General features: G+C 39.4%; 1 protein-coding gene, 1 long non-coding RNA gene and 1 other non-coding gene across 6 annotated transcripts; 1 reads left to right on the forward strand and 2 right to left on the reverse strand.

The window, feature by feature from the left end:
- Nucleotides 1-2,306: 2,306 nt before the first annotated feature.
- Nucleotides 2,307-2,413, reverse strand: LOC122730297. Its single transcript, XR_006353482.1, has one exon. It is a non-coding gene; the product is annotated as a U6 spliceosomal RNA (small nuclear RNA).
- Nucleotides 2,414-5,797: 3,384 nt separating this feature from the next.
- Nucleotides 5,798-47,318, reverse strand: LOC122728164. 2 transcript variants are annotated; one of them, XR_006353242.1, is made up of 5 exons: nt 47,222-47,318; nt 46,995-47,056; nt 46,425-46,470; nt 16,459-16,624; nt 5,798-8,251 (listed from the first exon to the last, which is right to left on the reverse strand). It is a non-coding gene; the product is annotated as an uncharacterized LOC122728164 (long non-coding RNA). The 2 variants fall into 2 exon arrangements; XR_006353243.1 differs by lacking the exons at nt 5,798-8,251; nt 16,459-16,624 and adding an exon at nt 33,692-36,908.
- A 771-nt stretch (nt 47,319-48,089) lies between these two features.
- LOC122728163 (cat eye syndrome critical region protein 2) lies at nt 48,090-197,092 on the forward strand. 3 transcript variants are annotated; one of them, XR_006353241.1, is made up of 20 exons: nt 48,090-48,552; nt 145,795-145,889; nt 154,324-154,507; nt 155,469-155,608; nt 157,651-157,755; nt 160,611-160,657; nt 161,499-161,668; nt 168,225-168,308; nt 175,290-175,443; nt 181,429-181,558; nt 182,392-182,429; nt 182,522-182,613; nt 183,143-183,269; nt 184,851-185,239; nt 185,493-185,618; nt 185,789-186,593; nt 188,733-190,146; nt 191,254-191,365; nt 192,405-196,363; nt 196,753-197,092. XR_006353241.1 is itself a non-coding variant. In XM_043966426.1 (19 exons), the coding sequence occupies exons 1-19, from the start codon at nt 48,112-48,114 to the stop codon at nt 192,408-192,410; spliced, it is 4,659 nt and encodes a 1,552-aa protein (XP_043822361.1). In that variant the 5' UTR covers nt 48,090-48,111; the 3' UTR covers nt 192,411-197,092. The 3 variants fall into 3 exon arrangements, 2 of the variants coding, with proteins under 2 accessions (XP_043822361.1, XP_043822362.1); XM_043966426.1 differs by having other exon boundaries at nt 192,405-197,092; XM_043966427.1 differs by having other exon boundaries at nt 184,851-185,155; nt 192,405-197,092.
- The last annotated feature ends 6,485 nt before the right edge of the window (nt 197,093-203,577 follow it).

Genomic DNA, 203,577 nt, shown 5'->3' on the forward strand with positions numbered 1-203,577 from the left:
GATAAAATCTATAGGACTTTAGAGGAGTTCTTCTGGCTGAAGTGATCAAGGAAGACTTTGTGGAAGAAGAAGTATTTGAGTTGAGATTCAGAGAACTAGAATTTTAACAGGCAGATATAGGATGACGGATGGTATTCTGTGAGGAGGAAATGACAAGCAGATTGTCAAGGCTAAGATGTATCTGGAGAACACTCCAGTCTAGTTTGGCTAGACTGTAAGCTAGATATATGGAAGAAATAGAAGATAAGACTAAAAAGATAGGCTGGGGACATATTCAAGAGACTTTGTATCACAGGAAATGTACCATTTGAAATTTGATCAAGGGAATGACATGATGAAAGTAGGGTTTAAGGAAGGTTAATCTAATAGTGATAGCTAAGATGAGAAGGAGAAGTCAGAGGTAAGAAGACTATTTAGGAAGCTGTTGCAATAGATCCAAGACATCATGGTAGAAGCATATGAATTAGGATGGTATCAATGGGGATAGAAAGGAAAGGACTTTTGGAAGAAAAAGCTGACAGAACTTGACAATCTATTAAAAATGGTTAAGGGGCAGCTAGATGGCGCAGTGGTTAAAGCGCCAGCCCTGGATTCAGGAGTACCTGAGTTCAAATCTGGCCTCAGACACTTGACACTTACTAGCTGTGTGACCCTGGGCAAGTCACTTAACCCCCATTGCCTACAAAAAAACAAAAACAAAAATGGTTGACAAGGCAGAGAGATAAAAGTCAAGGACTGGCCTTGTGGGGAACATGAGTTCAGTTTTAGATGTTGATTTGGAGTTGACAGAAGTAAATATTTTAATAAATGAGAAAAACTATAAACCCAATTAGTTTTTTTTACAGTTCTATTTCCCTCCATGTATGTTTTTTTCTAAATCTTGATTTTGAACACCAAAAAAGAGAGCATTCCCACAAAGCAAAACATAAAGAGGATTCTACATGAAACTCTGAATCTCCATTTCTTAACTCATGCTTTCTTTCTTTCTTTTTTTTTAATTTTAGTGAGGCAATTGGGTCACACAGCTAGTAAGTGTTAAGTGTCTGAGGTCGGATTTGAACTCAGGTACTCCTGAATCCAGGGCCGGTGCTCTATCCACTGCGCCACCTAGCTGCCCCTAACTCATGCTTTCTAAAAAGTATATAATAGATTCTACACATTACTTTAAAAACTATCTTCTGGGGCGGCCAAGTGGCACAGTGGATAAAGCACTGGCCCTGGATTCAGGAGTACCTGAGTTCAAATCCGGCCTCAGACACTTGACACTTACTAGCTGTGTGACCCTGGGCAAGTCACTTAACCCCCATTGCCCTGCAAAAACCAAAAAAACTGTCTTCCTCCTGTTTTCTTATGTGCATTTAAAAAATGCTACAACAGCCTTCTGTTTTAGACCTTGCTATTACTAATCACTGCTCCTCCCTGACCCTCTCCCCCAATTAATCAAAGTAAGAAAGTTGGGGGAAAAATCCTTATATGTCTATCACTTATGTCAATAGGTGGGTAACATTCTTCTCTGGAAACATGTTTTGATTTGAGCTTTTTCAGAATCTTTCAGGGTTCTTTTACTTTATAATAGTATTGTCCTGGTATAAATTGTCCTATTGGTTCTTTTCTCTTTCCTCTGAAATAATCTCTTATCATTTATTAAGGCACAATATGTATCCTAGTAATTCATGCAGTTCAGAGTTATGCTCTTTGCCAAGATCTCAGTAAAAGCAGAGGCTAGAGACAATGGATACTACAGCCCAGCATCAGATAGACCCACTTAGCAGAGACGCTTCAGGAGGCAGGAAACCATGTGAGGGCATTAAGAGAAAAGACATAGAGGCCTGCAGTGCTGGAGGTGTGAATTACTTTTGACCACATGGTTAATCTGAATGTATACCTTACTACTGATATACCCTACCAAAGCTATGTGTGTATTTGTGAGAGACTTTAGGGGAGGAATGTTTTCTTATATTTGTTCATGCTCTGCCATTGAAGTAAGTGCCTTTGCTTTGAGCTAATTGTGTGAAATGGATCACTTGGAGATAAAATCATCAGTAGGGCCTCATAAACTATAGATTGAGGATTGGGGACCCAGAGAGTACTGTAAATCTGCAGTTGTCATCCCTTAGGAACTCAGCCTTCAAGGATGAGTTGGGATGGAGGAATTGCCCAAAGGTAAACTATAGGGGAGGACAAGGACTTTTTAAACAGTAGGGGAGGACAAAGATTGATCTTATTCCGGTGAATAGTATAATGCTCCTCACATAGTAGTTTACTTAACAATTGTTTGTGGAGTTGAATTGAATGTCTTCTTGTTTATCATTTGGTAATTCTTCACGAATTTGCATGTCATCCTTGCGCAGGGGCCATGCTAATCTTCTCTGTATCATTCCAATTTTAGTATATGTGCTGCCAAAGCAAGCACAACATTTGGTAATTGTTTTTGATCAATGGTGTCAAACTCAAATAGAAAAGAGAACCACTAATTTATACAGAAAGATCCCTATGGCTATATACCAACTTGGTTTTTTGGGTTTTTTGGTGAGGCGATTGGGGTTAAGTGACTTGCCCAGGGTCACTTAAGTTAAGTGTCTGAGACCAGATTTGAACTCAGGTCCTCCTGAATCCAGGGCCAGTGCTCTATCCACTGTGCTCCCTAGCTGCCCCAACTTGGTTTTTAAATGTAATATTATTCATTTTTTATTGTATTTTAATTTATTTTGTTGAATATTTCCCAATACCATTTTAATCTGGTTAGTAGTGTACCAGGAGTATTGTGGGTCACATGTAGCCTGTTGACCTCATCCTTAACACCTCTGTGTTACTTCTTTTTTTGTTGTTTGTTTTTGTTTTGTTTTGTTTTGCGGGGCAGTGGGGGTTAAGTGACTTGCCCAGGGTCACACATCTAGTAAGTGTCAAATGTCTGAGGCTGGATTTGAACTCAGGTACTCCTGAATCCAGGGCCAGCGTTTTAACCACTGCGCCATCTAGCTGCCCCCTCTGTGTTACTTCTAACTTCATTTTCTCTCCTTTCTCTCTCTCTCTCTCTCTCTCTCTTTTTCTCTCTCTTCCCCCCTTTTCTCTCTCCTGCTTTTTCTCCGATTGTCTTCAAACATACTCCTTTCCTCCATCTTTAAAAAACTTTCATTGGATTCTTCTATACTTTCAAACTATCATTCTACATCTTTCCTTCCTTTCACAAAGTTCTTGAAAAAGCTATCTTATATTTGCTGTCTCTGCTCACTCTTCTCTCTTTTAGTCCTTCAACCTTTGTAGTCTAGCTACTGACCTTATCATTCAACTGAAACTGTTCTTTCCAAAGTTATCAGTGACTTCTCAAATCTGATGATCATTTCTTGGCCCTCATCCTTTTGGACCTGTCTGGTGCATTGGCACTATTGATGACCCTGTCCTTCTAAAGACTTCCTCCTCTTTGACTTTTGTGGCAGTGGTTTTCCCTGGTTCTCCTCCTACCTTGGAGAAGAACCTTTTTCATTTCAGCAGGTGTCCATACCATCAGCGGAATGGATTTTACTGGTCTTTCTATTTTTAACAGCAGCATTGACTATAAAAATAGGAAGGTCTTGGGGGTGGCTAGATGGCGCAGTAGATAGAGCACCGGTCCTGGAGTCAGGAGTACCTGAGTTCGAATACGGCCTCAGACACTTGACACCTACTGGCTGTGTGACCCTGGGCAAGTAACTTAACCCCCATTGCCCCACAAAAAAAAAAAATTTAAAATAGGAAGGTCTTTACCTGAGTTAGTGTTTCAAATCTGAGAGTGAACAGAAGCTCAGCAGTTCTATATCTTAGTAATTATACAATCTCATGAGGAGATTTCCATCAAAAACATGTTTTTGTATTTCAGTCTCCATGATGGGCCTGGATTCTACTTTGTAAAGAAAACATTTTGGCACTAAATTTTGGCTATAGCCCCCATGTTAGTTAATTTATCAAATATTACCATATTTTAATGAATCTCTCTGAATCTTTAATTCTTCTCATCTAGTCACTGGGGATCTGCCCTAGTAATCCACAAGGCCCATATCAGGATAGGAAATTGTGCCATTTTTGTCATGGTGAAAGAGTATGTGTTGATGAGGTAACATACTACTTCTGTTTTAGAAGCAAATGTATAGATTTTAAAGAGCCATTTGTGCTTTTAAGCGAATGTGGGTCCTCTGAGTAAAATGAGTGACTGCTTTTTTTCTTTAAAAAAAATACTGTGCGGCAGCTAGGTGGCACAGTGGATAAGGCACCAGCCTTGGATTCAGGAGGACCTGAGTTCAAACCCAGCCTCAGACACTTACTAGCTGTGTGACCCTGGGCAAGTCACTTAACCCCCATTGCCCTGCCCCCCCAAAAGAAAGAGACAGAGGGAAAGACACCCCCAAAAAATACTACTCAAGATATATAGTTGTCATCTTTCTCTGCACACTAAATTTCATCAGAAAGACTGATGTTGGTGAAGTAATGATAAAACCCAGGCATCCCACTGCTGAGTATAATATACCTCAAGGAGGTCAGTAGAAAGAAAGGTTCCATAAAGAACACAATATTTTTTGTTGTAGCAAAAACCTTAAGCACAAAGTGGATACTCATAGATGAGGAAATGACTGATTAAATTGCAGTATATTAATATGATAGAATGGTATAAGAAATGATGAATGTAAGGAACTCAGATACTGGAAGTAAAGTATTTACAAATAATCAGACTTGCAGCAGAGCATGGGAAAGAATGGGCACCCCTGCCTTTGCTCAGAGGAGTACATTTGAACAAAGCCACAGACAAGCTTATATACTTTAAGGTCTCTCCCCTCCTTTCTCCAATTGGATGGGAGGTTCACAGTCTACCTGAAAGTCTACCTATGCAACCCCTTAGTATGTTCTCCCCTCATTACATACATTTCCATACATCACATGTTCAGAAAATGGCTATCAAATCCCACCCAGAGGTAGAGAAGTTAATATTCATGAACTCATTAATACTTATTAAGCATGTGCAGAAAGAAGTTGGGTTTACTAAAGTTCACTTAGCCCACCTCAACCAGCACCAACCAGATTCAGCCAGTTTTGTTGTTTTCCTACTTTAGGACCCTTTAGGAATGTTTGAGGAGGGGCCAGAACAGAGGTTGCTTTGCTGTCTCTCTGAAATAAGTAACACGGCATTCTAACTTCTCACAGCAGAGAAACATGGGAAAATATGTAAGAACTGATGCAGAGTGAAATAAACAGAATCAGGAAAACTTTATTTCTTTTTCAGGAAAACTTTAAATACAATTACAATAAACTAAATAAAAAGAATACTAAAACTAAATGTAATTGTAATGTGTAATTGTTACAACCCATCTTGGGGGATAGAGAAGAGAGGTAGATTTTGTATAGAGGATGCTGTCAGACATTGTTTAATTTGTTAAAAAGGAAAATGTAATCATACACAGTATCAGCAATATTGTACAATGACCAACTGTTAATGACTTAGCTATTCTCTGCAATACAATGATCCAAGAGAATTCCAAAAGACTTATGAGGAAAAATGCTATCCATCCTCAAAATAAGAACTGATGGTGTCTGAATGCACATTGAAGTCTACTATTTTTCACTTTTTTTGGTGATTTTTTTCTTCCTTTAGCTCTGTCTTCTTTCACAACATGACTAATATGGAAATATGTTTTACATGATTACACATGTATAATCTATATCAAATTGTTTGCCATCTCAGGGATAGGAGAGGTGAGGGAGGAAAGGGGAAAATTCAGAAGTAAAAAAAAAATGTTTTATGAATGGTAAAAATTGTCTCCATGTAATTGAGGAAAAAAATGAAATTTTATATAAAAAATAAAGGGGAAAGCTCATTGAATGGAGCACCCAAGGATATTAATTTTTTTAAAAAAATTGACAAATATAATTTAAAAAAATTTCTCTGTAAAGCTAAATGTGGTAGCACAAAAGGTTGAAATTGGTACATCACCTATGTGAGATGGGAATTATATTGACTCAACCTGATATAATATTATATATACTGGGGCAGCTAGGTGGCACAGCAGATAAAGCACCTGCCTGGATTCAGGAGGACCTGAGTTCAAATCTGGCCTCAGACACTTGACACTTACTAGCTGTGTGACCCTGGGCAAGTCACTTAACCCCCATTGCTCTGAAAAAACAATTACATATCCTTCCACAAACACATGAACGTATTCTATATCCCCAACAGAACTTGGGAGCAAGGACATTTTAAAAATTTTTTCTCTCTAACCCTCACCATCTAATATAGGACTTAGTAAGTGCTTAATGAACACTTATAGATTGGCTGACAGAATCTGCAAGTGTTGCAGGGAGTTGTCCCTCTAGGAAATCCCACATGTGTTTCCTATCCTGGAGATTTTAAACCCTTGGGGTATTGCCATAAGCCTGGAGGGCTGTGCTAGACAGGGAAGCTTGAGGCTGACATGGATGCTTAGGAAATCCCTCCTCCTCTATTCAAGAAGCTGGGTTCCCTCTCTACAGATACCAACTTTTAGTCTCTGAGCTTCTCTTCACAGCTGGAGCCAGGAACTTGGAGTCTAGGGATTCTTCTTCTAGGTCATATGGGTGAGAACACATGCAGCTGCCATGCATCTCTGCACCAAGATAGATATTAGCAGCTCTAATGGGGGAAACACGTGTTGGGGCCCAGGACTATTTTTAGCTCTGCTGATCTTTCTCCTCCTAAAAGGCAACAACAGAGCCCAACTACATGACACTTTTTCGTGGGCTAGCAAAAAGCATTTCCTTGCATCCGACAGTCGATCATCATAATAAGACAACATATCCAAACATTTGGGACAAAGTTAAGGCAATGCTCAGAGGTTAATTTATGTCTTTGAAAACTGTTGCTCCAAATCGGCAAGGGACTGATGTAGTTTTTCCCAGCTGGAAGGAGGGACTTCAGGATTATGGAAGGCAGAAGCAATATGGGATGGGAGAAGCTGGAGGAACTTTAGAACTGTTCAGGGATAAGAGGGGCCCAGGGTTTGCACACACATGCCAGTGGCAGTGGCAGCTAGCTGCAAGTAAAGGGCACTATTGCTCCAAACAGAATATTATCATGGGCAGTTGGAGCCTTGTCTGGTTCACTGACCTGCTTGAGAAGTGATTTGCTTAGACAGAATCTTGCTGTTTCCTTGGCTGTTTTTTGCTACTAGGATCTGTCAATTCATCCCTTCTCCCTTCCCTGCTTCATAGCTAGCTGCCTGGAAAACTGGCATCTCTTACCCTCCAGAATTGTCTGTCCTCTTTAAACTTTGTTTATTTAATTCATATACTCTTATGAATTTTGTCTCTAGAAAAAGATAAGCTGATTTTCACTGCATTCTGATCTTCGGTGTTCTATTGTGTGGGCCACAATGGGAAAGGACAGAAAGGGAACCCGTGGACTCTAGACTTTGTTGTGAGCCTATCCTGAAGTTCCCCTCTCTGAAGACACAAGGAGGACTGTCATTAACAAAATAGGAAAAGAGAGAAGCAATGAACAAAGCATGGAATGAATAAGACTAGTGACCCTAAAACAAATGCAAAAGGAAGAAAAAATCTTGAAAACAGAAGAAGAGAGAAACTTAAAAATAAATACAATATTACACAAAACAGAGAGCTGTTTTTTGTTCTGTTTTAATGACTAATGCGCAGGCCTTCTGGTTAGGGTTGGATTGACTGCATAGTAAGGAGGCCTAAATCATTAAAGACCTTGGGAGCTGTATCTCTTCCTGTATGAGAAGAGTGGAAGGAATCTGTGAGGATATGGACTGGTAGGGGAAGTGTTTTTCTACTGAGGCACTTTTAAACTCTCTTTGGAGAGGGATACAAGGGAGAGTAGGGATGAGAGGGGGATGGGGCAAGGAGAGGGACAGGGATAGAGACAGAGACAGAGACAAGCACAGAAGAGAAAAGCCTCTCCTATGGCTTGTGGCTCAGAATATTAACAGAATACAACTGACTTCTCTGAGAAATTGCCAACAAATAACTGAATCTACGTCACTGTTTCTCCTTTTTGTTTTATTGCCACATGCAATGGGTAGTAGGATCCTGTACTAAAAGTTTCTTTGCTGTTTTAAATTTTGCTTATTGGTTATTTACCAATGGTTATTTACAACTGGGGGGCAGCTAGGTGCCACACTGGATAAAGCCCCGGCCCTGGATTCAGGAAGACCCGAGTTCAAATCCAGCCTCAGACACTTGACACTTATTAGCTGTGTGACCCTGGGCAAGTCACTTCACCCTCATTGCCCTGAAAAAAAAAAGAGAGAGAAAAATAAGTTTGCTAGATAAAGATGACAAGATAATTTTAATTACATCCTAGGCTTGTGTTTTTGTGATAGTGTTTTGGGGGTGCAAAGAACCTATGGATAATTGATTATGCTACATTCAACTGCCTGGGAGATCACCCTTCCAGATCAGCAGTCAATAAATTACTTAGGGGCTCAAAATGTTTTATGAATTTTATTTATAATCTGTTTCTTAAGTTTTTCTTTTCTTTTAGCTTTGCAGAAAAAGAAAGACACATAGGCCTTTGCCCTAGACTAAAACCTTCACAAACTAATATTGTTATTCCCCAGCAGACTGGTCACTCTGCATCAGGAATCTTTGGGTTTCTCTCTCCCCTCTTAGGTGAGAAACAGGAGAAAAGCAGTTATCTCAAAGAAAAGGACATACTCTGGGACAGGGTGGAGACAGGGGAACCAAGTCCTGCTCCAAAGGAAGGAGCCTGAAAAGTGCTCTTCATTCACATTTCCTTCCACAGTGACCTCTTCTAGGAAATTTTAATAAAATTGGTATCATTAACTAATATGATCAAAGAAAAGGGAGAAGAAAATCATATTACCTAATTGATAATGAAAACAAATACCACAGACTCACCATTATGTGAACTGACCAACTTCCTACTTATCCTATAAGGAACCACTGAAAGTTTTTAGAAAGGATCAGATGTGTGCAATAGGAGATTATTTTGGCAGCCGTGTGAAGAATGGATTTGACAAGGGAAAAACAGGAGAGAGGGAGCCCTAAAAATAGTCCAGATAAGAGGTAATGGAATAGCTAGGTGGTATAGCTGATAGAGAGCACCAGGCCTGGAGTCAGGAAGCTCTGTGTTCAAATTCAACCTCAGACACTTATTAGCTGTGTGACTGTGGGCAAGTCACTGAACTCCTATTTGCCTCAGTTCCTCATCTGTAAAATGGGGATACACTAGAGAAGGAAATGGAAAACCACTTCAGTATATTTGCCAAGAAAGCCCCATGGACAAAGTCCATGGGGTCATGTAGAGTCTGACATGACTGAACAACAACAGCAAAAGGTAATAAGGTTTTATACCAGGGTTATAGCAATGAATGGAGACTATACAAGAGATTCTGCCTCTACAAGAGGTAGAATTCACAAGATTTGACAAAAAGGTGAGGAAAAAAGTCGAAAAATTATATATGACCCCCAGGTTTTAGCCCCAGGTAACAGGGAGGAGGATGATTCAATTGTAACTGAGAATCAATTGCAGCAACTATTTTCAAGAGACAAACTTTAAGCACATTTTGAGGAGTCTGACCCTTGCACCTCTAAGGCAGAGCCTGGGGCTGGAAAGGAGGATTGAGTTTCAAATGTGTAAGACTAAGAGCCATTTCCCAGCAGATAAATGGTTAAAAGATATGAATAGGCAGTTTTTAAAGAAAGAAATCTAAATATCAATAATCATATGAAAAAATGATGGAGGAGGCTAAAAGGGTTAACAGATAACCTATCAACTGTAGCTAAAAGGGGCTAGCTAAAACCTTTAATAGAGAAACTAAAGTTTGTGTTCTTACAGTAACCAAGAGGGTTTGTCCCTATCAACCCTTACCATCAATGGAGACAGTAACTAGGGACAATTAACCATTAATAGCCTTTAATATTCCTAGATGACAGGATACCTAGAAACCAGATCTTAAGTAAAGAGATATCAAAAACACAGAGACCCTCTGGGTCTGACAAGTTTAAGCATGTCTTTAGGAACCTGGCAGAAAAGATCAAATGTGTCCTTAGGTTCACCTTATGATGTGTAAACCCCAAAAACACACCTCTAAGGAAAAAGGTACCCACCTCAGGGGGTTGCTTAGGACCCCAGGAAGTCCAAATTAGGATAAGACCTCCCATGAACCTCCCACAAGGAGGAAATTAAGATAATGAGGAGAAAAACCTACTTTTTCTCCTGATAAATATATTTATTTCCATCTCCCAAATCGAGACACCTTTAGGTGCTTCTCCCTGGGGTCAGCACAGTATTTTAATAAAACTGGGGGGGGGGGCAGCTAGGTGGTGCAGTGGATAAAGCGCGGGCCCTGGATTCAGGAGGACCTGAGTTCAAATTCGGCTTTAGACACTTGACACTTACTAGTTGTGTGACCCTGGGCAAGTCACTTAACCCCCCATTTCCTGGGGGAAATAAATAAATAAATAATAAAACTTGGGAAACTAATTCTTTGGGATGCCTCATGATCAATTTGATCAATTAAACCCACCCCTCCCCGTAAAAAAATGCTCCAAATCAGTAATAATTAGAAAAATGCAAATTAAAGCAACTTTGAAGTTCTAAAAAAAGGAATATAATAAATGTTGCAGGGGATGTTGGTGAAACTGTAAATTTGTCCAGCCTTTCTGGAAAGCAATTTGGGAACTATGCCCAGAAAGTTAACAATTTGTACATACCCTCTGACCCAGCTATACCACTACTAGGCCTATACCACAAAGAAATCAAAGAAGAAAATTATCTACATGTATGTATGCATACATATATGGAACCATATGCATAAACTTATGTACATGTACATATACATACAGATGCATATTATAGTAGCCAAAATTGGAAATAAATTGACCTCTTATTTGGGAATGGCTAAATAAATTGTGACATAAAAATATAATGCAATATCCCCGTGGGATATAAATCCTTAAAGATGCGATATGAGAAGTACAAGTTTTTGTGGTTTTCATGAAAAATGAAGTTTAATTTTAAAATTAATAGAAATGGGGGGCAGCTAGATGGTACAGTGGATAGAGCACTGGCCCTGGAGTCAGGAGTACCTGAGTTCAGGTCTGGCCTCAGACACTTAACACTTACTAGCTGTGTGACCCTAGGCAAGTCACTTAACCCCAATTGCCTCACAAAAAAAAAAAAATTAATAGAAATGGGACAAACATCTGAGCACACACACCAAAGCCATAAGACTAACCCCTGTTCCCCCCTCTCAGTAGAGAACTTTCCCCTGCTGACCTGTTCAATTTCTGTGAGTCACAGAATCCACCTACTTCCCAAGTAGGGTTCCAGTTAAGAGCAGTTGATTTCCCTGCCTCAAAATTACTCTCCATTGCTCCTCCATCTCATTGCTTAGGCTGTATATATCCCCCCAGATGGCACTATCAAGCAAGATACTCTGAGCCAATCATTCCCTGAGCCAGAAGACATGTCTGAAGGTGTTCAGGAAATTCTAGGCGGAACTTTCCTAGCAAATCATTATCCTTTTTTTTTTTTTCAAACCCGGTACACTCTGCTTTCTCAAGAGGAAGGAGAAAAACGTCCCCTTTGCTCATCTAAATTCCTCCTGTATTTTTTACCAGCTTGCTATTTTAAAACACACACACAAAAACCTTTCTGTACTTCAGGTTTCCTGTCTATAAAATGAAGGGGTTGGGCAGCTAGGTGGCGCAGTGGATAAAGTACCGACCCTGGATTCAGGAGTACCTGAGTTCAAATCTGGCCTCAGACACTTGACACTTACTTACTAGCTGTGTGACCCTGGGCAAGTCACTTAACCCCCACTGCCCCGCAAAAAAATAAAATAAAATAAAATGAAGGGGTTGACCTCGATGACCTCTAAATTTTCTTCTACCTCTCAATTATCTTGTAATTATATATCCTATATAAACTGCCCTTATGCCTGAGCTGCTTGATGCTATGGACTGATTACAGACCTCATTAGAACCCTGGCTTCTAAAAGGGCTCTATTGTGTGGGTTGTCTCTATGGTTAAAGTTCTAGACAGGAAAGATGATGCCTCTGTGTTTAGTCCTCTCCCTTTGACTAAACTGGACCTAAACAGGGCTGTCTTCTTTGAAAATATAATTTTCTGTTCCAGTGTCTAGTTCAGACCATCTCTGGACAACTGGTGGGCAGTCTCATTTGCATGGAATCCTCTGAGGTAGCTGTCCCTCCATCTGCTCTCCACAAAAGCCAACTATGTGAAAAGTTGGTGTGATTAATTGCCTTTAAGAGACCCCCACTAGGGGCAGCTAGATGGCACAGTGGATAGAGTACCGGCCCTGGATTCAGGAGTACCTGAGTTCAAATCCGACCTCAGACACTTAGCACTTACTAGGTGTGTGACCCTGGGCAAGTCACTTAACCCCAATTGCCTCACAAAAAAACAAAAACAAAAAAAAACAAACAAAAAACAAAAAAAAGATCCCCACTAATCTTGTCCAGTGTCTCCACAAAGAAGTATAGAGTAGCTTTTCCATCAATCTGCTAACTTATTTGTTTCCTGAACACCAAGGGTTTTTTGGTTTTGGGGTTTTTTTTTAGCAAAACTGTCTCCTTGTTGAAGGTCTTGACAGCAATCTTGGCAGAGCTCTTCTGAGCTGAAATCCCAATGAGTTGGTGGGTTTCTTTCAGCCTCTCTCCCATCCAAAAGATATACTAGTTATAAGAGTTAGCCTCTCCCCATTCTCTAAAATTCTAAAGCACAAATCAATGGGGAAATGTAGCTCTCACCTAAAAATCAGCAAATATGATGTGAAGTATCACATGTTGACTCCATTTAGATCTGCTCTCCATATCCTAACATGTGCAATATACAGTTGAAATGCTCACAACATAGGTCTGCTTGAATAAGGAAAAAGGTAAGATGCAGTTTGGGACTTCTTGATACCAGCCAAAGCTATCATTTCTTTGAATAGTTTGCCGTCAAAGTTTCTGCCTTGGTCAGAATGAATCCTGGCAGGGAATCTATGAGAAATACTTTTCCCACAATACTTTAGCAACTGTGGATACTTTCTGGCACCCCTCTGAGAATATATTTGTGTATCTAGTGAAATTATCAATCACTACTCCAAGAGAATAATTTGGTTGAAGATCCAGCAAAGAAGACTGAGGAGTGGTCTGATAGGCAAGAGGAAAACCAGGAGACAATGATGTGCCAAAACCCTAGAGAGAAAACAGTATCAAGAGGAAACGGTAATCAACAGCGTGAAAGGCTGCAGAAAGGTCAAGGAGAATGAGGCTTGAGAAAAGACTACTGGACTTGACAATTAGGACATCATTTGTAACTTTGGATATAGCAGCTTTGGTGGAATAATGTCAGAAGCCAGACTGTAAGGGATTAAGAAGAGAGTGAGGGGCAGCTAGGTGGTGCAGTGGATAGAGCACTGGCCCGGGATTCAGGAGGACCTGAGTTCAAATCCAGCCTCAGACACCTAACACTTACTAGCTGTGTGACCCTAGGCAAGTCACTTAACCCCAATTGCCTCACCAAAAAAAGAAGAAGAAGAAGAAGAGAGTGAGAGGAGAGAAATTGTAAGCACCTTGCAAATGGTCTTTTTAAAGAGTTTTGCTACAAAGGAAAGAAGAAATATAGGATGATGGTTAGCAGGGATGGAAGGAAGTGAGGTGTTTTTTTCAGGATGGGGAAGACAGGCATGTTTATAGGCAGTAGAGAATGAGAAAGTAGACAAGGAGAGATTGAAAATAAGTGATAGAATGGGGGTGACAGAAAGGGCAGTTTCTTGGTGGAGATGGGACAGGATGAGATTGCTTAAATATATAGAGGGTTAATAGTAGTCTTGGTAAGAAGTAAGGGCATCTCATCATGGGAGACAAGGGTGAAAGAGGAGATAGTGACAGAAGGTATCTGAGTAATAAGAAATGAGGGAGTTCACTGCCAATGACTTCAATTTTTTCTGTAAAATATGAAGCAAGGTTCTCACCTAAGAAGGCAGGAGGATAGGGAGTCACAGGAGATTTGCAGGGAGATGAAAAGGTTTGTAAGTGCTACTGTGGAGAGTGGGATAGTGAGTTGATAAGGGAAGTCTAGTAAAATTGCAGTAGAAGCAATGAGGGCCCCATTGAAGTTGTGTAACATAAATTTGTAGTGGACCCAGTCAGACCAGTTGTGTGATTTTCTCCACCATCATTCAGCAGCATATATGTTAGAAACAAAAGGAGTAAATTGTGGGAATGATCTAAGGATAAGGCTTGGCAAGGCATAATTGGTGACATAAGAAGAGTAAGGATCAAGAGGAAGAGAGTGTATTGGTTCACCAAGGGGTCAAGATGGGGAAAAGAGGAGACAGTGACTAGTGCAGGGGAGATGGCCTGGTAGAAAATTGAGGGGTCAAAGATTGGAGGTCAGTGAAGACAAAAAGTAGGGTTTTTTCAGGGAAGGCAGAGGGAGAGGTAAAAGGCCAGTAGATTAGTTGGATTAGGGGATTTCAGAATTACTGAACATGTAGGGGGTATATTTGTGGGTAATGACCAGATCAAGGGTATGACCATCTTTGTGTGTGGCTGAGGTGGAGTGGAAGAAGAACTCATTGGGAAGTGAGTAGGTCAAGAAACTGAGTGGTTAAGGTTTTTGGGGGAGAGTCAACATGTATGTTGAAGTCTCCTAGAATGAGGGCAGAAATTGAAGAGGAGAGAAAAATTGTGAGCCATGTACCAAATTAATTGAAAAAGGGAGGGGCAGCTAAATGGCTCAGTGGATAAAGCACCGGCCCTGGATTCAGGAGGATCTGAGTTCAAATCTGACCTCAGACACTTGACACTTACTAGCTGTGTGATCCTGGGTAAGTCACTTAACCCTCATTGCCCTGCAAAAAAAAAAAAAAAAGAAAAAAAAAGAAAGGGGAGTAGAGTGACCTGGGGGTCCATAGACAACAACTACCAGGATTTTGATTGGATGGTTGATATGAATAGTATGAATCTCAAAGGAAGAGAGGTGACTGAGTGATGGAGATGGGGAAGAATCTGGAAGTGGCAATAAGGAACAAGTAGTAGTCCAACCCCCCAGCCTTGGCCAGTGAGCTGAGGAGAATGACTGATGGTGTGGCTAGTACTGGAAAAGGTGGTCAGAAAAGCTCTGTCATCTGAGGGAGCCAGGTTTCAGTAGTAGCTAGTAGATGGAAGAAGTAGGAGAGGGAAAGATTTAGGAGGAAGGGAAGCGTGCTACTTATGGAATAGGCATTCCACAGATCACAGTGGAAGGGACGGGTGGTGCTTGGTGGAAACTTTGGTGTGGGAGCGTTAAAAGGAGTGGGATTAAGGGTTCAGGTGCTGGGGATGGGCAGTGAGATTTGGATGATGATCTACAGGAGTTCAGAATCACTGGGAACTAAAGGGTATGACCAGGTGTGAGAATGCTTATCATTGAGTAAAGGGTGCTGCTCATCTTCCCACAGGAGGTTAGAGGTCAAGCCGGAGACAGTTGTAGGGTGAAATGGGAGCCACATGGTCAGAGGGGCAGTTGGAAGGCCCTGTGGGAGATGGAAGGCACAAGGTATGATGGTCAGAGAACGTTGGACTCCTGACTCCTTTTCTCACATGAGGAGGCTGGAAATGAGGCAATAGCAGGAAGAGGTGGACTCCCAGCGCAAAGGGAGGTCTTTGGGGACAGGATAGTGTACAGGTATTGAATTCCAGCCCATCATCTGCAGTTTCTTGGCAGCATTTTTAATACATTGGCATTGATTCCAATCTGTAAGGACAATTCTAGAGATGGGTAGTGGATCTGGATGTACCAGAACTTCAGCGTTTACCCTCCTATTGACCCTTTCTTTAGGAAGCCTCAACATTCCTCCGCATCATGGGATGTAGAGTCATCTTTATATCTTAGTTTATCAAGTCCCAGTCTTTTATAAGTGCAGTCTATATACTGTCTCACTTTAAAAGCCAGGCCTATTATACCTGTAGCGATATCATGAAGGGGTTGTGGTTTTTCTTCTCTACTTCGATCAATTTAAGCCCCCATCAGCTGTGCTCCCTCCCATTGTTAGGGACCAGTGACTCCCCAATTCCATTTAACCACTGAACACTGAGTAGCTTTTACATACTTCAAAGATATAGCAAAAGGAAAGTATAGGTATTTTCCCTCAACAACTCGGGGGGGAGGGGGGGAGGGGCAGCTAGGTGGCGCAGTGGATAGAGCACCAGCCATGGAGTCAGGAGTACCTGAGTTCAAATCCGGCCTCAGACACTTAACACTTACTAGCTGTGTGACCCTGGACAAGTCACTTAACCCCAATTGCCTCACTAAAACAAAACAAAACAAAACAAAACAACTCAGGGGGATTCTCTCCTCATATCACCTTGATCTCTGGAGGCAGCAGGCTCAAAGTTTAGCTCTGTTCCTAAATAGCATAGGTCTCGCCAAGTTCACCTCCAAAAGCAGCATCTCTGCTGGTTGAGTCCTTGTCTCACCTACTCCTGGGCTGGGATCTCGAAGGTCACTCCTGACAGTGACTCCTCACTCCCTAGGACAATGATGCTGCACCGGCTCTGGAACTCAGACTCTAGAATGCTGGGGTGCCAGATCATCCTCTTGACTCTTCAAACTCATAGGTTCATAGGTTCCAAAACTCTTCAGCTAAAAAGAAAAAACAATCACAGAGCCCAAGGACAAAGTCCCTTTCACAGAGCAATATGACTTTAGAGGGGAGAAGGCCTCTTCTCTTATTCACTGGATAGAGGGAGTGAAGATGTCACTGAATGAAGCAAATAGAATATGGCTCAAGCTGACAGGCTTCAGCAGCCAATCAAAGAGATTCCTCTTCAATACATGGTTACATGACTAGAACCAGTACAGAATGTCTACAAACTTTCCACAGTCTCTCCAAGTCATCTTCCCTAAATATCATCAAGATAAGTGTGCATTCATGTAAAACATATTTCCATATTATTCTTTTCTTTCTTTCTTTCTTTCTTTCTTTCTTTCTTTCTTTCTTTCTTTCTTTCTTTCTTTCTTTCTTTCTTTCTTTCTTTCTTTCTTTCTTTCTTTCTTTCTTTCTTTCTTTCTTTCTTCCTTCCTTCCTTCCTTCCTTCCTTCCTTCCTTCCTTCCTTCCTTCCTTCCTTCCTTCCTTCCTCCCTCCCTCCCTTCCTTCTTTCGGCGGGGCAATGAGGGTTAAGTGACTTGCCCAAGGTCACACAACTAGTAAGTGTTAAGTGTCTGAGGCCACATTTGAACTCACGTCCTTCTGAATCCAGGGCCTGTGTTTTATCCACTGCGCCACCTAGCTGCCCTCTCCATATTATTCTTATAAAAGAAGACACAGACCCACAGAAAAAAAAACATGAAAAAAAAGTGAAAATTTGTTTGCCTTGATCTGTGTTCAAAGTCCATCATTTTTTTCTCTGGAGATGGATAGCATTAGTTCACGTAAGTCTTCCCATACACTACATGTTCAGCCAATTTCTAGTTCTTTGCTACCACAAAAAAGAGCTACCATAAATATTTTTGTACAAATAGGTCCTTTTCCCTTTTTTAAAAAAATCTCTTTGGGATACAGATCTAGCAGTGGTATTGCTAGATCAAAAGGTATGCAGTTTTAAAGCCCTTTGGACATACCTCCAAATTGCTCCCAGAATGATTGGATCAGTTCATAACTTTACCCAAAAAGCATTAGTGTCCCAATTTTCCCATATCCCCTCCAACATTTATCATTTTCCTTTTCTGTCATATTAGCCAATCAGATAGGTGTGAGGTGGTATTTCAGAATTTTTAAAATTTGCATTTCTCTAAGCAATAGTAATTTAGAACATGTTTTTTATATGATTATAGGTAACTTTGATTTCATCTGAACAGTGCCTGTTCATATCCTTTGACTGTTTACCAATTGGGGAATGACTTCTACTCTTATAAATTTGACTCAGTTCTCAGTATATTTGAGAAATGAAGTCTTTATCAAAGATACTTGCGGCAAAAATTATCTCCCAGATTTCTGCTTTCCTTCTAATCTTGGTTACAGTGGTTTTGTTTGTGCAAAAACTTTTAAATTTAATATAATCAAAATTATCCACTTTATATTTTGTAATGCTCTCTCTCTTGTTTGGTCATAAATTCTTCCCTTCTCCACAGATCTGACAGGCAAACTATTCATTGCTCTCCTAATTTGTTTATGGTATCACTCTTTACATTTAAATAGTGTACCAATTTTGACCTTATCCTGGTTTATGTACTCAAGCCATATCCTAATACTGGTTCTATAAATGTCATATTCAGAAGTAAATCTAGCTTACACATAATCACCTCCTCAGCAGATGTAACAGAAAGTGGCTCTGTTTTAGCTGTCTCTTGATGGGAAGAACCTTGTATAATTTTTTTTGTGTCTTCAAGAGGAAGAGTTTTTCTTTTTTTTGGTGAGGCAATTGGGGGTAAGTGACTTGCCCAGGGTCACACAGCTAGTAAGTGTCAAGTGTCTTTTAAAAAAAATTTTGAGGGGGTAATTAAAAGAATGTTACAGAGCAGCTAGATGGCGCAGTGGATAAAGCAATGGCCCTGGATTCAAGACCTGAGTTCAAATCCAGCATCAGACACTTGACACTAGCTGTGTGACCCTAGGCAAGTCACTTAACCCTCATTGCCTCCTAAAAAAAAAATTTGAGTTCTAAATTTTCTCCCTCCCTCCCCACCCCATCCCTAAGACAGTAAGAAATTTGATACAGATTTTGAATGTGCAATCATGTAAAGCAAAGCTTCCAAAATTGTGGCTTGCAAAACCATATGGAGGGGGCCGCTAGGTGGTGCAGTGGATAAAGAACCGGCCCTGGAGTCAGGAGTACCTGAGTTCAAATCCAGCCTCAGACACTTAATACTTACTAGCTGTGTGACCTTGGGCAAGTCACTTAACCCCAATTGCCTCACTAAAAAAAAAAACAAACAAAAACAAAACCATATGGAGTCATGTAACTGAATGTGGGGTTCACAAAAAATTTGGCAACAGTAAAAGGTTATAAAAAATAGTAAAAGGTTATGTATACCTATTTTATATACCTATATACTTGGGGTTGTGTAAAAATTTTTCTGTTGAAAAAGGGTCATGAGTGGAAAAATTTTAAGATGCCCTGATATAAAGTATTAGTCATGCTGTGAAAGAGGCCAAAAGAAAAACAAAACAAGAAAAAAATAAAATGAAAGTAGTATGCTTTGATCTGCATTCAGATTCCACAGTTCTTTCTCTGGAGATGGGTAACATTTTCCATCAAGAGTCCTTTGGACTCTTGGATCACTGTATGGCTGAGAACAACTAAGTCAGTCATAATTGATCATCACACAGTGTTGCTGATACTGTGTAAAATGTTTTCCTGGTTCCACTCATTTCACTTTGTATTAGTTCATACAGGTCTTTCCAGGTTTTTCTGAAATCTGCCTGCTCATCATTTCTTAATGCATAATAGTATTCCATTACATTCATATCCTCCTTGTTTAGTCATTCCCCAACTGGTGGACATTCCCCTAATTTCTAATTCTTTGCCACCTCAAAAAGAGCTGCTATATTTTTGTACATGTGGGTCCTTTAACCATTTTTTTGTGATCTCTTTGGGATACAGACCTAGTAGTGGTATTGCTGGATCAAAGGGTATGCACAGTTTGATTGCCCATTGGGCATAGTTCCAAATTACTGTCCAGAATGATTAGAGGGGCAGCTAGGTGGCGCAGTGGATAAAGCACCGGCCCTGGATTCAGGAGTACCTGAGTTCAAATCCGGCCTCAGACACTTAACACTTACTAGCTGTGTGACCCTGGGCAAGTCACTTAACTCCAACTGCCTCACTTAAAAAACAAAAAAACAAAACAGAATGGTTAGAACAGTTCACAACTCCATCAACAATGCATTAGTGTCCCAATTTTCCCAGTGTTTCTCCAACATTTATCATTTTCCTTTTCTATAATATTGGCCATGATAGGTATAAGGTGATACCTCAGAGTTGTTTTAATGTGTATTTCTCTAATCAATAGTGATTTAGAGCATTTCTTTATATGACTGTAGATAGTTTTGACTTCTTCAACTGAAAACTGCCTGTTCATATCCTTTGACCATTTATCAATTGGGGAATGGCTTGTTATAATAAAGAATTTTAAAAGAGAAAGGAAAAAATTCAGCAAAACAAATGAGATCCCATATATATATATATATATATATACATACATACACATATATATGATGTTATATTCAATGTTTAAAAAAATGTAGTGGCAATATCTTCTCTTACTTGTTCTTTGGGGCCAAGCTTAGTCATTATAATTTTGCCACATTCAATTTCAATTGTTTTGTTCTTAAAATGTTGTAATTATTATTAATATTGTTTCCCTGGTTTTGCTTTCTTTACTTTGTATCAGTTTATGTGTCTTTCCATGCTTCCCTATATTCATTATATTCATTGCTTCTTCATTATTGTTGTTGTTGTTGTTGTTGAAGCCTTTCAGTCCTGACTCTCTGTGATCCCATTTGGGGTTTTCTTTCCAAAGCTACAGGAGTAGTTTGCCATTTTCTTCTCTAGCTCATTTTACAGATCAGGAAACTGAGGCAAACAGGGTTAAGTGACTTTCCCAGGGTCACACAGCTAATAAGTGTCTGAGACTGAATTTTTTTTTGTGGGGCAATGGGGGTTAAGTGACTTGCCCAGGGTCACACAGCTAGTAAGTGTCAAGTGTCTGAGGCTGGATTTGAACTCAGGTACTCCTGAATCCAGGGCCAGTGCTCTATCCACTGCGCCACCTAGCTGCCCCCAAGACTGAATTTTAACTCATGAAGATGAGTCTTCCTGACTCCAGGCCCAGTGCTCTATCCACTCTTGAACTGCATCCATATGCCACAGTTTGTTTAGCTACTCCCCAATTGATACACAGGTAGGTGGAGAGTTGACAGAGCATACCTGGCCTCAGAATTTGACTATGTGATACTGGGAAAGTAATTTAACTTCTGTCTCACTTTCCTCATCTGTAAAATGGGGATAATAATAGCACTTACCTCCTGGGATAAAATGAAATAATATTTGTAAAACTATTTTGCAAACCTTAAATGCTATCATCTACTTTGTCTCCAGTTTTTTGCTACCATGAGAAGTACTGCTATAAATACTTTGGTGAATATGAGAGCTTTCTTTTTGTCAATGACCTCTTGTGGAATTTCTTACCTTTTTAAAAAATTGCTCCTATTGCTATTTATTGGGTTCCCTCCTAAGATTAGGAGCCCCTTATGAATTTCCATCTCAGAAATAAGTTATACTCTATCCTTTTAACAGAATTAACCATGTTAGTATTCAACAAACAAAACAAAAAAAGTTTAGCTAAATAAGAAACATTTTAAATTATACCCCAATATAATAAATATAATACAATAGAGCAATGCTTTAAGCAAGTGATTCCTAGCATATAATCAATAAATAAATATGCAAATTAGCAGTAATGTGCCAATAACACTTGGGTCATAAATCACTAATTGATAACTAGGCAACATTGTTGTGTGATAAAATAATGGAATTTGGTAGATGCCCAGGGGCCCCACCTGATTGATTTAGTATTTTTTGAATGGGGTGAGAATGAGAAATGACTAAGTACCTACTTGGGGATGATTGGATGGAGGCTACACCTGGCCGGCCCTGAGTGACATGTTGGTGTACTACAGATGTCAGCAGGGGACCACTCTCAGCCAACCAACTTGAAGGATCTCCCCTTTGGGGGAGGGAGAGAGAAAGTAGGAAGGGTAACACCCACTCATAGAAGCACTCTTTTTTTGGTGAGCTGCAGAGCATACCAGAGAGGGACTGCACAGCTGACTCTCATTGAAACTATGGGCCCCAGGTGGTAAGTTTGTGGAAGCGAGGCCAGCTCTTCGAGCTAGCTGAGCTGGAAGCAAGTTTGGGGTTTGAGTTAGTCTTTGTTAGAGCCAAGGAGCTTATTCTTTTTCTCTTCCCCTATTCCCATGTCCCTGGCTTTATTAACTTCACCTTTGTTGTAAATTTTTTCCCATTAATAAAACCTGGTTTGTTTGTGGAAAAGAGACTGTTAATCTTTTTTCTTATTAGCCTGGGAGAAATAACCAAAAAGGTCTCTCATTATTTTCTAGACCCCAATATTGCGGAGAGCCACCCAATTAACTCTCCCTATAATAAATTTGGCCCTTACAGTTGTCTGCTGGGCAGGGCTCTGAATTCTTATATCTTATCTGCTATGGTCTGCATCTCCCTCTTCTCTGTTCTGTCATCTCTTCTTCCATTGCTTCCTTTGTCTTTTACCCACAAGCTCCTTTATCAAAGATTGGTGACCAGCTCCTTTAGAATTGTGAGTCACCCCACTCTGAGCAGTAGTTTGAGTACCTGCCACAAAGTCTCTTGAATCACCCTCTTATGAGAAATGGGCAAAGACAGATTACTTGTAGAAATGTTCAGGTGCTACCATCTGGCACCCTTCCTAGGGAAAATGGATTGAGCTTAATCAAAAAGAATCAAAAGTGAAACTCCAGGCCAAATCCACAGAGTTCATAATTACCAGCATGTTGATGAACTTGCTGTCCAGTCATTAGATCCAAGGAAATATAGACACATTATACCAGGCTTCTAACTGCCTCTCTAATTGGATCTACATTCAAGGATAAATAGAACAAGAGCTGAGATAAGTGGGAAGGAGCTCAATTAGACCAAAATTGAGCTTGTATAAGTTCTTTTGGAGTCTTACCTGACAGTTCATTCACATTCTCCCCCACACACTTGCCTTGTATCAAACAAATCATGGAGCTACTTGACAATGGTTCACCAGCACTGATGGTAGCACTGACTCTCTTAGAGTCATTGCATTTATTTATTTTTAATTTTCTTTTTTTATTATGAACTTAAACACCAACAAACATGAATATTTCAAAATACAAAGAAGAGTGGAAAAAGAGGACTCTGAAAAGGTAAACTTTTACTATGTACAGTTGTGTTTGTTTTTTTGTTAAGTGTATCACTTCTGAATGGGGCATAGTCAGTGGACAAAGTTACTTTGGAAAATGGCATATTGGCTGCTGAGTCTTCCAAGTTGCTGTTTAGGGCCTCATTGCTGGGCTGAGTTTTGAAGATTGATCTTTAGGGTCTCACTAGAGTTTTCAGTCTGACCTTTCAAATTTCACAAGCTCGAATGGCTAGTCCATTCCATCCCTAATACTCCTTTGCCTAAGAACAGGAAAAAATAGATACAACAGAGAAAGAAGCAAGAGTAGAATAACAGGATTACAGGTCACAGATAGCCTGGGTGGAGAGATAAAAGCCTGAAGCCTCTTTCTCCAACTAGAAGTATAACCCACTTATTTTTTTTAAATTAAATGAAATTTTTAATTTTTTTCCCCAATTACATTTAAAGATACTTTTTTTGAGTTCCAAATTTTTTTCACACCCTCTCTTCCCTCCCCTCTCCTGAGGCCAGCAAGCAATTTGATATAGGTTATACATTATAGTCATGTTAAACATATTTCCACATTAGTCATGTTGTAAGAGATGAATCAGAACCAAAGAAAAAATGCAAGAATGAAAAAACAAGAACAATAACAAAAAAGCAACAACAAAAGTGAAAACAGTATGCTTCAATTTGCATTCAGACTCCATACTTCTTTTTCTGAACATGGAAAGCATTTTCCACCATAAATCTTTTGGCATTGTCTTGGATCAATGTATTGCTGAAAAGAGTTAATTCTATCACAGGTGATTATCACACAATGTTGATACTATGTACAGTGTTCTCTTGGTTCTGCTCATTTCACTCAGCATTAATTCATGTAAGTCTTTCCAGGTTTTTCTGAAATCCATCTGCTCATTGTTTTCTGCAGCACAATAGTATTCCACTACATTCATATACCACAACTTGTTTACATCCCCTCAGTTTCCAAATCTTTGCTACCACAAAAAGAGGTGCCATAAATATTTTTGTACATGTGGGTCCTTTTCCCTTTTTTATGATATCTTTGAGATATAGACGTAGTAGTGGTATTGCTGGTCAAAGGGTATGCACAGTTTTATAGCCTTTTAGGCATGGTTCCAAAATGCTCTCCAGAATGGCTGGATCAGTTCACATCTCCACTAACAGTGCATTAGTGTTCCAATTTTCCCACATCTTCTCCAACATTAATCATTTTCCTTTTCTATCACATTAGCCAATTGGACTGGTGTGAGGTGGCACCTCAGAGTAGTTTTAATTTGCATTTCTCTAATTAGTAGTGATTAAGAACATTTTTTCATGTGGCTGTAGATAATTTTAATTTCATCATCTGAAAACTGACTGTTCATATCATTTGACTATTTTTCAATTGGGGAATGACATATTCTTATATGTTTGACTCAGTTCTCTATATTTTTTAGATATAAGGCCTTTATCAGAAACACTGTCTGTAAAAATTGTTTCCCAGCTTTCTGCTTTCCTTCTAATCTTGTTTGCATTGGTTTTATTTGTACAAAACCTTTTTAATTTAATGTAGTCAAAATGATCCACGTTGCACTTCATAATGTTTTCTATCTTATCTTTGATCATAAATTCTCCCCCTCTCCGTAGTTCTGACAAGTAAACTATTCCCTTCTTTTCTAATTTGCTTATGGTATCACCCTTTATGTCTAGATCTTTTGCCCATTTTGACTTTACTTTGGTGTATGGTGTAAGATATTGGTCTATGTCTAGTTTCTGCCATACTATTTTCCAGTTTCCCAGCAGTTTTCGTCAAATAGTGAGTTCTTATTTTGGAGGCTAGAGTCTTGGGGTTTATTAAACAGAAGATTGCTATATTCATTTACTACTGTGTTTTGTGTGCCTAACCTATTACATTGATCCACCTCTCTATTTCTTAGCCAAATAGTTTTGATGACTGCTCTTTATAATATAGTTTTAGATCTGGTACAGCTAAATCACCTTCCTTTGCATTTTTTTAATTAATTTCCTTGATATTTCTTGAACTTTTGTTCTTTCATATGAATTTTGTTATTATTTTTTTCTAGCTCTATGAAATAATTTTGGTAGTTTGATTGATATGGCATTGATTAAGTAAATTAATTTGGGTAGGATTATCATTTTTATTATATTACCATGGTCCACCCATAAGCAATTTATATTTTTCCATTTATTTAGATCTGATTTTATTTGTGTGAAAAGTGTTTTGTAATTGTGTTCATACAGTTCCTGGGGTTGCCTTGGCAGGTAAACTCCCAAGTATTTTATATTGTCTACAGTTATTTTAAATGGAATTTCTCCTATCTCTTGCTGCTGGACTTTGTTGGTCATATATAGCAATTATGATTATTTATGTGGGTTTATTTTATATACTGCAACTTTGCTAAAGTTGTTAATTGTTTCAAGTAGTTTTTTAGTTGAATCTTTAGGATTCTCTAAATATACCATCATATCATCTGCAAAGAATGATAGTTTTGTTTCCTCCTTGCCTATTCTAATTCCTTCAATTTCTTTTTCTTTTCTTACTGCTAAGGCTAACATTTCTAGTACAATAATGAATAATATTGCTGATAATGGACATCCTTGTTTCACCCCTGATTGTATTGGGAATGCCTCTAACTTATCCCCATTACATATAATTCTTGCTGATGGTTTAAGATAGATACTGTTTATCATCTTAAAGAGAGTTCTATTTATTCCAATGCTCTCTAGTGTTTTTAATAGGAATGGGTGCTGTATTTTGTCAAGCTTTCTCTGTATCTATTGAGATAATCATATGATTTTGGTTAGTTTTGTTATTGATGTGGTCAATTATGTTGATAGTTTTCCTAATATTGAACCAGCACTGCGTTTCTGGTATAAATCCCACCTGGTCACAGTGTATTATCCTGGTGATAAATTGCTGTAATCTCTTTGCTAATACTCTATTTAGAATTTTTGCATCAATATTCATTAGGGAGATTGGTCTATAATTTTCTTTTTCTGTTTTTGCTCTTGCTGGTTCATGTATCATCACCATATTTGTCTCATAAAAGGAATTTGGTAGGATTCCTTCTTCACCTGTTTTTCCAAATAGTTTGAATAGTATTAGAATTAATTGTTCTTTAAATGTTTGGTAGAATTCACTTGTAAACCCTGGTGATTTTTTCTTAGGGAGTTCAATGATGGCTTGCTCAATTTCTTTTTCTAAAATGGGCTTATTTAAGAATTTTGTTTCCTCTTCTGTTATCGTGGGCAGTTTATATTTTTGTAGATAGTCATCTATTTCATTTAGACTGTCAAGTTTATTGGCATGTAGCTGGGAAAAATAGCTCCTAATTATTGCTTTAATTTCCTCTTCATTGGTGGTGAGTTCACCCTTTTCATTTTTGATGCTGGTAATTTGGTTCTTTCTATTTTTAATTAAATTAACCAAAAGTTTATGTATTTTATTGTTTTTTTCTTAGAACCAGCTCTTGGTTTTATTTACTAATTCTATAGTTTTCTTATTTTCAATTTTATTAATCTTTCCTTTAATTTTCAGAATTTCTAATTTGGTGTTTAATTGGGGATTTTAAATTTGTTCTTTTTCTAGCTTTTTTAGTTGTGTGCCCAATTCATTGATCTCCTCTTTCTCTATTTTATTTATGTAGGTATTTAGAGATATAATATTTCCCCTAACAACTGCTTTGGCTGCATCCTGTAAGTTTTGGTATATTGTCTCATTATTGTCATTCTCTTGGATGAAGTTATTGTTTCTGTGATTTGTTGTTTGACCCACTCATTCTTTAAGATGAGATTATTTCGTTTCCAATTCATTTTTCGTCTATCTTTTCATGGCCCGTTATTACACATAATTTTCATTGCATCATGATCTGAAAAGCATGCATTTACTATCTATGTCTTTCTGCATTTGACTATGAGGTTTTTATGTACATGGTCAATTTTTGTGTACATGCCATATACCGCTGAGAAAAAGGAATATTCATTTCTATTCCCCATTCAGTTTTCTCCAGAGGTCTATCATATTTAATTTTTCTAGAATTCTATTCACCTCCTTAACTTTCCTATTAATTTTGTGGTTAGAATTATCTACATCTGAGAAGAGGAGATTGAGGTCCTCCACTAATACAGTTTTGCTATCAATTTGTTCCTGTAACTCAACTTCTCTAAGAATTTGGCTGCTATAACACTTGGTGTGTACATGTTTAGTATTGATATCACTTCATTGTCTATGGTACCTTTTAGCAAGATGTAGTTTCCTTCCTTATTTCTTTTAATTCAGTCAATTTTTGCTTTTGCCTTGTCTTAGATAAGGATTGCTACCCCTGCTTTTTTACTTCAGCTGAAGCATAATATATTCTGCTCCAGCCTTTTACTTTTTTTTTTTTTTTAGCAGGGCAATGGAGGTTAAGTGACTTGCCCAGGGTCACACAGCTAGTAAGTGTCTGAGGCCGGATTTGAACTCAGGTACTCCTGAATCCAGGGCCGGTGCTTTATCCACTGCGCCACCTAGCTGCCCCCAGCCTTTTACTTTTACTCTGTATCTCTCTGCTTCAAATATGTTTCTTGTAAACAACATATTGTAGGGCTCTGGTTTTTAATCCACTCTGATATCTGCTTCCATTTTATAGGTGAGTTCGTCTCATTCACATTCACAGTTATGATTACTAACTGTGTATTTCCCTGCATCCTATTTCCCCCCCTTTTTTGTACTTTTCTTTTTCCTTTCCCCTGACCCTTCTCACTAGTGTTTTGTTTCTGGCCACCTCAGTCTACCCTCCTTTCTATCAGCCCCATCTCCCCTTTGTCCTTTTCCCTTTCAATTCCTAGTTTTGCCTTCCCTTCTATCAGTACTCCACCCCTTTCTTTCCCCTTTTACCTTTCACTTCCCTATAAGGTAAGATAAAATTCTATACCCAATTGAATGTGTATGTTATTTCCTCTTTGAGCCAAATCAGATGAAGGTAAGGTCAAAACAATGCTCCCTCATCCCTTCTTCTCCTCTATTGTAATAGGTCTTTTGTGCCTTTTCTTGTAATATGATTTACCCCATTATGCTTTCCCTTTCCTCTTCTCCCAGTATAATGCTTTTTGTTACCACTTAAGGTTTTTTTTAATATCATCACATCAGAATCAACTTATACCCATACCTTCTATCTGTTTGTTTCTCCTATCTGCCTTAATAAAGATACAGTTCTCAAGAATTACAAGTATCTTCTTCTCATGTAGGGATGCAAATATTTTAATCTTATTGAATAATATGATTTTTCCCCTTTTTACCTTTTCATGCATCTCGAGTCTTGTGTTTGTAGAATGAATTTTCTGTTCAGTTCTGGGCTTTTCATTAGGAAAGTTTTAAAGTTCCCTATTTCATTGAATGCCCACCTTTTCTCCTGAAAGATTATGATTAATTTTGCTGGGTAGTACATTCTTGGCTGTAATCCTAGTTCCTTTGCCCTTCAGAATACCATATTCCAAGCCCTCTGATCCTTTAATGTTGAAGCTGCCAGGCCCTGTGTTTTTCTGATTATTGTTCCTTGGTATTTAAATTGTTTCTTTCTGGATGCTTGCAGTATTTTCTCCTTTATTTGATAATTCTGAAATTTAGCTATGATATTCCTTGGAGTTTTCCTTTTCAGTTCTCTTTCAGGAGGTGATCAGTGGATTCTTTCAGTGACTAATTTTTCCTCTGGTTGTAAGATATTGGGGCATTTCTCCTTGATAATGTCATGAAATATGCTGTCTATGTTCTTTTTTTGATCATGGTCCTCAGTAGTCTGATTATTCTTATATTGTCCCTCCTGGATCTATTTTCCAAGTCTGTTGATTTTCTGAAGTGGTATTTTAGGTTTTCTTCTACTTTTATATTCTTTTGTTTCTTCTTTACATCTTCCTGTTGTCTCATTGAGTCATTAACTTCCATCTGCCCAATTTTGATTTTTAAGTAGTTATTTTCCCAGCAAGCTTTTGCACCTCATTTCCCATTTTTCCAATTGTATTTTTAAGGAATTTTCTTTTTCAAAGCTAATGACTTTCTCTTGCATAATTCATTTCTTTTCCCAATTTTTCTTTTACCTCTCATTTGGTTTATAAAATCCTTTGTGAGCTCTTCCAAGAGGGCTTTTTTGATGAGACCAATTCTTTCCCTTTAAGGCTTCATATGCAGGTGCATATGTTTTGATCCTCCCTACCACCATAGTAATTGTCGATGGTGAGGGTTCTTTTTTGTTTCTTATTCATATTTTTATTTTAGCCTCTTTTGTGCCTTTTAAGGTTGACTTATGCTCCTGGGGTACAGCATGTACTGTCCCAAATTTCTTTTGCTGGGGGCTATGGACCAGGTCACCAACTTTCTGCTCTGAGGTGTCAGCAGCTTACAGCTTGCTCACTGCACTGGAGTGGTCCAGCTTAGTAAGGCTTGTTGGGCAGCCTATACTACAGCTGGCAGAGTGCCTTCAGTGTTGGTGATGGAGGCCTCACACTGGCCTGCTGTGCCACCAGTTTGCTGAGTTAGGACCTTGGGTCCTCAGCTGCTGATCTGTGCTGGGACAAAGAGCCTTTTGCTGGCTTACCCAGACATTCTCTGTGCTGAGCTGTGCTCCCTTTTTACCCAGATGAAACAGACCTTTACTGAACATCTTCTAAGCTATCTTAAGTTGGAAGATTGTTTCACTCCATTTTTTTTTTTGGTTTTACAGCTCCAGAATCTGTTGAAAGGCTTAATTTAACGTTGTTTCTGAGGGAAATATGGGAGAGCTCAGGTAGCTTTCTGGTTTCACTCCTCCATCTTGGCTCTGCCCAGAAATAGATCAGCATAACCCACTTCTGCACCTCTTCCCCAGTGGCCTTCTGCCTCTATCCCATGGTCTCTTCCTCTGATTGGTAAATTCCTTCCTAAAACTCTATCTGAGCAAACTCCCATGTCAGCCATCATATTTTCTTCAGACCCCGACTACCCATGAAGCCCTAGACCATTTATTCATTTCCGCCCCAAGGCCTTCTTCTGATGATGAAAACATCTCTACCCCTACAGCCTCTTAGTCCAATTGACAAGTTCCACTCTAACTCTCCATTTGAGTAAGCACCCACACTTGCCATCATATGCTCTTCAGACCTGGACTAGTCCATGAAACCCCAGAGCACCTCTTTCCCTTCCCCTTGCCATCTTCAAACCCCCAAGAGTAACTTCCCTGTTCCCCACCTTCCCAAACTCCCCTTTTCAGCTCCTTTTTATGTAGTGTTTTCCTTTTCTAGAATGTAAGCAAGGACTGCCTTTCTTTTTGTTTGTATTTGTATTCTTAGAGTTTAGCACAATGCCTGGCACATAGTAAATGCTTAATCAATGCTCCCTCTAGCTATCTATCCAGTTTTCTTACTTGAATATATTCAGGAAACAAAGGCTCCCTTTGGCTGGCTAGTGTCTTTTAGTTCCTTTTGAATTCATACCCAGTTTGAGGTCATCAGCCAATTAAAAATCTGTTTCTTCAGCATGTTGTTCATGGACCAGAAAAAAGAAAATAACTATGTGCACATATTCTGAAGCCCATATAGAGACTGTATATCAGCCAAGCATTCTGCCCATGCTCCTAAGGTTTGGGTTTGGCCAGTCCTGTTTCACTCTCCCCTTGTATAAGAAAAAAAAAGTGCCATCCTGGGCATACTGGCTGGGGCGTGTTTTGAAAACATTATCAATATCCCTAGTATTGAAAGTTATGTTGACTCAGTGATCCTTTGTTCCTGAACCTGCTTGTCAATTAATGTTGGAGGGAGGCATCATCCAGTCCCCTGATATCTGTCACATACTCGGGTCACTCCCAACCTGTCAGTACCTGGAAATTGTCATGTACTTCCTACCTTGGGGAGGAACTGAAATGCAAGGGCCCAACCTCTTTTGCTGCCGGGACTTATGTGAATTGTCTTTATCTCATTATGAAAGTTACCACTAAAAGCTACCTTGACCTTAATACCTTAATAAACTGCTTTTAATTCTCTTTGTACACAGCTAGGTGGCACAAGAAAGAGGGCTAGACCTAGAGTCAGAAAGACTCAACGTCAAATCCAGTCTCAGATACTTACTAGCTGTGTGACCCTAGGCAAGTAATTTCACCCTTTTTGCCTCAGCTTCCTCATCTCTAAAATGAGCCGGAGAAGGAAAAGGCAAATCACTCCAGTATCTTTGGATGAGAAGACCCCAAATGGGGTCACAAAGAGTTGGACAGGACTGAAAACAACTGAATAAATTTTCTTTGTCCTGAGTTTTGCCTCGTTAATCAGAGTGAAAGCCCAAACAAAGAATCTTCCTTTCAATACCAATCCAGAACAGTTCTCTGAGGTCCCAGGGAGGCATCATTATTTTTCTTCTTGAATGATTCTCCACTGTCATATAGGAAAAAGTCTCAAAATAGTCAAGATGGTATAAATCTTATACAGTCAGTCCTACATGCACAGGTGAAAGTCACAATTATTCCCAAATACAGAGTAATGCAAATTTAGCAAAGAGTATTTCACAAAGTTTACCAAATATTACTCCTTGCTTTGTTACAAGGCACTATCTTGGTGCTAAAAATTGCCTTTTCCAACCCAAAAGCAATAAAGAAAAAGACAGAAAATTGGTTCCAGTCTTAGAAGGAAACTTGGTTCCAAAAGAGTTTTCCAGACTAATTGGATTTAGGACCTGGTGTCAGCTAACAGTAATCTCTATATCCTTAGGTGAGAAATCAAACCAATGCTTTTGAAACTGGTCCTGGGTAGGAGAGAGGGGAGACACTGAAGCTTTTTACTCTCTCTCTCTATCTCTCTCTCTCTCCCCCCCTTTTACTTAGGTCCTTCCTTTTGCTTTGGACTCACACTCTTAAGAGTAGGTTCAGGGGCAGCTAGATGGCGCAGTGGTAAAGCACCGGCCCTGGATTCAGGAGTACCTGAGTTCAAATCCAGCCTCAGACACTTGACACTTACTAGCTGTGTGACCCTGGGCAAGTCACTTAACCCTCATTGCCCTGCAAAAAAAAAACCAAAAACAAACAACAACAACAACAACAACAGGAGTAGGTTCAAAGTTGTAAAATCCCACTGGCAGGAACAGAAGACATTCTCACTTTATTTCAGGGATTTCTGAAACACAGAGGGAATCCAAAAGGAAATCTGGGCAAAATTTCTCAGTGTCCATGCTACAAAGGGCACACTAAAATTATCCAATGGATCATTGCCACTGAAAGGGCAATCCACATGAAATTCCAAACTAGTCTTTCTCCTCACCCTGGCAGTGTCTGCGAAAACATACCAGCTAAATCAGGAGATGCCTTTTCTACTCTGTGTTTCTTTCCTGAGCACAGGTGATTGAACAGTGATCCTGAGGGACATTTGTAGCTTTAGAAGCAGCCTTGTGAGTCCAAGAGAAACTGTGGTACCAGGTCTCTCAGCTAGAAATGAATGGCAACAGGAGTCTTCACATGGAAGAGGACAGAGAGTGGTCAAGGTGGTGATCTGATTTGCATGGCACAAGCTGCTTGCTGTCTCTCCCTCAGAGGGGCCATTCCCCTCAGGCTGGCTTGCATACCCTGTTGGTAGCAGATGGTTGGCAACTGCTAGGAATGGCTGGCCTCTTCTCTAGGGGAGTTTGTCCCCCTGAATGATGCCTGTGAAGTTGGGCTAGAAGCAGGATTGGTGGCCTGCTTCCTCCAGATTATGTGGGTCCCAATACAGAGCCCAATTCACCTACCATGGTGGGAGTCATGTAGGAGAAAAAATGCTTTAAAAAAATGCTGAACAAGGTCCCAGGACCTGCTCTCCTATTTTATTACCCGATGGCCTTGGGTTAACTTCTCTGGGGCCTATTTTCCTCATCTGTAAAATGAAGGGGTTGGACAAGATAGGGTCCCTTCTAGCTCTAAATTATAATATGTTATCCTGCATCCTTATCATGTGATTGATCTACCTTCTTTGAAATACCTACCTCACAGGATTGCTGTGATGATCAAATAACAATGTATATAAAAGCATTTTAATAACCATAAAGAGCTTTTTAAATGTCAGATCTTTACAATTTATAATTATGCACCCTATTGTATAGAAAGACATTGGTGTGACAGAAAGCATATTTTATAAGGTTTGTGTTAGCTAAATTATTTGTGGTAGGCTATGTTTTCTTAAATTATTGCCACTTATAAATGAATGGCTATTGCAGCAGTTTTGGCATTAAGCATTTATTATTAATTAATATTATATATTAAAGTATTGACTGCTTGTCTCACTTACTTCCCCACTAGCCACAGGCTTACAGGCCTAACAATTGAGAGAGAGAGAGAGACAGAGAGAGAGGAGCAAAGAGTCTGACCTGTGGGGGGGAAAGGGGGGCAGCTCACCATACATTGATCTAAGCTAATTGGAAATTTTTCTCCCACCCTTCCTTCCTTCCTCCCTCCCCAAGATGGAAAGCAGTCTGATATAGGTTGTATATGTACAATCACATTAAAGATATTTCTACATTAGTCATCTTGTGAAAGAAGAATCAGAGCACAAGGGAAAAACCTCAAAAAAGAAGGAAAAAAAAGAATTCCCAAAGTAGAAACGGTATGGTTCAATCTGCATTCATAATTCACAGTTCTTTTTTTCTGGATGTTGAGAACATTTTCTATCATGGGCTCTTTGTCTGTTTGCTTGTTTTGTTTTGTTTTTCTTGGTAGGGCAATGAAGGTTAAGTGACTGGCCCAGGGTCACACAGCTAGTAAGTGTCAAGTGTCTGAGGTCAGATTTGAACTCAGGTTCTCCTGAATTCAGGGCTGGTGCTCTGCACCACCTAGCTGCCCCATCATGAGTTTTTTAAAACTGTTTTGGATCGTTGCACTGCTAAGAGCCAAGTCTATCACCATTGTTCATCACCACTTTGTCATATATTTATCTGGTCTTACTTCTTAGTTGTGTAAGTCTTATCTCGACAATAAGAATGCAGGCTCCTTTAAGGTTAGGGACAGTGTCTTTTTCTTTTGTATCTTTCACAGTTCTAGGTATATAAAGCATAGTGAACTTGGAGTCAGGAAACCTTGAGTTCAAATTCTGACTTAGATACTTTGTTAACTATGGATAATCTCTCTGTTCCTCAGTTTCCTTATCTATAAAATAAAGGGGTAGACTTGATGGCTTCCAAGATCCCCACTAGCTCTGAAACTATGACCCTAAGACTTTGAATTGGAGGTAACTAGGATCTCTGGGGATAGACTGCTGGGTTTGAATGTTAGATAAACTGATCATCTAGCAGTTGGAAATTTCTGCCTAATCAAAAAGCATCTGTGCTTGTATGAAATAAGTTTGAGGAAAAAACTTGAAATCAGTTGCAGTATGAGATCATTGCATATGTTTTGAGACATCTCCTAGTGAAAATAACCTGACCTTTCAACAGAATGGAGACAGCTAGAGACAAGAAGAATGACACAGGGAAGCTAAATTAATTTTAAAACCAAGTTAGAGAAATTAAGGATTGTAGCTCCTTTGAAAAAGAGATTAGGAGAAGAACTCATTAAGATTCACCAGATTCTCAATAGCACGGAGGGTTGGGATGCTACAAAGCTATTTGACCTAGAGTCAAGAACAAGGAGAGATGTGACAATAAGATTAGCCAGAGCTGGACACTACAGGAATTCAGAAAGGAATTTTGGAACAGAGTAACATAAATGTGGACTCAACGACCTAGGGCAGCAAGAGAACTGACTCTTGGATATAGTTTTTAGAAAGGAATTGAACAAGCTCTCTTTAAAAAGTAACAAAAGGTGGCAAGGGTAGAAAGGGCTGCCTTAACCCTCCTTTTCACCCTTACATTCTGAATGCTGGGTTGGCTGAAATTTGTAATCATCTCCTTTGTATCAGCCTGTGGTTTTAAAACATTATTTGTTAGGCTGAAGCTTCCATCCACCCAGTCCTTTTTCCTATTTGAAGCTGGTTTAAGCCAGTGCAGACAAGAGAGCAGCAGCCTCCTTCCTCAGGGATGGATCTCACAAAGTGCCAGGAGCCTTTCTTAGCTAGGGTCAGAAGGATTTCAAATCTGACACCTTTGGTTTCATGGTTAATAACATGACTAGTCCTAAAGGCAAAAATACAGAAAGTGGCTCAAGTAGGGCTGGTCTCTGAGAGCTGCTTTTAATACAGAACTGTGGATACATAGATGATTTTAAGTTATAATTCATGAGGCAGGAATGAATGCCCTTGTCTCAAAGAGCCCACAGAGGGAAGGCATAGACACCTGGACAAAAATCTAAAAAGCCACATTGCTTTTGTCATGTTTATGTTTCTTGTCTGCACTTTAGCAAGGTCATTTAGCTGAGAAAATGCTCTTTGGACAGGCAATGAAAGTTACACTGAGCACAACACAGTCAGCCAAGGAATTTCGAACCCTGATTCTTTTCTCAGTGTATCCTTGTGGTCATTTTAGTTACTTCCCTGATACCACACTTTAAGGGAAAATTTTCTTTCTTAAAAGCATCTTTTGTCACTCTGAATGAATTGTTCACTTTCTCATCATCTCAGGCTAGGTCTTGTGGACAGATGCTATGGGGGAGGGGAGGGAGTGTCCTGGTCTTCTGAGCATTCCTCATAGATAACTATGTAAGCTGTTCTTATGGTACAGGGAGAGGGGAGTGACTGGTTCTCAGGGGCAGGTGAAGGGAATGGAATGTTGGAGTCACAGGCTCTGTGGCAAGTGGCAATTGAGAGGGATCCCCAAAGTAGGGGATCTGAAGACAGTTTAATACAGGGGCTCTTAACCATGGACATAGGTAAGTTCTTTGCTTGAATTATCTAATTTGATCTGCAGGATGACCCTGTGAAGAAGATGCTATTATTGCCCTGTATTACAGATAAGGAAACTGAAACCTAAGAAGGTTAAAGGGACTTGCCTCCTTGATTACAGCTTAGCAAGTGTCGAAGGCAGTATTCAAAACCAGATTTCTCTGGGACTCAAAGTCCAGCTCTCTTTCCTTTCCTCTACTCAAAGCACTCTAAGTCATATGGGAGATAGGAAAAAGAATAAGACACCATGAATTCTACCCACTAGGGGAATATAATTCATCTGGGAGGATCAAACATATACATGTGAAAAGTTAAATGATTAAGTACCAAATAAGAGATATAAGAGTTTAGAGGAGTGAGAAACTGATGTAGGATGGAGTGTTCAGGGAAGACATTATAGAACAAGTAGGCTCTGAGCTGGGCTTTAACGTGTGTGTGTGTGTGTGTGTGTGTGTGTGTGTGTGTGTGTGTGTGTGTGTTTTAGAACAAGATTTAGACAGGCAGAAAAGAGAGGACAGGGCAAATAAAGACACCTGTATCTGCTGGGTGAGTAGTCATAAACAAGTAGACCTTAATTTTGGCTAGAATAGTGGAAAACTTGGAAAAACATGTTAAGGTCAGACTATGGAATGTAGGCATTTTTGTTGCTGAAAGAGGAATAAAAGAATATTTTGTGAGGAACACTGATTAAATTAATTTGAGAAGAGAGGAGAGACACAGATTGTATTTTACTCTGAGAGAAAACTCCCTCATATAAATATACTGAAAGAATCTATTTGAAAAAAGAATACGAAGTGGGATAAAGATGAATGAATGGAAATGTGATCGTTGTTTAAGTGGATCAAGTCAATTAATCAATCCCTACCCTACTTAGGTCTGACAGCTTTATAGACTAAGTGTGAAGACTGACTTAAGTCTGACAGGAAGTCTATCCCCAATTGGTTGAAGGAATAGGCCACACTCCGGGCTAGTTTGGAATTGGAGGATTTGATCATCCAGAAGCTTAGTAAGAGAATAGTGCAGTCAAGGAATTTTGGGAGGCAGGGGAGAGACTAGAGCACCTGGGTCTTCATTTCTTCTCACCAACTGCTTGACCAAAGGAGGGTTTTATGAACTTTGGGATCAGAGGATTAGGACTTTTCCTGATCGTCCTAATAATATCTTCAAGACAACAGTGGCTGGTGGCAGTGTCTACTTCAGGAGCTGAAAAAAGATTGGAAGTAATGAGGAAAGACAGATTCAAGGCTCCATAAGCAGCCCAGCAAAAAAATTACACCGTACCCAAGGGGAACATCTTGAGGATCCATGCAAAAGGACTTTCAGAAGCTATAAGTTACCTATTTTACCACATGTGTTTTCTAAGCATGAGCCCACTTTCCCCTGGATACTATATATAACAGTAGTAGAATGTGTCATGGGCAGCTAGGAGGAACAGTGGATAGAGTGCCAGGCCTGGAGTTAGGAAGATCTGAGTTCAAATCTAGCTTTAGACACTTGCTAGCTATATGACTCTGGGCAAGTCATTTAACCCTTCTTGCCTCAGTTTCCTCATTTGTAAAATGAGATGGAGAAGGAAATGTACACCACTCCAGTATCTTTGCCAAGAAAACCCCATATAGGGTCACAAAGAGTCAGTTACAAGTAAAATGACTGAATAACAAGAGAATGTGCCACAGAGTTCTAAATGGAATGTTTCATACCAACTATACCGCCACAGTAAATACTTGTTTCTAAAAGGTATTACAGTCTGGATGATTAATTGATTTCATTAATAATTATTGGGGAAAGATGAGGAAGCACACTGGTGGGGCCTATAAGGATATAGGGCTATACCTAGATCCTTGAGGAGAGAGAGAGAGAGAGAGAGAGAGAGAGAGAGAGAGAGAGAGAGCAAGTTCTGCTCTGGGAACCCAGCTTCAGAGTTGGGGCTTGGAGAATAGCTCCAGAGATGCACTGTAATTGTTTTCAGAGTTTTGAATGATAAATTATAAAATCAAATAACTATTTGGGGGTTAATGAATGATTATATAACAACTGTTGGGTTCATGTCTAACTGAAAGTTGGATTTATTTTTTTTTAATTTCACATAATGTTAGAGACGAGTCACTGCTTATGAGGAAGCCTGAATCTGAAGCAGCAGAAGTCAAGAAAGGAGGGGACAAGATGACCAGATCAACAGATAAAATCAGGAAAGGAAGTTAGACTCTGTGGTAGTTTTGCTGGGAGTTGTGCAGATTGGAACAGTGGCATTACTGTTCTGGGAGCTGATGGATTCAGAAAAGCTGACGACATCAGATAAACTCAACTACAGTGGCTATAATCTGACTGAGGAAAGCAGCATCTTCCACTATTTGAAGAACTATTTGGGCTCATTGCATTCTAGAGCTTGAGAGAGAGGGAAAACTTAGTGATGCTTGTGTTGCCTTTTATTACCCTCTATAGCTTAAGGGAAGTGGAAGAAAAAGTTGCTTTGCAACTGTTTTGAGCTATGCTGGAAAAAAAATGTGTGTGTGTATATATATATGCATATATATATATACACACACAATATGTATATAATATATATACATTTATTTAAATTAAATTTTGTTTTCAGATCCACATTCTTTCCCTTCTACTCCCTTACTTCCATGGCCACCTCCAAATTGAGAAAGAAAATCCAAACTCCCTTTACAAACACATATAGTCAAACAAAACAAAATCCACATTGTCCATGTCAAAAAAATATGTCTCAATCCAGGGGGCAGCTAGGTGGCGCAGTGGATAAAGCACTGGCCCTGGATTCAGGAGTACCTGAGTTCAAATCTGGCCTCAGACACTTTACACTTACTAGCTCTGTGACCCTGGGCAAGTCACTTAACCCCCATGGCTCCACAAAAAAAAAAAAAAAAAAAAAAAAGTCTCAATCTGTACTCTGAGTCCATCACCTCTCAGGAGGTGGGTACCATGTTTCATCTTGAATCATCTGGAATTCTATTTTGTCACTGTGTTGATCAGAGTTCCTGAGTCTTTTAAAAAGTTTTTTTTATATTTACTTTTTTGCTGTTAGTGTATAAATTATTTTGCTTCGGCCGACTTTACTCTTTCTCAGTTATCAAACAATCAATAAACATTATATTAACTGCCAACTATGTGCCAGGCACTGGGCTAAAGTATTAGGAATACAAATAAGAAAAAAGACAGACCCTGCCCTAGAGCTTGCAATCTAGTGAAGGAAGACAGCTTACAAAAGGAAGCTGAAAAGTGGGGCGGTGGGAGAGAGGAGGAAGGTATTGCATGAGGGGGTAGAGATGTCAGTAAGAAAAGTCCCAAAGTAGTACAGCCAGATGAGGAATGGAGTTCATATGAGTCTTCCTAGGTTTCTCTGAAAACATCCTTTTTTTTTTTTTTTTTTTAGGCAATGGGGGTTAAGTGACTTGCCCACAGTCACACAGCTAGTAAGTATCAAGTCTCTGAGGCTGGATTTGAATGAAAACATCCTTTTAATGATTTTTTAAAGAACAATAGTATTCCATCACACACATATACCATAACATTCCTTAATCAACCAGTATCCCCCACTCATTTTCCAGCTCTTTGCCACCATAAAGAAAAGCTGCCACAGATATTTTTGTATATATTTGGATCATTTTTCTCTTTCTTTGATTTCTCTGGGTATAGATCCCAATAGTTCTTTCAACAGGTCAACAGGTATGCACAGTATAGTCAATTTGGGAACACATATAACTGATATATTTTGCTTAAGAAGGGTCACACATTCTTAGCATCCGCCCAAGGATGGGTGTGTGCCAAGACAAACTGACACTGTCAGTAACCCAAGGAAACAGGAAAAGTAGCTTTGTCCAGAAGGAGATCTGTGAGGATCAGAATTGGGCAAATAGCTGAGAAGCAATTTTACCCAACAGGTGACACATGGTGCATACTGTTCCCTAAAGAGACCAGGACGTAAAGGTCTGCCATCCAGAGTCCCATGTGCCGCAGGCACTACTGCTCTGCTTCCCTGCTTGGTTTCTGTCCATGTGTATTCACTCATTCCCACAGATATTGTATGCATTGATGGGGGAACATGACCTAAGTTAATGAAAGGATTGTTATATTTTGGTTATTTCTGATCTTGCCTTCTATTATAAGCAATCAAATATTATAATTTGTACTTGCTTTTACCTTCCTATTTGTAAATGTTTCATGTTTAAGTCAATTTTATCACAGGACTGATTTTGTATAAATGGGAAGCATAAGAGTCACATAAGGATTAGGATCTACACTGGTGAGTAGTAGAAGTATATGCCACTATACCTGGGTTATTCCTAGTACCATTCGAGGCTTTAGTAGAAGCTCTTCTGGGGAATCACCTTGACCTACTGAAGCAGTAACAAATGTGGTAAGCAAGCCAGTACAAACCAGGGAGAGAAATTACCTGGTAAAAACTGAGTTCAGTGCCATGTCTGGGCTGTGGAGTTTGGAGTTTATTTTCTTCTTCAGCCTAGCCCTTAAATAATGATGTTAGCCAAATTAGAATACTCACTGTTTCCCAAACTCATCCTGCCCATTCCTACTATGCAATTCTTTTGTTTGTTTGTTTGTTTTGGTTTGGTTTTTTTGCGGGGCAATGGGGGTTAAGTGACTTGTCCAGGGTCACACAGCCAGTAAGTGTCAAGTGTCTGAGGCTGGATTTGAACTCAGGAACTTCTGAATCCAGGGCCGGTGCTTTATCCACTACACCACCTAGCTGCCCCCTATGCAATTCTTTTTAACTGCAATATCAGTATACTTTCCATCTCTGCCTGCTGAAATCTTTCCAAGACCCATCATAAGGCTTCTATGAAGCCTTTTTTTATACCTCAACATGAAATTAGTCTTTTCTTCTCTAAACTCCCCAAACATTTTGTATTTCTCAAGTCAGTTTAATTTATTCAACTCAACAAACATAATATTTTATCTGTATGCATCTAATCTCCCCCCCCCCCAAAGAAAACCCAGAAGGGAAACCAGTGAAGATTACAGCCATATTTCACATGTTATGTGATGAGGGCCTGAACTAGCACTGAAGCAGTGAAAATGTAAAGGAAAATAAAGAACTAATAGGTCTTGGTGAGTGATTTGATTAGAGGGACTAGGGGAAAGAGGAAGGAGTCACTTTGAGACTGGGCCTACTATTAAGAGATGTAGAAAATGTTTATAACAAGGATTTTGTTTTTCTTTCATTCTCAGTTGGGGAGGTAGGTTGAGGTAAAAAGGAGAGAAGGCAGATCTTTGCTGACTAAAATATATATAATTTTTTTAAAAGATGCATGAAAATCAGTAGAAGGTACTGGGGTGTGTGTGTGTGTGTGTGTGTGTTCGTCTGAAAATGCTTCCTGTAGCAGCTAGTTGGGATTTGAAATGGGTCTTAAAGACCTAAATAGTAGGAGAAAAAGGAGAGGGTAAAGACATTCCAGGCAGTTGCACAAGAAAATAAACTTAAGAGGAAACAGTGAGTAAACTATCTTGGCTGAAACAGAGGATCTTGGTAGATTAGCAGTGGGAAATGAGACTAGAAAAAACAGGCTAGGGAACAGATTTTTGAAGTCCTTGAATATTAGGCTACAAAATCAAGATTTTTTTATCCTGTAGGCAATGGGGAGCTACTGAACAATGATCAAAATGGTATTTTAGGAATATTAATTTGACCCTGAATCTTTAAACTGAGCAAGTGTAGAATTCTAGAGCTGTGAGGGAGCTTAGCAATCATAGCCAATTTGTTAACCTAACAGACAAAGCAACTGAATGACAGAGAAGTTGTAATTTATAAAAGGTTCTCAACCAAATTAGGGGCAGAATCAGTCTTCAGGTCTCTGTACTCTTACAGTGCTTTTGTATTGTATCAAATATTGGACCTGAATGATAGGACACAGAAAACTCAAGATGATTGGCTGACTGAGACTTGTGAATTACAAAGTGAACTAAGAGGCTAGTTGGCATTCTAGATCTCTCTCTCTCTCTCTCTCTCTTTCTCTCCCCCCCCCCTCCACTTTCTCTCTTCCCCCTCTCTTATGGAGTATGGGAAGACAGAACATATAGCTGACTTCCATTTTGGAGGTATGGTAATCTGTGTCCATGCAAGAAATGTCTCTCTGCAGAAGCACATGGCAAGTTGAAAGTGCATGCACAAGTGGTCTGAGAGGGGAATTCCTGGATGTCTTTTTATTTCTTTCTGAAGATGTCAGACCAAAGACATGGGAATAGATTTTCCCAACTCAAGAGATGGTAGCAGTAATCAACTAGTATTTATTAAATGCCTACTGTCTACCAGGCACTGTGCTAGGCCCCAGGATTACAAATAAAGGCAGAAAACAGTTCCTAAGTTAGCTCTGAAGGAGCTAACTTATACTATAATGGGAGAGACAACATGCAACAAACAAAACATACACAGGATAAACTGAGGACTGAGAAAGGATCCTTACAAAATGTGGGACATTAGGTGAGACTAGAAGGAAGACAGGAAAACTAGGAAGCAAAGATCAAGTGGGACAGCTGAGAAATTTCCTACAGAAGCACACTGCAGAAACTTGTCCATTTGGTGGAGAGAAGAGCACCATTTTGAAATTAGTTTAAGCTTTCCTACGAGTTCAAGGCACTCTGACAGAAACAGAAGGGAATTTCCTGATGGAGCATGCCCCTTAGAGAAAGAAAACTACTTACTTTAGAAATAAAATATAGTGAGTTACTCAAACTAGGTAAATCCAACAGAAAAGGTTGTTTCTTGTTTAACACATCTCAAAGTATGTTACCTTAGAGGCAGCAGGGCAGAGAACAGCCAAAAGCACAGGATGTACTACAGGTTTTGAGGGACTGGCTATGAATCTGTGGTAAAGAGAGACTCATGATAATGTCAAAGGATTGTCTCAACTATAAAGTTGTGCATAAACTTTGACTCAGCAATACCACTTTTAGGTCTTTTTCCCAAAGAGATTATAAAAAAGGGAAAAGGACCCACATGTACAAAAATATAGCTGCTCTTTTTTTTTTTTTGTGAGGCAATTGGGATTAAGTGACTTCCCCAGGGTCACACAGCTAGTAAGTGGCAAGTGTCTGATGTCATATTTGAACTCGGGTCCTCCTGACTCCAGGGCTGGTGCTCCATCCAAAGCGCCATCTAGCTGCCCCTTATAGCTGCTCTTTTTGTGGTAGCAAGGAATTGGAAATTGAGAGGCTGCCCATCCATCAATTGGGGAATGGCTGAACAAGTTGTGGTATATGAATGTAATGGAATACTATTGTGCTGTAAGAAACGATGAGCAGGCAGATTTCAGAGAAACCTGGAAGGACTTGCATGAACTGATGATAAGTGAAATGAGCAGAACCAGAAGAACATTGTACACAGTATCATCAATATTATGTATTGATAAACTGTGATAGACTTGATTCTTCTCACCAATACAACTGTATAAGATAGTTCCAAAGGACTCATGATGGAAAATGTTCTCCAAATCCAGAAAAAAAAACACTGTGGAATATGGATGTAGATTGAACCATACTATCTCTATTTTTTTTGTTTGTTTTTCTTTTGTGAGGTTTTCCCTTTTTGCTCTGATTCTTCTTTCACAGCATGACTAATGTAGAAATATGTTTAATGTGATTGTACATGTATAACCTATATCAGATTGCTAGCTGTCTTGGGAAGGGGGGAGGGAGAAAAAATTGAAAGTAGAACTTTTATGAAGGCAAATGTTGCAAACTATCTCTACATGTAACTGGAAAAGAATAAAATACTTCTATAGAAAAAAAAAAAAGGATTGCCCCAAGATCAGCTCCCTTTGGAGGTGGGGTGGGAAACTGATGGTTTATTTTAGGGTTTTTTGTGTTTACCTGGTTATGGGCTTCTGAGTCTTTTCTTATGTGTTTTTGTGGGATAAAATTAAAGCTTTTCTATACCATATATGTACTAAGTAACCTTGGACAAATTTTGCTTGTACAGGTTAGAAGGATGCCTTTTACCTCATTTAGGGAACCCAGAAACAGACTATATAACAACTATATGAGATTTTCTTGGAGCTTTAGAACAATTATTGATGCAGGCAATGAGCCAAAGAGAGAAACTGACACTTTTGGGTCAGGCCCTCAGTATCAAACCCAGTCATGTTAAGCTCCTTGGGAACAGGCATTATCTTGTTTTTGTCTCTGTAGCACCTTATACATAGTATGCACTTACTAAATGTTTTTATTAAATTTAATTTAATCAAGAATAGAGGCCTAATGAGGCATCTTAGTAGAGGGGAAAGAACTCTGGATTTGAAGTCAAGGGACCTTAATTTGAATCTTGCCTCTGCCACTTAGTCATTTTACTGCTCAGTGCCTCAGTTTCTTCCTCTGTAAAATCAGAAGGTAGGACTAGATGCTAAGTTCCCTTCCAGATCCAAACGTATGGTCCTGTGAATAGTATTTAGGGCAAGGGTTCTTAAGTTTTTCATAGTCCCTTTTTGCAATCTGGTAAAGCCTATGGACCCCTTTTCGGGATAACGTTTTTAGGGGGCAGCTAGATGGCACAGTGGTTAAAGCGCTGGCCCTGGATTCAGGAGTACCTGAGTTCAAATTCGGCCTCAGACACTTGACACTTACTAGCTGTGTGACCCTGGTCAAGTCACTTAACCCCCACTGCCCCACCAAAAAATAAAAAAATTTAAAAAATTTAAAAGAATAATGCTTTTAAATGTATAAAATAAAATACTCAAGATAACAAACCAATTATATTGAAATACAGTTATGAAAATAAAAAAGTTCAGAGGCCATGGGTTAAGAATCCTTAATCTAGGGAAAGTATTTGTCTCATGTAGAATGGGACTGAGCAGAGCCAGATAAGTAGAGATATCCCCCAAGATTAAAGAAATATGGAAAGAGGGAACTAGGCAAGGCATCACAATAACTGGGCAAAAATGAGGGAAAGAAAGGTGGAGGGGGTTAAAGACAGTATTATGTACATGTGACAAAGAGATTGCTTTAGATGGAACTGAGCTTGGGTTTGCAGAACACAGACATGTGGAAAAGTCATTACACCAGTACTTGTATCTATCATCTATTTCAAGATTCATTAGTAGAAACAGTACCAAAGAGTGTTGGCAGAGCTGTAACTTTGTACAAGAATTTTTGCATCACAAATATTACTGAGGTCAATAGGGTTAGTAAGGTGGCTCAGTGGATAGAGGCCTGAAGACAGAGTCCAGATCTGACCTCAGGCACGTACTAGCTGTGTGACCCTGGGCAAGTCTGTTAATCTCTGCCTTTATCCACTGGAGAAGGAAATGGCAAAACACTCCATTATCTTTGCCAAAAAAACAAGAACAAAAAACCAAAAATGTCATAGACAGTTAAAAACAACAACAATGGGCACTGAAGGCACCTTGAATTGGGTGGCTACCTCTGCCTCTTTGGGAGAAACAGAGACCCATGAGCCAGGATAGCGATATGGAGACTCTGGGATACCATGCACCTATTATTTATTTCATTTGGTGCCCTGTGACCACATTACCTAACCCTAAGAAGGGAGCCATCTAATACTTCTCTCTCTCTCTCTCTCTCTCTCTCTCTCTCTCTCTCTCTCTCTCTCTCTCTCTTTTTTTTTGCGGGGCAATGAGGGTTAAGTAAGTGACTTGCCCAGGGTCACACAGCTAGTCAGTGTCAAGTGTCTGAGGCCGGATTTGAACTCAAGTCCTCCTGAATCCAGGGCCAGTGCTCTATCCATTTTGCCACCTAGCTGCCCCAATACTTCTTGATAATTAAGTGTTAAAGTCAGTTGTTTAAGAACAACACTTGCTTTCCAAGAAGCCTGATTACTGAAGAATGATAGCCATTTAGTAACTCTTAGAGCAAACAGATATAAATAATTTTGGGGAGGAAGCTAAAATGAATGGGGATGATGAACAGAGAGAAACAGAGAAAGATCTTCATGAATTGATGCAGAGTAAAGTAAGCAGAGATAAGGAAAATATACATGACTAGCAATATAAACAGAAAGAAAAACTAGGAAAAAAATGAAATTGAATGATACAAAATTTCAAAGAATAAGTATGGCTGCAAAGAAGAGATATGAGAAAACACTCTTACCCCACCCCTCTGCAGAGGTCCACAAGTGTGTGACACATTGCACATTTTCAGGCTTTTTCAGAATACAGATAAATTTTGCTGTTTTTTTTTCTCTTTTTTTCTTTTCCTTTAAAATACTGTTATATAGGTTTTGGGGGGCACTGGGGGAAATTTTGGTGATGTAAAAAAGACATAAAAATTTGTTTTTTAAAAAAGACCTTTGAAATCATTTCATATTACAGATGAAGAAAAATGACCAGAGAAGATCAAGAAGCAAGCCTAAGACTACAATCCATGGCTCCCGATTCCTGCAATTAAAATTCTAGTCACTGTATTATAGTTATTGCATCATCATCATCTAAGCTGTGCTGACTTGATAAAAACAAATAAGAAAACAGGTGAAAAACAATCCTTGGAGATAGTTATGAAAGAAAAAAATGAGACTTAAAAGCAGAAAGAAAAGGAGAAGCAAGTTAAAGAGTTTTAAGGGAATATTTAAATTCAATTGGACAAACATTAAGTGCATACTTTGTGCAAGACACTCTGGGGTAAGCTCTGGGAATACCTTCCCCTAGAAATCCTCACCTTCCCCGGCAAACCCCCCCCCCCAAAGCCTGCATTCCTGCCCTCGAAGTGCTTATTTCTACTAAAATTATATACCTTTTGAAGGATTTGAAGAAATTCTCAAAACTCTGGTGCAGGTTTTCTGCAAGGGAGGAAAAAGATTACCATGAGGGAGAAATTTCTGGAACAGAACTCAACTATTTTTTTAAATGAAGGAATCTCGTATATTTCCCAATTTAACATTTTACACTTAATATTTAAGCAAAGCTTAATTTAAGCAGTTGCCCGGCTTAAACCACAATTTGCCCTTCTCTGTCAAAATATAACTACATATGTATCTATAATGATAGTTTTCATTCCCATCAACCTCATTAGGCTATAAGCTTCTCAATGTAGGGATTGTCAAAGTGAAACATTGTACCTCCCTGATAAGGACTTGGATTGATCAAGTATTTGACTTAAGTTAGGCGAGTCTCCTTTTTGGAGATGTTATAAGAAAAGGTGGATAACTGCCTTTTTGGAATGGGGCCTCACAATCTAGAATCCTGGACTTTATGATCTCTTTCCGTCCCATCCAGCCATAGTTAAAGTAAAACTTAGCTGTAAATATAATGTCGAGTCGTTGCTGCGAGCAAATCAATCAGCACACATCTTTAAAAAACTTACGGTGTTTCTAAGAGTTTCGGTAGATCGATGGTTGCAGAATTTTAACAGCCTTTTTGCATTATCTGTTTTAAATGAACACAAGTTAATTACCTAATATCTATAAAACACTCAACTCAAAACCTTTTCCTAACATCTATATCTGTGCTCTCTCATACAAGTCTTCTACAACCGCACCAAAGGATACTCCCTAAATTACAGCTTCCCCCTCCCCCCAGTTTTTCTCAAACCTTATTGTGCACACTCCTTCAGGCTGCTTTCTCACAGTAAGGGGTGTTCAGGGGTAGCAGCGCTCCATTACTACTAGGCTTCTCTGGGGCAGTCACATGTGTCCATTCCCTGGGTAGGGGTGGAGGGGGGGGGGTTCCCTCTTTCTGAAAGGCCGCTGATTGGTGCCTCCCCCCACCCTCCCCAGTGCACTCTGGCCTCCATCCTAACGTAGCTCCAAATTAGCCAGACCCACTCAGGGGCATGCCTTCTGGAGCCCAGCAACTGGTGGAACCTACAAAAGCTGGAAAGGGCAGACAGAATGCTGGTGTTGGGTAACCGTTTACTATGTCTGGGATTCATATTTCTGGGATTAAGGGGGTGGTGGGCATCCCACTTGTTCTCCCTAATATCATCTTCATGAATAATAACTGAATGCCCACATGTGCATGCCTCCGGATATAACCCCTCCAAAAAGTACCACCCCAGGGCCCTTTAAAAGGGCGCGACCACTAACACCTACTGGGGGGGCTAACAGCCCTATTTGTTCTTCTCTCCTAAAAACTCCAAGTCTTCCGCCCCCAATATTGGGATGAAGACGACGGGACGCGTCTGTGGCCCGTCTGCTCGTACTTCTTTCCCCCCCGTCTCCCCTTTTCTCTTGCGGGGGTCCCAAGTGCCCCCTCTTCTCCCCCTTCTTTCGCGATGTGGCCGTCCAGGCTGGTGCCGGGGGTGGGGTGGGGGCGGAGGTTGTTGTTGTGGTGAGGGGCAGCCCCGCCCCCTCCTCGTGTGCGGCCCCTCCCCCAGGCGCTCAGTCCTCCCCCTCGGGCTCCCTCCTCCTCCTCCTCCTCCTCCCGTCTCCTCCTCCCCCCAGCCCCATCTGTTTTCCCCAGCGGTGTAATGATTATATTGTATGGAACTGGGGGCAGCAGCGGCGGCTGCGGCAGTCGGAGCAGCCCGAGCCACGGGATGGGTCCACGCCAGGGCCACCGCCGCCAGCCACAGCCGCCGCCGCCGCCGCCCGAGCCGCGCCGGTCTTAGGGCCGCCGCCCCCTGCCCCTGCCTCCCGCCCCCGGCCGATGCCCACGTCGAGGAGCAGCCCCAGCAACAGCGGCCGCCGCCACCTCGGGAGGAGCCGCCGCCGGAGCCCGAGAGCAGGCGGCGCGGGGGTCGCCGAGGGACGCGCCGAGCGAAAAGCCGCCGCGGCGGCGGCCGGGAGATGTGCCCGGAGGAGGGCGCGGGCGAGGACGCGGCGGGGCTGGGCGAGCTGCGCTCCTGGTGGGAAGTCCCGGCCATCGCGCACTTCTGCTCCCTCTTTCGCACAGCCTTCCGCCTGCCCGACTTCGAGATCGAGGTGAGTGCCCGCCGAGCCGGGGGCGTGGGGGCGGGCGCGACGCTGCAGTTTGCTCCCACTCCTCTCCGCCCCGCCGGGGGAGTCCCGGGAACGTCCTGGGGGACAGGAGCGCCGCGCCGCGCGGGGACTTTAGTGGCGGAGGCTGGGACCCTGGGCCGGAGGTGGGGGGCTCTCGGCCAGCGCAGCGGGGTCTCCCCGGGACCTGAGCGGGAGCGCCCGCCTTTACTGGGGGCGGGGGGGTGTCACTGGAGCTTCTTGGAGAAGGGGCACAGAAAGAGGGAGGGTCTCCACTTCTGGGCGGGGGGGGTCTCCCAGGAGTTCTCCGTGTAGAAAGGGAAGCTGGGACACTGTGTGTATGTGTATACACACGCGCCTGTGCGCGCGCGCGATCTGTCCCCAATGCCATTGAAACAGCCTGCCAGCTGCCTCGGCTTGGCTCGAGGGGGATGCAGGGGAGGGGGCGAGGTGGAGGGAGGGGGGGGAATTAAACTCGGACCCCCGGCTGCTGAGGCTTCTTTTTGCGGGGAAGGGGTCCGTTGTTTGTTGCAAAGGGACCCCCCCTTTCCTGTAGTGTGTTTGGGGGGGTGAGCACAGCTTTCAGACCCTCCGGGAGGCGCGTAACTTGGTGGCGGCACTGGGTTAACTTGGGGCTGGCGTCGCTCTGGGGCTGGGGCTTTGGAGGGGAAAGTTTGCTCCTCCGCTATTCTTGCTTTGCTTGGTCGCTCCTCTCCTCCTTCCCAGGACGGTCCTCCTGAGTGGGAGCGCTCGGCTTTCTCCGGAGGTTAAATTGGCCACCATTATTCGCCCTGGGGTTTGCTGATCTTGCATGGCTGGGCTGGAGGGTCTTGTGGTCCCGAGCTTTGTACGGCTGGAACACCACAAACCCAGGGTCCTAGTAAGGGGCGGGGGGGGGGGGGTTGTGGGAGAGATCCTCTGCAGGATGAGAAGAAAAGAGTAAGCGCCCCTACGTGCAGCACCACCACCACCAACCCCCAGCCTCCCATCTCCGTCTTCTTTTTGGAAGGAGACGTAAAATGTTTGATAGGGTGCCAGGTTGAATTACCCTCCTCTCTTCCTCTAGCCCCCTCCTCCCCTTTTTGTCTCCGAACAAAGCTAGTGGAAACGATATTTGCCGGTCAGGTTCTCTGTTGACTACTTTACGGTGAATTACAAATCATTTGCCACGGCATAATTACCGTCTCTTGTAAGCACGTTGTCTCGTGTGTGTGTGTGTGTGTGTGTGTGTGTGTGTGTGTGTGTGTGTGTGTGTGTGTGTGTGTGTTTGGTTTTCGGATCTGTTGCTAGTACAGAGATGACTTCTCACTATTCTCAGCTTGGTTTTAATGTGTTTGTGCACGCTTTAAGTTTTTTTCATTTCATTTCTAGTTTCCCCCAATAGCATTTTGGGATGCCAGAGCCCTTTCTCTCTGGGAATTTGTGCTTCCAGAGTTAATGAAATGAGAAAAATAGCGGTGGGGGAGAGGAGAGTAGGCATGTGTCCAGATAAACTGCTCAGGGCCAAAGGCTTTTTAGAGATTTTGCAGCGCTTAAGCTGCTTAAAACGATGTATACCTGAGGTTTCCTTCATCCATTTCTATAGGAAGGTGTAGTAATTTAAGTATTTCACTTCTACAGTATTTGTTTGCAAACTTTGAAAGTGAAGTTCACAAGAAAAATCTGTCATGATATAGCTATCATTTTCACTGTACTAATTCTAGACGGATCCCGAATTTCAGATATGTTGGGGGGCGGGGAATGGAATTATAAAGTTTTGGGGTTTTTTGAATCAAATTTTCTAGTGATTCTCTTGCCCTGGTTTCTTGCAAGTGTTAAATGTGAGTAGTGGGAATTATCCTGCTCCTCAAAATGGTGGCTGTAGTGGGAGGTGCTTATGTCGCACAGGTTATGTGATAATGCCGTGTTTAAACTGTTCAGATAATAATGTTCGGGAATCCCCTTTCTGCCCAGTGTCCATCAAGTTGAATTACTGTCCAGGTTACATGTGTAGCACTTCATTCTATTGAGGAAGTGTTACATAAATACTTGTATCCTTGTTCATTCTAAGTAAGTACAACAGTGATTTTTGCTTGAGGTAATTGAAGCATATCCAAGGAAAATCTAGATCATGTATCTGTTTTCTAGCAGAATCTGTGGTTTTCCACATATTAGCTGACTTCAGATTTTAAGGGATTAAGATCCAGTTGACACAATGTAAATGAAAAAATGTCTATGGTTAAATAAATTAGTGTGATACTGTGAAGTGTGGCTAATTGAGATGATTATTATATTCTTAATGTCTCCGGGAGTACAATATAGCCATCCGAAATAAATGAATAGACTAAAAGCAATATATTATAACACCATAAGTGGACATGATGCTTGAGAACCAGTAAATAAACATTTTCAGAGATAACCATATCTGTCTTCACTGAAACATGACCCCCTTTAATCGTGTATTCATTACTCTTGTATTTTTTGCGTTTTCTGTGGGTTTTGTTGAAGTTGGTTAGAAACCAATCATTTAAAAGTTTCCAAAGCTTTTAAAAATTGAGCCAAATTCTTTATAATACTTTTAGGGCCACAGTCTAGGAAAGCAAGCCTCAGTTTCTTGTCCTTAGCATATTGCTTCACTTAACTATATTATTATGCTTATGGGAAGAAGAATTGGCATTTGAATCCAGGGGGCTTCATTGTCCTTCCTTTTAGGAGATCTTTGGTTTTCCTTTGGGGGGAGAGGAAGGTGGCCAGAATAGGGTTCAGTACACCTGCTTGCCTGGGGTAAGGGATGAAATTCTAGAAATGCTACATATTATTGAGCTGCAGTTGGACATCACTGTCTTTGAGGAAATTCTGGAAAAAAGATTTCATGATGAAACTTTTTTGTGGTTGGGAAAGGCTTCGTTCATCTCTGGCCAGAGGGCTGGACCCTGTGGCATTCAACACCAGGAAGTAATATCCTCTGTGACTTGGGGGCCTTGGTTTTTATTTGTCATCAGGCCCTCAGGAAAGGTGCAAGGCCTATCCTGCATAACACTTAGAAAAGTGTTATGTTAAATCCTGTTTCTTCTGCAACTACACTTTTAAACAAATTTTACAATGTTTTGCATTTAGAACTGGGATCGATAATCCCTTTAATCTGATAACTGGTCCGGCTAATCAGATTTTAATCAGGTAACTGGCCATATATGATAAGAAAGTAATTTTAAACACACATTTCCCATAAAGTCCATCGTATTTCCTTTAGTTATTTTTATACACTTATGCTGACCAGCATGGCTATTCAAATATATATACAAGATCATAAGGGGGAAAAAAAGGAAAAATGAATGTGCAAAATGAAACAAGTCGCTGCACCAGGATGTTGTAAATTATTGTACATATATCCATAAACTCCCACAAATTAACTCCATCCCAGAGGATGTTTATCAATGCTTTTAACATGGTACCTATGTCATTCTAGTTTGGGTGAATATTTTTTTTTGCCTTTATTGCCTTTTTAAGTCATGATAGGTCCAATGTATTATGTATTCTTTGGGGTCAGCTTTTTTCCTTATTTGGGGGAAAACAGGTATATTAGGGTAGAAGTAGCAAAATGAGGGATGATTTTATTCAGTAAGAATTTATTGAGGACCCATTATGTGCCCAGTGGGGTGCCAGGCAGTCTAGGAGATGCAAAAGAAACATTATGACAAATCCATGCCCTCGAGGACCTAGTAATATTTAAGCCCCTGTATTGGTGTAATTTCTTTTAATTCTTTCTGAGACCTTAAAAGAATTTTAATGCCCCTATGAAGCATATATCATTACTCTAGTCTGAAAATTAGAAATTAAAGTGTAAAAAAGGTTAAATGATTTGCTCTCAGGATACATAACTAGTTATTAGTGGAATTGGGCCTGAGATTCAAGTTTCCTGACCCGCAGCTCATGTGGCCACATGGTTCACCAAAGTACCAAGTAAGAATAAGAAGTAATAAATCTCTGTAATACTGTAGTTTAGTTTAAATAAGAAAGTTTTTTGTGGTTTTTTTTTTGAAGGGAGGGTGTGAAGATAGAAACAGAGAAGAGGAAATAAAACACAAAAACTTAGGTAAAATGTGCTCAAAGCTAAAGGTGTAAGGTAACATTCGTCTCCAGATACTTTGTTGTTTCTGCTAGGTAATAGAGATTTGAGGGTCCCATCTAACTCTCATTTCTGTAGTTTTATGACTTAGTCATTGAATCTTGAATAGCTTAGCTTCCATTTAACTCCCAGCATTGTGGGAGGCAGGAGATATACCAGTTTTTAATTTCTATTTATTTACTCTTGAGGCTTTATTATGTTGCTTCATCTGTAACCTTATAGCTCAAAATTTAGGATTTCTGTGATTATGATGAGAGGTACTACAGGGTAGCTTTATCAAACTCAGTAACATTGGGACTGATTAGTGTAAGATGTTATTTTTTCTAAGAATTCATGTAATGTAAGTTTATGTGGGACCAAGGTAGTCTAAAAGTCTATCAAACAGGATGTGATAATTCTCCGTAAAGGAAAAGCCCTTGAACAGGATGTGAATTACTGAGGAGGGGGAATCCCTTATGCAGTGTGAAATCTTGAAAGGGGAGAATGTTCTCCAGTGATGTAACTCCCTCCAAAAGGGAATTCCCCTCCCCCTTCCTATTGATAGTAAAATCTTTAAAGAGGAGAGTCTTTAACCAACCAGTGTGAGGCTTCCAAGGGGCCCATATTTACAATGATAAAAGGGGCGATGCCCTACCCTTTCACCTCTGGAGGCCCACATTTGCATCTGGCTTACTTCACAGCTGAGGTTAAATTTGGTCTTGCTTAATTTTCTGGAAAGCCGTCTGTGAGAGCTGAAAATACAGCTTGCTTCCTTTCAGAACAACTATGCTTATTAAGGAGGCTCAGGGTTGGACCTCCAGGGTATATTATTCTTCTCAAGGTGAAAAGTATTGTAAAAGTATTGCGAGAGTAAAGGTGGGTGTTTTTGTTTTAAGTCAGTGTATTGTCCGGTGTAAAGGGCAAGAATGCATAATCTTTTCATTTCTTTGTAGATCTTGATGGTGTGATTAAATTAACTTCTGAGGTAGTTTGGTTTAATGAAGAAGGGAGGAAATAACTGCACCTAAGTACCGGGGCCTGCACTAATCAATTTAATCTCATTTGATCCTAACTACAACACTTTGAGATAGGTGCTATTATTACCCCTCCCCCCCTTTTTTTGGTGAGGCAACTGAGGTTAAGTTACTTGCCCAGGGTCACACAGCCAGTAAGTGTCAAGTGTCTGAGGTCAGATTTGAACTCAGGTCCTCCTGAATCCAAGGCTGGTGCGCTATCCACTGCATCACCTAGCTGCCCCTACCCCCATTTTTACAGTTGAGGAAACTTAAGACACATATAGCAAGGAAGTGACTAAGGTTGGATTTGAACTTAGATCTTCCTGACTTCAGGCCTAGTGTTACTTTTATCCATTGTGTTATGACTATTTGCTCTACTGCTAACTAAGCTGTGGGAGCTTGAGCAGGTGACAATCCTCTCTGGGCCTCCATTTCCTCTGCCACAGAAGGAGTTGGAGTACTTAACGAAGATTCTGAGAAGGTGCCTTAGTTGCATATTCAAGGACAAGTCTTCTGATTTACAATTACTAACTTTTTTACCAGTACAAATAAACTTTCCCCCCCCCTAATGCAAATGGATTTGTTTCTCTGGAAGTCTGAATGGAGCCAATTTGAAGCAAAACTGGATTTTGTGGCCAAAAGGGAGAAATTGTCATTGCTCTAATATTGGATTTTGTTCTGACAATTTGAGATGTCCTGAAGGGAAGACTTAAATTCCACTTTCCTATGCTTTTGTTTATATCATTTTCCTAATATTGTGTTCCTTTCATTTCACTTGCTGCTTGCTTCTAATATAGGTGCATCAAGAGACTTTGAGGTAAATTTTAGTTCTTTTAACCTGTCAATTGCTTGTTGTTTCTTGGGATATTAGAATTTTGAATACCCCAGTTTTCTTTTTTACCTTGCATTTATGGAGATGATCCTGCTTTGCTCTTTCAAAAATACCTAGTACAAAATTATAGATCCTTTTATTTTTAGGAAAGAAACCCTTTTCACCAATGAAGATATAATTCGGCTGAAAATTGAGTTAGAATTAAATGTCTTTGATAATAAAAAACTGACCATTAATAAGGAATGAACAATTTTGGTATGTCTAAGTAATTCTCTGCCTGTGTGGTAGAGGTTTTTTTTTTTTATTTCCCTAATGATACAGGGGTTGGGGTGGGGTCCTAAAGGCACACCTTCTGCCCCCTTGTCCTTAACTGGGATCCAAGGAAAGTCAAGCCTCTCCAGATGTGTACTATCTGCTGCTGTATATGTCAGAAATCTGGGAAACATGTTAATTTTCTTCCCCCTGGGGAGCTAAATCGGGAAAGTCTTAAGAGGAGTGGCAGTAATGGTGGAAGTCCTGGTGATGGTGAAGGAGATGCAAAGCTGGCTGACTCAGATTAAAAAGTGCATCCATCAGGCCAGGCTTGGTGCATTGTTATGGGAAAAGGGGGATGGGACTGCAGCTCCCATGCTGGCTTCATCGGTTGCCATTGCCTGAGAAGACCTGGGTTCCTTTTTACAAATGTCTTGAGCATTGCATGGCAGTGGACTGTGGAGGGGCTTAGTTATGACCAGGTCAAAAGTTCAGTGGAATAGAAGTTGAGGGCTCGAGTGTATTGGAACCTTTTGGCAAGGGAGTATGTAGTAATAAAGGGGAATTTAGGGATGGATGCATATATCAAATTCATGCATACATTTCAATAATTGAAGCAATTTGCATATTCCAAGCTTTAGGATTTAAAACTTATGCTACTTTTCCCTCTACTCCTTCCTGTTGATGCTTCATAAGTAAAAAAAATTCCCTTTTTGATTCTGTTAAGGGAAGGATGGTAAAATTCTTTGGGGATTCAGAAGTTTTTATTTTCAAGTTGATGTGGAGGGGAAAAAGTTAGGGCTAGAAGGTATCTTTTTAACTTAATAATAAAGATCTTTGTGCTTACCATCTGGATTCACCAAAAGTATCAGGTTCAAGATTCTTTTTTTATCTTTTGTTTTTAGTCTCTAGAATGACAATTCCTTATATTTCTTATCTCCTTTTTCCTGGGGTAGAGGTAGAGAATGAATACTAGTCTATTTATTGTCATCAAATGATTGTCAATATAAAAAGCTTAATATGAGATCAGCTATCTGGGGGATATATGTATGTATTTGTATATATATATATTATATATATACACATAGTATCTCTTCTATTTATATGTCTATAGCTATATCTATATGTGTGTCTATAAAGATATAGCTATATGGAGATACTATAGTATTTCTAGCTAATCTATCTGGACAGCTAAGTGGCGCAGTGGATATACTGGACCTAAAGTCGGGAGGATCTGAGTTCAAATGTGGCTTCAGACATTTACATGTGACCCTGGCCAAATCACTTAACTCTGTTTGCCTCAGTTCCTCATCTGTAAAACGAGCTGGAGAAAGAAATGACAAACCACTCTAGTATCTTTGCCAAGAAAACCTCAGAAGAGGGGTCTTGAAGAGTTGAGCACAACCGAAATGACTCAACCAATCTATTGATATCTATCTATATAGTATCTCTTTTCCACATACCTTTAATATCACTTTGCTCTGCTCTGGTCACATATACAAAAGTATTTGAATCTCTTGTATCATTTGTATCTCTTGAGATACCACTTGAATTTTTTGTTTAAAGTTTATTACCTTTTCCTGGTTTCTAGTGGTTTAAACTCTTGTAGGTAAGGTAAAAATCTTTAGAGATGCTTTGAATTATATTGACCATCTCTTTTTAAAATTTTAATGCTTGCTATTATGTTTCCTTTTATAATTTTCTAGTCAGAGAAAGCATTTGGATCTACATATCAAAGAAGTGATATTTCCCAAGGAGAGAGCAACTGAATGGTGACCATATTTTCCAAATCCACAATTGGATTTGGTGTGGTGGTGTGACAAAAGATACTCTTTTACAAAGACTTGTTAAAATTATTTTTTATTTTCTTCAAATTGCGACTGACTCAGAACGCACAGTTGCTGTAGGTGAATTGGCTAGTATTGCTATGATGCCAGGCCACTAGAGTCAAATATCTGAGTAATTGTTGCATAGCCCTTCTGCTTCTTGGGTCTTCTTTTGCATAACTTTTTCCTTCCCTCTAATAATTCTTGGAAGTCAAAAGATGACCTCAGATATCTTTGGGCCTCAGTTTACTCATATATAAAATGAAGGAGCTGGCTTAGAGATCAAGTCTAATGTCCTGTGATTTCTGTTTTAAGAAATAAAAGCAAAAGAGGTGATAGAGGAACAGCAATGCTGCAACTATATATGAGGCTTAAGTTGGCAAAAGAGTTTTGTTGAACTTTTAAGTCCCTCCCCCCAGTGGCTACGATGAATGAGAACAATACTGCCTAGAAACTCTTCCTTACAGTAGAGAATCCTGTTAAACAATCTCATTGACTGCAAAGTATATTCTTTCACTAGGTCTGTTTCTTTTCATGGGTGCCCCTTTCCTGGGTCTTGATTGTTTCAGTAACAATGGCTTGAGAGGACAATTGGTCCGCCTGACAGAAATCGTGTTAAATTAACAGATCTATTCCCTCTGCAAATTCTCCCTCCCCCTTATTGTGTCCTTCTTTCTCCCTGGAAGATTGTGTTAGGGGATTCTTTTGGGTAGGGGGACAATTCTGTAATTTGTGTTCTGGAGTTCTTTGTTTGAAAGCATACAATTTTTGTAATGAGAAAAGGTAGTTAAAAAAAAATCCACCTGTTGCTGTAGTTAAGGAATTTCAATTTGTTCTGTCCTACCACATTGTTAATTTGGGTTGGCCTGCTGGAGAATGGATTCTTTAGTCCCCTTCTCATTCTGCCCTTACTTAAGCTTTTCTCCCCTTTCTGTGTGTTGAAGCCAGTCATCCACATACTCACATACTCGATCCTGTGCAAAAACCTTCTAAGCATTGCTAAAGGTCCTAAAGAGTAGTTGGACAGTTTTTTATACTTTTTAAAAACCCTTTAGATCATTTTTACTGTTGAACAATAGTTGGAATAACTGATCTGGTTATATGCAATTTCTTTTACTTTTTTGTTTTGGTGAGGCAGTTGGGGTTAAGTGACTTGCCCAGGGTCACACAGCTAGTAAGTGTCAAGTGTCTGAATCCAGATTTGAAACCAGGTCTTCCTGACTCCAGGGCCAGTGCTCTATCCACCTAGCTTCCCCAATGCAATTTCAAGAATGAAGTTGGGAGGAAAAAATAAAAGGAATTTTCACAATCAGAATCACTTACCCTCTCCCTACCATCCCATTCGCCTTGTAAAGTGATGGAGAATGGGTTTGGGAATAACAAAAGGGAAGGATGATTTAAGTGGTTTGGTGTAGGAAGGGAATAAGCATTTTAAATAGCATTTACTATGTGCCAAGCACTATGTAAAGCATTTTACAAGTATTATCTCATTTGTTCCTCAAACACAGTACAGCTAGGGGGCGCTAGGGGGTGCTGTGGATAGAGTACTGGCCTGGATTCAGGAGGACCTGAGTTCAAATTCGAACTCAGACCCTTGACACTTACTAGCTGTGCGACCCTGGGCAAGTCACTTAACCCCAATTGCCTCACCAAAAACCAAAACAAAACAAACAAAAAAACCCCAGCACAGCCAGGCAAGTGCTGTTATTATCCTCCTTTAATAGTTGAGGAAGCTGAGGCAGACAGAAGTTGTGACTGGTCCAGAGTCATAGCTAGTAAGTGGCTGAGGCTGGATTTGAACTCAGTCCTCCTGAATCCAGGGCTGGTGCTTTATCCACTGCTGTCCCCTAAAGCACATGTTTAATGTGCTTTATGTGTAGCAGTGCTTTGAAAACCTTTAAGTTCACTAGGCATTTCTTTTGTTATTGTTATTATTTTCTGGACTCTAATAGAACCTTTGACCCCTGACACTAACTGGTGTGTCTGTTGCACCAAGTTCCTTAACCTCTGTGAACCTCAGTTTCCTTTGTAAAGTGGGGATAATATCACCTATCTTATTACAGGTTCCTTGTGTATATTAAGGCCAGGTCTTATTATTACAAGTTTGAGTTAATGTATTTAGCTCTCAGAAGGGTTTGTGGGTTTTGGGGGGGGGGCAGTGAAGGTTAAGTGACTCGCCCAGGGTCACACAGCTAGTAAGTGTCAAGTGTCTGAGGCCAGAGTTGAACTCGGGTCCTCCTGAATCCAGCAGCTGGTACTTTATCCACTGTGGCATCTAGTTGCCCCCAGGAGGTTTTTAATGTAATTAGAGAATAATATTAATAATAGCTAACCAGTTACATTGTGCTTATTATGTAACAAGCACTGTTGAAGTGCTTTACAATAATTATCTCTTATAATCCTTACAACAACCCTGGGAGGTAGATGCTCCTATTAACTTCACACAGAAGTTAACTGACTTGTCCAGAGTCGCATAGTTAGCAAGTGTCTGAGGCCAGCTTTGAAGTTTGTTCTTCCTGACACCAGACCCAATATTCTAACACTGTACTACCTAGCTACCTAATAGAATAGGAATAACTTACATTACTATAACATTCAAACCAAAAATAATATGGTTACATAGATTGATTCCATTTTATCTTTTTTTTTTTTTGGTGAGGCAGTTGGAGTTAAGTGATTTGCCCAGGGTCTCACAGCTAGTAAGTGTTAAGTGTCTGAGGCCGGATTTGAACTTGTCCTCCTGACTCCAGGGCCAGTGCTCTATCCACTGCGCCACCTAGCTGCCCCCATTTTATCTTTACAACCCTGTGAGTTAGTACAAACGTTTTCTTTTTGCATGTATGGAAGCTGAGAACCCTCTACTCTCTATGGTAGAGTAGCTGACTCTCCTGTAATATGTTTCAGGTACTTAGAAAACTATATCAGCAAATGGACACGAAGGAGACATCTGGGTGTTGGAGTGATAACACATTAGTTGAGGACGATCAGAATCCCCAAAGACCTGGATGGGCCTGTACCAAGGAGGAACCCTGCCTTGGGATCCTTGAATCTTTTTTTTTTTTTTTTTTTTGGTGTGTGGGGCAATGAGGCTTAAGTGACTTGCCCAGGGTCACACAGCTAGTAAGTGTCAAGTGTCTGAGGCTGAATTTTAACTTGGGTCCTCCTGAATCTAGGGCCAGTACTTTATCCACTCTGCCACCTAACTGCCCCTGGGATCCTTGAATCTTGACAGGTGAGAGTCTATATCTATCCCAGACCTATTCTGTTCTAAGTCATGCTATGCTGCCATGACCTAATTTTACTCTTTTCTCTCTTCTACCACTATGGCTCACTCACTTTCCCTCTGACTTCCCAGACCTATGGCTATCCTGTGACCCTATTAGAATATATTAGAATGTGTTCCCCTTTAGAATGCTTCTCCAAAGCAGGGAATGTATTGATAGTTGTATTTGTATCCCCAGAGCTTATTTAGCACTATACCTGGCACAGAGCTTAAATAAATGACTTTTCAATCATTCATTCCCCTTTAAAAAAACAACTTCACAAGTGTGTCGTGAGGAATCACTGGAAGTCACTGCTCATAAGATCATACATTTGTAACTGTAAGGGACCTTAAGTTATCTAAATATCTGGAGTTTTTAGTTCACAGCCAGTTTTAATTAAAGTGTAATGGCAGCCAAAAAAAGCTAATATGATTTTAGGTTACAGTAAGAGTAACATAGTGTCTAGGATTAGGTAAATGATGTGTGGAAAAGGAATTAGAATTTTTTGGTCCCTGGGGCAATGGGTAGAATTTGGCAGATGTGGACACTATTAAAAACTTAAAGCTCTCTCAAAGAGGAACCCCCTATTAAAAAGGAATGAGTTCTTTGTCACTAGAGGTGTCCAAGAAGAAGCTTTTTTAAAAAAGTTAAATTTTGTTTTTTTGGGCGGGGGGGGCAGTTCTGGTTAAGTGACAGCTAGTAATTGTTAAATGTCTAAGGTCGGATTTGAACTCAGGTCCTCCTGAATCCAGGGCGAGTTCTCTATCCACTGCACCACCTAGCTGCCCCAGTTTTACTTTTTCAACTAGCTAAAATTTATTCATTCATTCATTCATCTATTTGTTTGTGGGGCAATGAGGGTTAAGTGACTTGCCCAGGGTCACACAGCTAGTAAGTGTCAGGTGTCTTTGAGCTCAGGTCCTCTTGAATCCAGGGCTGGTGCTTTATCCACTGTAATACCTAGCTGCCCTCTAAAATTTTATTTTTTCTTTCCACTTCTTCCCTGTTGAAAAAAAAAGAAAAAACTATTGTAACATAGATGCGCAGTCCATAGTCAAGTAAATCATTACTACATTGGCCAAGTCCAAAAATTAAAATTATTCTTAATATCCTGCTCAGTTTACAACCCTTTCCAGGTTTCACTGAAATGAGCCCTTGTATTATTTTTCAGGAAACAATAATATTCCATTATTGTCGTATATCATAATGTGGTCAACTATTCTCTAATCGATGAGCACCCCTTTAATTTCCAATTCTTTGCTACTAAAAAAAAGTTAAACATAAATATTTTTTTATATAGGAATCTCTTTCCTCTTTCTTTGATTTAGTAGTGGTATCACTGGGTCAAAGGGTATACACGATTTAGTAATTTGGGTGGCATAGTTCCAAATTGCTTTCCAGAATGTCTGTGACAGCTCACAGCTCTACCAGGAGTACATGAATGTGCCTGTTTTCCTGCAGCCCACCTAACATAATTTTCCTTTTTTGTTAGTTTTGCTAATCTAACCCCAAGAGTTCTTCTACATTTTTTCTAGTTATTAGCGATTTGGAGCATTTTTTCAAATGGCTACTAATTTCTTGGATTTCTTCCTTTGAAAATTGCCTGTTAATGTCCTTTGACCATTTGTCAATTGTGAAATGCCTTGTTTTTTGTTTTTGTTTTTGACTCTGAGCCTCCCTATCCAGCCCAGGTTGGAAGAGCCTTGGCCACTCAGAGACCTGATCCTACTACTTCTCCATTTGGAAGCTTTGACTTTTATGACTTGGGCCATTTTGGCCCCTCCTTGGTGACCCCTGGTTGTCCAAGGACTCACCGTATTGGTGTCATACTTAGTGCCATCACTGATAACTTTTTAGCTCTACTGAAGCTCAAAGCTCAAGTGACTCAGCTTCAGCCTATCTAGTAGTAAAGGAATGTTCATGCCTAGAAGCTCTTGTTCTTATACATTAAATTAGTTCCTCATATCTTGGAACTGAGATGTGATACTTTGATGACCCTCCCCCACAAATACCCACCTTTCATTATTTCCTTTGATATTCTTGACTTTTTTTTCCTGCAGATGAATTTCATTATTTTTTTCTAGCTCTAAAATAATCCTTTGGTTGTTTGATATGGCCCATATCAGTGCTGTTGTTAAGGAGTGTAACTGTAACAATTGGATTGACGCCATCTGCTGGAGAGTTACTGTAGGAAAGCTCCACCATGAGGAGAAGGCATCTGAGGGCAAGCCATACGGTCAGGTCCTTGGCCCTGTTGTTTGCTCATGGGTACTGTCTATCAAACCTACCAGCCAATCAACTTGAGGAGCCTCCCATTTCTGGGAGGAGGATGCGAAGTAGGAAGCTGACACTGGCGAAGGGCTTCGGGTTGAGACATCGACTTGGTGGCAGGACTTCATGTGGGAGGTTAGGAAGGCTAGGATTTCCATGCTATAAGAAATCTGTTCTCAATCTTTCTCTTCACCAAATTCTTATTCTCCTTAATAAATGCTTAAAAGTCTAAACTCTTGCTAAAGCTTATAATTTATTGGCAACCACTTATTAGATATTTTAGACAGTTTAGCTAGAATTTTAGCCCCTTACAGATGGCAACCACGAAGGGATATTTTTGACTGTTTCATCAAGGAAACACCCCGTGTTCATGTTCCTTGAAGAAACAAAGGGGGGACTTTAATGATTGGAATTATGCCACCTGCTGGAGAGTTACTGTAGGAAAGCTCTGCCATGAGGAGAAGGTGTCTCAGGGCAAGCCATGCGGCTTTCCTTGGCGTCAGGAAGTGACATTTGCTCGTGGGTACTGTCAATCAAGGCTACCAGCCAAGTCCCTTGGCGATGTGTGTGCGAGTGGATGGGATGTTCCCAGTTTCACAGGAGGCTTGTGGGATGAGCGAGGTGTGGCCTCTCTCTCTTTCGTGAGGATTCTCGTGGAAAGTGGAGCTAAAATGCTGGCTCCCTGAGATAGATAGATGTAGGCATCTAGGCCTCTTTCTCTTTACCAAATTCTTATTCTCCTTAATAAATGCTTAAAAGTCTAAACTCTTGTTAAAGCTTCTAATTTATTGGCGACCACTCATTAGATATTTTAGACAGACTCTAGCTAATTTTAGCCCCTTACAGGAGATTCCTTCCACCTCAGCTACAAATAGGGATAGGACCTTTGTTTCTACCTCTAAAGTCCATAACTGCATTCTCTGACTATAATACCTTATTCTTCTAGCTTTCCAAGTGCCTCACTCCTCCCATACTCATTCTCTATTCTCCTTCATACACCCTCCACTTTCTCCATTGCTCTCTACTTCCCAGTGTCTCTTCTGATCACTTTCCTCATTTTAAAATCTGGTACCTCTTAGGTAATCAATTTAGCTTTATACTGTCCTCAGCTGTTGAAATTCCTTGCCCCACTAACCTTTCCAGATCCCAACCTTGTATTACTCCCACCACCATCCCTACTTCAACCCTGGAGGAAATAACAACTGTGCTGACTGCTTCCTCTACCAGTTTATGTTATCTAATATCAATTTGGCTCTCAGCGCTCCCAAAACTTTTTTTTTTAAGTGAGGCAATTGGGGTTAAGTGACTTGCCCAGGGTCACACAGCTAGTAAGTGTTAAGTGTCTGAGGCCGGATTTGAACTCAGGTACTCCTGACTCCAGGGCCGGTGCTCTATCCACTACGCCACCTAGCTGCCCCGCTCTTCAAACTTTTTTATTGTGCATCCTTGTATAAATAATATGCAGGCATATCACGGAGATCTTGAGGGTTCTAGTCCAGACCACTGCAATAAAGGAAATATTGCTATAAAGCGTGTCACATGGATATTTTTGTTTTCCCAGAGCATATAAAAGTTATGTTAACACTATACTGTAGCCTATTAAATGTGCAATAGTATTATGTCTAAAACCACAATGTATATACCTTAATTAAAATATTTTATCAGAGGCTTCAGTGAGTGGTGATCTTTTTTGCTGGTGAGAGGTCTCTCTGCAGTGTTGATGACTGCTGACTAATTCAAGGTGGTGGTTTTTGAAGGTTGGGGTGGGTGGGGCAATTTCATGAAGTTTGCTGCATGGATTGACCTTTCACAAAAGATTTCTCTGTAGCATATAATGGTGTTTGATAGCATTTTGTCCACAGTAGAACTTTCAAATTTGGAGCCAATTCTGTAAAACCCTGCTGCTGCTTTATCACTCAGGTTTATGTAATATTCTTTAATGTTGTTTTTTCTTAGGGAATAGGGAGAGGCCTGAGGATAGGGAGAAAGATAGGGAAAGCACATGTTGATGAAGCAGTCAGAACACACATATTTGTCAGTTAAGTCCCCCGTCGTACACAGGAGTGGTTTGTGGCATCCCAAAACAATTACAGTAGTAACATTAAAAATCACTGATCACAGATCACCATGATGGATATAATAATAATAAAAAGTTTCAAATATTGTAAGAAGTAACAAAATGTGACACAGACATGATGTGAGCACATGCTATTAGAAAAATGATGCCAATATACTTGGATAATGTAGGCTTGCCACAGACTTTCAATTTGTAAAAAACCTTCAATATTTGTGAAGTGCAGTTTAGTAAAGAACATAAAATGAGGTATGTGTGAGTATGATGAATAAAATCTATGAAAATATGAATTCTCACCAAATCTTGTCTGTTCAAAGCTAGAAGGCACTTCAGAAGCCTTCTGTTCTACCCCTTCATTTTACAGATGAGGAAACTGAGGCCTGGAGAAGGTATGGTGAAATAAAAAATTAAATATTTTATTTTATTAAAAGCATAAAAGACCTGTTAACTTTCACTAAAATATTAATAGTTTTTATTGCAACCAGTGCATTTGAATAAATATTTTTTAAAATCTTTGCAATAGAATAAAAGTCTGGTTCTAAGGCTACTTTGCTTTGATACTTGATAAAAATTAATAACATTTACAAAGCCTCAAAAAACTGTACATAAATTCTTTCATTTGGTCCTTGATTTTAATAGCTATCCTAGCTAATAAAGGTACCTCACAGAGAGATCCAAATAGAAGCATACTTGTAGGTTGTGCGTTATAAACCATGATACTTATTTTCCTATCTCTTCTACTAATTAGACAAAGGTTTTTGTTAAGATTCAGTAGATGCCTGTCTTCTCTAGTATCAATCAGTTTTTACAAACTGATTGTATTTTTTAATTTTTTTCACAAATGGGCTCAAACTTCATTGAAACTCTTCACTGGGAAGATTTATAAGGGGGTTGGTTAGAAAATCCCATTTACAGGTTTTTTGAGTGTTCAGAGTTTTTAAAGGTGGCGCATTTCCTTTTTGTTCTTCTATTCCCAGTGTGTGATGCAGTGCCTAGTCCATAGTAGGTGATAAATAAATCCTTGTTGGATGATTAAACAAAAGCTTAGGTTTTAAATGCCTTTCTAATGATGGCCTCATACTGTCATTATCTACTATCTCAACTGCACAATTTACGTTTAAGGTGAGATTTATCCTTAATGATAGATGTAAATCCATATTTCATGATAGTTTGAAAATTTTTTTATAATTTAATGATTTCACTTTTTTTTTTTTTGCCAATTTGTCAGATATGTCAGCTCTTTTCTTGTAAGCTTATGCTTACAGTATTAGTATTATCTTCAATTTACTTTTTTTGCTGGCATCTTTTTAAGGTACTGGTTCATTTTGTAAGGGTTAATATATTTAAAAATAGAAAATAGCTAATTTTTTTAAGGGGTAGCTCAGTAGCACAGTGGATAAAGCGCTGGGCCTGAAGTCAGGAAGACCTGAGTTCAAATATGATCACTAGATATGTTACCCTGGGCAAGTCATTTCACCCAAGTTTGCTTCAGTTCCCTTATCTGTAAAATGAGCTGGAGAAGGAAATGGCAACCACTCCAGTATTTTTGCCAAGAAAATCCTAAATGGGGTCACAAAGAGTCAGACAGGACTGAAAAATGATTAAACAACAACCTCTCTAAATCCAGTTAATTGCACACACTAATAAGCCTTTATTCAACTGTAATGTGCAGGGAAAAAATGAGTTCCATTGTCACTACCACCTGCTTTTAAGATAGGTGAGTGGCATTGAAATCATTTGACGCTGCCACTGTTAACCCATATATTAAATATTAACCAAGGTTAAGTTATTTTTTTTAAAAGGCAAAAATATATCTCAGTAGAAGTTCTAATATTCTTTGCCAATGCCAATGACTTCTTTTACATGCCTGACTTTGGACACCACTGCTGCATAGTACTCCTCACTGTTGCTGTCCAGCCTTTTCTACTTCTCCTAAGCTACTTTATGCCACATCACCTCTCTCTTATCAGAGAACCTCTCATAGCATCCTAGATCTAGGACTGAAAAGCCATCCAACCCTGTCCTCTCATTTTATAGACAAGGAACTGAACTCCAAAGGTTGAGTGAGTGATTAGCTCAGGGTTACAAGCTAGTCAGGGTCTGAGGTTGTATTGGAGATTCCAACCTAGGGAGGGCTTTCTGAGTCTGTTTACTCTGACCCATGTTCCATTTCTTTTCTTTTTCTTAATTTTTTTGCAGGGCAGTGAGAGTTAAGTGACTTGCCCAGGGTCATATAACTAGTAAGTGTCAAGTGTCTAAGGCTGAATTTGAATTCAGGTCCTCCTGAATCCAGGGTCGGTGCTTTATCCACTCTGCCACCTAGCTACCCCCCCATGTTGCATTTCTACTGAAAAAAGTTGAGACCATCCATCCAAGAACTGTCTTTTCCTCCCCAGTTGTGTACTTCAGATCACCTCAGCATTATTCCCCTCTCTCTTGCTCTCTCTTTGGTTATTTAGTCTTTTTTTTTTTTTTTTTAGTGAGGCAATTGGGGTTAAGTGACTTGCCCAGGGTCACACAGCTAGTAAGTGTTAAATGTCTGAGGCTGGATTTGAACTCAGGTACTCCTGACTCCAGGGCCGGTGCTCTATCCACTACGCCACCTAGCTGCCCCGGTTATTTAGTCTTACAGGATAAAGTGGCTTTTCTCTTTCCCAGCCCTGACCTCTCTTTCTGCCCTTAGTTCCATCCTCTTCTTTTTTTTCTTGAAGCTTGCCTCTTTCACCCTGTTTGAATCCATCCTTTTCCACTAACTCTTTATTTGTCAGCAGCAAACAGACCTCTCCCATCCACAACCTACCAGTCTCAGACTATAATTCTCTATCTCTCCTCACCTCCATAGCCAGATTCCTAGGGACAAAATGGGTTCACATTCACGTTGCTTCCACTTTCTCACCTCTCCCTTCCATCTCATTCCTTTGTAGTCTGATTTCTATCCCACCTCTTGCCTGAAACTAGTCTCCCCAAGGTTCCCAAGAATCTCTTTATTGTTAAAGCCAGTGAACCTTTCTCAGTCTTCCTGACCTCTCTATAGCATGTGGCACTGCTGACTTGATTTTCCTCTTAAACTTACCCTGCTTCTCTTCCCGCTTGTCTCCTTTGCAAGTTCATATGGTCCACTTCTATGGTTGGTCTTAGCACAGGGACCTTGAGCCCTGTCTTCTCTCTTATCTCATTAGATCCCAGGGATTCTGCTTCCTCTATTCAGATGGCTCCCATGGCTACATATCCTGACCACATCTCTCCTGACCTCAGACTGCCTGTTAGACACCTCCACTTTAATGTCACCTAGATGTTTCAAAGCCCCAAATAGAACTACTCTCTTTGTGTGGAAAGCCACTTCTATTTTAGTCCTTAACTCTTCACCCTCTTAATCTCATTCTGTTCCCTTCTCCACAATCAATTCTAAGTCTCATCTGTTCTCATCTTCTTGCATCAGGTTCTTTTTTTTTCCAGTGTAACTACCCTAGTCCAGTCCCTCATCACCTCTCTCTTGGACTATTGCAGTATTCTCCAAATTGATCTCCTTGCATTCCTTCCTTTCCCTTTACAATCCCTCTTCCAGACAGTTGCCAAATTGATGTTCCTTAAGCACAGGTCTTACTACTGCTATGTTATTAAGCAAGTTTTAATTATTACTCATTGTCTCCAAGATAAAATAGCCTTTTGCTTGGCATTTGGAGCCCTTCTCAACCTGCCCTCATTTTCTCTTTCTAGGAAGATCGCAAATCATTCCCCCTACACATCTGTCATACTGATTTACTTGCTCTTCTGCATATACATCAGTCCCATCTCCCAAATGTGTGTATTTGCACCTGCTGACCCTCATTCATAGAACATTCTATCCCTTGACACTCTCACCCAAACTTGCATCAAGGTTCAGTTTAGGGGCCAAATTGGGTAAAAGATACTTTTCCCCTTTCTTCTAGTTGTCATTTCCTCCATCCTGGAATATTTATTTGTGTATATACAACGCTTATTTATTTGTTAAATGACTACTGTGTGCTAGGTACTGTTGTGCATTAGAAATAAAGGAAATAAAGATGAATAGTTGCTTCTCTCAAGGACCTGACGTTCTACATCTACATAGATAAGCATTTCCAAAATTAATCAAGGCAATTTTCAGAAAGAGGATACTAGCAGTTTGGGAGATCAGGAGGTGCGTCATGTGCAAGGTGGTAACTGAGCCAAGTCCTGAAAGAAACCAGGGTTTCTAAGAGGTGAAGCGGGGAGGGAGGAGGAGGGGCAGAGCAATCCAGGTATGGAATTCCAAGGTATGGAGGACACTGGTTTGTCTGGACAATAGAGTGTGGAAAGGGCAGCGTGTGTGTGTGTACATATACATACACAGATACATATGCTGCAGCCAGGTTGTAAGGGCACAACTAGAGTTTAGGACTCTTAGGATTGGGATGGCCAGGTGGTGCAGTGGATAGAGCACTGGGCCTGAAGTCAGTAAGACTTCTCTTCCAGAATTCAAAGCTGTTTTCTGATACTTACTAGTTGTGTGACCCTGAATAAGTCATTTAACCCTGTTTGCCTCCATTTCCTCATCTATAAAATGATCTGGAGAAGCATATGGCAAACCATGTCAGTATTTTTACAAAGAAAATCCCAATTTATTGGGATTAATGAAGAATGTAATGAAGAAGTAATGAAGAATAAGACATGACTGAATGGACTAAACAACAAGAAGGCATTTCTGAACTGAACTGAAGATAAATGGGAATCTTCTGCAGATGAGGTGACATGAGAGTGTAGAGAAGGGTTGTTGTTTTTTTTGAGAAGGGGTTCTTAACCCGGCATTGGTGAATTTGATTGGAAAAGTTATCACATTAAAAAAAATCAAATTGGTTTCCTTTGTAATTCTGTGTATTTTATGCATTTAAAAACTTCTTTCTGAGAAGGGGTTCATGGCACAAAAAAGTTAAGAACCCCTCTTTATAGAGAAAAAAAGTGAAATTGCAGTAAAGATAACCATCCAGAAAGTTTTTGAGAACAGTCCAGGTAGGACATGGTACTTAGCTGGGACGAGGAGCCTGGTTGAAGCCTCTTGAATGAGGGCAGCATAGAAAGCCACATCCTAGAAGTCAGGAGACTTGGCTTCAGCTCTGCCCCTAACTAGCCATTTGACTGTGGGCTATAACTTCTCTGGATCTGTATTTCATATGACCTCCACAGTTTCTAGCTCCAGAATTCAGTAAAGAGGCTAAGGACATGACTAGGCTTGGGGTAACACCTAGGAGAGGAGAATGAGCATTGAGAAAAGGCTCCTCTTGGAAAGACATTGGTAACCTTGGTTTATTAAGTGCCTACTATGTGTCAGGAAATGTGCTTAGCACTGGGAATACAAAGAAAGGCAAAAGGTCATCCCTGCTCCAAGGGACCTCACAGCAAACAGCTAGGAACAGACAAAATGTAGAGAGGATAAATTGAAAATAATCCACAGAGATGGCATTAGCATTGAGGGGGATCAGGAAAGCCTTCTTGTAGGCCATGGGAGTCTAGCTCGAACTTCAGGAAGCCAGGAAGCAGAAAGAAGGAGAGTGAGTATTCATTGCAGACATGGAGAAGAGCAAGGAGTTCAGTGTCAATAGATTTGCAGAGCGTTTCAGTAGAATGGTGGGATTAACTAAGTGGAAGTGATTAAAGGAGACTGCATAGTGAAAAAGTGAATGTATAGACTACTCATAATAGCTAACATTTATACAATTATTATCTCATTTGATCTTCACAAGATCAAATTGGCCCTGGGAGGTAGGTGTTATTATTATTCATTCATTCATTCATTTTTTGTAGGGCAGTTAGGGTTAAGTGACTTGCCCAGGGTCACACAGCTAGTAAATGTCAAGTATCTGAGGCCTCATGTCTTCCTGAATCCAGGGCTGGTACTTTATCCAATGGGCCACCTAGCTGCCCAGTAGGTACTATTATTATCCCCATTTTACAGATGATGAGTCTGAGGCAAAAACGTTAAGTGACTTGCCCAGGGCCGCCCAGGTAGTAGGTGTCTGAAGCCATATTTGAAGTCAGATCTTTCCTGACTTCAGGCCAGGTGCTCTATCCACTGAACCACCCAGCCTCCCCATTTATTTTTTGGAGAAATATGCTGATAAAGGAAGAGAGAGATGCCTCAAGAAAACTTATTTTTTTAAAGCTAAGACCCATATTCTCCAACTATGTACGCTGTTTAATATTTTTAACTTCTTTATCCCCAAGAATTCTGATTTAGTCCATCTTCAGTGTTTCTGTAAAGTCACTTTGTTTTCTCAGTAGCTACCAAACATGATGTGACTTTGCCAGTAAACAATTTCCTTGGATTATGACTATGAAGAATCTGTCTAACTGTGATGTTGATTTGGAACTATGCCCAAAGGGCTATGGGACTGTTCCTACCCTTTGACCCAGTGGTACCACTGCTAGGTCTGCAGCCCAAAGAGACCATAGAAAAGGGAAAAGGACTCACATGTACAAAAATATTTATAGCAGCTCTTTGTGGTGGCAAAGAATTGGAAATCGAGGGAACACCCATCAATAGGGGAATGGCTAAACAAGTTGTGGTATATGAATGTAATGGAATACTATTGTGCTGTAAGAAATAATGAGCAGGAGGAGTTCGGAGAAACCTGGAAGGACTTACATGAACTGATGCTGACTGAGAGGAGCAGAACCAGGAGAACATTGTACACAGTAAAAGCAACATTGTGTGATGAACAATGGTGATAGACTTGGCTCTTCTCAGCAGTGCAAATAATCCAAAACAATTTCAAAGAACTCATGATAGAAAGTGTTCTCAACATCCAGAAAAAAGAACTGTAAATTTTGAATGCGGATTGAACCATACTATTTTTACTTTTGGACTGGTTTTTTTTCTTCTTTTTTGAGGTTTTTCCCTTGTGCTCTGATTCTTCTTTCACAAGATGACTAATGTAGAAATATCTTTAATATGATTGTATATAAACAACCTATATCAGACTGCTTTCCTTCTTAGGGAGGGAAGGGAGGGTGGGAGAAAAAAATTTGGAACTAAAAATCCTGTGAAAATAGATGTGGAAAACTATCCTTACATGTAACTGGAAAATAATAAAATACTTTAAAAAAAGTGTGTATATTGATCTGTATCATTTATTAAGTGCCTTTTATGTCCTAGTCACCAAGGTGTGCTGTGGATTAAGACACTTCCCTCAGAGACATGACGCCCTAGGTTCATGTCTAGCTTCTACCGCACTGTCTGTATGTCACTTAACCTCTCAGAAGGGAGGGAAGGAGTTTTAAGTTTAAGTGCCTGCTGTGTGCCAAGCACTGTGCTAAGCATTTGACAATATTACCTCATTTGATCCTCATGACAACCCTGAGAGGTGGGTGCTGCTATTATTATCTTTACTTTGTTGTTTGGCAAGCCTTGAAAGGAGCTAGGGGTTTTAGGAGGAGGCAGCTAGGTGACTCTGTGGGTAGAGTGCTGGGTGTGGAGTCAGGAAGACCTGAGTTCAAATCCAGCCCGAGACCCTCAGCTATGTGATGCTGGGCAAGCCATTTAACCTCTGTTTGCCTTGATCCATTAGAGAAAGAAATGGCAAAACCACCCCAGTATCCTTGAAACCTTGGGATTTCAAGGACATCTGGTCCATGGTACCATGAGGAGTCAGACACAACTGAACAACAAAGAGTTTTAAAAGGGAAAATTGAAGAGAAACCAACTGGGGCCTGTGCAAATACATGGTGATGGGAGATAGACTGTGGTGTAGAGGGAGCAAGTACACCAGTTTGGCAGGAATGTAGGTTATGTGAGGGGGAGTGATGTGGAATAGGGCTTGAAAGATAGGCAGATTGTAGAGGCTTTAAATGCCAAACAGTGGTCTATCCTAGAGGCATTGGGAAGCCACTGCAGGTTCTTGAGGTAGCTGGAGAGAAGGGTTAGAGCCTTTGGTGGTTCTGTCTATCCATCTAGAGATGTTAAATGTCTGCGAAAGAGACTTGAAGTACAAGAAGAATGCTGTCTATCTAGCGCAGTTATTTAGGAGTCTGTGGGAAGACCCGTGTGGCTATTCTTTGGACATAGGGATTCATAGTAACAAAAGAGTCTGGAAAGCTTTGTCTGTGTCTCCTCCGTTAGGAGAGAATGGTTCTTGCTGAAGCTTCTGGCTTAGTGAGCGCCTGCACACTTGGAGGATTAACTTCCTGTCCGTAAAGTATAAGGAGAGCTTTTTAATTATCATCTGTTGCAGGCCTGCCAACTTAGAGCCAGCCACACAGACACTGTTTTGGGAGATGATACGGCTTCTTATTGCCTCTCTTGCACAATATTCCAAAACCCCAAAGGGGTTTTTTGCCTTAGTTTTTGATCCCTCTCTGGGATGTTGTCACTGGCTCAAAACTTTTTTTCTAATAGCTGATATTAGTAGACATAACACAATTTCCACAAAATGACAGAACCTAGAATAAGAATATCCTCAAAGTGAACTGTCAGTTATGTTTAATCTAGTCATAGGTCAAAGAGTGGGGAAGGAAGTAAGGAGATGCTGTTTGACTGGTATGAATTAACATGAGACAAGTTCTCTTAAAAACTCATTTTGATTTTGAATTTTGGTGGTAAGGATTCCTTTTGTAACTAGGAAATTTTAAAAGGGAATTTAATAATAAGAGAAGTATATAGGTTCTTTTGCAATTTAAAGTTAAGTAATAGAAATATACACATTTTGAATTTTGTGTATGATTACTAATTGTATTTTTAAATGTTTACGAGACTTAGAGAAGAAAAAATTGTGTTCTTTTGCTGTCTTAGAAATAGCTGACATTTTATCGTCTATGAGGTCACTTGCTGATGTGATGGCTTAATGGCACTTCCTTTGAACCTTCTTGGGTTATCTGGTTCAGTTGAACAGACTAACCTTGATGGTGGAGTACCTTTTGGTTGTTTGAAAGGCTATTTTCTGGAACAGCTGCAGCAGTGCCCTGGGTTATGTTTCTGTTAGCCATGGGGATCCCAACAGATTTGAAGAGGCAGGGAAGAGAGATGGTTGTGAAGTGACCACTTCATGGCTGGCCACATGTCCAAAAGTGAGATTATTTAGGTTTCACATTAAACACATGTTTATCCTATTTAGTAAAATTGTTCTGCCCTCAGAGGCCTTCTCTAAGATGTGAAGAAAACAATAAGCTCCACAAAATAAATGTTAAACTGCAATGTAATAAATTAATTGTTAAAGAAAAAAACTGGTATAATTAGTTAATTAATTAATTGGTGGTGACCATAGGGCTGCTATGTTCATTGGCGTGGAGTGCATCTTACCTATGTTGGTTAGATGAATCCCAAATGATGTAGTCTTTCCTTCCATTCAGCTCTAAAATTCAGTGATTAGGACATTTTCTTTTTTAAATTCCTAAAATACTTTGATAACTCAGTGAAGCAGAATAATTAACATTCACTGACCTGCTCATAGGGATTTGTGAAGTTTGAAATTTGGAGAATAGATGTGGAAGATAATCAGTTAGGATACAGTGAAGTTATAGTTGAACTCTTCTGTTATTCTTGGTGGCAGATATCCATTGGGCTACATTCTTCTAATCTCAGCTGATGGCCCATCTGTGAACAGCAATTGATAGCTACCCCTGAGATTGCCCTCGGGACTAGATATATGAGTATTACTCATTTTCCTTTCCTCAGGTAATTGAGACTACCTGTGTATTAATTCTTTGTTGGAGGGGAGACCAATATACTCTAGTATTCGTATATGGTAGAGGAAAGGCTATTTTATGCTCCTAAGCATCGTTAACATAACTTTGTTTAGCTATTGTGATCCAAATGAAGACCTTGGCTCAAGATAGTATTTGAATAGAAAGATCTCTAGAGCCTCTACTGGCTGAACATAGTAGAATTTTCTCAAGTGATGTGCACATGCATGCTAGGCTATATATAAAGCACATTGTTTTGGGGGAGAGGAAAGCAGACGTGTTGAAGTGGAAAGGATGTGTGGCCTGATAACTAGTAAAGAAGGAAGTAAGCTGATGTGTCAAAGGAGATCTCAAAAGGCAAGAAAATCCTAATTAATTATTTTCACTTTCTAATTTAATATCTAGCATCCATCTACAATAAAGCTCATTAATTTCATGTTTTTCTAGTTCTAAATTTGGTGTTTGTCTGAATTACAATTAAACATTCTAGCTAAGGGAGAGAAGATAGGGGCAGTAATAAATGTTAAACTGTATGTTAGGGTGATTGTAATGTATAACCTATATCAGATTGCTTTCTGGCCTGGTTGGGGGTGTGGGAAGGGTAGAAGAAAAATTTGGAACTCAAAAAAATATCTTTACATGTAGTTGGAAAAAAATTAAAAATAAAATAAAAATTTAAAAAAGATATTTTAAAAAATAAACTGAATCAGAGAAGGGATGACAATGTCAGGAATGCAGCTAAGGTAGTATTGTAACAAGAATACTGTCTAGAATTTGGACTCAGAAAACATCCAGGTCAATATGGTGTTGTTTTTTTCAGCTTCTGGGTTTAGTTAATATTTATGTTGAACGCTACATTGTAATTATATATATATATATATATATATAAACAAACACACATACACACATAATATCTATAGCTTCAATTAAATAATATTTTTTAAATGTTTCAGATTTAGTGATGGCACATAGTAGGCACTATGTAAACGCTTATTCCCTTCTTCCCCTCCCCCCATGTAATGTGTGGGAATGTTAGGATGGAATTTCAGAGTTGGAAGGAACCATATAAGCAATCTAGTCTAATCCCTTGATTTTATAGATGAAAAAAATGAAGGCCCAGAGAGTTTCAAGGTTGTCACATAGAGGTAGGTAGTAACTGGCACATCCAGGATTTGAAAATCAATCCAGTGTACTTTCCACTACATTTTTATCTCTCAATCTACCTTATTTTAGAAATACTTATGTATTATATTTTCCAGTGTACTTTCCACTACATTTTTATCTCTCAATCTACCTTATTTTAGAAATACTTATGTATTATATTTTAATTTTTATATCATACTATAAAATTTTAATTTTACATTTTTATTTATGTGATTTGTTATGTATACTGTAGTTTAAATTTTATATTATTTATGATACATACTGTACTTTGGAATTCAAGAGCCCTATCAATCACCTTCAGATTGGCTTTTATCACTTTTCCTCATTCTGAATTAGTGAAGTTACTTGTAAGCTCTTTGGCAGACTATGTCCAGTGTAGTCTCTTTTTAAAAAAAAGTTTTGTTGATGACTTTTGTTTTTACATCATAGTCATTTCTACTTAGTCTACCCCACTTAATGCGCCTTCTTCCCTTTTAACCCCCCCAAAAAAAAAAGTTTGGCAAAGCCAACTGACCCAGCAGAATGCATTATTCTATAACCATAGGCCTTTACCTCTCCAAAGAAAGGAGAGAGGTATATTTCCTTATCTTCTCTCCAAAGCCAGGCTTGGTTTTTCCAATTATACAGTGTCACATAGTCTTTTTCACACAGGTGCTCAAGAAATGTTTGAGCAATTTTGTTATTGAACTGTCTCACCTGAGAAATTCTGGCCATCCTGCATTTCTTTCTTAAACTGGAAATGATCTCTGTCCCCTGATTCTCAATACTTTGTTCTTTTTGGTATTCTAGTTATTTGTATAAATCCTGTCTTCCTTAATATGGAATATAATTCCACTGAGAGTAGAGATTCTGTCTTGTTCAGTTTCAGGCACATTCATTCCATCTCTCTCAACGATTGGGAAAAACAAAACTATTTGAATTATGTTTATAAGTGTTTGCAAGTCTTATTTCAAACTTTTTTTCCTAACAAAAATAATACTCTTAGAAATCTACTGTATGCATAGTCTTTCATAGATGAAAGATCTACCAGCTCTTCCCATCTCCTGGAAGAGGAACCTTTGTATTAATAGGGGTTCCTCACCTCAGTTTCAGTGCCATCCTTATAGAGAATGATGGAAGGTCTGTTTTTAAAGGAAGAGGGTCTAAGTAATGATTGTGGCAAATGTTTTATAAAGTATTTATGTTGGGGAACCAGGCATTCATGGGAAAGAAGGGTAGGAAATGAAGACTAATAAACATCTATATGCACACACACATATGTTTGATATTATATTGAATAGAGAAAATCAGAAACCCACCCTAGGTCTGAGATTCTCACTTTTTTCTTTTTCTTCCTCTCTTCCCTTTCTGTGATGCTGTGTGGAAATGTCCCAGTTCTTGCAGCTGTGCTCATTGTAATGGGTCATTTCATTTTGAAATCCTTGTTTAAAAGGGAGCCACACTCTGGCCGTCTGTGACAGATGCCACCTACTTATTTTCTCCCAGGCTTGAAACAGCCGTATGTGACATGGGAGCAGAAGAAAGGAAGGGTAAGGGCAAAAAAAGACACACACACACACACACACACACAGATTAATAAAATGCTTAATCTGATCAAATGGCCTTGCTTTTTGTTTCTTCTGTTAGAGACAGCTGTAGTAGCCTGTCCTTGCAGAACCTAGTGGCATTACCCAAGGAGTATCTTGTTTTCAAGGTCATTGTAGTTGGGTCTTGGTCAAGATCACAGACTGTTGGTTTAGGAGGCATTCCTGCCATAACCTCCTAAATCCTGTTGGGGAGGATTTGGCATCTGAGCAAAGGTGTGTCAAAGAGGACGTGTAGTGGGGATGCAGCTTCCTATCTGTTGGAAGGTAAGAACCTTTTGCTTCTTAATGGAAAAGGGATGAAATATGGAAGAGATTCATTTCCCTCCCTCAAAATTCAGAGTGGGCCCCAGGAAATCCTGCCAGCTTTTTCTTCCAATTGAAGGGCTGTCCCCTGATTGGAATGACAGCTTTGAACTGGAAGACATTATTTCATTAGTGCACTAATCAGCTACAGAGATTACCCAATTGGCTACTTAATAATTAAATGAAGTTGCTTGTAATTCTTTGAGCATACACAGAACTAATTAAATTAACCCTTTACTGCCCTGTGTGCCCAAGGTACACTTGTTTGAAATGAAAAGGGATGTAAAAAACCCACCTTTAGAATTTAGGGTTAGGGTGGCATTGATACAAAATGTGGTCTTAGAAATCATTTTGGAGCTCTTGAGATACCTTTTTAAAAATGTGTATTAACTTCAAGTGGAGAAGAGAGTCAACTTTGTGGACTTTAAACTTTTTGACAGGATTTAATATGCTCAAATCTCCGTATAATAGTGCTCTTCAAATCCATGCTCTGGGACTTAAAGGTGAAAACACATTGTAACAAGTTCCTTTTGACTTCCCAATAATTAAATCTTTTGGGATGTACCCAAAAATTTAAATAAGTAATGTATTATTATTATTTGTAGCTAGCATTTATATAGCACTTAAGAGCCAGGCACTATGCTAAATACATTACAAATACTATCTTCCCAACAGTCCATTTTATAATTGAGGAAATATAGGTTAAGTGATTTGCCCAGGGTCACACAACTTGCTTAGTAAGGCTAGATTGAACCCATGCCTTCTTGAAATCAGCCCCAGAGCTCTATCCACTGTACCACCTATCATTTACATCTTATCAGTTATATTAAACAAGGTTCTAATAAAGTTTCAAGACACACATATATATTTCATATATATATATATATAGACACACACATGCATACAATATATATAAATAACATGGTGCTCTAAATTTCTCAGTTCATTTTGTCTTTGTAAACATCCTTGATAAAAGCAGGTAGTATTTCTTTTGTAACAAAGTTATAAAAATGTGAAATAACTTATTCAAGATTACTTAACTGGGGCAGCTAGGTGGAGCAGTGGATAAAGCACCGGCCCGGATTCAGGAGTACCTGAGTTCAAATCCAGTCTCAGACACTTGACACTTACCAGCTGTGTGACCCTGGGCAAGTCACTTAACCCCCATTGCCCCAGCAAAAAAAAAAAAAAAAAAAAGATTACTTAACCGAGAATATAAACTGGGTCTCTTGATTTCCAGTTAAATGTAATCCATTGTTATATAGTCCTTTGGTCAGCTATTATAGCTATATAGATAATTTTATCTGCATTAAAAAGAATTTTTTTTCTTATCCATATGATTGAAAAGGAGAAAAAACAAAACCTGGTAACAAATAAGCACATTAACAAAAAATTCCCACATTGGCCATGTCCAAAATAATGTGTTTCTGTACTCTGGTACTCTTTCAGAAGGTGACTAGCATGTGTCATCCTCTGGCCTCTAGAACCATCATTTATTAACATCACCCCCTTTCCTTTTGTGAATTATATATATATATATATATATATGTGATGCTTTTTTCCTTCTCTCTCACCTCAGACCTCAAAGTATTACCTCTTTGCCATGAGTTCAAAACTGTTTCCTTTCATATAATTGTGGGTCATCCTGTGAATTGTTTTCCTGGTTCTGTTCATTTCATTCTGCATCATTCCATACAAGCCTTCCCATGTTTCTCTGAATTGATTGTATTTGTCATTTCCCATGGTGCAAAAATATTTCATTACATTTCTCTGAACAATTTGTTGAGTGCTTCCCTAAGTGATGAATACTGCTTTTTGTCTCCTTTTCCTTATGACAAAATGGACTGCTGTAAATATGCTGATACATACAGGTTTTTTTTTTTAGGCAGTTGGGCTTAAGTGACATGCCTAGGGTCAATACAGCTAGTAAGTGTGAAGTGTCTGAGGCCGGATTTTTCCTTTTATTCTTGACCTCCTTGGTCTAATATGCATAACAGTATTGCCGAGTCAAACAGTACATACAGTTTAGTGACTCTTGGGGCATATAGTTCCAAATTGTTTTCTATAGGATTGAAGCATTTCATAGCTCCACCATAGAGTATTTTATGAGGACCAAATTTCACAATTTCTATCTCCTGGACCTTAATGGTCATATATATATATATAGAGAGAGAGAGATCTGAAAACTGAGGCTTAAAAATGTAAAATAATTTAATCAAGATTTCTTTGCTAGCAAATAGCAAGGCCAGGATTGAAACCTAAGAGATGTCTAGTTGGTAACTGAGAGACTAAGCAGTGAGTAGTCAACCTATAAGTAAAGTCAAGGGCCAAAATCAGAGAGAATGAAGGAAAGTAAATGAAAAATCATTAATTAAGCTCTTACCATGTGCATTTCATTGCACATAGTAATTAATTAATGTTAAGCACTCGGGATGCAAATATAAAAATCAAGTCAAGAAGCATTTATCAGGTGCCTGTGATGTGCCATGTTGGGGATACAAAGAAAAGCAAAAAACAGCCCCTCTACTCTTAAGATGCCCACACTCTGACAGGAGGAGACAGCACATAGAGGAGAGGAGTTTTCAACTGTAAAGCATGTGCAAAGGTCCTGTACTCCTTAGGGTATAGCAGCAAAAGGTGTGGTGTAAGGTATTTTGTTAAATGTCATTTCCCTTAATCAAACCATATTGGTTACTGATGTTGAAACATTTAATAGTGCAGAGGACTTTCTTTTCCTAATTCTTAGCAGCACCTGTAACAGAAAGTCACAATCTCCAAAAGGGTTTCTTCCCTGGACCCTGGCCAAGAGACTATAATTTGTTGTTGTTGTTTATTGTTTCCAACTCTTCTTGACAGTTTTCTTACTATAGTGGTTTGCTATTTTCCTCTCTAGCTCATTTTACAGATGTAACTGAGGCAGACAGGATTAAGTGACTTACCCAAGGTCACACAGCTTGTAAGTGGCTGAGGTCAAATTTAAATTTCTAGACTCCAAGTCCAGTACTCTATTTATTCACTGCCCCAGCCACCTAGCTGCCAAGAGACTATATAGAAAGTAGGAATTTCAGGTTTTGGCCAGATCTTCTATAATAAAGTCAGTAGACAGAAACAAAAGTCATGCTGCGTGGAATAGTTTCTCAGATTTAATATGGACAGAGGAAGAATTTAGATTAAAAAAAATTTTTTTTTGCGTGTGTGTGTGGGGGGGGGCAATTGGGGTTAAGTGACTTGTCCAGGGTCACATTGCTAGTAAGTGTTAAGTGTCTGAGGTCAGATTTGAACTCAGGAACTCCGGACTCCAGGGCCGGTGCTCTATCCATTGCGCCACCTAGCTGCCCCTAGGGGAAGAATTTAGGACCAAATATATAGAGCATTACAAAATGTAAAATAGATAATTTTGATTATATAAAATTAAAAAGCTTTTGCACAAAAAACCCCCACTGTAACCAAAATTATAAGGAAAGCACAAAACTGGGAAAGAATTTTTGCAACAAATATCTCTGATAAAGGCCTCATTTCTCAAATATATAGAGAACTGAGTCAAATAGATAAAAATACAAATCATTCCCCAATTGATAGGATATGAATAGGCAGTTTTCAAACAAAGAAATCAAAGCTATCTATAGTCGAATGAAAAAATGCTTCAAATCACTGATGATCAGAGAAATGCAAATTAAAATTATTCTGTGAATATTATACCTCTCAGCCATCAGTGGCAAATATGACATAAAAAGAAAATGTTGGATGTTGGAGGGAATGTGGGCAAACTGGCACAGTAATCCACTGTTGGAGTTATGAAAAGATCCAGCCATTCTGGAGAGCACTTTGGAACTATGCTTCAAAGTGCTATAGAACTGTACATAACCCTTTGATCTAGCAATACCACCACTAGGTTTATATCCCAAAGACATTCCAAAAAAGAGGAAAAGACCTATTTGTACAAAAATATTTATAACAGCTCTTTTTGTAGTGGCTAAGAATTGGAAATCAAAAGACTGCTCATCAATTGGGGAATGGCTAAACAAGCTGTGGTATATGATGGTGATGGAATACTATTGTGCTCTAAAAAAATGACAAGCAGGATGATTTCAGAAAGGCCTGGAAAGACTTATATGAACTGATGATACAGGGTGAAATGAGCACAGTGACAGCAATATCGTCTGATGAAGAACTGTGAATGACAACTATTCTCAGCAATGTAATGATCCAAGACGATCCCAAAGGACTAACAACAAAAAAAAAGAACTGATACGGATTGAACACAAACTGAAATATGCTATTTTCACATTTTTTTCTTTTATTTGAGTCTTCTTATACAAAATGACTAATGGCAATGCTTTACATAATTGCATATGTATAACCTATATCTGATTGCTTGTCGACTCAGGGAGGGGGGATGAGAGGGAAGAATAGAATTTGGAACTCAGAACTTTAAAGAAAAAGGTTTATTAAAATGAAAAAGTTATGTGTGTGTATGTATATGTATTTCATTCTAAGATCAATGGCAGGAGGAGGGAATCCCAAATCAAGGCAAAGGAATAGAATCCAGAGTATTTATTAAGCATTTGCATTACATGCAGATTGACTGAATGATAGAACAAAGATAGTAGTTCACATTCTTAATTGCTGTAGCGTCTAGGTGTACTTGTGTACAGGTTGGATATATGACTTCTTAGGGAAAGAAAAAGTGGTATTATGGTGCTGCAGATTTTGGTGACTTGGGCAATGGGTAAATAAAAAGGATGGGGGTGGAGGAGGAGAGAGGAGATAAAAAGGAGAGAGAGGATTAACAGAAGGCTGCAGATGGTGGCTCAGTTTCTTGGAACAGCTCCATCAGTTCCTGCTGTCCAATCCAGTGTGAGAGATCCATCTGGGCTTCCTCCAAGTACAAGAATGCGATATAACAACCTGGGATGAAAAGTGTGTTTTATTTGGAAGTGGATACTACTGATGCTTGTCCTGCTGGGTCAGAAAGCACAGACTTAGAATTATGAAGCAAAAATGAAAGATGTAAACCTAAGACCTGCTTGTCATTTACTGTGTTTGAAATACACGATTATCAGTTTCCATTGATTTACAAAATCCCAATCTTCAATCCTTTTGTCATTTTGCTTTTTAAAATTAGGATTTTGTGATTTGATAGTCATCTCCCACAATACTGTCAACATCTCTTAAATGGAAAATGGATTCTTTACTTCTGTGATGTTGAGGGTAAAAGAGTTAATGGTCTTAATGTTAGACTCTGCTTGCTGCTCAGATTGCTGGTCTATACTGGTGCTCTAGTCCAACAGCTGGTTGGTTAGAACAGCCCTCTTTACTAACCTGGAAGAATTCCACCATAGGACCCTAGAATTTGACTTGGCTTTCAGGTAAAAACACTACCACCAACCTACCCTTTTCTTTCTAACTCCTCTCCTTCCCATCTCTCTTTTTTCCATTTAACTGACTTCCTCTTTTACAGTGCTCACATTCATGTGTGAACTTTAAAGCAGATAAAGTGTTTTGGTCACAGCTCCGTGAAGTGCATAGTGCAAGTTGTCAGTAATTTTGAGATGAGGAGATTAAGATTTAGAGAAGGACCCATGGTGTTTGAGGTAGGATTGGAACCCAAGTCTTGTGCCTGCAAGAAGACTACTGTTATTACCTTAGCATTCATTCTCTTGCTTGTTTTTTTCTTCACTATACCATGTCATTGGCAGGTATGAATACTGGAGATAGCATCCTGACCCCGTGGTTATAAAAAGTTCCCTGTTGTAAAAAGTGGTATTCGTTGTAAGTCATAGGAGACTGGATAAGTCGATTTGGTAGACCTACTTTCCCTTGCCCTCCAGTGTGGATTCCCAACATTTACATTTGTCCAATCATCTCTCTGAAGCAAGGCTGCTTTTGAGTAGTTAAACTTTGCATGTTCCTGAAGTACCCATTTTGAAAATGGTAATATTGTTTTGTGTACAATTTGGCTTAAATGTTTGATTCCTTAGTGGTTTATCTTTTTGACTAGCAATTTATTAAGTGCTTACTATGCCAAATACTGGGAATTTAAATACAAGCATAACAGTCCCAACACTATGCCATCTGGCTGCTATATACAGGATAGACATAGTATATACTAAGCCCCCATACTAGGGTAGCTTACATGCTGCAGTGGATTCTTAGAGATGTGTGACTCTGGGCAAGTCACTTCACCATGTTTGCCTTGGTTTCCTCATCTGTAAAATGAGTTGAAGAAGGAAATGGCAAACTACTCCAGTATCTTTGCCAAGAAAACCCTAAATGAGATCGATCACAAAGCAAATCGAAGGACTGAAATGACTGAACAACCAAATCCTGTATATAGAAAGCTATGCACAATATAAATAGAAAATGATTGACTGCAGGAAGGCACCTGAATTAAAATTTTTAATTATTTAAAATAATTTAAAAAGATTAAATTAAAAGAGATTAAAAAGACTCCTTGGAGAAGGTGGAATTTTAGTTAGAACTTGAAGGAAGCCAGGAGGTGAAGATGAAGAAGATCATTCCAGGCATTTGAGACAGCCAGAAAAAATGCCCAGAGCCAAGAGATAGAATATCCTTCACAGAACTGTGAGAGATACCCATATCACTGGACTGAAGAGTACATGAGGGCAGAAAAGGTGGAAGTTGACTGGAAGGTTGTGAGGGAGGGGCTTGGAATGCCATCCAGAAGATTGTGTATTTGATCCCAGAAGCAATAGGGAGCCACTCGAGTTTATTGAGTAGGTGAGGTGACATGGTCAAACCCGTGCTTTAGGAAAATATTCAGGAGATATTGCAAAGATGCTGCATCAGCAACAGATTAGAAATGAGGAGGGGGAGAGAGAGAGTGAGGTGCCTTCAACAGTAAGAGAGACGCTGGGAAGGGAGGAAGGCTTAGGAGGAAAAGGAATGAGTTCTGTTTTGGACATTTTGAATTTTAAGATATCCATAGCACATCCAATTCCGGATGTGAGACTGGAAGTCAAGGCTAGATAGGTATATTTGAGAATCATCACCATAGAAATGATAATTAAGTTAAATGGTAAATTAAGTCAATTAGATAAATGGATGAAATCACCGAGTGAATCAATGTAGAGGGAAAATGGAAAAGACCCACAACAGATGCATGACCTAGATGAAGATCCAGGGGAAACTGAGGAACAGACAGATAAATGCTCTTTCTTTGGGAACATTAATGCCTGTCTTTTGGCCCTATGGGGGAACACTATTGTAGTCTCGGTGAGGAATTCCCCTGAAGTTTAGGTGGAATTGGACTGTAGAATAGCTGTCATCAGGGAGCCAGAGGTGATAAAAATTACATGGTGTTTTGAGAGCAAGGGGATGGAATGTGAGTACAAGTTGTTGAAGCTTAAAACAGTGAGAACACAGTTCATAACTTGGCACAATTGGGGTAGCAGGAACTGCCGCAACAGCCAAGGGTGGAGTTAGGTCCTGTACAAAGCCTTCTTTGTCAACAGAACACCATTTAATAGACCAGTCACTGTCAAAAAGTATGTGTGTTTACATATACATAGATGAGTATATATACACATACTTGCATAATGTATGTGTATACACACGAAATTCTATTTAATTATTATCCTGCAACATTTGTCTTTGATTTTTTTTCTACCAACCAAAAAAATGATGATCTAAGTGCCACATTAAGCTACAAAATTAGTTTAGATTGTCAAATGCCAAGTTGAAACTTAAAATATAAAAATAAAATATAGAAATAAAAAGCTTTAAAATATGAAATTTCTTATGTCAGGATTCAAATAGTAGTAAGAGGCTATATCAGATGGTAGAGATGAGTCATGGATCAGGTATGAAAAACTGGTAGAGCCCTGGATAGTTTGACTTCTCCAAAGGCTTCAACCAGGTAGGGCCTGAAGTCTGGAACTTGATATCTTTGCTCCTGTGGCCTCTATGGTCAGCATGGTCAGGGCAGCTTGGACCTCTGCCTCATCTTTCTCCTTTTGCACGTAGGCTTCTGCATTTGCTTCTTCCTCTGCTTAGCTCTCAGATCACAATGGAAATCAACACTTGTCTGAGATTCAGAGACCACCTTATTTTTGATTGCTCCATTGATACGTTTTTTAATACAACTGCTTAGAGTTGAACTATATATATAGTAAGGTCAATAATAATAATATTTGACATTTATTTAACAGATCTTATTTGAGTCTCACAGCAACCCTATGCTGCTGCTGCTGCTGCTGCTAACAATAATAAATAAATAAATAAACAATGGTATTATCTTCATTTTACAGATGAGGAAACAGACTCAAAGGTTGATCAGTGTATCCATCGCCATAGTGTTTAGTGTCAGCCATCAAATCTGAGCCCATGTCTTTCTGATTCTAGGTCCAACATTCTTAAACATTTTGCTTTTTAGAAGGAGGAATAAGTGCAGTCATTCTCCCTGTCACATAACTTGCAGAGAAAAATTTGCAGATTGAATGATTGCTTTTCTTTCAAGACCTCGTTGATGCTAGACTATTATGGCTTACAGGTGGTTCTAGGCCAATTTTTTCATAAGCTTGGTGTTTTCATGAGGAAGCCAGGGTGCTTTGGAGAAGGCAACCTAAGAGTAGGGAGTGGAGTGAAGTGAAGCGTGACTAGAGCCTGCTTCGAATAGTGTTTGCAGAGCACTTCACATACACTTCATTTGGTCCTCACCCTAACCCTGGGTGGTACAGGGCATGATTTCTGATCCCCAGAAAGGCTGCCAGTGATGTTGGAGTTTGTCAGGAGGCTGTCAGGAAGATGACTGAGAAGTGGAGAATGAAGTCATTCTGGACCTGCCTGAAATAGTGGGCCAAGTGAGCCAGTTAATAAGGGGTACTGGGGAGGAGGAAATAATTCCCATCCAGGTGGTAGTTGTGCTGGCACAGATGTTAAGGATGTCCAGGGAATAGGGAGACCTGGGGGTTTCTCATTTATTTAGGATCTTACTGATGGCTCACCAAAAAGTAGAAATGACTTTGGATTTTCAAAAATTATCCCAGCCCAAAGATAAGCTTTTATGGGTCCTAAAAAGGGGGCATTTAGGTGGTATAGTGGCTAGATTGCTAGGTCTGGAGTCAGAAGGATCTGAGTTCAAATTTGGCTCCAGGCACTTGCTAGCTTTGTAATCCTGAGCAAGTCACTTAACCCTTTTTTGCCTCAGTTTCCCATTTGTAAAATGGGGATATACTGGAAAAGAAAATGGCAAACCATCTTTGCCAAGACAAGCCCCCATGGATAGGCCCATGGGGTCACCTAGAGTTGGACACTGCGGAATGACTAAACAACAACAACTCAGGCAATGTAATCAAAGCGCTCATACAGTTTTATAAACATGCTTAATTCTCATATAAGTCATTGTTAACATCAGCATTTGTTCTTGTCATTCTTTAGTAATGTACCTGCCTTTGGCTTGACCTGGGCCTTGCTGCTGCTCTTTGTAAACATTCCATGTGCTGGTTTCTTGTTGATATTCTGTATTTTCTGATTAAGCATTCTACCTTCATTTCATATAGTGTGCTCCCTTTTGTTTTTGTTTGTTTGTTTGTTTTGGTGAGGCAGTTGGGGTTAAGTGACTTGCCCAGGGTCACACAGCAAGTAATTGTCAAGTGTCTGAGGCCACATTTGAACTCAGGTCCTCCTGAATCCAGGGCGGGTGCTTTATCCACTGTGCCACCTAGTTGCCCCTGTACTCCCTTTTGAACTGTCTATATTACTTGCAAACATGTTGTAGCTTTTAGGGTTTTCTTGGTGCAAGTAAGAACATATATGTAGCCCATTTGTTCATATTTACAGGCCCTATTGTGAAAATTCAATTTCTTTCATTATGTAGATGAATATTCCCCCCTTTCACTTCTGATATTGCCACCACCCTGGTTCAGGCCCTCTTTTCTTCAGGCCTAGACTGTTGCAATGGCCTGTTGGTAGGATCTGCCCACCTTAAGCCTCTCCCCACTCTAGTCTATTTTCCATTTACCTACCCACCAGTGATTTTTCCTGCAGCACAGGTCCAACCACATTAACCCCCCTTTCTCCCTTCAGAATCAATGACAAAATCCACCGTTTTGTGTTTAAAGCCCTTTATAACCTAGCCTTCATCACATCTTTCCAATCTTCTTAGATCTTACTGCCCCCACATTCTTTCATTCACTGACACTGACTGCCTTGCTGTTTCCCAACCAGAACAGTCCCAGATTTTGTGTGATCCTAATACAAAAGTATTGGGGTTTGTGTGATTCATGGTATTTAAAGTGCTTCTGGATGCTTGCATCATGTTTTCATTAAGGTGGGAGCTTGGGATTTTGACAAACATTTCCTGGGGTATTTCTTTTTGGAGTTTCAGGAGGTGATAAGTGGATTTTTTTTCTATCTTCACTTTACCCTTTGATTCTGAAAAATTGGGGCATTGCTTATTTAAGATTCCTTGAAATATAGTGTCCAGACTTTTATTTTAGTCATGATTTTCAGGGAGTCCAATAATTCTTAAATTACTTCACCATGACCTGTTTTCTAGGTCAGTTGCTTTTGGTATCAAATGTCTTAGTTTTTTCTCTCTGGACATAGAGCTTTGCAGGCTGTACTTGAATCTCTGGCCAGTCTCTGGTAATGCTTAGAAGCTGCCTGCTGGTTTGCTTGCACTGATGATAGCTTTGCTGGCAGCCCCTTTTTCTGTTGCCCATGGACTGTTGGCTGACTTTCTGTGCAGTTTTGGGGTGGAAAAAAGTGACTCAACTGTAGCTTTTCATTTTATTTCTTGATCATTATTCAGTTTGGGTTAAGTGACTTGCTCAGGGTCACACAGCCTAGTGTTGTCAAGTGTCTGATTCCAGATTTGAACTCCTGAATCCAGGGCCGGTGCTCTATCCACTGGGCCACCAAGCTGCCCCTCTGTTTTATTCTTTTTTTTCCCTTTGTTTTTGTAGGGCAGTGAGGGTTAAGTGACTTGCCCAGGGTCACACAGCTAGTTAAGTGTCAAGTGTCTGAGGCTGGATTTGAACTCAGGTCCTCCTGAATCCAAGGCCAGTGCTTTATCCACTGCGCCACCTAGCTGCCACTTGCTTCCTGCTGGAGCCCCTAGCCCCAATCTTAACTCCAATTCTGTATCCAAACACCTTTGTGGCTACATTTTTCCCTTTTATGGGAAGTGTCCAGGAGAGCCAAGTCTTCATTCCTTTCCAGGCTTCACTCTCCAGACTCTCTACCCTTTATTTGATCAGTCAATTCCTCCCAGAGCCTCCAGGTCAGGACTTCTCCATGATCCTGAGTGGTTACCTTCTTCTCCCTTTCCACTCCTTTCCAGTCTCTGATACTTAACCAGCTAAGGGACTCTGGGCAAGTCACTTAATCTCGATTTCCTCACCTGTAAAATGAGATCATATTAGTACCTAACTTGCATGGTTGTTGTGAGGATCATATGAGAAAATGTTTGCAAAGTACTTAGCATAGTGCCTGCACATAGTAGGCTCTGTAACAACTGTTCCTTCCTCTTCCACCTATGAATCCTGAGTATACTTAGTTATTTATTGCACAAGGTCAGGCCCCTCTGTGCTGGACCAGGGACCTCTTATTTCCCCCGACGCACAATCATGAGCAGTCCCTTGTTAGTCCCTAAGCTGGAATGCTCTATAATTTGTGCTCCTGGGAAAACCATTCTCCAGTGACCACAGGACCCTTCTGTTTCTTGTGTTGACCTGGGCTGTAAAAGTGACTCATTTGGCTTTTTTTTTCTTGTATTTCCAGATAGGGACTTGACGTGGTATGTAGTCTAGTCCTTCTGTTCTGCCATCTTGTTTGGGATCTCCTAGGCTTGTGTTAAAGAGCAGCTTTATTTTTTTTTAATTTATTTTGGGGGGGGTGTGAAGCAGTTGGGGTTAAGTGACTTGCCCAGGGTCACACAGCTAGTAAGTGTTAAGTGTCTGAGGTCGGATTTGAACTCATGTCCTCCTGAATCCAGGGTGGGTGCTTTATCCACTGAGCCACCTAGCTGCCCCAAAGAGCAGCTTTATAATGAAATGAGAAAGATTGGCATCAAGTCTTGGTTCTGATTTTTATTCACTATGTGACCATGGGTAAACCATCTGCCTTTTGAGTCAGTTTTCTTATCTGTGAAGAGGATATATTTCCACTACCTACTTTGTAAGGTTGTGAGAAAGGTGCTGTACCAATGCTAAATGTGATCTAATATTATTAGTCTGACATGCAGGGTCCTCCGGAAGATTACTATTCTCCATTTTTAGCGTTTTCTTCTTCTGAATTTCCTGCCCGAGTGCCCGCTCATACTGCTAAGCTAGTTACTTTCTGTTATCTCTTTTTTACTGTCGGCTATGTGTTCATGCTCTTATCTTTTCTCCCCAGGTTCCTCTGTTCAGTTTGGAACTATCCTTTGAGCCCTATTTTCAGTGCCACCTTTTTTCCATAAACCTTTTTTGTGCTCACCTATAGCTAGAACTGATTTCTTCTTAATTTGAACATTTATCCCTTTCTCATTGTACTTTTTTTCTTTTATTATGTTATAGTTATATTTTATTTCATCTACTAGTATGGCAAGCTTCCTGATCATATGGACCATAATTTGTTGGCCTTATATTCCTTTTTTGACCATATTTGAAAATAGACGTCTCTTTCTGCATTTCAAGTTCAGGAGGTGAGTGGCTTGTACAATCTTCGTTTTTTTAAACTTGTAATTTGTTAATTGCATTGATCAGAGTTCTTTTAAAGTCTTTTAAGGTTGTTTATATGGTCTAATTCATTATTATATAAATTGTTCTCTTAGTTCTGCACAGTTCACAGTCTTTCATAAAGGTCTTACTATTGTCTTCAGAAACCATACATTTCATCATTTCTTGTTGAATAATAATATTCTATTACATTTATATATGGAACTTGCTTATCTACTCCCCAGTAAGAGAATATCCTTAGTTTCCAATCTTTCGATACCATGAATACAACTCCTAGGTGTCAACCTCAATGTCTTGCTTACCTCTCCCCGACCCACTGATATCTAATCTGTTGCCAATGCCAGCATTTGCGATATCTCTCAAATACACTCTTCTCTTCTGATAGTGCTTCAATGCTAATACTGGCCCACCTTCTCATGCCTGGACTATTTCAGTAGCCTACTGGCTGGTCTGCCTGCCACAACTTTCCCCCCACTCTAGTTCACCCTTCATTTGGCTGCCAAAGTGATTTTCCTAAAGTACAAGTTGGTCACTGCTCCCCCTCTTTACCCCTCAATAAACTCCAGTGGTTTTTCTATCACTTCCAAGAGAAAATGCAAAATCCTTTGGCATTCAAAGCCCTTTAAATCTCTTCCAATTTGCAGACTCCCCCCTCCCCCCCAATCAGTATGCTTATTGATTGAACTGCCATCTTTGCCAGTCTGATTGCAGTGGGGTAGAACTTCAGAGTTGCTTTAATTTGTATTACTTGTGATTTAGAGAGATTTTCCCCATATGTTTAATAATAGCTTGGATTTCTTCCTTTGAAAACTGCCTATTCATATTCTTTAACCATTCTCTTAAGTCTTATCAGTTCCATCACTGAATCAGTTACATATGTTTTGCATATGAGGCCTTTATCAGAGAAACTCACTAGAAAGATTTTCCCCATTTATTCATTTCTCTTCTAATTTTTTAATTCAAATTGTCCATTTTGTCTTGTGTGGTCATCTCCGAACTCCTTCCCTATCCATACAGCCAAAAGGCAATTTCTTTCTTTCTCTAATTTGTTTATGATGTGACTTTATATCTTAGTCATGTGGAGCTTATCATGTTTTATGGTGTAAAGTGTTGGTCTAAACCAAATTTCTTCAAGACTATAGTCATTCAGTTTTCTTAGCAGTTTTTGTCAAATAATGAGACTTCTGCCCCAGTAACTGGAGTCTTTGAGTTTATCAAAAACTATGTTAATGTGTTTGGTTTTTTATGTTGTATATCTATTTCACTGATATACCATTTTTTTCTATCAACCAAATCATTTTAGTGATTATTGTTTTGTAGAATCATTTGGGACTCTTCTTTTTTTTTCCCCAATTATTATCTTAGGTTCTTGAGATTTTGTTCCACTTTATAAATTATATTACTCTTTCTGTGTCTGAATATTCTTTGGGAAATTTGATACACTACTGAATAAATTAATATTGTAATCTTATTATATTGTTTCAACCTTTTGGTCTTTTAGTGCTCCATAAATAAAATTAAGTATGTTAGCCTTAGTCTATATTCTTATAGACTGCTTAGAAACTTTTTAAAAGTGACACACTATCATAAATAATTCAAGTAATAATACCTTTAGTGTTTTTGAGCTTGAATGTCATTAGATCTTCACAGTAACCCTATTAGGCAAATACTAAAGGTATTATTCTTATTATTATGTCCATTTTACAGATAATTTCTGAGCCCACAACAGTGTTTTGCCATGTCTGAATTGCACATGAATTGATACTTTTCTGGTATGGCAGACTTGTTGGCATTTCATTACATTTTAATGCTTTAGAGTTGTCTTCTTTTCCCACATTCCTGTGTCATCTTTTTCTTTGTTTCCTGAATATTCTTCTCATTGTGTGTGGGTTTTTTTTTTTTAAAGGCAGGGCAATAAGGGTTAAGTGACTTGCCCAGAGTCACACAGCTAGTAAGCGTGTCTGAGGCTGGATTTGAACTCAGGTCCCCCTCTATCCACTGCACCACCTAGCTGCCCCCACATTGTCTATTTTTAAATTTTTATTTTTAACATTCTGTTTTTGTTTTTGTTTCCTTTTTTTATCTTTACAGACAACAAGCATTTTTTAAACATTTAATATATGCTGGGCACTACTTAATACTCTTTTTTTTTTTTTTAAGTGAGGCAATTGGGGTTAAGTTACTTGCCCAGGGTCACACAGCTAGTTAAGTATTAAGTGTCTGAGGCCGGATTTGAACTCAGGTACTTCTTACTCCAGGGCCAGTGCTCTATCCACTGTGCCATCTCGCTGCCCCTTAACACTAATTTTTTAAAAAATCTTGAGTTTTGGATTCTCTCCTTCCCTACCATTCCTCCCACACACATTGTGAAGGCAAGAAAAGTGATATCGATTATATATGTGGAATAATACAAAACATGTTTCCATATGAGCCATGATAGGAAAAAATACAAGAAAAATAAAATGAAAACAATATTCTTCAATCTGCATTCAGACTCCATCAGTTAGTTCTTTCTCTGGAGTTAGATAGCATTTTCATCATAAGTACTTCGAAATTGTCTCGGCTTATAGTATTGAGCAGAATAGCTAAGTTGTTCATAGTTGATTATCATACAATATTGCTGCTGCTATTTTCCTGCTTCTGATCACTTCTCATTGCATCAGTTTATATAAGTTCATATGTCTTCCCAGATTTTTCTAAAACCATCTTGCTCTTCATTTCTTTTTTTTCTTCAATTCTTACAATAGTATTCCATCACAATCATATGCCACAACTTGTTTAGTCATTCCCCAATTGATGGGCCATCCTCTCAATTTCTAATTTTTTGCCACCATGAAAAAAAGAGCTGCTATAAATATTTTTGTACATATAGGTCCTTTTCCTTTTTCTTTACTTTCTTAGGGATACAGGCCTAGTAGTATATTTCTGGGTCAGAGGGTATACATAGTTTTATAGCCATTTGGGCATAGCTCCAAATTGCTCCGCAGTTTGAAGTCCTACCAGTGGTACATAAATGTCCCAAATTTTCCATATCCCATCCCCTCCAACATTTGTAATTGTCCTTTTCTGTTATATTAGGCAATCTGACAAGTGAGTTGGTATCTCAGCGGAATTTTAAGCATTTCTGTAGTCAATAGTGATTTAAACCATTTTTTCATATGACTAGAGATAGCTTTGATTTCTTCTTTTGAAAACTGCCTGTTCATATCTTTTGATCATTTCTCAATTTGAGGTTGACTTGGATTCTTATAAATTTAATTCAGTTCCTTATGTATTTGAGAAAGGAAGCGTTTATCAGAGAAAGTTGTAAATTTTTTGAACTCAATATTTTTTTTGGCAGGGCAATGGGGATTAAATGATTTGCCCAGGGTCACACAGCTAGTAAGTATCAAGTGTCTGAGGCCTCTTGATTTGAACTCAGGTTCTCCTGAATCCAGGGCTAGTGCTTTATTTACTTCCCTACCTAGCTGTCCCTCGATTGTTGTAAAATTTTTATTCCAATTTCCTGTTTTCCTTCTGATCTTGGCTGTATTGGTTTTGTTTGTGCAAAACCCTTTTAATTTAATGTAATCAAAGTGCTCTATTTTATATCCAATGAACCTCTCTTCCTCTTGTTTGGTCAAAAATTCTTCTCTTATCCATAGATCTGGAATGTAAAATTTTATGTGCTTCCCTAATTTGCTTGTAGTATCACCTTTTATGTCTAAATCATGTGCCCATTTTGAACTTGTCTTGGTATACAGTACGAGATGTTGGTTTTCTGATCTAGTTTCTGCCAAACTGCTTTCCCAGCAATTTTTGGCAATTGGGAGTTCTTGTTCCAAAAGCTTAGATCTTCAGGTTTATCAAACACTAAATTACTATGGTCATTTACTACTGGGTAGTATGTACTTAGACAGGTATGTAGTGGTAGATAAGAGCAGTGGGCCTGTAGTTTCAAATCTGGCCTCAGATACTTAAATAGCAGTGTGACCCTGGACAAGTCACTTAACCCTTCTTGCCTCAGTTCCTCATCTGCAAAATGAGCTGGAAATGGTATACCACTACAGTATCTGCCAAGAAAACCAGAAGTTGGGGTCCCAAAGAGTCAGATGGGACTGGAAAACAATTCAACAATTGTTTATTTAATCGATTCTACTGACCTTACCACTCTTTCTTAGCCAGTACTAAATTGTTTGATGGTTACCTTTCTGTAATAGGTTTGAAATTTGGTTCTACTAGGCCACCTTCCTTCACATTTCTTTTCTTTGATTTCCTTGATTTTTAACATTTTGTTCTTCTAGCTCTATAAAATATTTTTGGTAGTTGATTGGTATGACACTGAATAAGTAAATTAATTTAGGTAGAATTGTCAGGGGCAGCTAGGTGGCTCAGTGGACAGAGCACTGGCCTTGGATTCAGGAGGACCTGAGTTCAAATTCAGCCTCAGACACTTGACACTGACTAGCTGTGTGACTCTGGGCAAGTCATTTAACCCTCATTGCCCTGAAAAAGAAAAAAGAAAAATAAGTGTTAGCTAAGTTTTTCTTGACAGATAGACTCCCAAATATTTTATAATGTGTTTTTTTTTTTAACGGAGTTTCTCTTTCTATCTCTTCCTGATGAGTTTTGTTGCTACTACATAGAAATCTTGCTGATTTATGTAAGTTTATTTTATCATGTCCTGCAACTTTGCCAAAATTGTTCATTGTTTCAGCTCATTTTTAGTTAATTCTCTAGGATTTTCTAAGTCTTCAAAGAATGATAGTTTTGTTTCCTCATTCTCTATTCTAATTCCTTCAATTTCTTTTTCTTCTCTTGTTGCTGGAGCTAACATTTCTATAATTTTGATTAATATTGGTGATAATGGGCATCCTTGCTTCACTTCTTTTTTGCGGGGGGGGGGGGGGAGGGCAGAGCAATGGGGCTTAAGTGACTTGCCCAAGGTCACACAGCTAGTAAGTGTCAAGTGTCTGAGGCCATTTGAACTCAGGAACTCCTGAATCCAGGGCCAGTGCTTTATCCATTGCGCCACCTAGCTGCCCCCTTGCTTCACTTCTGATCTGATTGAGAAGGCTTCTAGCTTATCCCCATTATAGATAATTTTCGCTGGTGTTTTTAGATAGATACCACTTATTTTAGGGCTCTGTTTATTCCTATGCTTTCTAGTATTTTTAATAGGAATGAGTGTTGTAGTTTGTCAAAGGCTTTTTCTGCATCTATTGAGATTCAATATGGTCAGTTATGCTGGTAGTTTTCCTAATATTGAAGCAGGTCTGCATTTCTGCTATAATCCCAAATGGTCATTGTGTATGATCTGAGATATATTGCTGTAATCTCTTTGCTAACATGTCATTTAAAATTTTTGTTTCAATATTCATAGGGGAATTGGTTTATAGTTTTCTTTTCCTGTTTTAAGTATCAGTACCATATTTGTATGGTAAAAGGAATTGGAGTCCTACCTAAATCCATTTCCTCTTTTTTTTTTTTTTAAATTTCTTGGGATTATAGGCTTGATAGTAGTATGGCCAAGAGTTAAGAGGTGTATATAGTTTTGTAACTTGGGCCTAATTCTAAATTGCTTTCTGGAGTCACTGGACCAAACAGCTTCACCAGCATTATGCTAAAGTACTTGTTTTCCTCCATTTGTCATTTCCCTTTTTAGTCATCTTTGCAAATGTGATTGACAGGTATTAGGTTAAACCTCTAAATTGCTTTAATTTTTATTCTAATTATTTAGAAAATATTTATTTAGGGCATTTAAAAACTTTTTTTTAATCACATTTTGTTTTATTTTCATGAAGAGCTGCCTTCTCTTCTTCCTACCTCTCTGACCTCCCACACTGAGAAAGCAAGAGAAACAAAACTCCTGTTATAAATATATGTGAAATAAAACAAGTGCTCAAATTAACCATGTTTTTTTAAAAAATGACTCAGTCTTCTCTCTGAGTCCATCACCTCTATCAGGAGGAGAGTAATACCATGCTTTATCATGAGCTGTCTGGAATTGCATTGGTCATTGTTTAGATCAGAGTTCCTAAATTTTTGAAAGTTGCTTGTCTTTGTAGTATTGTATTTATTGTATAAAATTTTCTGATTTTTTTTTTTTGCTCAATTCACTCTGTATTGATTCATACAATCAGCTATCCCCTTCATTTCTTATAGCACAATAGTATCCTATCACATTTTTATCGTAACTTGTTCATCCATTTTTCAATTGATGGGCATTTCTTCAGTTTTCAGTTCTTTGCCAACACAAAAAAAGAGCTCATCCTTTTCTAATTCCTTTGATCTCTTTGACATATATACCTAGTAATGATATTGCTGGGTTAAAATGTAGGCACAGTTTAGTATCTTTAGGCATAATTCCAGATTGCTTTCTAGAGTGACTGAATTAGTTCTCATTTCCGCCAGCAGTGTATTCACATACCTGTTTTTCCACAGCCCTTCCAACATTTGTCATTTTCCTGTCATCTGTGCCAACCTTAATAAGTGTGAGGTGGTACTTCAGAGTTGCTTTAATTGTCATTTCTCTAATTATTGGTGATTTAAAGCTTTTTTTCCCATATGGTTGTCAGTAGTATTAACTTTTTTTCTCTGAAAACTGCCTCTTTAAAACCATTTGGGTTTTGTATGGGTATAGGCCTTATAGTTTTGTTTTGTTTTTTTGTGGGGCAACAAGGGTTAAGTTACTTGCCCAGGGTCACACAGCTAGTAAGTGTCAAGTGTCTGAGGCTGTATTTAAACTCAGGTTCTCCTGAATCCAAGGCTTTATCCACTGCACCACCTAGCTGCCCTGGCCTCATACTTCTCAATCAAAACTCAGCTACATGGAATATAATTGGATTAAAGTAATTCCCAATAATGTGCAAATGTTAGCTTACTCCAAAGATACTTGGTTACTAACCCAGATGAATTTTTGATTGATACAATTTATGGCAATATAGAGGGAGGAAAATGAGACAGATGACCTTCCCTTAAATCATAGAACCCAATGCTAAAGGAGGAGGTGAAAAGCCATCCCTCTAAATTTATTGTGCTGCTTTCCTCTTTCCTATGCTCCTATTTGCTGCAGGAGGCTTGGTGCTCTTGTTTAAAAGGTATTGAATTCCAGATGGTTGAAAGTTGCCCTTACCTCAAAGTTGCACTGCCCCATTCACTCAGTTGAAATCAGCTATATCTTTTATCTTTGAATACCTGAGTTATGAAATATGGACATAAAGTCCTCAAGGAGTTTGTTTGTCTTCAGTCTTCTTGGGGGCCTCGGGAGGACAATTTCCTTTTTAGCCCATTTCCTCCTTTTCTATTTTTACTTATTCCCAACTGACAAAATGTTTGATTTGGGTATTTTAAAGAGTATTAATTAGTCTTATGCAATTAACTTACAGATTTTTAATAGCTGGCCAACAATAAATTTTGTATGACATTATTTGCAAAGTTAATTCATTGTGAATTTTGTAACAAAGAATTCTTTAGTCTGTCTCCAAGAGTCCATCCCTGGAGCCCACAGTTCATGTAACACAACTCATAAAAAAAGAATCCTGGTGGGCACTGCATTATGTTAACTTTTGTGTAAAATTAAATTCGAATTTTTATTAAGAACTCACTGTTTTAGAGAGTCACCTGGGGCACTAAAGTTAAGTGATTTCTCCCTGGTCAGAGGGGGGAATATTTCAGAACATAGACAGTAGTGGAATTGTACTGGGGAGGGATACAAAGATAAAACCCCCAAATTCTTGGCCCTCAGGGAATTTGTGTTCTATTGGCAGTATAAATTAATAAGTAGCATTTACATAGCACTTTCCAATTGTCTCCCCTTAACCTCACTACAGCCCCACGAGGCAGTTACTATTATCTTCATTTTAGAAATAAAGAAAATGTGGCCGAGGTTAAATGACTTGCCCAGGTTCACACAGCTAGTGTCTGAGTTCAACTTTGAATTTCTTTATTCTAGACAGAGGGGGATATTTGAGTGATGGGGATGAGGAACTTCACTCTAGGCATCTTTCTAGGTGGTGAAACTGCTAAAACCAGTCTGTCTGGAACATAACTTCCATGAAGGGAAGTGCTATGAAGTAAGGTTTGAACAGTGGGCAGGAGCCAGATTGTGGAGAACCAGGCTGAGGTGTCTGCTTATTATCTTACAGGCAACGGGAAGCCAGAAAATTTTTGAACAAAAACTGACTTTGGTCAGAATTAAGTCTTAGGAAAATTATTTTGGCATCTATATGAAGGATGGATTGGAGAGAAAGAGAGATTGGAATCAGAGAGACTATAAACACTTTGACATCTGTCTGACCGTAACACTGATTTTTTACCATCTAAGTTTCTTTTTCAAGGATAGCTTTCAAAATGATAATGATTTGACTTTTAAGGGTGAGCCATTTAGCTGAAAAATATCATGGTTACTTAGTACCTGTTAGTTGGACAGCTCCATGATGGTGGACATTTTGGAACAGGGGCACTGCCATGGAATACCAGCCTTTAAGGTTTTGTGTTTCATTCTGATTTTCCATCACAACTATTGGCACAGAAAAGATTTTGATTAATTGCCTTCTGCCCTCTTTTTTTTTTTTTAATTAAACTCTAATCTTGCCTGGTCAAAATCAAGTGGTAATAATTATTACACAGCTTTGAAAAATAGTTAATAGTGATTCCATGAGAACATAGTGTGGTTAAGGAAAGCTCTTGATGTCTTTCCCATCTTGAGAACGATTTCCAGTCTGCTAATGTGGTTGACAAAACCAAATGCCTTGGAGAAGTCAATCAGCAGAACATCCAAAACATACAGACTGCTGCTGCCACTAATCCCTGTGGCTGTTGACATGAGGACATTATGTTCCCATTTGAGTACTGGCACAAAAGGCAAACTGGCTGACTTTTGTGTTCAAGAAAAATACACATACACACATTATTGTCATGTCCATCTCTTCTTTTGGGAATGAGAAATGCTACTATTTTTAGAACCATGCATTTTCACTGTCATTTCACCATGAACATGATGTAGCTGATTTTTTAAAAAATTACCAATAATTTTATTTTTATACACCACCTACTTCCCTCTGAACTCTCAAACACACCCGAACAACCCTAAAATAGCTGGTTATGACTGATAACATTGGTTACTTGATACTTTATTATTATTCCTGAGTGGTAACAGAAAGATGTGTCCATTGTTCAGAATTTTGGTGCCTTTCACAGTTGACTTTACTTGAAAGTTACAGTATAATATATTTATCTTTTGGCCTTGCTTTCTTTACTCTATACCTGTTATATAAAAGACTTCCTGGGTTTCTCTGTTTTCTTCATATTTATCATTCTTTATAGAGTAGTAACACTCAATTTCATTCACATGACAGCATTTATTCAGCCACTGTCCAGTTGTTGAGAACATATTTGGGGATGCTTATGAATAAATTTTTGTATACGGCAGGGTTTTGTTTTTGCTGCTAGTAACTTATTCCGGATGTATAGTTCCACTAATAGACTCCCTGCAGTGGAAGTTATAAACAATTTAGTCAATTCCAAAATGTTTTCCAGGGTATATTGAGTCCAAAGCCCTATAGTCAAATTTTTGTGCCTCGCATACACATTTATAGTTTCTGTTGAGGATGCCATCAAACCACAAGGATAATCAAAAGTTCATAAAATTACAGTTTTAGCTTTGAAAGATTAGTTGTTGTTTGGTTGATTAAAAAGTTATTTGATGTTACAAAATGTTTCAAGTAGTGTGGGGACTATGGAGAAATGGGACTAAACCTTAGTTAAATATCTTTATGAAGTTCTTCCTTTTATTCTTTCAAATATTCAGTCTATAATTGCATAGCCCATATATTGTTTCTAAATTAACAAGACAACTATCCCTTGGCAGAAATTTCTTGACATTCATTTATTTATGTCACTTATCAGTATTTGGTTCCTTGAGGTTTTCCTTGTGTATTCTATGTTAGCTTTAGATCATATGACAGTTTGTCATGTGATTTAGCATTAATTCTGGTGAGAGATTTTGCTGTCTCTCAGAATATCCTCCATTTTTAACTCATAATCATGTTATGTATATCTTTAGATTCATCTTTATAGCATGACTTTCAGAAGCCTCTAAGCTTCTCTTACATTTTTGGGGGGCGGCGGGGGGGGGGGAATTGTCATTTTCAAAAATGCTTTAAGCTTTACTGCCTCCAGATTTTATAGGGATTTGGGCCAATTGTTATGAGTCTTTTCCTATCCTGCCTTAGGATGTGGAGGTGATTGTATATATTCCATTAGTATTAATGCAGTCAATAGTTATAGGAGGTTGCTGGAGTCAGACCTTTTGATATAAAGACATGGACAAGAGTTTCATGAGAAGGTGTGGAAGGACAGTAATCTGGATCAGTGAAGGGATTCAAAACACAATGATTCAGACCAGCATATTCAGTGTGTTAGTTATCTGCCTCCTCTTTGTTTTTTTGTTTTGTTTTGTTTTGTTTTGTTTTGTTTTGTTTTGTTTTGTTTTGTTTTGGTGAGGCAATTGGGATTAAGTGACTTGCCCAGGGTCACACAGCTAATAAGTTTTAAGTGTCTGAGCCCGGATTTGAACTCAGGTCCTCCTGAATCCAGGGCCAATGCTTTATCCACTGTGCCCCCTATCTGCCCCCACTAATACTCTTTCAAAGGCAAATTTATCATAATGTCATTGAATTTCCATTGGCCAGTTGAGTTGAGATAGAATTTGAACGCTAGTTTTGACACTTAATTTGTTTTATGTCTCACAGACCAACTAAATCCTTAGGCAGAGTAATTGTCTCTTGTTCAAATTTCTTTAGCACTATTAAGGAGAATTTTGAAGTAAGGCAGATCTGGATCTGGAATGTTGCCCCTTTTTCTTGATGTTTGGCCTCAGATTTGCCTATTCAGCCAAGTGTAATTTGCTAACCAAAGAGGGGGTTGGGGAAGCTATTGTTTTTTTTGTTTTGTTTTTTACCTGAGGCAATTGGGGTTAAGTGACTTGCCCAGGGTCACACAACTAGTAAGTGTTAAGTGTCTGAGGTCAGATTTGAACTCAGGTATTCCTGGCTCCAGGGCCGGTGCTCTATCCACTGTGCCACCTAGCTGCTCCGGGAAGCTATTGTTTTAAGATGGAGATAGCTGTGCTCCTTAAAGAGGGTTATTTTATCATTTTAGCCATTTAATTCTGTCTTATTCTCCCTTGACATGGAAATATTTATCAAACTATTTATCTTGCAGACTGGAGACTGGAAACTCCTAGCAATGATAGCCCAGTATAATGGGTAGAGCACTAGTCTTGAAAAACATTATCAATCATAAGAGCATAGATTTAGAACCTGAAAGGGATCCTTGAGGCGATCAAGTCCAATCTACTCATTTTACAGATGAGGAAACTGAGGATCAGAAAGGTTCAGTGTATCATTAATTGATGAAGAATGAATTCCGCAGAATTAGGAGAACAAATAAACTCAAATTGTGATAATTTACACCATGGCAACAATATTATTAAAAAAAACAACCAGTTTTGAAAGATTAAGAAATTCTGATCAAAGCAGTGACCAGTGGACATATGATGAGGTATGTCATCCATCTTCTGAAAGAACAATGATGGACTAAAAAGATTAGTAGTTGCTTACTCAGGGCCATAGCTAGTAAATATCACAGCCAGGATTTCAAACTCTTGTATTCTTTTTGACTTTTAGGTTTAAAGCTATTGCTTTGCATACCAAGTTGCTTAGGTTTAAGTACTGACACTGACATGTGCTATCATTGTGATTCTTTATGACCTTGAGCAAATTAATTAACTTTTCAGTGACCCAGACAATCTTATTATATATAGTACAGATAAGTTTCCAGTATGCAGGATAGCTTTTCCAACTATATACTCGAATGAAATATCTACCACTGAAAACTCTTACACTCTGTTAAGTACAAATCCAGGCTTCCACTGCCTATTACTGTGCTTCTCTCCCCCTCCCCCCTATTTAAAAAGTCTGGCTTGAAGAGAGGCTATTGCTCCTCATACAAATTTAGAAGGTGATAAGTGCAAAGGAGAAAATCAAGCAGAATGTTTTAAAGAGGAGGGAAGTCTTTTCCACCAAGGGAAAACTTCCATTTATTAAAGGAAGGCATCCTCCTGAAGGAAGAACATTTTTTTTAACAGGATAGTTAGAAATTTGGGGAGTATATTCCTACTCAGGGTATTGTTGGTGGTGGTGGTTTTTTTTACAATAAAAACAAGAGTAGACTGAATTCCTATTTATTAATATACATACCAGGTTACTGAAACATGAATTCATGTAGTTTTTCCCTCAGAGATGGCACTTGCAGAAAGAAGATGCAGATGACTATAACCTTCAGAAGTTTACTTGATAAGATTCTTCAGCAGCAGTTTGATATTGTGTTTCCTCATCTAACTGAAGATTCACAAATTCTCCATAATCAAACTGATGTCTTTGATTTAGGTGGCTAACAAAACTTCTAGTAATCTGGCTAGGATCTCCCCATGGAAGAGACACACAAATAGGACATGTCACAGGGACTATTCCCTACTGAATCTTGAGAGATCTGAAAGTTTGGAATGATGGAGGACACACCATACTCATCCTGATACTTCAGGGTATTGTTCATCAAGTCTCAGAGATGTGAGAGGCCAGAGTAAGAAAGAACCAAGTAAAATCCATTCTAACTCTGTCTTGCTCAACCAGTATACCTCCTCCACAGTACCCTAGAAAATACTACAGACTGAATTCTGATCAGGAAGGGCAACAAAAAGTCACAGTGAGTTATTTTTTCCAGCTCAGAGCTACTTGGGAAGATAGACAGAGTTTTGTGGACATTCGGGTGAGGCATGGTGCAAGGGGTAGTGGGGCAGCTGGGCAGAAGCAGCAGCATCATAAGTGAGGAGCATTTATAGTACCCAGAAACTATAAGGGGGCTGGAAGCACCAGGGCAAATATAGCACTGAAAATAGGAATGGGTGCTACCTGGCTGCTCGGTCACCCCTTATCCAATTCCAAGTCATAATTCCACGGAAGAGAGGAGCAATTGTTGTAAGGAGTGAGGGAGGCCCTAGGTACTCAACAAGGAACCAGTTCCAAAAACTTAGCATAATAGGGACTCAGCTCAAACCTGTAACCGAGCACCTAATCCTTCAGTGGAATAACCAGGAGAAAATACTTCAAGCTCCAAGAAATAAAAGAACTCAAGTGCCCTGAAATGAGACAGAATCACACAAGATTTAGCAGCCAGAATTACAAAGTGACAATGGGCTTGGAATTTGATAGTCTAAAAAGCAAAGGATCTATCTAGAATTATAGACAAGAACAACCTACCCAGCAAAACTGAGTGTAATATTACATGGGCGAAATGGATATTTAATGAAATAGAAGTTTTTCAAGTATGCCTGATGAAAGAACCAGAGCTTAATAGAAAATCTGGCAAACATGGTATTCAAAGGAACATTAAAAGATAAACATGAGGGAGAAATCATAAGGTACAAAACACGGTCAAACTGTTTACGTTCTCATTTGGGGAAAGGATACATATATAACAACTCAGAAATTTATCTGAGAGGAAATCTAATTAGAGGGATTAGATATGTTTCCATTATATTGGGATAATCTCAAGAGAAGAATGGAAGATTGGGGGAGAGAATTTCACTGGGAGAGGGGCAAAAAAGAAAGGAAGAATTAGGAAAATCACTTCACATAAATGAGGAATGCAAGGACAAGTTTATATAATGGAGAAGACATTGGGAGTGGGGAGTAGACAACATTTGAACCTCACACTTATGTGAAGTCATTCAAAATGGATATAATGAACATAAACACAGCTGTATACAGAAATTCATCTTAGCCAAGAGGGAAGTAGGAGAGAGAGGGTTTAAGAGAAAATGGAGGGGCAGCTAGGTGGCACAGTAGATAAAGCACTGGCCCTGGATTCAGGAGGACCTGAGTTCAAATCCAGCCTCAGACACTTGACACTTACCTAGCCGTGTGACCCTGGGCAAGTCACTTAAACCCTTTTAAAAAAGATAAAATGGAGGTAGGGTGAATAAGAGAGAAGAGGGTAGAGTAAGAGAGGCAGTAGTCAGAAGTAAAATTACTCTTGAGGAGGGAACAGGATTTAAAAAAAGAGTAGTACAATACAATAGGATTGAAACACAGTCATCCTGAATGTGAATGGGATAGACTTACTCATGAAGTAGAACAGGATAGCAGAATGCATTAGAAACCAGAATCCAACAAATTGTTTATAAGAAGCACACTTGAAACAGAAAGATACATAGAGTTAAAATAAAAGGCTGGAGCAGAATCTATTTTTCTTCAGTAATAATAATTTAAAAACCAGAGGTAGCAGTCATGATCTTAGAGCAAAAGCAAAAATGGACTTAATTTAAAGAGATAAACAGCTAAATTACATTTACTATAAGGTACCTTACCACTGACAATGAATCAGTATCAATACTGTACATGTATTTACCAAATGGTATATCATTAGTGCAGGACCTTAATTTACCCCTCTCAGATCCAGATAAATCTAACTATAAAACTTAGAAGAAAGAAGTTAAGGAGATAAATTGAATTTTGAAAATTTAGATATGTTAGACCTCTGGAGAATATTAGATGCTAATAGAAATCCTCAGCTGTGTATCACCTTCAAATTCATTGACTGTGTATTAGGGCATAAAAACCTTGGGCAAACGTTGAAAACGAGAAATGTTAAGTGCATGTTTTTCTGGCCGTAGTGCAATAAAAACTTACATTCAATAAGGGCCTTTGAAGCATAGATTAAAAATTATTTGGAAAATAACCTAATCTTAAGGAATAATGAGCAAGTCATAGAATAGATCATAGAAATGACCATTTTATTAAGGGTAATGACAGCAGTGATAAAATATACCAAAATTTGTGTGTTCCAGCATTAGCAGTATTTAGGGAAAATTTTATATCTCTAAATGAGATATGCAGATTGGGTATGCAACTAAAAAAAAATGAGAAAATATCAATTTTTTTTTTAAATCCAATAAACACCAAAATAGAAATGCTGAAAATCAAAGTAGAGATTACCAATTAAAAGTAAAATATTCATTGAACTAATAAAACTCTAGGGTTTTGGGGGAGGGGTGTAAAACCACCAAAATAGATAAATTATTGGTTAATTTGATTTTTTTAAAAAGAAAGAAGGAAACTGAATTACAAATGAAATTAAAGCAATAATTAGGAACTATTTTTGCCAAATTCTATAACCGACAAAATTGACAATTTAAATGAAATGGATGAATATTTACAAAAGTATAAATTGCCCTGATTAACATTAAAGGAGATAGGTTACTTACGTAATCCTATCTTAGTAAAAGAAATTGAACAATCCATAAATGTACCAGATAGATTTACAAGCAAGTTCTACCAAACATTTAAAGAACAATTCCATTACTAAGTAAATTGTTTTTTAAAAATAGGTTGGGGGGGGCGGCTAGGTGGCATAGTGGATCGAGCACCGGCCCTGGAGTCAGGAGTACCTGAGTTCAAAGCCAGCCTCAGACACTTAACACTTACTAGCTGTGTGACCCTGGGCAAGTCACTTAACCCCAATTGCCTCACTTAAAAAAAAAAATTAGGTGGGGGGGGGCAGGCAGTGACACAGTAGATAAAGCACAGGCCCTGGAGTCAGGAGTAACTAACTTCAAATCTGGCCTCAGACACTTGACACTTATTAGCTGTGTCACCCTGAGCAAGTCACTTAACCCCCATTGCCCCCCTTCCCCCAATTAAAAATAGGTAAAGGGGGCAGCTAGGTGGTGCAGTGGATAGAGCACTGGCCCTGGAGTCTGGAGGACCTGAGTTCAAATACGGCCTCAGACACTTGACACTTGCTAGCTGTGTGACCCCAAATGCCTCACCAAAAACAAAAAACAAAACAAAATAGGTAAAGAATAGTACCTATTTCCTTCTATGATACAAATACAGTTTTGATATCCAGACTAGGAAGAGCCAAAACAGAGAAAGAAAACTAGCAATATAGAGATTATACATTATGACCAGGCTGAATTTATGCTAGTAATTCAGCTTTTTTTCAATATTAGGAAATATATATAACAAAAAACAAGAAAAATAACTATTTCAACAAAGAAAAAGCTATTTTTTTCTTTTTGAAAATTTTGAGTTCCAAATTATCTTTCCTATTTTTCCTCCCCGCTCCTTGATAAGGTAGCAATTTCATCAACATTATAAATGCGCAGTTATGCAAAACATTTCCATGTTGCAAAAGAAAACAAAGAAAAAAATTTATAAATTTCCCAAAAGGGTGCTTAGATCCACATTCAGACTTAATCAGGGTTTCCTTTTTTTTCTGTAGGTGGATAGCATTTTCATTAAATCCTTCAGAATTGTGTTGGATCGTTGGATCACTGAGAATTGCTAAGTCATTTATAGTGGATCATCATATAATATTGCTTTTACTGTGCGATCTTCTCCTGGTTCTGCTCACTTTATTTTGCATGTATTCATATGTCTACCCAAGTTTTTCTGAAACTTTACTCCTCATCAATCTTTATAGCATATTAGTATTGCATCACACTCATCCCATATCTTATTGAGCCCTTCCCTAATTGACAGGCATCCCTTACATTTCCAGTTCTTTGCCGCTACAAAAAGAGTTGTTATAAATATTTTTGAACATCTAGGTCCTTTTCCTTTGATCTCTTTGGGATACAGGCCTAGTTGTGGTACCTGATGGGTCAAAGGATATGTACAGTTTTATAACTGTTTGGGCCTAGTTCAGAATTGCTCTCCAGAATGATTGGATCAATTCATAACTCCTGATACACATTAGTGTCCCAATTTTTCCACATTCCTTCCAACATTTGTCATTTTCATTTTCTGCCACATTAGTCAATCTGATAACTATGGGGTGAAACCTCAGAATTATTTTTATGTATATTTCTCTAATCAATAGAAATAGCTTTGATTTTCTTTTCTTCTGAAACTACCTTTGACCATATTTAGATATTGGAGAAAGAACAAGCTTTTTTTCTTTTCTTTTTTGGGCGGGAGGGGGCAGGGCAATAAGGGTTAAGTGACTTGCCCAGGGTCACACAGCTAGTGTCAAGTGTCTGAGGCTGGATTTGAATTCAGGTCCTCCTGAATCCAGGGCCGGTGCTTTATCCACTGCTCCACCTAGCTGCCCCTAAGAACAAGCTTTTGACAATGAACAGTATCCATTCCTGTTGAAAAACCTATAAAGCATAGGAATAAACCAAGCTTTCCTTAAAATTAGAAGTGTTATCAATTTAAAATCAAGAGCAAGTGTTATCTTTAAACAGGATAGACTAGAAACCTTCATAGTATTATGGTGAAATAAGGATTTCCATTATCACCATTACTATTCAGTATTGTACTGAAAAGTATTATATGTCAATAAGGCAAGAAAAAGTGATTGAAGGAAATTGAAACTTAGGCAGTGAAGAAATAAGACTCACTTATGGTAAGATGGTTTGCCTAGAGAACCTTAGAGAATCAACTAAAAAGTTAATTGAAACTTAAGTTCATAGGAGTGTAGGATATAAAATCAACTCTTCCTGAAAAGCTCTTGGTAAGCACTGACTCTGCTCCCAGGATAGATGGAGTACTTAAAGGGGGCTGGAGACAGGGGCTCTTGGAGCTGACCATTCTAGCATGCTGGCCAGACTGCTGAGCAACTAAAGTCCCAGCAACCTCTGCCTTGGTTTTTAGGGGATGGCCAAGGTAAAGAGGTTTGTATCGGTATAGTATACAACACCTTCTATTGCCATCTGACACTGTGGAACGTAAGATAAAGGTTTAAAAAAAAAAGTTTTTGTTGTAAAATTTTTATTTGCAGTACAGTATTTATGGTACTATATATTTCATGTGTTATGACAAGTGAATATTGTCAGAATTCAGTGTTTTGTTTTGTTTCATTGATGTTGGCATAAAAGGTCAATGATTCCAGGGAATTATTAACAAGAAAAATATTTTGCATATTACCTTTTTGATTTTGTGTACTGCATGTTAAGGGTTATTTCATGGTTACTGTGCTAGGAAAAGTGCATATTATCAGAATTCATGTTCTGTTATGAAGAATTATATCCAGAAAAGTATTTTCAGCAATTTAAACTAAAAAGATTACTCATTTTAGTGGTCATAGGACCTCTCTATTTCCCATAGGTTGAATAAATACAGATCTAAATAACTGGACAAATACTATTTGCTCATGAGCTAGTAAAATAAAAATTATAATGCTACCTAAATTAATTTATTTAATCAGTGCCATACCAATCTACCAAATAGAGCTAGAAGAAATAATAATAATAGAATTCATATGGAGAAACAAGGTCTAGAATATCAAGGGAGGCAATGAAAATAAATGGAAAAGGAAGGTCACCTAGCAATACCAGATCTCAAACCAAATTACAAAATTGTAATCATCAAAGCTACTTGGTCCTTGAGTCAATAGAAAGGTTGATTAGAAAGATGGAATAGATTAATTATACAATATACAAATGAACTAAAGATTCCACCTTTGGGCGTTTGGAACTGTTTGACTAAAACTGCTAAGAAAACTGGAAAACAGTCTGGAAGAAACTTGGCAGAGACCAACATCTCAGTCTGTATACCAATACAAGGTTAAAATGGTTACATGACTCAGACAAGAGTAACATAAGGAAATTAGAGGAATGTGGTGTGGTAAAGATTAATATTGCCATTTTTAGCTGACTCGCTTGGGAGGGGCCACACCTGGCCCACTCTGAGGTTACATATGCTAATGAGGTCAGAAGGAGAACTCTCCATATGCAGTTTTTGAAGGAGCTCCCCTTTTGGGGGAGGAAAGATTGAATGCTCCCTGAAGGGAGGCAGAGGGTGCTTCCGGAAGGCTAGGCATCTTCCGGAACGCAGTCTCTCTGTCTTCTCCTCTGACTGTGTTGCGAGTAGGCTTTCTCTCTGGCTTCTGCTGCCCCTGTGGTGCAGCAACTGCAGATTATCCAGGTTTTGGTTAGTTAATTATAGGAAACCCTAAATTCCTTTCAACCAGCTTAATTGGAAACGGTCTGAGGATTGAATAGGTTAAGTTTAGTATTTCTATTTTCCTATTTCCTTATCTTTGATTTTTATTAGTTTCATCTTTGTTGTTTAATTAATTCCCAATCAATAAGCTCTGGTCCTTTTGTGAATTAAAGCTTAAAGGCTTTATTGGCCTGGGAGAAACATCTAAAAAGGGCAGTTTAGAGGGGAGGGTGAACCTAAAAGGTCCCTCATTTCCGGGACCCCAGTATTAAGGCGAGTCACCCAAATAACACTCCGTATATCAAATTTTGGCCCTCACAAAGGGAAACATTACTTGTCAGATTTATAAATGGGGGAAAGAGTTCATAAGCAAACAAAAGAGATAAGTTAACAGAAAGCAAAATGAATAACTGATTATATAAAGATTTTTGATTTTATATAAAATTTTTTGATTATATAAAGATTTTTTTTTAACCAAAGGCCAGCTAAGTGGTGCAGTGGAGAGTTTTGGGCCTAGACTCAAGAAGACTCATAAGTTCAAACCTGGCCTTATGGCCTTAGACACTTGCTAGCTGTGCAACCCTAGTGTGTCACTTACCTGTGTAGGCAAGTCACTTCACTCTGTTTGCCTCTCTTTCCTCACCTATAAAATGGAGACACACCGAAGGACATGGCAAACCATTCTAGTATCTTTGTTAAGAACCACTCCAGTGGTGTCATGAAGAGTTGGATACAACTGAAAAAACGACTCAACACTAACAAAACCAATGCAGCTAAAATAAGAAAAGGATACTGCAGGAAAAAATTATTGCAGCAAGTTTCTCTGATGTCTCATATCTCTTATATAAGGAATTCAATGAAATTTACAAAAAGTGAAGAGCCATTCCCCAACTGATAAATAATTCAAGGATATGAATAGGCGTTTTTCAAAGAAAGAAATCTAACTTATCAACAGCCATATGAAAAAATATTCTAAATCACTGATAATTACTGAAATGCACATTGAAACAACAATGAGGTATCACTTCATACCCATCAGATTGATTAAAAGAACAAAAAAGGAACATGACTTGTGGGAAAAATAGGTACACCAATATAGCTGTGAATTATTAGTCTAATCATTCTGTAAAGCAATTTGGGAGTATGTCATAAGGGCTATTAAACCATATATACTCTTCAACCCAACAATACTGCTTCAAGGACTATACCCCAAAGAGATCAAAGAAAGAGGAAAATGACCCATATATACCAAAATATTTAGATCCACTTTTATTTTGATGTGGTGATCAAAGATAAGAAACAGAAGAGTATATCTACCAATTAGGGAATGGCTAAACAAATTATAGTATATGAATGTGATAGATTACTATCATTGCACTGTAAGAAATTATAAAGGCAATAGTCTCAGAAAAATGTGGGAAAACTTGTATGAACTGATGCAGAAGTGAAGTGAGCAGAAGCAGAAAAATTTACACAATCATAGCAATATTGTAAAGTTAATCAACTTTGGTAGATTTTTATTAACTTTGATCAATACAATGGCCCACTGTATTTCTAAAGGACTAATGATGAAGCATGCTATCTACCTCCATATGAAGAACCTATGGACTTAGTGCATATTGAAGCATATTTTTATTATTTTCTTGGTCTGTGGGATGCACGTATGTGTGCACACTGGTGACTAATGTGGAAATTTGTTTTCCCTGACTACACATATCAATAATAGGCTTTATTTTTCTTGCCTTCTCATTGAGTGGGAAAGAGGGCAGAGAAGAAGATAGAGAATTTTGAAGTTTAAAAAAAAAGTAAACCCTCTGCTTGGGAGTAAAAAAGGAATGGCTCGGAAGTATATATAGGGCAAATTATGAAAGGTGAATAACAGGTGAGTTACCATGTTTCTTAAGACACTGTTAACCTATAATATGTGCATTCCCTCATTAGTATGTCTAAATGTATAATACTTAACATTTCCAAACTATAAAAGTAGTGACATTTTTTGTTTTTCTGAAAAATTTTTTTTTTAATTTTGGGGGGAAACATAACCACTCTTAGCCCTTTTATCTATTTAGAATTCTTCTATAACTCATGATGATGATAGATTCAGAGGAAACACATTATCTTCATATTATAACATAAGCAATTTATTCATATTTAGCCTCTTATCACTGTATGTTTGTGTTTACCTTTTTATGATTCTCTTGACTCCAGTGTTTGAACTTAATAGCTTTTACATATTTATATTCTTTTCATCAGGAATGACTAGAAAGTTCTCTGTTTCATTAAAGGGGCATGTAGGTGGTGAATGAATAGAGTGCTGGACTTGAAGTCAGGAAAATATAAGGTTAAATCCAGACTGAGACATTTATTAGGTGTTTGACCCTGGGCAAGTCACTTAACCCTGTTTGCCTCAGCTGGAGAGAGAAATGGCAAATCACTCCAGTATCTTTTCACAGAAAACCCCAAATGGTGTAAGAAAAGAGTCAGACGTGACTGAAAAACAACTGAACAGTGTTTCTTCAAAGATCCACTTTTTACCCTGTAAGATTATGTTGAGTTTTTCTGAGTGAGTTATTCTTGGATCTAAGCCTGTATCTTTTGCTTTCTAGACTATCATGTTTCAACTTTTTCTCTCCTTTATAGTTTATAGTCCTTTATGACTGCTAAATCATGTGTGATCCCTATTGGGGCTTCTCAGTACTTTAATTCCTTCTTCCTAGCTATTTTCATGATTTTTACTTTGACATGGAAGCTCTTGATTTTCACTTTAATGTTCTTAGGTGTTTGCCTTTCTAGTGTTTTCCACTTTGCCCTCTAGTTTTAAAAGATCCTTCTTCCTATCCCATTTTATTGCACTCACTTAGTCTTCTCCATCATGCTATAGGAATCCCTTCATCCTGCAGGATCAGTTATCTCTAGAACTCACAACTCTTCAGTACCTTCTGATCCTGTGGCACCTCTGATTGGAGGGTTGAGTGGAGAGCTCCTCCCCAAACCTCCTTTTTAAGGAGTCCACCCAAGCTAACCATCTCTTCATTTGCCACTCAGCTGCCCTAATTTGAATTCTCCATCATAGCTCTTGTACCAAGTAGCTCCCTATTCTCTCCTCCCACACCCCACACCCCCTTTCAGCTTCCTTTGGTGTGGATTGTCTTGAGGGCAGGGGCTGTGTGTGTGTGTTTGTTTTTAATTTGTAGTTCCAACAAGTTTGTTGTTTTTTTTTTGTTTATTTCTTTAGTGAGGCAGTTGGGGTTAAATGACTTGCCCAGGGTCACACAACTAATGTTAAGTGTCTGAGGCCGGATTTGAACTTAGGTACTCCTGATTCCAGGGTGGTGCTCTATCCACTGCGCCACCTAGCTGCCCCCGCACACATAGTCTTAATAAATGTTTTCTTGAAATATGCTTTCTGAAACACTAGAGAGTTTAGGAATAGGGGGAGCTTTCCTTAGAATAGTAAACAGTATCTACCTAAAGCCATCAGCAAGTATTATATGCAATGGAGATAAATTAGAGGCCTTCCCAATAAGATCAGGGGTGAAACAGGGATGACCATTATCACCCCTATTATTTAATATTGTCCTAGAAATGTTAGCTTTAGCAATCAGAGAAGAGAAAGGAATTAAAGGAATTAGAATAGGCAAGGAGGAAACAAAACTATCACTCTTTGCAGATGATATGATGGTATACTTAAGGAATCCTCGAGAATCAAGTCAAAAATTACTTGAAACAATTAACAACTTTAGCAAAGTAGCAGGATATAAAATAAATCCACATAAATCATCAGCATTTCTATACATGACCAACAAAGTCCAGCAGCAAGAGATAGAAAGAGAAATTCCATTTAAAGTAACGGTAGATAATATAAAATACTTGGGAGTCTACTTGCCAAGACAAACCCAGGAACTCTATGAACACAACTACCAAACACTCTTCACACAAATCAAATCAGATCTAAATAATTGGAAAGATATCAATTGCTCATGGATAGGCAGAGCTAATATAGTAAAAATGACAATACTGCCTAAATTAATTTACTTATTCAGTGCCATACCAATCAGACTACCTAAAAATTATTTTATACAGCTAGAAAAAATAATAACAAAATTCATCTGGAAAAACAAAAAATCAAGAATATCCAGGGAAATAATGAAAAAAAATTCACAGGAAGGTGGGTTAGCGGGACCAAACCTGGAGCTTTACTATAAAGCGGCAGTCATCAAAACTATCTGGTACTGGCTAAAAAATAGAGTGGTAGATCAATGGAATAGGCTAGGCTCAGGAAATGCAGTAGTAAATGACACTAGTAATGTAGTGTTTGATAAACCCAAAGACTCCAGTTTCTGGGATAGGAACTCAGTATTTGACAAAAACTGCTGGGAAAACTGGAAGATAGTATGGCAGAAATTAGGCATAGACCAACATCTTACACCTTATACTAAAATAAGGTCAAAATGGATACATGATTTAGACATAAGAGGTGATACCATAGGTAAATTAGGAGAGAAAGGAATAGTGTACCTATCAGATCTTTGGAAAGGAGAACAGTTTTTGACCAAACAAGAGATAGAGTATATTATAAAATGCAAAATGGATGATTTTGATTATATTAGATTAAAAAATTTTTGTACAAACAGAAGCAATGCATCCAAAATTGGAAGGGAGGCAGAAAACTGGGAAACAATTTTTGAGGCCAGTACTTCTGATAAAGGCCTCATCTCTAAAATATATAGGGAATTAAATCAAATTTATAAGAATCCAAGTCATTCCCCAATTGAGAAATGGTCAAAGGATATGAACAGGCAGTTTTCTGATGAAGAAACCAAAGCTATCTATTCCCATATGAAAAAATGCTCTAAATCTCTAATGATTAGAGAGATGCAAATTAAAACAACTCTGAGGTACCACCTGACACCTATCAGATTGGCTAAAATGACAAAAAAGGAAGATAATAAATGTTGGAGAGGCTGTGGGAAAATTGGAACACTAATGCATTGTTGGTGGAGCTGTGAACTGATCCAACCATTCTGGAGAGCAATTTGGAATGATGCCCAAAGGGCAATAAAGCTGTGCATACCCTTTGACCCAGCAATTCCACTTTTAGGTCTTTTGCCCAAAGAAATCATGGAAGGGGGAAAGGGACCCACATGTACAAAAATATTTATAGCTGCTCTTTACGTGGTAGCAAGGAATTGGAAGTTGAGGGGGTGCCCATCAATTGGGGAATGGCTGGACAAGTTGTGGTATATGAATACAATGGAATACTATTGTGCTGTAAGAAATGATGAGCAGGAGGAGTTCAGAGAAACCTGGAGGGTCTTGTGTGAGCTGATGATGAGTGAGATGAGCAGAACCAGAAGAACATTGTACAAAGTATCATCAACGTTGAGTGTTGACCTACTGTGATGGACTATATTCTTCTCACCAATGCAATGGTACAGAAGAGTTCCAGGGAACTCATGATAGAAGAGGATCTCCAAATCCAAGAAAAAAAAAGAAAGAAAGAACTGTGGAGTATAGATGCTGATTGAACCATATTATTTCTTTTGTTTTGGGTGCTGTTGGTTTTTTTTTCTATTTTGAGGTTTTGCATCACTGCTGATTTTTTCTCTTGTAACAGGATTAATGCAGAAATAGGATTAATGTTATTATGTGTATATATGTGTGTGTGTATATATCTATATCTATATGTATAGAGATATATAGATATAACCTATATCAGATTACCTGCTGTCTAGGGGAGGGAGGGAGAAAAATCTGAAATTGTAAAGCTTGTATAAACAAAAGTTGAGAACTATCTTTACATGTAATAGAAAAAATAAAATACCTTATACATTAAAAATAAAAAATTTTTAAAAATGACTTGCCCAGGGGAAAAAAAAAAGAAATATGCTTTCTGAACTTTCTTTATTTGGGTCTGACTTTCAAGTCTTCCAGTGATCATTAAACTTTTGTTCTCCTTCCTCCATGTTCTAGGTCATTTGTTTTTCTGTGTACGTTACATTTTCCTTCCACTTTTTTCTAGTCTTTTGATTTTGTATTATTATTTTTTGTTATCTTATGAAGTCGTTAAATTTTAATTGATCCTTTCTAACTTTCAGTGAGATTGTTGCTTTGGTCAGGATTTATACCGCTTGTGCCACAAGGGTTTCATTTATTTTCCAGTTTTTCTCCAGCACTCTCATTTCATTCATGAATATATTTTAACTTTTTTTTTTTTGGTTGGGCAATGAGGGTTAAGTGATTTGCCCAAGGTCACACAACTAGTAAGTGTCAAGTGTCTGAGGCTGGATTTGAACTCAGGTCCACCTGATTCCAGGGCCAGTGCTCTTTCCACTGTGCCACCTAGCTGCCCCCATGAAAATATGTTAAAACGCTTTTTATAACTAGATTTTTCTTAGCATTCTAGTTGAATCTGTCCCCAAGCTGTGTTTCTTTGCAGCTTTGCTCATAGATCTCTTAGACTCAGTCTCTTCTGGGTTTGTGCCTTGAGCATTCCTCTCACCACAATAGCCTTCTATGGCAGTATTCTTTTTGTTTGTTTGCTCATTTTTCAAGCCTACTTCCCGATTTCAGATTTGATGTTACTGCAGATGCAGATTCTTCACACTTCTGGAAGGAAGTTCTGGGCTGGTCCTCTTACTGTCAGTTTTTTAAAGTATTTAAGGCTTCGTTATTCAAGCTCTCCGGGACAGGTCAGGCAGAGGACCTTCAAGTTTTCAGTGTTACCAACATGGTTTGATGCAGAGATAAGTCTGATCACTGTACCCCTGTTCTGACCCCTGCTTGTTCACCACCTGTGTTTGGTCTGAGCAACAGTGGACTGCTGCTGGACTCAATCACTGTCACCCAGCGAAGAAGCTGTACTGGTTCAGAATGACAGAAGTACAGGCTCCCTTTGGTCTGGGATTCCTGCTTCTGTGGCTGGAAGTGAGGCCTGTTTTGCTACTCCAGTCTGAGCCATGTGGCTGCTGCTTGCTTCTGAACTTGCTTTCCCTATAGTTACACCGCCTAGGACCTGAAATCACTCCTCTCCTCAGTTACCCCTTGCACCTAGGTGCCAAACTCATTCTGCCCTGAGTTTGTGATCTAAACTGAGGGACAAAGGCTCCAGTTGGCCCCTCTTCCCATACTTTGCAGAAAGTTGAGGTGCTCCTTTAGGTTTGGGGGCATTTTGTTTTTGCCCTGTACACAACTTTTTCCTGTGCTAGGGTGCTTCTAAGGGTATACACTCCTGGCCAAACCTCAGCCCTAGTGTCCATATTTCTCTATGCCAACATGGGCTGGAAAAATGACTAACTGATTTTTTTCCTTGTATTTCCCCATTAGGATTTGGTCTGGTGTATTTTTAAAATGTTTGCAAGAATTGGGGTGGGAGTGGGGGTGAGGGCTGGGTGAGGACCTGGTTGTACTTCCTCCTACTCCACCATTTTAGCTCTGTCATGCAATGTATTTCTAGCTTGACTTAAGTAATAATTAATTTAACTTAAGCTTTTTATGAGTGAATCATTTAATTCAATACATGTTGTGAAGGCCTATGTGTTCAGGACTGTGCTAAGCATTTGGAGGGTGGGAGACAGAAACATAAAAGAATATAGGTACTTCTCTAAAGGACCTAAAGTCACATGTACACAGGTGAGTAAATGCAAAATGTATACACAGCTATTTTTATTTCTCAAGGGGACACTAACAATTGGGAGTAACTGGAGAAAACCCCTTGTTTAGGGGAATTATGTATTTATCACTTAACATATACTTAAACTGTGTTTCGATATCACAAACACAAAGCTATGGGACTCTGAAATTCACTCCTGGAAACACCCCAGATAGGAATTAGGAAGGGGGGAAAGTTGGTCAGAGCTAGTAACCTGAGCTGGTCATAACTTGATTAGACAAAGGATTTGTCAGTAATCTCTATGAGCTAGCCCGAGGTGATCCTTGGAGGTAACGAGGGTCATTTATTTCCCTTAGAGATGTAATTTATTACATGCAATATCATGCAATACTGTTTACTTGGAAAGAGCACTAGATTTGGAGTGCTTTGCCTCCTAATACCTGTGAGATTTGGGGGAAGTTAATTATCCTCTCTGGGTCTCAGTTTCTTCATCTGTAAAATGAGGGAGTTGGACTATGTAACACCTTTTTTTTTTTTTAATTTAAATTTTTTTTTTTTTTTTAGTGAGGCAATTGGAGTTAAGTGACTTGCCCAGTGTCTGAGGCCGGATTTGAACTCAGGTACTCCTGACTCCAAGGCCAGTGCTCTATCCACTGCGCCACCTAGCTGCCCCACTATGTAACACCTTCTAAGGTTTCATCCACCTCTAAATCAGTGATCCCCATGATCATATCAGTCTTTAGCTTCGTGTAGGAAGTAGGATTTGAGTGCAGCCAAGGATCTGAAGAGGCATTCCAGACAGCCTGGAAATGAGAGGTAGACTGTTTGGTTTTGTTGGGAGACCAAAGTAGACCAGCTTGGTCTGAACGTTAGTGGTGGTGGGTGGGTGGTGGGTGTAGAATAAGTCTGGAAAGATGGGTTTGGTACTAAGCTGGGCAAGTCATTAAATGACAAACAAAAATTTGCATTGTATTTTAGAAGCAATAGAGAAAGCCCTTGAAGCTTCTTGCTTGACATGGTCATACCTTCCTATTAGTAATATCAACGTGGCAGCCACATAGAGAGAGAATGGATTGGAGAGATGAGAGGCTTGGCTGCTAGGACACTAAGCAAGTTGCTGTGGTCTGGGTGAGAGGTGATATGGGTCTTTACTGGGATGGGAGGGGGTGAATGAAGAAAAGGGATCAGATGTGACTGCCTGTTTTCATGTTTCTTAAGCACCCTGCTATAACCCCTCTCCCTCAAGAAAAAAAAAATGCCAGATAAGTTCCTTAGTAAACTAAGAGGCTAGATTCTTACTCAGTTATCTCTGGCCTGTATTTGATGTTCATGAAACTGGCCTAATTATTATTACGAACCAACATTTATCTTATGACTATAGAACGACTTTTCTTTAAAAACAAGCAAACAACTCCACACCCACCCACCCATCCCCTCCACACAAGCACCCAAACCGTCAGGTTTGGAAGCAGTTCTTAAAATGCCTGTGCAATGCTGGACCAAGTTTGTCAGCAGTGTGCTTGTCTTGTAAGTCCCAATTGAGGAAATCCTCCGGGCCCAATATCAATTCTGTGCAAGGAGAAGCTGTATAAATAGCTGGCTCACACACTGGAGAAGGGGAGGGAGTGCTGGGCCCCAGCTGTGAACTCCTCTTGTTTTTGTTTTAGGGTAATTAATGTTCCCTTGAATTAAGCCAGGATGTGGGCTCCTGTTTGTGTGACTTCCAATTCAAGTCTTATTGGGCTGAGCTGGGGGTGGGGAATGAAGTTTGTATTTCCTGCCTTTCCAATTGAATAAGGGAATTGGGAGACCACTGTGGTTTTAAGCTTGGACTTGAGGCTAGAGAATGGGTTGATGAAGGAAGCTGAAATGTTTCCCCCTCATTATGTCTAATAACTTGGTAATAAAACTGCTGGAAAAAACTGGTTCCTCTAAACCTTGATGATCCCTCATCACTGTTCTAATGTCCTTGCACTGGAAAGAGTATAGATTTGGACTTTACCCCAGTGTTTCCTATTTGTATGTTTTCTAAGGTGGTCGTCTCTGTTTTTCTCCATTTCTTCCATCTCCCTCATCTCCCCCCCCTCCCCCACTGGCCTCCTAAATTAGATACATTCCCCCTGTGCTCCCAGACGTCTCCATCTCCTTGTCCCCTGACAGAGCAATCATTTATCAAGTTGTTTCACGCGTTGTCGGGGAGGGGGGCCCCAGGGGCTGGAGTTTGTTTCGTCCCTTTGTTGGAGCTCCACAGGATTGTCCAGCTTAGTCTCCAGCCAACTGCTGAGAGTTGCTGGACTCCAGGAGCAAATGTTAAAGGGGCCGCCTTTCATCTACTAAAGGTTGCTACTGCAACTGCTACCTTTTATTTTACTTGCCAGCTTGTTGGAAGGGCATATGCCCAGACATATATGTTTGGAAATTGTATTGGGATTTATTTTTTTTTCCTTGATATCTTTCTTGTATCCACCCATTGAAGCCTTTGAAAATAGATCTATTCTGCTTCATTGCCTGAGGCCTCCGTGTTCTTCCCCATTCCCTCCCTACCTCCCTTCAGCCCAAGTGGCAGATTATCACAGATCCAATTTGGTTAATGAGAAGGAAACTCTTTTCCTGACTTATTTTATGGTATAGATTTTGGTATATACAGAATGGTACTTTATGCTATTATTACTCTATTTACCACCGGTAGAAGTAAGTTTGAATGTTCCAATAACAAAAATCAAAAGCTGATCTTTTCCCTTTATTTAAATTTAGGGTTCTTAGCATTTCAGTATTTGAACTAGAATGGTCCAGAAAGCTCAAGCCAGACCATCACTCCACTTAAATTTACAGGGGAGAGGGGCAGCTAGGTGGCACAGTGGAAAGAGCACTGGCCCTGGAGTCAGGGGGACCTGAGTTCAAATCCAGCCTCAGACACTTAATACTTACTAGCTGTGTGACCCTGAGCAAGTCACTTAGCCCCAATTGCCTCACCAAAAAAAAAAAAAATTTACAGGGCAGAAAACAGAGACCCATAGAGATTGTAGCTCATCAAGGTCAACACAGAAACCCAAAGATCATCACTCTTGAATTTACCTTATGGTGCTTTTTCAATGCTATATTTTTTGTCTGTATGAAGGTATATCGATATTTACACTTATGTGTCCAAAGAGTACAGTTTATCCAGTGTTTTTCAAAGTATTTTAGGTCCATGCATTATAATCCTTGGCCTCAAGAGTTTTGAAAGTGTTCTGAAGTATCTGGATAATTAGGGGAACACTTAAGAGCCATCATGAATATTTCCCAACATTCATTTATAATGAATTGGAAATTAAAATGTGGTTTACTTAGATTTGTTTTATTGCAAGACTAGGTCAGAGGATAGGAAGGGGTGGGTGATAATGAACTGTGGAGGGCTGTGCTTTGGGCCTAAACAATATTCCTGATATGACCTGAAGAATATAGACTTAAGGTTGTCTTTAAAGTATTTGCAATTCCCAAGATGAATGTATCTTGTGTTGGGATCACTTGACCTTATTTGTATTTGCGTTTGTTATAGTTTATTTTGATTACATGGAATTTTTTTTTTTTTTTAGGACTGAATGACTCAACTTTCACATCTGCTATAACTTTGATGGAAATCAATCCCTATGATTTCCCTGGTGTACTCCATTAGTGCAGATGACACCCCCTCCATGATGTTCTAGAGTAGTTTCACCAATTATCTGTTAACCAATATCATACTGTTGAGCTTCTATTTGACAAGCACTCACCTTATATTCTGAGTTTTTCAAGATATACTTCCATGGGTTCTCCTGTCTCATTAAAAAATAAAAAAAAAATACTAATGTTAAACACGTCTATTTGTCAGGCCCTTGGTTAAATGCTTTCTATTCAATAAAAGGTTAAAAAAATAGGCCCTGCCCACAGGAAATTCCCATTCTAAAGGGGGTAGACATGTAAATAACTAGATATATACAAGATATACATATGAGGTAAATGGAAGGCACCATTACATTAGTAGAAGGGGACTTGGAAAAGGACTCCTGCAGAAAATGGAGTTTGAGCTGAAACTTGAAGGAAGCTGCCAGGAAAACTTAGAAGGAGGTAAGGAGGGAGAGTATTCCAGACATGCAGGGACAGCTATGCAAAAGTATGACTATGGAAGATGTCATGTCAGAGAGAAACAGCAAGTACACCAATGTAGAAGGAAGGGAGAAAGAATAGGAAGACTGGAAAGTTAGGAAGGGGCCAAGGTATAAAGGACTTTTTAATGCCAGAGGACTGTATTTGATCTTGCCTGACTTTGATAGTTCATCATCTGCATCCTTCCTAATTAAACCTCTCTACCAAAGCTGTGTCTTGCTCCTTCTCTTTTCCCTGTATGCTCTCCTTCTTAGTGACATCAGTAACACTTATGAGTTTAATCGTCTCCACACAGATCACACCCCCCCCCCTTATATATTCACTCCTAATCTCTGCCCTGAAGTCTTGCAGCTCCAGTGGGATGGTGTGCTCCACACGTTTCTTGGTTATCCATTTGTCATCTCAAACTCCTTTTTCCCAAATTTCTAGACTTCCCCCTTTTGTGGAAGGGAGTATTGATTGTCTCACTCAATCACACATGTTTGAAAACTCAGTGCTCCCTACAACCAGTCACTAAATCTTGTTGAACATAACAATGGTCCTTCCCCCATCCCCTTCATTCTTAGGCACCACCCTGGTCCAGGTTCTTATCATTTCTCCTCCTAATTGGTCATACTACTTCTAGTCTGTCCCCCTTTCCCATCCCACCCTTCACCAGATGCCCGAAATATCTTCCTAAAGCAGAGATCCTACTACATCACTCTTGCTCAAGAATCCTCAGTGGTTTTTTATCCTCAGAATAAAGTGCCACCTCCTAAACCTGGCAAAGCCCTCCAGAATCTTAATGACCAAAACACCTTTCCCTTCTTATTTCATGTCTCCTTCTGTGGACTGTATATTCCAGATGACCTCAAATGCTAGATTTTCCTTAAATTCTATACTTTTATCTCCTGCTTCCCAGATATTTGTACAAAGTATATCCCACCATCCATGCTTGGAATGTAGCTAAGTTGCCACCCCGACCTTCCCAATTGTTAATATTAGTCCCTTATCAAATAACCTGGTATTTACTTGCCTTCATCCTTAGTGTATCTTCCAGGTACCCTGTAACATACTTAAGGTATGGTGGGTTTTTTTGGGGGGGGGCAGAGTTGGTCTCTGCACACCAATGCCAAAGACATGGTTTTGGTCTCAGCAGGTTGTCAGTCAACCAGTGTTTGTTAAATTGTGAATAATTTTGGAATTCAGGTGCAGGATAGGGTATAAGAATAGAACTTATTGGAGAAGCATTTGAATACACACATCAGGAGGCAGCTAGGTGGCACAGTGGATACAACATGTCCCTGGATTCAGGAAGACCTTAGTTCAGATATGGCCCCAGACACTTGAAACTTACTAGCTGTGTGACCCTGGGCAAGTTATTTAACCCTCATTGCCCTGCCCCTTTCTCCCCCCCCCAAAAAAAAAAAGAAATAAATACACACATCACCATTTAAGTATATTAGACCGGCCAAATGTAGCTTATTACCTTCATTTCTGTATATAGACATTTCTGTTTTATGAAATGTTTCAGGAATGTAGGCTGTAAAGAGAATTTGTTAAATGAATCTTATTTCCAATGGATTTCCATCTTAAAAACATGCAGAACATCCTGCTCTTTTAAAAATATTGCTTCTCTTGTAGATAAAATCAAATTGCTAAAGCTTTTAGGGAATCACTAAGTGCTTTTTTTTCACACTTTCCATTTAAAATAACCATTTGCCTTTTTTTGCATTTGTATGATTGCCCGTCTCTACAAAACTCCTATTCCAGTGCTTACTTGGGGCATGTAGGTAACCCTGGGTTCTTGAAGACTATGCCAGCTATGGGAATGCTCTGGCACTTTATACCAAGCTACAAAGACTCTGAGTTTGGTCCTAGCAACAGACACTGACTGTTGTCTGTGAACCAGCCTAACTGCTTGAGGGAGGGAGAGGCTCATCACTAGTTGGATGGCCACTAGGTGATGAATTCTTTGGCCATGGCAACCCAGGAAACAAATAAAAAAGGGCCCTCAGTGACAGTAGCAGAGTAGCAGAAAAGGGGGCAGGGTGTTGTAAGAATCACACAATTTTTAGACCATCTGTAAACATTGATTTAGCTTTTGATACTCTAAATGTGAGATCTTTGACCCCAAACCAACAAATTGATATACTACTAGAGGGATGGAACTACATTAGTATTGACGTTCTCAGTAGAAATAAAACCAGATAGCACAAAGAAGTTGACGTTAAATGAGAGGACAGCTTAGACACTCAGGTAAAATACTTGTAGAGGGCAATGAGAAACAATTTCATGGGCACTTGACCATCTAACTTTGCAGTTGTTATAAGGAATATAAACAAACAGAAAAAAACAGCTTTAAAGATAATAGTATCATAATTCCAACATCTGTTACAAAGAGTGGAGTAGTAGAAAAATCATACCATAAATGAAAGGGACAAATCTGCTTTGGAAAATGAATGGAAATCATAAGTCCCAGAAAAAGATGATTCTGTTAATATCTCTGTGGGTTGTTTATTCAAATAATTACCAAGGATACACTATTAGGAAATACTTGCACAGCATAATTACATATATTCAAACAGTAAGGGATTTTGGGGGGGAGGGCATATAAGAGGATGATGGCATTTCAGCTGATAACAAAATAGGACTTAGTACATTAAGTACAAGGTGGTAGTGGTAGTTCCAAGCAACTATAAATTATGTAAGAATTACGACAATTTGGTCACTTTAATTTTTGTCTGATATTAAGAATTTATTGGATTAAAGGAGCCATATTTGTTCTAAGTTATGGTCATTTTAAGCAAGCTTGTCTGCCTTTTCATTTTAAAAAATACTGCATAATTGCATTTGTGATGCAAACTATCAAAATTTTATTTACAAAGTAGCTTAGAGATTCATTCAGTATTTTTTTACTCTTTAAAATTTTTGGTAATATTTGTGGTTTTTACCCGACCTTCATTTCTAAAATATTTAATATTCTAGTATGGTAAATACAGATAGATAACCCAAATAAATGAGGATTCCTGTAAGGTCCTCCAATTTTTTAGTTAAAGGGGTCCTGGGACCAAAAAGTTTGAAAGCTTCTTAGGGTATGTAGCCTCATCTCTTTGCTGTACTGTTTGTTCAAGTGTGAAATGAGGAATTTGGAATGTCTTCTGGGATCTCTTCCTGCTCTATGACATGGTTGTGTGTTATTGCGTGACATCTGCAGGTCACTTTTATTCACTTGTCCTAATCATAAACATTAAATTTATCTCCATTTACTTGAATCTTGGTTTTATTTCTGTAAACATTGTAATAGTTTAAATTGTATTTAAGTTCTTAGTAAGTTTCAGTGGTATTTGTCTATTTGTCTCTTCTCTTGATATTTATTAGCAATATATAGAAATACTTATGATTTTTGTGGATTTACTTTGTATCTTGCTGTTTGGCTGAAGCTATTATCTTTATTTTCGCAGTAAACTATTATGAAATGTATTTAAATAGCATTGTAAGTATAACTAGCTAACAAACATTTTCCTTCTCTGGGCCCAGGACTTTATAGCCACCATTTTTTGTACTGTCAGATCATAGTGTGGGGGGAGTAGAAGCATCCTTCATTTTACTCCTGAACTTTTTACAAAACTGTGCTGCATCATTACTATATTAGTATAGTGCCAGCTCTTGATTTAATGACCGCTTCTTTGTATGTTAATAAAAGGGTCTTGCTGATGATTTTTAATGTTTCTGACATGAATGATGTATTTAGTCAAAGGCTCTTTCCACGAAAAAAAGTAACCTCAGAGGACCTAAAACATATCACTTAACCTCTCAGGGCTGGATAGGAGTGGATGGAGTAGATGACCAAATGTTTCTCCCTGCTCTATATCTACAATCCATTCTCAACTAGACTAATGGTCAGGATAGGACAAATTGTTCCAAATTACCAATGAAAGAAATGGTGATAAACAGTAGTGAGAGGGGGCAGCTGGGTGGTGCAGTGGATAAAGCATGGGCCCTGGATTCAGGAGTACCTGAGTTCAAATATGGTCTCAGACACTTGACAGTTACTAGCTGTGTGACCCTGGGCAAGTCATTTAACCCTCATTGCCCCACAAAAACAAATAAAACAAAATAAAACAGTAGTGAGATATCTGTTCATATCTAACCTAGCCAAGGTATAATAGAGCTCTGAATTGGAACAAATTATTTCTGGAAAAGTTTGGAATTTATGTAAGAATGTTGCATAACTTTTGATTCATTTACACTGTTAGATTTATATCCTAGGCAGGTCACTGAAAGAAAGAAAAGTTCCTCAGATACCAGAATTGTTTGTGCTAGCAAAAGGCTCGAAAGAACATATGTGCAATTTGAGAATGGCCGGCCAATTTTTGGTATATGAATCCCTTGCCAGAATAGATATGCTTTGATCAAATACTACTACTACTACTACTACTACTTTCTTCTTCTTGGGGGGGGGGTTGAGGCAATTGGGGTTAAGTGACTTGCCCAAGGTCACACAGATAGTAAGTGTTAAGTGTCTGAGGCCGGAATTGAACTCAGGTCCTCCTGACTCCAGGGCTGGTGCTCTATCCACTGAGCCACCTAGCTGCCCTGATCAAATACTTCTTTGGGTTTTCAGAACCCACTATATGTCCCTATTTAGAACTTGAAACTTTCTAGAGGACACAACTGAATGAATGAAAGACAAAGCATTTATTATGTGTTTAAGCACTGTGCTGAGGGCTGGGACGACAAACAATATCAAAACAATACCTGCTACCAAGGACTCACATTTGAGTCTGGTGAGGCCACATATGTAGGAGAATTCAGCTGTAGGGCAGATGTAAGCGCCCATTATCCCTAAGACTATTGTTGCAGGCTGGGAATGGCAAGGCCTACAGGTCAGATGGAAGTCTTGGTGACAATGCAGATGGTAAAGCCCAGTGGGTCCTCCCAATTTACTGGAAGAATCTCTGATCCTTAATTGCTCATCCAAGACTTTTGGTTGGCTTTGTCCAGCAAGGTAGGGTGGTGAACATTCTCACCTGTCAGAAAGATTTATGGGGTAGGAGGAAGGCAGTATGTGAACTTGTTATCACAGAACCAGAATTTGAGTGTTGGCTCTGCGGCTGACAAACCTGTAAGACAACATCCTCAGTTTCCTTGTCTGTAAAATGGTGGGTTGTACCAGACTTATTTAGGGTCCCATTTCATCCCTTACATTCTATGACTCTGTGATAATCATTTTATCGAATGCCTATGAAATACTGATGGAAATAAAAAGATAAATAGTCTTGAGACTCTAATGGTCTGTCTGTACAAAGTCTACTCTTTGGCCCCTGCAAACCATAAAAATCCAAAGCCCCTTTAAGCCCTAAAACCATAGCTTTGTAACATTTCCCCCGTTTCAAAACCAGAATTGAACTTTCTGCATTTAATATTACTGAGTAATTTCCTCACAATAGCCCGATGAAGTACGTAATAAAAGTCTTTTGGTGGGGAATGAGAGATTTCAAACTTGTAATTTCAAAAAATATCAGCAACTCCTTGTGCAGAAATGAAGATAGGCAATAAGTTACAACTTTTATAGTTTTAGAGACTTGTCTAGAATAGAAAGAAGTATATGTATCTCAAGCAGGATTTGGAATCTCAGTCTTCTTGACTATCTGAACTTCACTGTAGTTGTCATTAAGTTTGTGTGTAACACATATAGTACCTCATCTCATGTCCTTAGAGGAAAAATCAACTAAATTTTGGGGGAGTGGACAACAGCTATGGCAACATAGGTAACCCATTCACTTCTCAAAGGTTTATAAATCTAACAAAAATAAGCAAGAAGTAATAAAAAATAATGACCTGGTTGTTCCAAAAATCCAATTTGAAGGAAACAGAAGGGTTTGACATTGGGGTCACTAGGTTTTGAAGCATCTGGGAGATAACACCTGCCTGGCTTCAACTCCAGGGAATAAGAAACCCATTTCAGGATGAGCTCATTTCTAAACTCCCTACCATTCAGGCCCTGATTGACTCCACCTCTATAGTCCTCTTCTTCTTCTTCCTCCTCCTCCTCCTCCCTCCCCCCATTGGAGGCCTGTGGGATGCAGTATCAAACTCTTCCCAAAGGCTTCCTTTATAGAGGGCAGAAACTGAACTCTCAGGTCACTCCACTCTGTATCTGCTGCCCTACCTGGTTGCTATCCACAGAACAAGATAGCCATTATAGTCCCCACCCCCTATTGTCACCTTCTTTAAATTGTAACCTCCTAGTTGAGATATTACTTGCCTTCTCAGTGGGTGGCAGAAGGGCCGGTGAAAGGAAGAGATTTTGGAACTCAAACTTTTTAAAAAGATTGCTTTATTACTTGAAAAGACTTAGTGGACAATCAGCTGTGATAGACTTAGCTCTTCTCAGCAATGCAATGATTCTAGACAATTCCAAAGAACTCATGATGGAAAATGCTTTTCAAATCCAGAAAAAAAGAACTGTGGACTCTAGATGCAGATTGAACCATACTGTTTCTACTTTTTTTGGTTTTCTTTTTTGAGGTTTTTCCCTTTTGTTCCAATTCTTCCACAACATGACTAATGCAGAAATATGCTTAATGTGGTTGTACATATATAATCTATATCAGATTGCTTTCTGTCTTGGGGAGGGAGAAAAATTAGGAACCCAATTTTATGAAAACAGTGTTGAAAACTATCTTTACATGTAAGAAAATAGTAGAATACTTTTATGATAAAAAAAAGTACTCTTTTTTTCCCCAGTTACATGTGAAGAGAATGTTTAACATTCATTTTTCCAAATTTTGAGTTCCAAATTTTCTTTCCATTCCTCACTCTCCCCCTCCTGCCCCGATAGTAAGCAATTTGATATTGCTTATACATGTTCAATCATGTAAAACGTTACTATAGTAAGTCATGTTGTGAAAAAAGACACCAACCCAAATGGGGGAAAATACAGAAAAAAAAATAAAGCAAAAAATAGCATGCTACAATGTGCATTCAGACAGTTGTGACGTTTAAAATCTAAATGTGTGGGGGCGGCTAGGTGGAGCAGTGGATAGAGCACTGGCCCTGGAGTCAGGAGTACCTGGGTTCAAATCCAGCCTCAGACACTTAACACTTACTAGCTGTGTGACCCTGGGCAAGTCACTTAACCCCAATTGCCTCACTAAAAAAAAAAAAAAATCTAAATGTGTGGTTGCCTTAAATTAGAAGAAGCTTTAGCACCAGTCTTTGAGCATTAAGCATTTATTAAAGCATGCCAGGGATTCACATGGAGTTCAGAAAGTTAAGAAAAGGCCTATCTAGCTTAGAGTTCCAGCCTGGTCTGATTCTTTCCTCAAGTCCTCCACCACAAGCCTTCTTCAACCAAGAACTGCCTCTCAAACTGTGTGTGGAAGATTTTTATAGGTCTGGAGCAGAGGTGGTCCTTACACACTGCTTCAGGCTGATTGGTAGGTGTCATCCAAATCCATTGGTTCATAGGATTTGAAAGTGGTCTCAAGTTGAGTTCAAAGTCCTTAGCTTCTTTTTTTGTTTTGTTTTGTTTTTGCAGGGCAATGAGGGTTAAGTGACTTACCCAGGGTGACACAGCTAGTTAAGTGTCAAGTGTCTGAGGCTGGATTTGAACTCAGGCCCTCCTGAATCCAAGGCCAGTGCCACCTAGCTGCCCCCAGTCCTTAGCTTCTGAGAACAGTACCATCTTAAGGGCTAGCCAGGTGAGGTTACAAATAACTGGAGACATGGTTATAGTGAAAATGACTACTACAAGGCAATAATAAGAAATCGTTACTGACAGCTAATAATACTCATGTTTCATAAACCTAAGAAAATAAAATTAGTCAGTTACCAACAATTAAAAGACTATTATGTTCCAGACCCATTGTTTTTGAGAAAAACTATTAATTTCATGGTAGTCTGATTAAAAACTAGATTAAAACCAGCATCATATACCAAATTAATTTGCACATGGATAACCTAAATATAGAAAGTCATGCTATGAAGGGAGAAAAAAAAAAGGAATAAAGTTACATCTTTTATAGTTATGGAAAAGGGTAAAAATTCTAAAGCATCCAATGGAGAGAAAAGACTATGAGAAAAAATAGACTTTTTATTAAGAAGATCTTTCACTTACAAAATCAGCACAGCTAGAATCTGAATTGCAAAAACCAAAATTTTGAATTAAATGTCTTTGAAAACAACTGACTTCCAAATCAAAGTAATACTCTTACAGTTGAAAGGGAAGTATATGGGGATGAATTGTTTACATATTAATAAGGGGATTAAAAACCCACAAATGTGTTTTTAGAACTGTTAAGGGCTAAAATTCTAGCTAAACTGTCTAAAATATCTAATGAGTGGTCGCCAATAAATTATAAGCTTTAGCAAGAGTTAGACTTTTAAGCATTTATTAAGGAGAATAAGAATTTGGTAAAGAGAGAGAAAAAGGCCTAGATTTCTATCTATTAAAGGGAGAGCACATTTCTAGCTCCCTTCTCCGCCAGCGTCCTCAGGAAAGAGCCCCAGACTGAGCGCCAGTCTCTTCCTTCCTCCTCCCACTAGTCCGCGTCACTTCCTGACTCCTGGTCTTGCCCTCAAAGACCTTCCCTTCATGGGCAGAACTCTTCTACAGTAAGTATACAGCAGGTGGCGTTATTCCAATCGTTACAGTCCCCCCTGTTGTTCCTCAAGAAACAAAATGTTTCCTTGACGGAACAGTAAAAAGAATATAATAACTATTGCTAACTAATAATATGTGAACAACAATATAGAAAAGGAAGAGAGGAAAGTTTTGTCCAGAGGGGTGATTTTTTGTCCTCATGAACCGACGCTTTGACATTGGTCTTGCAAAGGGAGGGCCTCTGCAGAGAATACATATTACAGATGGTGTATATTATAACAGAAAGAGAAAAAAACAACAAAAACAACAAATCAAAACTGTTCATTTAAAGTCTCTGAAAGTCTTTTCTCAGATGTCCTCTAGGTGTAGTCATGGAATGGAAGTCTTTTCAGGGGTTGATGTGTGGATGCTGGTAATCAGCCAGGAAAATTTCCTACAAAATTGAGCTTAACACAACTTTAAAATAGCTTTGTCAATAATCAAATCAAACAATGAAAGTTCTCAAAAACATGTCTAAGGGAATTCAGAATCTTAGTTGTTACACATGAAACATATAATAAAACAAAAATTGAACCATTCTTTAAAATTATAATATTACTATAGTCCCCCTTTATGGAGGGTATTTGAGAAGACAATTGCTGCGATATTAATTTTTAAAAATAATTTTTATCTTTGTTTCATCACTTTTTGCATCATCTGCCTAATTATCCTCATGCCATTATGAGAAATTAGAAAATCTAATATAATTGGTAACAGGTGTCAAGGCCAAATTCAACACTGTTATTTATCATGACACCTGAGATAATTATGGGGGTTACCATAAAAGAACAGAGAAATGATGGGATATGAGCATTCCCACACTTGAGCAATATGTACTGCCCATACAGTATGCCAGGCTTAAAATAGGTGGATGGAATATATGTCCATGCCACCGAACATATTGGAGGAAACTGAGTCAGACTTAATCAGATACATGGGATTGAGATGTCCATGGCATCAGGCATATAGGAGGGAGCATAGAAGCCAGGTGTAGAAATGAGATGGGTGGGATGAATACTTCCAGCCATCTGTACAATATTGTGGGGAAAAATAAAATAAAATGTTAAACCAAGAGAATCCAACCTCAACATTTGTCAAAAGCCGTTCCCTCGGCCATACCTTGACTTCATGCATGTCTCCCCTCATGTGACAGTTCAGTGTCTGCTCTTGCATGTATTCCTCTTGTGATTGGATGGCATCTTGGCCAACTGGCATCTGATAACTCAGAATAAAGGCAATTAATGTCTTAAATGATAAGTTCCCATAATCCAAGTCTCATATGGATTTAAAATTGAGGATAATAAATGATTGCAAAAAATGTGAATACATCTTGACTCAGAATATAATATATAATTATGCAACAATTTCAAATAATACCTCTTTTTACTTAGTATACAATTACTTTTGTGAAAAATCTGAACATACTTAAATACAAGTTAAAGCACAACAGAATCTCAAAGAACTTTTTTTTTTGAAAATAGAAAACTTTTACAAATGTTCCCCTCTTTTTTTTTTTTTGGAATATGCTTATCAAAAATAATACTTCTAGAATCAATTTATACTTGCCATGGCAACCAATTTGCCAGGGAAATGCTTTAAAGAGTTTGATCAAATAATCAGTTGAGAAAAAATAACAAAAACAAACAACTCAGAATATGGGAGCACAATACTCCTAGAATTAACATTGTATTATGAAATCAAAACCATGTTTCAAAATTAGATAGATGAATGAATAGAAGAAAATACACGTGGAATAATAAGACAATGAAATTCAAACTAGGGAAATCTAAATGAATATGAACTTAATATTAATAAGAGTATTATAAAATATAAACCTGATCACATGACTATAAAAAGCTTTTACAAATATTCTCCTTGTTTTAAAAACTAAGTATAAAACACAATCTCAAAAGCAGGAAAATCTCTACGAAAATAAACCCATACCATTAATTTCAAAATGTATATGTAATAGCATAGAAATCCTATGTAACCTCTGAACTGACATTAATACTCTGAATGAATTCAGAACACTTTTGATTCCGGTATCTAAAATCCCCAATACTCATATCAATACCTTGCTGCTTACTTCTACATTTCTGTAAAATATATACCCTTCCATGGCAAAAGAAGCGGAGTCTTGAACTATGTTGATGGTTGTCATTCTTATTCAGCTTAAGTTTTTCTTCTTTAACCCCTCTATATTGTCTGTCAGTCTTTTCACCATACAAATGCTTTATAAGATTACTAATTAAAGACAAAAGTAGGTTAGCAAAATTATGAACAAATCGAGCATATCTGGAATTTAAAGGGTTTTCTAAGGTTGTCTCAGAAGCACAGTCAGGCTGGGGAAGGGCTGAGCCTGAAGCTGCAAATGCAGGTAGAAAAAGTTGAGCATGCGCATCAGATCTCTGGACTTCCCAGGCAGGGGAAGCTATGGGCTTGGCCATGGGAGGAGTAGAGGGTGGGGTTTGGAGAGGAGGGGAGGGACCAGCACAATTAGAATCAGACTTGATTTTGAACTCAGGCCTGGATTCCTCTTCCCCCACTTTGCCTCCAGGTGCTAGGGGATTAAAAGCTTCTAGAGGGTGGGTCATTGCCTCCAGGCATGCAAAATTAAAGCAACAATTAGTGTTAGAACTGGGAAAAGCAGCAGGAATCTCTTCAGGTTTCTCTGAAAAAGCATGGTTGGGAGAGGGAGAGATATTTCCTTGTGTGAGTAAGTTGCTGGCTCTTTTAACAAAAATAAAAAGAAAAATAGAAAATCCACAAAAACAAAGCATTAACATGATCATATCTCCCATTTGTCTGGTTAAACAGACTAAAATCAAAAATAGGGTAATTAGGGAGTTTAAAAGGTCCATTCGAAAAAATTTAAAGGAAAACACAGCCAGTACACCAGTACTTAGCAGTTAAAGGGAGAGGGAGGGGAAATTTCTTACCCAACCTGAAGATCAGAAGTGAGGTTCAGCTTTCCTCTTCGTGGTCAGCCATCTGTTAAGGGCTAAAATTCTAGCTAAACTGTCTAAAATATCTAATGAGTGGTCGCCAATAAATTATAAGCTTTAGCAAGAGTTAGACTTTTAAGCATTTATTAAGGAGAATAAGAATTTGGTAAAGAGAGAGAAAAAGGCCTAGATTTCTATCTATTAAAGGGAGAGCACATTTCTAGCTCCCTTCTCCGCCAGCGTCCTCAGGAAAGAGCCCCAGACTGAGCGCCAGTCTCTTCCTTCCTCCTCCCACTAGTCCGCGTCACTTCCTGACTCCTGGTCTTGCCCTCAAAGACCTTCCCTTCATGGGCAGAACTCTTCTACAGTAAGTATACAGCAGGTGGCGTTATTCCAATCGTTACAGAACCCGTATACCATTAATGAGAGTGGTTTAAAATGAAAGAGAGTCATTTATACTATAGAGAAGGGAGTACAGCTTCCAAACAAACCCAGAATTGTATGAATAAAAAAAAGACTTTTAAAATAAATCAGATTTAAATCAGAGAAATATTAAATGTACTTGGGTGGGCAGAGCCAATAAAATAAAAATGACAATTCCGTCTATACAAATTTATTAAATAAAACATGGGGCCAAGACCAGAAGGAAAGCAGAAAATTGGGGGAGAGATTATAAACAGTTTCTCAGAGAATTGTCTCATCTCAAATACATAAAGAACTTTGTTCAAATCTATAAGAATATGAGTCATTCCCCAATTGATAAGTTGTCAAAGGATATGAACAGGCAGGTTTTGTTTTTTTCTTTTTAATAAAGAAACCAAAGCTTTATATAGTCATACAAAAAATGCTCTAAACCAATATTGATTAGAGATACAAATTAAAACAACTTTGAGATAACATTTAACCCCTATCAGATAGGCTAAACTGATATAAGGGGAAAGTGATAAATGTTGGAGGGAATGAGGAAAAATTGGAACACTAATTCATCGTTGGTGGAATTGTGAACTGATCCAGCCACTTTGGAATTATGTCCAAAGAGTTATTAAATTGCCTATATCCTTTGACCCAGCAATACCATTACTAGGTCTATTTCCAAAGATGATTAAGAAAAAAAAGGAAAAAAACCCTATGTGTTCTAAAATATTTATATTATCTCTCTTGGTGGTGGCAACGAATAGAAAATTGTGGGGATGCACATCAGTTGGAAAATGGCTGAACAAGTTGTGATGTATGATTGATTGAATACTTCTGTGCTTTAAGAAATGATTAGCTTGATGATCTTAGAGAAACATGGATAGACTTAATATGAAATAATGAGTGAAATGAATAGAACCAAGAGAACATTGTATACAGTAACAGCAATATTGGCTGTTTTTTGTTTGTTTTGGTGAGGCAATTGGGACTAAGTGACTTGCCCAGGGTCACACAGCTAGTAAGTGTTAAGTGTCTGAGGCCGGATTTGAATTCAGTTCCTCCTGACTCCAGGACTGGTGCTTATCAACTGCGCCACCTAGCTGCCCCACAGCAATATTGTTTTAAGAATAACTAGGAGCAGGGCAGCTAGTTGGCACAGTGGATTACTAGCTGTGTGACCCTGGGCAAGTCACTTAGCCCCAATTGCCTCACTAAAAACAAAAAACAAACAAAAAAAAGAATAACTAGGAGCAACGAATTCATTTCAACTCTTATAAATACCCAAATTAACTACAAAGGACCTATGAAAGAAAATGTTAACTGTATCCAGAGAATGAAATGGCGAATAGATGTTTAGAATGATTTCACATACACACATTTATGTCTAATAGTAACCATCTCTAGGAGAGAGGAAAAAAGCAGAAAAGAAATATACATGATAACTTTATATAATTGAAAGGATTAACAAGTTGTATTTAGATTTGCAGTTTCATGTGCCATCATCTTTTCAAAAATTATACTATATTAAGGAAATGCTTGTTTTATTCCACAAATTAAAAATTAAATAAGAAATAAAAATTATAAGCAAATTTCAACAATAAAAAAGGAAGATAAAAATGACAGAAGGTCTACAGGTGGTTTTATTTTCTTTTAATGACCTTAGGAGTAGATATGAATTGGAGGAACAGCAGATTAAACTGAGAGGAAAGAAGGAAGAAGAGGAGGGAAATCGTTGTTACATAATAGAGGGTGATCAGAGAAGATGTGGGAAGGAATGGGCGGCACATGATCCTCATTTTTCATCTCAATCAAATATAGGAAGATTGAACACAATCACTAGTGCATCCACACGCACACATCTCTGTTTAGAAATACATTAAACTCCAAGAACAGGATATGGGTAAAGGATGGGGAAATAGAGGGAAGATTAAAATGGAAGGAAGACAGAGTAAAAACCTGACATTAGGAGAGTGGTAAGAAGAGAAGAACTACAACTGAGAGGAAGCAAACTTTCACTTATGAGATCACAAGTTTCAGGCAAACACTCTTTCATCCGTTTATTTGTAAAGAGGGAGGTGGAAGCAAAGAGAGGAAGGAAAGGTAGTTAATGGTCATAACTGGTTTTGAATGGGATGGACTCATCTGTAAAATGGAAGAGGAGAACAGAAGGCATTAGAAAACATCATCTGGCAATGACATGCTGCTTACAAAAATCACACTTCAAACACAAAGGTGCAAATACTTTTAAAAAGCAAGATTAACAGTAATTATTTCAGATAAGATTACAGTTAAAATACATATAGGGAAAATTACATTAAGCCTAAAGATATGAGGTAACAAATAGTATCAATACTTTAAATACACTAACAGCCTAATACTCTATACCAATACTATAGCATGTAAATTCTTAAAAGTTAAACGGCAAGGAGAAAAATGGCTAACATAACTATATATCATAGTGAGAGAATTGTTAGGAATCACACCTAGAAATCTGGTGAAAAAATAAACAAGAAGTTAGGAACCTAAATGGGGACTTGAGAAAAATTAGATGATAGATTCCTGGTGATTACTTAGCAGGAACATATCAGTTGTACATGTTAGATTTTAAAAATTGACCTATTGGGGCACAAAGACCTCTCTTCTCCCCCCCCCCCCAATGTAGAAAAATAGAAATACTAATCACAATAGAATAAAGTTAAGTTCCATTAAAAGGTCTGCCCTCAACTCAGAGTTAGATCCCACCTGAATCTTTGCAGTTCCAGCCACTGAATTTTCAGAGCTCATCACAGAGCATTAGGGACTTGATTGCCCTTAGAGGCCTCTAATGGCCAGTTTTCATCCCTGGGGTCTGCTGCTTGCATGCTGCTCCCTGGAGCTTCTCCTGAGAGCCCTTTGCTATTGTTGCCTCTAAACCTTGAGCCTCAGAGGCCACATGGGTTCTATTGACTGCTTTGGTTGAATTGTGGCGCCTCCCCCCCTTTCCAATTGCCCATTGGGCTTCTTGCTGTCTCTTTGCATCATTTTTGGGTAGAAGAAATCACTTATTATAGTTTCTCATTCAGTTTTTTGCATTATTCAGGCTAGTACAAATTTAAGGGTTTTACTGGAGTTTTGGAGGAGCAGTTCAGACATCCATCTTGGTAGGAAGTTCAGTCTTCCATCTTACTGCTAATCAAAGCAGTGTGAGAGGTTAGGCCTGCCCCCTCAGCCAGGAGGGTTGGGGCCCTCGAACTCTTAGGATGAGTATAGTATGCCTAGGGTCAGATGAGTGAGGTCCTCTGGGCTCCCTCCAATTGGGAAAGGAAATAAATGGCTTCTGGGAGGGGGAAAGAGAAAGGTGCCATTGGAAGGTGGGCTTGGGAGAAAGAGGGAACATTCTGCTGGAATTTGGGTAGGAGTCAGGCTGGAACAGACCTTAATGGATTCATTTAGATCACATAGTAAGCATATGTTTTTCCACAAATATTAGTTATGTTAAAATTAAATGTAAGAACATTTCATGTCACTGCTTTGTCTAATAGCCACATTAAGTCTGTGTACCAGAAATCTGTGGATCACAAGAAATGGTTTCTGTATATGTCCCACTGTTTCATGAAAATGTACAGGGTCCAGTAATTATTTTTTCTAACCACAGATAGTGTTTTCTATTACTCTGTTTTGGTCTATTTAAAATAATGCCTGCTGTGTTTTTATTTTGGAATATGGGTGCTCCTGTCTACTTCAGATCAGAGCCTTGTTGTGAAAGCATTTTGTGAATTGTAAAGCAGTGATGTCAAACTCAAATAGAAAGAACTCCTGCAGACCACATACTGACTTTGGAAGCCACAGAATAACATTTTGTTGCATTGCATTTTTTTTTTTAATTTTGTTAAACATTTCCCAGTTAACATTCAAATCTGGTTCTAGGAATAGCTAGGAAGCAAAGTAATCCCCAGCCCTTCAGTCAAGAAGATCTGAGTTCAAATATGGCCTCATTCACTTAACTACCTGTGTGACCCCCTAATCTGTTTGTTTCAATTTCCTCAACTGTAAATAGGGATAATAGCAACCACCTCCCAAGGTGGTTGTGAGGATAAAAGGAGATAATATTTGTAAAATGCTTAGCAATGGGCCCTGTCCACAAGGAATTTACATTCTTCTAGAGGGAATGAGTCAGGCCCCACCTGACCTAAGTAGGTTCAGTGCTTTAGATCCAGGATTGGCCATGAACAGTTTAGCAAAAACAAGTTTACTTAACCAAGTACCCTTGGTATCCATGGTTTAGGTAGGTTTCCTGTTTGTGTGCATACACATATACACATGTACCTCTTTTTCCATGTGGAAACTCCACTCAGCAGAGTGTGTTTGAATGCTTGAGGCCCCCCAAATAATCAAGATGCAGGAATAGCACCATAGGAATACATGTACCCGATGAAGATTTAAAAGTCTCAAATAATGTTAAGAAACCTGTTATTTACTTAAACTGATTCATGACCATGGAGGTGGGAGGTCCATGGGTGTTATACATTGTGTGTGTTTTCAAACTTTTTCAATGTCAATTACTTGTGCTAATTTTTTTCCCCTTTAAAAGAATACTAAGTGTTATATGGAATTGCTCTATGAAAGGGGGCGATATTGGAGATAAGAAATACAAGACAAGAGCAAGAACTTGACAGGAATTTCTTAAGGTTTAAGGACCCAAGACTCACTGCACCTATCCTCACACATTGTAAACATTCAGTAAATATTCTGGTAAATCAGTGAATGCAGATGAACCTCTCTGATGAAGTTTCCCGCAGCACTGAAAGGTTCTTAGTGATTGCCCCATGGCCACACTGCCAGTATCTGTGAGAGGCAGAACACAACTCTGGTCTTCCTGACCATCAAGCCATCTCTCCCTCCAGTACCCCATCCTTCCTTTCCCTTGATGGATGGGAGAAGTTTCCACGATAGGGGTTTACTGTACCGGTGAAATCACAGGGCTGGACCATGATAATAACTGTTGGCAGCAGCAGCATAATCATCATGGGAAATAAGACTGAATAAGCAATAATTGCCAAAATTGGATTGGGAATGAGCCTTCCAGGTAATTATCAACAATTCAAATTAGAATTTTAGGTTGTTCAGTGATAGTACTTGGGTAGTAGTAGGTTTATTGGAACTCAGTTGCTATTAGGTCATAGGCCAAGGTAATACTATAGATACTTTTTAAATCGTTTTGTTTTGGTGGTGGTGTTTTTTTTTTAAATAGTTTTTTATATGAATGAAGTAGTGGAAAGTTCTATGGACTTGTAAATGCCATGCTCTTTAAAGTTTCAATGTGAGATATTTTGCTACCTTTCCTGGTTGAGCTAGATCATAGGAACCAAGATTCACTGGGAGTGAGAGGGGCTGGGAATTTTAATTCCGTCAGACCACACAAACCACTATAATACTCTAGGGTATTGTAGCATCTATTATCTGGACCACAGAGGTGTTTTAGGGTGATGTAATCTTTTTGTTGTTTGTCCTATGTTCTCAAAAAGGACCATGACATCAGGTAATATCATGACTTGCAGTGAATTGGATTTAAGTGAGGGAGGGCTGTGCAGGATCACTAAGGCTCACTCTCTCCTCCAGAGCCATCTGGGTCTAGTAGCAAGATATATATCAGGATGACTGGAGATGGCCCCGGATATTTACGGCAATTGGGGTTAAGTGACTTGCCAAGGGTTCACACAGCTATGTAGTAAGTGTCTGAGGTGAGACTTGAACTCCAGGCCTCCCAACTTCAGTGTCAGTGCTCTATTCACTGGGCTACCTAGCAACCTGATACAGTCAATAAGCATCTGTTAGGCACCTGTTGTGTGCCAAGCTTCTTGATTGAGTTATTTCCAAGAGTCCTCAGAATTACTCTTAAAATTGATTCCAGTTGGGGGCAGCTAGGTGGCGCAGTGGATAGAGCACCAGCCCTGGAATCAGGAGTGCCTGAGTTCAAATCCAGACTCAGACACTTAACACTTACTAGCTGTGTGACCCTGGGCAAGTCACTTAACCCCAATTGCCTCACTAAAAAAAAAAAAAAAATTGATTCCAGTGAAAAAGTATGTTCTACTCCCCTCCTAAAAGAGTGGCCATGGTATATATTTGGTCACTACCAATGTCAGAAATTTTGCTTGAGTATGTATATTTTGTTATAATGATTTTCCAGTGGATGGCAATGGGGTAATGATAGGGTTGCCCCACAAAATAGAAAGAGACTGAAGCTTTTTTTTTTTTCATTCACAGAGGAGACTGAGAGGAAGACCTAAAGAAAATGCCGTTAAGCAGAACAGCTTTGATACATGTTGAGTGTATTGTACTTAAAAGAAATAATAAATTATACATAGAAAATGCAGACTTAACATGATATTTACTTTTGTGTTTTGTACTACCTCTCCTTAAGGGTCTTTTTAGAAATATCAGCAATGCAAATCTCTAATCATCAATTTTTATAATTACGGGAAAGAAATTGGGATTTTAAAGTTGTTTTTGAATTTGTATTTTGTTTCATGTCTGCCTTCTAGATTGCAGGAAACAGGATATGGGTGTGCCTAGCAAAGATCAGTGTGTAAATTTTCAAGAAAGTGTTTTGTGTAGTTATGGTACATTATAGGAATTCATAGCATGCCCCATCATCTCATTACCTTTTATTTTGAGATTTTGAAGGGCTGGATTCTTATGGAGGACTATGTGAGCCACTTAGTCACTTATTACTTCCTGCCCCTTTCAGCTCCCCTTCATGTAAACTCCTTGAGGGCAGGACTGTTTATTTGCTTGCTTGTTTATTTGCATCCCAAGTTCTTAGCACAGTGCCTGGCATATACATAGACAGTACTTTAATAAATGCTTTTTCATTTACTTATTCATAGTGCCTCCTGGAGGTGACTTCACTCTTACATGCATATACTGCTTTAATAATATTCCCTGCTATTACTGAGGTGCTTGGTCTCCTGGAGGTAGAAAGATGTAAAAGACTGTTCTAGCATCAGCAACAAAGAGAATAAACCCTTTTGTATTCTCATCAACTTCTCTAGAAGCTGTAGAATTAGGAAGAGGATTGGCAGAGCCTCCCCCTTTTCTGCTCATGACTGCTCTGTCAGTTTTCTCTCATGGCCTTGTCTCAGGGAGTCTTGGAAAGAAAGCTTCAGATTCTAGGCTCAACAACATTTAGTATTCAAAGAGAAAAGGAAAGGCAAAAGGAGGTGAATGTTAAAGTGACTGGCTCTTACTGCTTCAGGCTAATACTTGCAGCTCTGGGATGGATAATTATAAGGTTTTGAGTGTTTTAGAAAATAATCATTTTTGTATTGATTAGCTAGTGCTTACTAAATATTTGTTTGTTTGTTTTTTAATTCCCTGTTATTCATTAAACCCTCTAAAAAAGAATTCTCTTTAGGTTTTGCTCCCTTTTCTACAATTAATAACGCTTTTTCCTTTGAACAAGTAATGATCCAGTCTTTCATTTCAACAAATGGACAATTTGCTTCATTATGACTTAAAATCTCAAAGATGGGCCTATAGAGCATGATCTCTAAGAAATCTTAATTTTTAAATAATATCCCAGGGGCAGCTAGGTGCCGCCATGGATAGAGTACTGGCCCTGGATTCAGGAGTACCTGAGTTCAAATCCGGCCTCAGACACTTAATACTCACTAGCTGTGTGACCCTGGGCAAGTCACTTAACCCCAATTTCCTCACTAAAAAAAAGTTAATAATAATATCCCAAATATTTTTAGGTATTAGAGGATATAGAAAGTTTAGTAGTGCCATAGTAATAGGTCATAGATTGTCTGTTCTGAGGACCAGTCAGGCTAGTTTTAGAGAAGCTTAGCACCTAAAGGTTGTCTACCACATGGGAAATCCTGGGGGAGGGGTAAATATACCAACTCCTAGGGATATGAGAGGGTTGTGGGATGTTCCATCAGTGAAAGGAGGACCTACCTACACCAGTAAAATCCACGGGGAGGGGGAAATCAGATGTCTCCTCTATGGTATGGGAAAATCAAGGAAAGGACATTTTCAAAAAGTCTTTTATTGATGGGCAGGTGATGCATGATGATTTCTCAGAAATCCTTTACATGTAATCTATCCAATATGCTGCAAAACTCCCTGGGTTGCTTTGACCTTTTGTGCTACCAGTGCTGCCCTGCAGCCATGCATGGGCATATTTATCCTTCAGAGAACTCCCTCATTCATTATACTATTTCACACTAGTCCTCTCTCCTTATATGCAGTAATCTGTTTACACCCTCAACTACATCTTTCCATTTCTCTTGTGGTTATCTGAAATTCGTATTCTTCTGAGATTGTAATGCTTAATGATTCTAAGTCATCGGGCATCATCGAGAAAACATGAACTTGAAGAAATAAGACACGTATTCAGATTTGAGAGTCCAAGAGAATTTAATCAGGAGTGGGGTTAAAACACGATAGCCAGTTGTCATTCTTTTTTAAAAATAATGTTTTATGTCATTCATTTCCAACCTTGCTTACTCACTGTCATCTTTTGTAACAAAGACTTTTTTACCAAGGAAATAAAAAGTCTAGTTTGCCAAAAAGGAACCTAATATATACATGTTGCATACCCATAGTTTCCCATGTCTTCAATAAAGGAAAGGGGATAGACACATTTTCTAATTCTTCTCCTAGTCATTCCCAGATCGCCTAAGATGGAGGTACCCAATGGGATAATCAAAAGACCTGCTTCTGGGAGGAAGCATTTTCCATTGGCTGCCTAGCCAGAACTGCCAGCATTTTTTTATTTGACTGACCAAGCCACACAGGCTTAACTCTGTTTTCTAGTGCAACCTTAGATGCAAGTGTTCACTCACCAAGTGAGTGCATCATGCAGTAATTGGGGAAGCCTTGAAGGGCCACCTTACCCCCACAGGAGTTGGTGTTGTTTGGTCTCCTTTTCTTTGTCTTTTTCTGCCCAGATTGTAAGGAAAGGAGTCCCAAATCTGAGAGTGGGAGCTCAGGACTGAGCCGTGGTGACCTTGGAGCCCCGAATTCCAGGCCAGATGTTACCTCCAACCCTGCTAGGGAAGCCCTGAGAAATCACTGTCTCTGAGACACAAGCCCAGGGGACTTTGGAATTTGATGGAAATAATGCTGTATAGGATCTGAGCTAAACTGTGAATCTAATCCCCCTCCCCCTAGACTGAGGTAGTGGCAGGGATATTATTTCCCTCCCACCCCTAAGTGTTGAGGAGAGGTGTTTGTATATTTTCTTGTTACAGCTTTGAAGTAAATATTCCGTTGTAAAGGCTAATCTGACTTAAAACTGGGGGAACACTAGTTCCCCACCCCCCTCAAGATACTGGAGAACCCAGGGGAAGGGTGGGGGCCTGGGTAGTTAAGATTTCAATATGTCGATTGCTTGCTATTGACTTATTTCTTTATCTTGTGTTCTCTCCATTCTGTTCTGGTTTACCAGTGGGATATGGGATAGCTTTGAACCCATAATTCTCCTGACTAAGTTTTAATTACATAGTTGATAAAGAACTTATCTGGCAGTAACTGCATAAGGGTAGGCAGGTAGTTGCAAGCATTTTAGAGATGAGGAAAGTGAAACTAAGAGGCTACACCCAAGGTTACATGGCTATTAAGTGTGAGACTGCAGATTTGAACCCAGGTTTCTTGTCTGTGTTTCACTTTTGTCTACACACATGCCCCACCCCCATCCTTAAAGCCCTCACTTGACCCTACCACACCCTCCATCCTTAAACTCAGGTACTAGATGGCCACCCACTCACTCTGGGTGGGTTCACTGACTCCAACCTGTTCTCATCTAGGTTCTCCCACTGTTAAAAGGGGATAATAATAGCACCTGCCTCCCATGGTGTTTGTGAATATCAAATGAGATAATGTTTGTAAAGCACTTACCTCACTCCCTGGCACTGTTAGACCCTTAACAAATGTTTGTTTCCTTCCTGCCTCAAAGATAAACAGTCACCACATGGTTTTTCAATATTTATTGTCAAACATAAGATTTTCAGGTTCAAATGCTTATTTCAACCTGCAGAGTTATTAGTTCTTTTACAGATGGAAGAAGACCAAGTTTGTCATAGTTAGCCATGGCAAGTGGCTTCTTTATTCATCTTTTTATTTCGTTTGTTGGGCAAGTATTTTCAAAATTAAAAAAAAAGTAGGCAATTGTATTATCCAGCCTTTTAATGAATGCAGTTATTTTGTCTTTCAGGATTAGAATATGACTATGAGGACCTTGTAGAAACTTTATTCAGAATGTTCAGTGTTTCAAAATAGCCACTGAATATACAAGGGTCAGGAGGAAATTTTTGGTATAAAATGTATTTGTATCATCTGTACCACTCAAGCATCCTTCAGAGTCCTTTGGTGTGAAGAAGCTTGAGTTCATCACAATAACACAGAATTGTTATTGTCTTTCCCCATATTGTTTAAAGAGCCTTCCTTGTAATACATCATTTTCTATAAAGTTTACAAAGGTAGTTGAAAACTAACTACTTTGGGGGAGGGGGAGGCAATGAGGGTTGAGTGACTTGCCCTAAGGGTCACACAGCTAGTAAGTGTCAAGTATCTGAGATCAGATTTGAACTCAGGTCCTCCTAAATCCAGGGCTTGTACTTTATCCACTGGCCACCTAGCTGCCCCTGACAACGTTTTTCAAACTAATGTTTGTAGTCTGTGTTTTGTCCTAATTGAGCTACAAAAAGAAACACAGCAATCTAGCTTTTCTTTTCAGCAGTAACAGTACTTGTGAACCTTAATGATTGTGTGTGGGTATGTGTGTATTAGATCATATTTTTATGGAGTTGGGCCTTTTATTTTGTGTTTCCATAGTTCCTGTTGTTTCTCTTATCTTTGCTTATACTAGTTTCAGCTACTCTAGTGGATTTTCTTTTTAAATTGGTTGTGCTTCTCACAAAGGGTTATACTTTTTAAATGACAGTTGTCAAACTATTATCTATAGCCATTCTTGTCAGTTACTTAAATCTAATAGAAGGTTGGTTTGGGTTTTTTTTTTTTTTAAACCAGCTTATTGTATTTACCAAAGTGGTTTTGCAACATAAAACTTGGGTACTTTTAAGTTCTACAGAAAGATTGGTTAACTTTGAGTTTATATAATTCACATTCAAATGTGGGGAGCAGCAGACAATTCAACTCACACATACCTTGAACTCACATACATCTACTTTGACTGACTTGTTTTTATTCTCACTTTTGTTGACTTGGATTTGAACTTTTTCACTGAATAAAGCAAATGTAAGTATTAACAACTCCAACTATATGATAAAACAGTTATCTTCCAAACTCTGATACTGGCCTATGAAAACAAACAAAGGTGGAACAGACTAGATAAGCATGACAGAGAAACGACCAAAACTCTAGCGTTTGATAACCCCAAGAAAGACATATTCCAAGGCCAAGGGAGAAGAAGCTGGTTCTTGCTGCTCCCAGCCCCATGGGGAAGAGCAGGCCAGAAGCCAAGGAGAGCTTCTGCTGGCAGGCAGAAGAGAAGAGGGAGGCCATCCATCATCATCCATCCCTTCACTCACTCATACTCATTCATCCTCAGTTTCTGAGACCTGGCCTGTTCTTAGGAAGGGCTGGGCTCAATCTGGAGGCCAAAAGATGATGCGCAAAAGGAAAAAAAGACCTTAAAGGTCTGCAAGGCAGAGAGCCAAGGGAAGTATAGAACTGATAGGCTGCTGCCACCTCGGCCTTTCTAGATATCAAGGCACGTAAAGTAGAAGGAGTCAGACAGGGGCAGCTAAGGGGCACAGTGGATAGAGCACCAGCCTTGGATTCAGGAGGACCTGAGTTCAAATCCAGACTCAGACACTTAACATACTCACTAGCTGTGTGACCCTGGGCAAGTCACTTAACCCTTACTGCCCCTTTTTTTTGGGGGGGGGGAGCCAGACAGTATAGAAGGGACCCAGCTGCCAGCTTCTGCATCCCATAGTGGCCCTAAGTCAGAAGGGCCAAGGCTTTGAGACCTTTTAGGCTTCTGCCTTCCCCAGGGTTTAGGAAAGCCTAGTGCAGCTGAGCTCTCACTCCCTTTGGAGCCCAACAGATTCCTGCTGTCTTCCCCAGGGACAAACCAAGAACCTTAAGGAGGGGAGGGGCCTAAGGGCCAGATTCTGACTTCCCTCTAAATCCCAAGTGCTCAGGAGGTGGCCAGGCCATTCCTAAATCCATGTTGCCTGCACTCCCACTGGAATTCATACTCTGGCCCTGGCAGGGCCAGGAAGCTTTCATAACTCCCCAAACAAATCAGAACCAGTCAGTAGTTGGGCACATCACTCCATTTCCTGACCAATTCCCTGCTTCCCCCCCATGCAACACTCACAAACCCAAGTTTAATTTTTCTTTAAAATGAGAATAAAGATTTGGATATTAACCACCTCAGTTTGTGAGATTCAAATGTGATAATTTATCCAAAAGCTTAATGTTCTATTAATGTCAGCTATTACTACAAGATTACGGGCAAAGGACCACGGAATCGATGCTAAGGTCTGACAGTGCTTAGTGTTTGTAAACTGAGAACTGCTACCCAGATTTGTAGATAGTTGAGTCTTCTGTGTATTGTGGCTACTTGTTATGACTTAATTAAGCTGTGGGCTAAAAAGGCTCTTGAGAAAACAGTTTGTAGTCACCTCATAGGCCTGCATCCTTGCTGAAATATAATTCACACAAACTAATTTAAGAATTGATGACACTTTCAGAGCATGTTATTTCTGCCCAAACAGTGGTGTTGTCTCTTTTGGGGGCGACTGGAATTCTCTATAAAAATATTCTGCCATTTTCCTTCCCAGATGACACTTCCTTTAAGCAATCATTGTTTCATTTGGAGCTATGAGTCTGGTCATTCTTAGCCCATACCTCCCTAACCCCCAAGGAAGATACAGCATTTCACCTAGAGTTAGTTTTCTATTAGTACAGACATTACCTCATTTCTCTAGGTGATGTAAGATTAAACACAATGCTTTTCAGTCTAGTAATTTTTCATTAATTATATAATTGTAGTATCCCCTAAATAAGACTTGCCACACACTGAGCTCTGTAGTCATTCTTTAAATCTGAAACAATAGTCTTTGCCATAGGACCAGCTAAGTAACCAAAGTATACTCTTTAATTAATCAGTTGTTTACTTGTCTTTGTTTACTTGATTGTCATTAAAATAGTCCCATGGTCTTTAGCTCCTAGATCTACTTCCAACTGATAAAAATTAAAGGGAAAAGATACGTTTTATCCTCCTTTTTCCTTTTGATTGAGTAGGAAGGAGGTGTGGGACCCATGAGCTAACAGTGTGCTCCAGCTCTGGTTGCTGCAGAGGTGTCAGTGGGGGCAGGGCAGGGCTGAAGATACTGCTCTGGATCTCCTGCTGCTATACCAACCTTTACGCTGCTTGGAGCTTCCTGCTGCTGGTGGTGGGCCAGGAGGAATTTTGTGAAATCACCATCTGTGTTTGATCTTGCCATCTCTCTCCTTCTCATTAGGAATTAGAAGCTGCCCTTCATAGAGATGACGTGGAGTTTATCAGTGACCTGATCGCCTGCCTGCTTCAGGGCTGCTATCAGAGGAGAGATATCACGTGAGTAATCTTTTAGGGGAGTTAAGTATTTCTTGGGAAGGGTAGCAATTTACACTTTGACAGTAAGCTTTCATAACTCCCCAAACAAATCAGAACCATTCAGTAGCCAAAAACTACTTCACATTACTCAGTATATGCAAATAGATTCGTTGTTGGCAGCTATCACGCATCTGAAATAATGCATAATAGGGTTGCCAACAATGGATATTATACCACACGGGAGTAAAGTGAGCACAAGCAGTCTAAAGGTTTAACAAATACAATTTAGCACAGACATCTAAGATCCAATCCTTATTGATTGGGGAATAGTTAAACAATTTGTTGTCAGTGAATGTAATGGAACATTGCTGCCCTCTAAGAAAGGATGACTATAGGAAAGCTTGGCAAGACGACTATGGACTGAATTAAGTCAGTGGAACCAGAAAACAACATACTTAGTGACTTCAACACTTGTCAATGAAAGAACAACAACAAAATGGAATCTTGATGCTGCAAAATTGTAATAACCAAGCTTAGCTTCAAAGTCAATATTCTTTCTTTGGAAATGTGGAGTTTGGTGGATGGGGGAGTACTGTGTAGGATTTCAAACTTAAAAATTTATTGGTTGGTTTTTGCTGACTGTGTTTTGTTCTTTTCCCCATTTCTATATTCTCACAAAGGATAGCCAGCCCTCTGGGAGAGGGAAAGGACATACAGAATAGCTCAGGAAGCATGGGCAATATAGGAACAAAAATATATTAATACAGTTTTTTAAAAAATAAATCTTACCATCTTTCTCTCTGATCTTATTCACTGGCCTTTGAAGAAGTCAGTGTAATAGAACTTTAGACAATCCTCATTTCAGTTAGGGAAAAATCCTTTGAGTTTTCATATATGTGGAATCCTCAATTTTTATTCATTTGAGTCCCTTTGACAGCACTTTTTGCATAGAAAGCCCAGTGCATTTTCCAAATTGCCTTACTTTTTGTAGATGAAGAAATTAAATCACAGTATGATATAAAAATTAAATCGATCAAATACATCAAAGCATTCTATGTCAAAATATCTGTGGGCTAGGAAAGTTCATTTATCCCAGACCTCTATTTTATACATGAAGCAAACGATCCCCACAGAGGTGACATAACAAAAGTCACATATTTGGTACTTATTTATATCCTGGACACAAGCCCAATGTTTTGTTTTGTTTTTCTTAGCATAATAAGTTTTATCTCTTCTCACTTGATTCTGGAAAATTAATTTGGGAAATGGTTGAGTAGGAATGAGTAGCAATATAATATTCTCTTAATTTAAAAATCTACAGGGAAGGAGAGGATTTAATATGATTGTTTTTAGAGACAGTATCTCTGAAGCTTTATACACAATGTCCCCAAAGTCTTAGTCTTGGTCTGTTAGTCTAAGGCTTTATCTAAGACTGGATAGACTAGACTAAAATCTTCATCAGACTGCATAAGGATAAAGCTGTGAATTTTATATTGAGTGGTCCAGACCCTGTCCTTAAATATCTTGTAAGTAACTGGCCTCTGGATGAGGAAAAAGTTCAGATCCTTGGGGATGACTGACTCAACAAAGGAAAATGAGGAGCAGACAAGTGGGGGGAGAATGAGGGGTAAGCATTGTCATATAAGTATCTAAATTTTGTTTCTGGAATGAAATTATTTAAGTGATTTAATATGAACCTGACTGGGGCCGAGTGGAGGTGGGGGGCTTTTGTTGCAAGTGCTCTTTAGCCACAGGAAGTTGAAATAGGGGCAGTGGTGTGAATCACTGTTCTAAAGTGGCATTGTGATGAAGCACTTGAAATAACCAGCCACAATCAGACTCAGGCACAGGAAGGTTTTATCCCACAGGAATGGAAGTCCATGGTTTTCTGCCTAACAGTGGCTTAGGCACACTTAACTAAGGACAGGGAATAGGGAGTGAAAGAAAAGAGCAGAACTGGGATGGGGAAAAGCCCAAAAGTGACTTGCCCAAGGTCACACAGCTAGTAAGTGTCAAGTGTCTGAGGCTGGATTTGAACTCAGGTTCTCCTGAATCCAGGGCCGGTGTTTTATCCACTGCGCCACCTAGCTGCCCCCATTCATCATCATAAAATGAATTCCTTAATAGGTGTCCAAAATTTCAGACTTTTGGAACATCCTGCATAGAATATTCTGTTTTCCTTCAGGTAAAGCAGCAGTGGACAGAGTCCTTGTTCAATATACCACTTGAACTCTCTTATCTCTCTCCCATACTCCACTCCAGTTACCTTGCTAATGCCTGCCTTCCTCAACAGCCATTCATTTCATCACCCTCTCCAGTTCCCTACAACTCTATAGCACTTGGCTTGCCTCCACCCCATCACCCCTCCCCTGTCCTTCTCAATATGCAAGCATGTCCTGAGGTAGAACCCTGTGAACAATAACCTTCCTGGTTTTATCTCTCACTGATTAATACACTTCTAGTCCCCATTGAACCTTTCCCCTTCCCACTGATTCTGAACCCCTACCTGCCATTATGCAAACCCTATTATTCTTTGTCCCCCACAAATCTTGCCCTTATTTCCTTTCTCTTCAAGCCACCCCTGCTCCTATGTCCTAGCTTTAAAGCTCCTCACCCCTACTGTCTGTGCTCTCTGGAATGCCTGCTCCTTAGTTAACTAACTAGATTTCATCTTAAACCTTTTCTTTTCTGGCTCTCTTTTCTTGTACTTAGTGAGACATGGCTTCCTCCCAATGACCCACCTTCCCGTACCACTTTTTCTTAAGACTGAACTTAAACTGATCCTCTAAACTCACTAGTCAACGTGATTCTGTTGCTATGCCAATCATTTCCAGTGCATTCTTTTCTTATTTTTTCTGGGGGGAAAAACAACAAACACTTAATATTGTTTCTTTACCTCTGCACATTTCCTTCTTGGAAACTTTCTAATGGCCAAATATAAGACAATTTCTTGTAAATATAAAGCTTTGAACCCATTGCCCATCCCAATCCAAAATATAATGATTCTAAGAAATGAGAAATTATGAATATAGTAGTGCTTTTATTTCTCAAGAATGTACCCAGGATTCTACTAATGCAGTTATGCTATTCTGTTATGCTCAGCAATGTAAGTCAAGTATGTCTTACCCTCAGACTGACTTATCAATGGCCTTACCATGAGATTTTAGTGCAGTTGCCCAGTTACCAATTTACCTAATTTGAAAACTGAATCAAGTTTGACTTACCTGATATTATATTGAATAATGATCGATTTAAGTAGTTTTAAAATTGTGTTGTTTCAGTCATGTCTGACTCTTTGTGACCCCATTTGGGGTTTTCTTGGCAAAGGTACTGGAATGGTTTGCCATTTCCTTCTCCAACTCATTTTACAGATAGGGCAACTGAGGCAAATAGAGGTAAGTGATTTGCCCAAGATCTTATAGCTGGAAAAGTATCTGAGGCCAGATTTGAACTTGGGAAAATGAGTCTTCCTGATTCCAGGCCAGGCACTTTATCCACTATGCCACTATGCCCTAGAGTTTTAAAGTATCTATGAAATCTGGCCCCAAAATATTAACTCAATATAAATTTTTCATTGATAGCTCTAAATTTCTACTCTATCAGTTGATTGCAAGTAGTTTTGGTTTACACTGTTGTTCTCACATGGTTTATGTGATATTTAGGAAGAGAGGTCTTTATCTTCCCATGATAGAATAAGTCAACCTTTCTAGGCTACTTTCATTTTGGACTTAGGTGTAATTGTATACCTGGTTAGATAGGGGTTCCTTGGAACTCTTTTTTCCCACCCCAAAACACAAACACACACACACACACACACACACACACACACCCTTAGTTTCCTCTTAATAATCAGTGATTTGAGTTTCTCTATTTTACACAGATGGTCCTTTAAATTTGAAAAGGTAAATTAAAGTATCTCATTTGCCCTGGTATTTATTATCCTTATATTTGATGGTATTTCGTAGAATTTAATTATTCAGAAGACCATAGAAAAATAGATCCTAGAAATGTATATTGCTTTTTAAAAAATTCCTATCTCTGATCATTGCCCAGTTAATCCTTTTCAGCATGTCTTTACTTTCTACGTACCTTGAATATACTAGAAGCCATTACCAAACCCAATATTTACTTGCTGTTCCTGGAAGATACTTAAAAATACCCATTCAAAGTTCCAGATGCCCACAATCTGATACTAGGATCAGAATATCTGTGTAGCTCATTTTCAGCAAGTAATTAACAGTTATCCACTTCTTACTCATATCATCCTGATTTGAGTTAACTAACACTAAGTGCCTACCGTGTGCCAGGCATTATGCTAAGCATTTGGGATTTAAAAACCAACCACCACTACAACAACATTCTGTGCTCTCAAGGAACTCACAGTCCAGTGGAGTTGGCATCATGTAAAAGCCATGTACAAACATGATATGCAGGGGATAAATGGCATATAATCACAGAAAGAAGGGACAAGCACTTTTAAGGGGACCAGGAAAGATTTCTTTAAAATAGTGGGATTTTAGCTGGAATTTGAAGGAAGATAGGAGCTGAGGAGGGAGAGAATTGCAGACCTGAAAGCCGGCCTGTGAAAATATCCGACAGTGTCACCAGTCTGCCAAGTTATACAGAGGGAGTCAGTTGGGGTGGGGGATGGATGGTGAAGGGATTGGCCTCCCTGGGGATTTCATGTTTGATCTGGGAATGATTGGGAGACACTAGAGTTTATTGAATGGGGGGAGGGGTGCCCAGGGTTACAAGGTCAGACCTGCAGCTTTAGGAAGGTCACTTTGATAGGTGAATGGAGGATGGAATGGAGAGAGAATTTGTGTCAGGGAGACAGGCCAGCAAAGAACAGCAATGCCTGTTGTAGGATTGGGGCAGTGAGGGTGTAACAAAATGGAAACAGTAAGGGGCTGGGTAATGAAGGACTCTGAAAGCCCCACAGAGGATTTGATCCAAACCTTTTCTTTTAAAAGACTTATTTTCAATGCCCATTAGTGTTTGTCATTTAATATCTTGGTGGTCTGGAAACTTTAGTTGAAGTGGTATCAAAGTGCTCTGTTGTCTGTGGAGGAGAGGCAATTATCCCTTTCCTAGAATGCCCGAGGATCCCAGTCTCTTAACAATGGAATTCCTGCATTCTCTAGGCTGGTTTCCTGACCTTTGAAAGGCAAAACAATCCAGGGGAAAGTGCTGGACTTCTGCGTGGGGAAAGAATTGGGTTAGAATTCTGCCTTGCACCCTTCCTTACAAATTGTATGATGATAAACTAGTCATTTAACTTACCTCAGTTTCTTTTAAATAGAGGTAATAATACCCATTATGTTTATCTAATGGTGTTGTATGGGTCTGAGGAGAATGAGCACTTTACCCTCTTTAAATATCTATAGCCATTACTAAGAAGAGCTCTGGAGCAAAGTTATTTTAATTGTCTCATAATAATGCCTGTGTGATATGCATAACTGATATCTGATTGCTTCTCTTTCCCTTCCCCGCCCCCCCAGGGGGAGGGAAGGAGGGATAGACTTTGGAACTCAGAGCTTTAAATTAAAATGTTTGTTATTTTTTTTAATTAGAAAGGGAAAAAATTAATAATACCTGTGTGTCTTTCTGAGTTGCCTGTAGTCAAAAATTAATTATCCTGAGGCCAGCCTAGTAATGAGTCCCAGTGAACTAAGAATTTAGTGTTTTGGAGAGCAAACACCTATCCCAAACCCTCCCAACTTGACCTTCCTTCTAGAGCTTGAGAAGCCCATCAATTGGAGGAAGACTCTAGTAGCAAAAGAGCCAAATGGAATATTATTACTATGGCTCATTTCTCCAGAATTCAGTAGCTCCCAAAAGTATGAGACTGTTATGCCTTTTTAAGCTCAGGAAGCTTGTTTAATTTTGAGAAGAAAAGAGATCAATAAAGTGGGGGTGGGGGGGAGGGGAGGGAGGAGCTCCCCAAAATTGACCTCCCCAAGCCTTTCCCTACTACCTCACTTACTTGACTGCTGAATGATAATAGCCTGAGGCTTTTCCCTGTTCTGCTGGGGGAGGGGAGATGAGTAGGACAATGGCCCACTTTGGAGCCCTGTAGCTTTTGCCAGAAAAGAGAGGGAAGTAGACCCAGTTGAGCCAAGAACTCCTAGGTCTGACATCAGCCTGCTTTTAATACTTTTAAGTGTCACCATCACGATTTTTAAAAGTAATCAGCTGGCATCAAAAATGGATGTCTAGCAAGAGGTGGTTAGTATGGGTTAGTTGATTTGACTGATCTATTCAAATATAAAAACCACTTTCTCCTCTTCACCAACGAACCTTTCTGAGCTTTGCTACTATTAAATATTTATTTTGCTAAAATAAAATAGATAATTTGGAATTATCTTAACCTTAATCTCTTGAGCAAGGTTTTTTGGGTTTTTTTTCCCCCTCTTTCTGTTGTTACATGGCTGATTAGAAATTCCTTAAAATTAGGAGGTAAGTATACAGAGTTCTTAGAAAAAGCCTCCTTCTTATCTGGAACCTCCAGAAAGAAACATTCTTTAGCTTAAAGAGAGGGAGGGGAATGTGTATAAGGTGGCATGAGGATGACTTAAGAAAACTTTGACCATAACTAGGTTCACTGAAGCAACCATATCAGAGAAAAAAGGAATCCCAAACACACAGTTCTATGAGAGAAAAGGAGGCTTTCAGACAGATTGCAAGCACAAAGCACACTGTTTATACACACAGATGTTTGCTTGGCTAGTATTTTTGCATGCTTCCATATCAGTGTTTGAATAAGAGAGTTCTCTCTCTCTCTCAGACCAGCCTGTCTTCTTGCTGTGATGAAGCTGCTGTCCTCTCTCCTCATGACATCAGTCTGGGACTCTCAGAATGATGCAGTGTCTCAGAATCAGCAATTTTCCTTCATTGCAGAAGATAAGGGGGCAGGGAAGGAGAAGAAAAGCCTTGTGTAACCACCACATTGCACCTGGTAGTAGGAGAAAGGATTTGTAAATAAGTAGTATTTTCAACCTCTTGTTTCTTTTTCCCCCACAGCCCCCTACTAATGCCAAGCCCCTCAGGAAAAACATCCTCTATTTTTAAACATCTTGATTTTCTGTGCTTTTAAAGATTTAAAAAATCTATTTGAGAGGGGAAGAATTTTTTGATGCACAGAAATTGGACCCTAAATGTAACTTGGACAATGGAAATAAATTTATGAACCGTAGTGTAATTTTTTAGGTCGTTAAGTCGATGCTTAGGGTTGATAAGCTAAGGTTTCAGGTAGCTTTTGGAAGGCTGCTTCCTTTCTTGTTTAAAAGGGGAATAAGGAAACTTAATTCACTGTTATTTGCTAGCGGTTTTTTTTTTTTTTTTGGTCTTCATTTTCCCTTATAAAATAGTAGATATTACTTTGACAAGGTGTGTCATTGTTAAAAGTCATCTAAATGAGGGCGGGGACACGACAATGATGATGATGATATAAATATAGTTGTTGGTGTTTATATAGTACAGAGCACTTTGCTTTAGGTTAATTTATTTGATCCTAGATAAATCAAGTGATAGAACACTAGACCTAGATTTAGGAAGAGCTGAGTTCAAATCTTCCCTTAGATACTTAAGTCGATGTGTGGCCCTGGGCATGTAACTTCTGTCTGCCTCAGTTTCCTTATTTGCAAAATGGAGAAAATAATAGCATCTCCTTCCTGGGGTTGTTGTAAGGTTGAAAATGAGATAATATTTGTAAAGGGCTTTGCAAACTTTAAAGACAAATATGTATATGTATGTTTTTTAATTTTTGGTTTTTGGTTTTGGGGGGGGGTTCTTCCTTGCTGATTAATTCACAAGTATAAAGGTGCTTAATTTAACTGTTAAATCAATTAACATTATTCAGTGAATATAATTTTTCATGGAAGACAAAAACATCAACATTAAATAATATATACTGGACAATTCCAGTAAAGTTCTAGCAGAAAAATCAGGGAAACCTTTCCTTGTTCCCTAGGGTTGCAGTCTGTGTAAAGCATAGGACAAAATTCACTCATTTAGGCTAACCAGATTTAGGTTCTCAGAGGAAAAAGAGCAATACTCAAATTAGTCCTTTACAATAGTAAGTTTCTGATGTTTAAGATATGAATATGTCTCTTCACTGTAAGAATTAGATGGAAAAATCTCTTCCTCCCCCTTTCACAAATTACCAAGTAGAAAATTATTCCCTTTCTGTATATTTCAGGGGGTGGTAAGTTTTCCTTTGATCTTAAAGAAAACAATGAAGTTCTCCAAAGCACTTTTACCTCCCTTAAGGTAGACACGATAAACACACAAGGTGATTATATTAAATACTGAGCTTCCTCCAATAGGCCTTTTAAAAACTTTTTTCCTAATTGAGATGTCTCCTTAATTCGTGCCAACGCCCACCCCTCCCAATGCCCCTCTTGATCTCTGTCACATGCTCAAATGTTTTTGTGCCTGGAACTCTTCTGATTAGGTCTCAGACATTCCATAGCTACCTCGAAGACATCATCAACTACCGCTGGGAACTTGAGGAAGGGAAACCCAATCCCCTGAGAGAAGCCAGTTTTCAAGACCTGCCTCTGCGCACTCGAGTGGAGATTCTCCATCGACTCTGTGATTATCGGCTTGATGCAGATGACGTCTTCGACCTCCTTAAGGTGTTTAACTAGCAGTCCTGGCCCTGGAGAAATAAAGACAACTCTTGAAAATGGGGTTAGAATAGAAAACAAGGAAAGAGTAAAAGGAATGAGGATTTAGAAATTAATTTTTTTTTTTGCTTTAATGGGAGTCCACATCTGAGAGGTACATAGATGAGAGTATTTTTACCCATTAGATTAATTGCATGGCATTGCATTCAAAAGAATACAACTGTGATTGAATTTTTAGTTTGGACCTACCTTCTTTCATACCTGTATTAGACTAAATAGTGTCTTGAAACTGAGGGAAATAAACAATTTCATCACCTTTACTCAAGAATGCAAATATGTCACTAAATTAAGGTTTGCATAATTTTCTTTTCCTATTGATCAGAACGTGAAAATTAGTTGGAAAAATCGGTACATCTTACAAAATAGGTGTTGACTTGAAAGAGTCGTGGAGTTAGAGAGTAAAGAAAGCTTTGTCTTTTTCTCCTTTTTCTCTTTCCTTCATCTCCTTGAGGAGGAGGTTGTAGAGGGAAGGTATAGATATAAAATCTGATGTTCTGTGATGTGAAATGATTACATGTGTTTGATAACTTCTTCATTTGGCTTTGCTCTGGGTATATTATAGGAAGGTTGTTGGAAGTGGGAGCCTACTGTAAACAGTTACCTATTTGTACTGAGTCAGAGTTGGAATAGAAGAAGTTGCTGCAGGTTAAGATTGAGGTACATTAGCCGTGTAGGGTCAAGCTTTCATAGTATATGATTCTATCCTTTGGTAGCGGTTTTTTTCCATAGATATAAGAAATAAATTAAAGAAATTATTCTAAACCAAATTATTAGATTAGCCATGTTTTTTTGTTATCCCAGGATTTTTTTCTCCTTGCCCTTGAGGATTTTATAATTTGGTATGACAGTGTGTGGCTTTTGATTTCTCAATTTAGTTTTCTTCCTTTCCTCCCTGCACTTCCGGCTTTAGGGTTTGGATGCAGACAGCCTCCGAGTGGAACCTTTGGGTGAAGACAGCACTGGTGCATTGTATTGGTATTTCTATGGAACTCGAATGTACAAAGAAGACCCAGTACAGGGAAAATCCAATGAAGAATTGGTTTCAATCAAGTACGTACATTGAGGTCAAAGACTGCCTTTGATTTCTCTCTCTCCCTCCCTCTGAAAAGTTAGATACATTATATAGAGTCCTACATATAACAACAGATGCTCAAATCAGTGTTGAGATTGTTGTTGCTGGGTCATGTCTCATTGACCCCATGCACCATAGCATGCCAGACCCTTCTGTCCTCTACTATCACTTGAGAGACTTAAAACCAATAAAAATCAATCAGTAGACATCAAGAAAAATTGATTATATAAAAAGTTGGCATATTTTAAGAATTCTCACATGACAGTTTTGTGAGAGATAGATGCATAAGATACTTGGAGGAAGAAAACCTGGTTTTCCACCCCTGAAACTTATTAGCTCTGGGACCTTGGGCTCTAAACTTCAATATTCTCATCTTTAAAATAAGAATAATGATAGCTAACATTTATGTAGTGCTTACTATGTGACAGGCACTGTGCTTGATGCTTTACAATTATCCTATTTGATCCTCACTACAACTCTGGGAGGTTGGGGCTGTTATTATCCCCATTTTACAGATGAGGAAACTGAGGTAAATGTAGCTTAAAGTGAATTTGAATCTGGATTGGAACTTAAATCTTCCTGACTCCAGGGCTGGTCCTCCATCTATTGTGCCATCCAGCTGCTGTGTAGGGCATGTATCTTGTAGGTTGTTGTGAGGTTCCCATGACATATAATATTTTGTAAATATTATAATGCTATGTAAATATCCATTGTTTATTTTTGGGTTTTGTTCTCTTCTTCATTTTTTTTTTTTGCTTTGTTTTGGTGAGGCAATTGGGGTTAAGTGACTTGCCCAGGGTCACACAGCTAGTTATATGTTAAGTGTCTGAGGCCAGATTTGAACTCAGGTCCTCCTGACTCTAGGGCTGGTGCTCTGTTCACTGTGCCACCTAGCTGCCCCTTTTTTGTTCTCTTCTAATGATTGGTTTGACTAGGTCCAGAAACCAAAGAGCTGGTTTATAGTAATTTAGCAACATAATAGTAAATTGGAGCTAATAATCTCCGTAGATCCTGAGATATTAAATGATAGCATCCTCAAAGTTAGGTTTCCAAGTCATTCCACCCTCTAAGATTTTTTTTTTTTTTGGTGACAATTTGATCTTTTTTCAACTAAATATAACAAAAGTTTTAACTTCTTGAGAGTCACACTATTGGCAGCTCATTTTGTCAGTAGAATTTGGCCGTTTTGTTCATTTTAGAATCAGTGAAGATATGAGGCAGTCTGTCCTGATAACCATCTAGAGCGTTGTGGGAATAAGAGCCAGCCTGTCTCTCTCTAGTACGCTATGACTTTTAGGGTAAGGGGAGATCTCTCACCTAGGCTGGAAAAATGGAGGTCTGGTGGCCACTCATAGGTGTTCTTCCAATACTGCCCAGCATGGGACCTTTAGCCCACTCTGTTTTTCTGGCCTCTGACCTGAAGGGGCTCATCATATTGGTGTCAGACTTAACTCAGACACATACTGCTTCAGTCATGCTGCAGCTTAATAACTCTAGAACCCATGGGGTTTCACCAGCCTTAACCTCTGCCAATATCAAAGCTCCTACGTCTACACCAACAGCCCTACCCACTTTGACTTTTCAAGTACCTCATACACTCGAATTAGATCTTCCTTACAGCCCTGTGAGATAATAATACAAGAGGCGTGAACCCTGTTTTATAGATGAAATAACTTGAGGTTCAGAGACCTTGAAAGCCCAGTCTTACAGGTAGTCAGTGTTGAAAGCAGAATTTGGACCTTGCTCTCTCTTGACTTCAAAACCAGTACTCTCTCTTGGAATCAAGTAGGTTAAAAGTATTTTGATTTTAGACATCCAAGGATAGAGATTGTATACTCCAAAGAACAATTAACAGTCCTAAGTAACATAAATCTTCAACTTGCAATTTAAAGCTATTTCTTCTGTTTTATTTTTCCAACATGAACATGATGGATAGCAAATTCTTTCCCTTCTCTTGTTGATATTCATTTCATCCCTTTTTGCAATCTTATGACAAAAACACTGTCCTTTTTTTAATCAGGGAAAATGGAGGACAGAAAAGTGTCCCAAATGTACCTGGAAAAACAGGAAAAAGAAGAGGGCGTCCCCCAAAACGGAAGAAATTACAGGAGGAGATTGCACTCAAGTAAGAACACTTTGTCATCCTGTTGTCACAGAATTGCAACATCTTAGAGAAGCCCCTCATATTACACATAAAGACACTACAATTGAAAGGGATTGTGTCCAGGCCCAATACCTTTGTACTATATAATTCTTCCCATTGCACATTGAAGTGGTGTCTTATCCTTTTCAACAGATTCCGTATCAAGCAATTGTTTGCAGGAAGAGAGGAGTCTAGCTTATGAACTCACGTACTAGTGAATTGTTTCTAAATTTATTTATTTATTTATTTGAAATCTCTCCTCCCTACAATATCTGTTTTTAGAATTTAATTTCATTTTTATTCAATCAGGTTAATTCAACAAACATTTATGAAGTGCTTACTTTGCGCCAGGCACTGCCTGGGAACACAGACATTAAAAGGTATCGAGGGGCAGCTAGGTGGCACAGTGGATAGAGCACCGGCCTTGGATTCAGGAGGACCTGAGTTCAAATGCGGCCTCAGACACTTGACACTAGCTGTGTGACCCTGGGCAAGTCACTTAACCCCAATTGCCTCACCAAAAAAAAAAAAAAAAAAAAAAGGTATCAAACATTGCCTCTACAGACAGAGGACCTAGATTCTAATCCCACCTCTGACCCAACTTCCTTGGATCCCAGTTTTCTCATATGTAAAATTGAGGGGCCAAATTAAATGTCCTTTTAGATCCTGGCCAGTTCTAAATGTGTGATCTAAAAAAAGTTCTTTCCTTCAAGAAGTTTACAAGTTTACATTCTACTGGAGGGAAGTAGCATATGCACCCTCCTTTCTTTTCTCTCTACCACCACCACCACCACCCCCTAAAGAAAGAAAGAAAGCAAAGAGAAAGGAATTTGGGGGCAATCATGTTGGCCCAAAGTAAGGAACCTCCACATATACATTTTCCTGTCTTTGAATGAAAGCCAACCATACGTGTATAATGTAAGGTGTGCAGCATGGGCCAGAGAAATAACAGCCCCCCACACCCTCCAAGCCCAGATACAGACCTAGGCCTAATGTTCTCTCACATGCCTAGTTACATTTTCTCATCCATCAGTTGAGAATGAGACCCTGATTATCATATATTTCCATAAATGTTTGCATTTCTTTTGGGGGAAAAAGAAAAACAATTTAATTATATAAGGGTTTTTTTCCTCTCAATGTTTGCTTCTTCCTTTACAAAGTTTCATGGAGTTCATAGTTTTGTACCAAAGTGAAAGCGGGCTAATACATTTTTGCTTATTAAATATTTCAGAAATATCTCACCCATTTTCATTCTTTTAAATCGACTGTGTTAAAAACAGAAGAAAAACAATTGTGCCCAGAATTCTGGCTAGTGGAACATTTTCAGCTTCTGGGGCTTGGTTGGTACTAGGTAAAATGGAAACTTGCCCTTGTTATGATATTGGTCTACCAGTAGTGAGAAGTATCTGGAGTACATATTGAATACAAAAACTCTAGGAGTGATGCTCATACTGATACCTACTTCTACCTGGCCTAAGTAAGTACCAGAGAACAAAGGTACCCTCCTCCTCCTTTCTTCCTTCCTCCTTCCTCCTTCCTTTCCTCCTCCTCCTTCCTCCTTCTTCCTTCTTCTTCTTTTTTTTGATGGGCAATAAGGGTTAAGTGATTTCCCCAGCATCACACAGCTAGTAAATGTCAAGTGTTTGAGGCTGGTTTTGAATTCAAGTTTTCCTGAATCCAGGGCCATGCTCTATCCACTGTGACACCTAGCTGGCTCCCCAACATTCTTTTGATCAAGTAACTCCATGAATTTCTTACTGAGGAGTTGAAAATATCAGAATTTAGATCTGATAATATGAAGTCAGAATTTTTATTCATACTCCAGAATCAGAAGTTTAAACATTATGTGTTCCTTGTGAGTTTCTGTGAGAAACATGTTATAACTTGTGTTTTAACCTGTCTTTGCTGTTCAGTTGTGTCTGACTCTTCATGACCCCATGGTTCATAGCACATCAATATTGGTGATGGTGTTTTCTTGGCAAGATTACTAGAGTGGCTTGCCATTTCCTCTCCAGTGGATTAAGGCAAACAGAGGTTAAGGAACTTGCCCTAGGGCCCCACAGCTAGTAAGTGTCTGAGGCCAGATTTGAACTCAGGGCTTCCTGACTCTAGGCCCAGCACTGTATCTACTATGCCACCTAGCTGCTTCCCTCTGTGACCTGCACCCCACTGCTACTACTGTTGAATGATCCGTGTATTCTGAAAACTGTCATTTTCACAGTTCTCAAATTCCCCATATGTTACATTAATAAAGGTACATCTTCTGAAAGCTACTTTAGATTTATGGGCCTATACTCCGTCCTTTAACTACTGTTAGGGGAAAACAAAAGCAAAATCCCCATATTAAAATTCCCTCATAACTTTTATTTTTCAAGAGAAAGGCTTTTGGAGCCACAATGCCCTGGTCAAGTCAGATTTTCTTTAGAGAGTACAGGATTCGTGAGAAAGCTAAATACACACAATGCTTCATGGATTTATGCCACCCTCTACTGGCAATTTTTTGCCTTCTGAAGTTTAAATACCTAAAGCTTGAAGAGAAAGTTCTTATGTATATCTTTTGGGGCTTGGGAGAACCAAGGGAAAAGACTTCTCAAGTGATGGAGACTTCCATAGCTTATCCATAACAGGTCCCTGTCAAAACTTTCCTAGGAAAGAAAGAAACACTCTTACCTGCTTTGGGATTGCCGTCTCATTTCCATAGTTACACATGGTATTCTTTTGGGACGTTCACTGCATTTATCCCAGTTCTTCGATTAAAGCCATTATATGTTTCTATTGCAGGAAAGTTGAATAAGTCTTTGCTTTAAATGAATATTCTTTGTTTCCCTGTGTTTCAGTGAAAAACAAGAAGAAAACTCAACTTTAACACCACAGACAAGAAATGGTAATTTTGCTGGGGTTCAGAAAGGGCATGGGCATCTAATTCTTTATAGTAATGTTGCATCTCTGTTACCCTTTCCAGCCTTAACCTACACTACTTCCTTCCTACACTCCATGCTGAGCCAAACTGGACTTCTTAGTGTTCCTAACCCAGCACACTTTGCCCAGGCTGTCTCTGATGCCAGGAATGTATGCCCTCTAGTCTCCACTCAAGCAAGTCTTTCTACATGAAGTCTTTCCTAATTTCTCCCAGTCACTAGCATCTCCCTCTGCAAAATGATCTCACATTTATTTTGTATAAAACACATACACACGTCTCCCCAATAGAATATGAATTCTTGAGATCAGGGAATTTGAATTTTGGTTTTTGTTTGTTTCCCCAGCCCCTAACAAAGGGGTTGGTTAATCACTGCTTGTTGATTGATTCTGAATCATACAGCCTGTTTTCTGACCAAAATATTGACTTATAATTGTTAAAAATGCATGAGAATGTAAAAACCATGGGCTCATGTTAATCCAAGAGTCTTATATAATTATAAACATAGATGTGGTTCACAATTTAAGCTTTTTCATAACCCAGAACTCCTAAATCCATTTAAAAGTGAAGCTGTAATGGCTTCTATCATAGGTTTCATTTTGAACATCAGTGTTTTGGGGTTTTTTCCACTATACCTTGAGAGGGTAGATACCAAATAAGAATAGTTTGGGAATTTGACTTTTTCTTCCTAAATCTGAAGGAGAACCCAGTACACAGTATGTTATTCATCATAGATGGTGAAGGTAAAACTTAGACTGGGATAAAGGATTAGATAGAGCATAGTAAAACCAACCCTTTTTGTTTTTAGGGACCCAAGGACCAGGGCATGGGACCTGGTGGCTTCTGTGTCAAACTGAAGAAGAGTGGAAGCAAGTGACAGAGAGCTTTAGAGAGAGAACATCCCTAAGAGAGCGACAGCTGTACAAGCTCTTGAGTGAAGACTTCCTGCCAGAGATCTGTAACATGATTGCCCAGAAGGTAAGTACACTCACAGCAAGTGCTAATTCTCTGAGGTGATGAAGACCATGTGCTTGAGGTGTTTATTGATGAGAAAGAATATTTCTTGTTTCTATGGGACCAAATGGATCCGAATATTTTACTCAAAATTGTATTAATAGGCAGAAGAAAAATTGAACAGTTGAAGATCTGGGAACAGAAGAATTTCATTAATCATTGCCACAGCATCCCTAAGGAAATGTAAAATGTGTATTGATCAGAGTACATATTCTTTGGTTTGGGGTTATTGCTTTTTGCTGAGATCGCTGCTTCAGTCTTTGAAAATGAAATGGGAAGGAGAAAATGCCCTAGACAGGATCATTAAAATAGAAAGTAAAAGGTTTCATATAGAAGGAATGTGCCACATAATTTCAGTGGGTAAGAATAAATGGAAAGAGGGGACAACACACATGCTAATGTGAAATATTGGGCCTATCTCACAATAAACCTTGTCTCAGGTCTAAGACCCCAAGACCCTGAGCAGAGCCAGGAGATGGTATTTATATCCCATAGACTCCTCCCAATGTATCCTTTTTTTTTTTTTTTTTTTTGGTGAGACAATTGGTGTTAAATGACTTGCCCAGGGTCACACAGCTAGTAAGTGTCAAGTGTCTGAGGCTGAATTTGAACTCAGGTCCTCCTGAATCCAGGGCCAGTGATCTATTCACTGTGCCACCTAGCTGCCCTACCTCCCATTGTATCTTTAGAGCCTATAGCAAATGGTACAGAGCATGATCCAAATGGTATAGGAATGAAACATTTTAACATGGTCATCATACCCAAGTCAGGAAAATGGTCTTCAGTGACAGTAACAGGGCCAAACAAATACTTGGTAGCCAGCCAATTTAGGGTTTTTCTCAGAGCTTTTTGCAGAAGTCTGATAATGCTGATCAGTCCCCTCTGCTTAGAAGATACTATTTTTACTACCTTGTTTGGACATTTAAGTATAATTAAAGGCAATGGTCAAGAGACAAGTTCACAATAGGAACATGCTACACAATTTCCTTCCTACTTTTACTGTATTGGCTTAAGCCACTAAAGAATACTCAAAGCACATTGAATCACAGTCTCTAAGGGTTGGGGAAAATCTCACTCACAGTGGCAAAATAGCGTTGTAGGAAACTGTGTGGGATCCAGAAACAGGGAAGGAGAGTGTGGTAGAAATGATTTTAGTAAGAATAATAGGAACAGAGGGCAGCTAGGTGGCGCAGTGGATAAAGCACTGGCCCTGAATCAGGAGGACCTGAGTTCAAATTCGACTTTAAGCACCGGCCCTGGAGTCAGGAGTACCTGATTTCAAATCCGGCCTCAAACCTGAATTCAAATCTGGCATCAGACACTTTACGTTTGCTAGCTGTGTGACCATGGGCAAATCATTTAACCCTCATTGCCCCACAAAATAAATAAATAAATAAATTTTGGGGGAAGAAGGAATAATAGGAACAGCGAAAAAGCAGTAATTGCTTCAGAGTTGATTATTTCCTGGTGTACAGATAACATAGATGCAGAACATATCTGTATTGAGGTATTCCATATTTACTCTCTAGTCATCTGCTGTAGCTCCTACTTTGCTAAAGCAGGGGATTCATTTCATCTTTCTAAAGGTAGAGGAAGCAAAGTTAGTTGCCATTCTGGATCAATAAGAAGGCACTTCAAGATAAAATGGAAACCACTTTTGGAGAAGATGACTATGTCCCCTTAAAATTAGTGAGCCAATAAAGGGGATGAATGCTGGGCATTGTCTGACACCTGCATACATTTATAGATATTGTTATGATTCCATGACCTGAGCATCTGAAAGGAAATGTGGTTCTAGAAGAATTAGAGGGTCTCAGGGACCACTTTCTCACAATTCTGGATGATTCTAATGAAGAAAGAAAGGAGACATCTAATATAAGATTGATGTAACCACACAGACAATTCTAAACTAAGTTCAAAATGAGAAGGAAATTATACAGATAGATGGAAGCCAAACAAAATATCAAGAACAAATCCTCAATGCATAAACTTCAAGAAGAATGAGAAGCAACAATTCTTGATGTTCTTGACCATTACTCAAGTCAGGTTTCAAAAGTATGTGCACAGGGGCAGCTAGGTGGCGCCATGGATAAAACACCGGCCCTGGATGCAGGAGGACCCGAGTTCAAATGTGACCTCAGAGCGAGGACACTAGCTGTGTGACCTTGGACAAATTACTTAACCCTCATTGCCCCACAAAAAAAAGTATATGCACAAATTCTGACTGAGCTTTTGAAATCTATTCCCAATCGTAGGCAGTCATAGAGCAGATTAAAAAATACCATGATTTTTGAAAGAATTTAGGAAAAGCAGCCGTTACTCAAACCAGTCTTGCCAGAAAAACAATTTCCTTTTATTAGAATAAGTGAAGTGTTAGCTGAAGGGCTTGTTGTAGATGTGATATATCTGGATTTCAGTAAGGTATCAGATTAAAATTTTGCATATTTTTTATGAACAAGATGGAAAAATGGAAAGCCAGAAGGTAATTTGTAAAAGGGGTGGGGGGGCAGGGTATTGAGGGTTAAGTGATTTGCCCAGGCTCACACAGCTAGTAAGTGACAAGTGTCTGAAGCTGGATTTGAACTCAGGTCCTCCTGAATCCAGGGCTGGTGCTTTATTCACTGCACCACCTAGCTGCCCCTAATTTGTGAATTTTTATCTTGAATAGCAGTACTCAAAGAATACTTATTTATGGATAGATGCTTGGTCAAGTGATTGAAAGATGTATATTCTGAAGAAGGCTTTGGATAGGACGTGAAGGGGGGATCTCTAGAGTTAAGACACAGTGAAGAAGACTTGGCCCATAAGGAGGAAAACTAGGCCCAAAGGGTAGAAGATACAGAAAGGCAGCTTTCTGCTCCATACAGAGAATAGTTGGAGTTGTTTGAAAATAAAGGTACTGACTTCAGCATCACTGGAGGTTAAATATCCTAACAGAGGATTTATTCTTTGGGGGGGTGGGGAGCAATGAGGGTTAAGTGACTTGCCCAGGGTGACACTGCTAGTAAGTGTCAAGGGTTTGAGGCTCCATTTGAACTCAGGTCCTCCTGAATTCAGGGCCAGTGCTTTATCCACTGTACCACCTAGCTGCCCCTGGATTTATCCTTTAGATAAATTATAACCCATAAGATAAGATGAATCTGTTGGGAATGAGAACTAGAGAATTCCGTGATCTCATAATTTTAAGTTCTATTTTTCTGTCATTACGTTTTCTGAGGTTCCTTTTTCTTTAGTAGCTATTTCTAGATGTTCCTTCATTAAACGTATTAGACTGCATATTAGATGACCTCAGTCATAAATAAGAAACCAAAGCCATCCATATTAATATGCTCATGGTTTTTTGTAACAAAAAAATGCCAATTTAGAGTTCAAAAACATAAAATACTTTTTAAAGAACATAATGCCATCAATGCTTTAGCAATATAAGTTTTAAATAAATGATTTAATTCCAGTTTTTCTAAAGGAACAGTGGTACATATTGGAAGAGGTTTATATTCTGCTCAGAGAGAAGCAGCATAACATTTGTGGGTGAAGAGACCTCACCTCATCTGCAGAAGATCTGGGTTCAGGTCCTGCCTCTGGCATATACTCATTGTGTGACGGTAGTTATGTCACTGATCTCTCACCATCTAGGGCAACCCCAAGGTTGTCAGTTTCACAATTGTTGAGGCTATGCATGGCCAGAGGGAGTTATCTCACCAGTGCTTCCCTGTACCAGTTAAATCACAAGTCCATGACAGTTGAAAAGAAGGTGAGATCCCTGATCAGATCCCTTTGGCCTGTCTTTAAATATGGTATCAGTGGTTGTAGATGTAAATCGCCATAAAATGAAACTTCTCTACTTTTGTACAGGCTGTCTAAAAAGATCCTCAAGTACTTCCTTCTATCTAGATGATCTTGTCAATGTGGGCATTCCCTCCAACAATCCAGATGAGAACCCAACCATGTCTTCTGATCTCTGTGTTGTGGCCCTCCCAACTATGCCTTCCAGAGGCAGAGTACCTGCCCTTCTGGCAGAGCGGGCAGTGATCCTATGGCCTCCTCAGGTTGCTTGGGCACAGACTGCACATAGCCACTGTCCACCTGTTGGCTCAAATCTTTAATGCCACTTTTTGTTTCTATCTAGGCCTGGGGCCTCTCATTTGCAGGTTGACTTTCACTTTCAGTTTTTTTAGTGATGGTGGTATTTTGCACACTGTAGAGCACCACTGGAAGAATGTATTTCTTTCAATGATGAGTTTTTGTTCCAGGAAGAAACAGGAGATCATTGAAATTACTGCACCATTTCCTGAATGTTAACACACTCACTTTTCCTTTTGGTTGATTTTGGCAACATTTCATTGGCCCTCTGAAGTGTTTTCCAAAATATAGTTATTGATGATTACTTGTTTAGGTGTCCTATCCGACTACCTATCACAGGCTGGACAGCCAGTATCCTTCCTTCCATTTGTTTTTCTTGTGGGATGATTAGGATAGACTTCTTAGTTTGATTTTTCTGTATCATTTAAGAGGCCTTGCAATGTCTTAGAAGACTTGATACAGTTAGCACAATATTATTTGCAAACAGAAGCTTCTAGAGGGTCTCACCATCCATGGGGAATCTCTCTCGCATTTCAACTCTACAGAATATTCTCCAAGATGAACACCACGGTTCATTATTCTCCTGGTATTCTTTGTCTTGCTTGATATTAGCAGAATCTCAGAAGTATATGTGAATAAGCAAGGCAGCAAGTACCAAACCACACATGATTCTCTATGATGAAATACTTTTCTGATTTCTAATCATAATATGAAAAAAGCTATACCAGTGCACTGCAAGCTCTGGCAGGTTCTCTTTAAGCCTGATACATTTAATTTGAGAGCACAGGCTTCACAGTGGGCTGCCAACGACCAGCTTTCCTAGATTTCAAAAGGCTTATCAAGAAAGGATGACTAATTTTTGGCCACAGAAGACTCAAACATTATTACTTAAGTTATAAGACAAAACGCTGGCTTCTCTGTGGAAGATGGCCCATACCAACAGAAATGCTCTTCATGATTCCTTCCACAATCTAATGGAATTAATTCTAATGGAATGCCATTAGAGATGTGCAGAAGGATTTCCTTGGGGAGGGGTTTCAAAGGTGTCCTTAGATGAATAATTTATGAGAAATGGATCTGTCAAGTTCTGTTTTGCTGACTTCTCACTACATAGATGATAGGAAGAGAGGCTAACCTCTCTTTAAAGGCATTATAACAGGAAAATGATCGGTGCCATCCACCAGTTGCAGTCCATTTTGCTTAGCTTTTTGGGGAATCTCCTTTGTATGAGTACATAGGGAAGAATGTTTTAAAAATTGAATCAGTAAAAGAATGAGAATAAAGGCATTAGGAGGACCTTCTGGAGCTGCCATTTATCTGTTCTCTTCTGTGCCAATTATGCAAGGCATATCTGCTTTTAATTGACCATCTTAAAGGATTGAATAACAGGAGTGAATAAAGTAATGTGAATGTTTTGAGCAAGTTCCAAGGGAGGCAGCTAGGTTGCGCAGTGGATAGAGCACTGGCCCTGAAGTCAGGAGGACCTGAGTTCAGATTTGGCCTCTGACATGTAACACTTACTAGCTGTATGACCCTAGGCAAGTCACTTAACCCCAATTGCCTCACCAAAAAAAAAAAAAAATTAGATCCAAGGGAGGGGTGCTAGCCAATTAATTAACCATTTCCTTTGCTTCTTGCCAATTAACTAAACTTAGTATAGCTAGTTTGTAATTGCTATACCTAGTTTTGGCCCCGAACCACTTTCTCTCTCCATCCTTACCATACACTCTTTCCTGTGTTTTTGTTCGACTGGAACCTAAGAGCTTAAAATAGAGGATGTGTTAGCAGGGCATTGAGTAGAAATTTATTTGTGGGCCCAAATAAAGGACCCTCTGAAGAAAGCTTATTGAGAGTACATTCAGAAGCAGACTCATTTCTATTTGTGAAGCTGTTATGTGTAGGTCAGTTTTACTTAAAATTTATCTACCCAGTTATATAAATTAGCTTCATATTCAAGTAATAAGAACCAGAATTGACTTAGCCCCAAAATTGAAATAGTACTCAAAACTCCCACAGAATTCCTTCCATCTGCTTCCAGCCTTTGGGTATCTGCTCTCATCTCTCTAATGGTTCCAGGAGGGAATCACCTAATTCTGTGTTTCCCAACTGTTTGTAATTCCCCAATTTCAGAGCCACTCCCTTCATCTTGATACTCTGGCTTTTTGCTTCTGCACAGTTTAAAACAAAGCAAAGCATAAGATTAACCACTTAACAGATTCCTTCAGTAGTGGTCCCTGTTAAGTGACATTTTACTGCCTTTTCAGACTTTGGTCTTTTCATGTTGTACTAAATCATCTGGTCCTTATGACTTTGGGCTTACTTCTAAGGGAAGACCACAGTTTTGGTGCCCTAAAGGTTTCAAACCAATCCTGTACTCAATAGTACTAATCACAAAGATCTCCTTGATCTTTCTTTTACTTTTCTTTACTTTCAATTTTAGGAAAAGCGTCTACATCGGACAGAGACAGAATTGCATTCTAAATGTGTGTCTGACCACCTGCCCATCAAGTCCCTTAAGCACGAGGTGAGTTTCTGAAAGTAAGAAATAATGGAGTTATCCAGATTAAAGTTGACTATTCATATGAATTTGAATTCTGTATTTGCTCTCTCAGACTACATACAGTCTCTTAATAAGAGCCCTGCTTTTTTTGAACTACATCCAACACTGTGTTAATACATTCTCTGTACCTTCTTTCTCTCCCCCGCCCCCCCCCTCCCCTTTTTTTTTGGTGGGGCAGTGAGGGTTAAGTGACTTGCTCAGGGTCACACAGCTAGTTAGTGTCTGAGTTCGGTTTTGAACTCAGGTCCTCCTGAATCCAAGGCAGGTGCTCTATCCACTGAGCCACCTAATTCCCCCACCCCACACCCCCAACCCTTAATTTATTTTGACTCTCGCCCATGTCAGACCTTGGATTCAGCCCCTTTTCTCTTCTGCTTTAGTATGAGGTTTTCTTCCCTAATTATTTACTTCTCAGCTGTTCTCAAGTTGAGTTGCTTTCACCAAATGAATGTTCTCCACATTTGTTTTCAATCTTATTAAATGCTTTCACTGTGTATTTGCCAAATGGAAACAACTTAGTAAATCCAGCCTTTGCCCCTGATGAGTAAGTTACTTAAGGAGTCTTGGTGCTGAATTTGTACTTTAGTCTCAGAGGGGGGGAAATCGGGAGGATGATTACAGAAATGTCATGTTAACTAAAGCACTATCTGCAGAATTAGAGATATGGATGAGATGAACTAAGTTCCCTTTTAGTCATCCAATTCTAGAACACTATAAATAAACTTGTTTTTCACCTCAGTAGAGACTTGATTTGTACTTTGTAATGATTGGAATGACGCCACCAGCTGGAGCTTTACTGTAGGAAAGCTCCACCATGAGGGGAAGGCACCTGAGGGCAAGACATGTGGCTTTTCTTTGGCGTCAGGAAGTGATGTTTGCTTGTGGGAGGAAGAGGGGGTGAGGCTGGTGCTGTCATCTCTTTAGTGGTCTCTTTTTCCTCAGGACTCTGTTTGAGAGTGGAGCTAGAAATGTGCTCTCCTTTCTCTCTCTCTCTCTCTCTTCACCAAATTCTTATTCTCCTTAATAAATGCTTAAAACTCTAAATTCTTGCTAAAGCTTATAATTTATTGGCGACCACTCATTAGATACTTTAGACAGACTAGCTAGAATTTTAGCCCCTTACAACTTTTTTTTCCTTTTTACTGCTTATGAAAATATTAGTTGTTTTACTATTCTCAGGTAGGTAATTAAGTAAAGCAATTATAATTTATCTCAGAATTGACAGTTCTGTAAGGAATTACTTCATATCCATGTTGCTGGTCTCTTATTCCCTCTGGTAGATTTTAATTATAGAATGACCTTTACCAATTGGGAGCTAGCTTTTCTTCTTGCTAAGTTTTCAGCCTTCAAATACTATCCCCTTTCTTTATGTACAGTTTCTGAAGTGAGCACCCACTAAAAGCAGAGTTCTTTTCAATTCATTCAACTCAGCCCTTGGTGGAATCCTCAGGGTAACTGGCATAGCCAGTCTCTTACATAATTCTAGCCTAGTGTATTAGAGGTGAATTCATTATTGTAATAAATTCATTATTCTTTAAAAAGAATTTTTTTAATATATAAAGCTATGTACAAGTGATTCAGAGTGAAGAAAGGGTAAACAGAGAAGAATGTAAACATTGCCTTCAATAATATATATAAAGACAACACTGAGAAACATCCAAAAAATCATGGTCAGTTATAATGATCAGCTTTAGTATCATCAACTTAAAGAGTAGAATTTTGCTTTCTGTCAATAAATTTTTCAGGGAATGTTCTTTATAGAGGGTGTTTGGGAGCTGCTTGTGATGTCAGATTATTCTTTGAGCTTTTTTTGGTTTTTGTTTTATAAACCTAATCATTAGGGGGAAATTACATTTTACATATACGTGTGTGAGTGAGAGAATATAATCTTACGTAAAACCCATAAGTTTAAAAAATGCTTTTTCTCTTTTTGTCCAATTCTTTTCTGCTACCTTTTGATCTAGTATTCTTCCTCTTGGCTTTTTTAACATTTTTGCTCTCCAGTTTCCTATTTAACTGTGCATATGTCCTTGTATATAATACCATTATCCTTTTAAACTGTTTCTTTTTCTTCATCTAATACTGGCATTAATGCAGACTATGAAGTTTACAAAATGTCCTATATACATCCCTCATTTAATCCTCCCAGCAATATTTGTGATGATCTCTCTAGTTTTAGATTAGAGACACTCTGGTGAAAATCTCGAGAGACAAAAATTACTAAGAACATTTCAGATGGGCAACATTTTCAAGGCTGTATTTCAACTGTAAAAAATGCCTAATGTAGAGTATAACAGTCTAGGTTCAGGTTTTTTATCTTGCACTGGTCACCCAGGAGGTCCAATCCTACTGCTCCAAGGCCTCTCTTAATTGCTACTTATGGGAAGGATAGTTGTGAAGGGAATCCTCATAGGATTCTGGGATGCTCGGTGAAGGCTGTTAGCGCTGTAGATTCTGGATATTGCTGTTGCCAAGGAGTTAGACATGGCATCTTGGTCTCTGGTGGTTTGGCAAAGTAGAAGGAGCCAAATAGGGTCTGATAGCAGGAGGTGGAAGAAAGGAGGTTCTGATTAAATCAGAGATTCTACTTCCAGTTTTGCAGGGGATTTCAGACAGGTGGTTCTGGTTAGATCCTTATTAAAATCCTCCTCAGTAGTAGCACTCTTGTTAGAAAGACATATTATGATAAAAGAAAAAGATGACATGGAGAAAATGAGGTTGATCAGATCTACGGAGGGGGGGGGGAAGGTCCTAAATCAAGCATGGCCATTTTTTAGGTTCCTAATAAGGCATTTTGTTGGGTCCTCAATATGTGAAAAGCCTTCCTTGCCCTCGAGCTTACGTTCTACTGAGAGAGATCCAGTATTTGCACAGATAAGTACATGCACATTAATTTGGGGGTGGGGGGTTGAGGCATTTGGGGTTAAGTGACTTGCCCAGGGTCACACAGTAAGTGTCAAGTGTCTGAGGCTGGATTTGAACTCAGAACCTCCTGACTCCAGGGCCAGTGCTCTATCCACTGTGCCACCTAGCTGCCCCTATACACATTAATTTGAAAAGAAAGAGTAGGACATCCAGGCAAGGATTCTTGTAGTCTGAACTTGGAAGGAAAAAAGCAAAGGGAAGGATGGAATGTATTCCAGGTATGGGGCCATCCTGCACAAACTCATGAAAGGAGAAGAGGAAATGGCAATTTCAGGAAATCACAAGTCAGCCAGTTTTACTTGGGTGCCACCCAGAGTACAAGGCAAGGAATGATGAGAAATAAATTTGGAGATTGGGGTGGGAGCTGGGCTACAAAACCAAATAAGCTGTTTGTATTTTGTCCCATCATCCAGAAAGGAGCCTGTGAGCAGTTTTGCTCAGAGGATGCTGTCAGACCTGTGCTTTGGGAACATTATTTTTGTAGCAGTGACCTTTGGATTTGAGTGGAGAGTGGAGAGTGACACCTCTCTATCTTTAAAAATCAGCTTAGGGGGCAGCTAGGTGGCACAGTAGATAAAGCACCAGCCCTGGAGTTCAAATCTGGCCTCAGCCACTTGACACTTACTAACGTAACCCCCATTGCCCCACCCCCCCAAAAAATGTAGGAAAAATGAGCTTAGGTGTTAGGAGGGTTTCTTAAGAACCTTCTGGCACTAGAGACATTATGGAATAGCAGCTAGAGCGCTGAATGTGGACTCAGGAAGACCCGGATTGAAGCACTGCTTTCCATGCAGGGTGACTTTGGGTTACCTTCTCTTTCTTCATCTGTGAAGGAAGGGGCTTATACTTGGGGATCTATAAGACCCTTTCCAGTCTAGAGCTGTTGATGCCAAAAGTGATCTTTCTTTCCTCTCATTTTCAGTGTTTTGATTTCTTCTTTGCCATTATTGTATACTACTGTTCCTTAATTATGTTGTAGCATTTAGAGATAGAAACCACCTTACAAATTGCCTAGTCCAGATGTTCTTAACATTTCTTAGGTTTTTGAACTACTCCTCAGAATAATGTTTTTAAATGTTTTAAAAGTATCTGGAAGGGGCAGCTAGGTGGCTCAGTGGATAAAGTACTGGCCCTGGATTCAGGAGTACCTGAGTTCAGATCCGACCTCAGACACTTGACACTAGCTTTGTGACCCTGGGCAAGTCACTTAACCCTCATTGCCCTGTTTTTAAAAAAAAAAAATCTGCAGATTACAAAGGATATTTAATTACAGTTTTGAAGGTTTGTGGTGGTTTTTTTGTTTTGTTTTGTTTTTGCGGGGCAATGAGGCAGTTTTTTCAGGCTAGAAGTTGCAGAGAAGATGCCACCCTGCATTGGTACAGTGAATCTTCTTATCTAAAGGGTGTTCTTTGGAATATCACAGGTCCAATTCCTCTACAAACTAACCTCTGATCTCAAATCACTCTGCTTTACTTACTGTCTCCTATGAAACATGTAAGTTCCCAAAGAGTATTTAGTAGGCTTTTACTTAATGTTTGCTGAACTGAATACCTCACATGTAAAATTTGCCCTAACATTATAAGTAAGCTTCATATAATTGGAAGCCCTATTGATACATGTTATTGTTGCCATAGTATTCATTCCACCATCACCACCAATATTTCACCTAAAGTGGCATTTTCAAGAAAGCCACTGTTGACATTATTCAGATTATGCTGGGTATGGCACCTGCAGTTGAACAAAGGCAAATTATTCTTCACTTCCCCAACCCTGGCCCTTGCCCATAATTGAATTATTTTCTAAAATATTCAGAATAAATTAAAACTCATATAGCCTCTATTTGAATATATCAGTACTCTATGAATATTGACTGAGGCAGTCTTCCTTAACAATCAATGCTCTCCAAACGTAGAAAATGTTGTTTTAGCATTAACAATTCTATCACTGGACATCTGAGTGTGCATGGCCACTTAACAAGGATATTATAGATGGGAGTCTCTACTTAAAAAACAATAAAACAACCATCCAGGGGCATAGGATTGATGATTTCAAACTTGTATGCTAATAATCATTGATACAGAGTTGAGGGGGCAGCTAAGTGGCTCAGTGGATAGAGCACCAGCCCTGGATTCAGGAGGAACTGAGTTCAAATCCGGCCTCAGACACAACACTTACTAGCTGTGTGGCCCTGGGCAAGTCACTTAACCCTCATTGCCCTGCAAAAAAAGGAGTTGATATGCTTTTCAGGTTTGGCCTTATCTGGGATGAATAAACAAAGGTACTATCTTTCTTTCCTAGGACCAGAGTCTCTCTCGATTGATATAACAAACAGTTCATCAAGCTTCAGTGATTAGATAATTGAGAAATAATCAACAAGCATTTCTTAAGCACTCCCTATGTGTTATGTGTTGGATCTGGAATGGGATTTTGTTGGATTAGATCTGGAGATAAAATAAAGATAGTAGAAGAGCAACCATTTGAGTATAGGTGCATCAGCCTTCAAGGGTTTAGAATAAATGTGATGGATCAAATATAAAAAAGTACTAAGATCCCAACTATTGAAGAATGAGGTCAGGCAGAGTATCAGTGGTAGGAACCTCCCAACCTTGTGGTATGGGGACCAGATCCAGAAATAGTGTTGGTGTCTTTCTTCCTTTCCCTGAAGAAGTCCTTGGAGGTGTAGATGTGGAAAGAGTGTTGTCCATGGACTGGTCCATAGCAGAGAAGGCCCCTAGGGTGCAAGAGTTGGTCTGGAGCAGGTTCACTAGTAGGGGATGGCCCTGGGACTATACCAATGGAAATAAATGGCCTAGAAATTCTCTCTATTGGAAGAAAGTTTGAGAGGAAGGGTTGAGAATAAGCAGTAGACCCTTGGTTCTACCGTGGATTAAGCCTGAGCAGAATATATTGGCATATATCCAGATCCAACAGGAGGAAATCCTATTGTCACAGACACAATATTTTGGATTGTCTTTATAATACATGCTCATTCCATCCCAGATTAATGACTTTTTTTTTTTCTAGAAAGTAACTGTAATCCTATTATCCTTGTGTTTAGTGTTTTGGTTTTTTTCTGATCAGATTCAAAAAGCTAACTCCAAATAATCTACTACTATTCTCTGATGATATAGGTGAAAATTACTCTTTATCAGGATCATGCCAGTTTCATTTTTATTTTTAAATTTTTCGTTATCTCTTCTTTTTATATCACCCTCATTTCTAAATATATCTTTTCTCTTACTTTTCCCAGAGTTATCCCTTTTACCAAAGAATAAAAAATCAAATGGGAAACAAAACTTAATCAGCACATTAACTGAAATGTAACAGTATATTCCATGGTTCCCTACCCATAGTCCCCCAACCCTTTTAAGAAAGGGAGAGAGATGTTTTCTAATCTATACTTGGGCAACAGCGTTGGTCATTATGGTTTTTTCCCCATAATTATTCATAAAGGAGTGGAAACACAATGACACCTGTTTTAGACAAAAGCAATGAACTTTTGTAACGCCTTTTTTTCCCTCTTTTCCTTCATCTTTTGAATCTAGAATCTAAAATGGTGTTTATAGCGCCTTTCTGAGTCTGGGGGAAACCCCCAACTAATTTCTTCTAAAAGAAATACACTCAAAGCCACACAAGTTAGTGAAATTAAGTCTGTGCTTTTTTGAATGAGTAAGCCATCCACTTAGGTTTTTCTTTTTTCTACAAAATATCAGAACCAAAAGCTTTTCTTACCATACCATTTTCTTTGTTCATATCCCAGCCCTTAAATTCTTGATTCTTTAATTCCTTTCTTAGGAGTCACTTAATAATTAATTTCCTGATGTCTACACTTGCCTTTTGTACATAATTTTATTTAGTCCTATACTTAGTTTTAAATTTGTTCACAAACATATAATGATTTAACTTATATATTTTTACACTTAATTTTCCAACTGTGTAGATTGCCATCCTCTAGATGTATAAGCTAGTACTGTATTCTTCTAGCAAGATAAGATTTTACACTTGTCTGCTTTCTCCCAGGAGACCCCTGTACTCAGCAGAATAGAGAAGCAGAGGCGCAAGGAGGAGGACGAAGAACGCCAAATCCTTTTAGCCGTGCAAAAGAAAGAACAAGAACAGATGCTCAAGGAGGAGAGGAAACGGGAAATGGAAGAAAAGGTCAAAGCAGTAGAAGGTAGATTTGCTTTCTACATGAATCTGAGTAAATTCAGCACAAGACATGGTTGCTGTCATGTACAGTGGCAAGTCAGACTCCAACATGTATATGTGGAACCTTACCTCACCTGCTCTTCTCAATGCTTTTCTTCTTCCATGATCGCCCATCCATGTTCTTCCGGTTCTTCTCTTGCATCTAGCTAGTGTGCTCCTAATACGAGTCCCTTTCCATGCAGACAGTTCTCACTCTTGCTTTCATAATACACTGCATCCCACTTCACTCTTTGGTGCTTAGAAGTAGGTTTTTTTTGTTTGTTGGTTGGTTGGGTTTTTTGCGGGGCAATGGGGATTAAGTGACTTGCCCAGGGTCACACAGCCAGTAAATGTCAAATGTCTGAGGCCGGATTTGAACTCAAGAACTCCTGAATCCAGGGCCGGTGCTTTATCCACTGCGCCACCTAGCCGCCCCCTAGAAGTAGTTTTAAGAAGGTATAGGAATATTGTGAGAAAAATGAGAATTTTTATAAAAATATTTATTAGAGACACTTGCAGTCAGGAGAATCTAGGTTTGAGACCCATAGACGAATCGCTTAACTTCTCTGTTTCTCAGGTAACTCTTTAATACTATAAATCATAGGATGCTGATCTGCATTCAGTTCTGTAATGATTGAAGACAGTCTTGTCCATTTTTCTCTCGTTCAGCTCTACAGCAGGGATATTTCTCTGGTTGACATCCTGGCATTCAGTCTTTTCCTAATTGACTAGAACAATGGTCTCTAAACTTTATTATGCATTTTTTTAAAAACTTCTTTTTTTGGGTGGGGCAGTGAGGGTTAAGTGACTTGCCCAGGGTCACACAGCTAGTAATTGTTAAGTGGCTGAGGCCAGGTTTGAACTCAAGTCCTCCTGAATCCAGGGCCGGTGCTTTATCTACTACACCACCTATTCTTATATAATTTATTTTTAAAATACCTATTAGGGCAAGTATTCATTAAAAAAAAAACTAGTAAAAATGCATAATAGGGGCAGCTAGGTGGTGCAGTGGATAAAGCACGGGCCCTGAGTTCAAATCCTTCCTTAGACACTTGCTGTGTGACCTCGGGCAAGTCACTTAACCCTCATTACCCTGCAAAAAATAAACAAACAAACAAAACAACCGAAAAGGCTTAGTTTTGTTGTTGTTGTTGTTGTTTGGTAAGGCTATTGGGGTTAAGTGACTTGCCCAGGGTCACACAGCTAGTAAGTATCAAGTGGCTGAGGCCATATTTGAACTCAGGTCCTCCATAATCCAGGGCTAGTGCTTTATCCACTATGCCACCTAGCTGCCCCTAGGCTTAGTTTTTGTTTTTGTTTTTGTTTTTTTTAGTGAGGCAGTTGGGGTTAGGTTACTTGCCCAGGGTCACACAGCTAGTAAGTGTTCAGTGTCTGAGGCCGGATTTGAACTCAGGTACTCCTGACTCCAAGGCTGGTGCTCTATCCACTGTGCCGCCTAGCTGCCCCTAGGCTTAGTTTTTAAATGTCTTGCTTCACATGATGACCTCATCAGTTGATGAGGTTCATCATTAACAGTAGTGGATATAAATTCATATTTCAAATAGTCTTGATAATTTCATTTTTTGGCCGAATTTGTCCAATCTTTTTTGATGATGATGATTTATACCTCATGATGTCACTGACAGTGTTGTACTAGGAATGGAAATAATAATTCTATTTTCTTGTCTGACTTTGCATATGTTACAATTATTATCTTTGATTTTCAGCTTCTTTATAAGTGATTAAGCAAATCACTTATCCATTTTGTGAGGCTTAGTTTAAACTAGATAATATCTATCTATAAGTCCACTTACCTCAGCACATGTAAACCAAAAGTTTACTTAATCAGACAAAACATTTTAGAACCTAGAATTACACCTTTAAATCCACATATCAAAATGTTAAATCAAGATTTTTCTCCAAAAGAGAAGCATATTCAGTCACAATGAAATACGCACTTAAAGAACAAAGGGAATTTTTATCTAAAAAATAATCCTTAAATAATGTTTGTTTCACTTTTATGAACATTTATTTCACCAAATTGACCAAGTAGAAAAGGGTGTTACTATTAACCCTTCTCTCCATGTTAGGGAACTCCCATTAGTTCCTCAGGGTCTCTCTCATCTTGTTCATAATGTGTGACTTATTTAATCTGAATGCACTCAACCATATGCAGTACCACATAAAGATGCGAGTGTCAATCCTTGTACATGCGCATACATAGTGGTAAGATTTAATTTCTTTCTTAATTTTCTTATTTAGAGATCACTGGACTAGAAAATTGTTCTAAATCCAGATTGTCCATGTAGCGACTGAATACATATCTTAAAAGCTGCCATGGTGTTTATGCCTATTCTGCCAATTCTATTTAGAACATGATGCTGATAAGCTTTGGTTACGGCTTCAATTCCCCTATTTCCAGTTAAGTAGCTATTCTGTAGCTATTGCCTTCTTTTTTTGTTTGGTGTTCTTTTGTGGGTTTTTGCGGGGGGGGGGGTTTTGGTTTGGGGTTTTGGTTTTGATTTTGGTGAGGCTATTGGGGTTAAGTGACTTGCCTAGGGTCACACAGCTAGTAAGTGTCTAGTGTCTGAGGTCAAATTTGAACTCGGGTCCTCCTGAATCCAGGGCCAGGGCTTTATCCACTTCATCACTTAGATGCCCCTATTGCCTTCTTAGAGAAATATCTAGGCAATCAACAGGGAAATAGGATGGGAAAGTGGAGGGTGCAGTCTAAATTGAGATCAGTTCCCTCTTGTCAAAAGAATTGCCTTTTGAGATTTAAAGAATTTTTTCTTGATTTCTTTTTTTTCCCATTATTGACATTTCCCTAGCATTGCTTCTATATATATTTTTTGTTTCTTTGTTTTGTTTTGTTTTTTTAGTGAGGCAACTGGGGTTAAGTGACTTGCCCAGGGTCACACAGCTAGTAAGTGTTAAGTGTCTGAGGCTGGATTTGAACCCAGGTACTCCTGACTCCAGGGCCGGTGCTCTATCCACTGCGCCACCTAGCTGCCCCCTCTCTCTCTCTCTCTCTCTCTCTCTCTCTCTCTCTCTCTCTCTCTCTATATATATATATATATATATATATATATATATATTTTTTTTTTTTTTAGTGAGGCAATTGGGGTTAAGTGACTTGCCCAGGGTCACACAGCTAGTAAGTGTTAAGTGTCTGAGGCCAGATTTGAACTCAGGTACTTCTGACTCCAGGGCCGGTGCTCTTTCCACTGCACCACCTAGCTGCCCCTTCTATATATTTTTAATAGAGATAGTACTGTACTTATAGTTACTATCTGTGATAGCTTACTATATGGGTACTTTGAGGAGAAGCTCACAGTTGCCAGGAGGAAAGTTGTCTTTACTGACTTGTTTGGGGGCTCCTGCAAGTTTATGTGTTTTGTCTGATTGAATAAAGTATATCCTATATTCCTTGCACTGTTATCCTGTGTGCATGCATGGGAGCTGAGCATCCTTCTCCTTTTTCCATGGAGACACAGACATGAGCCAAAGAAATTTTAGAGCAGTTGTCCCCTCAGATAGAATTTGGTGAATGTGAAACAAGGACTGGGTTTCTGGTTCTTGACACATTTTGTCTGCATTATCTCACAGCATACCTGAGAGGTAGTATAACTATATTACAGATGAAGAAACTCAAAATGTAATTTTTCATGTTGCAGAGTTGGAGTTTAAACCCAAATCTCCCTTCTTCCAGGTTGCACATACATACTTTTAATATTAATCATTGTTCCACATCCTAAAAGCAGAAGGGGATTGCCCTTTGAGAGTTTAGGAAAATAGCTTGGGGGACCTAAACCCATGTAAATGAGTGATTTTGGAGATGCATTACAGGTAACTTGTGTGTATATACATGTAAGCTATCACACATTAGGAGAGATTAGGCGGAGATAGGTTAATATTTGGCCTTGTCTAATGATTGGCCATTCTACCTCTCCAGCACGTTCTCCATATTAATATGGCTTGTGCAGAGAAAAGCTATGAGTCTATATAGGAAGAATCAACTGGTGATAAGCAAGAAGAGCCTGGCTGTACCACATAGCCCTGTTCCAATTATAGCTGCCACTCTGTTCTCAGTTCTAGCTAGATCCATTGCCAGCACTTCTACCAAGACTTGGGGGAGCAAAGCAGGGCATGGAGCTCAGTGGAAAGAAAGTAGAAGATAAAGGAGAGGAAGGAGGACAGAGGCAGTTGGTATGTGTTCAAACTTGATACTACCTCAGCCTCCCCACCTCACTATGTGTTTGTACATTTCTAATGCACTTATGTATTATTGTATATTGTGAATATCTGGGTAGGGACCAAGTCTTTCTTTTTTTTATTCTCTCCCCCTGACAGTCTTATTGTGACACCACAAGTTTTTAGTGTCTTTTGAATTCCATTCCATAATCACTTAACAAATGCTTGAATACTACTACATTATAGCATATGGATACCTGTTTTCAGGTATAAGTGTAGAAGTCTCTGCTTGTGTTTGTGTGAAGTTGTGCATAGGTTTTGTCAGAGAGAAGTGAGAAATAAATTGCTACCACCATGGCAGAGAGACCATTCACTTCTCTCTCCTTTCTTTCCTTCTCTACCCACTTTCATTCTTTCTGTCGTCCTCTAACTTTTAAACTTTCAGATTAGTGGCACAGATTCCTTTTACTTCTACTAATTTATACTTCCCCAAAAGCTACATATCTTGAATCAATTTAATTAAAAATGCAGTGGGGATCAGCTAGGTGGCACAGTGGACAGAGCAGCACTAGCCCTGGAGTCAGGAGTACCTGAAAAATCCGGCCTCAGACACTTAACACTTACTAGCTGTGTGACCCTGGGCAAGTCACTTGACCCCAATTGCCTCACTAATTTAAAAAAAAAATGCAGTGGGCTTATCACCTTGGCAAAAATAATTAGAAAAGATAAATTTAGTTCAGTGTTTATCAATTATGTTAAAATTAGATATTCTGTTTATACTTTTAGCTCGATGGAAAGCATTTTATTAAGAACCTTCTATTGAGTGCAAATATAAGCAACCAATAAAATCCTTGCCCTCAAGGAGCTTAAATTCTAATAGAGGAAGGTAACAAGCACATAAAGTGGATCTGGGAAAGGGGGGGGGGCTACACAACTATAAATTAACAATTATCTTGAGTAGCAATATGCAGTAAAATGTACATTATATCCTTTCACCCAGTGATCCCACTACCAAAGCCATATAATCCAAGTTATTCATAGCTTTATTTATAAGTAGGGACAGCCTTTTTATTTGTTTCCTACCCCAGAAGTCTGATTAAGCAGATTTCTTATATCTGTTAAATAGCAGGTATTATAACACACACCCAAAAAATGGTAAATGAAGAAAAATAACATATTACAAGTGATACAAAGCAGACTACTCCAACAAAAGGCCAAAAAACCCTTTTGCCTAAATCAGTGGGGAGGTTATCCTTTTTAAAGGAATAAAAGCAAATTGCCAATCACATCATTTTACTTAGGGCTTTATTTCTAATTTTGGTTATTTGAATTTATTAAAACAGTTAAGTTTTATAATAAAAACTATTAACCAAAAAATTCATCATGTTTGAGTCCAGCCATTGCTAAAATCTATACAAGGATTTTTTTTGTGTGTACTACAAAGGCAATTATACCTGAAGATAATTATTTTTTTACTGGGACAACATCAAGTTTTTGCCCACTGCCCACCGAGAGATTATAATCAGATGATTTTTAAGGTACACACACCTTGACACTAAAATGGATTAGTTAAGAATTTAAAATTTTCCCTCACCTACCACTGAATGACCAGCATTGGCAAAATCGGCAGTTTATCTTACCTTGTGTTTTTTATAAAAAAGTTTGTCTCTAAAGAGGGAAACTTCTGGATATTTAAGAGAGACATCATCAGGCTTCTGTGCTGTGTAGTTTTTATTATTTTATTGCTTGCACATAATAGGGCTTTCTATTTCCTCAGATCGAGCTAAGAGGAGGAAGCTCAGGGAAGAACGTGCCTGGCTTTTAGCCCAAGGGAAAGAACTTCCTCCTGAACTCTCCCATTTGGACCCAAGTTCTCCCACCAGAGAAGAAAAAAAAGCTAAGGATCTGTGAGTATCAATGAGAGTAACAACACATCTGTTCAACATAGAATTCTATCATTCATACACACACACACACACACACACACACACCCTCTCAGGTAAGATTTTGAATTTTCTGCAATAATGGGAATACAGAACAAAATGTAGCTAGGTCATCATTAATCCTTGGAGTCTGTGGGTACTTTCTAATGACACTCTAGAAACCTTCTTTTTTTTAACCCAATGAGAAATACAGTCCTGTGTGGACACAGAACTTCTTCTAGATTTTTTGTTCTTTGGGGAGAGTCTTAATTTCTAAGATGACACACTTGCATAAACAGACTCAGAGTGCTTAGGACAGGAAAATTTATAAAACTTGGGACAATGAAACAAGAAAGTTGATCATGGTTATAGATTACAATATCAGCATAATATTGAAGTTAAAAGCTGCACCCTATCTAGCAATATTTTTTCCTTCATTTTTCAAAAATTTAAAGTTATTCCACAAAAAAATGGGATTCTTGAAAGTACAAATAATTATTTTACTTCAGGAAATTAAGTGAAAAAATGATTTGAAGGTAAAAAAAACTCATTATTTTCTGTTTCCCTTTTATGAATTAATTAGGAAACATTCTAATCAGTCACTTTCATAAACTTCTAGGATTTTGCTATGCTTACATTTTTTGTCTAAATATCAATACTCATTGTGGTGCAGTTGAACAAAGGTCTACTTGCCATAAACTCTTCAAAACTGCTATAATTTTATAACTGCTGGTGAACCATCCACACAGTTATGACTTGTTGTGGGACTGAGTGAGATGAATTATTGCTAGTAATCTTTCACTTTTTATTATTTGTAGCTTTGAGCTGGATGATGAGTTCACTGCCATGTACAAAGGTCAGTGCCTATTCTCAAAATGTATATTCTTGAAAGAAAAATGTTTTATCCAAGTTTAAATCTGAATTTTAACACTGACTATGGGCTATCAGTTCTAGATGTTGTGAAGGCTCACAAAGACTCTTGGCCCTTCCTGGAACCTGTAGATGAATCTTATGCCCCAAACTATTACCAGATCATTAAGGTAGGCAATCCTTTAAAAAAAAATCTTTAAATGTCATTGTATGATGAAGAACTATGAATGACTTAGCTATTCTCAGCAATACAGTGATCCAAGAAAATCCCAATGAATTCACAACGAAGCATATTACCCATCTCCAGAGAAAGAACTGATGTTGATTGAACATAGATCGAAGCATGCTATATTTCACTTTCATTTTTTTTTCTTTTATTTGGGTCTTCTTGTCTAAAATGACTTATATGGAAATGTTTTACATGATCGCACATACATAATGTATATCTGATTGCTCAGGGAAGGAGGAAGTGAGGGACAGAATTTGGAACTCAGCGTTAAAAAAAATTTAAATACTGTGATTTAACATGTAATGGGGGGAAATAAAATATATTTTTAAATCTTTAAATGTCATTCCTGTATGTTACTTTCTCTAGTAATCCTTAAGAATATAGTTCTCACCAGATGGCTCAGATTCTCCTCAGCTACTGAAAAAAGATTCTTTAATACCTTCTAATTAGAGGCATGTATCTTGTTTCAGGTCCCCATGGATATCTCAAGCATGGAGAAGAAACTGAACGGAGGCCTCTACTGTACCAAGGAGGAGTTTGTCAATGACATGAAGACTATGTTCAGAAATTGCCTAAAATATAATGGGGAAAGTAGTGGTAAGAAGAGTAAGACTTTGCTCTCTTAAGTTCCCAAGGTTTCTTGAGCACTCCAAAGTCATATAAAACATGCTACAATGCAGTACAATCCATACCTTTATAGAATATTTTCCTTTTTCAAAAAAGTATTTTTCAAAGACATATTTGGACATAAGTCATTACAAAATGCCCTCTGGGAGGAGAACCTCATTTCAACAGTCATTGCTTTTAACAGTGGTGTTGGAAGGTGACAGACCCAGATTTATGAGGGCATTCAGCCAGATGCATTCTCCCTCTGGCCTGCTCTCTAGTTTTATGTCTGCTTCTTCACATTATACTCCTCCATGCTATCTCCCATTACCCACACTACTTCTTCAGAGACTCATGAGCCTTGGAGTTTAGAGAAGGAAAAAAAGAAGAGGTTGTGGTTTGTTTGGGTTGTTTGGTTTTTATTTGTTTAGGTTTTCTTGACCCTTCCCTTCAGATTTATAGTTTGAATTTGTAATTCCAAGTGACTTTGTTTCCTGACAGACTTAACGACTCTCAAATACAACTATTTGGACCTTTCTCCTATGTAGCAATTTGTTTCTTGTTTTCTCTGTCCTGAGCTGCATTGGAGCTGTTCACCCACCTTCCCACCCCATTTGCCCAAAAAGGGAATAGACTTCTAGGGAATTAAGTAGGAATTGGTATCTCTACGTTAAATAAATAGTACATTGGAGGCACTTCTCTTTACCATTGTAGATTAACCACATTTAATTTTTGATTGTCTATATAATGTCAACCACTGTGGGGCACCCTTGGCTAGGTTGTGATTGAAACAAAATTCTCATCTTGGACATATGTGACTCTCGGTTCCCATAATTTACCAGGAGTTTTCAGGTGGTTTTCTTAAGTGGCCCATACAGATATCACCTTGAGTTTTCTCATCTCATTGCTGTCTTTTTCTTTTTCTGTTGTGAGCTTAGCAATAATCAACAAACACAAACATTTCCATATAGAAAGAACAGGAAAGGAGATTGTATTAAAAGTGATTTGTCACATAGTATGTTTTGAAAGAAATACGTTGTTTAATAAGGTAGTGACAGAATTCCTTATTTGAGCCCCTCTACACTATTTTTGTTTAATGCAGTTTTTAAAATGTAGTTTTTTTTCCATGTCTGTTACTACCCATAACCCACCTGCTTCCCTCTGCCCTGGTGTGGCAGCTATCTCTTTTAACAGCTACGTACTTAAATGTATTGTTTTGTATCTCCTGTCTGTCATCCTTCTTTGAAGTCATGACTGACTGCAGCTTTGATCAAAGTTCTGAAGGCATTCAGAGCTTTTTCCCCCTCTCACATTCTTGTGGTCACATCATAATTTGTTCTCCTGGTTCTGCTCATTTCATTCCACATGAAACTTTGCATATTTCTCTGAATTCATGGTATTCTTCACATCTCATGGCATCATATTCCATTATATTCATATACCACGATTTCTTGTCATTTTCCAATCTATGGCTACCTCTTTTATTTCAAATTCTTTGCTCTGATAAAAAGTACTTCTTTTCCTCACTCCTTGGGAGCCATACCTAATTACTACATTTTGCCCTGAATTCAGAGTATACCAAGATGTCTGACAACTTAGAGAGGTGTTTCCATCGGGCAATGCTAAAGCATTTTCCTGGTGAAGATGGAGACACAGATGAGGAGTTCTGGATTCGAGAGGATGAGAAGAGAGAGAAGAGGAAGAGCCGAGCTGGACGAGGGAGTGCAGGCAGCATTTGGACCCGGTCCAGAGATACTGAAGGCTCCAGCAGGAGACAGCAGCCTTTAGAGAATGGGGGAAAGCCCCTACCAGCACCGCACCGAGCTTCCTCCTCTGCAGATGACCAGAACAGCAGGACCCCGCAGCCACCCAGGGAGGTGGGTCCTTCCAATGGCCGAGGCTTCTCTCATCCTTTGCATTTTGGTGGGATGCCTAGCCAGGCACCTCTTTTAGGCCAGATGGTAAGGAGTAACTTAAATATTATTCTGGTTTTCCTTATTATATAGTGAATTTATGGAAGAAGTAAAAGACTCTTCAGTGAGTCTTCATACCACATTTTCTCCGTGTCCTGTCATCCATCCCTTTCTTGGTGTCACAGTCTTGATATTCTTTCCAAACCCATTCCATATTATCTTGCTCTTTAAGAAATTCTACCATGATATACCTAATGCCTGATCTTTCTTTGTCCCGCTACTCCTTCCCACTGGTCTGCAGAGGCCAGCAGTGCCAGGAACATTTGGCCCTCTTCATGGATCCGATCCTGTTAACTTATATGGGTCACCCCGAGTCCCAGAACCACACCCTGGAGAACCTGTTCAACAGCAGCACTTTCCAATGCAGGTCAGAAACCTCCAAAACTTAAGTGGCATTACCTCTGAAACCATGCTCTATCCTTTAGTTTCATCTTAGCCTCTAACCTGGAAGAGGTCTAGGCCTGTGATGGACAGAATAAAATGGGCTTCATTGGGGGGACATGGTGAACCTTCTCTCTAACCCTTGTCTTCTTTCAGCCTCCGGTTGGGCTCGGTGTGCCAGAAGAAAACCAGGTGTGTGGAGGGCTGACTCATTTCTCCACCATGGGACCACATCCCGGAAGCTTACAGCTTGGGCAGATGGGCGGCCCTAACCAGGATGGTAACATGTACCCCCCAGCCCAGTTCCAGGCAGGATTTATTCCTCCCAGGCACAATGGGCCTCCGATAAGACAAGAATTTTCTGAAAGTTCAGATGTACCCCCTCCTGGTCACATGTACAGACCATACAAGTACCTGAATCGAGTACACACTGCAGTCTGGAATGGGAACCATGGGACAACAAATCAAGGTCCCTTGGGTCCAGAAGAGAAGGCCCCTGTGGGACCAGGAGCTTCTCTCCAACCTCGAATTCTTGGTCACATGATGGATCCTCGGGGAATGAGATCCTCTCTGCCCCCAAACCAGTGGACTGAACAGTCAAGCTTCCTACCTCATGGGGTTCCTCCTTCAGGGTATATCAGGCCACCCTGTAAATCAGGACAGAGATTACAGCAGCCACCGGCACAGAGCTCTCTGTTTGGGGGACCCTCCCCAGCTCTACGGGGAGTACAAGGAGGAGAGTCCATGCTGGACAGCCCAGAGATGATTGCCATGCAGCAGCTCTCGTCCCGCGTTTGCCCACCAGGTGTGCCTTACCACCCCTGCCAGCCTCCTTCCCCAAACCTACCTGGGCCTTTTCCCCAGGGAGCTCATTCAGCAGCAGTAAGCTCTAAGCCAGCCTTGGAAAACAATGGGAGTACTCAGAACACCAGTGAAACAAAGGAACCTGATGGTAAACAAGGTGACTTTCTAGTTTGGTTTTTACTTTATGATTGAATGAGTGAATTGAATTGAATGACTTCCAAAATCAGAATAACAGCTGATTTCTAGGCTCCCTTATCTACAGGTCAGCCTTTAGTATCAGATGAACCCCAAACAACTCTGCAGCAATTCCCTTTGCTTTGTAAATATCATTTTGATGATGGTTGTTATTGATGAAAGTTTCCAAGAAATAGTTCTCCCCCATAAGTTCTTTTTCTGTGATGCCTTCGGGTCTTTGTGACCCCATTTGGGATGCTCTTGGCAGAGATTCTGGAGTATATTGGCATTTCCTTCAGCAGATGAGGAAACTGAGGCAAACCTGGATAAGTGATTTACCCGGGGTCACACATTTAGGAAGTATCTGAAGTCAGATGTGAGTTCAGGAAGATGAGTCTCCTTAACGCCAGGCCTGGCACTCAAGAGACTTCTCCACTTTGCCACCAAGCTCTGCCCCATTTGCCAATGTATTATTCCTGAAACTAAACCTAGCTTTAGTATAAAGAAAGAATGCAGGTTATAAATTCTTTAAACAGCCACTTGGAAAAGCCACTTGAGGAGGGAACAAAATCCATAAAAATGTGTGCAGCAGTAATGGGTTTGTGCTGTTAGTGCTCAGATAAGGAAGCTGAGCCTCCTGGAAGTTAGACACCATCAGGGTCACATCTAATCAATCAATGGTAGAGCAAGGATTAGCTCATTAAGGTACTTGAGTACCAGAGTGTGAATCCTTCTGTTGATCTACTCAATGAACAGGGCTGTTCCCCTTTGGGTTTTAAATGTTGGTTGTAATTCAGAGCTTTAGAAGAGAGGACCCACTTGAATTCATATTCTACTTTTCAAAAGGTTTTGTCTCCTTCATGGAACCCTGCAGTTACTTGTCTAGGTGATGGTTTTTGTTTGGAGGGCATAGTGATGACTAAAGCTATGGGGCTTACTTCATTCAGTAAACCTCTTCGGAGCCTTAACAGAATCTGAAGGTAATGTTTTGAGATGTAAATGGAGAGGGGGAGAAACATTTCTCTTGCTTGCTTTTAGAGACCTCTTAAAAGCAGGCGACTTTAGAATGAATCACTGGAACAGAAGCCCTTGTCCCTATTGGGAGCCCTTCTTTATGGGCTATAACAATAGTGCCCTGAAGAATCCCAAGATTCTGATTAGCTGCTTAAGAGGCTGATGGGTAATTTGATTTGATTCTTACTAAGCCTTCTTGGGGAGCTAATACAGGATAGGATATGCAAGAGATGATTACTCTGTGCTTAATGTAGTTTCTTGTCCATTCAGCTTTTCTCATGGTCTTGTGTGCTATTCATCACATTTTTGCATACATGGTAGGTGGGATTAAACTATGAATGAGGCCTTCCTGAGCACCTGAGTATTGGTATTGGTCCTCATCCCCTCACCCCATCCTTCCCCTACCTTCTGGAGCAACTTCCCATGGTGTTAGCTGTAGGGAGAAGGGGGTCCTTCCCAAAGACAGTAGTCCACAGTCTCTTTTCTCCCCTGTCTCTGGATCTTTTGCCCCACCTCTTTCACCTCCAGTAGACTTCAGTGCTGTTCTCTCTGCATTTTCTAAGGCTCCTCCTGGCAGAAGAACTTCTCTACTTGTCAGTCGTATCTGACTTTGTGACTGTATGACCTCATTTGGGGCTTTCTTGGCAGAGATGCCACGGTGCTTTGTCATTTCCTTCTTCAGCTCATTTTACAGATGAGGAATTGAGGTAAACAGGGCAAAGTGACTTGCCCCCAGGGCTAAGTAGACAGCTATTAAGTGTCTGAGGTCAGATTTGAGCTCTCATCTTCCTCACTCCAGTACTCCACCTAGCTGCTCAACCACCCATCTCCATTTGACATGACTCCTGTAAGGCCCTTCCAGGGCTTGAGCAGACCTTTGTTAAATGGATTTCACTTCCAGGTTGCTGAAGGGTCAGGAATGAATGTGGGCAGACTGGTGTTGCCACTGCTGTCTCCTTGAGCAATTTTCCAAATATCTCATCTTGGAAGGAAGGCACTGTGTGCCTTAAATAAAAACCAAGTTGACTTTCCACTGGCCACCTTAAAAAAGGCTTTGTTTTCTATTACTACTGTCCTGATTGTTACCCTCTTTTCCCTTGTGTTGCAGAGCCTAGACTTGAGGAGAAATCACCGAGCCTTGGTGCTTCAGAGGGGACATACCTCACCCAGCTACCTCATTCCAAACCAGCCCTGCAGACTGACTGCATCAGGCAGAATTCACCACAGGAGACAGAAACAGACAGCCCCATGGTCAAAAGGGACTCCTCGCAGTCTGGGGAAAACTGTAAAGCAACAAAGGGCCAGAATACCTGGCCAGCAGACAGCAGCTACCCCAGCCCCACTGCCCAAGGCTGTATGAGAGACCTTACAAGCATGGCAGAGAGAGGGGTCCTCCCTGAAAATGGAATTAGTGGAGAAGCATCCCCTTGTGGCTCAGAAGAAAAGGGACTGGGTGGTGGGACCTCCGAGAAGCCACTTTGCCCCCGGAACAAGACCTTTCAGGAAGCAGCTATACCTTGTACAGGGCAGAACTCCAATGCTTCTCGGAACATGGATGCAAGTTTGATGGGCAGCACCGTCAACCAGTTTCCCCCTCTATATATGCCTGGCTTAGAATATTCTAATTCACCTGCACATTACCACATCAATCCAGGTCTACAAGGTTTTGGTCCTATGATGGGGGGAAAACAGCCCCCAGTGTCACATCCACAGCATTTTCCCCCACGTGGTTTTCAGCCTAGCAACTCCCACTCAGCTGTGTTTCCTCGATATCGTCCACACCAAGGCATCCAATATTCTTACCAGCCACCACCTCAGCCTTCCTTCCACCATTATCAGCGAACTCCTTATTATACATGTCCACAGGGCTATTCTGACTGGCAAAGGCCTCTCCATCCCCAAGGAAGCCAGCCTGCTCACCCAGCTCACCAGGCTCCCCCACCAAGGCCCCCTTTCTCAGATAAAGGGACCATAGCCAATCTGCAGGGTTGTGAGGCACTCAATGCTACCCTAGCCTCCCCAACCCGAATTGCTGTAGTGGGTGCCAAAGTGGTACCAACAGATGGGCAGAATCTAGGGCCCAAAGAAGAAAAACTGGATGAATCCATCGAGAGGCCAGAGAGTCCCAAAGAATTCCTCGACTTGGACAACCACAATGCAGCTACTAAGCGACAAAACTCTGTGCCCGCCAACGAGTTCCTCTATGGAGCTCCTTCCCCAGCCCTGAGTTCAGGGATGAATTTCAGTTCATCCACTTTCTCACCCCACAGCATGATGCTACAATCAGGGCCTCCTTATGCATCTCAACATACAGCCAGTCATTTTCAGCCTAGGGCATATTCACCAGTCACTGCTCACCCGTCTCATCCAGCTGCTGGCCAGCCCAATGGCCTCCCCCAGGAGGGCCCCCTCTACCGCTGCCAGGAAGAGAACATGGGCCACTTTCAGGCCATAATGATGGAACAGAGGGGCAACGTTAGCGGAATGGGAGGACCTTTCCAGGACTTATACAGATCATCAGGGTAAGAATTGATTTCTGGGCTAAGTATTAAAATAGGCATGTTAATTTGTTGGAAAAGAGTTGTATAATAATCACTAACCTTACAGAGAGACCTCATCAGAAAGTTTATCTGACAAGACTTTCATGTATTTGTTTTCCTAGGAGGAGTGATTATGTTTGTTATAAAACAGGGCTGTACTTGGTTTGGGGGGAGGGGCTAGGTTCATTGGGAAATTACGGTGATGGTTTTTGTTTTTGAAGCTTCAAAAGATTTTTATTTTAAGTTGAATTGACTTTTAGAACTCTGTTTTGACTTTGTTATTTTTCTACCAGGTTAGAGCAATTGGGTTTTTCCATGAATCTGACTGTCTTCATTAAGCGCTTCTGGGTAGTTTTACTAAAAGAAGCTTATAGACCCTAGATAAAACATATTGTAGCCACTGCCATGTGACTGTTCAGTGGCTTGGCATCTTAAGTCTTCCAGAGGTTCTGGGAGTAGTGGGATAGACAGCCACAGCAAAAGAATCATGCTATACCTTTGCTTCTTCATAACACTTGAACCTTGTCTTTTTTTCTACTGCAAATGAACAAGAGCCAGGTAGCCAGCCCACTGTACAGAATGAGAGGTCTGTGGTACCTTTTGCCCCCACGAGGGGAACTGTGAACTGATAAGCCTTGGGAGCTGCCAGCTGAAAGATGTTTAGAAAAGGAAAACAATAATGATTTTATGAGTATTAAAGAATGTCCATAGGAGTATCCTTCCCTGGCCAGATTCAGTTCTTGAGAGATTTTTAGGAATATAGGGCTGACACAACTGAGAACCTTTTCTCTTTCATTTCTTCAACAAGCACGTATTAAATGCTTACTATTGCCAGACACCGAGAGGTGCTAGAATTTATAAAAAAAGGGAAAAACCCCAAATACTTCGTGTTTTCAGACTTCATATCTGTGCTAATCCAGCTTAAAGAAGCCTGTTTGGGGAACCAGCATCTCACAGTGTAGGAATCTGAGGCCATGGTATTGGAATTGGAATGGGAGATAGTAATCAGACAGGTGACCCCAACATTCAGTGGGGCTGGTTGGTTCTAAGAAATAATATATTTGTTGGTCTTTCCTGTTCTGGCTCTAGAATGCAAATGCATCAGGCCCAGGCCCAGTCCCCCTTTCCAAAGTCTTCAACTCCAACATCATCAAGAAAAGAACTTCCCCCTCAAAAGCCCTCAGCCCTGCCTCTGGATCAGGTGAGAACTTGATGTTAGGAGAAAGGAAAGGATTTTATGCCTGTGTGCACCCAAGGGGGAAGGGGGAGGATTCCTTTCTATGGAAGAAAAAATAATATTTAAAAATGTTACTAGTGAACCTTCTATTCTGATGGTTAAGTAGATGCAGGTGAATGATTTCTTGTGGGAAACTAGGTGAAAGGGGACATCATCCCCCAACCAGCTCACCACCACTGGTTGTAATGAAGGGGAGACAGAACTAGCAGTCTCTAGAGGGGCAGGACATTGGTCTGGTCAGCTGAAATGGTTTGCGATCTTCTCTGGCCGTGAAGTCACCTGACCCTAGTTTTCAGTCTGTTTCCTCATCTGTAAAATGAGAAGAATAATAATAGCACCCACCTCCCAGAATGGTTGAGGATCAGCTGAGATAACACAGGTCCAGAGTGTGGCCAGAAATTGCTGTCAACGCTAGTGATGATGATTATTGCCATCAGCAACAACACATGTTCTACAAGATTATTATAGAAGAAATTACTTTGTAAACCTTCAGGTGCTATAGAAATGTGAATGACCATAACTGGAGAATATTGAAAAAGAAAGTCCCCATGAATGAGTGAATGCTGTTGTTTTTAATCTTCCCTCCAAATAATGAATTGTCTCCCAAGTTCTCTTGGGCTTGTAGTAGTGATCTCCTCCTTACCCCAAAATTTTCAGCAGCTCCCCATTGCCTATATCTTACTCATCAGAGGTATCTGAGACGAGTGACAGCCATCCCTGCCCTTCTTTGTTTACACAATTGATTTGTTTAAATTATTGATACATCTGCTGCCAATTGAAAGCACTCTGAGGTATCAAGTTCCAGTGCAAGCGTGCTTTTCCTTTTATTTTTGAAAGGACTTTATCTATTGCTTCTCAGCACTGGCCAGACGAAGGGGTAGGGTATATAACTCCAGTCCTTAGCTCTGCCTGTTTTTTGTCTCTAACACACTTGTTTGATCACAGCTTCCTCAGAGTCTTGAGGAAAGGAGATGCATACAATTTTGTCTCTTCTTTTCCGCAGAGCTAGTTCAAGGAAGAAAGAGCCCCCAAGACAGCAGAAGCTGCACATGAAGACCTGGGCATATAAAACTGGAGAGGCTCGGCCATTCTTGTTCACCTTTCTTCCCCTTCCCACCCCTGAGCCTTCCACAGTGGAAGCTTTTTACTGTCTGGCAACTACTGCTGTTCCAGAGATCCCTGGGGCACAACCCTTAGATGATGAACACAAACTTTGCAGTGGTCTTGGGTCAGGGATCTTCTGCATGGCTGATCTGGACAGAAAAGGATGAGCCATGTGCACCTGGAACTGGTGGTTTTTCAAGACTTGAGACTGAGGTCTCATTCAGGGAAAATTTTTAAATCAGGGGTGGGAGGGGGAGAGCTGGTGAAATGGGATGATTCATAATTTTCATGAGCAGCTAAACTCAGGTATATATTTGGGGACGGGAGATGTAATTTACTCGTAGTATTAATGTGTTTGGATCTGGGTCCAGTTTACAGAATTTACCTGTTGCCTTTTAAAATAATTTGTTTTGTTGGTGGTGAATGTATTGTATATAAAATGGGAAAGGGAGGGAAGTGGATGTGGGCGTCCCAACTGTAGTGGGCACGTAGCACTGGGGTGATCCTCTACTGTTTACAATCATGTCACACTGAAATCTTTCAGGAGCTAGAAGGGTCGGGAGACACATAATCACGTCACTTGTCCTCACGCTGTTCCTTAATGGGTAGCCCTGCATTCAAGCATTCCCAAGCTCCTTTCTTTCCTAGATTCACTGGAGGCCATGTGCTTTCCAAAAGCAGACAAATAAGCTTCGAATAAGAAGTCACGTTTGCACCGTATTAGCTGCTCTGTTTAGTGTTCTGTGGCCCCAGTCCAAGTTTTGAGAAACACTAGAGATCAGGAATGGGGGTCACTGGAATGTTTCACTCATTAGAAAACAAAAGTGGATTGTCCTTCAGTGATGGTCCTACCAAGACTGATGCAGAAAGCTTCATTAAAAAAGCTTCTGAACATTTCATCACATTTTGTGGAAAGTGGCTACTCAGGTTTGTACATGCTAGTATCAATAAGGAAACTTGTGTGGTTTTGAATAGGAAAAATGTAGACTTACGGTTTGAATTTAGGAATGATTCCATATATAGTTTAACTCATCACATAAAGCAAAATCATAATAAAACTGGTCACATCATAATTTAGAAGTTGCCAAGAGCAAGGTGTTGGGAATCATTTGCCTATCCATGTATCGGTGGTAGGATACAGTATTACAGTATTACTTTGATCATTTCAACCTTAGAATGTGCATTCTACTAGATGTTTTGGATTTATATTGTAAATCCTAGCTGCACTGCCCCCCAAATTAATACCTATCTGTTTAAAACTTCTATAAGGACTAACTCTAAGGAAAAACAATACTGAAATCACAGGGTTTGGTTTAATTTTTAATAAAAGAATAATAATATCTACCATAATACATTTGGGACAATATCCAGTCCCACAAAATCAGCATCTGCCCAGGTCCTTATAAAATTGCACTTCTAGAGACAGTTTCATTATAACAGCCCCTTTTCTCCCGCTCTCCGAACCCATAATGAAACCAGTTTGTTTTGTTCTTTTGTGGTCACATGATACACCTGGATCCAGCTCCAGTCACAAAAGCCAGTGAAAGGTAGTAACACTTGGCATAATCAAGGTTAAATGGGAGAGTGGATGGACGGGATGTGGGGAGGCTTCTTCCTCCAACTGAACTGTATTCATCTTTGCTTTTTGTCAGATTTAGAATGAATTTGAAGTGTTGTCCTCACCTAATACTCATTTGTGTTAGTGATCCACCACTGATACAATGGTTTAAACTGGAAAAGTGAGCCAGGCAAGTCAAGAGAATTCTTAATGCAAAAGCAATAGGTCCCAATGCACTTGATTGCCTGAAAACACCCAATTGCTCTTCAGCTGGTATAACTTGGCTGAAATGGAACCACTCTAATCTAGGGACTGAAAAGGTCTGACTTTTTATTGGTGTAGACCAGTCAAAATTCAAGGTTCCTAGCCATCATGAAACATTCACAGTCAGTCTCTTCTTTAAGTCGAGTTTGGAATATGTCAAAAGTTTCTTTTAACATGAGGATCGCTTGAGTCCTACTTATGTAGAAATGTAGCAAAAGCTTTATTAAAGCCGTGTGAGGGTTCTTTTCCTCTAATGATTCTGCAAAAAGGAACCCTGAGCAATAATAAGCTGAATTTCTTATCTTTTCCTACACTCCCCCACCCCCATTCATGTCTGAGCTGTTCTCTATACAAAATGGCATGATGAGCATCTTGTCCCCCACCACGTCTCTTTCAGCAGATTCTGTGAATACAAGGAAGAGAAACGCTAATCTCTTCTTTGCAATGTGAAGAGCACACTAGTCTGAAACAAGCAATACAAAACTGAACTACTGTATTAAAATTGTTACACTGTGAACACTTGGGATATGTTAACACTTCCCCATTGTCAGCTCATCCATCTTAAATGTATGTGAATAACCTAATTGTGTCCCCTTTGAGATTTTAGTTGTATATGGTAGGCGTTAGTATCACGTTCTTTTGTCCAGTAGTTCCCAAGCTGTTAGAGATCACTTAAGGCCATCCTTTAAGTGCGGAAACACTCAAACCTGAGCGTCTTGGTTTCAAGCCACATTAAATGGCAAATTCATTTAAGATAAAGTTTGGACTTTGTTTCACTTCACTCAGATTTCTCTAGCACTTCTCTCCTAGTTTCTTAAGCAGATGCAATGTCTTAAAGAACTGTCAAGACTTTGGCAGATGCCTTCCTTTCAGTATAGCCAGCTCCTAGCAACCTGCCCTAGGTAAATTATTGGAATCCACAAGAAACCGGAAACCTTGTTTGCCAGACCTTTATCCAAGATGCAGACAGTTACCTAAGTAAGTTTTCCCAAGACATGAAGTACAACACCTAGGGAGGTAATTTTCACAGGTTCTTTCTTTCTCAAGCAAAAGTAGCCAGATACAGGCACTTTTTCTACCCCTTTTCCCAGCTATCCCTTCAGATGTAAAGAAACCTTCTAGCTTCTTCTTGATCATAATTGTCAATCTCCAGAGCAAACCAAGTACACACATGAAGGAGACTTTTGTGTTCACTCTGCACTTTGGTGAAGCATACTAAAGCCCACTTTTTTGGTGCTGCCTTAAACACCTAATAATACTTTCTGTGACTTACCAGTAGGTGCCACTGTTGTCTGGATCTTGCCTACGGTATTATTTATTATTCATGGTAATCTCTGCAAGCCTGAGGCTCTGCCATATGCTAGTGCTACAGAAGCACATCCCTGTCAGAAGGCAGGAGCAAGCACTCTTGTCTGGCATACTTGGTCAAACCTAATTCAGTTTATATCTATGTGGAACCCAACATCCAAGAATGGTTCGCCAGTCTACAGTTCTTGTAGCTTCCCTCTTTGGGGCAGCACTTGTTTGAAAGTTCACTTGAGATCAGTCTTTCTCTACTCTCGAAGTTCTGTGGCAAGTGGAATCATAGAATCTACTCAACTATGCCTGCAAAGATGCCCTATGGTCTCAGGGTGGAACCTGGACTTTATCCCAGCATTATGCTTCATTCAGTGAGCCTATCCACCCTTGCACAGGCTTCTACCAGCTACTCATGGAAGATCTCACTTCCATAGTAAAATATTAGCAAATTGCCTGCTCCAGGGCACCTTCATGTGATACTGGGATGAGTGCCTTCCTTGCTCTCCAGTCACCAGGAGACTCAGGGTGTGTGTGTGTTTTCAAACCAAGTTTGTCCTAGTTGACACCTTAAAAATCAACTTTCGTGTTCTCAGTTTCCTCACTCTTTATCCTAACCTTAGGCATCATCGTCCAATTAAGAGAGAAATGTGATTTTAGACTTGCTGACCAGAAAGAAAGCACAGAGTCTTTCTTTTACTGATTGGGACTGGGTTCTCTCTGTGCCTCCGAGCCTAAAGGTACATTGATTGACCTTGCCTTCCACGAAACCCACCATTGCAACTTGGGTGGGAATTGTCCTTGAATCCTTCATTGCTGTTTTCCAGCTGTCAGCTTTTGCCAGCAGGCCATGTGATGCTTCTCCTTTCTACTGCATGTTATTTAACACGCTGTAAGGGCCAGTCATTTCCACCTTGTCTTTGCTTTGACCCTTAACCTATCTCTTTTTACTGCTGTACTCCACTGGACTGACTTTGACTGATGTATAAAAAGACTGGGAACAAGCTGATTGTCCTGCATGTTTTTTGAAAGGTATTGGGGTGGGAACAAAGGTGTTGTGGGTATCAAGTAAGTTATTGAAATGCTGAACTCCTTTCTCTCCATGTAGTGACCTCTTCTTTTCCCCCAGCTTGGGCTCAGGTACCTCACTGCTGCCTTCTACGCTGTTCCTGGTAGCCTGGTTCAGGATCCACCAACCAGCCTGTAGCACACAGTGTCAGGGATTCTTTGCTCCTTCTGCAAAAGCTGTGTGAACTTTCCTGGCCAGTACTGAAAAGGGGAATGCTATTTATTTTTATATTTGTGTATATTTTGTCTTGGTCTGCTGATTCCCTTTTTCCCTGAGAGCGACACTTACCTCAATAGTTAGTTCAATACTGTGTTGAATACTTTTTTTAAAGAACTTTTTAAAAGCTTTTTGATCCTTGGAGGTCTGTAGATTTATTTCCATATGAATTGGTTATTTTGTATAAAGTACATTCTTAAAATAGCAAGGCTCTGGTGTGTATGTGTTTGGGTCTGGGGTTCACTTGCCATCCGGAAAAAGTTCACAAAAGTTCATCAAGCTGGATTTACATGTACTTGAGTGTTATTGGGAAATACCTTTGTGTCTTTCCCTACTTAATCATGGATAATGGGTTAGCCATTCAGAATGTGAAAAATCTTTCCTACATCATCCAGCAAAATAAAGGGAGCAAAAGAAGAATGGGGAAGCCATGTCTGAGACCAGTTGATCTTTGTAGAAAGGGAGCGTTCTGGGCCATGCCTCATTCGGGCCAGTGTAGTTATTTAGGCTCAGGTCTAGAATGCATTGAAATACTTGGGAACCGTTGAATGCAATAAAGATGACCTTATAAGAATGGTGGCATTCACCATGGCAAATGGCCACAGTAGGTCAGTAAGGTGTTCCCACAGGGCCATAGGAATTCTGCTAAAACTGCCAACAACTCCCCATAGGATTGATCCCTTTTATGCCTCCCGTGTTAAAGAATACAAAATGGTGATCCAAGAGTGGCCTTCCCATTCTCTCTCTCTCTTTTTTAGGGGGGGGAGGCAATTGGGGTTAAGTGACTTGCCTAGGGTCACACAGCTAGTAAGTGTTAAGTGTCTGAGGCTGGATTTGAATTCCGGTCCTCCTGACTCCCGGACCGTTGCTCTATCCACTGTGCCACCTATCTGCCCCTTCCCATTCTCTTAAAAGGAAATCACTTCAGCTTACATAAAACAGTTGTTTCCTCCACAGGAAAGTACTTAAAAGACATAAAGACTGATACATACATGTCTCTAGTACTGAAACCCTTTGTTTGAGTTTAGGAGATGGTTTGAATAATGTATCTTCTGAATAACTACTACAACTTTAATCAAGTTGAATCAGGTTTCATGTTTTACCCCACATCTTACAATGTTTAAGAGGACTTTTACTAACCTGTCTGTATCAATATGTATACAGGTATGAGATTCAGGAAGAGAAGGTAATGCTTCTCAGATACTCAAGAATAACACTAAAACTTTACTCCCCCCAGCCTACTGTTGGCTCTTTTATCTTATTAATTCTCCATTGAGATTCAATAGCAATCAAGGGATGTTTTCTGAGGGGTTTCCTCATAAATTTCTAAAAATATCAAAAGATCTCTCAATTAGCCCTTAGCCCCTCACACCAAGTTTATTAAAATGAAAGAAACCTTTTCCCATAAGCTATCCTCTCCTCTGTCTAGTAGTCTTTAGTCTCTTCTCAATGCCTTACAAAGATGGTGAAAGATGACAGCTAACTGTCCAAGTGTCTCATATACTCTATGCCAGCCAACTTCATTTCCTTAAGGAAAGAATCTCAGCTCTCTTGTCACCACTGTTAAGTATCTACAACTTTCAGTGATTCACTTTCCTCTCAAAGGTAAAGTGAAAGTACCCAAAGTCACTGTGAGGGGCTAGTTAAACTAGAATTATATAATTAAATTTTAAAAGCACAAAGAGTGAAAAAATGTCTCTAATTACATAGTAAATAGATTTATAAACCAGGACTCTATTTTGACATCTTTCTTAAAACTTTAAATCGGGGGCAGCTGTGTGGCACAGTGGATAAATCACCGGCCCTGGATTCAGGAGGACCTGAGTTCAAATCTGTCCTCAGACACTTAACCCCCATTGCCCCACTCAAAACAACCACAACTTTAAATCATTAATTAGCCCTGAAATTAGATGGAAAGTATTTGCCCATGGTTTCCCGTACAGCCACATGTTACAAAATGAACTGAGTTTGCAAGGGTTATAAATGTCACCATGGAAAATTAAACAATTGGTTATTTCCAGTCTGCCTAATTATAGCACCTCATAGGAAAAGTGCAATAAGAAAGGGCAAAATGGAGTTTCAAAGGAAACTGGGAAGACCTCTATGAACTACATTAGGGTGAAGTGGACAGAATTATGGGGGGAAATTATACAATGACAGAGGAAAAACAACCTTGAAAGACTTTAGAAATCTGATCCATGTCTTGATCAGTCCAGAAGTCTGAGGATGAAACATTGTCACTCACCTGCTAGAGATGATTTAAAAATGAAATGACGCACATACATTTTTGGAAATAGCCAATGTGGGAATTTGTTTTGCTGGCCTATGCATGTTTGCAATAGGAATTTCTTTTTCAGGTTTGGTTTGGCTCAGTTGTTGCAGGGTGGGGGAAAGTGGGACAATCTTATTTATTTAGTGATTTATGCTTTAAAAGCACCTTCCCAGTAAGAAATTCCTGAAATAGGTAGTACAAGTAATAGACCTATTTTGCAGATGAGAAAAAGTGACTCAAAAAGATAAAGGGATCTGGCTATGCTCTAAGACCTTGTAAATTTTGGAACTGATTTGTACTCATCCCCTTGACTCCAAATCCAACATTCATTCCACTACCACTAAATGATGGCCACCAGGTGTCATCCTAGAGTCTCCAACCAAATGTTAATAGAAGTGGGCACACAGGGATGTGGTTGCTGCTGAAGACCCTTGAGTGCTTCTGCCTTAGGTTATTGTTGCCAGAAATGTGTTTCAAGGTTGAAGAGGTGTGTGATGCAAATATGCATTTATTAAACACCTGCTTTGTGCCTGGCATTGTACTTAATTAAGCTGGGGGTACAAAGAAAGGCAAAAGATCATCCCTGCTTTCAAATAGCTCACTGTCTCAGTACCTTATCACCAACACTTTACATTTAGCAGGACAACATTTCTGCAAACAATTTTATACAAACAAAATATAAGATATATACAGGATAAAATAGAAACAATCAACATTGGGGAGACACTAGCAGAACAAAATAAAAAGTTATCCCCATTCATCAAGAGTGGTCTTGCCATTCCAGGATCTAAAAAATTCCCCAGTGAGTGCCTTCGTCACTTTGCCCAAGAGTAAATGTTCCTTTGTCATCCAACCAATCAGCATTAGCAGTACAGAGGAAAAAGTAAGAGCCCTTTGTGTTTGATCCAGCGTTCTCCATGAACAAGAAGCCAGATTCAGGGAAGTGCCCATCAGCCAATTCTTCCCTATAATTGGATTAACCACCAGTGCCATCATGTCATACACAGTTACCCTGGAATCATTTTGTGAAAGCAGGATTCCTTGTAACCATATCACATATCCCTCTTCAGCTTTTTGCTCTCTTTGCATCCTTGTCTACAGACAGTTCAGAAGTAACTTGGCCTTAAGGTTCATTATCCACAGCAATGTCCACTACATGTGGGGTTTGTCATGTCAACCTCTGGTTGAACTAGGAATGCAACATACTAAGACTGTCCTCCGAGGGGCTACCTTCCATGTAAAGTTAATTTTAGCATGCTGATAAGTCAAATTGGCACGTACTGAACTTGCTTTATTTGTGCCAAATTCTATTTGGGGGAATGTAAATATATACTATAAACAAATCCCCGACTTTTGGGACTTTTGTCTCACTTCTGGCCTACTACTCCCTGCTCATAATGCCTGTTATCTTCCAGGGCTCAATCTTTCCTCATGTGCCTTCATTGTTTTACCATTTGTCTCTCATCACGTATGTCAGAAAAGAATTGTCTTTCTCCAGGCAAAGGCTGATAGCATACTTTCTGGGGGGTCAGGTTGTGATCCTCCAAAAACCTGGACTGTTCCAACCTAATCTAAGTCACAGGTAATAACATCACTATTCTGGGAGAGTGGATTTGTGCTTTTTTTCCCTACAGTGCTAGCCTTCTATACCCCAAGGACTTCAGCAGGGATGCACAGATCTCTTTATCATCTTTTCTCCCCTCGTAAGGAAGGAGGCCTGGTATGTTATTTGATGTTTGGGCCATGGACACTTGTACATCTGGTCTCAGTACCTTATCACCAACACTTTACATTTAGCAGGACAACATTTCTGCAAGTAAACACTGTACAAGATAAAACTCAATTGTTCTTGGTGATCCACAAAACTCCTACTCTTTAAATTGTCCATAAACACAAGCATTTATTACCATTTATTATGTGCCAAGATCTTGCCAAATGCTGCAACTTCCCAAAAAAGGAAAATCATTCTCTCCCTTCAAGAAGCTCACATACTAGATGGTGAGACAAAATGCAAATAGTTGTGCCTATACAAGATATAGACAATATAAATGGAAGTGAATCTCAGAGGGAAGGCACTAGCAGGGGGTAGGAGGGAGTGAGGAAGAAGACAGCCAGGAAAGGCCTCCTACAGAAGGTGGACTTTGAATCTTGAGGGAAGTCAAGAAATAGAGGTGAGGGAGAGAGCATTCCAGCCCTGAGGAACAAGCAGTGAAATGGCATAGGAATGATAATTGAATCCACAGGACTTGAGTGTAGAGGGGAGTATAGAGTTAAACTGACTCATCATTGAACCCCTTCACCAAGGGGTTAAGAGAAGGGAGGGAAGGCAAGCTAGCATAGCTATGGATGCCTAGGATGGCCTAGAAAAGGAATGAGAGACCCAATTAGTGGCAGTGGGGGGAGCAAGTCATCGCGTCCCTAGATAATTGGTGACTTCATTTTCAAGGGGGACTCAAGGGAAGATGGCAAAAACATATTGGAGAAGATTAAGATTAAGGAAGCAAGAATAGAATCACAAGGTACTGAATATATCAAGCAAGCATCCCATAGTGTGAAATTGACCCTCTGGCACGTTGGTCTGTGTCAGATTAGCCTGTTTTCTCCTTCACCTCTGAGACAATACCTTCCCGAAAGAGAAAGCAGAAGGGTTTCAGACACTCATGACTCAGATGAGTATGCTATATGAGAAAATCTGATTTTTACAGTCTTTTCATCATTTCTTGCACTCTGCTGATAGAGTGTGGAGAGAAACATTAACAGCCATATCACAGCCTTCCTCTTGACCAGTCTCAGAGGGAAGACACTACTCCCAGTGGGGGAGAGCAGGAGTGGCCATCTACAGAAGTAAGATTTGAGTGGCATCCTCAAGGAAGCCAGAAAGCAGACTTAAAAATCCAGAACCATTAAATATGTATGAAAACAAATTACCTGCAGTCTGCCAATGTATCAAATTGGGAGGTGGAGCCTAGACTTCTTGGGAAGTGACTGTTTGATTTGAATTTTCACTATTTCCAGCTCCTCCTCCTCTTTTCCTCCTCCAGTTCTCTCTGGCACTGCAGATCTGTGATTGTGTGCTCAGGCCTCCTCTCCCAGACTGAGCTGGTCACCAAATGAACATCTACCTGCTTTTAGCCTGGGCAGGTGGGACTTGGCTCAGGTAAGTGGGTAGCCTCTTTTGGTTACTGTGGCAAACTAAACTTATCTAAAGGGACAAGCAGCTGGCAGAGGCAGGTTTAGGGGCTGGGGTGAAGAAGGAGGAGGGCCTAGGAGAGCTCTACTCAGCCCAGATGTCCCTGAGTCAATAAGCTACCCACGCCCAGGGATGAGAGAAGAGTGGGGAAGCTCTGCCCATTAGTCCAACAGGGACATGAATTTGTCAGCTTGCCTCCCTGGTTGCATAGAAAAGGCATCCTGCCTACACCTTGGGGTCGGGAAGAAGCTCTAGGCAGCCAGAAGAAGAAAGAAAAGGAGGTAAGTTTTGTGTTTGCTCATATGTGCGCATAGGTGCTGTTGCCTTTTGGTTAAAAAAAAAAAAAGGTGGGGCAGTGATTGAATAATAGACTGTATTGCTCTCTCCTGTGTTTCCCATGCATAGTAAGGAAACTGAATGAGTTACAAGAGTTGGGACACTTCTCATGAAGTTGGGGATTAAGGAGCACCTGGAACAATGAGGAAATTATTTCCTTAGAGTTTAGAAAAAGATAAGGACTTTGGCTGCAAGCAGCTGAAGTCCCATTGCTTTTGAAGATTTCAGTCGAGGCTGTTTTTAGGGAGGATTACTCTAATGTTCTGGAGGGAATGAAAGTGAATTAGATTGGCCTGTCCTGGTATCCTAATTTCCCACCATTTGAGTTGCTTTTAAAATTTAAGGCAGTAACTCCAAAAGGCCCCTATCAAAATATATCAGCTGAGAAGCTTGTCATAGTCAAATTTTAACCATTAACACCTTTGATCAGGTGGGTTTCTGGGAAAACTAGCCATTTCCTACCCCAGAGAGGGGCTAAGCTGATGGGAAATAGGAGCAAGAATCTACAAAACAGGACAGAGGCTGGGATGGTAAGAAGGAAAGGACCAGGATCCTGGCAGGAGATTGGGGCCACACTGAAGACACATTTTCCCGATTTGCCTGGGAAGACTCCCTCTCACTGGCCCACCTTGTGCATTCTTGTAAGTCTGTCAGTCCTCTAAAAGCTCAGGCACATGCCCTGTTCTCATCCTCCATTTCTGGGCTTTAACAATGCTGTTTTTGGAGAATGGCTGCACTGCAGGAAACTCCTTCAAAACCTCCAACTCCCTCAGACAGCTAGAAACTCTGAGCATTTCCAGGGTGGGTAGAGTATGAGGCAGGGGGAGCCACGTGACCTGGACAAGCGATTGAAAGATCTCAGTTCTTTTTT

This window comes from Dromiciops gliroides, chromosome 5 (genome assembly GCF_019393635.1).
Source record: "Dromiciops gliroides isolate mDroGli1 chromosome 5, mDroGli1.pri, whole genome shotgun sequence".
Taxonomy (NCBI): Eukaryota; Metazoa; Chordata; class Mammalia; order Microbiotheria; family Microbiotheriidae; genus Dromiciops; species Dromiciops gliroides.

What these genes read in the sequence shown, in the direction of transcription:
- LOC122728163 (XM_043966426.1), top strand. Translation starts at nt 48,112, where the DNA reads ATGGAACTGGGGGCAGCAGCGGCGGCTGCGGCAGTCGGAGCAGCCCGA. An exon ending in AACACCACAGACAAGAAATG is followed by an intron (nt 160,658 to 161,498) that starts GTAATTTTGCTG and finishes TTTTGTTTTTAG; the next exon opens with GGACCCAAGGACCAGGGCAT. An exon ending in AAAGGTCAAAGCAGTAGAAG is followed by an intron (nt 175,444 to 181,428) that starts GTAGATTTGCTT and finishes CTATTTCCTCAG; the next exon opens with ATCGAGCTAAGAGGAGGAAG.